The sequence below is a fragment of the Atractosteus spatula genome, chromosome 1 (genome assembly GCF_055471065.1).
Source record: "Atractosteus spatula isolate fAtrSpa1 chromosome 1, fAtrSpa1.hap1, whole genome shotgun sequence".
Lineage (NCBI taxonomy): Eukaryota > Metazoa > Chordata > Actinopteri > Semionotiformes > Lepisosteidae > Atractosteus > Atractosteus spatula.
The window spans coordinates 27,631,922-27,920,279 of NC_142706.1; the positions used below are offsets into that span (position 1 = coordinate 27,631,922).

General features: G+C 38.4%; 1 protein-coding gene across 1 annotated transcript; it reads right to left on the reverse strand.

Annotated features, from left to right (window-relative positions):
• Positions 1-18,584: 18,584 nt before the first annotated feature.
• nwd2 (NACHT and WD repeat domain containing 2) lies at positions 18,585-215,252 on the reverse strand. The gene is made up of 8 exons (XM_088910798.1): positions 215,234-215,252; positions 214,423-214,596; positions 193,116-193,204; positions 98,910-99,026; positions 59,461-59,664; positions 43,348-43,495; positions 35,104-35,693; positions 18,585-22,573 (listed from the first exon to the last, which is right to left on the reverse strand). The coding sequence occupies exons 2-8, from the start codon at positions 214,571-214,573 to the stop codon at positions 18,677-18,679; spliced, it is 5,196 nt and encodes a 1,731-aa protein (XP_088766924.1). The 5' UTR covers positions 214,574-214,596; positions 215,234-215,252; the 3' UTR covers positions 18,585-18,676.
• Positions 215,253-288,358: the final 73,106 nt, after the last annotated feature.

Consider the following 288,358-nt stretch of genomic DNA (forward strand, 5'->3'; position numbering starts at 1 on the left):
CTTTCAGCTGCAGGGAGTCCCTCTGCTGCAACACACAGCAGACAGAACGGGAGACTATTGCCTTTCATATCTGACACCAGTGAAGTAAAAGGGGTGTCTAAAGGGGTGATTTCAGACCACATCTTAGTTACTTTATTTTGTTTACTTTTAACATTTCTGTAATTAACAGTAGATGTCACAATAGAAGCCCGAAGCCTATTATACTCAGTCTAGCCTTGGATCCTCTGAGTCCCTTGACTCAGTTATTGCATATTAATTTCTTGAGATACGCGATTCCATATTATATTCCCTTTTAATCAAATTCTAAAAGTATGCTTGTTGACTCCGGTATCGCGTTACTTAAAGACTTCGATGCTTAAAATGTTTAGGGAGAAATGGAATACTGGTGTGTATGTTTTCTTTAAAGTACCGAGACCAGCCATATACTGAACGTTTAAGTTCCAAAATTAATATCGTTTATGGACTTCACACGCGTTGCAGTATGCTCCTATTCTTTTTATGCTCAGGCACTAAAATCTCCCTTCTGCTTTGTGTAAGGATGGTATCAAGAGCAATCTTAAGTGGTGAGAAAGCTGTGTTCAATGTATTTAAGGGACTCAAAAGTAAAAGAAGATGCTTCATATTGCTTGACTAATTTTAAAAACCAAGTTATAAATGCAGACGCTCCCTCGGTGCGCTGCTCTGGTGCGCCGGCTGTTACACAGTGCCTGTCTGCCGTAAGCGTTACAATATACATACCCAACACTGCTTGTACCCATCTGTCATGCAAATAAAACACCTTGAATTGAATTGAATTGAGGGGAGAGGGGGGGAATACTAAAGCCAATACTGGCTCAATACCCTCAATGGGCTTTGACGTGCTAATGCGTTGGTTTAACAGTCCGGGTGTGGCAGGCTTCCAATGTCAACTCGACTCGATTGGAAGACAATGAACGTATTTTAGCCCTAAATGAATTAATAGCAAACATGGTTTACATAAAATACATTTTTCCAAGAAAGTTTATAATAATACGATCTATAGTTGAAATCTGAGCCTACTTTAAAAATAAAGGAAAAGCATTTTCAGAGAGTAATCATGCTGTGTTTATGTAGAAAAAGCGATTAGGTTTACGAGCAATCTAATTACCTATTCGCTTAAAACGCTATTAAAAATTTACTCTGTTGCACACACACACACACAATAGAAGCAGGCACCGCTGTCAGAAGGGAAGATATGTTCAAAATATCGCAAATATCGATCATGTTGCGATATTTTGAAATATAAAAGTCAATTGATTGTCCATAATATCGCTATTCTATTTTTTCGAAGAAATGTTTGTTAAAAGAAAAGACCAGCACCAGCTGGATTCGAAAACACAACCTGTCAGCTGGTAGTCACGTCTACAAGACAGCTCACATGAACAGGCAGGCGAAACAGCCCTACACAGCCCTGTCGCAGCACACGAATACCATTATTAAATTCTTTAGATACGCGATTCCATATTATATTCCCTTTTAATCAAATTCTAAAAGTATGCTTGTTGACTCCGGTATCGCGTTAGTTAAAGACTTCGAAGCTTAAAATGTTTAGGGAGAAATGGAATACTGGTGTGTATTTTTTTCTTTAAAGTACCAAGACCAGCTATACACTGTATGTTTATGTTCCAAAATTAATATCGTTTATGACCTTCACACGCGTTACAGTATGCTCCTATTCTTTTTATGCTCAGCTACTAAGATTTCCCTTCAGTGGTAAAATTCAATACCTACAACGGGCACAGCAAAGACGTTTACTGTCTTTCTACGACAGACCAACGGACCACGAGTGCCCCTGTCGGTCAACCAATCACGTACTGCGGTGCCACGCGTCATCTTGCGTCATACTGAGCGACGTCACCTGCGGTACGTGTCTGTAACGCGCACTTTGAATGGCTGCATCTGTATATTTATTTATTGGAAACTAGCAAGTGCACAAAAACCAGGCAGACAGTTGGTAATTCTGTTTGATAGGTATGCTCAGTATTATATCAGGGCAGTACCAGGACCGTTCCACACTCTGTAATGACTATAGGTTATTGTGAAGTTAAAGGGAACTTCAGAGATTGTGCACTTTAAAATTATAAAGTGTTTAATAACCTTGCAAGGGTTTGTTGCTTTTAGTTATCTGTCACAACTTTTTTTTTCCTTTGAGCAGGAGAAAGCCTGGATGAATTTATGAGAGATTTAAATGGTTGAGCATGTGAGTTTGAGGTAACATGCAAATGTGTGTTTCATGCATGAAGCACGAGATATGATATGGCGGCAGATGGTTCACTGAAATTGCTGCTGCAGACAATACAAGGTACAGTATAAAGCTACTGTAACTGCTTATCATTTTTGTCAGAAGTATGAGATTTTATTTTGAAGATGGGTACAGTACAAAACAAATGTTTTCACATTAAAGGACACATCAGTCTTCTGCATTTGGAGAAATTAGCTTTCTAATGTAGAGTATTGAGATTATTTTATTTCAATGAAAGTTCCTCCAAAATTTAACTTCTGGACATATACTAGAGAAATTGAAGATTGAAGACTTTTGTTCAATGTTACATGTTGTGGCCTGAAAAAAGACACAGGCACATCCTTGCTTGTGACCTAATCTTCTTGCTGAAGTGTCAAGAAATTCTGCTAATAGGCAAAATCCCTACTCAGCAAGCTGTGTGAATTGTTATGTGTAATGTTCAACCGTATCCATAAACTTTGGATAAATTAATTGCTTTGGAAGTACAGGGGTATGACTCATATTCATTCTATTCTATTTCACCACAAAAGCCTGGCAGAACACTGAAGTGCTTTGTGAACAGCTGTTGTGAATGGCTATGAGTTACTAGTAGACCAGCCAGCAGCCATATCACCCTGCAACTCACAACTGGCAACCCACTGAAGCTAAGCAGGTGTGAGTACCTGGATGGGAGACCTCCTGGGAAATCATAATCAGGCTAATGCATTTCTACATTTTCTGTATGAACCAGCTTAGAGGTTCATACAGAAAGACAGCTTGTGTTTAAATTGAGTGTAAGGTAATTTATGCTTCTAAAGTCATGGTCAGCATTTATTATTGTACTGTGCTGTTAACTTTTTCTGTGCCTAGTCACATTATTTTATAGCGTTTTTATTGCGTTATTAAATCCGGTGGCGCTGTGTGTTAGTTTCCTGACTCCCATGTCACATGGTCTGTGATTGAATCCCATGGAACTATGACTTTATTTTTTAACAAACATTTCTTTGAAAAAATGAAACGTTTCCCTTGGTCAGAGATTAAATAAAACCTCACTCGCACCAAACAAATTTATATTTCTAAATATCACGACATGATCGAATTTAAGTCTTTTTAATAACAATGAATAGTCACCTATGCGTTACAAAATATACATTTATATTGATTTGAATCGCGTTTTGATTTAAATCGTAAACGCGTGTTTAAATATATGTGTTTAAAGACGATATACTGTATAAAAGCGCTGATTCCTATGGAGTGTGTTCCGCTGGGGATTCAAAAAAATTATTTTAAATAGGCTGATAAAGCTTAGACTACTGTAACTGTATTCTAGCCTGTATTACAACAGAACATTGGACAATGCAACGTAAATTGCAAAAATGCACTTGGAATCTGTCCAAGCCCTCCTACAAAAATTATTTAAACTGTGACACTGATCATTCATCTCTAAATAAACTTTATTTTATATAGCGTTTTAATGGTTAACGCGTGTTGGATTTTAACGGGCTCTGTGTGTTCGATGTACATAAGCCACTGAATGCTGGGTGTAGAAAATCGTTTTTGCTGGCGGTGGTAATTGTCATGGGGTAGCAACGCTATCGTCTCTTCCTGTAAAAACATAAGTCTGAACATGGCCATGCAGACACTAGCGATGGTCACAAACTGAAAGGGGTCGATGCACACAACGCAGGCGGCCCCTGACTCAGTCACGCGTGTCTGTCTGGTCATATTCATGACCTCGTCCCGAAACCTGACACAGCCTTCTCTTAGAATTGCCACATCCAGCTGGCAGTAGCGTTTCAACTCTCTCTGTAAGTTAAACACACTTCCCTTGCATTCTTCATACCAAACCAAAAACTCTGCTTTCTCGCTCGGCAGCATGTAGTTAACGCCGTAAAGTTCCCGCGGCGGCATCGGGCCAACATAATTTTGGTTTTCTGAAGTGTTCATCAACTGTGGAAAATTACCCTTACCCCCGGGGAACCCCATGGCTGCCGGCAGTTTGCTTAATTTCATAGGTAGAAAGTTTAGAGAATCGATAAATCTGATGTTCAGAGCTTTTACGGTCATACACATTATCTTACCACCCTGATTAATTAGTTCAACTTTTTCAACTTCATCTTTTCATCTAATAACTGTCTGATTACTAGGTAATTGTCATATCCCTTGCCATTGTGCGATATGAACGTATGGTTTTTGAAACATCTATCGATAAATTTACACACAAAATCCTTTAGACAAGTTTCACCATAAAATTCCCAGCTTCGTTTATTGTTAATATGAAGGGCGTGGACGTAATTTGGTATGTGTGTCCCCGTTTCTTGCATGCATTCAAAGTCGAAAAAAATTTACTTGTTTGAAATTTTGGGGTTGTCCAAAGGCGATATGTAGCACAAATGTGTGTCAGGGGTGTCGATCACGTTGTTACAATGCGAGCACAGTTTGTCTTTACATTTGTGACTTGCGAGGTTATAAACCCCACATTTCTCACAAAAGACCCTGCGCTCACACTTACTAACACCCGTCGCCGCATTCTGAAAGTGTCTCGCCAAACACTGAGAGCTACGACAAAAGACCTTACAGGCTGGGCAATTCTGAATTTCTGCATCAATTTCGCAACACCGGGGATCTAAACAGGTTTTACAAGCTTTAACACAGGCGTGTGCGTTCTTGTGGCTATATGCTGCATGGCAGTTAGTGCAAATATACGCCGTCCCCACAAACGCTTTAATATTTAAAACCCCGTAAAAATGCTCTTCATGCAGTAGAACAAAAAGTATTTTAGAATTTGGTGGTGTGGGCCCCGTTGTAAAATATTTCCAATCACCCTGGTCTTGGTACAAAATTTTAATGACCACCTTTAAACGTTTTTCAAAAGTGGTAATGTCTGACAAACTAATTTTCCGATTCTCTGAAAAACCGAAGTCTTTGTGCATTCGTTTAGCACCCTGTAACATTTCCCCATCGGTACAACCTTCATTCAACAAACTGTACACACTCCCGGCGAAACACAGATTACCCCCCGTGTAATGTAAGTCGATAAGGTGCGCTTTTTTCCGAGCAATTACCCGGCTGTACAGAACAGATTTAAATCTTCGGCGGGCACCCCCCTGCATATTCCTAATTCTCATCACCACTAATCAGAGGCTGTCATCGGTGAGAACTTCTGTGTGGCTCTGTAAGAGGTCTGAGATGTGGCTTAAAAAATCGGCAGCATTTAATTCTCCAGGGTGTCTCCTGCGTGAGAACAAGGGTTTGTTAAAACCACCCGCAGTCAAATGCAGCTGTACAAAATCATTTGCCTCGATGTTTGGAGAAAGTTCATCCAATATTCTCTGGACTGCACAATGCACAGCATCTATAGCCTGTACATACGAGGCTATTCTGTCGAGATTAACAAAACGAAATTCTTCATGGTGCTCTGTTGCTCTAAAATTATGATAAGACCTGTTATAACTACGTATACGCTCCAGAAAACTAAGGGGTCTCTATTCGCCCCTGCACCGCCACCAACCTGATTCAGATCGTTCAGCACAACCGGTTCTCGGTTTTCAAAGTTACCGACATCCTGTTCTGCTACAGCACCCCCGGGCATTAAGTTATTTTCTACCACTGCATTCTCATTGTGTGGTTCGGGCGGCCCTTGGGAAATCTGATGCCTCTCTCTGAATCTTTTACGACGCAACAAACATGCTTTTCCCAGTTTAATTCTTTTATTAATGTACAAACGCTTGATGTTGGCAAGCGGTCGATCTTTTAAACACTTTTTAGACTGCATGTTTAGTCATTTATCCCTGGGGGTCTTCGCCAATGAACCATGAAATAGCATTATCAAGTTATGAAATCCAGAGTTTAGAGTGGCATCCTCTTTAGAAAATACGTCTAAGAGGCTAGCAGCATAAACCTGGATCGGTTTTGGAAACACAGAATGTACACGTGCTAAAGCTGCTCTTAGATTCTCTAAATCCCGCTTTTTATCCACCTCATTAGTGCCCACCGTTGATAGTAACTGTACAATATACTTCACTGAGTCTCGCACATCACCAAACACCAAGTCTCTAATTGCGTTATTATTTCTCTCCAAAGGCTTGACACGTTTGGTTTTGGGCAGAGTATTAACAGCCGTTTTCGATGCAGTCACCACCTTAGGGTCCGACATTTCCGCCACATTTGTTTCGCCGCTCGTCGATACAGCTGCTGTGTGAATAAATAAAAGACTTTTTAATACCATGCCAATGCTCATTATCTCAAAATCAGAAAACTACACTGTGATAAAAATAAAAGGCTTTTCAACACAACAATCAATGCAATCTAAACGGTCAAAATCAGAAAACTACGATAACTATGATAAAAATGCCACATATGTGGCGCATCCTTACACAAAGGGCTGCGGGTGAATGGAACAAGTTACCCGGACATGTTGTTACACCGGTTTCCTGTGGTGGCGCTACTGGGTCAAGCGGCATGGTTAACGGCATATAGACCCATGGCACAGACCAGTTGCTTTTAACTTTAAAGGCTAAGCAGTTTTAAAATAAGGCTTTTTAACACCCCCAAACAGAAAACTACGCGAACTAGGATCTTAAGTGGATCATAACACATCTTGACCACGCTTAAATTATATTAACCTTTGGTTGTTGATTTGAGACGTTTTGAGCTCGTTGACTCCGTTAACGTCTTAGCGCGGCGTCGCAGTTTATTTTTTGAAGGTTCAGGTTCTGCACGGAGAGGGAAAATACCATTAGTGAAAGAACTCAACACCGCAAATTACCAAAACATAGAAAAACGGTGGGAATTTTTATTATAGACACGTTTAAATGGGCATGCTAAAAGAATGTTTTATATAATACCGACCTCTTCTCCCAGGCGATCTGATAATATGCTCCGCACCCTCTGGTATAACGTGAACATCTGCATGTGTCTCCACAAGGTTTTCCGGTGGTATTGTAAACCCCAAACGAGGTTTTTTAAACGTGTAGCAACTTGTCCCTTCGCCCGCGTCTGTGGAATAGACACATACGTGTATTGGTGTGGAGAAAGTACCCCTGTGTCTTTAAGACTCACATGGTTGTAAAGCGTTATTCAAAACATTGTCGTAATTACTCACCAGTGTTGGGTTGCGCCGTAACTGGTCTTTTTACAGCTGTTGTTTTCGGGGCTAATGGAAATGAATGGATACACACAGTCACGACCACATTACGGAACAACTCCCTGGTAATTCCATTATAATAATTCAATATTGCCTAGTATACAAATATTATACAACGTTTTGCAACTATAGCTAACATGAGACATGCACCGTGACGTTGTAATTTTCTCACAATAAGCCAGATATACATACCGCTGAAATTCGTGGAGTCCTCGTCTTCGTCTATCAAATTGAACAGTGTTAAGTCTGTAAATAGACTATCTTCAGACTGTTGTAATTGATCGGTGTGATCCATTCTGACGAGTTAGTCGATAACGCGAGACTGTAAGAATTGGAATCCAGCCAAAACTTCGCCTGTTACACCGCTGGTACTTATACCCCAAACCGATAAACATTCTCTTCTAAGAAACACACGTGGCCCCCCATAAAACCATTAATCTTAGGTATCATTGGGTGTGCACGTACTGGGCTGTAGAAATTATTTTAAGAAACATTTTAGAAAACGTTTTAGACCGTTATAATGTTAAATCTATATTATTTTAAGACATATAACGGTGTCTAAATTTCATAGCGGTTAAAACGTGGTGAAAATGTGTCTCGGTGTCTGTGTTTGATTCACCAACAGACCACTAAGAATATTATTAAGCAAAATGTTTTTTTATTAATGGTATCGCTATAAGAAAATGTATCTATTCTTTATAGCGACGTGTTCACAAACCAAGCTTGATGTTTTGAGGTTTTATTTTTTCGCGATGCGATGTAAAGAACATTTTTGCGTGAAATACATGTGGTGATTATAAATTAGAAAACTTTACATGAATATAAAATGTATATACAAAACAGCATTTAAAACAAATGAAAAACTATAACTCCTATATCTGTCTGTTTATTGTCACTGTTAATTGTACCCGCTTAAAATTTAAAAATTTTAACTTCCTCCCCCTCACTATGTGGGCAGTTTTAACACCCCCACTCTGCATTCCAGAGCCTTTAACTACCGTGACGCCGACCCCTCACCGCACGTCTCTCAAATATCTCTAATACGTGATTTTAAAACTTTAAGATCAATCCGTTAAAGTATAAAGAACAACACCCCATCATTTGTTGCCTGTTAATACCTTAAAGACTTTTACGCTTGCGGTGTGTGGAAATTTATTTCAAACTTTCGAAAAAAGCTGTCGCAAATGTGTTATTAAAAATAAGCTGTGTCTTATTACATTATTTTAAAAACTTTAAGACCAACCCCGCGTGTTTAAAATTTCTTTTCTGGGCAAACACATCATTTGTGTTTGTGTTGTGTGTTAATACTTTTAAAGTTTAAAACTTCTAAATTGATAAGTGAATACTTTTTGCTCTCGATAAAACAATGGAGGGGGGGGGGGTTGTTAAAAAACAACACAACCAATTGAAAAATGTCTTGTGTTATGTAGGCGTGGTTACACCATTGGCGCATATTCTTAAACGCTCCGGCTTGACAGGGTCGCAGCGCGTCCCTGGAGCTGTCAGACACCTCCCGTTGTTGGGAGCTGCGAAGATGCCTTCTTTGTGTGGAGAAACATCGGGGTCCGCTGCTCTACAAAGTGAAGAGGTAGGCGGCTAAAATATTTTTTCTGATCATGGAATTGTTGTATCGGCGCTTAGCGTATGTCATTTTAATACTTGGTCTTCTTTTTAGCAAAACCCGACCCCGCCCTCTGCAACGTGTGACAGCAGTGGGCGTGTGAGTTCAGATGGGGTACCAGATATTGAAGAACTGCCGGGTGTTAGCGATGATACCTCGCTACAAATGGTAAATATTAACGAAAAAACTTAGCTCAAAAGTGCGTTAAATGCTTGATATTTTAGGTACAAAGCATGTCTATTTTGTTAAGCCTTCCTTTTCTTTTTCCTTTAATAGAATAAAGAGGAGGTCGACAGGTCAATCTTCAAACTACCAGCGCAACTGAATGTTTCGTGTCTATGCTTGTGTGTTCGACCAAATGTTAATAAAGCTGATGCCCAACCAGGTTTAGCTAACGATGTCCCTAATGAGCCCGATGTTATGGCCCAGATTGTGAAAGCAGTAGTTTATTGCATCTTCAAACACTGTTTAAAGGGGGTCCTGGTTGATGACTGCCGGGTCTGTTTGATTGACCATCCTGGTCAGCGGGGTCACACATGCCTGTCTCTCGGCTACACAGATGGGTTTGAAGATGTGACGTTTGCCGCTTTAGAAATTTATAAGTCTCTCAGTTTAGCCCGAATTTTATCGGCTGTTCTGTACACCGCCAGGTGTCTGGGTTCGTACACCATTACAAATGACACTGAGCGGGGCATAAAACAGTTGCTGAAAAACATAATTGACGACCGCTCCCCATACGTGCATGTACACACCATACTTGAACAGCTGGATGAAAAATTAGTAGATGTGACTTTTGATGCGTTGCAAAAGAAACATTATTCTTATTTTTACAGATGCAAAAAAAAAAAGATCTATGTAAAATGTGAATACAGCTTTCACTCTGTTTTACAGACCCGGGTGTGCCATTGTCCGAAGAATGAAGAATTACGAATGTATACGTCTGAATTCTTACAAAGAGTGCTTTACACACTTCTCTCTACAAAGCTTGATATGAAAAACAAAGAGTCGAATGCTAATGTCGTTAAATTTGTGAGATAGATGTGTATGCCAAGAACTTGAATGAAATTATTGCGGATCTGATGTTTTCAGATCAGAAACGGAAGCCTGGGGGGTTCTACAGTGTGTATTCCAAAATACAGCGTGTTTTGCACAGAACCTGTGGTAACACCATCCCGCTGATTACGCAGGCAAATTGTTTTGCTCTGCTAGATCGGATCGCCCAGTGTGGTTCGCATGGTTTTCGACATGGGGAGCGGAAGGGGATTATGAATGCTTTTTCAGATGCCTCAAAGTTTCTCAGCAATGTTGGGGTGGTGGTTACGTGTACCGAACCAACATTTAATTGTTGATTGCAAACATGAGCCGGTAACGAGTGTGTACTGTGATGTTTCTGTGTTTGAAAACCTACTGCTGAAATAAAGTGGTTCACATTTCACCTGCTATTTGTCCTGCGAGTTCTTTCCGTGAGACTTTACGCAGTCTGTGTGTGTGTGTGTGTGTGTGTGTGTGTGTGTGTGTGTGTGTGTGTGTGTGTGTGTGTGTGTGTGTGTGTGCTTACAACCCATGATGTTTTTTGAGACACGGCTTGTGCAGCGTATAAGCCGCCTGGCCAGACAACCACCCGGCCACCCGGCCGCAGCTGGTACCGCTCACACCCCGGGATCTCACCTCACCAGACTCCCCACACCGCCGTAACTCCCCGATTCCCTAGGTTTATAATAGAGCGCACTCAACCCCGCTGCAGACATGGTCGCCTTCCAACCCAATACACGCTTTCATACACTTATTTATAAATCGAGGGATGCGGTGGCTGGGGCTTTTGGACCCTGAGGCTCCGGCCCGACCGGCTGGGAGAAGGCGGGACATCCACCCCCTTAACAGCACACCATTGGCTCCTCAGGGGACGGGACATGCACCCATAACAACACACCATTGGATGACAAGGGGGCGGGACATCCACCCACCGCGGACTCCCATTGGCTGAAATGGGGGCGTGGCACCTGTCAAATGTTTGACGAAAGGTGTCGCTTTATACTACTCAGGTGTGAGCCTGGCCAGTATCTGGATGGGTAACCTCCTGGGAAAGCTAAGGTTGTTGCTGGAAGAGGTGTTAGTGGAACCAGCAGGGACTTACCCTGCAGTCTATGTGGGTCTTTATGCCCCAGTATAGTGATGGGGACACTATGCTGTTAAAAAGGCACCCCTTCACATGAGACGTAAAACTGAGGTCATGACTCTGTATGATCATTAAAAATGTCAGGAAATTTCTCAAAGTAGGGGTATTACCCTGGTGTCCTGGACAAATTTCCCCATGGTCTTTACCAATCATGGCCTCTTAATAATCTCCATCTTTGAATTTTGCTTCATCTCTGTTCTCCTCCCCACTGATAGCTGATGAGTGGTGAGTGTACTGGCATACTTTGGCTGCCATTGAATCTTCCAGGTGGATGCAACCTCTCCGTTCATTTACAGGTTTTGACTTCACACCTCTCTTCCAGTACTCTCAGAGTGTTGATACAACTTCTCCCTGCTTCCACCCAACTACCCTGTCTTTCGTTCTCCCATGCTTCATTAATTGCCAATTTCCCCACCTGAAAAGGGCTCCACAGTCAAAATGTTGTGTCTGTTTTCCTTTCAGCTTGGAATAAACCTTTACCTGTTCCTTTGCAGCTGTGCATGCATGCTGCGCAGCTACCTACTGTACTTGAATTTGTTAAAAAGATAACTTGGATTTTTACTGGGCTCAAACCCATACCAAATATTGCATGATTTAGAACAGAATTACACCACTCAGCCACCAATGTGTCACTCCAATTCACATTTTATTTTCCATTACAACAGATGTAGTTAAAGGAGCACATCAAGACTTTTCTAAAATAACTACAGAAAGTGACTGAGTTAAAGACCTTGATGTGGAAAATGTTTAAGAATGTGGAATCCTGTTGTGTCACTTATTTTTTTTTATTTACCACTACCTGCTACATATGTATATTATTTTTCATTATTTTTACTCATAAATTAGTATCACTAATGACATTCAGAGATGTTATTATACTTCAGTTATGTTTATTTTTAGCTACCAAAATGTCACTTTTGTTATGTGATTCCATATTAATATTCCCTAATAAGTGGATTTATAAAAGTACAACTTGTTTGTACAACAACCACTACCAGATATATACAGTATGTATACCATATTTATATTAATAAATTAATATTGTTTGTGACATTCAGATACTTCGTACTTGTTATTTTTATTGTCAGCTACTAAAATTTCCATTAGGTACTTAATTCCATATTAATATTCGATTTTAAGTGGATTTAAAGAAGTACAATAGGGAAGCAGTTTAAATTAAGAAATCATCTAACGTACATCTAACATCTAACTGTCTTAACATCTAATGCACCACAAGTGCCACCAATCCATTGTCTCTGGCCGGTGAACCACACAACAAAGTACACCACGCTGTGCTGTAGCACCTCTAATGCCATAATAATATTACCACATGTTCTGAGTGGCTGCATCTGTATTTGCACGATCAGTAAACTCTTTGTAAGGTTACATAAACTTAGTTGTGTAATTGTGTACTATATTTGTAAGCAAAAATTTGAAAGATAATTCAGAATTTAAAAGATAATTTCAAAAATTAAAGCATAATTAATTAATTTCTTATTTTATGATTAACTATAAAAGGGAAAATAGGAGAATTAAACAATGTGAACATTCATACATTTTTCATTGTACATGTATGAATATAATCTCATAATTGTAGCAATGACATGATGCTTTAAGTATATTGTTTGTCTTCTAATTTTAAATTTAACATAATGGTGTTTACATATGTACATATTTCTGAAATCACAATTAGAAGCACATTATAAAAACATACTTTGAGGAATTTATATTCACCTACTGTACCTAACAAATCACTAGGAACAAATTCTTTTGAAACACTGACCATAAAATACACTTTCAAGAATACATTTCAGCCCATCTCCCCACCATGGCAACAACAGTACTTTAAAAAACACAAAAAGTGAACTTCAGCCATTTTATTATTTTAAAATTATGCATAACAAACAATGCATACACACTATTTTATATTGCTTCATACATAGTTTCCAAATATTTCTAATTATACAACTCTGTAACAAAATTCAAATACAACAATTATGAAAATATAAATCTCTAAACAGGTAAATCTGTCTTGACAATACAAAGAATACCGTAAAAACATTCTGAATCAGTATATTTTCTATCATTTACAAACATGAAAGTTAGTAAAAGTCATTCAAGTAACATAACATACAATACTATTTTAATGGCTCTCATATAGAAACATTCACATGTATTACTTTTAAACAAGCATTCCAATAGAAATTGAGAAAGAATACTATTTTCTCTTACATTGCTAGCTACATTTTAAGTATGGTGCCTTGCAAAAGTATTCATTCACTTCCTATGATTTCCTATTTTGTAAAATTACACAACTATCCATACACATATTTTTAAACTTAATATTTTGTTCAAACCCTAAATGCTCAAAATGAAGAAAACTGAAATATGTTGATTGCAGTATTTAAGTATTTAGACCTGTGAACTCAATATTTGGTGAAATCGCCTTTGTCAGTCATTCTGCAATTCGTTTTTGATAAAGTGTGTACCAGTTTTGCACAATGATGTGGTGTAATTTGTGACTATTCTTCCTGGAGAATTTGTCGTAGTTCTCTCAAGGTACTTGTGTATTGCTTGTGGACTGCAGTTTTAGGTTTTTCCACAGATTCTCAATAGAATTTGAGTCAGAAATTTGACTAGGTCCCTCAAGGACATCCATTTTCTTATTCTTAAGTCAATCCAGTGTATTAAATTAAAGCATTAGGTTTATACATTGAATCATTGTCCTGCGGAAAGGTGAATTTTTGTTCCAGTTTTAGGTCTGCCTTAGGTCTTTCCTCTAGGATGTGCCAGTACATATACGTTCACATCAGTCTTGACAAGCTTCCCAGTCCTTGCTGATGAGAAGCAGAATGCTGCCACCACCATAATTCAACAGTACCAGCTAACTTTAGTAGTGATATTTTCATGGACTTCTTTAACAATAAAATTAACAACATCAGACTTCAAACACAATCAAACAGGCTGCAAAGAATTGTTTTCAGTGTTTTTTCAATTAGTTAATGAACCTGAACAAAAAAAAATATTAAGACAAAATCAACCACCTGTCCGTCATCCCCACCCAACTAGCTAAAGATTCCCTCGAAGTACTGGCGGGACCTATAATTAGTATGATGAACACATTTCTTGCATCAGGCGTTGTACCTGACCCATTTAGGTTATTTGACCGCTATCAAATGTGGATCCACAATTACTTAACAACTACAGACCTATCTCAAATGTTCCATTTTTATCTAAAATTCTTGAGAGAATAGTTGCGGCCCAACTTATCCAACTTAGTCATATCTAGATTCAAATAATATACTTGAGAAATTCCAATCTGGTTTCCGCTCAGGCCACAGCACTGAAACTGCATTAACAAGAGTTGTAAATGATATTCTGTTAGCAACTGATGCAGGGAATGCAACAGTGCTCGTGCTCCTAGATCTCAGTGCTGCCTTTATACAGTTGACCATTGTATTTTGCTACACAGGCTTGAGTCTTAGGTTGGCCTATGTGGAACTGTCCTTAAGTGGTTTACCTCCTACTTAACTAACCGTTTTCACTATGTTCAAACATCTAATATTTGTCAAGTCAAATTTGGGGTACCACAGGGATCAGTGCTCGGACCAGCATTGTTCTCTCTGTACATGTAGCCACTAAGTAGGATAATACGAAAGCATTATCTTAACTTTCATTCCTACGCTGATGATACTCAAATACATATTTCATTTACACCTAATGACAACTTGTCAATTGTCACTTTAGCTAACTGTATTGATGAAGTAAAGTCTTGAATGTGTGAAAACATTTTGTCACTCAACACTGATAAAACTGAGGTTCTGTTGTTTGGAGGCAATAGTGTGGATAGGACTGCTATAACCACAGTACTTGACTCTGAGGGTTTAAAATTTTGCCTGAAAGATTCGGCACGTATCCTAGGCATCATCTTAGAAACAAGACTCTTATTTAACTCTTTGTTAATGCAGTATTGAAGGCTTGCTTCCTACAGTTAAGAAATATTACAAAACTAAGGTATTTTCTCTCCACTCAAGACACAGAGAAACTAATACATGCTTTTGTATAGCATGTATAACAGATTAGATTACTATAATGGCCTACTATGAGGGAGCACCTATCGCACCTTCAACACTTTACAGCAAATTTAAAACAGCTGGCGGTAAAGCCTTTAGCTACAGAGCTCCTAGTTAATGGAATAGTCTGCCAGCCTACATACAGGATGCCGAGTCAATCTCAGGATTTAAATCCAGACTGAAAACCTATTACTTCATCCTAGCCTACTCACACCTTATATCATAGCTCGATGCAACTATGGCTGGTGGTGCTGCTGTACATGCCACTGTGTGTCTCAGTGTTGGCCTTCCAGGTAGATACATCTGTTCTGACCAAACTATCCTTTTCTCCTCCCCACTTATCTTGGATGCTACATCACTGCATCATGGATCCAAGAGGGACATCACGAATACAGCTATCGCTTAGGAGGATTTGCTGGTCTACAGAGATCTGCATAGAGTACTGGCACACAGAAGGACATGATGGAAGACCTAATACTCCATATTTAGTACATTTAGTACTGTATAATCTTAGCATGCCCAGAGGGGTTGGGCAGCCAGTTGACCTTGGACCCCTAGAGATTTTTTTTCTCCTTACAGAGGTTCTTCTCTTCTATTGTCTTTTGGCTTTTTCTCTTTCTGTATTGTAATGTCATGTATTGTCACACATAGATGATCACAAAATCTTTTGCCTCATGCTTGCAATATCATGTAGTTGCTTTGTTGCAAATGCCATGTGTGGTTTGATTTTTTTTTCAGTTCCATGTAAACCCTTTTGTGGAGTGACTGGAATATTGTTGACATATGAACATTTTCTTTTATCTCAGCCAATGAACACAATGGTTCCATTGGCTTCACATGGGTATCCCTTGCCAGCATGTTCTAGGCAGTGTCTGGGTGTCTTCTACTCTTAATGATCAAGTTTACCATACTCAAAGAGATATTATAGGTCTTTGAAATGTTGTGTGCCTTTTTACAACTTTATCCCCGAGTTGTTTTGAAAGCTTCTTGGTCATCATGGTTGCCTGAAATGCACTACTTGAGGGGCTTTACAAAGACAGGTGTATCTACTCTTATATATATTCTCAGTATATTTCACACAAACAGAGAATATTGTAAATGGCTGTAGATTGTTTTATGTTAATTGTATTTGTTTTGTTTTGGAACACTAATTTTACTCATTGGTCATGCAATTAAAATGACTCATCTAATCGTGTGGCTTAAATTGTGTACCTAATATTTTTTGCTATAGCAAAGGGTTTGAATACTTATGCAATCGTGACTTTTCCATTTTTCTGTCATATCAATTACTCTTTACTTCATTCAATGTTTTTCCTTTGAATGTGTGGAGTAGGTTGTGTATACAACAAATATTAATCGCTACTTCAAAATGTATCAAATGCAAGCTTTAAAGCAGCAAAATGTGAAACATTTGCAAGGGTCTGAATACTTTTACAAGGCACTGCAACTTATTTACATTGAAAGATCACATTTTTACTGAGTCAAATGTTCCAGCCATAAAAGACCATAAGTTGCAAACAACAAAAAATTAAACTCGGAAAGCTTTGGCAAATACATAAATGTTTACTTTAAAAGGTTTACTCACTGTGGGAAGGTATCAGTGTTATTTAAAGCTCACAACTTTCTTGGGATAACTGAAATAGCTTGGTGTTTGTTATTGAAAATAAACAAACATATATAAGGAAAATTTTAGCCCTTTAGATTCATAATAACTACAGGTAAAGATAAAGGTTCTAGCCTTTTACACAACAATGTTGTATACATACTTAAATATAATAGTGGTTATTCCATTTTCTGTCGTGTAAGGAAAAGGCAGCTAACAAACTTTTCACAATGAACAAAGTTCCATTTTGTAACATTTATGCGTATTCCAAGTTGGAAAGACTAAAGAAAGAAATATTAAATAATTAAATATGCTTGCTAGATATACTAAATACACACTAAGTGATTGCTAGTACATTTTGACCTTCATCAGCTGTCTAGATGTTCCCCTATTGTCATTCACACAGTTATGTCAATTTCTAAGCAACTTGACTTAGACTTACCAATTATTTTTTATGGAGCTAAAGTCTTTCAGTACTACTTACACTATAGCGTCCACATAAAACATGACATACATTCTCCAATGTAAATATTGTCAAGTTAGCCATGCTATCATACTGATCTAGGATTGACAGCTTTTACCAATCACAGTTCAATGTGCAACTTCAACTTATTGCTTTGGTGAAGCTCAGCCAATTATGTCACCCCAATCATAGTCAACTAGTAGCACAGCTCTAACTTGCAAGTAATCTCCAAGCTTGAGAGGAAATTCTACACCCAGATTTATAGCTTTCACAGAATAAATAACTGCCCCCAAAAATTATTTGAACTCTAATATACTCAGAGACTCAAATCCTCATAAAATACCCATTTACACACAATTGTGTTTGAGGCAACCACATTTATATAATATGTGATATTAATGACTGGTCTTAAAATATTTATGGATTAATGAAATGCATTTCTAATTAATTTTAATTTAAAAAGTCAGTGATTTACTCCACCGGTGTTTTGTTTGTGTAATATTTTGTTAAATAAATGCGCTTCAAGGTCAGTGCAGTCTGGTTTTTAAATCACTAACTTTTGTTAAGGTTTTAATATGTATTTTTATGTTAATCAGGTTATACAGATTTAATAAAAAAAAATCTGGGTCAATCAAAAACAAAATGAATCTATAACATTTATCAACATCATCAAAACTGCAACCTGTAAAATTTTAATATGTTCCATGTAACTTTATTTTTGTTTCAACAAACATTATGAAAATCTTTTAAAATTCAGGCACTCAATTTTTTTGCATAAAGCTATCCATATTTTTAAGCAGTTCAATGTAAATGTATACCAGTACTAAAAAGTCAATTTCTGTATCATTGCTGTCATATAGTCAAAGTGTTCGCACACTTTTTTTGAAAAAGAAAATAATAATGACAAGGAGCAAAATAAACAATATGCACAAGATATTTTTTGTCACTTTGTCACTCATAATATATTAGTGGGAAACTTGTCCATCCGGTTTTCATAATGTTAAGCAGTGAAGAAAGTCACATAGGTACAGTGCAAATTAACAAAAATAGTGTCTGAAATAGGAAGGATCTTTTCAAAATAGTTAATAAAAATATTCAACTGCCTCCAACAAAGATCAAACACTTAACAGGATATTTAACTTATATTTCCCTACAGTGAAACAACTAAGAGGATGCTGACTTGAATCAAATAAATGTTCAGTAAAATTAAACTTAAAAAATCAAAACTTTAAAATGAGGCTTATGAAAGTATTGAGTTCTGAAGCCACAACTGTTAGCTTTTATACATCTAAATTATTTCAATTAACAGTATGGCTGATGTTATTTTGCTGATCTGCAGCATTGAAACTGTAAACTTAATTGTCTGAACATACTCTGTCATGACAATAGTTTTGTTTTTTGGTTGGTGTTGCCTCTGTCTCACCTGAATCGGACACATTTATGGGACTTTCTCTTGAAAAAACCTCAGTAGACTCTCTCCAAACACAGTCTGCAATTGTTTTACAGCTGTGAGTTGCACATTTGGGACGCACTTTTTGGGAAGCATTGTTAACAATTTGACGGCTGTTTGATGTAGCAATTTTGATTTTTAGGGCTGCATCTACGCGGTCCACTACTGTGTAAGTCCCTATACTCCCATCATCAAATCCCACAATTATATTGAGATGTCGTTGAGACAGGCTGAGAAAGGTTGGGGTTTTATAAAGTGAACAAGCACCGATGCTCTTGCCATCAGCTAATCTCATAACAGTTAGGTTGGAGACCACACCACTATCATCATCATCATCGCTGTTCTGAAAGCAAATATATACCAGGTAACGACCATCCCGTGAGAGTCTCTGACGCCAAAGGACACCAGAGGCATGCACAATCCTTAGCTTGCCACTATGCAAATCTAGAATATTGATATTTTCATCTCCTCTGGACACAATTCCCAGTTTTCCATTTGGTGAGATCTGAAAATCTTCCAGTGTTTTCAAAAAATTGTTTGGGAGTTGTACACGTCTGCAGATGGACTCCTCTGCCACACTCCAGATGTACACCATTTCTGTGGATGTGATAAAAACAACATAATCAGGGCAATCTGGAATGAGCTTAAAACTGACGATGGTAACGCCATCATCACAGCAAAACTTCTTTGACACACTTCCTGACCACAGACTAACAGCCAGCAGCTTATTTTTGGTCATACCAATCAGGAATGTATTTGCAGTCGTAATGAAGGCATTCTGTAATGCTACAAGTATATTACATACTTTGTGTCCTGTAGCTAGCCTCCAGACTCTAGATGCATTCTGTTCACAAAGAGAGACAACAAACTGATCATTGTGTGTAATAAGAAGTTGGGATATCTTCTGCCCATTAATTCGGAAAATGTTCTCGCCAGTAGAGGTATGCCAGACATATTGATTACATCTGTCATCTGATGTGACCATTAAATCTCCTGATGTTGTCAACACGCAATTTTCCACATTGCCCTCGTGCTTAAACACATTTTCAATGAAGCCTGTACTGAAGTTCCACTTATGTACTGATTCAGATCCATCCAATGTAAAGATAAATTCATCTCGGCCACTCAGTAGCAGGTTTTGGATTGGCTTTCCAGTTTTGTCAATGTTTGACATCGCTGTTATAATGTCTATGTCCCAGACAGAGACAACACCACTAGTGGTAACAGATAACAACAAGTTGTGATGATTAGATTTTATTAACTTGACAATAGATCCTGATATTTCAAGCAAACTCGCCATACACTGACCACTGTCCCTCCTCCAGACAAAAATGGATGAGGTATTCTCCATGGAAGCAACAATGCACTCTGCACTTTTGGATAGAACAGCAGAAATAAAACGTTCACTTAGTTTTGCTTTAAACTTTTCTGCCATCTTCCACAAGCTTGTATCTAAAACTTCAATGCTTCTCGCCTTGCAAATGAGAATGGCACTTTGGTCTTCTGACAGTTCAATGCTGACAACTTCATTGTCTTCTCCTCTACAGTCATAGTCCTCAATTATCTGGGGGTTTGTAATTTCTTCAGTATTCCAGACTGAGAGGCTTCCCTCATTGTCAATCATCACCATTTCCTGAATAGTGTCTAAAATGAGAAGAGATTTTACAAATCCCCCAGAAAACTCTGATGTCACTGTAGCTAGTTTTTCTCCACTTCCTAAATGAAATATAGATGTGGTATTTAGATACTGACCACAAAAAGCATAAATTCCATCTGGAGAACACTGGACACAAGTGACTTCATACCAGCAGTGAAATTGGTATAAGGGCCATCCATAAAGAAGGTCTATCACATTGACATCTTTGCTTGCTTCTAGCCATGCGAGAGCGTGATTACTAGACAAGGTGAAACCATTTATAAAGGCAATCCCTCCTGCAATTCCACAGTGTTTTGATTTGATTTCAACCTCTGACAACAAGCAAGATTTGTGGTTGTCATATATGAGCAAAGTGTTTTTAGTTGTAGCCACAACAAGGTATTTCTCATCACTTGTAAGTTTTATCCCAAGAACAACAGAATGAGCAGTATCAATCTGCCTTAAAAGCTGGTGAGACTCAACATCCCAGGTGCTGATAGATCCATTTTCCAGTGCAGCAATGATAATGGTAGGGGCAAAAGTTGGAAGAATTTCGACAATTTGCATGTAACTTGAGCACAAAGGAAGGCGCTCAGGGCTGTATGTAACATCCATTGAGGAATGCAAAGGAACAATAGAACAGTACTTTGGACCATCTTTGTCACATTCTAGTAGCAAATGTCTAAGTTTTGGCAATGAAGTAACAACAGGCAAAAGTCTCTGTTGCAATTCAGCAGAAAGAGAGCTAGGGTTTTTCATGACCTTTACTTTTATGCTGCTTAGAGTACTTGCAAGAAATTTGAGCTCCTTCTCCTGTGAGTAACTATAAGCAAAGTCAATGTCTGCCAGTGCTTTTTCAAACTGACCTATTTTAATCATTGTGTAGAGCCAGCTGAAATTCATTATAACTCCAAACATCAAGTCATCCGTCCGTCCACTCCTCGTCAGGTGATATAAAAGCTCAGTCATCTTCCTGTGATTGACAAAGAATATATCTGGTTCTAGTAAGTTGCACTGAAACACCCAAGGCTGCTCTGGAGTCTGTCTATCAAAGGAAGACTTGTCTGTGTTTGGCTTTTCAGTGTGGTTGGGATTCCTTTGAGTTAAATCAAGAGAAGCAAAGTGATTATCATAGTGGAATATTTTCTTTCTTCCACCAGACCACACCCCTAGGAAGTATTCAGCCAGGAGACTATGCATTTGATGGACATCTTCCTCATTGTTGAGATACAACTTCTGTGCAATCAGATAGAGATGCCTGTTGGCCCATACAAGCAATGTCACATTTCTTACTTGTCTTTCAATGAGATATCCTTCTAGTTCTTCTTTGAGTTTAGCAATGAGATTGTAGGTGATTCTTAGAGGGTTCTTGATGTTGGTACTAACCATAATGTCACTTAAAACACTGTTGTCAAGGGAAAGGATATCTTCCAGTTCCATTTCACTGAGACCAGCTTTGGCTATTGTGATGTATCCAAGTGCTCTAAACACAAATTTGGAACTTAACTTGTTTTCCAAAGACCAAAACAGATGCTCAATGCTCTCATGCACAGTTCTGCAAAGTGATGTACCATTAACATCTTTATGTGACCTCCAGTGCATAACTTCTCTATAGATCAAATTCACAAACATTGGCAAAGTGCACTTTCCCAGTGCTTCATTTACATAAATTTGCTGACCTGAAGTGACTTTTCTTTTGACATTAAGGAGTTGGTGTTTGAGTACCTGGCTGCACATTTTCCTGTCACGCTGCAGGAGCTCAATGTAATTATTCTCATCATGTATAAGGCACCTCAGTTTTTGTAGAATCCCATGCTTGTTTGGCAGTGTGGAAATGATGATTCTCACAGACCGTGGTAGGTGTACTGGTAGCCACCATAGTTTGCGTGCTTCGTCATTGTCTGAAAGTTGTTCTAAAGCATCCAATACAATTATCAGTGGACGATGGAATGAAGATTCACTCATTAGGTTCACTAACAGCTCCCTAAGATCCTGAATTTTAGGTGGATTAAAATGTATAAGGCATCTGTAGTTGATCGCTATTTGTTCACAGATACTTTGCAGAAGACTGTGGAGGTCAGAAGATACTTCAGTAGATCCCAGAAACCTCACAATGACTACTGGATCTGTGTCAGGCCCCATTTCCTTCTGGAGCCAAGCATAAGCCTGAAATAAAAGACAAACAAAATATTACAGATAATTAAATTCCTTAATTCAGGCACCCTGGGACAGCAGTCTGTCCTATGGAAGTTAAATGTAATTTTGGTCACCTATGGATGCGTGACCAATTCATAGCAGGGAGGAAGAATTCACTACCTTAAGAATTGCCAACAATATTTAATGCTTTGCACTCAGATACAATATCACAATGATTCTGGAGTCTGGAAGCTTCATTTAAACAAATGGGAGACAATCTAGAGATGTCAATTAACCTAGACAGCATGTGAGAGGAAACCTGCCTTACAACAATATAATATCCAACCTGTGTATTTATTGTGTAAACTCCTATGACTGGGGAAGGTGTATTGTTTAAAAAATGAGTTCCAGTTTACACATTAGCAGGTAAGCATACAGACTTGTAAACACAGAGGATCAAAGGGAATTTTCTTCTTTTCTCTGATTAATTAACCTCTTGGTAAAACAATAAGAATCTTCATCAGAACACAGCAGGGAAAAAACACCTGTCCTGGCAAAAAATGGGCACCCATCGCAGGACAGATACAGACACAAACACAGACATGCCAACATTCACGCCAGGAAGAATTTTTCCAGAAAACAATGAACCTATCAGCATGTCTTTGGACTGTGGAACTGTACTTTTCCACCTATTAATATTCTATTTTGTTGCCATTCATCCAAGTTATTAAAACCTTAAACTGAGCTGTATAATAGTAAGAGTATAGATGTGGAAAATAATTATTTTAGTTGGGAAAAATTTGAGTGTTCTAGGTGTTACCTGTGGTTTTATTCCTTCCCAAATAAATCTAGGCAGAATTTTGTCCCACGATTTCAATTTATCTGGCATTATAGGGTATAGCACCAAAAACCTGCAGAGGCAATTTCCATCTAGAGTGATGTCCCCAAAAACCTGTTGTAATATCTCTGGAAGTTTATACAGTAGAGGCCTACTTTTAGGGTTAAATTCAAGCCAACCCCCTGGGCATTAAATGTAAACCATCATATTTCTTCTATAAGATTTCTTTCAAACTTCTTACTGTGTCCACTCACCAGACAGAAATATCCAGGAAATAAAGAATAATAAGATTTTTTTTTAAATATTAAAAGATCAATTTTTCACATAGCTGCAGAATAGCTGAAAATGCTTGTAGTCCCTGCCCTACAGTAAGTGTCTACGTGCCTGGATAAAAAAATAGAGAAATCTCAGAAAAATCTGAGAAATATTTAAAAAATCTACATAATTATTTTTGAAGACAGGACCTGGGATGATGCCCAAAAGTTTTTTTTTAATAATTTAAAATATTAAAAAGCTATAATATCTTTTTATTATAGCAATTAATATAGAAAGCCTATAGGAAGGAATATATTTTTCATTGTTTTTTTTTACAGCCAGTTCCTAGCTCAAGACCACTCATAAGAATTGGCTGCTAGGTTTCTTTTCTGAGTCATCTTACAGAGGCAATCCCTTCACCTAGGGCTCTGAATGGTCAAAAACAAAAAAATAACAGCAATCTGAACCATTAGACTAGCTTTTTTCAGAGTCTGGAATAACCATTCCAGTACTAACAGTACAAAGTACTAACTATTGAATTGCCCAGTTTAATTTTCTATTGACCCAATGGTAAGTAACATGTACTGTTTTTTTTCCTTTGTCTATAAGGGAAGAATATGGGATTTTATAGATTTTGGTGAGCTTTTTCTTCTTTTGTGTTTGTATTTTGCTGTGTGTGACTGTTGTCATTATCGGCTTATGATGACATAAATCTTAACATATCTTGTCAATAGAAACATTTCTGCCTAGAATAATGTCCCCTCAAACATTTTTAATATATCTGGGAGTTTATAATGTAGAAGCCTGGTTTATGGCTTTAATTCAAGCTAATCCATTGTGCATTACGTGTAAACCATCAGATGTCTTAATGTGTCCATTCACCAGACAGAAATATACAGGAGAAAAAAAACAATAAATAAGAGACTGATGTTTTTTTCTGTCTTCAAAGATCTATTTTTCTATTTCTGTAGCCATGAAAAATACCTGAAAATCCTTGAAGACCTTGTCCTATGTGTCTACTAGCTTGGATACACTTTTGAGATAAATAAGATAAGATCAGATCACTTTATTAAGCCCTATACAATTTCTTGCAAAGACATCCAATTTGTCTTTTCGTATACCCCAGCTTGCTCTCCAGGAGACACAGAGAGAGAGAAGCCAGGGGTCAGAGCACAGGGTCAGCCATTGTACAGCACCCGTGGAGCAGTTGGGGTTAAGGGCCTTGCTCAGGAGCCCAACAGAGTAGGATTCTTCTACCAGCTGCAGGATTTGAAGGTCAGCGAGGTCAGTTGAGAGTCACAGCATACAGTTCTAGGTACCTTATCCGTGCTAAGAAAAATTACCACTTGCATTTTAGGAAGTTAGAGCTTTTAGAACTGAACAGCTAATGAACTCCAGGAGGCTGTGGCAAAACAATGAAAACAGTCACAAATATGAATTCTTCAATGAATAGCTTCCATATAATGGATGAGCTGGCTAAAGCAAACAAGCTGAATTATTTTTATCTGAGGTTTGAGGCACAAGACTTCTCTCGTGCATGTGATAGAATATTAGATACTATCACAGCTGACAGTAGTACTGGTAGGCTTGTAATAGGTCCACAGACGACCACACAATCTTTCAAGCACATATGTGTGAAAAAGGCAAAAGGTCCCGATGGCATTTCTGCGTCTCTTTTAAAAACGTGTGCAGAGGAATTAACACCAGCATGGTGCCCTATTTTTCAGAAGTCTGTTGATTTTCACTCTGTTCCAGCACTGTGAAAAAAAGCAATAATCGTGACAGTACCCCAAAAGCCTTGTTCCTCAGATAATAATGACTACAGACCTGTAGCACTGACATCTGTTGTTATGAAATGTTTTGAGAGAATTATGGTATCCATGCTGTGCTCAGAAGCGAACACTGTACTGGATCCATATCAGTTTGCATTTAAACACCGGCGGGGCACTGATGATGCAATTAACAGCATTATGCATCTGGTTCTTAAACACCTAGAGGACTCCAATGCCTATGCGTGGCTGCTGTTTATTGACTTCAGCTCTGCATTTAATACACTGGATCCCCATCTATTGATAAGCAAGTTGAAGCAAATGTCTGTTAACCATAACATTATAAGATGGTGTCGAAGAAAAGTCTTCACTCAGGTTAGGTGTGGTCAGGCCGAGTCCTTTATTCATGCGCATGAGGAGGATAGATCATGCAGATCTGAGAGCAATCTCTCATACAGATCTACAAACATCTAACTCCCCGAGATGATAATTGCAATGAGTTTTATACAGTAGACACACAGGAAAGCTTACTCCAAGTTTCCATATTAGGAGATGTTTTTCTGTCTACAAACATTTCTTTGTAATTGACCACGTTCTTCTTTAGAAACAGTTCTACCTTGCATACAGACAATTCTACCTTGCATACAGACAAAAGGAAGTATAAAAATAAAAGGTGTGAAAATGAGCTAGACATTCTGCGGTTTGTAATATCAATGTCAGAAGGTCAAATAATATGCTTGAATTATCCTTTTATACTGTTGCTAAGCAAAAGGCATATGAGCTAATAAAAAGTCACTATATATTTAATAAAAAGGCAATTTCCCAAGAATTTCTTCCTCAATGGTATCACTCATGTTTAACAAACTGTACACAGTATGTCTGAGTCAATAAAACTCTGTCGGAGTCACAATCCATTAGCACAGGTGCCCCTCAGGGCTGTGTGAGCTCACCAGTTCTGTTCACACTTTATACAAATTATTGTACGAGCAGTAGTCAAAGCAACTTAATTTTCAAATTCTCAGATGATACAGCTGTGCTTGGCTTAATGCATAGAGGAAGCAATTAATCTGTGTACATTTCAGAAATACAGAGGTTTGTACAATGGTGTGACAACAATAGCCTAATTTTGAATGTTAATAAAACGAAATAAATAGTTTTTGATCTCAGAGCACTTGGTGATCACTCACATGTAGTAATCAACAACTAACCTATCACTCAGGTTGACTCATATAAGTACTTAGGTGTACACATAAACAGTAACCTGTGCTGGACTATGTTGAGAGTGTTTGCTCCAAAGTTCAGCAGCGCTTATATTTGTTGCGAATACTAAGACTGTTTGGGGTACGACACAAAATAATGCTACTCTTTTACCATACTGTAGTTGAGAACATTATCATATATGGTATAACAGTGTGGTTTGGTAACTTATCAGTTCAGTGATAAGTTACCAAACACAAAGTTCAGTGTTGAGATCACAAATTACCCGTCTCATCCAAACAGCTTTGAAGGTCATGGGAGTGAATCAGCACACCTCCCTGCAGACAATCTTTGAAAAAGCCATAATCAAACAGGCAGAAAAAATTATATCAGATCCTTCACACATCCTCAATTCTGAATACCAACTTCTTCCTTCTGGCAAACAATTTAGGGTTCCCAAATGTAAGTCAAACAGATACAAACATTCCTTTGTTTCCATTAAAGTTGTCAATGCAAATGGCAAGGATAAACACAATTATTTACCTTTACAATCCACTTGTGTGCAATATGTTTTGTGTTATAAATGCTATATGTTTTTATGTGTTATACAGTACATGTGCAAAGTTTTTTTGGGGGTGTGTGCATTATATTTAAATGTACAGAAGTGCTGTGTGTCCACAAAAAAATTTCCTCAGGGGACAATTAATTTTATCTTAACTGGGTAACCATTGAGAATTTAACGGACCTTCTGTACCTCACAGCGTTATTTACAGTCTGTAGTGACAATAACTCATTAACCTATGTTCTAACATCTGCCAAATTTCACTGGACATTATTGGTTTGCTGAGCTAGCAGGCTATACTTTTACCATCAAGTATTGTGCTGGGGGACACAACATTAATGCTGACGTTTTATCAAGAATGCTGTGGGAAGTGGAGTTTCATGTCAGATTGTAGGGAAGAGACTTCCACAGATGTTATAGCAGCTGTCATACAGTCCAGAGGTGTGCAGAATGCAAGTCAATCTGCATCAATTACCTCCATCACTTCCAATATGTCAGCCCTTTGCCATGTTCCTTGTGATTTTTCTACTACTGAGCCCCTCATCTTCAAAGAAATAAGGACAGCTCAGGTGAAAGATCGAGAAATTAGCAGAGTATTGATTAAAAAATTTTATTCGCAGACCAACTGATCAAAAAGGGAAGAGAGAATCCAACAAAACAACAGCATTACTGTGACAGTGGAATTAGCTTCAGATGGATGAAAGAATACTACAGTATGTTGGAAGACTGGAACAAAAAATCATTTTTTTGCCAACCAAATAAAAGCGGATAGTATACTAAGAACTGCATGAGGAAATGGGACACCTTGGTAATGAGAGTGCTGTCAAACTTTCTAAAGAGCAGTTTTATTGGCTATATATGCAAAGTGATATTGATCACTGTATTAATAGAGTATGTAGGTATAGGGGCAATGCTTATTAATAAGTTAGAATTAAATGTTGCTTTCCTAAATGAGGCCCCATCTCTCTTTCTCATCTCTGTGGTACAGCCACAGAGAAGCTATTCATACAGTTCTGATTTAAGGAGTTTTCTCTGATAAGGAGCAGCTCCCAAAAGGGATGCACCCAGTCATGCTTGGCTATCATGATCAATGGCCATTCCTAGCGCCTATCTGTCTGTGAGAGTCTTGGGAACATCTGGACTGCGGTCAGATGTTAGATTGTTACTTATCTCTCACTTTGACCAATCAATCAGGAACCTGTCGACTATTGTTGACAACCTGAATAAGTTTTTATTCAGCAGCAGCGCTACACCAGAAGCAAACCAAGTTTCTTCCCCCTCAAGAGTGACTTGCTCAGACCCGCGATCACCCTCTGTGCATAGAGACTTTCTACTAGTCAGCTGGACTACTAGTAGATCCCTGAGAGAGACACTGTCGGGCGCATTGCCACAGCAGAAATTTTTCCTCCTAATCCGCCTGACTCCGATCAGCACCCTGACTGGTTGGCCGGGAGCCAGAGGACGCTGGGACGATGCCTATCAAACACCGCAGCGATTGGACGCAGCCACTAGCTGGTCTTTGGTGTATTTTTTGTTGCATTCTTTGTGATTATATATTTGCATCGTGATTATATACCTTGCACTTTGATAACCCTCACAGTAAGATCTGCCATCTGTATCCAGGCCGACTGTTATATGTTTTATATGCACAATTAAATGTATTAATAAATGTATCTCGTGTATTGAATCCATGTGTGTGCATCGCTGATCGATTGATTTTCTAATAGCCATAATGAATCACCTCGTGATTACTGCTACAATTGATAAATTGTCCCAGTAAATTCACAGAACCCCTACATACTGTAGGTGTATCAAACAAAGGAAACCCAATTATCCATTAAAGCACCCTTAAACAGTATTGTTACCACCAAAATTTTTGAACTGGTATCATTAGACAGTGAAGATGATTGTGTAAAGTACATTTTCCCTTCTCACTGTTGTGAATCTGATGAGACGGTTGTGTAAATCGACAATCTAGTCCATTTTATCCACAAATAAATGAAAATGTGCCACCTTCATTAGCCAGGGTGAAAAATTACAACACAGTAAAGAAGACATTAGGACAAAAAGTCTGAATTATAGCCCTGGCTAGTGAAGGGCTGTAATTATAATTATAGCCCTGAATTATAGCACTGGTAGTGGCCCAGATGCCACTTAGGTAGCGTTATGACCTCGGGTAGCCTGGGGTACCTCCAGGGGAAGCAGAAGTAGAACCAGTACAAGCAAACAGAAGTCATTCCTCTAGAAAGAGAAGGGCACCACAGTTCCACTATTGTGGCTGCCTACTGTACTACTATTGCCATATCCTTTTTTTCTTTTTTCAAGTTACCAAGAGTCTATTTAGAAGATTACATCTAAGTAGATAAGCAAGTTAATCAGTTAAAATCATTATAAAGGTATTGTGTACTGGGTGTTTTAACAATTTACTTAAAAGTTATTAGATTGTTTCCTTATAGGAAGCTTTAAATGTGCAAGGTAGCATGAAATTGCACTAACACAGTACATGCCCCTGTAGTTGAAAGTGAAATGTGAGCTGATGCCACTATGATATTTTCCTTCACATGAGCCATCAGGTATAACAAACATACAACTAGAGAGGCAAACATTGCCATTCAGTCAGTTCAGCAACTTCCAGCTGCCATGTAAAAATGTGTTAAATGGAAAAGATTTTTTGTGTGTTTCTGTATGGAAATGTGTCAAAGGTCAATATAAAGGCATTATCGAATTCTAAAGAATTCTTACTGTTGTAAATGAATGGGACAACAATTAATTTGCTGGGGAAAGAATGTAGCACCCAGTGAAAACTGCCATTTACTATGCAATATGTTGTGCATTGTGAGTGTCTTGTGGCTCAGTTATCTGTGGTTAGAAGCTTGAGAAGTGAGAAACAGAAAAAAAGAATCATCTTCTTGGGAAGTGTGCCATTCACGGACTTTGAGGAAAAAAACGTATATATCCCTGTGGTCATCAGGTGCCCCTTTAATAAATATCCATCATTTAAATTAAAAACCAGTGTTTACCACTGACTACCAGAAGGAAGTGGTATCCACTATCTCTAGCTCAACCAGGAGGCGAACCATCTCATCGTCGAACATCCCCAGGTATCCCAATTCTTCCTCCTTCCCAAAATCCACCTGGACACCCCTGGACGCCCCATTGTCTCAGCATGCAATTGTCTGACCACACTCATTTCTGCTTTTCTCGAAAGCCTTATGAGACCACTGTTTGAAATATAAATATATCAAGGATACTAACCATGCCCTCCATCTTTTCAATGACTTCCAATTTCAGGGTCCAGAATGCTACATTTTTACCATGTCAGAATTTCAGAATTTCATGTCATTTTTACCATTTCACCAGAATGACGGTCTTACAGCCCTCAAGCACATGCTAGACAAACGCACAGTGCTTGATCCACCCACCCACACTCTAGTGCGTCTTGCAGAATTGGTTCTTACACTTAATGAATATTAATTTAATAACCTTTTTTAGCAGCAGGTTAGTGGAGTCGCCATGGGCACCAGGATGGGACTTAGCTATGCCAATATTTTTTTTGGCTGGGTAGAAGAATGCTTTTTTGCTTCCTATACTGGCTCTCTCCCTGACTTCTACAAGTAATACATCAAAGACTGCATCGGTGCTGCTACATGTTCTAATGACCAGCTAGAACACTTCCTGCATCAATTCACTTACTTTCACCAATCCCTTAAATATACAGTTAACTGTAAATATACAGTTAATATCTTCCACTACTCTTCCATTTCTAGACATATATTTATCTATTAGCCGTCCACAATCTCTTCCTCGGTCGATTACAAACCCACAGATTCACACAGCTATCTCCTGTACAGCTCTTTTCACCCCACTCACACCAAAAACTCTCTCCCTTTTTCACAGTTCCCCAGGCTACGTTGACTCTGCAGTGACGACATGGATTTCCAGAACCAAGCACTCAAAATGCATTATTTTTTCATCAACAGAGGATACCCCACCCCGGTTATCGAAAGGGCCCTCACCCGGGCCAAAAACAGCCCTCGGATCATCAACTCCTTGGTGCAACTCCATCATCCCCTTGGTGCTTCCCTACCACCCTAACACACTTTCTATCCCCAGGACCATTAAGAACTGCTCCATTTTACAGGACGATCCCTCCATCAGTACCCTTTTTTCCGACTGCTGCCCAATCATCTCTTAATGCCGACCACCAAATCTTTGTAAACTTCTTGTTCACAGATCCCTTGACCGCACTCAGCAATCATCCCCACCAGGCACCTTCCCCTGCAACAGAACTCGCTGCATCACCTGCAAATACATATCAAATAACACGCTTATTCTGGGCCCCTTAGGTCAATTCTGGGTCACCAAGATGACATCCTGTATCTCCAGCAACCTCATTTACTGTATCTCTTGCAAAAAATGCCCAGGTATGTACGTTGGGGAAACCGGAAGAAGACTAGGAGACCGCTTCAGAGAACATGTTAGGGCTGTTAAGATTAAAGATTTCTCCAAGCCCATAGTTTCTCATTTCACCTCAGACGGCCACGATCAAAGGACACACCTTAGATTTAATTATTGCAAATGACTCTTTTGTCTCCCACTGCTCGCCCCTTGATCTAGGCCTCTCTGACCACTTAGGTATTCTTTTCAATCTGGAATTACCTATTTCTAACACTTCCCCCTCACGCTCTGTAAATTTCCACAACTGGGAATCAATTGATCACCCAAGGTTTGCAAATTCTATTCTGTCCTCCTTATCTTGTTTCTCTTCCTCTGACCCTCTAGAGGACAAAATACAGTTACATGACAGTGCTCTTTTATCTACCCTTGACACCTTTGCTCCTTTAAAAACTCGAACCATCTCCTTCTCTCGCCCTGCCCCCTGGTACAACGACCATCTGCGATCCATGAAGGCAGCTTCTCGCCAACTTGAGTGTAGGTGGCGTCTTTCTGGCCTAAATGTACATTATCAGGCTTGGAGAGATTACTTATCTGAATATAAGGTTACTATAGAGTCTGCTAGATCCACCTACTTCTCTCACATCATTGGAAATCATCAAAACAACCCCAGACATCTTTTCTCTACCATCAACAGACTGCTCAAGCCAAACTGCCCCACCACATTACCTGCCTCATCGCAACTTTGCAACACATTCTTAGATTTCTTTAGTTCTAAGATCGACAATATCCGGCATCACATTCTCTCCACTACGCATATCATTTCCATACCTCCTCCCTTCTCATCCAACTTCTCTGGTTCCCTTCTCTCCAGCTTCTCTCTTCTTGACTCAGCATCCCTCAAAAAACTAGTTACATGCATGAAACCCACCACACCTATCTTAGATCCCATTCCCACCACCTTATTTCGGTCCTGTTTCTCTTCTCTCTGTCCCATTGTCCTCAATATTATACGTGAATCCATGAGCACTGGCATTGTACCAACGGTCCTCAGAACTGCTGCCATTACCCCCATGCCAAAAAAGCCTAACATGGCTCTCCACAACCTTAACAATTTTCGCCCCATCTCCAACTTACCCTTTCTTGCAAAAATTCTAGAACATGCTGTCACACTTCAGTTACATAATCACCTCACGACAAACAACCTTTTCAAACCCCTCTAATCTGGCTTCTGTCAACTTTACAGCACAGAAACTGCCCTGGTCAAAGTCACTAACAATTTTCTAATAGCTTCTGATTCTGGTTCTCTTTCTATACTCATCCGTCTTGATCTCAGTGCTGCTTTTGACACTGTCGACCATAACATCTTACTTTCTCATCTTGAGACTGTGTTTGGAGTTTCTGACACTGCTCTCAAATGGTTCGAATCTTACCTCACTGATCGCTGTCACTTTGTCTCTCTTAATCAGTATAGGTCTGAAATTGGTCTTGTTAAGTCTGGTGTTCCTCAGGGCTTAATACTGGCCCCCTTGCTCTTCAGCATTTACATGTTTCCACTTGGTCAGCTTTTAAGATCACATGGCCTCAGCTTTCATTTCTACGCCGATGATACTCAAATATATATCCATACCAAATCTGACACTGATGTGGCTGTCTCAATTCTAATTGCATCTCTGACATAAAAATTTGGATGACTCAAAATTTCCTTCATTTCCTTCACCCCCTATCAACTTCGTAAAGCCAGTCCTGTAACCCTATCTGTAGAGGGTTCTGTACTTGAGCTTCAATCTAAATTGAAAAACCTTTGGGTTATATTCGATTCTGGCTTAACATTTGACCCACATGTGCAGCATATTGTCAAAACATCTTTTTTCACTTCAGAAATATCGCTAGACTACGCCCTATGCTATCACGAACTGTGGCTGAAAAGCTGATCAACACATTTGTATTCTCTCGAATTGACTACTGTAATGCTCTACTTGCTGGGGTCGTTGCACTGGCTTCCGGTCAAATTCCGTCTAGACTCACCTATAATCCTCATGCTAACCTATAAGGCTCTGCATGGCTTGGCACCTCTTTACCTGTCTGAACTATTATCGCCCTACTCCCCACCTCACAACCTTCGGTCTTCTAACTCCGGTCTCCTTACTGTCCCCCAAGCCCATCTACATTGTATGGGTGACAGGGCCTTTTCCTGTTATGCCCCCAAACTCTGGAACTCTCTCCCCAAGGATATCAGAGAGTCACCTTCTCTAAACTCCTTCAAATCTAGACTCAAAACCCTCTTCTTTAGAAAAGCCTTTACTTAACTGGTTCCATTCTTCACCCCTCTGCTTTTCTTAGTACCACCATCCATGGTCTCCTCTGTATATTGTAATTGTGTTTTATCTTGTGTATTCTTTTTATTTATTTTTGTTGTTATTCTGTAAAGCGCTTTGAGAAGCCACCTTTAAAGGCGCTATATAAAATAAAGTTTATTATTATTATCACACTGATCTGTGTCTCTCTTCTAAAAGAAGGGTTCCTCAACTCCCACAACAGAAAGCAAACAGAAATGAAACTCATCCAGAATCTAGGTTCACACCTTCTCCCTTCTCTCAATGACAGGCTTATTTTCATGTACTGTAGTCTTCTCTATTTTCATGCAGGTTTTGACTTCACACCTTTCTCCACCTTGCATATCCTGAGTTGCCTCTCTGCCTCTCCCCTCTCCCTCCTCCATTTTTCCAGGTTTCGTTCTCCTGTACTATTTAATCTTTGCCGTCTACCGTGTCTTTCTCACACCTGAAGAAGGCTCCAGAGCCAAAACATTGCGTTTCTTTTCTTTTCTTTTCAGCATGGAATAAACCCGTTACCTGTTCCAATGTACAGATATATTGAATCTTTCTGGTTCTGAGCAGTAGATTAGTTTGAGTATTCAAATCCTTTGAAGGCATTGACAAAATCACACAGTGGAATTCTTCAGAATTTAGTAAAACACAAACCAGAGGAAAGAAGGGAAATCTATAATGGAATGGACTTAACAACTGAATATACTTTTTTAACCCAATGTTTTGTAGGGAATGGGAAAATCTATTACATCCTTATGTCTTTCAAGAAATGGTTGTATGAGATCATTAGGCCAATTTGCAAACAAACAAACTAAACAAGATGACCAGCCTCCCCATTTTCAACTTTTCATATCTTCAGGCACATTAAAATAAACAATAAGCATTCAGCCCCAGACTGCCTTTTCTTGTGAGATTGTGGGAATTTAAAACAATATATTTCGTTTGGTCTCATTATATTTTTAAACATATATTAAATATTCTCTGCTAAAGAAAAGCTTTGCTTAATGTTAAATTCATTTTGTTTTGATGGATCATAGACATTTACATTACTGTAAAAACTGAAACTTTTTAACACTCTTGTTATTTAATAAAATACTAATTCATTCTTGTCCTCATATATTAATTGCAATGTGTATGTACATGCATATTATTAATGGACTTATTATTATATACTTATTATTACGAACTTATTAATGAGAGACTAGATATTTTACCTGTTTTGCCACTTCAGCAAGCAGTAAGGTTTTTCCAGTGCAAGGTCCTCCATAAACAATTAATGGATTAATTCTTCCTGCCTTAGAAGGCAAAATGTACTTGTGAATTAAACTTAATGCTTCACATCTGTACTCAAAAAATGTCGCATAGGTTTTGCACAAAGATAAATGCTGCAGTACTTCATCGTAAAGAGGGTCCATTTCAGTGTCAAAGTTTTGTTGGACTGTAGCTTGGATAATGTCCACCATATCCTCATAAAACTGTTTACACAGGCCTTCAACATAATGATTTTCCACATCTTCAGAATACCCAAGTTTCATATCACAATGAGTGACAGATGTGTACACTCTAAGGTTGGAAGATGCAACAATTGTGGGAATAAATTCATCCCTGAGTTTGATGAGTTTCTCATGGGCTTCTTGGTTGCGCATTATCTTCTCACCCTCTGTTACTGTATCCATGTAGCGACCCATTTCTGGAAGTTTTGCATGTCTGTCAAAGTTAGCAATTTTCCTGATATAGCAAACACACTTTTTCAGGAATGCAGGGGTTTGTTTTCCTAAAGCAAAGTCCAATTCATCTTCAAGGGCTAAAAATAGCAAAGTAGAGTTATTGTCAGAGACATACACGGAGGACATAATATCTTAATAATCTTGTTCGCAGTGAGCTTATTTGAAATTCCTAGTCTAATTGTTGAAAAATGTATAACAATTCAGACCTTAGTTTTCATTCAAGATATGGTTTTTCTTGACTAATACAAAGTAAATTCACAGCTGATACAATCAATTAACAATGCACAGTCCTAACCCTGAATATGATCTTTGTCTCAGAAAAAAAACAATATCAGTTTGTTATTGGAAGATCAGTGTTCGTGTGGTATCTCTCCTAGGCGAACTCTAGAATGTGCAGGTCTCCTTCTAAAACCTTGAGACTGTCATTCTGATAAAGTGAAAAAAATATTTCTAACTGTGACAACACCAGCACATTATTGTTCATATTAACGTCCATTATCCATCAATGCAAGCAGGTCACCTTAGTTTTTCCACATTTCCAGTGATCTTTCATTTTTTAGACACCCCTCTAGGATCCTAGATCTAACAGGTCCCCTTTTGGGGTAGGCTGCACAGCCATCTTTGTCTTCAGCTGCACAAAGATATCCAACACTGTGATGCTTTCGTATTCACCCAGTTGCACCCTTCAATTTAGAACTTAATCAGAGAATTCACACCAGTTATCTCCATGCCACCCACTTGCAACATTCACTAAAATCACTAACTCACTAACACCATAGCTTAGACTTAACCCCCAGCACCCAGTTCACAATCTTCACTTCAATGAACATGACAACCTTCTCACACTTCACCAAGCACTATATCTTCATGAAAAAACACTAATTTCATATAATTTACAGTAATTTTCCATCTGATCCTGTTTGGTCAGGAAGACTGTTCTCTAACTGAGAACTTGCACCCATTACATGGCAGCAGCCGGTTTATTGGGAGCATTCAGGATTCAACTAGGAGTATAAGTGACTCCTACCCCTTCCTTATGAGGGGAAAGTATTTGCACTGACATTGCCTCCGGACTGCCCCAGTTCAGGTGGCCCACCCTGTTCCACTTTTATCTAATTGTTCCCATTTGTTTGTACAGATCCAGCCATTCAGAATGCGTAGAGGATACTGCAGTAGTCTGCAGTTCAGTGTCTTCGGGTACTGCAGCTTTTTAGAAATACTCAGTTGTGGGACTGCACTACTTTGTAAAACCGCCAGGTGGAGCAGTGAAAGTTTAATGCGGCGTGTGGAGTATTTGGACTGTCACCAGAAAACACCTAGTTTCAAATCCCAGTCAATGCTGAGAAACAATCTTTTTCCAGACTTTTATTGATTTTAAACTATTTATTACAGCATGTTAAACTGATTAAGAAGTAGGTATATTTTATAAAAGCAAGACTGCTCAGTTGGATATATAAAATAGTTTATTATTATAATGTAGCTTGTGAACATGATGTGCCTCTTTCAGGTTTACATCCACATAAAGAAAATCCAAAGATAAATTTTGGTAGCTGTAGATTGTAGTGGTAACTAATTATAAAAAAGTACACAACAGTACCTTCTTCATAAATATTTTATGCATCAAAGTCTTAACGTGGTGACTTACAGTGGGTTATGGTTTAACGTGCTTGTTCTAACATAAAGTTCATATACTGTACTGTAAGTTATAATGTTTTATCCATTTCTAAGAATATGCAGTAAGAACACCACTTGCTGTTATTGTAAAAAAAAGAAATATTAATATGGAATCATGTAACTAAGCAGTTAAAATATCACAAGTGGATGTTTTGGAAACATTTTGACATTTGTTTTATAAAAAAAGTAATAGTGGTAATGGACAATGGAATGCTCATGAACTGTAATGTAGCGTGCTGGACCCAGGCAGTTCAAAGCGGTTCATAATGTTTAATTACTAAATTTTTAATTCCCAATTTTTCAGTGCACACAACAAATTTCCAGGGTCATCTGTCTTACCACCTGGGGCGCTCCAGTACCACAGTTTGAGAACCAGTGCTTTAGAGCAATTCTTTTGGCTATATTTTTTCTAGCCAGATGTGTAAAGATAGTTTATTATTATAGCTTGTTGCAAACGTGATGTGCCTCTTTCTGGATTACATTCACATTAAGAAAATCAATGATTTGTCTTAATACAAATTTTCCTTCCAGAATCTGGAAGTAAACTGAGGTCCCCTGTCAGAGACGATGTCCTTTGGGATGCCATGCAATCGGAACATGTGAAGAACTAATAGGTCAGCCATCTCCCGGGCGGATGGAAGAGAACGAAGACGGATAAAATGCGCAGCCTTTGAAAATTGGTCAAATACTACCATGATGGTAGTCTTATCCTCACTCGTAGGGAGATCCGTAAGAAAGTCGACTGAAAGGTGGGACCAAGGATGTGTGGGGACTGGAAGGGGCTGTAAAAGACCCGCCTTCTTCTGCCGGGAGGTCTTGACTCTGGAGCAAGTGGTGCAGGCTCGGACGTATTCTGTCATATCGGTCCTCAGGGAGGCCACCAGAAATCCCTGGAGATTAGGTCAATGGATCGGTTAGTACCTGGATGACCATCGAATTGAGAATCATGGCCCCACTGAAGAACCACAGACCAGAAGGAGTTGGGAACGAACGAACAATCTGATCTGGGGACATTGGGGGGTACCGTGTGACCTCGAAGAGCATGTCTCACCTGGTCCTCGATGTCCCAACGTATGGCTGTGAGAATCTTGGTGGGCGGAATGATGGGCTCAGGGGAAATGTCAGCGTTGGAAGGATCATGTAGGCTGGAAAGAGCGTTGCCTTTGACATTCTTGGGACCTGGGGTGTACGTGATGAAAGAATTGAACCTGGAGAAGAACAAAGCCCATCTTGCCTGGCAAGAGTTGAGGTGTTTGGCTGACTGCAGATAGGCCAAGTTCTTATGATCTGTGAGTATGGTGAATGGGTGTTGAGCCCCATCTAGCCAGTGTCTCCATTCCTCCAGGGCCAGCTTGATGACCAACAGCTCCCTATTACCGACATCGTAGTTTATCTCCGCCGGGGATAGTTTCCTTGAAAAGAGGGCACATGGGTGGAGAACGCCCCTTTCTCCATGGCGCTGAGATAAGACGGCCCCAACTCCATTAGCTGAAGCATCAACCTCAAGCACAAAGGGGAGTGTAGGATGGATGGCAAAGGATCGGTGCTGTGGAGAAGTGTTGCTTGAGTTGATTAAACGCCTTGTTCACCTCTGGGGTCCACTTGCCTTGTCAGGAACCTTTATGGGTCAAAGCAGTGATGGGTGCCACAACAGAACTAAAGTTCCTAAAAAAACATTGGTAAAAGTTGGAAAAGCCCAGGAAACGCTGAACCTGTTTCAAATTCTCAGGGATAGGCCAGTCCCGGATGGCCTTAACTTTGTCTGGATCCATCTGAATACCCAGAGACAAGATTATGCACCCCAAGAAATGGATTCTGGAGGCGTGAAATGTGCATTTCTCCAACTCGGCATATAATTTATTGTGCATTAGTTGAGTCAGGACTTCACGGACATGAGAAATGTGTTCCTGTAAATTGCGGGGAAAAATTAGGATGTTATCCAGGTAAATTAAAACATACTTTTGAATGATGTCTCTAAAAATGTCATTCATAAAGTTCTGGAAAACTGCAGGAGCATTGACCAAGCCAAAAGGCATCACCTGGTACTCGTAGTGACCAAGGGTAGTAATAAAGGCCATCTTTATCAGGCACCCTGAAGGTTGAGCTTGGTGAAGATATTAGCACACCGGACTGATTCAAGCATTGATGAGATGAGGGGAAGGGGGTAACGGTTATTGACGGTTATTGCATTAAGCCCCCAGTAGTCAATGCAAGGTCTCAAGGATCCATCTTTCTTTTACACAAAGAAAAATCTGGCGCAGGCTGGGGAGGAGGATGGATGAATAAACCCGGACTTTAGGGATTCCTGGTAGTAAGATTCCAGGGCATCGGACTCGTTGAGGGAAAGGGAATAGATCTTCCCTCTTGGGGGCAGTGCTCCTTGCAGAAGATATATGGGGCAATCATGGGGCGGTGTGGTGGTAGAGATAGTGCCTTCTGTTTGCTAAAAGCCAGGTGAAGATCAGAATACGGGGAAGGAATCTTTGAGGTCCTCAGGCTAATAATTCATTGTTGGCCCAGGAGATATGGGGGTTGTGCTTCTGTAGCCATGGATATCCCAAAACCAGAGGGTGCGAGGGAGAGTGGAGTAGTAGGAAATGAATGTTTTCAGTATGGGTTGCGCCAACATGGAGTGTGAGGGGTACCGTCAGCCATTCAACCCGACCAAGGTGGGATCCATCGAGGGTGAGTAGCTGGATAGGAGGCGAAACAGGAAGTAGTGGAAAGTTCTTGGTGGAGGCAAGTTCAAAGTCTAAGAAGTTGTCCTTGGCTCCAGAATCGAGAAAAGCAGAGAGAGTTTGTTGATTCCTGTCCCAGGAAATGCTCGCTGGAAGAAAGAGCCCGGTGAGAGTAAAACCGACATTAGTAGCGGGTGGGAGGGTATGTGGGGGACGGACTGGGCAGGAGGCTCGGAGATTATCAGAAGCACTGTCGTATAGAGAACAACCTTCATGGAGACTGCAAGTCCTTTCTTCAGGAGGGTCTAGAATCTAGAGGGGTAGAAGAAGAAATAAGACGGGGCTGGAATTCAGATCAGCATTCCTGTAGTCTGATATCAATCTCAGAGATACGTGATATGAAAGCCTCCAAGGTAGGAAAATAGAGGGGGAATTGTATGAGGTGATCCTTAAGTTCATTGGAAAGCCCATGACAGAACTGATGGATGAGGGCTTCCTGGTTCCAAGGCACTTGGGAAGCCAAAAAGCGGAATTCTGATGTATATTCTTGGAATGGACGGGTTCCCTGAAACAGAGAGGTAAGTTGTGAAATGGTCAGATGATGAGCGTGAAACTTTCCAAAAACAGAGTGCATGGCTGCCTGAAAAAGAGTAATATCAGCAGCTTCGGGGAGATTTCAGGTGAGGAGGTTAGAAGCCCACTCCAGAGTCCGGCCAGAAAGGTTTGACACTATACATGCAATCTTCTCCCTGTCAGTTGGGAAACAATCAGGACGGAGGTAGAAAGCCATCCAGAACTGGGTTATAAAACCCTGGCATTTAGATGGGTCACCCTCAAATTTCTCCGGGGTGGGAGGGGGTATGAGACTAGCCACAGCGTGAAGGTGTGGAGCTGGTAACGGAGCCACGTGTTGTGGTGGTGGTGTCTGAGCGATGTGGTCCACAAGTTGTTGAACTGTGGCAGTGAGTTGACCAAGAGCCTGAGATTGTTGCTGAAGAACAGCGAAGGGATCATCTTGGCCCGCTGGGTCCATGTTCAGGCTCATTATTCTGTTTGCAATTATGAATGCTGAAAATAAGGACCTTGTGAAAGGAGTGAAAGGCAATAAGAAGATTAGTTGTGGCGTGAGCGTCTGTTTGAGTGGGTGCGCGTGGGAATGTGACGGCATTTGTGAAAGTGTGTGGAATGCGTGACAGTGCGAGTACGTTCAGAATGCGTAACACAGAGTAAAATCCTCTAAACTGAAAGCCACGATGGACACCACAATTACCCATAATACAAACTGTAGTACCATAATACCTGTAATACAAAGGACCATTACAAACCAAACCAACCTCAAATGCAGCATGCGTGAACCCAGGAAAAAATATCAGCTCCACAAAACAAATCAAACATTAAACAAGTCTTCAAATATGCTACATCCCCACTATAGTTACGGCAAAGTGGGAAGCTGATTTTTAATACATTTTTTAAAGAAAATCAGAAATAAGAAACAATGACATATCCCTGCCTAACTTGTATGACATTGTATGACTTTAAAAGCTATAAAAAATGTTTTTAGATAGTTAAACACCACTTATTACGTACAAAAAGCAGGTGTTTTTTCTTCTTCAAGATCAGCTTAGAGTCTCTGTGAACGCTGTAAGTTAATATAATTTTGCCAAAATGTATTATGTTACATTTATTAAGTTTTTGAGAGACTTCAGAACACATAAAAAATGTAGCATACTGCATTTTAAAGTTATGAACTCGCTTACACCTGGGATCTGCTTTATTCAAACTGAGGTTTCTAAAAATGCAACCAGGTACTAGATATTGTTTAAAAAAAAGCTGTGAAAATTTTCACAAATTACAATCTTTAAAATGCTTGTGGTTTGAAGATTCTGTGTCATTTTTCAAAAGTTATGGACATCTGAAATATGGTATCTCACAAATAGGTGTTTTAATAAGAAAGCGAAGGTTATAATAACCGGACAAACCAAATGATTCTGAAAAAGATACAATAAGTTTGAAATTATTATTTAGTATTAATAAATTAATACTGATAATGATCAGATACATTATTATAGTTTTAGTGGTCTTTATAATACCACTTTTTTGTTCTCGATTATAATTACAATATATACAATTTTGTTTTAAGGTTTGTTGTAAAGGCTTGTGCTAAATTGTCCCACTGAATAAAGTGTTTTGAATTTAATTGAATTAAATCAGTTGAACTGGTTTTTACTTCCACTGTTGACAGTATTCACATTTGCTCATTCACATATTTTACATATTCACATACACTGTTGACATATTCACATATTAATATCATTTAACACTGAAAACATTGTGATATATAAAACAATAAATAATTGTTAATATAGTGTGCATAATATTTACTATTTTATTTTTTTAAAAGTAGTCATTGTTAGAAGAAAAACGTGTACCCTAAGCAGGTATTGAAAGCCTTATTGACAAATTTGTTTCATGAACGGGCCACGGAAACACAGCTGAAATGAACAGTTTAAAATGTTTTGAAAGTAATCATGAGTGAATGAGTCAAAGAAAAAATAAAACGTTTATAAAGAAAATGGACTATAGTAAATACCACCAGCTATATAAATATGTGGTATTTAGATCCTTAAATTAATATTGTTATTAATTTCTTTAGTTACGCGAGTCCATATTCTAAAAAGTACGTTTTTTTTACTGAAAAAACAATAGCAAGTATGTATAGAAAAGGTTAAAACATTACGTCTTTTTACAAAGTATATAAACTTAATATAGTCAGAATGAGCACGTCAAAATGTTTCCAAAATAACCAAAGTACATGACTCAGTTAAAGACTTTGATGCATAAAATGTTTATGAAGAAAGTGGAATACTGTTGTGCACTTTTTATTTAAGCTAGAACTACCTGTTATATTCAGTATGTATATTTATATTCCTAAATTAATATAGTTTATGACAATATGACATTCAGATTTTTATGCTCAGCTACCAAAATTTCCCTTTAGTTGTAAAATTGCATATTAATATTCCATATTAAGTGGATTTAAACATGCACAGTAGAGAGATTAAATGAAGGAAATCGTTTCACTAACAATCACTAACGTGATTTCACGAATCACGTAAAATACAGATTTTTAACATGCATTTTGAATGGCTAAATCTGTAACTTTTATTCTAATTATTCAATTTTCTTTTTTAGCATAATAGTATATGACTTGTAAAACCAATCTTTTAGGGGGAACTGCTACAGTACATTGAGTTATTTTTATGTTATGAAAAAATATTAATATTTTATGAGTATCATTATTAGTATGTTTCTTTTTGAAACACGGTTTCTACTTTTTAGTTTACTATTTTATCAATCAATCATTATAATAAGTACTTACCAGAGCAAAGGAATCTCTTGGCCTGGCTGTTTTTCATAGTACCCTTTTCCTGAAGTAATGAAACAGCTGTTTTGAAAACTTTTTTTATCCCATCTGCTATGTTCTGCCAGCTCTTGTCATTCTGTAAGTTTCTGTTGGCAGATTCCATCTGTGAAATTGAAAAGCATTATAATGTTATAATGTTTTCTAAATTTCAAACTGATAATGACTTGAGAATTTAGTAATATATATACAGTATAAATGCAAGAACAAAAAAGGGGGTAATGTTTAAACAGTTTTTTCAGTTGTCATATACAATATGTTTAAGAAACATGTAGAAATGTAAATATCTCAATGCATAAATGTAATATGGTGGCTATCTTTCTATGATTAATCCATCAGTGCAATTTTTAAAAAAATTACATAACCATGGCTGTGTTTTTTAAATTGCATAGTAATATTATAGTTTGAAATAAATATTCTTAACAGATGACACATAACCTGTGGTTACTGTATAGCTATGGTATTTTGATTGTCCATTTGTATGCTGCACAACACAGCATAAGATAATGTGCTGCAAAGACTGTCAATACTGCTATGAAAATTATCTAAGCCATTGCCCATCATTTCAAATTTTCATTAATTCCTTTTTATGCATATACCCACAATATTTTTATAATTTATGGAAAAAATGCAAATATTCATAACTGAGCTCTGAATTATTCAGAATTTAGGTGAAATAAACATCATTGATCACTGGAAATTTGGCAGAATTTTATGTGCTTTGAATTAAAAGCAATTGGAAGAATGAAGACACCACCAACATGCTGTATTGTTTGCAGACTTTCTTATTTCTTATTTACAGCATGATTTAGTATTTGGGTTATTTGGAATGTCAATAAAAGCAATCTATTCAGAGGAACCTACACAGAAACATCTGTATTCAGCATGGCCATATTGCAGACAATAGTAAAGAACCACCTGTCTGGACCTGAAAACTTTAACAAGTAGGACTATTAGTATCAATAGAATAGAATAATTTAAAATAAGAGACTTTTTTTAAAAAATAGACAGTAATCAATAAGTAATCAATCAATAATCAATAAGTAAAATAAATGATCACAACCACAGTTGATACAATTAGAGGTACCTGAGTTCTTTGTTCTCTGATATAGCTTTGGTGAAAGTGTAATAAATCACACACAATGGATTAAACAAATTGTTATTAATAATGACAATAACACACACTAAGAACACACAACAATATACAAGTTACTCTATAAGTAAACAAGGCATCTTGGAGACCTATGTCCTGACCACACAGAAAAACCCCAGTCTGTTAACAAGTATTCAAAGATCCTATATACTGTAAAGCCAACACCATAGATAAACCTGCTTTCTAAACTAAACAGATTACGGCTTCCAGTTAAATCTCTCCATATATAAACATGGATGCTACAAAGTGAATGGGAAACCTAGCTCCCTCTTCTAAAAATGAATTCACTAACCAGAAGCAGTCATTTTAACAAAGTAGTTCTCTTATACAGACAATGAGAGCTTCCTAAAAACAAAAGAATGGCAAACTCTCTTAATGAGGTTTAAATACTTAATTCAAATCTGGTGTTAAGGCTGATCAGAGCAAAGAACTCCTGCCCGGCACTGTCTCTTCTCTCTTGTCATCCTTTCTCTTTACTGTTTTCTACCTCCTCTCCCTTGTCTTTTTATCCTGTGTTACTGGACTGTTATTGACTCTTAATGATTTACCAAAAACTTAACTAACTAATGTAAACCAGATAATTCCTTCGATCAGTGTGTTTCAGACCCAAAGCAACTCATTAAACACCTCATTCCCTTTTCTGCTTTGAAGATCCATAGAGAACTGCAAATGTTGCTAAGGTGTTGAATATTGTCTCTAAATTCTTAGACAACTTAATAGCCTATATACAGATGCAGCCATTCAAAATGGGTGAGGTATTTCGTGGCATACCCCGGTGGGCATGTTGCGGTATCACGCAGTTCACGTGTGTCACGTGGCTAACTATCCGGCGTCGCCTTGTAAAACCGCCAGGGGGAGCTTAACCTCTCATGTACAGCATTTGAGCCTTTAATTTTGAACTGTGTATTACAGCATGTTAATCATCAGTCATTAAAATGTTGGTATATTTTATGAAAGCAAGATTGCTCAGTTGGACAAAAGTACACAACCTACCTTTATCAGAAATATTTATGCATCAAAGCCTTTACTGAAGATATTACTAATAGTATTAATAATGGATGACTTTGGACAAGCTGTATACTCAAAGTATAATTTCTTTAGCACATTTGTACAAGCACTTGGAATCTGTCCAAGCCATACTTTGTCAGGCATTTTGTTTTACTTCAACGGGCATAAAAACTTCCTTGCTTTTAACAGGGCATTTCATAATTTCTAACAACGAAAATGATTTAAAATGCGACACTTATCATTCAACTAGAGCTTAAAATATCACAAGGATCCTCAAGAGCACAGCAAAGAGTGTATTAAAAGACACTTCAGAGGGGTGTCAGCCAGTCAGATTCCAGGAATCGGCACTTTAAAGGACAAATACACACCGGTATTCCATTTCTCCCTAAACATTGTAAGCTTCGAAGTCTTTAACTAACGTGATACCGGAGTCAACAAGAATACTTTTAGAATTTGATTAAAAGGGAATATAATATGGAATCGCGTATCTCAAGAATTTAATAACGGTATGATTATATCCGTGTACTGCGACAGGGCTGTGTAGGGCTGTTTCGCCTGCCTGTTCATGTGAGCTGTCTTGTAGCCTACTGGTCTAGGTGCGTGACTACCAACTGGCAGGTTGTGTGTTCGAATCCAGCTGGTGCTAGACTTTTCTTTAAACAAACATTTCTTCGAAAAAATAGGTAAGCGATATTATGGACAATCAATTCACTTTTATATTTCAAAATATTGCAACATGATTGATATTTGCGATATTTTGAACATATCTTCCCTTCTGACAGCGGTTCCTGCTTCTATTGTGTGTGTGTGCAACAGAGTAAATTTTTATAGAGAAATGGAGGCTGGACAGTATGCGTTACAATATAAACATTTATATTGATTTAAATCGTGTTCTGATTTAAATCGCAAACGCGTGTTTAATTATATGTGTTTTTTAATCATAATCAGGCTAATGGATTTCTACATTTTCTGTATGAACCAGCTTAGAGGTTCATACAGAAAGACAGCTTGTGTTTAAATTGAGTGTAAGGTAATTTATGCTTCTAAAGTCATGGTCAGCATTTATTATTGTACTGTGCTGTAAACTTTTTCTGTGCCTAGTCACATTATTTTATAGCGTTTTTATTGCGTTATTAAATCCGGTGGCGCTGTGTGTTAGTTTCCTGACTCCCATTATTTAAACTGCGACACTGATCATTCATCTCTAAATAAACTTTATTTTATATAGCGTTTTAAGCGAATAGGTAATTAGATTGCTCATAAACCCAATCGATTTTTCTACATAAACACAGTGTGATTGCTCTCTGAAAATGCTTTTCCTTTATTTTTAAAGTAGGCTCAGATTTCAACTATAGATCGTATTATTATAAACTTTCTTGGAAAAATGTATTTTATGTAAACCATGTTTGCTATTAATTCATTCAGGGCTAAAATACGTTCATTGTCTTCCAATCGAGTCGAGTTGACATTGGAAGCCTGCCACACCCGGACTGTTAAACCAACGCATTAGCACGTCGCCAGTATTGGCTTTAGTATTCCCCCCCTCTCCCCTCAATTCAATTCAATTCAAGGTGTTTTATTTGCATGACAGATGGGTACAAGCAGTGTTGGGTATGTATATTGTAACGCTTACGGCAGACAGGCACTGTGTAAGAGCTGGCGCACCAGAGCAGCGCACCGAGGGAGCGTCTGCATTTATAACTTAGTTTTTAAAATTAGTCAAGCAATATGAAGCATCTCCTTTTACTTAGTGCCTGAGCATAAAAAGAATAGGAGCATACTGCAACGCGTGTGAAGTCCATAAACGATATTAATTTTGGAACTTAAACATACAGTATATGGCTGGTCTCGGTACTTTAAAGAAAACATACACACCAGTATTCCATTTCTCCCTAAACATTTTAAGCATCGAAGTCTTTAACTAACGCGATACCGGAGTCAACAAGCATACTTTTAGAATTTGATTAAAAGGGAATATAATATGGAATCGCGTATCTCAAGAAATTAATAACGATATAATTATATTCATGTTGCAAAAGAACTGCAATGGACATAAAAACTTTTAACAGAGCGTTCCATAATTTCTAACTACGAAAATGCCAGGTGAAAGGATTTGTAAACATATTTTGTTAAAGCAAGTCAGTTTTTTCCGCAACACATAAAAGACATTTTTCCAAGAAAGTTTAGCCTTTGTCACTAATGAAACCACTAAATAAAGACATAAATATAGAAATCTTAAGATTTGTTTTATTTAATGTTGGTAGCAGGATGAACTGTCAGAGTGTATATTTTGTCGCAGAGTTGCTGCAAGATGTTAACAGTGAAAAAGGTATTAAGAAATGAGTTATTTCAAGATGAAAATTTTCAGAATAATTGCAAATCTAGCAGGATAGAGAAAGCACAGAAAACTGGCAGTTAGATTGATCAGATTAGTATGAAAAGTCATTTAGCAAAGGGAATGAGAAGAGTGACAAACTAGTATACTTTAGATCTTTTTTTCTGAACCAGGGAAAATCTGATCATGTTTCCCCATAACAATAATAAAAAACTTTATTTGATATATCACCATTAAAGGTGGCATCTCAAAGCAATACAGTAGATGTAAAAACAGATAAAAGGACCACAGATTACAAATTAAATGCATATAAGAAAGACAAGCAGTTAGAGGTGCTACCAAAATTAGAAAATGAAGCAGATACAGACACTAAGTCTTTTGAAAAGAAAGGTTCTGAGGTTAGATTTAAACTGGCCCTGGTGTGTGTGTGTTTGTGTCTGTCTGTCCTGTGATGGACTGGCGCTATGTCCAGGGTGTATTCTGCCTTGTGTCCGTCGCTTACTGGGATAGGCTCCAAATCCTCTGTACTGGATAAAGAGATTAGAAATGGATGGAAGTAAAGGCACTGTGTGGATGGAACTATACACAGTGTTAGAAACCCACTATGAAATGGCAGCATCTCACTGAGAATAAAACATTTTATAGTGCTGGCTTAAGGAAACAGCCTTTCCACATCTCTTGCACATCAGTATCCATACCTAGTTATTTAAACAAATTGCCTCTAATTATAAACATCTTAATATGCTGGCTCTGTGGATCCGCATCAGCTATGTTTGCCCATTCCTTCAATTCATGTGCATCCAACACACAGTTCAACGCTAGCAACTACACAAAATCTAAAATATGAGCTCTACTTGCCACTTACAATACCAACAGTACCAGCTAACTTTAGTAGTGACATTTTCATGGATCTTTTTAACAATAAAATTTACAACATCAGACTTCAGACACAATTAAACAGGCCTCAAAAAAGTCTGGTACAAACATTTTCAGCATGGAATAAACCTTTACTTTAATGGTATAAACCTTAAATGGATTCATATTCTCAATAAGATTTGGTGCTCAGTAACATGACTTAGAAAATGACAGAAGACATACGTATCATGCTTATCCTTCTATTTTTCATAATCGTAAACTCCTTAAGGCAGTTACATTTTCTCTGTTCTGAGCTGGAGTTACAGAGAAATTTAAATTCTAATAAGAGATTTGTAATGAGGAAAGTCATACCAATCACTCATACCAGGATTTGCAATTACAATACAAATACTTTCTTTCTGTATGTGTTTATTTTGCAGTTTGAGTCTATGGCATTCCTTTGGGGGTCTATACTCCAAGGCATGACTTTTTTATGGGAACATGACATTTTTTTAAAGTCTTTTAATGCAAGCTTCATATAAACCCTTAGCAGTGGTTACTGTCTGGAGCAGCTACTTGAATGGCACAGATTCATTGAAATGATTCAATTTCTTTTGAAAATATTTGGGATAATACATATTCCAGAAATCACAGCCGTTGAATTATCCAGAAATTAATTTCTCTCAGGGTGTATTTAACCCCTCATGGATGGCATTGTATGAAATGAGTTTGTAGTTCCCCATTTGCCTCTATTATGAGATGCTGTGGACACTATTTTATACATTTTAGGAGTGTCCATAGGAAGGTATGTTCTAGAAAGAGTGAACTTCTGTTTTGCCATTATTTTTAATAGGGGCATTACATGTTTACACTTGGTGCTCCTACTAGAGGAGAGGATATGATTAATCTAGGCTTATCACAGAAACTGAAACACATCTGGTTGGTGATGTGGCATCTCTGTACAAGGCTTTGACTGTGTCAATCACAGCACCTACCGTTCCCTTACCAGCAACAACATGGATTCTAACACTCAGACATTAAAAAAAGTCAGGCCAAGAGAGAAAATACCGAGCTTTACAACATGCGGTACCAGTAACATTTTACCCACAGTAGACTCACCAACCAGATGTGTTTCAGTTTCTTATGCTCAGCTACTAAGATTTCCCTTCAGTGGTAAAATTCAATATCTACAACGGGCACAGTAAAGACGTTTACAGTAAGTCTTTCTACGACAGACCAACGGACCACGAGTGCCCCTGTCGGTCAACCAATCACGCACCGCGGTATTTTGCGTCATCGCGCATCACGATGCACGACGCCGTAGCCAATTACCTCCGGTACGTGTCTGTACCGCGCACTTTGAATGGCTGCATCTGTAGGCAATAGGTGTAACAATAAGATAATTATAATAAGCAACAAGTAATGCATCCGATTTTTATTAGAAAAGACAATATTATTGTGTTTCATACAAAAATAAATTTAGCTAATAGTAAAAAAATACTTTTTGAATTGTTTCCTGCTACATATTTTCGACTACTATAGATTTACTGTAATTAGGAATTGCTATAAAGAATTGTAATGATTTAACAGCATTTTGAAGCTTTTTAAAACCCAAGGCTTTGTCAACAAATTACAAGAAAATACCAGCTACTTCTATCTGCTATATCTTAGTGTTTGTTTTTAAATAATCCGGGTTTCAGGAGAAGAAAACAGCAGGAAAACAAAGGAGCTGAGTGACTGAAAAGAAGATAAGTAAACAATCTGTGAAACAATTCATTTTAAAACTAATTTTGGTAGTTTGTTAATTGTACCTAATAAATATCTAATTTGCAGTACAAAATTATAATATTGCCTCAATCTCACTTTTTACATATTGTCAGTTACCTTCCCCATTTCCTATTTTTAAACTGAAGATCCATTTTTAATGATTTGAAGCATATACTTGATAGACATCTAAGACAGCACACACAAGTTAAGTCACTGAATTAATTTCCTCTCATTTCTTTTTTTCCTTGCTCAATATCTTCCATTTAAAAACATTTTTATTATAACCCGAACAAAAGGAACTGCTTCAGTTCTGGATTAATCTGAATCCCCCCGATGAATTTCTACAGTGAAAGGTCAGCACACTGACATTACTTTACAAGAGTAAATGAGATGATGTAAAGGAACAAATAAAGGAGAAGAAAAGAAACAATGTTTCGGTTGTGGAAAACAGCCACCACACCACCACACCTTCTTCAGGTGTGGTGTGTTTCCTTTACTTGTTCCTTTGCAACCTATGCATGCTGATGTGGCTATTGTGAAAAAGATGATTGTGATATGGGATTAGTGCTTATGGATGCAACCACCTAGAAAGTGCAGTACCGCAGTATTTACCGCAGTTAGTGCCACATCCTGATGGACAACACCGCGTCTAGCCATTTTAATATTTTTAAATAATCTGATGTAGAACAGAACTACTCTGTAAAACTCCCAGGTGGCACAATCAATCCTTATAGTACTACAGCTGCCTATGCCTGTGTGTGGCTGTCACAGACATTGTAACAGTATTACATTTTTATTAGTTCAGGCCGTGGAGCCTTCTTCAGGTGTGAGAGAGACACCTGAAGAAGGCTCCATGGCCAAAACGTTGTGTTCTCTTTCTTCTTTTTTTCAGCATCGAATAAACCTATTACTTGTTCCTTTACATTTTTATTAACCTACTAGTGCTTTCCTGCACTAATCATATTGTATGCATACTCTACTAGTGACATTGTTGAGACAGGATGTTATTACCACTTTGCCACCACAACTCTAAATGAGATACTGTACAGTATGTCACAATACCATATAACAATATTGTCACACTCAGCCGTTTGATAGAATTATCGTTTTTAAATTACACATACATAGAATAGTACATATAATTATTTGTAATTGTGTATAAATAGTAATTAGAAAACAAAATTTCATTTTAGATTTTGATTATAAAAATATACATATACTGTAGTGGCTTTTGAAACTGTACAGTATTGTATGTTTTTTAAAAGAAAATTAACATGTACAGTAAAAAAAACAAAATAGAGTTTTGATTTCAGTTGCTTCGATCATGTACTGTACAATAAGTTGAATTGCAGCTAATACAAGAATTGTTTTGAAATAAAACAATATGAATAAAAATACCAAATGAAAACCTACAGTATTTTACTGAGAAATTGACTAAACAGAGCATATTATACATAAAAAATATAAGTTTAAAAGCACTTATATAACTTTGTTCAAGTATTTTTTTACTGTTTTTAATTTGAACCTTGTACATTCATTAAAATGTCCATGAACTTCAAATCTTTCCAATAACAACAGCAACTGGTAATGGAAAATGGAGTTAAAATAGAATGTACAAAATTTTCAAAAACAACTACAGTAAGAGACTGAGTTAAAGAATTTGATGCAGAAAATATTTATGAAGACAGTGGAATGCCGTCTTATTTTTTTATTTTCATCTACCACTATCAGCTATATAAATATATATTCTTAATATTGTTTTAATAACATTCAGAAACAGTATTATGCTTCTGTTATTTTTATTTTCAGCTACCAAAATTTGCTATTAGTTATATGATTTCATAATATTCCAAATTAAGTGGATTTAAAGAATTAGCATAATAGATTAAATTAAGGTGTTTTACTAACATCTAAAGCACCACAAGTGTCACATCTTCTTTGGGCAGTGAAAAGCTAAATTTGGCCAGACGGATCTGAATGGCTGAGTCTGTATGTTGCCATTTATACATAAGCGCAGTAGTTTAGTTCTTCAAAAACCAGTCAGCATTCAAGAAGAAGAGGTTTAACATAATTGCTATTGTCTCTGATTCAGCACACCTCATGCAAATGATTAGGAAGGAGACAAGTTGGTTGTCAGTACACTTCATAACAATGGTAAGGAACTATTTCCTACCATGTTGATACTGCCCCATTTATAAATGTACTATGAAAAGTGTGCTAAACATGGAAATGAAGGCATAGTCAAGCTTCTAGATGTTGTTCATATATGTGATTGTTTATGTGAATGCAGGAGGACCAGATAAGCATTCTTGAATACACAATAAAAATAGTAAACAAATTATTTTTCCAAATGATCCAATTATCTTTATTTTCCAATAAAAAACATAGAATGTTTTTGTTGGCTCTTTGCATGAAATGCAGCACAGTCAATATGGAAAAAAGAAACAAGATAAAGCATGATAATTTTAGTAATGCTGCCACCTGCAGATGCTGCTCAAGTGGAGCATTGATGAGCAAGCATTGATGAAATCTGTGTAGCCCCATGTGATAAATGGTCGTCTGAGAAAAGAGAAAAAATCTGAAGAAACTGGGAGTTGTGGGAAGACGCCACTGGATCGGTGCTAGAAGCAGGTTTCAGATAGATTAGGTTTCAGATTTTTCTGGATTCAGGTTTCAGGTTCCTAAAGTCTTTCAGTCTTTTAGGCTTTTAGGCATACATGTTTCTCAGAGATGGAGTGCAGTGCTTCTAGAAAAAAAGCTCACACAAGAGCACTGATCAAGTGACGTAAACAGTATTAAATAGAGAACAAAACAGAATAATTGGGAGGACTGATTGGATGATTGGTGGAACTTGAGGCAAACTGATAAACAACCTGAGCGTGTCTGACTGTGGGAATGTTACTATCTCCTGGGGCAACTGAGGACTGCGTGCTGCTGACCAGCTGGGCATGACACCTAATGAAAACTTGTCTATAATATTTATTTTGTTCCTATTGAAGTAAGAGACAAGATGTTAAAAGAGTTAATAACTTAAGTCAGTTCTGCCTGAAAATTAGACTTCTAAGCAACAGGGGTTTATGGCAATAAAGGGGGTTAACTGATAAGGATTCCAGATGCGAGCAAGGAACCCCCTGGGGGCATAATCTTAAACTGACCATTTGGCCAGGGCCTCTTAACTGGCCAAATACCATGACCCCCCCCCCCCCCTTACCATAACATCGAATGACGTCTGAAGCAGCAAGCAAGGACTATATAACCTAAAAGTTTGTACCGGCACATCGAACAATACTTTGGTTTTGTTGTTTCTTGCGGGAAACAAGACTTCGGCTTTATTGTTCCTTGCATGCAATAAACTCATCTGTTTTACTTCATCTCGGGATCAAGAACCTTATTCTTTCTGTTACAACAAATTTGGCGTAGTCGGCGGATGCTCCAGAAGGCGCAGAACTTCCCATCGGCAGGAGAGACGGTCAGCGCGCACATTACTAAGAGGTAAGGACTCCTCTTTTATTTAAAAGTCCCGACTCTCTCTGACCGATTGGGAAGTCTCTGCTCCCTGCGAGAATCGCCCGAGATGACGGAGTAAACGTGAGATCCTGAATTCCTCTGACCCGGGGAAGACACCGGTGTATGTAATGGGTGGTTTGCTGTAAGCCCAGAATTTGGTCTGGCAGGCGGTCCGCAGTATTGTGTACAGGCGTTCGAAGCTGGTGTATGCCTTAATTGCGTGTGGAGTTTTCGAACGGGTTTTGGACCTTTACCGCGAAGTTCAGGACTGGTGTGGGCCTTAATTGCGCCCGGAGTTCTGAAGGTCAGGACTGGTTTGGGCCTTAATTGCGCCCGGAGTTCTGAGGCTCAGGATCGGTGTGGGCCTTAATTGCGCCCGGGGTTCTGGAGCAAGTGGTGCATTAAATGCACATAGTTCAGGACTGGTGTGGGCCTTAATTGCGCCCGCAGTTCTGAGGCTCAGGATCGGTGTGGGCCTTAATTGCGCCCGGGGTTCTGGAGCAAGTGGTGCATTAAATGCACATAGTTCAGGACTGGTGTGGGCCTTAATTGCGCCCAGAGTTCTGAGGCTCAGGATCGGTGTGGGCCTTAATTGCGCCCGGAGTTCTGAGGCTCAGGATCGGTGTGGGCCTTAATTGCGCCCGGGGTTCTGGAGCTGAGTGGTGCATTAAATGCACGTATAATCCAGGATTGGTGTGGGCCTTAATTGCGCCCGGGGTCCTGAGATTAGCTACGCCTTGATCGTGCACGGATTGGCGTGGCGTGGTTTTTTGTTTTAAAGGAAACAGAAGTAGGAGGTATATCTATGTATGTTTTTGGTGGTTTCCTTGTTTGTGAAATACATATACACATGCACGACACTAACATAAACACACCTCATAATAAAAGAGCAAAGCATTAAGTAGCAGGATTTAAAGGACGTTGAGACCCGAGAATCGCCCTGATTGAGCTCAGTGCGTAAGTCCACCCCGGGGCAAAAGCAGCGATGCTGGCATTCTGGGGATGGTGAATTACTGATCAAGAAAGGGGGTTTTCGAGGTCTCGTTCCTTACCTGTGAACAGTGCGGTGTAAGTCCTCTCTAAAGTCTCTGAGAGGCATTTAGATCTGGAGGTAACAGACGCCCTTGGCTGAATGAGTGCAGGAATGCACAGGTTTTTCAAGTGAAAGCATCCCCCTACTGTATGAGCTGTTACCTCACACACGACAAAAGTAAAAGAGACCGAACATGTGTACTAACTGATGGTTTGAGAAAGTGGTGGAAGGGTCCGTTTATATATCGGAAAAGTGTAAGTTGACGGAAAAGAAGGAGAAAAATATGGGAAAAGCTGAGTTTGTCAGAGGGAGTTTGGGGCGAAGACGCCTGTAAAGAAAGCATATGCGTATTGATTGGCAAAAGCACAAGCATGTAGCTCCCACCCTGGTGCACGGCCGGCACCAGTGGTGGCAGATACATGAGAGAAAAAAAAAGAAATTGGGATGTGACGTCTTAAAAGTGTGTTTACGGGGAAAACAAAAACCCGGAAGAAAAGATACTTTACTCGCTACGAAAGAGTATGAACAAAAGCGAAAAGAGGCAGTGCAGGAGAATCAGAAACTAAAAGAAGAATTAGTTCCTGGTCGCACTGCACTAGTTAATGGGTTACAACCGTCAACTAAATTATATCCTGCTCTCCCATAGGGGAACAGACAGGCAGGAAATGAAAAGAATTGGGATCAATTCCCACAGTGACCATATGGAGACAGGGGGTCTGAGTGGGATGACACCTGGTACGAGTGTGATAGAGACGGAACAGGAACTCCCTTCTTAAACAGAGGGCGCCCGCAGACCTGTACTCTCACCCTAAGTGGGAGAGGGCCTGATGTAGCGGGGGCTGGCGCTGTTGATGACAGCGTCACTCTAAGTGTCTCGCACCCCGTCAAGGGGGTCTGCACTCGCACCTACCTTCCCTGATTCCTCCATACGATCAAATCCAAAACCGGAAGATATTGACCGGTGGGCTAAAGTACCGCACCTGAAATTAGGAATGCAGCGAACCTGGAGTGCGCTTCAGGAATTAAAAGGATTCATGTAGAAGTGAAACAAGAATACAGCACATTGTAGTACGAAGAGAAAAATATATTCTCGATGTGTATGTGTGTTTTATGAATTTGTGTGCCGGCATGTATGTGTGTAACTGTGAGTTTTGGTATACTAAATGACGGTGCGAGTGTGTTTAGCCAGCGGGACTGGCTAGAGACGTAACTAAAGAGACTTGACGAAAATCAACTTAAGGAGATTGGAAAATATAAGAGCGTCTGAAACATATAAGTACAGTACAGGTGGACGTAAAAGTAGTTATATAAACAGTTTTTGTATTTTTATACAATTAGTTGCAATAGTGGAAACAATTTGGATTTATTCGAATGTCTCGAAACCAGACATGCTGAAACGCTGTAGGTTTAGAATCGAGACTGGGGAGAATAAACAGTCTTGTGAGAAGATCTGTTTACCTAACGATTAGATCCTGTAAATCCCTTGTAGCCTCCCTAAGTCTGTCCCAGTCCAGTGGATAAAAATGTACTGTTAATGGAGTGTTGGTTTCTCTGTTAGGGGATACTGGAGCACTACTGTCATGCTTGTTTCACGCCTCTATTCAACAGTGTGCTATAGAGTAATATATATGGGGAGACGGCAGGAGGCCACAGGAGTATTGGGGCAGCAAGTTTTACTTGCCGAGTACCAGATTTTAACATTCACGTGCACTTATCACACGAATGTGGGTGGTTTTATCCCAGATCTATTGGGTTGGAATATTATGCATTACAAAGAATGACTATCCAGAACAGGGTATCACGTGGCTTCAACTGACTGTGATCACTCAGTATGTTGATGGTATTCTGAGTGCTTCCCCTGACGAGGAAACCCACAAGTCTGAGTTGCTTCAGCTTTAGAGTGTCTAATAGAAGCAGTTATGATAAGGCCCTTTTGTGTCTAGCATTGTGAAATTTTAACAGGGCCTGGGTGCAATGTTTTTACGGGGTGAGCACAACTCTTAACAGATCTGCTTAAGGGGGGAGTGCAGTACAAGGACAAGATTGCCTTGGTTCCAGCAGCAAAAGCCGCCTGTAATAATTTGAAACAAGCTCTCTTACAGGTGCTGAGACTGGGGTTTCCTCAGATGGATCAACCATTCCTTTGTATGTAAGTGTGGACAAAGGGTTCTTGGCAGCTGTGCTGACACAGGAGCATGGGGGTAGGCACTATTATACCATTAGATGCTGTAGCCAAAAGGTGGGGGACCGTGAAAATTTAAGAAAATGTAATACTGTTTACTGATGGGTCCTCTCTGATGCATGAGGGAGAACAGAGAACAGGCTGAGCCGTTACAACAGAATTTGCGGTGCTAACAATCGGAAAATGCCCCTCCACTGCCTCAGCGCAGCAAGCCAGTTAAGAGCACTGATGGAAGATTGTAAAAAGAAAGATGTTAAAGGGTTACTGTATATGTATATAATGTATGTATTTGTTGCATGTAGGCCACAATTCTGGATGGCTATGGAGAAATAGGATTCTCTCACCATGGCAGGGACTCCAGTTAAGAATACTGGGCTTGTCTCTGAACTGATTTGTAGTTTTACAGCTGCCGACAGAAGCAGCTTGAGTAAGGTATAAATAACACAATAAATAAAGAATTCCAGTAACTCAAGGTAACAACCATGCAGAAGCAGATGCAGATGCCAGACGAGCGGCACTGGGAGAGAGGGAGTCTGAGACCCCTGTGAAACCTCTATTGGGGAAAAGGGAGAATTCAGGTTGAGGCCTTTAATAGATGTTTAATAGTGGTTAGAACAAATGTGTAAAGAATGTGGGGTTGTATGATGATGGGATGTGGGCTGGCACATACCCAACTGTATGACAAAGATGATCCCGTGATGCGGACTGCCCTGCCTCTTGAATACTGATCTAGGGGCATACTACACTGGGAAGGTGTGCCAGGCTGTAATTGCCTCACTAGGGGTAAGTTGGAAGTCACATTTCCCCCATCACCCACAGTCTGAAAGACCAACTAAGGAAATATCAACTGAAGGAACACCGTGGGTAGATGCTCTACCTGCAGTCCTGTGCGGTTTGCAGGCTGGAGCAAACGGAACTGTGAGACTGAGCCCATTTGAGATCATCACGGGCAGCCAAAGAAACTCCCTGGAGGCCAAGTTTGGCTAACGCACTGATGAATTTACTCTCTATTAAAGTGTTGTAGGTTTGTTAACTGAAGCGGTGCACAGGGCTCGTGAACAGGTGCCGGACGCTTGGGGACCTCCAGTAGAGGGGAGACACGACCGGATACCTGGCGAGTGGGTGTAGGTGAAGAAGAGATACCCTGCCAGACGTTGCAATCCTGCTGGGAGGGACCATATCAAGTGCCACCAACTACTGACTGTGCCATCTGAGTGACAGGATGAGATCGCTGGATCCGCGCATCGCACTTTCACCGACCCAGGGCACCAGAGACTGAGTGAACAGAAAGAAGGATGTTGTTACCGTTTCTGTGTCTGATGCTTCCTAAGACCAACAGTGTGCTTGTTAGGCCTGAGGAGCATTACTGGGGATATGGTATCAATACATTCCGGGTGTTGGCATATCTATTCAGCCAAAAAATTATAATCGGAGTTGGGTCAATATTGCTGTTCCAAGATCCTGACGATAGATCTCCACACGGCTGAGGTCTGCGTTTGGGTCCTGGGGTAGGACTTTATGTATTTGTAGGATTAGGATTGTTTTATGTGTATAATTGTAACTATCACTTGTACAAAAACATCAATAACATCTTGTTGTAACCGTGGAACGCACAATGTCATGGTAATGCATGCCTGTACATCTAAAAAGGAAAGATCTGCCCTGACATTGTATGTGTAAAAATAGGCAGTCCTGACGTATGCCATATTTGATAAGGGGGGAATGAAGTAAGAGACAAGATGTTAAAAGCGTTAATAACTTAAGTCAGTTCTGCCTGAAAATTAGACTTCTAAGCAACAGGGGTTTATGGCAGGAAAGGGGGTTAACTGATAAGGATTCCAGATGCGAGCAAGGAACCCCCTGGGGGCATAATCTTAAACTGACCATTTGGCCAGGGCCTCTTAACTGGCCAAATACCATGACCCCCCCCCCCCCTTACCATAACATCGAATGACGTCTGAAGCAGCAAGCAAGGACTATATAACCTAAAAGTTTGTACCGGCACATCGAACAATACTTCGGTTTTGTTGTTTCTTGCGGGAAACAAGACTTCGGCTTTATTGTTCCTTGCATGCAATAAACTCATCTGTTTTACTTCATCTCGGGATCAAGAACCTTATTCTTTCTGTTACAACACTATATACCTTGATGGTCTGAAGCAGATGAACTGTTTTCATATACTTGTTTTAATAAAAGCCCAGTCTTAATAAATCTTACAAAGTTACACTTACTGAATTATGTAAATTCTTCAGAATTTCAGATTTTGGTTTGAGGTAGTATGCTGGTGGAACTGCATTTTCATCTCTGCAGTAACATTCCTCCAAAATCCTGGTGTCTAGTCCAGCTTCTGTAGCAGAATCTAGAATCATTTCAAACTCAGCTGACTCCACCTCTCCAGGGATTCGAATACTGCCATATTTTTCACCTACAAGTCCCTGTGTTAAAAAAAGGCAAAAAAAAAACAAGCACTTGTTTTATTCTTCATGGGGAGAAATACAACAGAAGCCTCTAGATACATTTTTTTCATTTCCTGTAATCAAACTCCATGAAAATCCTTATCCTCTGACAACAATCTGCTCTATTTTCATTTGGGATGTGACCAGATTTACTGCAGGGTGTGTAGTACAGAATGAACAATAAAATAAATAAACTAGCATACTAAATGAACATAATCATATTGATTGATCAACATATTCCTTCGGCGGCAATTCTACATTAAATGCTGAAAAAATGGCAAGATTTATCTAGTTTAAAGCCACTGCATTATACATAATGCTTACAGACCAAATGGATTTAATAAAATAAAGAAAAAACAAAACACACATTTTTAAATATTATTTCTCATACTTAAAGACTGTTTTGAAGACAAACAAGTCTTTTTCAGGCAGCAAGTCTTTATGTATTCCAAATGATCATTCATGATATTGCAGCAATCTTCCAATTTTTGCCCTAGCTAAGTCAGTGAGTGTGAGGAAGCAAAGACAAGAAAGCAGAACTACAGGTGTGTGTGCTGATCATGAAGGGGGTAGAGAGCGAAAGAGAGAAAGAAAGTTGCAACAGCTGGTAGTCTATGACATAGAGAAAGGAAACCACTGCCACATATACAGGAAGACAGAAATTAATGGCAATACATTTCAAAACTCTATAATTAGAAAAACAAAACACCACATTTAGAATACACTTTAACAATATATTGTACTGCAAATAACTAGTCAGACATTGGAGAGAGTTACGTTTTTACGCAATTTATGAATACTGTATATTTCATTAGAATGAAACTGAGTGTTAATAGAATCCCTGGTGCATGCTGGTTAGGAGTGCATTACACCTACTCTGCCTTATTCATCTGCAGAAGGAACTTACCTTACTATGCATTCTTTATGTATCTAACAGAAAATTGAAAATCGTATTAATTTGATCCATGGGAGTTTAATTAATGTTGAGTCTTATACAGCACTGGAGTAACTCCACAACAGGGAGTGTATGTACTTAATTTAAATGTTGTTGAATAAGTCTTTTTCAACATTGTCTTTTTCATTTATTAAAGTCTTACTTTTGTAAAATTTGTAAAATTTTGTAGAATTGCTTATGTCAGCCTTTGCTTCATAATCACACGGAGACAGTGCAAATTAGAAAGGGAGGAAGGGATTTTTAATAAGGCCAAACCTTTTGACGTTATGAATTGTGAAATGGTTGAGGCTATTAAAAGGTTACTGCCATCATTTACGTAAACGCAATGCTGCAACTGGGTCAGTTAATGCTTGAAGTTTGATTCAAATTGAAGAATTTGATTTTGATCTCCAGTCTATGTTGTCTGTATCTGCAGTGGAAACTTTCATATGTGTTTATTTTTTCAAAGATTAATAATTGCAGCTAAGTATCATTTAAGAAGGTCATAGACAAGTCTAGTAGCAAGTGATATTAATACACTAAGAATTCAGTGATATTAAAGATTTCTAATGATTTTTCTGTTGCCATGACAAAGCAGGTTCGGCCTCTGTGTAAAACACTTGAAATGAAGCTGAAAGGGGTTTCTCTAATATGATGTATGGCCCAAGTCTGTACCACAGAAAAGGACAGAAGGACACTGTAAAGCTACGTCAACTCTCAACCTCCCTAAAAGATAGTTTGCTAGCCTGGCTCCCCTCAGTCTGCCATCCCCATCTGCCCAGGACTATAGGTCAGAGGTCACTGCCCATCACTTAAAAGATGACCACTTAATGAGCAACCTGCAGGGTGGATGGAAATACTATATCTGATGACATCCTAACATCAACTATGATTTCCTGGTTTAAAAAGGTGTTGCACAGGTCACTGGCTTGCTTGCTCACTCCTTCCTCTCCATCTAACCAGGCAATCTGACTTTACCTAACATGTGACTGCAAGCAGTGTGAGTCAGGACTTAGATGTCACGCTAAGAGAGTGAGTCAGTAAAGAAAATAATTCTGCCCAAGATTTTCGCTGCAACAGAATAAATCTTATGTTTTGAGAACCAATTATTATTTTCAACTGATTTTCAAATTTTTTGTCAACATTCTGCATGTCTGAGCATATTCAGTGAAGTGCTATACTTGGAACTCCCACCCCATCTCACTTGGGGCTGGACCCAAGCAGACTTTTAAAACCAAAGTTCAGCAAGATGCTCACTTCCTTGGAGAGCTTTCCCTCCCCTCTCTCTGGAACTGAGAATCCCTGCACAGAGCAGCTGATGAGTTGGACCACATTAGCCCAGCCCAGCTATCTTCACCAGGAAGTTCAGAACTCATTTAGAAACATTTGGCCTAGTCTAGAAAAGCAAATATGTTTTATGTGTTGGGAAAGGTTATGTGCAACATGACCACACTGTTGAAGCAGAGTTGCTTCCCTTTGGTTTTACTGCTGAATGACGATTCTGCGGAAAAGAGTCTAACTGGATGGTATTACTGCTGTCAAAAGAATGATTGAGCACCATTGGCAACTGTCACTCTCTCTTCCCTGGCACGAATGGGCCCTTGCCTTTATTGTTGCACTAATGGAGTTGTCTACTGGTTGGGTCCTTGGTGATGGAGAAGAATTTTTATTTCTCTAGGAGATAATTGTAGAAAACATAATAGCATTGATGCTCTCTCAACCCTAACCTAGTTACTGAATTGGTTTTACAGGACTCCCTGGACTGGTCATCTACAGGGTAGAAAAGGGGTTTGTTCCTGAGAGGGGATTACAAGGGAGAATTTTGTTGATGTTTGTATTCAATTTTTTTGTTTCGAAAATAAAATATTTTTATTTTTTGTTTCGAAAATAAAATATTGATCACAAAAAGTTAGTTTGAGCAATGGAAGTTTATCATGGCAGATCAATTCAAAGATATATTCTAATACTCTTGTTGGTTTGCTATTCATGTTTTGGTGTTGTATTAATACATTTTATGTTTAGAAGCCATTTTTGAAACTGTAAATTATTGTTTAATTGATTCATAACAATATAATGGAATATATTGTTCCAATATATTAAAAATCCTACACAAGTTATCACATCACTCTTGTTTTTAATTCCACGCACTGGCTTTCTGTCAGGTTTTGAATACATTCAGTATCTGATTTCTTTAATCCCCTCCACATAACCTTCCCTCAGTTAATTCTGGTTTACTATGTGTTCCCACTGTTTGTCTACACCAGGGGTTGGCAACCTGTTTTGTATCATATGACGCTTTTTCCACAGTTAAATACGAAAAACATAACACCTGCCACATACAACGTCATTTTACAAACATATATTTGAAATGAAGTATAACTGTATTATAAAAATGTATTTAATCACCAAGTAGATCACAAACACACCTTTAATTAACAACCAGTTTTAATCTTTCAATTGGCTTTCTACAGTACATCGCCATCAATACTGTGTATATGATGTTGAACATTGTTATTGACCATCTGGTTAACTTTAAGGACATGCAGCCCCCTCAAAAAACCTTGAATTCAAAGTTTTTGGCTTAATTCCACATTTTCTGATATTTGTTGTATGCATGCCATGCAAAATCTGAATGTGTGCCACTTAGAGGCATGCACGCCATAGGTTACCGATGCCAGGTCTACACTGAGTGCCAGAGCCTTTTGTTGCTATGACCCAACAATCTGGAACACCACCCCAAAAGAAATCAGTAACTCAGCCACATCTGCTTTTACATACTTCATGAAAACCCTTAAGGCTTTTTTTGACTGTTTTATCTTCTGTAACTCCTTTGTTTTCAATTATTTTAAACATAATTTTATTATGATATATGCTTTTAGTGATTGTGAAGCACTTTAAGATGACTGCTTTAAAATGTTATACATAAAATCAGGTTTATTGGTCTTGTGATGAAGCAGAATTCAGGAGTGGTGAACTCAATTCAGACCGCTGAAAGAAGTGCATCATCAATCTTTGAGTGCTCCACATGGGGCTGTTGGAAATATCAGTGGCACTTTTAGTGCTGATTGTAAAGAACACTGGGTTTTCAACCTGTTTCTGAAGTTTTTAAACTTGAACAGCTTAGGGGTTTGTGTCTGTTGTCCTTGACCCAGCAACTTTGGAATATTTTGTTATGTCATGCCCAGTAGGACATCACTGGAGTTATAGGTGTAGTGGGAAAAAAAATAGAAAAACAAAGAATATTGCAGTAAAGGAAAAAAATTATTTATAGTACTATTATTATTATAGTACTATTATTACTGAACTCCAACAGTAAAAGTGTTAATAGTTTTCCAAGATAACAGAGGATTAATAATGGAAGAGATTTAACATACTAAGTAGATATTTCACAAACTGTTTACAAAAGATAACAATAACATGTCCTATATCCTGAAAAAAGATTGATCCCTATATGGTACCAAATCAGAGGATATACAGATGCAGCCATTCAAAATGCGCGGTAAAAACCCGCGGTACAGTAACCTACCCACAAGCCACCGCAGGGCACCGGAGGGCACTGCGGTAAGTGATTGGCTGGCCAAAATGACCGACAGGGGCACTCGTGGTGCATTGGTTGGTAGTGCAAAGATTTAATCATTTAATGTCTTTACTGTGCACATTTTAATCCGCTTAGTTTTGAATATTTATATGGATTTTACCACTAAAGGGAAATTTTAGTAGCTGAGCATAAAAAGAAGAGGAGCATAACGCATCTGAAGGTCATAAACGATATTAATTTAGGAACATAAACATTACTGTATGTATGTAAACTGTACTGTGTATGGCTGGTCTTGGTAGTTTAAAGAAAAAATACACACCAGTCTTCCATTTCTCCCTAAACATTTTAAGCATGAAAGTTTTATGAAACGGTACCCAAATATGCGATTGCTGTATAGAATGAATTTTAATTTAAAAAAATTATTTAACACGAACATTAAGCTGTTTACATCTTCCGCCTGAGAACAGTCACCCTTTGCTACCCAATGCAGAAACACAGCCACTAACTAGCAAAGAGAGGACATTAGCTACCCAATATGATAAAGAAATAAATGATTATTTTGTTTATTTCTTTTGCACATTTATTTGAACATTTCCATCGATTGTACAAGCACTTGGAAACTGTCCAATCCCTAGTTCATCAGGCATTTTACCGGTCTGGCGCCGGTCTGTGTCTTCCAGGATATAATGCCAGCGAACTCTTGTTTTTATGTCCACTATAACAGACAATCTCCTTTGCTTTTAACCGAGCGTTTAATAATTTCCTAAAATGAAAATGATTTACTTTATTTCCCTCACGGGATCAATAAAAGTATCTATCATCTGTCTAAACTATGGGACAGAATTCTGGGGTCTCCCCATACCAGAGATTATGGTAGGGCTTCAGAATGGTGATTGGCTGACACCATCTGACACCCCTCTGATTGGAGAAAAAAGACGTGCTGGTTTGCTATACATACTGTACCAGGAAGAGGATTTATTTCTATTCAAAACGTGTATTTTAAAAGTTTAAGAAGTAAAAACCTTACAGCGTACACAGATTTCTAAACTGATCAGGATCGTTATCTTTGTCTTATGCATAATAATGTTCACCGCTCTGTCCAGCAAATTAATAATAAACTTTATTTTATATAGCGTTTTAAACGAATAAGTAATTAGATTGCTCATAAACCTAATCACTTGCTTTTTCTTTTTATTTAGGCTCAGATTTCAACTATAGATCGTATTATTAATAACCAGAATAACAACCAACCAACAAAAACAACCATATAAACATAATACCAACCAAAAACATAGATAACAACCACAATACAAAATCAAATATATCAAACCATTTTACTCTCGCAAAGTCCTCCAATTATCATAATCCCGCCCCTTATGCAAAACCAAACCTTCCTCACATCCCAGTTTATCCTATTTATCATAAACAAAATCCACCTCAATTTTCAACATAAAGCATTACACAAAATCAATACCTCAACACTCCATACTCAACAACGATAATTCACAAACAGCCAGAACATGTAACTACACATTTCCAAACAGACCTAATTTCCATAGCCCCGCCCCTTATGCAAAACCAACATCCCTCCCCTGTTCTTTCCCTCCCCTGGTGGTTGTAATTGTTTTTATTTTCAAATAAATTTTAGCAAAGTCATGTATTTTAAAAATCTTAAGATTTTTATATTTATGTCTTCATTTAGTGGTTTCATTAGTGACAAAGGCTAAACTTTCTTGGAAAAATGTCTTTTATGTAAACCATGTTTGCTATTAATTCATTCAGGGCTAAAATATGTTCATTGTCTTCTAATGAAAGAAGGGTTCCTTTCGCCGTAGTCGGGTTGAAATTAGAAGCTTGCCACGCCCGGACTGTTACACCAACGCATTAGCATGTTAAAGCGATTTCATTGAGGAGCCTAGCCTTTAACTATTAAGTACTGTACTTACTGGGTTTTTGAGGGGGGGGGGAGGTGTCTTTCGCTGGAAATCTCGCCTCCTACTTTGAAAATACCCGTGAAACCGGTTCAATTCGTCACAGCCAGCACTCCTGCAGAGAGGGGGGTTGTACTTGGAGTGTATACAGTACACGCGTTATGCTCTTCGTTAATGTCTAAGCCGGAACATATCATTATATCTCATTTTGTATTTCTTAAAAAAAAATCGTTTTCCCAGCCTAACAGTATTGTTTTTAACCTGTAAAGTGCTTTGAGGAGCCACCTTTAAAGGCGCCATATACAATAAAGTTCATTATTATTACTATTGTAAATTTGCTGGACAGAGAGGTGAACATTATTACACAGAAGACAAAGATAGCAATTTACGTTGCATTGTGTATCGTGCTGCTTTAATACAGTTTTAAATAATTAAAAGTCTAAACAGTATCAGCTTTATTTATGGGTTTTAAATAAAGGTGATTTAAACGCGATTTAAATCAATATAAATGTTTATATTGTAACGCATAGGTGACTATTCATTGTTATTAAAATGACTTAAATTCGATCATGTTGTGATATTTAGAAATATACATTTGTTTGGTGCGAGTGAAGTTTTATTTAATCTCTGAGCCATACTGATTCTTCTGGAAGCCAGTTTCCGCCAGGGAGTAAAAAAAAAAAACACACTATGGTATTCTCTCCAATGCAGTGCAGTTAAAAACATACCTCTGATGCTGCTCCTAAATGAATATCGTTTATGACCATCAGAAGCTTTATGCTCCTTTTCTTTTTTCCAGTGGATTGAACAGGGAGAGGCATTTCATGATGTACTTTTCACTGATGAAACAACAGTGGCTCTGGAACAGTTTTTAACCATGTCGTTTTATAAAAAGGGGAGATATGTACACGTTACTGAAGCTAAAAGTTTAGCCTTTGTCACTAATGTAACCACTAAATAAAGACATATAGAAATCCCTATGTTACAGACTGTATATGGCTGGTATTGGTAGTTTAAAGAAAAAATACACACCAGTATTCCACTTTCTCCCTAAACATTTTAAGCATCAGAGTCTTACATGTGGTTATTTCGGAAACATTTGTACGTGCTCCTTCTGACCATGTTACTGTTTACTGTTACTGACCATATTAAGTTTAAGTGCCTGTGGGCACTTTTCCTGTCCGTGGGGGGTGGACCGTCTTTCATTAGAAGGTTAGTCTGTTCTACTCTGAGAATGTAGAGGGGGTGGAAAGTGCCCGCGGTCATTTAATTAGTATTAAAATTCGCACTGATTCCCTTGCGAAGATACGGACATAGGAATATTCGTGCGTGGTCAAAAAATGGCATAAAAACGACAAAGTGAAGGCTGTGAAAACATTCACAATGTACTTTATACACAAAGCAAATATACCCCCCCCCCCCTCTCAATTCAATTCAAGCTGCTTTATTAGCATGACAGATGGGTACAATCAGTGTTGGGTATTTACTTTGCTTTGAGATGCCACTTTTAAAGGTGATATATAAAATCAAGGCTTTAACTTGCTTTAACTCCGCAAGTCTGAGTTCTTGTGTCTGTCCTATCCGAACCCGAAAGTATTACAATATGTATCTTTATAGCAGGTGGTGTACAGCTTTTTAGTATAGATTACACTTTTCTAAAATGTATTTAAAAAATAAAAACGATTACAATCTAATCTTTCCACGTTTGATCCCAAAATAAATCTAAACGGGGAGAAAGCTATGCTGAAAGTTTATTAAGATACTTAGAAGACAAAGATATCAATTTATGTTGCATTTGTCTGATTGTGAATCAAAAAACACATATATTTAAACCCGCAATTGCGATTTAAATCAAAACGTTATTTAAATCAATATAAATGTTTATATTGTAACGCCTAGGTGACTATTCATTGTTATTAAAATGACTTAAATTCGATCATGTTGTGATATTTAGAAATATAAATTTGTTTGGTGCGAGTGAGGTTTTATTTAATCTCTGACTCAGTGATGGCCTGGCATGGTGAGGTGCGCTGGCAGCTATGTGGTGTTACGCAGTGGTGGCCTGACACGGTGAGGTGCCCTGGCAGCTGTATGATGCAGTGGTGGCCTGGCACGGTGAGGTGCGCTTGCAGCTATGTGATGCAGTGGTGGCCTGGCACGGTGAGGTGCGCTGGCAGCTGTGTGATGCAGTGGTGGTCGGGTATGTAGAGGTGCACTGGCAGCTGTGTGTTGTGACGCAGTGGTGGCCTGGCACGGTGAGGTGCGGTGGCAGCTGTGTGATGCAGTGGTGGCCTGGCATGGTGAGGTGCGCTGACAGCTGTGTGGTGTGGCGCAGTTGTGGCCTGGCACGGTGAAGTGCGCTGGCAGCTGTGTGATGCAGTGGTGGCCGGGCACGGTGAGGTGCGCTGGCAGGTGGGTGATGCAGTGGTGGTCGGGTATGTAGAGGTGCACTGGCAGCTGTGTGTTGTGACGCAGTGGTGGCCTGGCACGGTGAGGTGCGCTGGCAGCTGTGTGATGCAGTGGTGGCCTGGCATGGCGAGGTGCGCTGACAGCTGTGTGGTGTGGCGCAGTTGTGGCCTGGCACGGTGAAGTGCGCTGGCAGCTGTGTGATGCAGTGGTGGCCGGGCACGGTGAGGTGCGCTGGCAGGTGGGTGATGCAGTGGTGGCCTGGCACCGTGAGGTGCGCTGGCAGCTGTGTGGTGTGACGCAGTGGTGGCCTGGCACGGTGAAGTGCGCTGGCAGCTGTGTGGTGTGACGCAGTGGTGGCCTGGCACGGTGAAGTGCGCTGGCAGCTGTGTGGTGTGACGCAGTGGTGGCCTGGTACGGTGAGGTGCGCTGGCAGCTGTGTGGTGTGACGCAGTGGTGGCCTGGCACGGTGAGGTGCGCTGGCAGCTGTGTGGTGTGACGCAGTGGTGGCCTGGTACGGTGAGGTGCGCTGGCAGCTGTGTGGTGTGACGCAGTGGTGGCCTGGCACGGTGAAGTGCGCTGGCAGCTGTGTGGTGTGACGCAGTGGTGGCCTGGCACGGTGAAGTGCGCTGGCAGCTGTGTGGTGTGACGCAGTGGTGGCCTGGTACGGTGAGGTGCGCTGGCAGCTGTGTGGTGTGACGCAGTGGTGGCCTGGCACGGTGAAGTGCGCTGGCAGCTGTGTGGTGTGACGCAGTGGTGGCCTGGTACGGTGAGGTGCGCTGGCAGCTGTGTGGTGTGACGCAGTGGTGGCCTGGCACGGTGAGGTGCGCTGGCATATAATGAATATATTCATGTGCATCCAACACACAGTTCAACGCTAGCAACTACACAAAATCTAAAATATGAGCTCTACTTGCCACTTACAATACCAACAGTACCAGCTAACTTTAGTAGTGACATTTTCATGGATCTTTTTAACAATAAAATTTACAACATCAGACTTCAGACACAATTAAACAGGCCTCAAAAAAGTCTGGTACAAACATTTTCAGCATGGTGAAACATGGTGAACATTTCCACCACTGCGTCACACCACACAGCTGCCAGCGCACCTCACCGTGCCAGGCCACCACTGCATCACCCAGCTGCCAGCGCACCTCACCGTGCCAGGCCACCACTGCATCACACAGCTGCCAGCGCACCTCACCGTGCCAGGCCACCACTGCGTCACACCACACAGCTGCCAGCGCACTTCACCGTGCCAGGCCACCACTGCGTCACACCACACAGCTGCCAGCGCACTTCACCGTGCCAGGCCACCACTGCGTCACACCACACAGCTGCCAGCGCACCTCACGGTGCCAGGCCACCACTGCATCACCCACCTGCCAGCGCACCTCACCGTGCCAGGCCACCACTGCATCACACAGCTGCCAGCGCACCTCACCGTGCCAGGCCACCACTGCGTCACAACACACAGCTGCCAGTGCACCTCTACATACCCGACCACCACTGCATCACACAGCTGCCAGCGCACCTCACCGTGCCAGGCCACCACTGCGTCACATAGCTGCAAGCGCACCTCACCGTGCCAGGCCACCACTGCATCATACAGCTGCCAGGGCACCTCACCGTGTCAGGCCACCACTGCGTCACACATATTTTAGCGCCATATATTTCATGGATATTATGGAATATAATGGATGGATATCTTAGTTATCTTTCTAGTTCACAGGTTTGCATGCATAATTTAATTTTGAAAGCCACTGAGACATCAGGTACTACTGTTGTATTTATGAAAAAGAAACAAAACAAAAAACATACTAACAACTGTGCCATCCTACTCCTTAGTTAATACATTTTATTATTCATAAACAGTTAACATTGTTAGCAAAATATTTTGAATTATATTTAACCCTATTTTTTCTTTAGTTTTGTATTTAACTTATTATATGATAGTCAGACTTAATGTATATTTGAACAATGAAAATATATTTTTACAAGATTTTAATTAAGCACTTAAAATTAATATGGTTAATAATAGTAAACTGTAACATGCTGTAACAAGATCGGTTAAACTGCGAAGAAAATGCTTTCAGAGAAAATGTTTCAGGTGTGAAGAACATAGATCTCCAATGCAATTTCAACCAAACCTGTTCCCACACACCCTGCCCCCACTACCATTAGAATATACACAAAGCACTCAAATCTTTCGAGCTAATGATCAGGTGACCCGAGAGAGAGCGAGAGAAACACCAAGGGGTGCGGAACCAGGGAACTATTTACATGGAAAACGGGCGATCTCCCCAGACTGTCCGCCCGTTTCACTGTTACCTGGATACCTCTTTAGAACTCACTAACACTGATTTTTAGTTTAGAAGGATTCAAGTAGGGTTTTAGATGAAAGGCAGCGACCTTAATCAAGCCCAAATCATAATTGAACCCATTCAGAGCCTACATTACATTTTAGCGTTTCATTCTGAGCAGAAGACCCTCACACCTGAAGAAGGGGGAGGTGTTTTTCGCTGGAAATCTCGCCTGCTTCTACTTTACAACCGGAGTGCTGGCTGTGACGAATTAAACCGGTATTACAGGTTTCAATCACAGACCATGTGACATGGGAGTCAGGAAACTAACACAGCGCCACCGGATTTGATAACGCTATAAAAACGCTATAAAATAATGTGACTTGGCACAAAACAAGTTTACAGCACAGTACAATAATAAATGCTGACCATGACTTTAGAAGCATAAATTGCCTTACACTCAATTTAAACACAAGCTGTCTTTAGCCCTCTAAGCTGGTTCATACAGAAATGTAGAGATCCAGGCTCAGAACACACAGCTTCATTAGCGAATACATATGCAGGACAACTAGAGAAGACGTTTTACAGAGGAAGGATCTTTAGAAACATCCCATCAGTGACATCACTGAAGTCAACTCCTAGGTACTGTAACTGTCGTGTGGATAGTTTCACAAGAATCAGACAAAGGTTTAAGCATCGCTTGTTCTAGATAAAACTGCAAAAAAAAAAACAACAACCCATAATGTACTTCTTTGCGGCTCTGTTTGCCCAAATCATATATTCACAACGTGAAATCTAGAAAATAATATTACGTAACCAAAATCCGCAATATGGAAACAGAACCTGTGTAATTGTTGATAGATGATGTACTCGTAACATTTTTTCAAGACGAACTACAACATTTAAAAAATGACTTGTATGTACTTGATATCTCTAATCAATCCACGGGTCCCAGCACAAAACGAAAGTAAAACGCATACCGTTTCGCGCTTCTTATTAGTTGCTCAAAAGTAATTTGACCGTATGAAATGCATAATATAAACCTAGAAACATATACGTGAGCAGTACTTAAGCACTGTAGTATCGGTGTTAAGACATACCTCTCAAATACTGTAAATCAAGTTAAAAATATCTCAAGACCGATTCTGGTCATAATGAAACCATGTTTCGTGTATGTTTTCTTTAAAGTACCGAGACCAGCCATATACTGTATGTTTATGTTCCAAAATTAATATCGTTTATGGCCTTCACACGCGTTGCAGTATGCTCCTATTCTTTTTATGCTCAGCTACTAAGATTTCCCTTCAGTGGTAAAATTAGATATGAATAGTCAATACTTAAACGGGCACAGTTAAGACATTAAATATACATATACACACTGTATACAGTACAGTTTGCATACGGTAATATGTTTATGTTCCTAAATCAATCTCTTTTATGAGCATGTGAAAGGCATGGTGAATCACTGTACTTTGCATGATTGGAAACAAATGCGTGATTGCGAAATGCTGTGGTGTTACTTTTACAAAGACGGTCAATGAAAAAAAGAATGTTGACCAGGGCAATACTTTGAGTTTACACTTACAGCTTGTCCAAGGTCATTCATTATTAATACTATTAGTAATATCTTCGTTAAAGACTTTGATGGCCACAGCTCAAACATGAGAGGTTGAGCTTTATTAGCTCCACCTTGCGGAAATTCCGGATACTATTATTTTGCTTGTCGTATTATAGGAGAATTTACGGTAACTCGCGGTATTTACCGGTAGCTTGCGGTAGACTGCGTACAGCGTACCGCAAAATAATGCGGTATCGTCCGCGCATTTTGAATGGCTGCATCTGTATGTTTCATTGATGCTGTTCACAGTGGAGAGGACTATCAATCATTTGAAATTCTCTCCCCACTAGCAGTTAAATAATAAAAATGTCAGTACAATGATTTGAGAGAACCTCAATCCTAACAAACACATTTGTCTTTTCTTAGTGTAGGTCAGGAGTTAACTTATGTTTCGCCCTCAAGGTTGCTGCTGTCCAGTATGTTTGAAGGGTTGTTACATTTCCAGCATTATATCAGATGACAAAAATTAGCTAATAATTAGCTAAATAAGGAAATTAAAGCCTTGGGTGGATATAAAATCAGAAATATGATGTGTTGTTGATGCCAGGACAATACAGCTTACCATGACCTCCTTAATCTAAGCTGCTCTACTCAGCAATGAATACAAAATGTTCTCAAAATGCAATGAATTACAGGAGATCAAATTAATGAGACAGTAATTGCTGTCCCGGAGTTAAGGCAATAAACATGTCTTAAAATGAAGATCTCAGCTGTCAAACCATACTTGTCTTTAATCAGCAAGAATGTCTTGTTCATTATCAACTTGCTGGACAGATGTACTCTAAAAGCATTTCTGTAAGGAAGTTAGAATGCTCTACACTGACAGAAGAATGTAATTTTTTATGTATAAGAGATTAACATTATACTTTGTAAGGGGAACATTACTTTATGTTTACTATATCTAGTCTGAAAAGCAAGATAAAATATTTTTGAAAATAACAGGTTTTTACGTTTCTTGACCATATTTCACCTTTAAAAGGTTATGAAGCCTTTAATTTAACTACACTGAAACTTCTGTTTCCTTATCTGGACATCTCCAGAAAATATTCCAATATTTTTATCCATGCATTTATGGCTACTTTTATAATGAATACACCCATACCTCCTTTTACAAACATAATTTGTTCCCAGAAAAACAAATAGCAAAAAATCATAAAAAGAAAAACATATTCCCATTATTTCTCAAGGGGAAAAATCATGATCCATACTGGACCCCAAAAATGTCACACCTATTTTTACTTTTTTCACCAAAAAATGACTAAAGAAACAATAATAACTCACATTCACACTATGGTATGTGTTTTTAGTAATAAACCCAATCACAGACGGTGGTGTTTTCTAAAATAACCATTCAGCAAAGACAGAACCACTAAAAAGGAATACAGGGGGCCAAGTTTAACACCCTTAAGGTGTACTGTAAAACACAGAAGTTAAGCAGGTATTATTTCCCATTACCACGGTGTTTATGGAAATAATGGAAATAGGATTAGGGCCAGGGAAGATGTAAATATGTCGGAGGCTCATGCTGCAGACGATTTTACAGGCCAATAAACACAGAGGATCAAAGGGGGTGTTCTGGTTTACTCTGGTTTCATTAACGTCTTGATAAATCATTAATTAGTCTTTAACAGAACACAGGGGATGGAACAGAAGGAAAAAAGAGACAGAGAGAACAAGATTTATTGCTCTAGGTTTGTGCTAGATGAGAGGACCTTGTTCTAATCAGTCTTGGAGACCAGATTCTGATTATTTTTTAAATATATTTTTAGTAAATTCTGATTTATTTTCATGTTGTTAGAAGGGTGGCTTAGCGTTGGGACATACAGATGCAGCCATTCAAAGTGCGCGGTACAGACACGTACCGGAGGTAATTGGCTACGGCGTCGCGCATTTTGACACAAGATGACGCGGGGTACCGCGGTACGTAATTGGTTGACCGACAGGGGCACTCGTGGTCCGTTGGTCTGTCGTAGAAAGATTTACTGTAAACGTCTTTACTGTGCCGGTTGTAGTATTGAATATTTATATGGAATTTTACCACTGACGGGAAATCTTAGTGCCTGAGCATAAAAAGAATAGGAGCATACTGCAACGCGTGTGAAGGCCATAAACGATATTAATTTTGGAACATAAACATACAGTATATGGCTGGTCTCGGTACTTTAAAGAAAACATACACGAAACATGGTTTCATTATGACCAGAATCGGTCTTGAGATATTTTTAACTTGATTTTCAGTATTTGAGAGGTATGTCTTGACACCGATACTACGTAAATACTGCTCACGTATATGTTTCTAGGTTTATATTATGCATTTCATACGGTCAAATTACTTTTGAGCAACTGATAAGAAGCGCGAAACGGTATGCCCAGGGCGTTCTAGTTTTCATTTTGTTTTAATGCAGTGCAGTGGATTGATTAGAGATATCAAGTACATACAAGTCATTTTTTAAATGTTGTTGTTCGTCTTGTAAAAATGTTACGAGTACACCATCTGTCAACAATTACACAGGTTCTGTTTCCATATTGCGGATTTTGGTTACGTAATATTATTTTCTAATTTCACGTTGTGAATATATGATTTGGGCAAACAGAGCCGCAAAGAAGTACATTATGGGTTGTTGTTTTTTTTTGCAGTTTTATCTAGAACAAGCTATGCTTAAACCTTTGTCTGATTCTTGTGAAACTATCCACACGACAGTTACCTAGGAGTTGACTTCAGTGATGTCACTGATGGGATGTTTCTAAAAATCCATCCACTGTAAAACGTCTTCTCCAGTTGTCCTGCATATGTATTCGCTAATGAAGCTGTGTGTTCTGAGCCTGGTTCTCTACATTTCTGTATGAACCGGCTTAGAGGGCTAAAGACAGCTTGTGTTTAAATTGAGTGTAAGGTAATTTATGCTTCTAAAGTCATGGTCAGCATTTATTATTGTACTGTGCTGTAAACTTGTTCTGTGCCTAATTACATTATTTTATAGCTTTATCAAATCTGTACATTGTCTGTCGATAATGTTTCTGTAGTGCTTTTTCAGTACTCACCATGTGACCGTGCCGGTGGCACTGTAGGTTAGGTTCCTGACTCCCATGTCACATAGTCTGTGATCGAATCCCATGTAACTATGACTTTATTTTTTAACAAACATTTCTTTGCAAAAATGAAACGTTTCCCTTGGTCAGAGATTAAATAAAACCTCACTCGCACCAAACAAATTTATATTTCTAAATATCACAACATGATTGAATTTAAGTCTTTTTAATAACAATGAATAGTCACCTATGCGTTACAAAATAAACATTTATATTGATTTGAATCGCGTTTTGATTTAAATCGTAAACGCGTGTTTAAATATATGTGTTTAAAGGCGATATACTGTATAAAAGCGCTGATTCTTATGGAATGTGTTCCGCCGGGGATTCAAAAAATTTATTTTTTTTAATTGCGTATCTAAGGAAAATTGCAGTATAACTTTGTTCATGCACAAACAGTGGCATGTTACATTATTAATTTGGGTGTCTCCTCTTGCCAGAAAGCTCTAAATTGCATTTTGAGTGCGGTTTTTAACTTTTTCTAAATTGCAACCCATAAATAAAGCTGATACAGTTTAGACTTACTGTATTCTAAACTGTATTACAGCAGCACATTGGACAATGCAACGTAAATTGCAAAAATGCACTTGGAATCTGTCCAAGCCCTACTACGAAAATTATTTAAACTGCGACACTTATCATTCATCTTTAAATAAACTTTATTTTATATAGCGTTTTAAGCGAATAGGTAATTAGATTGCTCATAAACCTAATCGCTTTTTCTACATAAACACAGCGTGATTGCTCTCTGAAAATGCTTTTTCTTTATATTTAGGCTCAAATTTCAACTATAGATCGTATTATTATAAACTTTCTTGGAATAATGTCTTTTATGTAAACCATGTTTGCTATTAATTGATTTAGGGCTAGAATAATGTACGTTCATTGTCTTCCAATCGAGTCGAGTTGACATTGGAAGCTTGCCACGCCTGGACTGTTACACCAACGCATTAGCATGTTAAAGCGATTTCATTGAGGAGCCTAGCTTTTTAACTAGTAAGTACTGTACTTCCTACTTTGAAAATACCTGTGAAACCGGTTTAATTCGTCACAGCCAGCACTCCCACAGAGAGGGGGGTTGTGCTTGTTAATGTCCGATGACATACAAGTGGAAAGATTACAGATTTTAATCGTCTTTTTTCTGAACAGGTTCAGAAAAGGTTGTTTTGAGTGTCTGAACATTGTCTCTTTGCACCTGTAGTTATTTGCATCTGGGAAAGCTAATGATTATGATCTGGGAATGTAACTGAGATTTTTTTCTCCATAATAAGCAGCTTTGCAGCAGGTTATTTGTTTTCACTGCTTGAGAGGTATTGGAATGCTGCAAGCAAACATGCAGCTGTAAAGTTGAGCAGTTTTTAATGTCATGCTCTTAAGAAATAAAGCCTTTAGACAATTAGGAGGTACTGGTATTCACAAGGTAGAAGGTGGTGTTTTCAGAGGCCTAAAGGGAAACTGTTATACCTAATGATTAAATACTTGATGAGACATTTTTTTACTGCATTGTTTATGTATGATCTGTGTATCTCAGCTGAAAAGCTGAGATAAAATAAGATGTATGCATCTAAATAACTGGACCTCAAATAGCAGACCTTATGAGCAATACTGTGTGTATTTATTTAAAATATTTATAGCTCCTCTGGAATGTTGTTGGGGGAAAAAAAAAACTGATGTGCTGAAACAGTACAATTAAACACGCTCTGCAGAAAAGGGGATGGTTGTTAGGTCAGCTTCAGTTTTACACGTACAGTACACATTTGATTTCATTAAAATTATGAGGTACCCTGTATCCGCAGGACTCAAGAGGCTCTCAGTCATGTCACTTTGCAGTTGATGTCTCCTAGAGGTTCCTAGATTCTTATTGTAAATAAAAGGAACAGCATACAGTGGGACTTTTTCAAAAACAGGGAACAAATTTCAACATCTGACTGCACCAAGCACACAAATATTGGTTCTAGGCTCCTGAATCACCTTTGGTCCCTGGATCATTGCTTTTAACCATTTACACAAGGTTTTTACTGTAAAGCACTTTCACAGCTCAACATAAGTGGACCTTCTGGGGCACAGGCTTTAAAGGAGCTTTTTAAAAAAAACAGACTTTGCATTTCCTGTTATAAGCTATTCTTTTAGCATATGACAAGCATGCCCTTATTATGGCGATATCCTCCTAAACATTGGAGAAATAACTCTAGAAGTTCAATTAAAACAGAAATGCTTCAAATCACTTGGGATACAACAAAAAAGTGGCGTATTATAAAGTGTGTTAAAAATGTAGCTAGTTTGTTTTCATACCTTAGATTATAATAAAACCTCACCATTTAACACCAACAGGTGTTTTCTTGAAATCTGCTAGCTTCAAAGTTTATGGTTTGGCTTTTGTGTATAATGATAGTGGACCGCATTGGAAATGTAGGAAAGTAAGCATTAATAAGCAGGAAAATTAAACCAAGAAACACCTAAAGTACTGGACTATATTGCAGATAAACTACCGATCTACCTTTTAAGCCTGTACAACCTGCAGAACTCCAGCTTTAATTGATTGGACTCAACAGCCTAAGTTTTAAGGTTATCCTTACAAGTGTGGAAAAGCATGGGCGTAATGTTGCAGCCTTCACTGTTGTTTTAGAAGTGTTTTTTCCAGTTGTACATGAACATTTCTGTCTTGAGTCTTTCTTAACAATATGTTGTAAACAGTGTCTGGTTTCTACTGTGATTATTATTTCATTACTGAAGTAGCCTTTTGATATTTGCACAGTAATTTTTGTTGTTATGGCTGTTTTCATATTCGTAGTTTTCTTCTGTTAAAACTTAAAATCTCTCGCATTAAATTGGCTACAAATGCAAGAATTCAACCAGATATTATTACTTGTACAATGTATACTGTTGCATTGCAGTTAGTTAATGTAGTTAGTCCATAGTCAGCAATCTAAACTTTATTGTTAAACTTTAATGATTGATGTTGTACCAGTAACCTTTAGAAATACTATAGTACTTCACAAATGCTTTGTGTGTTTGGAAATCTTTTGAGTAAAAGCCTTATAAAAATAGGTTTAGTTTTTACAGGACATCACAAAGAAATAGGATGGTATAATTCTTATAATTGCTTAGTGATTGTATTTGGAAGATTATGGACTAAACAGACTTCAGGGATGCCAGTGGATCATTGCGCTATTTGGAATTATTCCAAAAACCAAGTGACCTCTTTGCTGTAGTATTTTTAGTATTATTTATTTAGTATTAATAAAGAATAGATTTATTAAAGTCGTGTGATGTGTAAGCGGGATATGTAAAATAATGTAAAATAAAGTTTTTTATTATTGTTATAGAGAAACATAATCAGATTTTCCCTGGTTCAGAAAAAAGACGATTAAAATCTGTAATCTTTCCACTTGTATGTCATCGGACATTAACGAGTACAACCCCCTTCTCTGGGGGAGTGCTGGCTGTGACGAATTAAACCGGTTTCACAGGTATTTTCAAAGTAGGAAGTACAGTACTTACTAGTTAAAAAGCTAGGCTCCTCAATGAAATCGCTTTAACATGCTAATGCGTTGGTGTAACAGTCCGGGCGTGGCAAGCTTCCAATGTCAACTCGACTCGATTGGAAGACAATGAACGTACATTATTCTAGCCCTAAATCAATTAATAGCAAACATGGTTTACATAAAAGACATTATTCCAAGAAAGTTTATAATAATACGATCTATAGTTGAAATCTGAGCCTAAATGTAAAGAAAAAGCATTTTCAGAGAGCAATCACGCTGTGTTTATGTAGAAAAAGCGATTAGGTTTATGAGCAATCTAATTACCTATTCGCTTAAAACGCTATATAAAATAAAGTTTATTTAAAGATGAATGATAAGTGTCGCAGTTTAAATAATTTTCGTAGTAGGGCTTGGACAGATTCCAAGTGCATTTTTGCAATTTACGTTGCATTGTCCAATGTGCTGCTGTAATACAGTTTAGAATACAGTAAGTCTAAACTGTATCAGCTTTATTTATGGGTTGCAATTTAGAAAAAGTTAAAAACCGCACTCAAAATGCAATTTAGAGCTTTCTGGCAAGAGGAGACACCCAAATTAATAATGTAACATGCCACTGTTTGTGCATGAACAAAGTTATACTGCAATTTTCCTTAGATACGCAATTAAAAAAAATAAATTTTTTGAATCCCCGGCGGAACACATTCCATAAGAATCAGCGCTTTTATACAGTATATCGCCTTTAAACACATATATTTAAACACGCGTTTACGATTTAAATCAAAACGCGATTCAAATCAATATAAATGTTTATTTTGTAACGCATAGGTGACTATTCATTGTTATTAAAAAGACTTAAATTCAATCATGTTGTGATATTTAGAAATATAAATTTGTTTGGTGCGAGTGAGGTTTTATTTAATCTCTGACTCAGTGATGGCCTGGCATGGTGAGGTGCGCTGGCAGCTATGTGGTGTTACGCAGTGGTGGCCTGACACGGTGAGGTGCCCTGGCAGCTGTATGATGCAGTGGTGGCCTGGCACGGTGAGGTGCGCTTGCAGCTATGTGATGCAGTGGTGGCCTGGCACGGTGAGGTGCGCTGGCAGCTGTGTGATGCAGTGGTGGTCGGGTATGTAGAGGTGCACTGGCAGCTGTGTGTTGTGACGCAGTGGTGGCCTGGCACGGTGAGGTGCGGTGGCAGCTGTGTGATGCAGTGGTGGCCTGGCATGGTGAGGTGCGCTGACAGCTGTGTGGTGTGGCGCAGTTGTGGCCTGGCACGGTGAAGTGCGCTGGCAGCTGTGTGATGCAGTGGTGGCCGGGCACGGTGAGGTGCGCTGGCAGGTGGGTGATGCAGTGGTGGTCGGGTATGTAGAGGTGCACTGGCAGCTGTGTGTTGTGACGCAGTGGTGGCCTGGCACGGTGAGGTGCGCTGGCAGCTGTGTGATGCAGTGGTGGCCTGGCATGGCGAGGTGCGCTGACAGCTGTGTGGTGTGGCGCAGTTGTGGCCTGGCACGGTGAAGTGCGCTGGCAGCTGTGTGATGCAGTGGTGGCCGGGCACGGTGAGGTGCGCTGGCAGGTGGGTGATGCAGTGGTGGCCTGGCACCGTGAGGTGCGCTGGCAGCTGTGTGGTGTGACGCAGTGGTGGCCTGGCACGGTGAAGTGCGCTGGCAGCTGTGTGGTGTGACGCAGTGGTGGCCTGGCACGGTGAAGTGCGCTGGCAGCTGTGTGGTGTGACGCAGTGGTGGCCTGGTACGGTGAGGTGCGCTGGCAGCTGTGTGGTGTGACGCAGTGGTGGCCTGGCACGGTGAGGTGCGCTGGCAGCTGTGTGGTGTGACGCAGTGGTGGCCTGGTACGGTGAGGTGCGCTGGCAGCTGTGTGGTGTGACGCAGTGGTGGCCTGGCACGGTGAAGTGCGCTGGCAGCTGTGTGGTGTGACGCAGTGGTGGCCTGGCACGGTGAAGTGCGCTGGCAGCTGTGTGGTGTGACGCAGTGGTGGCCTGGTACGGTGAGGTGCGCTGGCAGCTGTGTGGTGTGACGCAGTGGTGGCCTGGCACGGTGAAGTGCGCTGGCAGCTGTGTGGTGTGACGCAGTGGTGGCCTGGTACGGTGAGGTGCGCTGGCAGCTGTGTGGTGTGACGCAGTGGTGGCCTGGCACGGTGAGGTGCGCTGGCATATAATGAATATATTCATGTGCATCCAACACACAGTTCAACGCTAGCAACTACACAAAATCTAAAATATGAGCTCTACTTGCCACTTACAATACCAACAGTACCAGCTAACTTTAGTAGTGACATTTTCATGGATCTTTTTAACAATAAAATTTACAACATCAGACTTCAGACACAATTAAACAGGCCTCAAAAAAGTCTGGTACAAACATTTTCAGCATGGTGAAACATGGTGAACATTTCCACCACTGCGTCACACCACACAGCTGCCAGCGCACCTCACCGTGCCAGGCCACCACTGCATCACCCAGCTGCCAGCGCACCTCACCGTGCCAGGCCACCACTGCATCACACAGCTGCCAGCGCACCTCACCGTGCCAGGCCACCACTGCGTCACACCACACAGCTGCCAGCGCACTTCACCGTGCCAGGCCACCACTGCGTCACACCACACAGCTGCCAGCGCACTTCACCGTGCCAGGCCACCACTGCGTCACACCACACAGCTGCCAGCGCACCTCACGGTGCCAGGCCACCACTGCATCACCCACCTGCCAGCGCACCTCACCGTGCCAGGCCACCACTGCATCACACAGCTGCCAGCGCACCTCACCGTGCCAGGCCACCACTGCGTCACAACACACAGCTGCCAGTGCACCTCTACATACCCGACCACCACTGCATCACACAGCTGCCAGCGCACCTCACCGTGCCAGGCCACCACTGCGTCACATAGCTGCAAGCGCACCTCACCGTGCCAGGCCACCACTGCATCATACAGCTGCCAGGGCACCTCACCGTGTCAGGCCACCACTGCGTCACACATATTTTAGCGCCATATATTTCATGGATATTATGGAATATAATGGATGGATATCTTAGTTATCTTTCTAGTTCACAGGTTTGCATGCATAATTTAATTTTGAAAGCCACTGAGACATCAGGTACTACTGTTGTATTTATGAAAAAGAAACAAAACAAAAAACATACTAACAACTGTGCCATCCTACTCCTTAGTTAATACATTTTATTATTCATAAACAGTTAACATTGTTAGCAAAATATTTTGAATTATATTTAACCCTATTTTTTCTTTAGTTTTGTATTTAACTTATTATATGATAGTCAGACTTAATGTATATTTGAACAATGAAAATATATTTTTACAAGATTTTAATTAAGCACTTAAAATTAATATGGTTAATAATAGTAAACTGTAACATGCTGTAACAAGATCGGTTAAACTGCGAAGAAAATGCTTTCAGAGAAAATGTTTCAGGTGTGAAGAACATAGATCTCCAATGCAATTTCAACCAAACCTGTTCCCACACACCCTGCCCCCACTACCATTAGAATATACACAAAGCACTCAAATCTTTCGAGCTAATGATCAGGTGACCCGAGAGAGAGCGAGAGAAACACCAAGGGGTGCGGAACCAGGGAACTATTTACATGGAAAACGGGCGATCTCCCCAGACTGTCCGCCCGTTTCACTGTTACCTGGATACCTCTTTAGAACTCACTAACACTGATTTTTAGTTTAGAAGGATTCAAGTAGGGTTTTAGATGAAAGGCAGCGACCTTAATCAAGCCCAAATCATAATTGAACCCATTCAGAGCCTACATTACATTTTAGCGTTTCATTCTGAGCAGAAGACCCTCACACCTGAAGAAGGGGGAGGTGTTTTTCGCTGGAAATCTCGCCTGCTTCTACTTTACAACCGGAGTGCTGGCTGTGACGAATTAAACCGGTATTACAGGTTTCAATCACAGACCATGTGACATGGGAGTCAGGAAACTAACACAGCGCCACCGGATTTGATAACGCTATAAAAACGCTATAAAATAATGTGACTTGGCACAAAACAAGTTTACAGCACAGTACAATAATAAATGCTGACCATGACTTTAGAAGCATAAATTGCCTTACACTCAATTTAAACACAAGCTGTCTTTAGCCCTCTAAGCTGGTTCATACAGAAATGTAGAGATCCAGGCTCAGAACACACAGCTTCATTAGCGAATACATATGCAGGACAACTAGAGAAGACGTTTTACAGAGGAAGGATCTTTAGAAACATCCCATCAGTGACATCACTGAAGTCAACTCCTAGGTACTGTAACTGTCGTGTGGATAGTTTCACAAGAATCAGACAAAGGTTTAAGCATCGCTTGTTCTAGATAAAACTGCAAAAAAAAAAACAACAACCCATAATGTACTTCTTTGCGGCTCTGTTTGCCCAAATCATATATTCACAACGTGAAATCTAGAAAATAATATTACGTAACCAAAATCCGCAATATGGAAACAGAACCTGTGTAATTGTTGATAGATGATGTACTCGTAACATTTTTTCAAGACGAACTACAACATTTAAAAAATGACTTGTATGTTCTTGATATCTCTAATCAATCCACGGGTCCCAGCACAAAACGAAAGTAAAACGCATACCGTTTCGCGCTTCTTATTAGTTGCTCAAAAGTAATTTGACCGTATGAAATGCATAATATAAACCTAGAAACATATACGTGAGCAGTACTTAAGCACTGTAGTATCGGTGTTAAGACATACCTCTCAAATACTGTAAATCAAGTTAAAAATATCTCAAGACCGATTCTGGTCATAATGAAACCATGTTTCGTGTATGTTTTCTTTAAAGTACCGAGACCAGCCATATACTGTATGTTTATGTTCCAAAATTAATATCGTTTATGGCCTTCACACGCGTTGCAGTATGCTCCTATTCTTTTTATGCTCAGCTACTAAGATTTCCCTTCAGTGGTAAAATTAGATATGAATAGTCAATACTTAAACGGGCACAGTTAAGACATTAAATATACATATACACACTGTATACAGTACAGTTTGCATACGGTAATATGTTTATGTTCCTAAATCAATCTCTTTTATGAGCATGTGAAAGGCATGGTGAATCACTGTACTTTGCATGATTGGAAACAAATGCGTGATTGCGAAATGCTGTGGTGTTACTTTTACAAAGACGGTCAATGAAAAAAAGAATGTTGACCAGGGCAATACTTTGAGTTTACACTTACAGCTTGTCCAAGGTCATTCATTATTAATACTATTAGTAATATCTTCGTTAAAGACTTTGATGGCCACAGCTCAAACATGAGAGGTTGAGCTTTATTAGCTCCACCTTGCGGAAATTCCGGATACTATTATTTTGCTTGTCGTATTATAGGAGAATTTACGGTAACTCGCGGTATTTACCGGTAGCTTGCGGTAGACTGCGTACAGCGTACCGCAAAATAATGCGGTATCGTCCGCGCATTTTGAATGGCTGCATCTGTATGTTTCATTGATGCTGTTCACAGTGGAGAGGACTATCAATCATTTGAAATTCTCTCCCCACTAGCAGTTAAATAATAAAAATGTCAGTACAATGATTTGAGAGAACCTCAATCCTAACAAACACATTTGTCTTTTCTTAGTGTAGGTCAGGAGTTAACTTATGTTTCGCCCTCAAGGTTGCTGCTGTCCAGTATGTTTGAAGGGTTGTTACATTTCCAGCATTATATCAGATGACAAAAATTAGCTAATAATTAGCTAAATAAGGAAATTAAAGCCTTGGGTGGATATAAAATCAGAAATATGATGTGTTGTTGATGCCAGGACAATACAGCTTACCATGACCTCCTTAATCTAAGCTGCTCTACTCAGCAATGAATACAAAATGTTCTCAAAATGCAATGAATTACAGGAGATCAAATTAATGAGACAGTAATTGCTGTCCCGGAGTTAAGGCAATAAACATGTCTTAAAATGAAGATCTCAGCTGTCAAACCATACTTGTCTTTAATCAGCAAGAATGTCTTGTTCATTATCAACTTGCTGGACAGATGTACTCTAAAAGCATTTCTGTAAGGAAGTTAGAATGCTCTACACTGACAGAAGAATGTAATTTTTTATGTATAAGAGATTAACATTATACTTTGTAAGGGGAACATTACTTTATGTTTACTATATCTAGTCTGAAAAGCAAGATAAAATATTTTTGAAAATAACAGGTTTTTACGTTTCTTGACCATATTTCACCTTTAAAAGGTTATGAAGCCTTTAATTTAACTACACTGAAACTTCTGTTTCCTTATCTGGACATCTCCAGAAAATATTCCAATATTTTTATCCATGCATTTATGGCTACTTTTATAATGAATACACCCATACCTCCTTTTACAAACATAATTTGTTCCCAGAAAAACAAATAGCAAAAAATCATAAAAAGAAAAACATATTCCCATTATTTCTCAAGGGGAAAAATCATGATCCATACTGGACCCCAAAAATGTCACACCTATTTTTACTTTTTTCACCAAAAAATGACTAAAGAAACAATAATAACTCACATTCACACTATGGTATGTGTTTTTAGTAATAAACCCAATCACAGACGGTGGTGTTTTCTAAAATAACCATTCAGCAAAGACAGAACCACTAAAAAGGAATACAGGGGGCCAAGTTTAACACCCTTAAGGTGTACTGTAAAACACAGAAGTTAAGCAGGTATTATTTCCCATTACCACGGTGTTTATGGAAATAATGGAAATAGGATTAGGGCCAGGGAAGATGTAAATATGTCGGAGGCTCATGCTGCAGACGATTTTACAGGCCAATAAACACAGAGGATCAAAGGGGGTGTTCTGGTTTACTCTGGTTTCATTAACGTCTTGATAAATCATTAATTAGTCTTTAACAGAACACAGGGGATGGAACAGAAGGAAAAAAGAGACAGAGAGAACAAGATTTATTGCTCTAGGTTTGTGCTAGATGAGAGGACCTTGTTCTAATCAGTCTTGGAGACCAGATTCTGATTATTTTTTAAATATATTTTTAGTAAATTCTGATTTATTTTCATGTTGTTAGAAGGGTGGCTTAGCGTTGGGACATACAGATGCAGCCATTCAAAGTGCGCGGTACAGACACGTACCGGAGGTAATTGGCTACGGCGTCGCGCATTTTGACACAAGATGACGCGGGGTACCGCGGTACGTAATTGGTTGACCGACAGGGGCACTCGTGGTCCGTTGGTCTGTCGTAGAAAGATTTACTGTAAACGTCTTTACTGTGCCGGTTGTAGTATTGAATATTTATATGGAATTTTACCACTGACGGGAAATCTTAGTGCCTGAGCATAAAAAGAATAGGAGCATACTGCAACGCGTGTGAAGGCCATAAACGATATTAATTTTGGAACATAAACATACAGTATATGGCTGGTCTCGGTACTTTAAAGAAAACATACACGAAACATGGTTTCATTATGACCAGAATCGGTCTTGAGATATTTTTAACTTGATTTTCAGTATTTGAGAGGTATGTCTTGACACCGATACTACGTAAATACTGCTCACGTATATGTTTCTAGGTTTATATTATGCATTTCATACGGTCAAATTACTTTTGAGCAACTGATAAGAAGCGCGAAACGGTATGCCCAGGGCGTTCTAGTTTTCATTTTGTTTTAATGCAGTGCAGTGGATTGATTAGAGATATCAAGTACATACAAGTCATTTTTTAAATGTTGTTGTTCGTCTTGTAAAAATGTTACGAGTACACCATCTGTCAACAATTACACAGGTTCTGTTTCCATATTGCGGATTTTGGTTACGTAATATTATTTTCTAATTTCACGTTGTGAATATATGATTTGGGCAAACAGAGCCGCAAAGAAGTACATTATGGGTTGTTGTTTTTTTTTGCAGTTTTATCTAGAACAAGCTATGCTTAAACCTTTGTCTGATTCTTGTGAAACTATCCACACGACAGTTACCTAGGAGTTGACTTCAGTGATGTCACTGATGGGATGTTTCTAAAAATCCATCCACTGTAAAACGTCTTCTCCAGTTGTCCTGCATATGTATTCGCTAATGAAGCTGTGTGTTCTGAGCCTGGTTCTCTACATTTCTGTATGAACCGGCTTAGAGGGCTAAAGACAGCTTGTGTTTAAATTGAGTGTAAGGTAATTTATGCTTCTAAAGTCATGGTCAGCATTTATTATTGTACTGTGCTGTAAACTTGTTCTGTGCCTAATTACATTATTTTATAGCTTTATCAAATCTGTACATTGTCTGTCGATAATGTTTCTGTAGTGCTTTTTCAGTACTCACCATGTGACCGTGCCGGTGGCACTGTAGGTTAGGTTCCTGACTCCCATGTCACATAGTCTGTGATCGAATCCCATGTAACTATGACTTTATTTTTTAACAAACATTTCTTTGCAAAAATGAAACGTTTCCCTTGGTCAGAGATTAAATAAAACCTCACTCGCACCAAACAAATTTATATTTCTAAATATCACAACATGATTGAATTTAAGTCTTTTTAATAACAATGAATAGTCACCTATGCGTTACAAAATAAACATTTATATTGATTTGAATCGCGTTTTGATTTAAATCGTAAACGCGTGTTTAAATATATGTGTTTAAAGGCGATATACTGTATAAAAGCGCTGATTCTTATGGAATGTGTTCCGCCGGGGATTCAAAAAATTTATTTTTTTTAATTGCGTATCTAAGGAAAATTGCAGTATAACTTTGTTCATGCACAAACAGTGGCATGTTACATTATTAATTTGGGTGTCTCCTCTTGCCAGAAAGCTCTAAATTGCATTTTGAGTGCGGTTTTTAACTTTTTCTAAATTGCAACCCATAAATAAAGCTGATACAGTTTAGACTTACTGTATTCTAAACTGTATTACAGCAGCACATTGGACAATGCAACGTAAATTGCAAAAATGCACTTGGAATCTGTCCAAGCCCTACTACGAAAATTATTTAAACTGCGACACTTATCATTCATCTTTAAATAAACTTTATTTTATATAGCGTTTTAAGCGAATAGGTAATTAGATTGCTCATAAACCTAATCGCTTTTTCTACATAAACACAGCGTGATTGCTCTCTGAAAATGCTTTTTCTTTATATTTAGGCTCAAATTTCAACTATAGATCGTATTATTATAAACTTTCTTGGAATAATGTCTTTTATGTAAACCATGTTTGCTATTAATTGATTTAGGGCTAGAATAATGTACGTTCATTGTCTTCCAATCGAGTCGAGTTGACATTGGAAGCTTGCCACGCCTGGACTGTTACACCAACGCATTAGCATGTTAAAGCGATTTCATTGAGGAGCCTAGCTTTTTAACTAGTAAGTACTGTACTTCCTACTTTGAAAATACCTGTGAAACCGGTTTAATTCGTCACAGCCAGCACTCCCACAGAGAGGGGGGTTGTGCTTGTTAATGTCCGATGACATACAAGTGGAAAGATTACAGATTTTAATCGTCTTTTTTCTGAACAGGTTCAGAAAAGGTTGTTTTGAGTGTCTGAACATTGTCTCTTTGCACCTGTAGTTATTTGCATCTGGGAAAGCTAATGATTATGATCTGGGAATGTAACTGAGATTTTTTTCTCCATAATAAGCAGCTTTGCAGCAGGTTATTTGTTTTCACTGCTTGAGAGGTATTGGAATGCTGCAAGCAAACATGCAGCTGTAAAGTTGAGCAGTTTTTAATGTCATGCTCTTAAGAAATAAAGCCTTTAGACAATTAGGAGGTACTGGTATTCACAAGGTAGAAGGTGGTGTTTTCAGAGGCCTAAAGGGAAACTGTTATACCTAATGATTAAATACTTGATGAGACATTTTTTTACTGCATTGTTTATGTATGATCTGTGTATCTCAGCTGAAAAGCTGAGATAAAATAAGATGTATGCATCTAAATAACTGGACCTCAAATAGCAGACCTTATGAGCAATACTGTGTGTATTTATTTAAAATATTTATAGCTCCTCTGGAATGTTGTTGGGGGAAAAAAAAAACTGATGTGCTGAAACAGTACAATTAAACACGCTCTGCAGAAAAGGGGATGGTTGTTAGGTCAGCTTCAGTTTTACACGTACAGTACACATTTGATTTCATTAAAATTATGAGGTACCCTGTATCCGCAGGACTCAAGAGGCTCTCAGTCATGTCACTTTGCAGTTGATGTCTCCTAGAGGTTCCTAGATTCTTATTGTAAATAAAAGGAACAGCATACAGTGGGACTTTTTCAAAAACAGGGAACAAATTTCAACATCTGACTGCACCAAGCACACAAATATTGGTTCTAGGCTCCTGAATCACCTTTGGTCCCTGGATCATTGCTTTTAACCATTTACACAAGGTTTTTACTGTAAAGCACTTTCACAGCTCAACATAAGTGGACCTTCTGGGGCACAGGCTTTAAAGGAGCTTTTTAAAAAAAACAGACTTTGCATTTCCTGTTATAAGCTATTCTTTTAGCATATGACAAGCATGCCCTTATTATGGCGATATCCTCCTAAACATTGGAGAAATAACTCTAGAAGTTCAATTAAAACAGAAATGCTTCAAATCACTTGGGATACAACAAAAAAGTGGCGTATTATAAAGTGTGTTAAAAATGTAGCTAGTTTGTTTTCATACCTTAGATTATAATAAAACCTCACCATTTAACACCAACAGGTGTTTTCTTGAAATCTGCTAGCTTCAAAGTTTATGGTTTGGCTTTTGTGTATAATGATAGTGGACCGCATTGGAAATGTAGGAAAGTAAGCATTAATAAGCAGGAAAATTAAACCAAGAAACACCTAAAGTACTGGACTATATTGCAGATAAACTACCGATCTACCTTTTAAGCCTGTACAACCTGCAGAACTCCAGCTTTAATTGATTGGACTCAACAGCCTAAGTTTTAAGGTTATCCTTACAAGTGTGGAAAAGCATGGGCGTAATGTTGCAGCCTTCACTGTTGTTTTAGAAGTGTTTTTTCCAGTTGTACATGAACATTTCTGTCTTGAGTCTTTCTTAACAATATGTTGTAAACAGTGTCTGGTTTCTACTGTGATTATTATTTCATTACTGAAGTAGCCTTTTGATATTTGCACAGTAATTTTTGTTGTTATGGCTGTTTTCATATTCGTAGTTTTCTTCTGTTAAAACTTAAAATCTCTCGCATTAAATTGGCTACAAATGCAAGAATTCAACCAGATATTATTACTTGTACAATGTATACTGTTGCATTGCAGTTAGTTAATGTAGTTAGTCCATAGTCAGCAATCTAAACTTTATTGTTAAACTTTAATGATTGATGTTGTACCAGTAACCTTTAGAAATACTATAGTACTTCACAAATGCTTTGTGTGTTTGGAAATCTTTTGAGTAAAAGCCTTATAAAAATAGGTTTAGTTTTTACAGGACATCACAAAGAAATAGGATGGTATAATTCTTATAATTGCTTAGTGATTGTATTTGGAAGATTATGGACTAAACAGACTTCAGGGATGCCAGTGGATCATTGCGCTATTTGGAATTATTCCAAAAACCAAGTGACCTCTTTGCTGTAGTATTTTTAGTATTATTTATTTAGTATTAATAAAGAATAGATTTATTAAAGTCGTGTGATGTGTAAGCGGGATATGTAAAATAATGTAAAATAAAGTTTTTTATTATTGTTATAGAGAAACATAATCAGATTTTCCCTGGTTCAGAAAAAAGACGATTAAAATCTGTAATCTTTCCACTTGTATGTCATCGGACATTAACGAGTACAACCCCCTTCTCTGGGGGAGTGCTGGCTGTGACGAATTAAACCGGTTTCACAGGTATTTTCAAAGTAGGAAGTACAGTACTTACTAGTTAAAAAGCTAGGCTCCTCAATGAAATCGCTTTAACATGCTAATGCGTTGGTGTAACAGTCCGGGCGTGGCAAGCTTCCAATGTCAACTCGACTCGATTGGAAGACAATGAACGTACATTATTCTAGCCCTAAATCAATTAATAGCAAACATGGTTTACATAAAAGACATTATTCCAAGAAAGTTTATAATAATACGATCTATAGTTGAAATCTGAGCCTAAATGTAAAGAAAAAGCATTTTCAGAGAGCAATCACGCTGTGTTTATGTAGAAAAAGCGATTAGGTTTATGAGCAATCTAATTACCTATTCGCTTAAAACGCTATATAAAATAAAGTTTATTTAAAGATGAATGATAAGTGTCGCAGTTTAAATAATTTTCGTAGTAGGGCTTGGACAGATTCCAAGTGCATTTTTGCAATTTACGTTGCATTGTCCAATGTGCTGCTGTAATACAGTTTAGAATACAGTAAGTCTAAACTGTATCAGCTTTATTTATGGGTTGCAATTTAGAAAAAGTTAAAAACCGCACTCAAAATGCAATTTAGAGCTTTCTGGCAAGAGGAGACACCCAAATTAATAATGTAACATGCCACTGTTTGTGCATGAACAAAGTTATACTGCAATTTTCCTTAGATACGCGATTAAAAAAAATAAATTTTTTGAATCCCCGGCGGAACACATTCCATAAGAATCAGCGCTTTTATACAGTATATCGCCTTTAAACACATATATTTAAACACGCGTTTACGATTTAAATCAAAACGCGATTCAAATCAATATAAATGTTTATTTTGTAACGCATAGGTGACTATTCATTGTTATTAAAAAGACTTAAATTCAATCATGTTGTGATATTTAGAAATCTAAATTTGTTTGGTACGAGTGAGGTTTTATTCAATCTCTGATCAAGGGAAACGTTTCATTTTTGCAAAGAAATGTTTGTTAAAAAATAAAGTCATAGTTACATGGGATTCGATCACAGACTATGTGACATGGGAGTCAGGAACCTAACCTACAGTGCCACCGGCACGGTCACATGCTGAGTACTGAAAAAGCACTACAGAAACATTATCGACAGACAATGTACAGATTTGATAAAGCTATAAAATAATGTAATTAGGCACAGAACAAGTTTACAGCACAGTACAATAATAAATGCTGACCATGACTTTAGAAGCATAAATTACCTTACACTCAATTTAAACACAAGCTGTCTTTAGCCCTCTAAGCCGGTTCATACAGAAATGTAGAGAACCAGGCTCAGAACACACAGCTTCATTAGCGAATACATATGCAGGACAACTGGAGAAGACGTTTTACAGTGGATGGATTTTTAGAAACATCCCATCAGTGACATCACTGAAGTCAACTCCTAGGTAACTGTCGTGTGGATAGTTTCACAAGAATCAGACAAAGGTTTAAGCATAGCTTGTTCTAGATAAAACTGCAAAAAAAAACAACAACCCATAATGTACTTCTTTGCGGCTCTGTTTGCCCAAATCATATATTCACAACGTGAAATTAGAAAATAATATTACGTAACCAAAATCCGCAATATGGAAACAGAACCTGTGTAATTGTTGACAGATGGTGTACTCGTAACATTTTTACAAGACGAACTAAAACATTTAAAAAATGACTTGATATCTCTAATCAATCCACGGCGATATAGTTAAAGCAGAGTCCCCGCACAAAACGAAACTAAAACGCCCTGGGCATACCGTTTCGCGCTTCTTATCAGTTGCTCAAAAGTAATTTGACCGTATGAAATGCATAATATAAACCTAGAAACAAAAACGTGAGCAGTATTTACGTAGTATCGGTGTCAAGACATACCTCTCAAATACTGAAAATCAAGTTAAAAATATCTCAAGACCGATTCTGGTCATAATGAAACCATGTTTCGTGTATGTTTTCTTTAAAGTACCGAGACCAGCCATATACTGTATGTTTATGTTCCAAAATTAATATCGTTTATGGCCTTCACACGCGTTGCAGTATGCTCCTATTCCTTTTATGCTCAGGCACTAAGATTTCCCTTCAGTGGTAAAATTCCATATAAATATTCAATACTTAAACGGGCACAGTTAAGACATTAAATATACATATACATACTGTATACAGTACAGTTTGCATGCGGTAATATGTTTATGTTCCTAAATCAATCTCTTGATTTAGGAACATAAAGGCATGGTGAATCGATTCTCAAAAATTACTGTACTTTGCATGATTGGAAACAAATGCGTGATTGCGAAATGCTGTGGTGTTACTTTTACAAAGACGGTCAATGAAAAAAAGAATGTGGACCAGGACTATACTTTGAGTTTACACTTACAGCTTGTCCAAGGTCATTCATTATTAATACTATTAGTAATATCTTCGTTAAAGACTTTGATGGCTACAGCTCAAACATGAGAGGTTGAGCTTTATTAGCTCCACCTTGCGGAAATTCCGGATACTATTATTTTGCTAGCGGTATTTACCGGTAACTCGCGGTAGACTGCGTACAGCGTACCGGAAAATAATGCGGTATCGCCCGCGCATTTTGAATGGCTGCATCTGTATGCCTTTATTAAGGACAAAACGTTTTATATCTCTTTAAGTCCTGTTTAGGCATTGTATCAGGCATCAAGTTAAAGGGTTAGCTGTTCAGTTCTGGGTTTTCCAGGTCTGTAGAATTTTTTACTTCAGAGACATCTGTAAATTGTAAAATTGTAAATCATGTACCTGGTATATGTTTTTTTTGTTGAGTAATATTTTGTCATTTAGTTATGTTATTGTATATATTTGTTTATTCAAATTTTCCTATGATTTATTACTCTTTTGCCAGAGCTGTGCCAGCGAAAAAAGAACACATGGCATAACACATGCCTCAAATTACACCTAGCCCTCTCAGATTTTAATTATTTTTCCTCACTTAAAAGTTGTAATTATTATTTTCCGTTCTATGCTCTCCTGAGCCCCCTCTCCTAGTTTATAACAGTATGTATAGCAAGAGTCAAAACACTGATAATGTGACCCCTTATATATTCTGTACAAGGTATTCATGAAAGTTTGAAACATATTTAATGCACTTGTAAAAAAGAAGTGATGTGATTGCCTACATTTAGCAGGAAGGAGCAATGTAAGTCTTGACTTAAATATTGCGAATGGCCAGGAAAAGTGGAAATGGTTGTACTAAATCCAGTAAATGTAGTCACATCACCCAGTCCTGAATTTGGCATGTCTAGATCATACAGAGGTAGAACTGCTGTGCAGTGGTTATTACTTCCTCGTATCGCTGAGGCCCTCAGTTCAATTCCACATGCTTTCTGCTTTTATCCTGTATGTTCTCTTTGTGTTTGTATCAGTTTTTTACAGGTGCTCCAGTTTGCTCACACAGTCAAAACCATACCAGAAGGTTAATTGGCTTCTGGGAAAAAATGGCTCTGGTATGAGTATGTGTGTCTATGTGTCCACTGTAACCAGAATTGGATGTGTTCAAAAGTGCTAACAAAATGGATGAAAAGATGTACAAATCATAGAGTTTAGCTTGTGATTGGACTGAACACATTTACATGTTGAACCTTTTGGAACTCCCCCTTAAATAATATTTTTAATGCTGTCTGACTTTTGAAAATCTTGCTTGTCATAAATCCAAGGTGTTTTTTTCTTCATTAATATTTAATGTATTGTTTTTGCCTTTCTCCAACTAATACACACTAATAAGCTAAGCTTATACATGCTTTGCATTTTTTACAATCAGGTGTTTTGATGCTTTACTGTAATTTTTGTGAAACAGTTTTGAGTAAAATTCAGTAGCAGGACAAAGAACAAAACAAAATCCCCCCATCCTTCAACACCCATTATCAGTGGTAAATTTCTAAGTTTAAATCCAAAGCATCCCCAAAACTATAATCAGACAGCTACAACAGAAGCAACACGCAATAAGGACTTAACATCAACAGCTGCAATCCAAGTCTCTATAGCCCCCTCCCTGTAACTATGGACCAAATCTGTATAGAAATTCTTGTAAACAAAATGAAAAGGCCATGATCCAATGATGCCAAAAGAGAGAATGGGGAGGATCCCCATGGACAACCTAATTCTTTAATGGTTGCAGGTACATCTTTGCTGCTATAAGACGCCAGCATTAGAATTATAATTTAGGGAGAGTACTAGATAAGAACTGATAATATCTTCTTCTTCTACAAAAGTTGATAATGAAGAAACCAAACATTTCCAAAACGTAACTATGTCCTTAAAATTTGTAAAAATGTATCCATAATGTCTCAAGATAGAGTGTACACTAGATACTATATACTATCTTCAAATGTTACTCTGTGTAAAAAATACTTGGAACATTTCATAATTATGATCTTGGAAAGCCTATTTTATATTTGTCAAGGACATTTCTTCATCTGTAACATTAAAGTCCCTTTTTGTTTAAAGCTTGTAATAGAAAAGTATAGCAAGTAAGTATTAAAAATGAGATTTTAAGTCCTGGAATGAATGAAAACCATTCCCATTGAAATAAATTGTAGTGAAGCACAGAATGGGAAATTACCAATAAGACGTTTATGACGGAAAACAGAGGATGGGAATGCTACTGTATGTTTTCTTGCCACCAAACTCCAAATAGTGATTCATAATTGTAACTAAAACAATCTACAATGTATTAAGAGTACATTGGAAAAAATTAAATCTTGAAGTCCTTATGGAGAAGATGTTTCTTTAGTGGAGGCTGAGATACAGATCGAGCCATTCAAAATGACCGAGGTACGCTGCATTAAAACGCGGTGGGCGTGACACAATATACTGCATCATACCGCATGTTAATTATGATAACAGTATCCAGAAGCATTTTGTAAAACTGCCAGGTGGAGCTAATAAAGCTTAATGTCTCATGTACAGCATTTGAGCTGTCACTAGCAAACGCAGTTTCGAATCCTGGTCACTGCTGAGGGACAATCTTCTTCCAATTAAGAATTTAAGTTGTATACTCTTTAGACTTTTAATAGTTTAATAGTTAATCATAAAACATTAAAAAGTTGGTATATTTTATCAAAGCAAGAGTGCTCAGTTGTACAAAAGTACACAACCTTCCACTTCCATCATAAATATTTTAATTATGCGTACATATTTTATTCATCAAAGTCTTTAACTTGGTAACTTATATGGGTTCTGGTTTTTTTGGTGCTTGCTCTAACATTATTAAGCTTATATTCTGTACTTCATACTGTTATAACATTTTATCCTTTTTTTTAAGAATACGTAGTAAGAACACAACTTGCTGTTATTGTAGAAAGATAAATGTAGTTTTTTAACATCACTTGACAGTTATATTAATATGGAAGTGTGTAACTAAGTATAATTGACATTTTGGAAACATTTTGACATTAGTTTCTTTTTAAAAAAAAAACTTCTATTGTCCTTGTAGTGGTAATGAGCACTGTAATGTAGCGAGCTGCACCCAGGCAGTTCAAAGCGCAATCACAGTATTACTTTCGGTTTGTTTCTCATAGAGCCAAATGCATAAATGTAGTTCACTATTATAGCTTATTGTGAACCTGATGTGTCTCTTTCAGGTTTCCACCCGAATCGAGAAAATCTATATTTTGTCTTAATCTAAATTTCTGCAGCCAGTAATCAGCCAACAATTTAACTTGGAATATTAAAAAAAGATTAAACTGTACTATATAGTACACCGCCTGGAATTGAACCTGGTCGGTCAGCGTCATTCAATGGGGAACCAGCTGGATGAATTATTATACGTGATGGTTTTGTGTTTAAGGATTTCTTCATGGAAATCTTTAAATTAAACGAGGGAGGGGGGAAGGATTATTTTTTACAATTGCCAGTAATCAGGGAACAGCTTATCATTACACAACGGGTAAACGATTTTTTTTATTTTTAAAAATGAAATAAAAAATAAGATACAATGACGTGTTCCTGCCTAACTCAAACATTGCATGACTTTAAAAGCTGTAAAAAACAGGTTTAGATAGTTAAAAACCACTTTTTATGCACGACAAACAGGTGATTTTTCTACCTCGTGATCAGCTTAGAATCTTCAGGTACGCTGTAAGATTTTTACTTTTTAATTAAACGTTTAAAATACTTGAATTTCACAAAAGTTGTACCAATTTAATACCTCTTGATAGTAATATTAATATGGAGTCGTGTAACTAAGCAGCTAAAATAACCTTCACCACATGGGCTCGAACCCAAGTCTCCTGCATTATTCAACAGAGGTTTTGCTGGCTGAGCTACAGATCTTCCTTCAGCCCCTGCTGCCAGCATCCCTGTTATGTGGAGGGGAGAAGAGGGTTGTACTGTCACCACGCTGCAACCGGCTTATACCGTCTGTATGCCTGCCGTTCGTTATAATATTAATAATGAATGACCATGGACGAGCTGTAAACTGAAGAGTTAGAGAAGACACATTGAGTCTTGTCTTTTCAGCTTGGAATTTAACCTTTACAGCAATCCTTTTGGCTATATTTTTTACATAGCCGGATGAGTAAAAATAGATTGGATTAATAACTGGAGTAAGAAAAGATATTTCATACATACATTGAAACCATACAGCTTTGGTACAGCGGGACATGAGACCCGGCTGGGGTGGGGGTGCGGTATTTTGATTTTCCTGCTCAAACCGTATTCGCTGCAATACTATAACTAGTCCCTGAGGCATAATGTTCAAATTTCGGAATTATAAAAAATAAACCTTTGTTAAGGTTGCACGAGAGAAAAGATACCTTTTGAGAAGTCGTGTACTGCTTGCAAAGTATCAGATTTTGACAAACAGCTAATTTTGCTTGAAGAATTTAAAATCTGACTGTACTGTAGCGTTATATAATGGAGCTGAAAGTCACCTTACTCTTACAAGCGGATCTGTTAAGCAGAGCTTGTGATAACACACCACACCCTTTTGAATGAGTTTTAATCAACTTTGTCTGTCCAGGGGTGTTGGGCAGAGTGATGGAGAGTGAAATAATTAAATGACCACCGGCACTTTTCCTTCCCCCCCGGTGCGAGGTGATAATGCGGAAAACTGTTTTTTTATTTTACTGGGAGTGTGAACATTGAGATACCATTTAAGCTATAAATGAAAAAGGCAGGCAAAAGGTTGCTGATGCAGATGTTTTCAAAGAAAGTGTACTACTGTAATAATTTGAGCTATATGAATATAATTATATCGTTATTAATTTCTTTAGATACGTGATTCCATATTATATTCCCTATTAATCAAATTATAAAAAGTATGCATTTTTTTACTGCGATAATGATCGCAATTATTGATAGAAAAAGTTAAAACATAACTTTTTATGAGGTATATAAACTTAATATAGTCAGAAGGAGCATGTAAAAACTTTTCCAAAATAACCACAGTATGTAACCAAATGAAAGGCTGACGCTTAAAATGTTTATGAAGAAAGTGGAATACTGGTGTGTATTTTTTATTTAAACTACCAATACCAGCCATATACAGTTTACATAATATGTTTATATTCTTAAATTAATATTGTTTATGACCTTCAGACATGTTATGCTCTTCTTCTTTTTATGCTCAGCTACTAAAATTTCCCTTGAGTTGTAAAATTCCATATTAATATTCAGTATGAAGCAGATTAAACATTCACAGTAAAGAGATTAAATGAAGCAATCGTTTCACTAACAACCAATGCACCACGAGTGCCACCCGTCGGTCATTTTGGCCAGCCAATCATGTACTGCGGTATAACACGATAAACTGTAGATAATTTTGCACATTACTGGGTTTTACCGTGCATTTTGAATGGCTGCATCTGTACACAGTGGATGTGACAGAACTGTGACAATAAAACTAGACAAAAAATTGTAAAAACAAGTAGAAATAAATTGTGTGGGAGAGGAATCCTACATTTTAAAATAGGTGATTCTTCCTGGAACTTATGTCCAAATTCAAAAGATCTGTAAACCATTAACTTTTTATAACTTTTCCAGAAGAAAAGTCACATTGACCAAGTCAATCAAATACTTATTGACACAACAGAAAATGTGCAAGGGATGAAATGTAAAAACTTATCTAAATATACCCACAACAAAACATGGACCTGAAGATGTTTTCAAGCACTCTTCCAGGAGCTTCATTCTCATCAGCTGTAGCTCTGGATTGTCCCATTCCTCTGGATCTATTCCCCAGTATAAATCTACTACCTGGAGATATAAAGAAAAAAAAACTTTGTTTCAAAATTAACTCGCTTATTGCATGGTAGTTGTGACTAATGTGTTACTCCTAATTTAAAAAAAAATACTTAGGAAATGCAATTTGGTAGCCGTCTCTAAAATCCCATAAAGAACATTAAACAATTCAAGTTCAAAACTCTATTCTTTATCTTAAGTTAACAAAAGACATAGAAAGACGTTTAAGACATAACAGTATTCCACTTTCTTCATACACATTTTATGCATCAAAATATTTAACATGGTAACTTATGGTGGTTATTTTGGGAAGGTTTGGATGTGCTTGTTCTAACTATATAAAGTTTATATACATCATAAAAAGCTATAATGTTTTAACCTTTTTTAAGAATATGTAATAAGAACACTGTACTTGACAATGTTATTGTTGTAAAAAAAGTTGTAGTATTGATTTAATACCACTTGACAGGGAATATTAATATGGAATCATGTAACTAAAGAAATTTTGGCAGCAACAAATATCACTTGTAGATATTTTGGAAACATTTTGATGTTCGTTTTAACTACTTTTGCCATCCTTATAGTTGTAATGGACAACAAAACACTCATACACCTTAATGTAGCGTGATGCACCCAAGTGATAGTTTAGTACAATGGTTTAGATCAGTGGTTCTCAAACTGTGGTACCGCCAGGAGGTACGCCACTAATAAAACTAATATATAATATAAAACTAATAAAATTAGTTTGTGTCGAATAAGCAGCCTACATACTACGATACAGCGCGTGCTAATACTTGAGTGGACACAAGGGCTACAATGTAATTCTATACCATTCTATAGGCCAACTGTATTTAAAAAATGTTATCTCCAGCAAATAGGGAGGTAGGAGAATGTGCATGATTCCATATTAATTGGAACAATGCCAATGTTGTAAGCACAGGAAAGCATAGAAATGCGTACTACGAACACTGGCAATCTTGTGAGCATAGGAAAGCGTGATAGATAACAGAAAAATATTAAGGAACTGTTCTAGGTTAATTTGAGAAAATTACACAGAGCATCTCTGTGTTTCGCTCCCATGCGCATGAAATAAAAACTTCTTTTAACTTCTGAGATGGACTCCTGAAATGGAAACGGGGAAAGATGCAAGCTTGTGGATTGCTAAAGCAGGTAAGTCCCACATTATTTGTGACAAACTTTGTTTACGGTTGGCAAAGGAGCTGACATGTATTACTGTATGTGTGGAGAAAAAGCTGCTTGACACGCTGTCCCCTCCAAAAGACACAGTCACTCACAATTGTTGATATGTCGGATGATTTCAAAAGTACGCTGATAGAGCACGTTAAGATGAGCAGATGCTTTTCACTACAATTAGATGAGTCTGTAAATGTCGTTGATTTGGCCAATTTGCACATTTATGTTAGATATGAATTTGAGGGCATGTCCCATGAGCACTTTCTGTTCTGTAAGCCGCTACCAACAGGAATTACAGGAGAACACATATTTCAGCTTCTGAATGAATTTATTGAAGAGAATTGCATCGACTGGATAAAATGCGTCGGAGTTTGTGCAGACGGTGCTAGAGCGTCAAGAAAATGCCTGACGATTTAAAATCTGTAAGACTCTGTTGTAAATTGTATCAAGGCTCGACCAATTAATTCACATTTGCTTTGCTCGACTAAACATGCTCACCCCTCTCACTGAAATGGTGCTTTCTTTATTGTTTATTTTTAATTGTTGTTGTTCCTTTTGTCTTTCTGTAAATAGGTTTGAGAAGCCACCTTTAAAGGCGTTATATCAAATAAAGTTTTTTATTATAATATTTATTATATGTGTATGTGAGTGTGTGCATGCACGTGCGCTCATGTTGGTCATTGAGATTTTCTGGGGTTCCTATGAGAAGATAACTTGTAGGTGGTACCTGGATGTTTTGGTTTGATCAGGGGTGGTACTTGGTCCAAAAAGTTTGAGAACTACTGTTTAAGATACTCGCCTGCAACTCAGGCAGACCATTACTTTGTTTTTTCACACATCCCAAAATATAAAAAAAATGTTTATTTATAATAGCTTGCTGTGAACATAATGTGTAAATCTTTCAGGTTTACATCTGCATTGAGAAAATCTATATTCTGTCTTAAATCAAATTTCAGCAACAAGTAATCAAGAAACAATTTTACTTTACATTTTGATTACAAAAATGTATTTCACACATACTGTAGTGGCTTTAAAACCATAGGTTATCATACTCCATATACAGTATATATACAGTATGGTATATGATAACACTGCAGTTCATTGACATGTACACGACTTTTCTGGTGTATCTTTAGATATGACTTCATGAGTTTTGCGTGTATAGATTGTTGGGAGATGAGAAAGCTTTTCTTAAAAAATCCCAATTGGGACAAATAATTGTTTTCCTCATTGCACTACATATTCTAACAGTGTGACAATATGTAAGACAAACTATTCCACGAATAAATAAAAATTGTGATTTATTTTAATTAACATGAACACAGCACATGCACAATGTGAAAACGCTAAGTCTGAACTTGTGAGTAACCCCAACAACCACATCACCCAGTACAAAACACATGTTTCATAATTGCAAAATTAGGCGATAAACAGTAGAACTGCAATTATATTCACCATTATATTGTTACAAATGGGGGATACAAAAATGTAGAACATCAGGAATTGACCGAGCAGTTAAGTCAATAAGTAAAATAATTATTCGTAACACCCAATTGTAATTAATTTCTTTAGAATATACCAGAGTGGTTGGTATAATTAGAGGCATGCGAATGCTTTGTTCTCTGGCACAGCTTCGGTGAGAGGAGTAATAATCCACACTTTAACAAATACAGTATTTATAACAATGACAAGACATGAACTACACTACACACAACAAAAGATGCAACACACAAGTTACTCTATGTACAGTATATACAAACAAGGTGTTTCAGAGGCCTAACATTCTGCTCATCCAGAAAACCCTAGGCTGCTACTAAGCTCTTTCTGCCTAACAGGAGCATAATGTCTCTGAATGTCATAAATTATATTAATTTAGGAATATAAATTGGCTGGCAGTGGTAGTTTAAATAAAAATACACAACAGTATCCCTCTTTCTTATGTATATTTATATAGCTTGAAGTATTAGAAACATTTTAACCTGTTTCAGCACACTCCCTAAATGATTGCTTGGGAGAGTGGATTAGGTGCATGCCATTGAACCCAGCAGCCAGTGTTTGATTCCCAGTCAAGGCATGTGTTTTTCTTGCAACAAAAACAATCAGTTTTTTAAAAATAAAGTAGTAAATATTATGTACATTATATTGACATTTTATTTTTATATATCACAACGTGTTCAATAAAGACTTTCATTAAAGACTTTATGCATGAAAAACGGGTGATTGGCTGGCCAACATGACCAACAGGTGGCACTCGTGGTGCATTGGTTACTTCATTTAATCTCTTTACTGTGCATGTTTAAATCCTCTTCATATTGAATACTAATATGGAATTTTACAACTAAAGAGAAATTTTAGTAGCTGAGCATAAAAAGAAGAAGAGCATAATGCATCTGAAGGTCATAAACGTTATTAATTTAGGAACATAAACATACTATGTAAACTGGATATGGCTGGTATTGGTAGTTTAAATAGAAATTCCACACCAGTATTCCACTTTTTTTAAGTATTAAAGTCTTTCATTCGGTTACATACTGTAGTTATTTTGGAACAGTTTTTATGTGCTCCTTCTTGCTATATTAAGTTTATATACTTCATAAAAGTTATAATGTTTTATACTTTTCTATGAATATTTGCGCTCGTTATCATAGTAAAAAAACGCATACTTTTTAGAATTTTAGAATTAGAATTTCGGCTGAACAAGCTCATCAGAAGAGCAAGTCCAGTCACTGGGTCTGGCCTGGACCCCCTGGAGGTAGTGGCTGAGAGGAGAATGGTGTCCAAACTAGAGGCCATCATGGACAACGTCTCCCATCCCTTCTATGACATGCTTGTGGAAATGAAGAGCACGTTCAGCAATAGATTGATCCATCCACAATCTATCTCCTCTACAGGAGGTCATTCTTGCCTTCTGCCATAAGACTGTACAACACATCCACTTTGCATCTGGGCAGAGGCAACATTGACATTTACCTGTTTTTGGACTGAACAGTAAACTGTCTGCTACATCTGGCTTTCCCGTTTACAGCCGTTTTTGTGCAATATATGCCAGGGACTTGTGCAATTCATTTATATTTATACTTATATTGTGCAATACAACTTTTTGTGTACTGTTCTGGGTTGTTCTTTGTATGTTCTGGACTGTGTAACTCTGTGTAAGAGCTATGAGTAACTCTTCTTAGTGCACTTCTCACTGTACTGATTCTATTGTATTGTATGTATTGTATTATTATTATTATTATTATTGTATTATTATTATTGCATTCCCACATGCACTGTGTTTAACAAGAGCTCACGCCGCAAGTAATGTACCTATCACCATTCACTTCCGTCAGTATTTCAGTTCCCCTCTTTCCTCACCTCCCCGCTCACTATTGTGGATTCTCCTCAAGCTCCCAAGTGCAAGTTATTCATTACTATATAGTGGTTACATTGTTCAAGATGGCGCCGTGTTAGTGGCAGCCTGCTACAGCAGCTCTGTGTCTCTTTGTTGTCTTTTTGTTTCTTTCAGTTAGTTAGTGCTAGTGTGTTAGTGTTTTTTCTTCATACCCTTGATTCTTGTTTTTTCTGATACTCAGACCTCTGTTTCTATCGGGTTGCAATGCCCATAGCTACAGAGGCATTGTCTACACGCGGGACCAGCTGATTGCGCTAGCGCGTCCGGCTCTACTCACTGGAGAGAAGCCATCGGTTCCGGAGGAGCTGAGGAGGAGAAGCTGAGGCTGTAGGGTTGGTGCGACACGAAAGGCGAAGAGAAGGAGATTTAAACCCTACCTTCCTTTGATCATCATGGGAAATGTGAGGTCCTTAGCGAACAAGAGGAGGTGAGGAGCCAGAGGGAGTATAGGGAATGCAGTATCATGTGTTTCACCGAGACGTGGCTGCAGGAACTTATTCCGGACTCAAATGTTACCATCGGCGGCTTTCAGATGGTGCGGGAGGATAGAAACATCGAGAGCAGTAAGAGGAAAGGAGGGGGGCTCGCGGTGCTTGTCAACAACAGATGGTGTAATCCTGGACATACTCATGTTAAGGAGCGCGTCTGTAACCCAGACATCGAACTGGTAGCCATAGGACTGCGCCCATACTATCTGCCGCGGGAGTTTACATGCGCCATCTTTGTTGTTGTTTACATTCCACCTACGGCAAACGCAGAGGCAGCGTGTGACATCATAAACACAGTCACAGCCAGGCTACAAACAAAGCACCTTAGCGCTTTTATAGCTATTTCAGGGGACTTTAACCACATCTCTATTTCCACTGCTTTGCCTACTTTCCACCAGTTTGTTAAGTGCCCGACCAGAGAAAACAAAACACTGGACTTATTATATGCCAATGCTAAGGATGCATATAGTTCCACAGCCCTTTCCCCCCTTGGCAGATCAGATCACAACCTTGTCTTGCTTACACTACTATATACGCCTATTGTCCAGCGTCAACCTGCGACCATGAGGACTGTAAGGAGATGGTCTCAGGAGGCTATAGAGGATCTATGTGGTGCTTTGGAGGCTACTGACTGGGATGTGCTGTGCGAACCACATGGGGACGACATAGACAGCATGGTGGACTGTGTCACTGACTACATTAACTTTTGCGTAGACAACACCATCCCCACCAAAGAGAGAGCAAGGACGTCTACAGAAGGAAGGTAGAGGACAAGCTGCAAAGGAATAGGGTGAGAGATGTATGGAGCAGCATGAGAGAGATCACTGGCTTCAAACAGGCTGGGGGTGCAACGGAGGGGAACCTGGAGATAGCCAAAGAGTTGAACCAGTATTTTAACAGGTTTGATTCAGGGCCCTCTGTGGCTCAACACCCATCCCCCCACAGCCACACGCTCCCTAACCCTTCACAGCTGCGACTGCCCAACACCTCCTCCATACCCCCACAATAATGGCCGCTTACATCTATGACCCCCAACAGCTACTCACCCCCCCATCCCCCACAGCTGCCATTCTCCAACACCTCCACCATTAACACCTGCAGCACTGAGAGTGCCATGAGCACCATCCCCCAGGCCAGACTGACCATCACGGCTGACCAGGTGAAGAAGGAGCTGAAGAGGCTGCACCAGGGTAAGGCCACAGGACCAGACAACGTCTGTCCCAGAGTTCTGAGGGCCTGTGCTGATCAGCTGAGCAGAGTGCTCTAGCGACTGTTCAACCTGAGCCTGCGCTTGAAGAGAGTCCCTGTGCTCTGGAAGACATCATGCCTGGTCCCGGTACCAAAGAAAGGGCGCCCCTCTGTCCTCAACGACTACAGACCATTTGCACTGACTTCTCACGTCCAGGATGTCCAGGATTACACCATCTGTTGTTGACAAGCACCGCGAGCCCCCCTCCTTTCCTCTTACTGCTCTCGATGTTTCTGTCCTCCCGCACTTTGGATGAGATGTAAAACCGAGGTCCTGACTCTCTGTGGTCATTTAAAATCCAAGGGTGTTTCTTGAAAAGAGTAGGGGTGTACCCTGGTGTCCTGGCCAAATTTCCCCTTGGCCCTCACCAATGATGGTCTCCTAATAATCCCCATCTATGAATTGGCTTTATTACTCTACTCTCCTCCCCACTGATAACTGATGTGTGGTGAGTGTTCTGGTGCACTATGGCTGCCGTCGCATCATCCAGGTGGATGCTGCACATTGGTGGTGGTGGAGGGGAGTCCCCATTACCTGTTAAGCGCTTTGAGTGGAGTGTCCAGAAAAGTGCTATATAAGTCTAAGCAATTATTATTACATGTGGTTATTTCAGAAACATTTTTATGTGCTCCTTCTGACCATATTACTGTACATTTATATACTTTGTGAAAACTGATCGTTTTAACCTTTTCTGTGAATACGCTCGTTATTGGAGTAAACAAAAGCATACTTTTAGAATTTGATTAATAGGGAATATAATATGGAATCGCGTATCTAAAGAAATTAATAACGATATAATTATATTCATGTACTGTTGCACAAACAGTAGTATAAGACTTTCTATTGATATGAGTACGGCTGTTTCACCACGTTTGTGGCGTGATAGCTTAAGTGACTGACTTATAAGCGTGAGGTTGGGTGTCCAAATCCAGCAATCACTATGAGTTTTCTTTTAACAAATAAACATTTCTTTGGAAAACTAAAATAGCAAATATTATTGGCATTATATTGACATTTTTTATATTTCTAAATATCGCAACGTTTCGCAGGGTGTAGGGCGCAAACCCGCAAGCCCTACATTAATGTTGGGCATTCGCCTGGCGCTGCAGCCGAAGAGTGCCCAGCTGGGGTAAGCGGCGAGGGGCAGGACAGGAGTGGTAGTGATCAGGGTGAGGATTAGGAAAGCCGCTGACCAGTGCAGCTGATCCACTTTGAAATGGGCGTACAGTCTGGGAAGATCGTCCGGTTTCGCACCCCTGTGTCTGCTCTGCTGTGCTCTGCTCTCTTCTCTCTCGGGAGTGCTGGCTGTGCCAAATTTCACTCCACAAAGTCTGAGTCTCTGTGTCTACATTGTTTGTAAACAAACCGGTTTCACAAGTGTTTCCTCAGCTTCTTCATTTTCAAAGTAGAATAGGGCAAGTCTTCCAATGAAAGACAGTCCACCTTCCCCTTATGGACAGACTGACACATGTTTTCTTAGAAAAACAGATTCACAACGCGAACCTGTGTCAGTCTTCTGTGTAAAAAAAAAACTGTCTTGAACACCGTGGGTGCTGTTCTTAATAAGCTGCTGAATAAAGAATAGGAATTTTCCTGCTGTCAGCAGTATTGTGTATATAGTTTTACGTACAGGCTGTGAAAAGTTTCACAAGTAGAGGTCTTTAAAATTAGGCTGGGCAAACTATTTTTTTTTCATTCTTAAAAAATAAATAAAAAACGAGATATAATGATGTGTTCCTGCTTAGACATTGCACGACTTTAAAAGCTATGAAAACAGGCTTCGATAGTTAATAACCACTTTTTATGCGCGGAAAACGGGTGATTTCTCTTCCACGTGAACAGCTTAGAATCTCTGTGTACGCTGTAAGGTTTTTACTTCTTAATTAAATGTTTAAAATACACGAATTTCATAAAAACAACACACATTTCAAACAGAAAAAATCAAAGCCAAAAAATTGGCTTGTGAACAGCATTCCCCTATTCATAGTTGTGCATAGTGCCACATTAAATAAAAGCACAAGAAAAAGAGATTCAGAACGCAGTCTTCTTTGTAAAAACATATTTTTTAATAAGCTGCTCCTTTTGTAATGTAATATTACTTTATCTCATGCCAAATGAAAACCACAGGAATTGAATCCAGGGCCCCAGTGCTATGAGGTAGCAATGCTTACTAGTGCTCCGTCCCACCATTAACATTCAGTGAAGTAATTTGTGAATACAAAAAGTTGGCACTTTAGTCAAAGACCTGAATGAAAGCAGGAGTTGAGGGCTGGTCAATGAGGAGGAAACTGCATCAAAAGGGGTGTACTGCAGGGATGAACTGTTCCTCCTGATGTGAGATACTGGTACAGCAAGCAAACCAGACAAATATGCAGAAGACAGAAAAACAGGGGGAGTGGCACACCAGAACTGCAGCAACATACTCAAAAGAAGGGCAAATCATGGATTGGGCAGACATTTGGTAATTGAAATTTAACATTGGTAAGTGAAAAGTGATTGAGAGACTTTGTAGGAATGTACACTGTACACACTGTGTGAAATGGGGGAAAGAGCTACAAGAAACTAAAAATGAAGGGGATCCAGTGAGGACTGTGAAGAACACAAACAATAAAGAAAAGTAATAAAAAAGCAAATAATGCCTGGGTTTATAGCAAAAGTGTGAAATTTAATTCAAGGGAGTAAATTTGCTCCCTCTACATTATTAAGATCTCATTTAAAATCAGTTCAGTTTTTACCACAAAAAGCAAAATTAATGTGTCTTGGTCTCACAGGATTGTTGTATGTGGACAATCTAGACGAAACTATAATTTAAAATTCTAAAGGTTACAGATAGCATCAGCCCTGGGGACTATTTCCAAATTCAATTGTGAAATGAGGACACAAGGTTAAAATTGAAAACTAAGATGGATTTAATTTAGGACTGAGAATAGGATACATTTCTTTACACAAGGATAGCTTCAAAGCTAGCTAAGGCACAAATTCAAGAGGCAGCGGGACAACATTTTGGATTCTAAACTACAGAAGGTAGCTTGCAGCCCTACAGTACATATGCTCTTAAATGACCATACTGTGAGTACACCCTATCAATATTCACAGTCATCACAGAATCTTAAAGTATTCAATGTGAATCAACATAAGTGTAACAAAATCTGTCATCATAAAACAGCAGTGTAAGTCATCAGTTATAATCTTGAAAAAACTTTGGAGACTTACATCCTGCAATATGTCAGAAGATCCATAGTTTGTCAATATATGCACCAGCTTATGGCAATTAGCATGCCAATCAAGAAGGTCAAAACCATGTAATTGGCTTCTTTACAGTGAGAGGTTACAAGAGAGTAAGTTAAGAGCTGAGGTCATACTTAAAGAATTGTTCTTGAGTTCAAACTATAGTGAATCTTCTGCAACTCCAGCTACAGGCATTTTTCTTAGGCCTGTGCTCTGCTAATTGATCAACTGGCAACAAAGATCAGGCAGGGATAGCAGTGCCACATTAAATAAAAGCATGAGAAAAAGAGATTCAGAATGCAGTCTTCTGTGTAAAAACATTGGTTTGAACATCATGGGAGCTGTTTTTAATAAGCTGCTGAGTAAAGAATATTTGAATTTTCCTGCTGTCAACAGTATTGTGTATTGAGCGAAAACAGGACATAAAGAAGGGTTTCAGAAATCAAACAAAGCTTTATTCCCGTGCTTACAGTCTAGGTAATTGGAGGCTGCGCTGTAATGCTTCCTATGGTGATATACGGGTTTTTCACACAAAGCCGTATTGAGCAGTATTTCTCGCGTTGTGTACACAATGGTCCCCCCGGGTTCCAGTTAGTGCGTAATTACGCATCGATGAAAAACCGGAAGTTTAAAAAAAGAGAATTAGCTCACTGATAGTTTTATGTGGAGGCTGTGAAAATTTTCACAAGTCGTGGTCTTTAAAATGCATTTGGTTTGAAGGCTTTCTGTGTTTCCCCTGCGAAGATATGAACAAAAGAATATTCGAGCATGGTAAAAAAATGGCTTAAAAACTACACAGTAAAGGCTGTGAAAACAGTCACAATGTACTTTGTACACACAGCAAGTGTTTTCGTAACTCTAGGAATTAAAATCGCAAATGCGTGTTTAAATGCCTTTATTGATTCACAATCTGACAATACAATGTCAATCGTTATCTTTGCCTTCTAAGTCCCTTAATTAACTTTAAGCATAGCTTTCTCACCATTTAGATTTATTTTTCATACCATCGTTAAACAAAGCAGGAGCGTATAGTACTTCCTTGTGGAATCAAATGTGGAAAGATTAGATTGTAATCGTTTTAATTTTTTAAATACATTTTAGAAAAGTGTCATCTATACAAAAAAGTTTCATTTAATACCACTCGATAGTTATATTAATAGAGATAAGCTCTCTATTAAAGCTCAGATCAAAGATCAAACAGCAATATCTCACACACTGGGACAGATCTGTGATCTGTGATGTGGTTGCGTGTGAATTGTGGTGCTCTAGCAGGCTAGCTGGGGTCTGTGTGGTTCGGGCCGGCTGTCTGTGCCGAAAAATAAATAAAAAAACGGTTTAACAACTCTTAAGCATACTGTAGTTTTTATTAACAACTTTATCAGTGAAAAGACCAACCAAAAGACCAGAAAAAGGCACTTTTCCTCCCCCCTACATTCTCAGAGTAGAATAGGCGCACCTTCCAATGAAAGGCAGTCCCCCTCCCCCTAACAGATGTTTTCACTGCCTATTATTTGATTAGTTATTCAGAGGGAAAAAGCAGTGACGTCACCGTGCTGGCAAGCATGCTCTTTAGATAACGCAATTCCATATTATATTCCCTATTAATCAAATTCTAAAAGTATGCTTTTGTTTACTCCGATAGTGAGCGTATTCGCAGAAAAAGTTAAAACTATCACTTTTCTCACAAAGTATATAAACAATATGGTCAGAAGGAGCACGTAAAAATGTTTCCAAAATAATAATTAAATTCTGAAAAGTATGAGTTACTTTTACTGTGATAACGAGTGCAAGTATTCATGGAAAATGGTAATCACTTAACTTGGAATTTTTTGTGATATTTAGAAAGACCAACAAATTAGTAATTAATATCGGTAGCAGTTTGAAATTATTCGTTGTTATTAATAAATGGCTTCGAGCATGTTGTGATATTTAGAAATACAGTGGTGTGAAAAAGTGTTTGCCCCCTTCCTGATTTCTTATTTTTTTGCATGTTTGTCACACTGAAATGTTTCAGATCATCAAACAAATTGAAATATTAGACAAAGATAATACAAGTAAACACAAAATGCAGTTTTTAAATGAAGGTTTTTATTATTAAGGGAAAAAAAATCCAAACCTACATGGCCCTGTGTGAAAAAGTGATTGCCCCCCCCTGTTAAAACATAAATCAACTGTGGTTTATCACATCTTTGGAAAGCTGAGTTCAATTTCTCTAGCCACACCCAGGCCTGATTACTGCCACACCTGTTCTCAATCAAGAAATCACTTAAATAGGACCTGCCTGACAAAGTGAAGTAGACCAAAAGATCCTCAAAAGCTAGACATCATGCTGCAATCCAAACAAATTCAGGAACAAATGAGAAACAGAGTAATTGAGATTTATCAGTCTGGAAAAGGTTATAAAGCCATTTCTAAAGCTTTGGGACTCCAGCGAACCACAGTGAGAGCCATTATCCACAAATGGCGAAAACATGGAACAGTGGTGAACCTTCCCAGGAGTGGCCGGCCGACCAAAATTACCCCAAGAGCGCAGCGACGACTCATCCAAGAGGTCACAAAAAACCCCACAACAACATCCAAAGAACTGCAGGCATCACTTGCCTCAGTTAAGGTCAGTGTTCATGACTCCACCATAAGAAAGAGACTGGGCAAAAATGGCCTGCATGGCAGAGTTCCAAGACGAAAACCACTGCTGAGCAAAAAGAACATAAAGGCTCGTCTCAGTTTTGCCAGAAAACATCTTGATGATCCCCAAGACTTTTGGGAAAATACTCTGTTGACTGACGAGACAAAAGTTGAACTTTTTGGAAGGTGTGTGTCCCATTACATCTGGTGTAAAAGTAACACAGCATTTCAGAAAAGGAACATCATACCAACAGTAAAATATTGTGGTGGTAGTGTGATGGTCTGGGGCTGTTTTGCTGCTTCAGGACCTGGAAGACTTGCTGTGGTAAATGGAACCATGAATTCTGCTGTCTACCAAAAAATCCTGAAAGAGAATGTCCGGCCATCTGTTCGTGACCTCAAGCTGAAGCGCACTTGGGTTCTGCAGCAGGACAATGATCCAAAACACACCAGCAAGTCCACCTCTGAATGGCTTAAGAAAAACAAAATGAAGACTTTGGAGGGGCCTAGTCAAAGTCCTGACCTGAATCCGATTGAGATGTTGTGGCATGACCTTAAAAAAGCGGTTAAGGCTCGAAAACCCTCCAATCTGGCTGAATTACAACAATTCTGCAAAGATGAGTGGGCCAAAATTCCTCCACAGCGCTGTAAAAGACTCATTGCCAGTTATTGCAAATGCTTGATTGCAGTTGTTGCTTCTAAGGGTGGCCCAACCAGTTATTAGGTTTAGGGGGCAATCACTTTTTCACACAGGGCCATGTAGGTTTGGATTTTTTTTTCCCTTAATAATAAAAACCTTCATTTAAAAACTGCATTTTGTGTTATCTTTGTCTAATATTTCAATTTGTTTGATGATCTGAAACATTTCAGTGTGACAAACATGCAAAAAAATAAGAAATCAGGAAGGGGGCAAACACTTTTTCACACCACTGTATAAAAAATGTCAATATAGTGTCCATAATATTTGCTATTTTAGTTTTTCAAAGAAATGTTTATTTGTTAAAAGAAAGCTCATAGCAATTGCTGGATTTGAATGCCCAACCTCATGCTTATAGGTCAGTCACTTAAGCTATCACACCACAGACACAGTGACATAGCATAGTGCTGAAACAGCCGTACACATATCAATGGAAAGTCTTATACTACTGTTTGTGCAACAGTACATGAATATAATTATATAGTTATTAATTTCTTTAGATACACGATTCCATTTTATATTCCCTATTAATCAAATTCTAAAAGTATGCTTTTGTTTACTCCGATAACGAGTGTATTCGCAGAAAAGATTATAACGATCAATTTTCATAAAGAATATAAACGTACAGTAATATGGTCAGAAGGAGCACGTAAAAACGTTTCCGAAATAACCACATTTAAGACTTTGATGCTTAAAATGTTTTGGGAGAAATGGAATACTGGTGTGTATTTTTTCTTTAAACTACCAAGACCAGCCATATACAGTACAGTTTACATACAGTAATATGTTTATGCTCCTAAATTAATCTTTTATGAGCATGTGAAAGGCATACTTTGTATGATTGGAAACGAATGCGTGATCGGATCAACGAAATGCTGTGGTGTTACTTTTTGTCAATGAACAAATAAAGTATATTCGTTTACAAAGACGGTTACAAAGAATGTGGACCAGGGTAATACTTTGAGTTTACAGCTTGTCCAAGGTCATTCATTAATTATACTATTAGTAATATCTTCAGTAAAGACTTTGATGCATAAGATATTTCTGCAAAATTAAAATATTTATGATAAAGGTGGTAGGTTGTGTACTTTTGTCCAACTGAGCAATCTTGCTTTCATAAAATATACCAACTTTTTAATGTATAATGATTAACATGCTATAATACACAGTTTAAATTTAAAAGTCTATAGAGTATACAACTTAAATTCTTAATTGAATAAAGATTGTCCCTCAGCAGTTATCAGGATTCGAAAGTGGGTGTTTTCTGGTGACAGCTCAAATGCTGTACATGAGAGTTTAAGCTTTATTAGCTCCACCTGGCGGTTTTACAAGGTGATTACGGATACTATTAACATAATCTAATTTGCATACGGTTTAATGCGGTATGACGCGATATGATTATGATGCTACACGCCCACCGTGTTGTACCGCAGCACACCCCGCTCGTTTTGAATGGCTGCATCTGTACATTAAATCTGACTATCAAAAAACCAGGGTTCACTTTTTTTCCCTCTCCCTACTCTCTCTCACCTGCTGCAATTCGGACACAGAATGGTTAAAAATGGGAACAGATGAGGCAGGCAGAGGGAAGGGGGAGGGGGGAGGCATCTTCCCACCTCTATGACTAAAGAAAGTGGCAAAGAGGAATGGCTAGAGCGACATACAAAGCTGAAAAAGTTTGGTGTGGTCTTCTCTGCATTAAAGGTACAGTCATTATGAATGAATTTTCACCTCGAACGTTTGCCCACCAGCTAACACACCAGCTAACACACAGAAGCAAACAAAATGTACTTGCAAGAATAGTTATTACAAACATTAAAGAAAACATACTTGCTTTACACTGTTATACTGTACAGTGTATTAAAACACTTTATTGTCACTACACTGCCCACTAAACCTCCTTCCCACAATTTCACGGAGGCAAGGTCACGTAGCTGATTCACAGCTGGATACAATTTTATCTTGCAAAAATTCAGATATTTGTCAACATATTTAGCAAGGTGACTTTCTGCTCAATTAAATAAAGCTATAGTACAGACAGTTTTTAAATTCTTCAAGCAAAATTAGCTGTTTGTCAAAATCTGCTACTTTGCAAGCAGTACACGACTTCTCAAAAGGTACCTTTTGTCTCTCGTGCAAACTTAACAAAGGTTTATTTTTTATAATTCTGAAATTTGAACATTATGCCTCAGGGACTCATTATAGTACTGTAGCGAATACGGTTTGCACAGGAAAATCAAAATACTGCACCCCATCCCAGCCAGATCTCACCGCCCGCTGTTCCAAAGCCATATGGTTTTAAAGTATGTGTGAAATATCTTTTCTTACTCCAGTTATTAATCCAATCTATTTTTACTCATCCGGCTATGTAAAAAATATGGCCAAAAGGATCGCTGTAAAGGTTAAATTCTGAGCGGAAAAGACAAGACTCAAGCTGTCTTCTGTAACTCTTCAGTTTACGGCTTGTCCATGGTCATTCATTATTATTATATTATAATAATATATATATATAATAATTATATAATTAATATTGTAATGAATGCCAGGCATACAGATGGTACGAGCCGGTTGCAGCGCAGTGACAGTACAGCCCTCTTTTTTCCCTCCTTTAACGTAAAGAATTGCATGAAGAAATCCTAAATGACGAAACTATCACTTATAATAATTCATCCAGATACACTCACACCATAGCCAACAACAAGCTATAATAGTGGACAATTTTTATATATTCAGTTACGTAAGAAACAGAGTTCTTACATATTCTCTGGTTTGAACCGCCTGGTTGCAGCGCACTACATGACAGTCCATTGCCTGTTACCACTATAATATATATATATATATTTTAAAAACGAACGTTAAATGTTTCCAAAATGACCCATTGTGATATTTTAGCTACTTAGTTATATTAATATTACTGTCAAGAGGTTTTAAATCAGTACAACTTCTATGAAATTCAAGTATTTTAAACGTTTAATCAAAAAGTGTTTTTTAACTATCTAAACCATTTTTTACAGCTTTTAAAGTCACACAATGTTTGAGTTAGGCAGGAACACGTCATTGTATCTTATTTGTATCTTGTTTTTAATTTAATTAAATTTAATTTTGATTTAAGTTTTTAAAATAAAAAAATTGTTTGCCCATCGTGTTGACAGTTACTCCAATTACCGCAATTGTAAAAAAAAAACATTCCCCCCTCCCTTGTTTAACTTAAAGATTTCCATTAAGAAATGCTTAAACACAAAACCATCATGTGTCGATTTAAATGTGCTTCTTTCCGTTGGGTATGCATGATTAGCAACACGGGGTCATTGTCATGATTTCTCTATTATTATCAAATCCCTCAACTCATTCAGATGTGGTTATTTTGGAAACATTTTGACATGTTCCTTTTAACTACATTGCTGTCGATATTGTAGCAATAGATAAAATGAAACGCTTGGAGTTTGTAATGCAGGGCGCTCTGAAAAAGTTAAACTTTGATGGAGGAAAAATAAATGTATTTCCCACAGGCTATACTGTAGTGGCTTTAAAACTATACAACACTGTGCTGTATGCGCGTGGCACTTCTTTGTTCAAGTTTTAAAGCTGCAGTACGGAAAAATTAGTGTTAAGAAAAAACAGGACATTTGAATGCTGGTTGCCTTATGTTAAAAGACAAATTCCTAAAAGAAGAAATTGTCTCCATCACTCTGCCCAACCCCCCGCCCCTCGCAAGACAAAGGCGATAAAAACTAATTCAAAAGGACAAACTATGCTTAACAGAGCCACTTGTAAGAGCAAGGTGACTTTCTGCTCAATTAAATAAAGCTTCTGTACAGACAGATTTTAAATTCTTCAAGCAAAATTAGCTGTCAAAAGTATATTGCTATATATAACGTGTTCAATAAATAGAATGAGCAAAAGTGAAATCCTGTCAGCGGTGGGAGTAAGGTGCAATTCAAGACAAGCCTTTACAAAAAGTCTTAAAACGAAACAGGATATATTACAATTATAATCGAGAATAACAAAGATATTAAAAACACCACTGAAACCGAACTATAATAATGTCTGATCACTATTAACGATATTAAATTATAATAATAACCTTCAAACCACAGGCATTTTAAAGATGGCAATTTGTGAAAATTTTTACAACTTTTATATAAACAACATCTAGTACCTGGTCCCATTTTCTAAAACATTATTTTGAATAAAGTGAATCTCAGGTGTAAGCGAGTTCAGAAAGCCAGAATTACAATTCCTATGTCCACGGAACACCTGACCATATACTGGTCAACTTTCAGTGAAGTAAAGCTTTCAGTGCTTTGTTTGTGTATATCCCAATCACAGCGGGGGGAGGGTGTGTGGGGAAAGGTTTAGGCTGCAATTGACTTGGGACTCTGTATTCTTCACACCTGAAACATTTTTTTTCTCTGAAAGAATTTTCTTCCCTTTTTAGTTTTTTTTTTTTGCAGCCTACGCATGCTGATGCACTCCCCTTTAATTCTTTGTTCTTGACTGATAAAGCTTTGGAGAACTTTACAACCATTTGTATTTTCTTTGTGATGCAAGTTTTAAGTGTGATTTTTATTAATTTTATACAGATGCAGCCATTCAAAACGCGTGGGGTATTTCGCGGTACACCGTGGTCTGCGTGTCACATCAAAACGCAGTATCACGCGGTGTAACGCGTCATTTGACATCATACTGGAAAGTATCCGGAATCACCTTGTAAAACCGCCAGGAGGAGCCAATAAAGCTTAACCTCTCATGTACAGCATTTGAGCTTTTAAATTTAAACTGTGTATTACAGCATGTTAATCATCAGTCATTAAAATGTTGGTATATTTTATGAAAGCAAGATTGCTCAGTTGGGCAAAAGTACACAACCTACCTTTATCATAAATATTTTAATTATGCAGAAATATGTTATGCATCGAAGCCTTTTCCGAAGATATTACTAATAGTATTAATAATGAATGACTCTGGACAAGCTGTAAACTCAAAGTATTACGTTGGTCCACAGTCTTTCTAACCGTCATTTTAAACGAAAATACTTTATTTTTTTCATTGACAAACACCACAGCATTTCGTTGATCTAACTAACGAAGACAGGACATTAGCTAGCCAATATGATAAAGGAATAAATTACTTTTTTTGTTCATTTCTTTAGCACATTTGTACAAGCACTTGGAAACTGTCCAATCCCTACTTTGTCAGGCATTTTCTTTTACTATAACGGACTTAAAAACTCCCTTGCTTTTAACAGAGCGTTTCATAATTTCTAACAACGAAAATTATTTAAACTGCGACACTTATCATTCAACCAGAGCTCAAAATATCACAAGGATCCTCAAGAGCACAACAAAGACTATATTAAAAGATACAGATGCAGCCATTCAAAGTGCGCGTTACAGACACGTACCGGAGGTAATTGGCTACGGCGTCGCGCATTGTGACGCAAGATGACGCGCGGTACTGCGGTACGTGATTGGTTGACAGACAGGGGCACTCGTGGTCCGTTGGTCTGTCGTACAAAGACTTACAGTAAACGTCTTTGCTGTGCCCGTTGTAGATATTGAATTTTACCACTGAAGGGAAATCTTAGTAGCTGAGCATAAAAAGAATAGGAGCATACTGTAACGCGTGTGAAGGCCATAAACGATATTAATTTTGGAACATAAACATACAGTATATGGCTGGTCTTGGTACTTTAAAGAAAAAATACACACCAGTATTCCATTTCATTTTAAGCATCGAAGTCTTTAAAGAGATACCGGAGTCAACAAGCATACTTTTAGAATTTGATTAAAAGGGAATATAATATGGAATCGCGTATCTAACGAAATTAATAACGATATAATTATATTCATGTTCCGCAACACAAGAATAGTACACGCTGTACATTGTCTGTCGATAATGTTTCTGTAGTGCTTTTTTAGCCCTTTGCATGTGACTGCGCCGGTGGTGCTGTGGGTTAGGTTCCTGACTCCTATGTCGCATGGTCTGTGATCAAATCCCACTGGAACTATGAGTTTTTTTTAACAAACATTTCTTTGAAAAAATGAAACGTTTCCCTTGGTCAGAGATTAAATAAAACCTCACTCGGACCAAACAAATTTATATTTCTAAATATCACAACATGATCGGATTTAAGTCTTTTTAAAAACAATGAATAGTTACCTATGCGTTACAAAATAAACATTTATATTGATTTGAATCGCGTTTTGATTTAAATCGTAAACGCGTGTTTAAATATATGTGTTTAAAGGCGATATACTGTATAAAAGCGCTGATTCTTATGGAATGTGTTCCGCCGGGGATTCAAAAAATTTATTTTTTTTAATCGCGTATCTAAGGAAAATAGCAGTATAACTTTGTTCATGCACATCATTATACAGTATCTCATTTTGTATTTCTATAAAAAAATCGTTTGCCCAGCCACTATTGTTGTTATTGTTTTTATCCTGTAAAGCGCTTTGAGGAGCACAGCTTTTTCACCACTTAGATTACTTTTTGACACCATCCTTACACAAAGCAGAAACTGATTGTATTTTCCGATGACATACTGTACAAGTGCAAAGATTACAGATTTTAATCGTCTTTTTTCTGAACCAGGGAAAATCTGATCATGTTTCTCTATAACAATAATAAAAAACTTTATTTTACATATCACCTTTAAAAGTGGCATCTCAAAACAATACAGTAGATGTAAACCACAGATTACAAAGTAAATACCCAGACAAACGCAAACGCGTTTTTAATAAAATGCTTTCATTCATTCAACAGAGAGAGAGCGTAAAACCTGGGTGTAAAAGTTGTTCCTTTTTCTGATCACTCGCTCTCTGAGATACATGAGAATCCAGGCTTTTTTATCAACACTTTCTTTTCCGTATACCAGATATTATGGAACCACTTCAGAAGGGTGTCAGCCAGTCAGATTCCAGGAATCGGTACTTTAAAGGAAAAATAAACACCGGTATTCCATTTCTCCCTAAACATTTTAAGCATTGAATGTGAAATAGCGTGTGAAAAAGTGGTAGTTTTAAGCTTTTCTGCTAATATAATATGGAATCGGGGATCTAAAGAATTTAATAACGATATGATTATAGTCGTGTATTGCGACAAGGCTGTGTAGGGCTGTTTCGCCTCACTCTTCACGCGACTTCCCTTTTAGCCCACTGGTCTACGTGCCTGATTACCAACTCATGGGTTGTGTGTTCAAATCCAGCTGGTGCTGGACTTTTCTTTTAACAAACATTTCTTCGAAAAAATAGAAAAGCGATATTATGGACAATCAATTGACTTTTATATTTCAAAATATCACAACATGATCGATTTTAAGTCAGTTTTAATAACAATGAATAGTCACCTTCTTCCCTTCTGACAACGGTCCCTGCTTCTGCTTCCTGCTTCTTTTGTGTGTGTGTGTGTAATAGAGTAAATTTTTATAGAGAAATGGAGGCTGGACAGTATGCGTTACAATATAAACATTTATATTGATTTAAATCGTGTTTTGATTTAAATCGCAAACGCGTGTTTAATTATATGTTTTTTTAATCATAATCAGACTAATGCAACATAAATTGATACAGTATCTTTGTCTTCTAAGTATCTTAATAAACTTTCAGCATAGCTTTCTACCCGTTTAGATTTATTTTTCTTGGGATTTTGGGATCAAACGTGGAAGGATTAGATTGTAATCGTTTTTATTTTTCAAATATGTTTTAGAAAAGTGTAATCTATACCTGCCCAGACTGTACGCCTTCCTGTACCCCACCTTTCACTCCTGTCCTGCTCTTCCCCGCGCACCCCAGCCGGGCGCTCTTCGGCCTCTGCCCGGGACGAATGTATATTTTGATATTTACACCCGGCGCGGCACCGAGGGAGCATCTGCATTTATAACTTAGTTTTTAAAATTAGTTAAGCAATATGATGCATCTCCTTTAACTTTTAAGTCCCTTAAATACATTGAGCACAGCTTTCTCACCACTTAAGATTACTTTTTGATACCATCCTTACACAAAGCAGAAACATTCCGATGACATACAGTACAAGTGGAAAGATTACAGATTTTAATCGTCTTTAATTTTGTTACGTTATACGTTTTAGGAACGTTTCATCTAAACAAACACCACAAAACTATTCTCGATTGTATTTCTGAATGTTATGTTACACCTACAGTAGTTCACTGCTTTAAATACATCGAATTAAGAAAGTAAGGTGTAGCACTTTAGATCTTTTTTTCTGAACCAGGGAAAATCTGATCATGTTTCTCTATAACAATAATAAAAAACTTTATTTTACATATCACCTTTAAAAGTGGCATCTCAAAGCAATACAGTAGATCGAAAAACAGTTAAAAGGGACCAAAGTAAATACCAGACAAACGCAAACGCGTTTTTAATAAAATGCTTTTATTCATTCAGCATTCAGATTTTCCCTGGTTCAGAAAAAAGACGATTAAAATCTGTAATCTTTCCACTTGTATGTCATTGGACATTAACGAGCACAACCCCCCTCTCTGTGGGAGTGCTGGCTGTGACGAATTAAACCGGTTTCACAGGTATTTTCAAAGTAGGAAGTACAGTACTTACTAGTTAAGAAAGCTTGGCTCCTCAATGAAATCGCTTTAACATGCTAATGCGTTGGTGTAACAGTCCGGGCGTGGCAAGCTTCCAATGTCAACTCGACTCGATTGGAAGACAATGAACGTATTTTAGCCCTAAATGAATTAATAGCAAACATGGTTTACATAAAAGACATTTTCCAAGAAAGATCCATAGTTGAAATCTGAGCCTAAATATAAAGGAAAAGCATTTTCAGAGAGCAATCACGCTGTGTTTATGTAGAAAAAGCGATTAGGTTTATGAGCAATCTAATTACTTATTCGCTTTAAACGCTATATAAAATAAAGTTTATTTAAAGATGAATGATAAGTGTCGCAGTTTAAATAATTTTCGTAGTAGGGCTTGGACAGATTCCAAGAAGTGCATTCCAAGTCTAAACTGTATCAGCTTTATTTATGGGTTGCAATTTAGAAAAAGTCAAAAACCGCACTCAAAATGCAATTTAGAGCTTTCTGGCAAGAGGAGACACACAAATTAATAATGTAACATGCCACTGTTTGTGCATGAACAAAGTTATACTGCAATTTTCCTTAGATACGCGATTAAAAAAAATAAATTTTTTGAATCCCCGGCGGAACACATTCCATAAGAATCAGCGCTTTTATACAGTATATCGCCTTTGAACACATATTTAAACACGCGTTTACGATTTAAATCAAAACGCGATTCAAATCAATATAAATGTTTATTTTGTAACGCATAGGTGACTATTCATTGTTATTAAAAAGACTTAAATTCGATCATGTTGTGATATTTAGAAATATAAATTTGTTTGGTGCGAGTGAGGTTTTATTTAATCTCTGACCAAGGGAAACGTTTCATTTTTTCAAAGAAATGTTTGTTAAAAAATAGTCATAGTTCCATGGGATTCAATCACAGACCATGTGACATGGGAGTCAGGGAACTAACCCACAGCGCCACCAGCGCGGTCACATGCTGAGTGCTGAAAAAGCACTACAGAAACATTATCGACAGACAATGTACAGATTTGATAAAGCTATAAAATAATGTAATTAGGCACAGAACAAGTTTACAGCACAGTACAATAATAAATGCTGACCATGACTTTAGAAGCATAAATTACCTTACACTCAATTTAAACACAAGCTGTCTTTAGCCCTCTAAGCTGGTTCATACAGAAATGTAGAGATCCAGGCTCAGAAAAAACAGCTTCATTAGCGAATACATATGCAGGACAACTAGAGAAGACGTTTTACAGAGGATGGATTTTTAGAAACATCCCATCAGTGACATCACTGTAGTCAACTCCTAGGTACTGTAACTGTCGTGTGGATAGTTTCACAAGAATCAGACAAAGGTTTAAGCATCGCTTGTTCTAGATAAAACTGCAAAAAAAAAACAACAACCCATAATGTACTTCTTTCCGGCTCTGTTTGCCCAAATCATATATTCACAACGTGAAATTAGAAAATAATATTACGTAACCAAAATCTGCAATATGGAAACAGAACCTGTGTAATTGTTGACAGATGATGTACTCGTAACATTTTTACAAGACGAACAACAACATTTAAAAAATGACTTGTATGTACTTGATATCTCTAATCAATCCACTGCACTGCATTAAAACAAAATGAAAACTAGAACGCCCTGGGCATACCGTTTCGCGCTTCTTATCAGTTGCTCAAAAGTAATTTGACCGTATGAAATGCATAATATAAACCTAGAAACATATACGTGAGCAGTATTTACGTAGTATCGGTGTCAAGACATACCTCTCAAATACTGTAAATCAAGTTAAAAATATCTCAAGACCGATTCTGGTCATAATGAAACCATGTTTCGTGTATGTTTTCTTTAAAGTACCGAGACCAGCCATATACTGTATGTTTATGTTCCAAAATTAATATCGTTTATGGCCTTCACACGCGTTGCAGTATGCTCCTATTCTTTTTATGCTCAGGCACTAAGATTTCCCGTCAGTGGTAAAATTCCATATAAATATTTAATACTTAAACGGGCACAGTTAAGACATTAAATATACATAAACATACTGTATACAGTACAGTTTGCATACGGTAATATGTTTATGTTCCTAAATCAATCTCTTTTATTAGCATGTGAAAGGCATGGTGAATCGATTCTCAAAAATTACTGTACTTTGCATGATTGGAAAAAAATGCGTGATTGCGAAATGCTGTGGTGTTACTTTTACAAAGACGGTCAATGAAAAAAATAATGTGGACCAGGGCAATACTTTGAGTTTACAGCTTGTCCAAGGTCATTTATTATAAATACTATTAGTAATATCTTCGTTAAAGACTTTGATGGCTACAGCTCAAACATGAGAGGTTGAGCTTTATTAGCTCCACCTTGCGGAAATTCCGGATACTATTATTTTGCTAGCGGTATTTACCGGTAACTCGTGGTAGACTGCGTACAGCGTACCGGAAAATAATGCGGTATCGCCCGCCCATTTTGAATGGCTGCATCTGTACTTGTATCAGATACATGAGAATCCAAGCTTTTTTATCTATGCTTTCTTATCTACGCTAAGAAGTAGTCTTTAAAATTTATCAAACAGTAAAAAGTCACATTTCTGGGGTGTCCGTATACCAGAGATTATGGTATCGCTTCAGAAGGGTGTCAGCCAGTCAGATTCCAGGACTGGAATTATCTGTTTCATAATCGAGAATATAATATGTAATCACGTATCTAAAGAAATTAATAATTATATTAATTTAAGGATCTAAATATCTAAATCTATGTATCTATATAGCTGGTAGTATTACTGTATTTCACTTTCTTTGTAAACACGTTTTGTTAACACCCGGATCGCAGGTAGATTCTGTTTTTTGGACACCGAGGCAGCCGAACCCCCAGGGCGCTCACCGTGCACTTTGGGGCTACGAGGGTGAAACATCCCTTCTACCTTGCCCCAGTCCGCGAGGACTGTATCCTGGGGTTGGACTGGTTGCATCGCCCCTCTCTGTGTACAGTAGAGCCTCCTGTCCTGGCTGGTGGGGCTCATACAGCTGTGTCTGGAGAGAATCCAGGGTATCAGCTTCAACCACACTGCTGGGCAGCTTGTTCCCCCCTCCCACCCCTCTCTGTGTACAGTAGAGCCTCCTGTCCTGGCTGGTGGAGCTCATACAGCTGTGTCTGGAGAGAATCCAGGGTATAAGCTTCAACCACACGGCTGGGCAGCTTGTTCTCTCCAGACACAGCTGTATGAGCTCCACCAGCCAGGACAGGAGGCTCTACTGTACACAGAGAGGGGCGGGAGGGGAGAACAAGCTGCCCAGCCGTGTGGAATGCTACAGAACCCTAAACAGACAATACACACTAGCCGAATATTTGACCAAGATATCCAGACACAGCTGTATGAGCTCCACCAGTAAAACTCAAAGTATTACGCTGGTCCACATTATTTGTAACCATTATTTTAAATGAAAATACTTTTTCATTGACAAAAAGCATCACAGCATTTCATCGATCTAACTAACAAGGATGGGACATTAGCTAGCCAATATGATAAAGGAATAACTTACTTTTTTGTTTATTTCTTTAGCACATTTATTTGAACATTTCCATCGATTGTACAAGCACTGAAAAACTGTTCAATCCCTAGTTCGTCGGGCATTTTCTTTTATAAAAATTCCCTTGCTTTTAACAGAGCGTTTCATAATTTCTAACAATGAAAATTATTTAAACTGCGACACTTTTATCATTCAACGAGAGCTAAGATACTGTTCATGGGAATCCAAGCTTTTTTATCTACGCTAAGAAGTAGTCTATAAAATTTCTTCATTACACAGTGAAGTTAAAATTCCAGGATGTGCCTATATTAGAACATATAGGACTTCTTCGAATATATGTCAGGCAATCAGACTTCAGGACCGGAATTATCCGTTTTATAATGGGGAATATAGTGTAAAATCCTGGGTTCGGTAAAATGTTTCAGGCATTCATGTGAAGGACAACAGAACTTTCACTGGCCAATTATCATTATTAATTTATCATTAATTTAAGGGTCTAAATATCTAAACATATGTATCTATATAGCAGGTAGTATCACTGTATTCCCCTTTCTTTGTAAACACGGAAAAACAGATTTACAACGCGGCGCTGTGTCACTGTGTAAAAAAAAACGGTTTGAACACCCTATATTGTAATAAGCTGCTGAGCTAAGAATAGGAATGTTCCTGCTGTCAGAGGGGGTGGAAAGTGCCCGCGGTCATTTAATTAGTATTACAATTCGCACTGATTCCCTTGCGAAGATATGGACATAAGAATATTTGTGCGTGGTCAAAAAATGGCATTAAGCACTTAAAATTAATATGGTTAATGATAGCAAACTGTAACATGCTGTAACAAGATCAGCTAAACTGGGAAGAAAATGCTTTCAGAGAAAATGTTTCAGGTGTGAAGAACATAGATCTCCAATGCAATTTCAACCAAACCTGTTCCCACACACCCTGCTCCCACTGCCATTAGAATATACACAAAGCACTGAAATCTTTCGAGCTAATGATCAGGTGTTTCTGTCAACACCTTCCAGCAGCACTCCCGTGCCCAGATGAGAGAGAGACACAAGACAAGCCCGCCAGCCCGAGAGAGAGCGAGAGAAACACCAAGGGGTGTGGAACCAGGGAACTATTTACATGGAAAACGGGCGATCTCCCCAGACTGTCCGCCCGTTTCACTGTTACCTGGATACCTCTTTATTTAGAACTCACTCTTCCCTCTGCCTGTCTGACTTCTTTTAATCCTTCTGTGCCCGGACTGCAGCGGGTAAGATGTTTTTCCAAGTAAAAAAGAGAAATTAAAAAAAGAGAAATTTCACCAGAGCCTCTTCTCTTCTTGTGTCTAATTTTTAGTTTAGAAGGATTCAAGCAGGGTTTTAGATGAAAGGCAGTGACCTCAATCAAGCCCAAATCATAACTGAACCCATTCAGAGCCTACATTACATTTTACCGTTTCATTCTGAGCAGAAGACCCTCACACCTGAAGACGGCTTGCGTTTTCTCTCTTTTCTTTTAAGCATGTGTACAATGCTGTAATATAATTTAAAATAATTAAAAGTTTAAACAGTATCAACTAAACTCCATTCATATAAGTATCGAGTGGTATTAAATAAATATATAGCTTTTTAGTATAAATTACACTTTTCTAAAATGTATTTAAAAAATAAAAACGATTACAATCTAATCTGTCCACGTTGGATCCCAAAATCCCAAGAAAAATAAATCTAAACGGGGAGAAAGCTATGCTGAAAGTTTATTAAGATACTTAGAAGACAAAGATAACAATTTATGTTGCATTTGTCTGATTGTGAATCAAAAAATACATTTAATTAAACACGACTTTGCGATTTAAATCAATATAAATGTTTATATTGTAACGCATACTGTACAGCCTTCATTTCTCTATAAAAATTTAAAAGATCGTTTGCACAGCCTAAGAGGGGGCGTCTGCTCTCAGTGACAGCTGACAATCCTCCATACACTCAAGTGAAAAATGTATAATGCCAATGTAAACGTTGTATTTACAATTTGTTGATAATAAAAATGTTAAATTCTCTAAAGCTTTGTGATAGTTTACCAAGGCAGCAAAAGATCAGCTACACTGGGCAGATGCGACACCGAAGATATGATTAATAACCTTTTAAATCTGAAGGGAGATCTAAAGGGATACCCCCCCCCCACACGATAGAAGCAGGAAGCAGAAGCAGGGACCGTTGTCAGAAGGAAAGAAGGTGACTATTCATTGTTATTAAAAATGACTTAAATTCGAACATGTTGTGATATTTAGAAATATAAAAAGTAAATTAATTGTCCCTAATATTGCTATTTTTTTTTTTTAAAGAAATTTTTGTTAAAAGAAAAGTCATGGTGCCAGCTGGATTTGAACACACAACCTGTGATTCAGAAGTCAGGCACTTAGACCACAGTACCACCCACAACAACAGACATTGTACAGCGTGTACTGTTGTGTTGCAGTATATGAATATAATTATATCGTTATTAATTTCTTTAGATACGCGATTCCATATTATATTCGCAGAAAAGCTTAAAACTACCACTTTTTATACACGTTATTTCACATGTTAAAGACTTCGATGCTTAAAATGTTTAGGGAGAAATGGAATACTGGTGTGTATTTTTTCTTTAAAGTACCGAGACCAGCCATATACTGTAATACTGTATGTTTATGTTCCAAAATTTATATCGTTTATGGCCTTCACATGCGTTATGCTCCTATTCTTTTTATGCTCAGCTACTAAGATTTCCCTTCAGTGGTAAAATTCCATATAAACATTCAATACTAAAACGGGCACAGTAAAGACATTTAAATCTTTCTACGACCGACCAACGCACCACGAGTGCCCCTGTCGGTCAACCAATCATGTACCGCGGTATGACGCGCGATGACGTAAACAATTACCCACGGTACGTGTCTGTGCCGTGCACTTTGAATGGCTGCATCTGTATGTCACGGTATACTTACTTGACATTTACGATCACTTAAGCAGATGGAGGAGAGTCAGATGTCAAGGAGACGCCCCTCCCCCCTTCCCCCCACGGACAGACTGACAAAGCAATTGGGGAGGGTTAATTAACCAGCTATTGCAATGGGTGAAACTGCAGCAGCCACAAATAAAAACTAAACTTTTTTCTCCTGATCAGAATTGTAACAAATTGTCACGTTTCACTTCCTTGTGTAACAATCATGACGTTCTCATCTGAACATTCTCACATTCTCAACAAAAGTTAGATATTTTAAAAATTTCGAAACCTTGGCTGGTATGCCTCTTGGACTCATACATAGAGTAATTCAAACAAAAGAGCTGCTGGGCGCACTGTGATATTGACATGCAGGTGTGAACTAGAGTAAACAGCTTCAGTTTTAAAAGGTTATTAATAATATCTTCCATATCACATTAACATTGTCCTTACAAGCGTAAAAAGAGGCGAAATACAACGTCTCCTCTATAACTCTTCAGTTTACAGACAAATTCCCCCAAAGCCACACAACATCGTCCAACATTGCCCTTCTTGTGTCTAATTTCCAGGGAGTAACCCTGTTACAAAAGGGAACAGCGCATCGGTCCTTGACTATGGTTAAACAGTACATTAACTTTTCTGTAATCTGTACAGAACCATGACGTCTCATCAATGTTTGGTACCAATAAACAGGGTGGGCTTCACACACTTCCTTCTTTGAACTAAACTGTGCTGCAGTAAATAATGTACAGTATATCACCTTCTGCAATGCTTCTAGTTTAGCAGGATTTGTGCGATAAGCTCATTGTTTAATGGGGTTGACATTGCCCACGTCTATATCACTGTATGACACAGATTTGAGTCAGAGTGTCTGTTAATAAAAGAGCGCCCTTAAATAAATTTACAGTAACTAATGCATTATTTCGTTTTCGGTTTCAGCTAAATGAGGGGAATACAAATTCAAATCAGTCAGGATCTCCGAGTTTAATAAGCAAGAGCTTATTGTTGTTTGCGTAATAAGAACATTGGCATCTAGACAGTGTACAGTAGTAAATAACAGAGTCACTTGCTTAATTGAAGGTGTAACCCATCTGTCTTCACTGTTATGGTGCGGTTTCAACATATTGATAAGCTGTTCTCAGATTACTAGCAAATGTAAAAATAACCCTTTTCCCCTCCTTTGTTTAACTTAATTCTGTGAAGACATCCTTAATCCAAAGTTAAAGATCTTGATGCATGAAATATTTATGAAGAGGGTAAAATACTCTTGTGTACGTTTTCATATTTAGTGTAGTGTGCTCTCACGAGGCACCAGTTCTGTAGGGGTTTGGGCATTTACTGGGACAATTATTAATTGTGGCAGTAAATCACAAAATTGATTCTTTTAATGGCCTTAGAATCCAACCATGCGATATAACTCAAACAACGCACACACACAGGTACTAATACACGAGGATACATTTATTAATACATAGAATGTGCATCTAAACATAACAGATCTTATCGTGAGGATTATCAGAATACAAAAGATATATATTCATTCAGTTACAAAGAGTTACACATATCAAGAGGACATACGTTCAGTATATCATTCATTTAGACTGTTTAGTAAATGAACTTGGTTACAACTTCTACACTAGATACTCAAAACAAGTACATAACTCTTAGGAATTAAATTGATATCAACTGGTTGGGATAACAATTGAATTCTCGAGCTGTAATGCAGTGAAGTTGAATACTCATCCATTCTTTGGGGATTCAGATCTCCTGCGGGCGCAAAGAAGCAGTTGCAGGCTTGTTGCTGTCCAATCCGCGCTCTCTGGCTCCGTGCCAGGCTTTGCTGTGCGGCTTGCGACGGTGCGCTGCTGATGCTCTCTGAAGACCGGCTAGTTAGTTTTGGCTGAAACTAGCAAGAGTTTGTGCACAGGAGAAAAGATGACTGTGGGTCCCAGCAGGTCAGGAAGAGGACCGGTTCGTTCCTTGATGAAGCGCTAGTTCTGAATAGTGATTCAGCTGTCCACAGTTCCGACCTGCTCACGAGGCTTGCTGCTGATGCTAACCTCGGGTGGATCCTTTGGTTACTCTCTGGCAACCTCCACTCTCGACTCTTAGAACAAAGGAAAGTTCTGGCACTCGGACACACTGGCCGTTCCGTGGTTATCCGGGCTGAGTCTCAGGATGGTCAGGAGGCGCGCAGCGAGAATGTCCTGCCCTTGGGAGCCTTTCTGCTCCTGGGCTGTCCTGCCCTGGAATTGTCTCGCACCCCTGGAATTCTCCTTTGAATTCCCTTTAGAATAGTCTCTATAATAGTCACTCAGGCCCTCTGTGTTGCCTGTTTTTACCTGGAGGAACTTCAGCTCGTTTATTGGCTGAAAGTTTCATGGGCATCAGAGACCCACGTGGGTTACTCGGCCCTACCAGTCCCTGATTGGTTGATCAAGGTGAGATATGAGTCACTTACTCCTGACACCTAGGAATGCAGTCCAGATGTCCATCTGGCACTCCCTAGACAGACAGGCGCCAATGGATGACCATTGATCATGATAGCCAGGCAGCTAAGTGCATCCCCATTTGGGAGCTGTCCCTTATCAAAAGAAACCTTAAATCAGCCTGCATGAATAGCTTCTCTGTGGCTGCACCACAGAGATGAAGAGAGAGATGGGGCCTCATTTGGGGAAGCACAGCAACACTTAATTCTGTCTTATTAACAAGTATTGCCGCTACATTAGCTATCACTACCATCTACTGTGCGTACATTAGATTACTGTATGTACAGTGTAGGGGTTTTGTGCATTTACTGGGACAAAATGATTCTTTGATGGCTATTAGAAAACTGACCTTGCGGAATAACTCAGCAATGCACACACATGGATTCTAATACACGAGAATACATTTATTAATATATAAAATGTGCATATAAACATAACAGATCTTATAGTGTGGGTTAGCAGAATACAAAGGTACATATTCAATCACGAAGAGTTACAAACCAAGAGAGACATACATTCAGTACACCATTCATTTATACCGTTTCGTTAATGAGCTTTGATTACAACTTCTACACTACTCAAAAGCAAGTATGTCACTCATAGGAATTAAATTGATATCAACTGGGGTAGAGGTAACAATTAAATTCTCGAGCTGTAATGCAGAATGTTGAATACTCATCCAATTTATGTGGATTCAGATCTCCCGCGGACACAAAGGAACAGCAACAGGCTGTTGCTGCATCCAATTGGCGTCCTCTGGCCCGGTGCCAGGCAGTCCTGGCATGGCTGGAAGTGTGGGAGAAGGAGGGAGAGAGTCCTGCTGCAGCGTGCTGGCAGGGACTCTCTGAAGACTGGCTAGTTTGTCCTGGCTTTACTAGCGAGAGTTTGTGCACATGAAAAGTGACTGCGGGTCCAAGCAAGTCACACTCTTTAGACGGAAAGAAGACCGGTTCGTTCCTGATGTAGCACTAGTCCTGAATACTGATATTCAGCTGTCGACAGTTCCGACTGTAGATTACTCATTGATCAGGTGAGCGTTTGGGGTGGGGTACTTGCGGTTCATGAGGCTTGATGCTGGGCTAACCTCGGGCGGATCCTTTGGTTATGCGCGGGCGACCTCCGGTCTCGACTCTTAGAACAAAGTAAAGTCCTGGCACTCAGACACACTGGTCATCACGTGATTGTCTAAGCTGAGTCTGAGAATGTCCTGGAGGGGCCTTCTGGGCCCTGTGCTGCCTCTTTTATCTGGAGGAACTATGGTGGTTCATTGGTTGAAAGTTCCACGGGTATTCGAGACCCACGTGGGGTTACCCTGCCCTACCAGTTCCTGCTTGGCAGATCGAGGTGGAGGATGAGTAACAATGCTCTCTGACTTCAGGGTTGTAAACCTTAGGATGAGACTCTCCCAAAAAGTAAGGCGCCAGGGATGACCACTAATTAGGGTAGCTGGAGAATCTCAGCCTTGGGAGTTGTTCCTTATCAGGAAACTCTATCAGATAGAAAAACACCTTAAATCTGAACCAAATGGAATGGCCTCTCTGTGTCCAGCACCACTAAGATGAGGGAGAGAAAGACTGGCAAGGGAGCAGCAAACTTAATTCCTGTATTATTAATAAGCCTTGCCGTTACAACAGTATTACATTACAGTACTGTTTTTGTTTTCTGCTACCAAAATGTACCTTTGGATTTTCTCTATGTGGGATCTGAACCAGGAGAGTGCCTGTCCACCTATGCCAACAAGGTTTTCAAGTCTGTTTAATAGAATGTTATGATCTATGGTATCAAATGCTGTGCTTAGATCTTTGTAACAATATTAACAGTTTCAACAGATACAAATCTTAAATACGAAACCTTTTAAAACAGAGGTTATTAACCCTACTTTAACACCTGCATGTCAGATCATGCTGTGCCCAGTGAATGTTTAGTTTTTATTGTACTGTGGATTAGTCGTCGAGGCACACCATCAAAGGTTTTAAAATTATAGAAAAATCAAACCTTCGTTGAGTTTGCAAAGAGGTATCTTTTGAAAAGTTGTGTACAACTTGCAAAGTTTTTATTACAAACTGAAACATTTAATTTTGCTAGAAGAATTTAAAATGTCTTCCTGACTATATGGTAGATTATTCCATTAAGTAGAAAGTTACCTTGCTCTTAGAAGAAACTGTGTTAGCAGATGAGTTTGTATTAACACATAAGAATGTGTTTACTACTTCTGTTCAACCCTACTCTCAGGGATATCTGATGTGATATCTGATGTAAAATTAAGGTCTGCTTTTTTGATGGTCTTGTTATGCAAAATGTTTTTGACCCTCAATAAACTCCAAGATCCTGACTGATTTGACTTTCTATTTGTAACAGAAAAAGAAGACAGTCTGTATTTAATCTTACTGTAGTTCTATTTATTATAAAACCACTAACATTGATACAGGAGCTGCTGCAGTTCATAGACTCTCATTAATTTACAAATGTGCTGAACTCTGTGGCACTGGTCCCATTTGACTAAATTTAACACCTTTATCAGTCTGTCTAGGGTGTGAGGGTTGGGGCTAAAGTTATCTCCCTTCCTCAATTTAACAGACGATTTGTCCCCAGTATCAGTCTAAGATTGTGAACATAAAGCGCATATTTAAGTACTGTGATATATAAAAATTAATAAATAGTAAATAGTATACATAATTTAATTATTATTTAATTTATTTAAGATTTTAATTACAGATATATATTAGACATAGTGACTTTAAAATCTTCGTATTTAAAAGACCAGATTAAAACCAGGAATTACTTAGCTAAAGCTGCATCAGTGACTACTGAGAATGTGTATTGACAGAGAGTGAAAAAAAAACCACACCCAGTTTCTCTTCCCCATATTGTGAAGAGATAATGCACTTGCTGGTACAAAACAATCCCTGCTACATCTGAAAAGTTAAGCTTAACTTGGTGCTACGCACTACAAGCAAAACTTTGTTGTTCTAAATTCTGTATACATGCAGAAAATAATTTAATCCCCACTCTGAAGTATGGTGGTGGATCTGTGATGTTGTGGGGCTGTTTTTCTTCCAAAGGCCCCCGGAATCTTGTTAGAATATATGGGATTATGGACTCCATCAAATACCAGGAGAAATCAAGCTTTTGCAGTGGCCATCCAAGTCCCCTGATCTAAACCCCATTGAAAACCTGTGGGGTGAGCTGAAGAGGAGAGTCCACAAGCCAGAACTAAGGACTCTGAAGGGTCTGGAGAGATTTTTTTATGGAGAAATGGTCTCAGATCCCTTATAAGTGTTCTCCCACCTCATCTAGCGTTATAAGAGAAGACTCATTTCTTTTATCTATGCAAAGGGAGGGTGCACAAAGTACTAAATGGAGGGGTGCCAACAATTGTGACACGTGTTTTTGAGAATTTTTTAATTTTTTTATACGGATATTTTTCTTTGAATAATTAAACTCACTGAAAGATTTCTGAAAGGTTAGATTTCTCTCAGATTTTCAGTGTAAGATCAAGCTGATAAACAACAAAGACATTTTTTCATAGCCTTTTTTGCTCTCTTTACCAAGTGTGCCAATAATTCTGTAGGCACTGTAGGTGTATCGAGGTAAACTGTTCAATTGTTTTTGATCAGGGGACCCCTACATCTCAGCAAACATCCCCTCTGCTTTGAAGATAGAAGTTTTTACACTGCCAGGTGTCACAAACTTTATCTAAAACCTAAGAGACACTTCCCAGTCACTTAAAGCTGTAACAATAAAATCAGTATACAGATGCAGCCATTCAAAATGCGTGAGGTATTTCGCGGCATACCCCGGTGGGCGTGTCACAGTATCACGCGGTATGACGCAGTTAACGTGGTGTCACGTGGTTAACTATCCGGCGTCGCCTTGTAAAACCGCCAGGGGGAGCTTAACCTCTCATGTACAGCATTTGAGCCTTTAATTTTGAACTGTGTATTACAGCATGTTAATCATCAGTCATTAAAATGTTGGTATATTTTATGAAAGCAAGATTGCTCAGTTGGACAAAAGTACACAGCCTACCTTTATCATAAATATTTATGCATCAAAGCCTTTACTGAAGATATTACTAATAGTATTAATAATGGATGACTTTAGACAAGCTGTATACTCAAAGTATAATTTCTTTAGCACATTTGTACAAGCACTTGGAATCTGTCCAAGCCATACTTTGTCAGGCATTTTGTTTTACTTCAACGGGCATAAAAACTTCCTTGCTTTTAACAGGGCGTTTCATAATTTCTAACTACGAAAATGATTTAAAATGCGACACTTATCATTCAACTAGAGCTTAAAATATCACAAGGATCCTCAAGAGCACAGCAAAGAGTGTATTAAAAGACACTTGTATTTATCAACGCTTTCTTTTCCGTATACCAGATTTTATGGAACCACTTCAGAGGGGTGTCAGCCAGTCAGATTCCAGGATTCGGCACTTTAAAGGAAAAATACACACCGGTATTCCATTTCTCCCTAACGATTTTAAGCATCGAAGTATTTAACTAGCATGTGAAATAGCGTGTGAAAAAGTGGTAGTTTTAAGCTTTTCTGCTAATATAATATGGAATCGATATTGATTTAAATCGTGTTCTGATTTAAATCGCAAACGCGTGTTTAATTATATGTGTTTTTTAATCATAATCAGGCTAATGCAACATAAATTGATACAGTATCTTTGTCTTCTAAGCATCTTAATAAACTTTCAGCATAGCTTTCTACCCGTCAAGATTTATATTTCTTGGGATTTTGGGATCAAACGTGGAAGGATTAGATTATAATCGTTTTTATTTGTCAAATACGTGATTGTATTTCTGAATGTTATGTGACACCTACAGTAGTTCACTGCTTTAAATACATCGAATTAAGAAAGTTATGTGTAGCACTTTAGATCTTTTTTCTGAACCAGGGAAAATCTGATCATGTTTCTCTATAACAATAATAAAAAAAACTTTATTTTACATATCGCCTTTAAAAGTGGCATCTCAAAGCAATACAGTAGATCGAAAAACAGTTAAAAGGGACCAGATTAAATACCAGACAATCGCAAACGCATTTTCAATAAAATTATTTTATTCATTCAGCAGTTTGTGAGAGGAACATCCAGCAGGGAGAGACACACACACCGGTTTTCATTGACAAAATTGTTTTTTTTCAATTCCTTTTGTCTAACAGGAATGTTTTGTTTGTGGACAAACTGTTAGACAAGAGGAAAAGACCGCCTCCTCCTACGAAGCATTAATCGCGTATCTAAGGAAAATTGCAGTATACCTTTGTTCATGCACATCATTATACAGTACAGTATCTCAATTTGTATTTCGATAAAAAAAATCGTTTGCCCAGCCACTACTGTTGTTATTGTTTTTATCCTGTAAAGCGTTTTCTTTTTCTGCGTTTTCCATTTCCTTTTTCTGATCACTCGCTTTCTGGATACACATCTCACCTGTCCTGTTCTTTGTTTTCCTGGTTTGCTGATTATGCCTGCTGCGGTCCACTCCTACCCTCACACCTAAAGAATACTATTTTAAATTTCTTGGCGCAGTTCATTAACCCTTGTATGTGCTGTCCGCGCCCAAAAAAAGTAAAAAACCGCGCTCAAAATGCAATTTAGAGCTTAATAAGATACACTCCACAGGCAAAATTAAAGACAAAATTAAAGACGATTAAAATCTGTAATCTTTCCACTTGTACTGTGAGTCATCGGACAGTTTCTGCTTTGTGTAAGGATGGTGAGAAAGCTGTGTTCAATGTATTTAAGGGACTCAGAAGTAAAAGAAGATGCTTCATATTGCGTGACTAATTTTAAAAACCAAGTTATAAATGCAGACGCTCCCTCGGTGCCGCGCCGGGTGTAAATATCAAAGTATACATTCCCAACAAGAATTGTACCCATCTGTCAAACAAATAAAACACCTTGAATTGAATTGAGGGAGAGATGGGGGTAGTGGGACAGAGATACTGTAGACAGACTCAAGGCAAATAAGATACTTATGGGTACGCAGGCATTCACGACAGCAACATACGAAACGTTTGCACGTACTGTATAGTTAAGTTATTACTTGGTTTTCAAAGTGCAGCGAAATACAATATTGTTGTTGCTGCTGTTCTGGTTGTTTTTATCCCGTAAAGCGTTTTGAGAAGCCACCTTTAAAGGCGATATATACTGTAAAACCACTGATTCTTATGGAATGTGCTCCGCAGGAGATTCAAATTTTTATTTATTTATTTTTTAATCGCGTATCTTAGGAAATCTCAGTATAACTTTGTTCATGAACAGTGGCATGTTACATTATCATTCGTTTTTTTAACAAGGCTCGCCAGCTAATGTGAATCGAAACCTGTCTTGCTAGCTTTTAAAGTCGTGCATGTGTAAACTGTACTAGAGGGCATGCAAGTTACTCTGCCCCTTTCAGCGGCAGGGAGTCCCTCTGCTGCAACACACAGCAGACAGAACGGGAGACTATTGCCTTTCATATCTGACACCAGTGAAGTAAAAGGGGTGTCTAAAGGGGTGATTTTAGACCACATTTTAGTTACTTTATTTTGTTTACTTTTAACATTTCTGTAATTTACAGTAGATGTCACAATAGAAGCCCGAAGCCTATTATACTCAGTCTAGCCTTGGATCCTCTGAGTCCCTTGACTCAGTTATTGCATATTAATTTCTTGAGATACGCGATTCCATATTATATTCCCTTTTAATCAAATTCTAAAAGTATGCTTGTTGACTCCGGTATCGCGTTACTTAAAGACTTCGATGCTTAAAATGTTTAGGGAGAAATGGAATACTGGTGTGTATGTTTTCTTTAAAGTACCGAGACCAGCCATATACTGAACGTTTAAGTTCCAAAATTAATATCGTTTATGGACTTCACACGCGTTGCAGTATGCTCCTATTCTTTTTATGCTCAGGCACTAAAATCTCCCTTCTGCTTTGTGTAAGGATGGTATCAAGAGCAATCTTAAGTGGTGAGAAAGCTGTGTTCAATGTATTTAAGGGACTCAAAAGTAAAAGAAGATGCTTCATATTGCTTGACTAATTTTAAAAACCAAGTTATAAATGCAGACGCTCCCTCGGTGCGCTGCTCTGGTGCGCCGGCTGTTACACAGTGCCTGTCTGCCGTAAGCGTTACAATATACATACCCAACACTGCTTGTACCCATCTGTCATGCAAATAAAACACCTTGAATTGAATTGAATTGAGGGGAGAGGGGGGGAATACTAAAGCCAATACTGGCTCAATACCCTCAATGGGCTTTGACGTGCTAATGCGTTGGTTTAACAGTCCGGGTGTGGCAGGCTTCCAATGTCAACTCGACTCGATTGGAAGACAATGAACGTATTTTAGCCCTAAATGAATTAATAGCAAACATGGTTTACATAAAATACATTTTTCCAAGAAAGTTTATAATAATACGATCTATAGTTGAAATCTGAGCCTACTTTAAAAATAAAGGAAAAGCATTTTCAGAGAGTAATCATGCTGTGTTTATGTAGAAAAAGCGATTAGGTTTACGAGCAATCTAATTACCTATTCGCTTAAAACGCTATTAAAAATTTACTCTGTTGCACACACACACACAATAGAAGCAGGCACCGCTGTCAGAAGGGAAGATATGTTCAAAATATCGCAAATATCGATCATGTTGCGATATTTTGAAATATAAAAGTCAATTGATTGTCCATAATATCGCTATTCTATTTTTTCGAAGAAATGTTTGTTAAAAGAAAAGACCAGCACCAGCTGGATTCGAAAACACAACCTGTCAGCTGGTAGTCACGTCTACAAGACAGCTCACATGAACAGGCAGGCGAAACAGCCCTACACAGCCCTGTCGCAGCACACGAATACCATTATTAAATTCTTTAGATACGCGATTCCATATTATATTCCCTTTTAATCAAATTCTAAAAGTATGCTTGTTGACTCCGGTATCGCGTTAGTTAAAGACTTCGAAGCTTAAAATGTTTAGGGAGAAATGGAATACTGGTGTGTATTTTTTTCTTTAAAGTACCAAGACCAGCTATACACTGTATGTTTATGTTCCAAAATTAATATCGTTTATGACCTTCACACGCGTTACAGTATGCTCCTATTCTTTTTATGCTCAGCTACTAAGATTTCCCTTCAGTGGTAAAATTCAATACCTACAACGGGCACAGCAAAGACGTTTACTGTCTTTCTACGACAGACCAACGGACCACGAGTGCCCCTGTCGGTCAACCAATCACGTACTGCGGTGCCCCGCGTCATCTTGCGTCATACTGAGCGACGTCACCTGCGGTACGTGTCTGTAACGCGCACTTTGAATGGCTGCATCTGTATAAATATATGATATACATAGTATATACAGTATGGTACTGTATTGTTTTAAAGCCACTACAGTACAGTATGTGTAAAATACATTTTTATAATCAGAATTTGAGGTAAATTGTTCTCCTGTTACTTGTTGCTAAAATTTGCATTAAGACAAAATATAGATTATTTTAATGTGGATGTAAACTAGAAAGGCATTCACATTCACAAGATATAATAATAAATTGTTTTTATATATACAGTATAAAATTAATTAAAGTCTAAACACTATATAACTTAAATTCTCTGATTGGAAAGATTGTTCCAAGGGGCTCAGCATTGACCAGTATTTGAAACCAGATGTTTCCTGGGGACAGCTCAAATGCTTCCACACAGCATGATAAGCATGGGTCAGCATGAGTCACAGCATGGGTCACTTGCAAGATGGCGCCGACAAGTAAGGCTGCCGTGCTGCGAGCTCCTGCTCGTTTCTGTCTATTAGACGCTAATAGACATAGGATCAACTATCGGTACAATCAGGCTTGCACCAAAAATAATGATGGATTACCTGAACTACCTGGACTATGGAGTATTACCTGTACCTGTTGCTGGAGGAAACAGGTAAGCGGGCAGGTGTCTTGGTTGGACTGAGACAACATAGCAATCGCCCTCCACTTTCGAGCATACTTCTCACTAATGTTCAATCACTTGACAATATGCTGGACGAGCTGAGAGCAAGGTTTGCTTTTCAAGGGGACATTAAAAAATGCAATGTGCTAGCGTTTACAAAAACCTGGCTTGACTCATCTATTCCGGACACCACTATCCTCCCGAGAGGTTTTTCTGTCCACCGTCAGGACACGACAATGGACTTGGGGAAGATCAGGGGCGGAGGGGTGTGCATCATGGTTAATAACTCCTGGTGTACAGCTGTGGAGACTATTTCATCATCATGCTCTCCACACCTTGAACACCTGACAATAAAATGTCGTCTGTTCTATCTACCGAGGGAATTTACATTGGTGGTCCTCACAGCGGTGTATATTCTGCCGCAGGCAAACACCACAAGAGCTCTGGAGGAACTACACAAACACCTAAGCAGACATGAAAACTCAAACCCTGAGGGCACATTCATCACAGTGAGGGACAAACTGAACCTGAAGAAAATCGTGCCAAACCTGCATCAGCAGATAAAATGCCTGATGTGTGAAACAAACACGTTGGACAATGTTTACACTCCCTTCTGAGATGGCTACAAAGCCCTCCACCGACCTCCTTCCTGTATCTATAATACAGATTAATGGGAACGACATTAATCTGTATTATACTGTATATGTATAGCTATATCAGCAAATTCATAGAAAATGTTGTCCCCAGATTACTGTTCACACATACCCAAATCAAAAACCGTGGGTAAACGCCTTCAGCTCTGGAGACAAGAGCACAGAAAATCCAGATCCGATCTCAAAAAAGCCAAATATAACTACAGGGTAAAACTGGAATCACACTATCACGATGACTGGGACACTTGGAATATGTGGCATGGAATCTGGACCATCACAGATTACAAAGTGAAACACAGCAACACGACACATACAGCTTTTCCCCCCCAATGAACTAAATTCATTTTATGAACAGTTTGAAGTCCATAACACAGAATCAGCTAAGGAAATCCCAGTAAACCAGGGGGAACACACACTGTCTGTCTTCAGACTGATGTGTAAAAAGTCTGTAAAAAGACTAATCCACGCAAGGCTCCTGGACCCGACGCTATCCCTGGCCATGTCCTGAAAGCCTGCGCAGATCAACCTAGCGGACATCTTCATGGACATATTTAATCTCTCCCTTACTCAATGCACAGTCCCCTCTTGCTTCAAGAAAACCACCATCATCCCAATCCCCAAGAAAACCGGAGTCAACTGCCTAAATGACTACAGCCCCATTGCACTCACATCCATCATCATGAAGTGCTTCGAGCAGCTGATCAATACACACATCACTTCCTTACTACCTAACACCTTGGACCCACTGCAATTTCTATATCGACAAAACTGATCAACTGAGCACGCCATCGCCACTGCTCTACACACTACCCTCTAACACCTAGACAAGAAAGAAACATATGTGAGAATGTTGTTTATTGATTACAGCTCAGCATTCAACACCATCGTATCTTCAAGGCTTATCACCAAGCTCCAAGACCTAGGACTAAGCTCCCCTCTCTGCAACTGGATCTTGAACTTTCTGACGGGCCGACTGCAGGTAGTGAAAGTAGGCACAAATACATCCTCCACCCTGACTCTGAACATCGTTACCCCCCAGTGCTGTGTACTCAGCCCTCTCCTCTACTCCCTATTCACCCACGACTGTGTAGCCAGAAACTTGATCAGCAAGTTTGCGGACGATACAACCATCATTAGCTTGATCACGAACAGTTATGAGTCCGCGTACAGGGAGGACGTAGAAACGCTGACAGCATGGTGTCAGGACAACAACCTCTCTCTGAACACCAGCAAAACTAAGGAGTTGACCGTGGACTACAGGAAGCATCGAGGAACAGACCAAGTACCCATTCACATCAGCGGGTCCGCAGTGGAGAGAGTCAACAGTTTCTAATTCCTAGGTGTCTTCATCACAGACGATCTAAGCCCACCACACCAACCTCACAGCCAAGACAGCACAGCAGCCCCTATTCTTTGTCCGTAGACTAAAGAAGTTCGGCATGCCGTCACACATCCTAACAAATTTTTACAGGTGCACCACTGAAAGCATACTAACTGGCTACATCACTGCCTGGTATGGTAACTGCTCCGCCTGAGAGTGCAAGGTACTCCAGAGGGCGTTGAAACTGGCACAAAACACTACTGGCTGCGTGCTACCAAACTTCAAGGATATCTACTCTGCTAGATGCCTCAAGAAGGCCAGGTCTATCCTCAGGGACCCCAGTCACCCTAACCACAACTTGTTGTCTCTACTACCATCTGGAAAATGGTACCGAAGTATACAGACCAAGACCACCAGGTTTCGTAACAACTTCTTTCTCCAGGCAGTAAGACTGCTGAACAGCCAACCACAGCAGACGCCTGCAGTTACCCAAACAGACACTGGCTAATAGGCAACCCTCCTTGAACTGACAAGGTGCACCAGTGCCCTCCTGTCACTTGCACTCTCAGGACACATACAAAGAGCGCTAAATACCTCCTATCCTTGTGTTACTTTCGCACAATCTGTAAATTGCATTGTAAATTGCAATTGTGTAATTTATTGTATCCTAATGTTAATCTAATCCCTATAAATTCCTGTCCTTCTACTCTTCTATCCCACTTAACAAGCTCGCGGACAAAGCATTTCATTGCCAACAACACCGCTGTATGCTGCACTGTCCGTGCATTGACAAATAAACCTTGATTGACTTATTGATTGATAAGCATTTACTGTTTCACCTAGTGGTTTTACAGAGTAGTGCAGTTCCACAACTGCTGCTGTGTGTTGAAGTGTGCACGGCACAATGTGCTGCATTATCCAAATAGGTGGATTTGTACAAAGTGTCTTAGTGATAATAATTGGAAAAGAAATGCTTGACGTAATAAATGTATATTTCACTTAGATGTTCACTGAGGAAGAACCAGACTACATGCCACTAATAGCTATACTAATAGTGTCATACAAAAGTACGCACTGCCTTTAAATGACTGGATAATCATTTGAAATGTTTATACCATACTCCTGATCTGTGCCTTTCTTCAACTTCATCCCCTTCTCAACTTTATTAAACTTAGTAGTTTTGAAAGATGTATTTTTCTGTGGATTTTCAGTGAGAACTCTATCTGTGGTCCCCAGAATAGCCTTGTATTTCAATATGTTTTCATAAGTAGCATTCTCAGGACAGTTAAACAAACCAGGATCAGCTCTCCCCATGATGGATGTTCACCTCTGGTGCCTGGATGTCTGGCAGAGATCCATAGGCACATCTGGATGATGTTCTTAAAGTCACAGGTTGTGGTCAATCATCCAAAGGATGACCAACAAATCAGGGACAGTAGGGCTTGGAGACTCACTCTCCAATCATATTTTCCCAAGTTAAAAAGTGTTGCATGTCTTTCCTAACTACACTGAACCAACTTGGCCAGCTGACATTAACACTACATGACTTTTGTCTAAAGCCTTGGAACCAAAACTTAAGCTGCAGCAAGTCCTTGCGTGACCACTAGAGCAATGCAGTTAAAATACTGTCGACAAGCCTGAATATTTCAATATATTTCAGAAGTAGCCAGTACATTGGGAAGAAACTAAGTTTCTGCCCCATTAGTGACTGACCAAGAAATTCCCGTTGTGCACAAACCTTATACTTGTTCATCTCAGCACTAACCAGGAGGTTTTATTGAAGATAAGTGACTGTTAGCACGAAGTTACAACATGATTTTCTCTCCCTAATTTTCCAATGCCACACCAGGACTGGTTGGCTGGTTTTATTAGTCCTTGTTTGTATCTCTTCAAAAGCTTGATATGTGATATTGATAACCCTCAAGTAAAATATCTGCCTTTTATCTAGGCAGATTGTTTCACGGATTTGCGTTTAATGTTTTTATGTACAAAAATATACGTATTTATAAATGTATTATATGTATTTTGAATCAAATTGCAGACTGCTTGTCACTCTGTCAATCGATTCCTTATTGCCAAGAAACTTGTCACTGAGTTTGAAACTTGAAACTGAAAACTGAGTTCAAAGCACATGCACACGTCAAAACATGACTGGAAGTAACAGCAAGGCCTGATCAGTGTCATACCAGTGTAGGATTTAAGTCTACTTTGTTTCTGACAACAAATTAATCAAAATTTTGTAATGCAGAGTTGTGAATCCAAATTTAGCTGTGTTTGCATAATATATGTTTACTGAAAGTGCAGCAGGCAGCAGTAGCAGGACTGGCTAGCTTGAATTGGAGCTCTGTGGTGGGTAGCGACAGATGCTTGGGACCAAAAGAGAATTCAATTCAAGCTTTTTTGTCCCCTAGGGGAAATTTGTTTTACGGCACAGTCAAACACAATATAATACAGGAGAAAAGAAACAAGAGACAAGGTAGTTACTTTTCATTGTTTAAGAGTGTGATTGTAGTGGGGATGAAATATTTCCTGAGTCTGTTGGTTTGACACCTGGGGGCACAGAGGCGTCTCCCAGATGGAGACGTCTTCACAATGGAGGGGGTGAGACACACACTCCCTGATGCTTTTGGCTTTCTTAGTCACCCTCTATTTGTAAAGGATGCTTAAGTTGATTTGATTATTCCCAATTATTTTGTCACTTATATTCACTAATTTACCCAGCCTATTACAATTGCTGGTACTTTATGTTGCCAAACCAACAAGTGAAGCAGTATGTTAAGACACTTTCAATGAATGATTTGTAGAAAAGTGTAAGAATAGTTTAATCTACCTTAAAGTACCTGAGTTTTCTAGGAAAGAAGAGTCTCTGTTTGCCTTTTTTATAGATCATGTCACATTTGTCCCATTTTAGGTTTCTGTCAATGACCAGTCCCAAGTACTTACAGTCATCGACAATTGCAACAGGCTGACCACCAACTATAGTGGGTTTAGGGGGTGTGGTTTTTTCCTAAAATCAATAACCAGTTCCTTTTTTTTTTAAACATTTAACTTTAGGGAGAACTTGTTGCACTAGTTAGTAAAATCATTTAGAATGGGCCCATGTTGGTATCCTGTGTACTTTAATAAACTGACCAGAACTGTGTCATCAGGAAAAATGCAATAATTGGTGTACAAAATGTACAGCAGAGGGGACAAGACACAGCCCTGTGGTGATCCAATTGATGTGTAGCGAATATCAGATAAGCACTTGCCCAGTTTGACCTGTTGAGACCTGTTAGTTAGGAAGTCTAGCATCAACCTTCTCAAGTTCTCATTCAGACTGAAGTGCTTTGAGAGTTTCTGTGCAAGCAACAGTGGTTGTATTGTGTTGAAAACAGGAGCAGTCAGCAAAAAAAATCCTTACAAAGGTCCCTGGTTGGTTCAGATTTAACAATGTGTGTATTGCATCGTCTACTCCCCTCCTTTCCCTGTATGCAAACTGTAAGGGGTCGATGAGGGCTTGTGTGATCTTTGTGATGTATTGCTTCAGTATTCTCTCAAGAGTTTTCACTGGGAAAGATATGAGGGCTATGAGCCTATAGCTGTTAAGGCCACTAGGCTTGGCAGTTTTAGGAATAGGAATAATGATAGATTTCTTCCATAGAGAGGGAATGATCTGTAAGTTTAAGGACATCTGGAAGAGAAAACTAAAAATATTACAAAGCTGATCTGCACATGATTGTAGGACACTACCACACACATTATCTGGACCTGCACTTTTCCTAATATTGATTTTCCTAAAAAGTCTATGTAGCTCTGCTGTGCCAATTTTAAAGAAAACCTCTCCAGATACAGGGTGAATATCATTATGAGCTGAGGTGGTTGTAGATTTCAACTCAAAGCAAGTTTAAAATACATTCAGATCATTGGCCAGCTGTTGCCCATCCATACCATTTATAGTGCTACCACTACGCTTCTGAGGGATATTGGCCATGCTTTTAATGCCCTGCCATGCCATCCTGGTGTCACCTGTTGTCATGGTGTTCTCTATTTTTACCCTATACTGTTCCTTAGGTTTCCTGATCTCCCTTTTCACCTCTCTCTGCACGTCCTTCCTGAGCTGGCTGTCCTCTTGAGAAAAAGCTTGTTTCTTTTTTAGGAGGACATGATTAAGGATTTTTGTTACCCAGGGTTTGTTATTGGGAAAAGCCTTTAAGCTTTTGGCAGGGATGATAGAGTCGACTCAGAACGAAACATAATCTAATACCACAACAGAAAGTTTGTGAATGTCCTCTGATGTGTTTTTAAACACGTCCCATTGCGTACAGTCAAAGCAATCCCGAAGCCGTTCAGTGCTCTCCGTTCAGTGCTCTCCTAATTTCAACCACTCATGACTTCTTAGAAATAATATCTATGGATTGATATCTTCTGATCTCTGCTGATAATTCTTTATGAATTTTCATTTTCTTATGCAAGACTGATAATTTTCTGTAAACATAAATGTAAGCTGTGTACTGAGAAAAACTATTTCTGCTATTGCTATTTCAACACAGGCTCCACTGTCAGTGAAAGCACACACTTGTTTTGCATTAAAGGGGCCCAGTACATTTTGCACAGAGACTTACTATCATGAATGCTTTCAATGTTTTACCATCAAATTAATTCAATGAACATTTAATTGATTATTCCAAGAAGCAGTAAACATTTCACTGTGAGGCAGAGAAGGGGTGGGTGCAGTGTAATGTGGGGTCATCAAAATGTCATGCCATTGCACATTCTGAATTTTGTATGGATCTGCAGATCAGAAGTTCAAAGATCATGTAGTTCTCTTGTCTGATCAGTGGAAGCCTAATTCCAAACCTGTTTAAAATTCGGATAACTAGCTTTCATTCCATAAAGTTTGTATAAACCCGGTGTAATTAGGTGATGAAGTGGTGTGCACAGAAGTCAGGAATTGCGCAGGTGGGTAGTTTGATCCTCGCTACCAGCTTGCTCTACATCCAACTTCTAAATATCTCTGGAAACCCTCCCATGTTTTTTTCTATTTTTTTAGGTAAGACCAGTAAACCTGAAGTAATAAGGTTTTATAAAGATCTGTAGTTTTATATTTAGTGTTCATATTTTTTTTAAATGTATAAAAAATGTATTTTGGGGCTGCAGGTCATCAGAGACAAACTTGGGACTTTGTTAGCTAAATATGTTAAATCGCTAGGTTAAAAGTGTCTTTGTGTTGAGAGTTAAGTGTATTGTAATGGTAATATTAGAAATTATTATGTTGTGCTGTGTGTGCAGTGAATCTGTGGATAAGGATCTGTGCCTGTGGCTGGAAGGTTACCGGTTCGTATCCTGCGGCCTGCAGAAGAATCCTACTCTGTTGGGCCCCTGAGCAAGGCCCTTAACCCCAACTGCTCCAGGAGTGCCGTATAAATGGCTGACCCTGCACTCTGACCCCAAGCTTCTCTTCCTGTCTCATAGAGAGAAAGCTGGGGTATGCGAACAAATTCCTAATACAAGAAATTGTAAATGGCCAATAAAGTGACCTTTGCTTTCTTATTAAAATGCCTATTCATTAGACACAATGTTTCAGATGTCAAAACTTTGTGAAAAATGACATAAACCTTTCAAATATATCATGTTATACTGCCCAAAAAATCTACACTGGCCAAAGAAAATCAGTTGTGACCCCTTAAAAACTTTTATGATAAATTTCTAAAAAAAATACAATACTTAACTAAGAACTCTCAGACTTTTTTATCAGGTGGTTTTACTTTGTGTAGGGCTCTAGAGCAGATTTTTTTCTTTCCTGCTTCCTTATAATGTTTTCCACAGATTATTCTCTCTGCTCAGCCTCAAACTCCACCTCAGAGGTGAACAGAGAACATACCCTTATAAAAAAGCTCACTAATTACTCGATTAATGGACCAGCCATTCATGACCATGATAACACATATTAGCTTTAAAAACCGACCAAAGCCAACAATTAGCCAGCTGCAACAACACAGAGGATAATTGGTCAAGCTAACAGTCAGATAATTATAATAGTCTAAAAATACATATAAACACACATATCTTCATATAGTATATGTGGCTGTTGCTAAAAGGGTGGTCACATACTTAATCTCATTTTTAGAATTTGCATTTTTGTGGTGTTATATTTTTTCAATATAATAAAGTAGTTGAAAAACTAGGTGTTCTATGTATCTTCTCATACTACTGCTTATACTGTATATGCTGTATATATTGCATCCAGTATGAACACAGCAAAAAATATTGTCTATAAATATTATCTATTGGAAGGGGCCAATTCTGTTGTGTGTTTAAGAATTTTGAGACAAAGGTCTCAAAATATCTAGTTAGTGTCAACATTTGCAGATATTGGAACCTTAAAAGCAAGAAAACAAATGGATATTTTACTTAGCAGTATTGGGTCTGAGACACATTGATCAAATAAATCATCTGGTTTAGCATGATTAAGTAAGTTGTTAAATCATTAAGAGTCCTCCACAGTCCAGGAACATGGGATTATTGAGAGGGTCTCTATGATCTTTATACACACTTTGTCTGCTGAAGCTGCAATATTTTATAAGGTGGACATTTAGAACTGGTTTGGAAGAATGCTGGACACAATGGCTACTACTGTATGTAATTCTATACTGTTATATAGGAATGCATGTTATGAACCTAAGTAACCAATTGTATTAAAAGAAGTTATTTTTAGCAAATAGGGAAGAAAGAAGCTATGCATGATTTTGGAACACTGCTAATCTGTTAAGCGCAGGGAAGCGTGAAAACAGAAAATATTTAAGGACTGTTTAATTACTTTGAGAAAAATACTCTGAGCATCTCTGAGTGTTTCACTCCCATGCGCATGAAATAAAAACCTCTTATAACATCTGAGACAGACTCTTGACAGCCTTATAAGGGGAAGTGGAAAAAAAATTCTTCAACCGGATAATAAGACACAGAAAAAGAGAAGGAAGGACATGGGATGGACAGTAAGATCCAAAGAGAGAGAAGAGACAGTGCTAGGCGGAAGGTCTTGGTTCTGATCAGCCATTAAGGATTCATTGCACCACCTGGTTTTACAAGTTTTACCTAGTTTTAGTGCAGTCCTGCATCAGATTGTATGAAAAAATAAAGATGGCATTATACAGTGGTGTTCACCATATCATAGCACTTGTTGCAGTAAACCACCGGACACCTTGCACATTTAAAATGGGTTCATTTGTATATAATTTTAAAGCTATTAGAATTAAAAGCTAGAGCATACATGTGTGAGTTTTAAGAAGTATAAAAGTAAGTTTGAATTGCTGATCGACTTAGAAAATCTTATATAAATAGAAAGATCATTCCATAGCTTTGAGGAAACAATGCACAATTTGCAGTGTCCCTTTGTTTGGACTCTCAGTTTTAGAAGTGAAAGAAAAACACTTTAAAAGAAACCACACTGAAAGAAAGTAAAAAAATAGACTTATTGAGATTTAGCAGTACAGCAAAGCTTCTAAACCAGACTACACAAGAGCACATGGTTTGTATTGCAATGTTTGTATGTTCTGAACAGGGATGCAATTTAAGATGTTGTAAACCAGCAAGCAGTGGATTGCAATAATTCAGCCTGGAAAAAACAAAAGCATGTACATAAAGAAAACTCACAAATTACAAACAAGCAGAGGTGACACAGCCCATCAGGCTCGCTTGTTTTTGATCCATGTATCTCACACACCTATGTTATGATTAATTAACCTAAAGTCACATTACTTCTCAAGAATTGAAATATCTGAGTTATCTGGTGAGAGAAAGTCAAGTATGACCTCTAGTGAATAAAGTAGCCTCCATTAAAAGGACTAACCCCATCCATGTAGTAAGAGACACATTCAAACATTCTTAGGACTAGTAGGGTACTACCAACAATTGACTCCACAATTTACACAGAGACAGCTGCATCATTGACTTGATAAAAAAAAAAGTTTGTTCCTACTAAAGTATGTCTTACCCTTGAAACAGAATGCACCTTTACTGATCTTGCACAAGCACTGTGTCAAGATCCTGTACTCTGAGTACCAGACTTTATAAAGAAATTCCATTTCTACAGATGTGTCAGAGACATGGCTACTGTCTGGGATAAGGAAGAACATCTAAAGTTCCCTATAAAAGACTCTCCCTATAAAAAGAACTGAACCAGACAGAGAACATCTAATGTCAGTAATGTATCAGGTGAGACAATTAAAAGCCTTAAGCTTTTAAGCTTTGTAGGTGATATTTGTCTGTTTTTGTTGCATTTTCCCGCTGACTCTGTTGTTAAAACAAATTTACCTTAGGGGTTAATAAAGTCTGAATTGAATTTTAAAGCACTAAGGTAACCTTGTCATGTTGTTGAAGTCCTGACCCCTGGCCAAACAGTATCTACAAGTAAAATTAATTCTAGTTACTACTAGACTACTTTAAAAACTCATGGGGATGTGGAACAGCAGTGGTTAAAGACTAAATTCAGATACAGAAGGTCTGAAACATCATGTTGGTCTCTTTGAAACAGTTTTTATTAAAAGAAATTCCAAAAGTCAAAAAAGCAATCGTGATAAAAGCTTTTATGGTAATGAGAGATTAATGCATGAGAACCTTAGTCATTATCTCTCTTCAAAACAACACCCTGTATATTAAATTAAAAAAAATTAAAGCCTTAAATTTGCCTGGCAATCCTGACTTGGCTACTGTCGCCAACCAAGCCTCGTGCTCCTGGCTGGTTGCCGGGATGGCTGCAGGGTCCCTCAGTCAAACAACAATTAAAAAAACTAGGCTAATGACTGGCTTCTGCATAATGGAAGGGGTCAATATGTCACGCATGGAGAAGCGAAACTTGTCAGCAACCTTGCTCACTCTCTTCAACACTAAAAACCTTGATTTTGTCAGGCTTAAAACTCATCCGAGCCAAACTGATCAACCTCTCCAAACCTTGTAGTCCACTTGCTCCCTGGCACTGATGAAACTGTTACAATCAGGTCATCCATAAAAGCTCTAATTGGAGGCTGTCACACTCCAGACTTAGTCAAAGGGCCTCTGCAGTGCACTTCAGCTGACTTAACCAGCATGTTCATTATTAAGGCAAGAAGAATCCACCAGCCCTGAGGGGTAGTGACCCATACTGTATGTGTTTGTGAGGTCTAACCACAACACAACCATAACAAGTCTCCCTTGTCTTCTTGTGTCTCCCTGATCAACTGTGTGACCACCCCTGTGTGCTCCAAGCAATCTGGTACTTTAGGGTTCCCACTCTTCTACATTGATGTATCAACGTAATTGTTCTTAAGGAAATGCTCTAACACCAGGCTATAATTCTAAGAAATATCTTCATTTCAATGCTGAGCAGTGAAATAATCCTGAACTGTTTGATGGTCTTTAAGTTCTCCTCTTTAGGAGTACAGACACACTCTGCCATCCTCCACAGTTGTGCCACTTGTCTCTTCACCAGACAACTTTTAAAATATTCCAAAGCCAAAAGAAAAGTTTTGGGGGTACTTTACATTTAGCTAGGTGCTGAATTTGCTCTAGTACCCCAGCTCGGCTCCTTCTCATCAAATTCGATGTCAGGTCTTGCTGGATTAACTAAGTCCCTCCAGTTCCTAAAATCTTACTCTTGTCTTTCATTGCTGTAGGTATTCTGAAGATAGCAATCAATGTCCACTTTATAACATGTGAGCTGGCCACTCACTGCCCAAGCTGCTGTTTGGGAAATCCAAATGGATTTGCAATGAAAGCAGCTCGCGCTCTGGCCTTCTCCAATGTCTCCCTACACTGGAACATAACTTGAGGATATGAGGATATTGCGTAGCTCAGCCAGTGGCGTTCTCTATTCTTCACTTGCTTCTTTAAACTGCCTTTTCAAAATCCTCAGCTCCTGCCTTAGCTTTTGGTGGTTCTCCAAATTGTTGTACCAAACAACCACTGTACCAAACTTCTTGGCAACAATGTTGATAATGATTGCAGACATTGTCTGCAGTCACCTATCCGCATCTCCCTTGGTTACTGTCTCAAGAATCACATCTACATCCTCATCAAACATGAGCCACTTTTACTTCTTAGCCGGAGCCTCGGAGGTGTTAACAGACCTTGCCACATACACATTTAATGCAGGTCATCAATAATTAATTTATAATAGTTGTTATCCTTCAGATCAGGTCTGTCCGAAGGTCTGCTCATTCTGCCCTCTCTTAGACTCCCCCGATGGTATCTATCCATTTGAATATCTACAGTTAATTGTGGGTTTTTCCTTTCAGAAAATGCAGATCGGGCTGCCAAGCTGCCCCGAATGCCGTCATTCCACAATGTCAACTCTCTCTCCAGGTGCCACCAACCGATCACTGACCGTCACTGGCCTAACCAGGTTAAACTTGTTTGAAACTACAGATGCAGCCATTCAAAGTGCGCAGCACAAACACGTACCACGGGCATTTGTCTACATCATTGCACGTCATCGCGCATCATAACGCGTCATACCGCGGTACGTAATTGGTTGACCGACAGGGGCACTCGTGGTGCGTTGGTCGGTCGTAGAAAGATTTACTGTAAATGTCTTTACAGTGCCTGTTTTAGTATTGAATATTTATATGGAATTTTACCACTGAAGGGAAATCTTAGTAGCTGAGCATAAAAAGAATAGCATATACACACACGTAACGTGTGTAAAGGCCATAAACGATATTAATTTTGGAACATAAACATACAGTATTACAGTATGTAAACTGTATACAGTATGGCTGGTCTCGGTACTTTAAAGAAAAAATACACACCAATATTCCATTTCTCCCTAAACATTTTAAGCATCGAAGTCTTTAACTAACATGTGAAATAACATGTGTATAAAAAGTGGTAGTTTTAAGCTTTTCTGCGAATACGCTCGATACCGGAGCAAACAAGCATACTTTTAGAATTTGATTAATAGAGAATATAATACGGAATCGCGTATCTAAAGAAATTAATAACGATATAATTATATTCATGTACTGCAACACAAGAATGGTATATGCTGTACAATGTCTGTTGATACTGTATGTGTAGGGCTGTTTTAAAACTCCCCTGTGACCTTGTGAGTGGCACTGTGGTCTAAGTGCCGGACTTGTAAGTGACAGGTTGGCTGTTCAAATCCAGCCAGTGTCATGACTTTTCTTTTAACAAATGTTTCTTTGAAAAATTAAAATAGCAATATTATGGACAATTAATTGACTTTTTTTATTTCTAAATATCACAACATGTTCGAATCTAAGTCATTTTTTAATAACAGTGAATAGTCACCTGCTTTCCTTCTGACAACGGTTCCTGCTTCTGCTTCCTGCTTTCTGCTTCCTCCCTTTAGATCTCCCTTCAGATTTATTTTTGTTCAAATTCAAATTTTTGTAAAGAAATGGAGGCTGTACAGTATGCGTTACAATATAAACATTTACTGTCAAACTTTAAATCAACAATTGATTTAGAGATGATCTGTCAAAGTGCAATGAAATACAATATTGTTGTTGTTATTGTTGTTTTTATCCCGTAAAGCGCTTTGAGAAGCCACCTTTAAAGGTGCTATATAAAGGCGCTGATTCTTACGGAATGTGTTTTCTTTCTTCTTTTTTTCAGCATGGAATAAACCTATTACTTGATTCTTATGGACACCCGGTCCCGCCAGGGATAAAAAAAAAAACATGGAATCGCATATCTAAAGAAATAACAGTATAACTATGTTCATGCACAAACGGTAGCATGTTACATTATTAATTTGGGTGTCTCCTCTTGCCAGAAAGCATTTTGCAAAATTGCATTTTGAGTGTGTTTTTTTAGTTTTTTTAAATTACAACCCATAAATAAAGCTGATACTGTTTAGACTTTTAATTATTTTAAACTGTATTACAGCAGCACAATGTGCTTTTTCAGGAAACCTCCTAGAGTAACGAAATGTCTTGCGTTGTACAGCTTTTCAGTTAAATATATTTATCGCTTACGCCTGACATTTGAGGTGCCCGATAAAAACCGGTTGAACAGCTCTGTTGTTTTTATCCCGTAAAGCGCTTTGAGAAGCCACCTTTAAAGGTGCTATATAAAGGCGTGTATGGCTCGTCTTGGTACTGTATTTTAAAGAAAAAATACACACCAGTATTCCATTTCACCCTTAACATAATTCTCTTTGTTATATTTGAGGAACAAATTTATGTATTCAGTTGGAATTAGCAAGCTCTCATAATGAGAATAAACAGCCATCTGAGGATAGTAAATTAAGTGTATGTATTATATAAAAACCTATGTAATCTATCTACTTCCTTTTCTTGTTACAATGGAATATTTCCACCCTTTAGTAACGGATAAGAGCTGTTACAATTGCTGTTAAAAGCCACACCTTCATGCATATTGCAAGCAGAATATCTTTCCCTGAACTGATAATAGCGTTGATTGATGTGGTATTGATGGATATCTATGAATATTGAGAACAAGTGACCATGCCAATTTTACCAAGCAAAGCAAAATATACTGTAGTATAAACTGAGTTGCTTTCCGTTTAGGATAGCGACCAGAGTCCCTTATCATAAAATGGGATTTCTAACCATTACCAATTCTGAATACTATAAGTTTTTACTAGAACCTATTAGTCCTACTGTACCAATATAGAAAAGCACATATTAAATTTGGGAAATTTGGTTTCAAAAGTCCTCATCCAATCAAAGACAGCCCCCTTCCCCTCTCGGAAAGACAGACAAATGTTTTCACTGCTTATAAGTCGCTATTCAGAGGGACATGCGGTGACGTCAACGCGCAGGCAAGCAGCTCCAATTTCAGGCGTAAGTGATAAATACTGTATATTTAGCTGAAAAGCTGTACAACGCAAGAACTTCATTACTCTAAGAGGTTTCGTGAAAAAGCTACAGGCATGCCATTAGTAATCGTTTTTATTTTTAAATACATTTGAGCAAAGTCATGTACCATAAACGTATGATAATTAAAAACCATTAATACTTTTGCTGGAGTTTAAATAAAATCGATGTTTTCTCTTTTGGGTAGACTTGACTATTTAGCCATGAGATATACAATAGATTGTCATTAAACAACCTTTTGTTTATTAATCTTCCTTGTTATGCACAGTGAGAATGATAATGTAATGAGAATTAATTTAATCACAGAGTGCTCACTCTCAAATTGTGCTAGGAAGAAAACAGATAGGTGTTCTGAAGGGTCACATATAAACAGGTTTTTGATGGACAGAATGATAGTGTAACAATTTCGGGTTCGGATAGGACGGACACAAAAACTCAGACTTGCGGAGTTAAAAGCTGCCTTTATTTTCTTTTCCGTCACCAACTGCTAGCCAGCTCTCCTGTGCCCCGTTCAGAGAGAGACACGCCACCAGCCCGCGAGCCCGAGAGAGAGAGGGCGAGTGAGCGAGAGAGAGACAGAGAGAGAGAGAGAGAAACACCCAGGGGTGCAGAACCAGGGAACTATTTACATGGAAAACGGGTGATCTCCCCAGACTGTACGCCCGTTTCACTGTGGGACAGCTGCACTGGTCAGCAGCCTTCCAATACCCTGCCCTGACCACTTCCACTCCTGTCCTGCCCCTCACCGCGTACCCCAGCCAGGCGCTCTTCGGCCGCTGCCCGGGCAAATGCGCTACAATAGATTAGCATACTGTAGAGGAAAACAGTATAGGCACCATTGATATGAGGACTTTTGAAACCAAATTTCCCAAATTTAATATGTGCTTTTCTATATTGGTACAGTAGGACTAATAGGTTCTAGTAAAAACTTACAGTATTCAGAATTGGTAATGGTTAGAAATCCCATTTTATGATAAAGGACTCTGGTCGTTATCCTAAACGGAAAGCAACTCAGTTTATACTACAGTATATTTTGCTTTGCTTGGTAAAATTGGCATGGTCACTTGTTCTCGATATTTATAGATATCCATCAATACCACATCAATCAACGCTATTATCAGTTCAGGGAAAGATATTCTGCTTGCAATATGCATGAAGGTGTGGCTTTTAACGGCAATTGTAACAGCTCTTATCCGTTACTAAAGGGTGGAAATATTCCATTGTAACAAGAAAAGGAAGTAGATAGATTACATAGGTTTTTATATAATACATACACTTAATTTACTATCCTCAGATGGCTGTTTATATTCATTATGAGAGCTTGCTAATTCCAAATGAATACATACATTTTTTCCTCAAATATAACAAAGAGAATTATGTTAAGGGAGAAATGGAATACTGGTGTGTATTTTTTCTTTATAATACCGTACCAAGACCAGCCATACACGCCTTTATATAGCACCTTTAAAGGTGGCTTCTCAAAGCGCTTTACGGGATAAAAACAACAGAGCTGTTCAACCGGTTTTTATCGGGCACCTCAAATGTCAGGCGTAAGCGATAAATATATTTAACTGAAAAGCTGTACAACGCAAGACATTTCGTTACTCTAGGAGGTTTCCTGAAAAAGCACATTGTGCTGCTGTAATACAGTTTAAAATAATGAAAAGTCTAAACAGTATCAGCTTTATTTATGGGTTGTAATTTAAAAAAACTAAAAAAACACACTCAAAATGCTTTCTGGCAAGAGGAGACACCCAAATTAATAATGTAACATGCTACTGTTTGTGCATGAACATAGTTATACTGTTATTTCTTTAGATATGCGATTCCATGTTTTTTTTTTTATCCCTGGCGGGACCGGGTGTCCATAAGAATCAAGTAATAGGTTTATTCCATGCTGAAAAAAGGAAGAAAGAAAACACATTCCATAAGAATCAGTGCCTTTATATAGCGCCTTTAAAGGTGGCTTCTCAAAGCGCTTTACGGGATAAAAACAACAATATTGTATTTCATTGCATTTTGACAGATCGTCTCTAAATCAATTGTTGATTTAAAGTTTGACAGTAAATGTTTATATTGTAACACATACTGTACAGCCTCCATTTCTTTACAAAAATTTGAATTTGAACAAAAATAAATCTGAAAGGAGATCTAAAGGGAGGAAGCAGAAAGCAGGAAGCAGAAGCAGGAACCGTTGTCAGAAGGAAAGAAGGTGACTATTCACTGCTATTAAAAAATGACTTAGATTCGAACATGTTGTGATATTTAGAAATATAAAAAGTCAATTAATTGTCCATAATCTTGCTATTTTAGTTTTTCAAAGAAACATTTGTTAAAAGAAAAGTCATGACACTGGCTGGATTTGAACAGCCAACCTGTCACTTACAAGTCCGGCACTTAGACCACAGTGCCACACACAAGGTCACGGGGGGAGTGGTGAAACAGCCCTACACATACAGTATCAACAGACATTGTACAGCATTGTACAACCATTCTTGTGTTGCAGTACATGAATATAATTATATCGTTATTAATTTCTTTAGATACGCGATTCCATATTATATTCCCTATTAATCAAATTCTAAAAGTATGCTTGTTTGCTCCGGTATCGAGCGTATTCGCAGAAAAGCTTAAAACTACCACTTTTTATACACGTTATTTCACGTTAGTTAAAGACTTCGATGCTTAAAATCTTTAGGGAGAAATGGAATATTGGTGTGTATTTTTTTCTTTAAAGTACCGAGACCAGCCATATACAGTTTACATACTGTAATACTGTATGTTTATGTTCCAAAATTAATATCGTTTATGGCCTTCACACGCGTTATGCTCTTATTCTTTTTATGCTCAGCTACTAAGATGTCCCTTCAGTGGTAAAATTCCATATAAATATTCAATACTTAAATGGGCACAGTAAAGACATTAAATATACATATACATACTGTATACAGTACAGTTTGCATACAGGAATATGTTTATGTTCCTAAATCAATATCTTTCATGAACATGTGAAAGGCATGGTGAATCGGAGATTCTCAAAAATTACTGTACTTTGCATGATTGGAAACAAATGCGTGATTGGATCAACGAAATGCTGTGGTGTTACTTTTACAAAGACGGTCAATGAAAAAAAGAATGTGGACCAGGGCAATACTTCGAGTTTACAGCTTGTCCAAGGTAATTCATTATTAATACTATTAGTAATATCTTCGTTAAAGACTTTGATGGCGACAGATCAAACATGAGAGGTTGAGCTTTATTAGCTCCACCTTGCGGAAATTCCGGATATTATTATTTTACTTGCGGTACCATGCAGTATCATGCGGTACTATGCAAGAATATACAGTATTAATAAGGTAACTTGCATTACACTGCGACAAGCGCGGTGTAATAATGCGGTATCGCCCACTTGTTTTGAATGGCCGCATCTGTACATCTCTTCATGCACCTGGACACATCATCAGTGATTTTACCTACAGATGCAGCCATTCAAAATGCACGGTACAACCCTGTACCGCGGGAAATTACCCACAGTTCACTGCGGTGTACCACGATACATGATTTGGCTGGCCAAAATGACCGACTGGGCACTTGTTGTGCATTGGTTGTTAGTGAAACGATTTAATCATTTAATCTCATTACTGTGCATGTTTTAATCTGCTTAGTATTGAATATTTATATGAAATTTTACAACTAAAGGGAAATTTTAGTAGCTGAGCATAAAAAGAAGAGGAGCATAACACGTCTGAAGGTCATAACGATATTAATTTAGGAACATAAACATGTTATGTAAATTGTATATGGCTGGTATTGGTAGTTTAAATAAAAAATACACACCAGTATTCCACTTTCTTCCTAAACATTTTAAGCATCAAATCATAACTGTGGTTATTTTGGAAACATTCTTGTGTGCTACTTCTGACTATATTAAATTTATATACTTTGTAAAAGTTATAATGTTTTAACCACTTCTATGAATACTTACGCTCGTTATCGCCGTAAAAAAATGCATACATTTTAGAATTTGATTAATACGGAATATAATATGGAATCGTGTATCTAAAGAAATTAATAACTATATAATTATATTCATATACTGTAGCTCAAATTATCACAATTGTACACCTTCTTTGGAAGTTTCTGCTTCAGTTTAACTTGTTCTTATGTGGTGTAATGGGTTAGGTGTGTCTTGCGTGCTGGAAGTTGGGGGTTCGACCACAGTTGTTACCATGAGTTTTCTTTTAACAAATGAAAAATTTCTTTGAAAAACTAAAATAGCAAATATTATAGACACTATATTGACTATATTGACATTTTTGATATTTGTAAATGATCGAAGCTAAGTGATTTATTAATAACAACGAATAATTTCAAACTGCTACTGTACTGCAACTACTGGCATTATTATTGACACTATATTGAGTTTGTTGGTATTTCGAAATATCACAAAATGTTCAAAGTTAAGTGATTAACCTTTTCCATGAATACTTGCGCTACTTATCACAGTAAAAGAAAGACATACTTTTTATAATTTAATTATTAGGAAATATAATATGGAATCGCGTATCTAAATTAATTAATAACGATATTAATTTAAGGATCTAAATATATGTATTTATATAGCTGGTAGTATTACTGTAATCCACTTTCTTTGTAAACGTTTTATTTTTGATTTGACCCATTCATGCTTGATGAATAGTGACAGAGTGATAGATGGAGACAAGATGGAGGTTTCTTGTCAAAACTACATTCCCCAGAATGCAGTGGGAAATAATGTGCCACCCTCAGTCACCTGAGCAACTGATGCAATACATCAGAGAGAATGACTGAAGGATTAGCCCATTAAAAGTGAGTTCATAAAGCCAGAATTACGTACTATCCTGTCATCTGCGAAACACCTGATCCTGTATTCATCACACCTGAAACTTAGTCACCTCTTGACTGAGAAAGCTTTAGAGAACTTTGCGTTTTTGTAAGTTGCAAATATGCTGTTTTACTCCTGATGGTAACTGTAACAAATTGCCATGTTTCACATCCTTGCGAAACAATCATGACATTCTCATCCAATCTAAGGTTTGATGTTTTTTTTTATTTTGAAACCGTGATCTTGACATGTAGGTGTGAAGTAGAGTTAACAGCTTCCGATTTAAAAGGTTATTAACAATATATTCCACATTACATTTCACAGGTGTAGATCCACCTATTTTCTAACCTCTTTATCCAGGACAGGTAACAGTTTCACCCCTCCCCCTTCCCTTTGCCTGTCTGACCTGCAGCAAAGGCGAGGCATAAAGCAGAGGGAGTAAACTGGGTGAAAACTCCAGCTTAATACTCAGATTTAAATCCAATAGAGATGGTATGGCATTGCCTGAAAGACTATGTTCGGAAAACGGCAAAACCTAGCACAAAGCAAGAACTGATAAATGCTATTTACAAGTTCTGGGAGGAAGAACTGACAGAACAAAGTTGCAATACTTTTATTAACAGGCTGTTTCGTGTTCTTCCTAAGATTGTTGTGCGCAGTGGGGGACATTCAGTAAGGTGATTTCACAAAAAGGCATACTGCATAATTGATAAAGCGGAGTCTATGGAGAAAAACAAAAAACGCTACGAAAGTGCATCTGCAACGGAAAGCAACTGGTTTGACATGTACAGTAAAGTGTGACACCTCTGGAGCGTCGAATGCATATCCTACAGTGTGAGCGCATTTGCAAGGCTGTTAACAGTCCAGGTGTGGCAAGTTTCGACTGTTTCCTGTCAGTCTTGGGCAAAAGGAGCCTGTCTTTCATTGGAAGGTTCGTCTTTTCTGCTCGTACATGAGAATATAATATAAATACACCAAGGGATTTGGTTAAATTGAGTTTCCATTACAAAAACAATCTGCGAGCCTGCACTACAACAGCCATAGTATGGAGACAAAGACTTCTTACGGGAAGAGACGTGGTGTTTCAGCTGTCTCGGCTTGCGAAGTGCGAAAGGTAAGAAAATACAGCGGGCTTCATCTGAAATACCCGATTATAGTGTATAATACAAGGTATTATTGCTGTATTGAATTATACATTCTATTATAAATATTTCTTCGCAACCTGTTCTCCGGGAAAACACTGCACACGCAAAACGATCTTTGAAGACTACCAGGACAGTAAAAAAGAAAGCAGTAAGTTTAAAGAAAGGAAAATTTTTATGTCTGTTCCGCAACTGCTGAATACTACTGTGTGACATTATTTCTTACATGTATTCTGTTATTTTGCCACAGTCTCTGCTCTCGGCCACTGGCCAGGGTGCCAACCTGTAAAAGCAGCACCTGTGTTAAGCCTTTTTGGCAGTAGGGGGAGCAGTACGACTCATTGCTGGGGTGGGTTGGGAGGTTGGAGACACTCCTAAAGATGCAGAAGCCAGAGACAGTATGTTCCGGCAGTCAAACGCTAGGTCAGCTGTCTCTGAACAGACCTTCATCCCCTGATAACAACTGATAAGTGCCTCTCCCCGCCATGCAGGTTGCTGTACCTGGCGGAATGCGTATCTCCACACAGCCCTCCGCAGCACAGCACACACTGCCTCAGGACACTCCATCCCGGCCTCTCTGCTCACCACCACCCAGGAATTGGCTGGTGCTGTCTCCGCTATCTCCCCTCAGGAAGCACCATTTACACAGCAGAATTCACAGATGCCAATGCAATGTAAGTTCTCCCAGATATCCAACTTATGCCCATCAGTCAAGATGGAGAGATTGTACGTGCAGTGCATCAGCATAGATGGGAAAACCAGAGCCGAGCGCTATGCTGCTCTTCTGTTTCGTAATCTTGTGACTTTTGAAATTTACTGGCAGAGGACCACATTCATAAATTTCGATGGGTCCAGAGGCAAAAGGGCCTTGCCTTGCAGTCTCCGGGAAACCATTATCGGCATTGATGCAGCCTGCTAATGGCTTTTACATGCTGAACTGTAATCATCCAGTAACTCGAGGGAACGACTATGCAGATGCGGCTGGCAGGCAAGCAGCCTTGGGAATGCAAGTCTGAGACCACTGTTGGTGGAAAAAAAGGACAGCTATAGAACATTAAGGCTGAGGCCTCTAAAACTGGACATGGACAGGGTTAGAAAAGAATGTGGGGCTGCATGATGATGAGGTGTGGCGCTGCCAGCAGACCAAATCCCCTGCATGCCCTCGTTGCCTAATGTCTTTTGTTGCCTGAAATTGGAGACCCGGGTGTGAGGCAAATGGTGTGCTGGTTTTCCCAACGGTTGGGGACTGCCCTGCCGCTTGGATTCTAATCAAGGGACACACTTCACTAGAAAGGTGTCAGGCTGTGATTGCCTCACCGGGAGTGAGATGGGATCTACAGTGCTCCCATCATCCTCAGTCTTCAGGGAAAGTGGAGAGGGTTAATCGAACCCTCAAGAAGAGACTCACCAAGTATTCTGCGGGAGGGGTCTCCTGGATAGAGCTGTGTAGTTTGAGAGCTAGGACCAACCGGACCACAGGACTAAATCCTTTTGAAGTCGTCAGAGGGAGGCCAATGCGTCTCACTGACACTTTTGTTGCCCACCATCATGATCTGAGACAATTAACTAATTCTGTGTTGCAGTATTGTCATTTGCTTTCACAGGCCAATGGCCTCACCACCCACCAAGTGAAGGCGGTCTGGGGAAAGACCATTCCTGGAGGCCACGACCTACAGCCGGGAGAGTGGGTGTGAATTAAAAAGATACAATCCCAGACGCTTCAGGCTGAGTGGGAGGGGCCTACCAAATGCTGCTGATGACAGACTGTGAAAGTCCAGAGGAAGGACCGGTGGATTCATGCCTCCTTCTGTCGACGTACCCAACCTCTGGTGGAATCCACAACATAGAGACTACTTTTATTTTTTGTTTTTAGGAGTAGTGTTGTTTGTGTGTAGAATTCTTATAATCACATGTATTAAGAGTAAAATCACTGCTTTATGTCACTGCATCATCTCCAATACAAATGTTAGGACAGTACACAAGTATGAAGTAAAGTTAGCAGACTCCGCATTTTTGTTGAAAAATGGAAGCTATGTTCCTATTTTCCAAGGGGGGATTGATAGAGCCTGCTAATGGCTTTTACATGCTGAACTGTAATCATCACGCCTGCTTGATCACAAAGGCTTTTCCTCCCCCTGTACTTACCCCCAAATGGTAAATGTTTACACTAAACTCCTGATGACAAAGGAAGGTTTCTATTTCCTTCGGTTACATCAAAGACGGGGGGGGGGGGGACGTGTATATATAAGTTCTGTAGGACCATATCCACTTTGAGCTACGATAGGTACTATAACTATTATGGTGCTTATTGTGGTTCCTTGTATGCATACAATAAAGCTTGGCTGGACGAACGAACACTTCAGGCTCGAATTTCTTGGTTTCTACAGCATGGTGAATAGGAGATTCTCAAAACTTACTTTGTATTAGTGGAAACGAATACTTGATCGTATCAACAAAATGCTTCGAAGAAAGAAGTGCTCTTTTCCTCTGGTTTAACAGTCTGTGCAGCAACAACACAATCTGGATAAACAAGAGAGTGTGGTGGTACTTTTTGTCAATGGAAAAATAAAGTCTTTTCGTGATCTAACAGTTAAACTGATGCAGACGGTTACAAAGAAAGTGGACCATGGTAATACTTTGAGCTTACAGCCCGTCCAAGGTCATTCATTATTAATACTATTAGTAATATCTTCCGTAAAAACTTTGATGCATAAAATATTTCTGCATAATTAAAATATTTATGATGAAGGTGGAAGGTTGTGTACCTTTGTCCAACTGAGCAATCTTGCTTTTATAAAATATACCCACATTTTAATATGTTTAATGATTCATTCTGTAATACACGGTTTAAAATGATTAAAAGAGTATACAACTTAAATTCTTAATTGGAAAAAGATTGTCCCTCAGCAGTGACCAGGATTTGAAACCGGATGTTTTCTGGTGACAGCTCAAATGCTGTACAGGAGAGGTTAAGCTTTATAAGCTCCATCTACCGGTTTTACAAGGTGATTCCCGATACTATTAACATAATCTAATTTGCATATGGTACAGCGCGGTATACTGCGACATGCCCACCGCGTTCTACCGCAGCATAACCCGCTTGTTTCGAATGGCTGCATCTGTAGCTAGCTGGCAGGAAAGTGGATGCATGAATGTGTGTAACTTAAGTTGTATAATGTGTGTCGTGTACTGTACCATCCGCGGACGGTGAGAGAGTTCCCTCTGTCACATTACTAGAGACAGCTCAAATGCTGTACATGAGACGTTAAGCTTTATTAGCTCAACCTGGCGGTTTTACAAGGTCTTACAAGGAGCTTCCGGTAACTATGATCATAATGTAATATGCATGCGGTATAATGCGGTATGATGTGCTACACCTATCGAGTTTTAATGCAGCGTACTTCGTGCATTATTGAATGGCTGGATCTGTATATTACTGATAAACTACATTTTTCATGCTTCATACATGAAATGTTACTATTTGTCACATGATCAAAATAATCAATTTTACAATAAGTGAGGAAAGTTACCGAATTAAAGAAATCCGTGAAGCTATATCCACAGATATCCATACATTAAATATTACATCCATTCTTGCAGACTGCCTTCATCTAGACATAATTATTTAATATTAATATTTCCCCATATAGCAAGCAGTAGGTACTTGTTCATAGTTGCCTACTATGTCATATAAGTTATCATCAATAGGAGGGGAACCGAGTATTGGAAGAGACTGATTACTCACCAATGCTGTATTAGCTTATGAACTCTGATTTCCAAACCCACTGGGTAACTTCCTGGTGTCTACGTCACAAGTCCCTGTGCTGCCTGGCTATTGTGACATCCTGCCAGCCCCACTGCTAATGCTTTGCCAGTTGTCACATTGTACCCATGTTATAAAAGCTTATTTTCTAAAAAATTAAAAAAAAAACATTGGGGGTGCGGGGGGGTGGGGTTCCTGGTCAGGAGTACTGCAAGGTGCCAGCAGGAATCTGACTACTGTACCAACCTAAGCTACTCAAGACTTACCACCTCATTACTTTCAAATTTACCTTTCAGTAAAGGACAAATTCATTCAAATAAACTACTCAATTTTATTTCTGGCCTCTTTTTTGTTTTTAGTATGCATTGCTAATGGTAGCTACAGGACAAAACAAAATGTATAAAATATTATAATTATAAAATGTCTTTTACATAGTTGCTTTAAAATCATAATATTTAAAAGCAAATATACACATAAAAACCTCAATTGTGATTTTTGTTGAAGGGTATCTTTAACCTACCCTTATTCTCTGGTGGTCACATGAACAGTATAACTAGTTTTCTTTAATCCGCATATGGCAGTATTCATACCTTTGCTATAGTCTCAGAAGAAAATGAACAGGAATTTCATGCTGTCTGTTTTGAGTGCAATATGAACCACGAAAGCAATGGAAAAACTGAACAAAGCATTAGTCATGACCTTCTTCCAGTAATTTGTCATTACTAATCCATGCGGATTAGGTTAGTGCTGGCAGCTAGGCTAATAGTTAACTGCCTGAATTTATCTTCAGGTTTTTCTTATTTAATTTATTATGCTGAATGTTGCCTATGACCCTTACTAAAAAGTGAATTTACCAAAGATGAGTCCACAGCCACAGTCATCAAATTAAAGGGGAACTGCAATGTTATTTTTATATTTTGGGGTTAGAAAGAACCTGTACTGGTAAGTGCATTTCAAACCTTAATGAAAGTAAAATATAATGTGTAAAACCTCCAACTTGTATCATAAAACAGATTACATTTCCAGATATACGCAGCACCATATTCTGCAATTCAGAATGAGGCAGGCTTGTGAATACATACATCTCTTTTAATCGAACAGAAATATTGCTCTTGACTTCGAGACGGTTTAAAATCTAAAATCTAAAACTAGTCAGATTTAAATGTCATTCGTTTTTGATGCAGGAGTTTATTTCTAATGATAACAGCTACCAAGGAGAAAATAGTCGGAGTAGAAGGGTCTTCTTGTGTGTAGAAAAAATTCAGACATTTTTGGCCTTTTCTGAGGAACAGCAGCGAGCAGTGCCATTTTAACTTAACACCATCATTTTGCTAATAAATGATATGCAACTTGCATTAAAAACTATAAAATGACAAGATTACAGAAACTAAGATAAGCTCTTATTGTCATCTAGGGGAATTTATTTTTATGGACACAGTGCTTCTGTACATCTAAATACATCAACATCAAATTAAAGGTTGATTTTTATTCCCCGACTAAATCCCTTCGCAAGCCTGGCTCATAAGCCGATAGCTTGGAATGTGTAGTGAACAAAAATGACACCACACTGCAAACTCTGAGCAACTGCAGGACAAGATCGCGAAAGATCTCTCCGCAATAGAGATGATCTTGTCATCAAACCAACGGACAAAGGAGGTGCTGTTATAGTGTGGCAAAAAGACTTATATATTAATGAAGCCTCCAGACAACTAACCAACACTTCCGCCTACCATCCTCTCCAACAGGATCCTACCGCTGACTACCAAAAGGAAGTGGTATCCACTATCTCTCTTCTTATCAGCAGCAGATAGCTCCCCCAGGAGGCTAACTGTCTGATTGTTGAACATCCCCAGGTATCCCAATTTTACCTCCTCCCCAAAATCTACAAACCCGACACCCCTGGACGCCCCATAGTCTAAGCATGCAACTGCCCTACAACTCACATCTCAGCCTTTCTCGACAGCCTTATGAGACTGCTGGTTGAAGGGCTTCCTTCATATATCAAGGACACGAACCATGCCCTCCATTTTTAATGATTTCCAGTTTCAGGGCCCAGAATGTTACATTTTTGTCATGGACAACACATACAGCATCATTCCCCACATGCTGGACACACGCACAGTGCTTGATCTACTCACCCACACTTTTGAGCGTCTTGCAGAATTGGTTCTCACACTGAATGCTTTCTCATTCAATAGCCTTTTTTTATCAGCAGGTAAGTGGAGTCGTCATGGACACCGGGGAGGGACCCAGCTGTGCCATTATTTTTGTCAGCTGGTAGAAGAATGCCTCTTCGCTTTTTTACACTGGCTTTGTCCCTGACCTCTACAGATCATACATCGATGACTACATCACCGCCACATGCTCCAATGACCAGCTAGAGCACTTCCTGCATCACTTCACCAACTTCCACCCGTCCCTCAAATATACAGTTAATATATCTTTCACTACTCTTCCATTTCTAGACATACACCTATCCATTAACCATCCTCAACTCTACTTCAGTTTACTACAAACTCACAGATTCACACAGCTGTCTTCTGTACAGCTCATTTCACCCCAAACACACTAAAAACTCTCTCCCTTTTTCACAGTTCCTCAGCTCCGATGACTTTGCAGTGGCCACATGGAGTTCCAAAACCAAGCACTCAAAATGCACTCTATTTTAATTAAGCAGAGGGTACCCCACCCAGGGACATCATTAATAGGGACATCACCCGAGCCAAAAACAGCTCTCGGATCATCAATCAGGAACTCCTGGCCTCATAACCGCACTCCTTTGGTGCTTCTTTACCACCTTAACACACTTTCTATCCCCAGGATCATTAACTACAACTTTCCCTCCATTGATCCCTCCATTGTTACACTTTTTTCTGACCGCCCCATCATCTCATATCGCTGACCACCTAATCTGCTTAACCTCGTTCATAGCGCCCTTGACCATCCTCAGCAATCATTCACACCAGGCACTTTTCCCTGCAACAGAACTCGCTGCAGCACCTGCAAATATATATCTAACTCCACACTCTTTCAAGGCCCCTCAGGACAATTCCAGATCACTCAGATTACATCTTGTACCTCCAGCAACCTTATTTACTTCATCTCTTGCAGAAAATGTCCAGTTATCTTTATTGAGGAAACAGGAAGGAGACTGGGAGACTGCTTCAGAGAACACGTTAGAGCTGTGAGGATCCACAGCCCATAGTTTCTCATTTCACCTCAGATGGACTGATCTCTCTGTCTGCACTCTCAAAGAGGGGTTTCTCAACTCTTACTACAGAAAAGCATCTGAAACAAAATTATCTTGAAACTAGGATCACACCTTCCCCCTTCTCTCAACGACATATATATTTGTCTGTGTAAGAAACAAACCCAATGTAATGCTCTGATCGGGCTTTGACCTGCCTGGGTGCAGTGCGCTACATGAGCGTTTCATATCCATACACACAATAAGGACAATAAAAGTTTTTTTTTAAATGAATGTTAAACTTTTTAACAATAACAAGAAGTAGAGTTCTTTTCTATGTATTCTTAGAAAAGGATAAAACATTATAGCTTTTTATGAAGTACAGTATATAAACCTTATAATGTTAGAACAAGCACATTAAAACTTTAATGCATAAAATGTTTATGAAGAAGGTGGAATCTGATGTGCTCCAAATATGGTGGGGTATTCAGACAATAACAAATCATAAACCTAAAATAAGCAGTGTTATACTGATACTGATTTCTCTCTATCGGATGAGCTGAATGCCTATTGTGTTTGATTTGAGAAGGGAATCATGGAGCTGCCAGCACCAGTGTTCCCAGCCACTGATGATATGGCCATGTCTGTCACGGAGGCTGAAGTCAGGGCAACTTTTAGATGGAAGGCAATTGGCCCAGACAGCATTCCTGGATTCCTTAAGTCCTGTGTAGACCAAATGGTTATGGTTTTTATGGACATTTTTAAATTTTCTCTTTTACAATCTTCAGCTCCAGTGTGTTTTAAGGAAAACACTATTATATCAGTGCCAAAGAAAAATACTGCGACCTGTTTCAATGATTACAGACTGGTAGCGCTTACATCTACTGTAATGAAATACTCTGAAAGGCTGGGCATGAGGTAATTAATACAATGGTACCAGAGTGCTTAAGACTCCCTGGAGTTTGCATACCTGTGTGACTGGTCCACTAATGACACAATTTCCCTGGCTCTTCACACTGCCTTGGCTCTTTAGTTAATATGTCAGAATGTAAAGAACCTTAAATAGTTCCATCCAGAGTAGTCAGCAAGCTTAGTGATCTAGGTATTACCACCTCCGTCTCCAGCTGGATTCTGGATTTCCTGACTGGCAGACCACAGACTGTGAGGGACGATGGAAATCGTTCCTCCATGCTGACCATCAATATTGGTGGTCCTCGGGGCTGTGTGCTTAGCCCCGTTATTTCCTTGTTCATCCACGATTGTGTGGCTAGACACAGCTCCAACTCCATTTCCAAATATGCTGATGACACTAGCATCATTGGCCAAATCACCAGTAACGATGAGACGGCCTACAAGGATGAGATTAGGAACCTGGTGGAGTGGTGCCTTGACAATAATCTCTCCCTCAACGTCAGCAAAACCAAAGAGCTGGTTGTCAAATTTTAGAAAGCAGGGTGGGGACCACACCCCTGTTCATATCAATGGGGTGGCTGTAGAGATGGTTTGTAGCATCAGGTTCCTGGATATCTTCATTACTAATGATTTAACGTGGTTCCAGCATGTAACTGGAGCTACAAAGAAGGGACAACAGTGCCTTTACTTTCTCATACAGTTGAAAAAAATAGGTCTGTCTTTACTATTCTTACTACATTTTACGGGTGCACTATTGAGAGTGTGCTCACTTGTGGTATTACAGCATGATTTCACAGCAGCTTGTTGTCTTACTGAAAAGCATTACAGGGGGTGATCAGGTTAGCCCAGTCTATTATGGGAGTACAGCTCCCCTCCATTTTAGTCATTTTTAGAATTCACTGTCTCAGGCAAGATGGAAGTATTGCCGAGGATAACAATCATCCTAGTTTCTCACTTTTCTCTCCATTTTCCTCTGGTAAGCATTATAGGAGCAAAAAGGCACGTACCTCCAGATGCAGAGACAATTTCTTTCCGCAAACTGTCAGATTACTGAACGCAACCCATATCACTGACTCACATTGATGACTTTTATGTTTTGATGTTTCCTTAATGCCTTTTGATCTTGCCTTAATGCATCAGGCATACATTCAAATAAGCTTTTCATTGTGTCACGACCAACAACCTGCCCAGACCAGCCCCCAAGAGAGCTAATCAATGCCAGCATCAGGGCGATAATTACAAGCGCCGCCACATGTGTTAACTCGGCACCAGATGCCCTACCGTGCGGCAGGCTGCAGTATTTAAGCCATTCCAACCCACTTCACACTGCTCGGTATTGAGTTTACTCCCTGAGAGCTCTACCTGGCGATTACTGTTCCTCGTATGACCTTGGATATTGGACTTCCCTTTTTCTTTTTGACTTTGGACCTCGCCTCTCGACTCTGATTGTTTGCCACCAGAGTACTACCCCAATTTCGACATATCTTACTCCTTTCGACCATGACCTCGCCTCTTGTTTCAGATTGTTTGCTTCTATTGGACTTCCTGGATACCGAACCACCTTTTCCTTTGGACCATGAACTCGCCTTTCGCATTGGATTGTACACCTGCCGTGTCTACTGCCTACCCCTGCGTCTGCACAGGATCCATATCTCTTTATTAGGATTTGCCTAACACATTGCACTTGTGCATATAGCAAATAAAATGAAGTGAGCTGATCTCTTCTGTGCTTATTATAACTTTGGGTAAAACTAACATCCTTCCAATCAATCTTTCTGATCACTCTCCTGTATTAAAATGGTTGAATTTATTAAATTCAACTTGAATTCTGGTGAGAACCCTGAACAAATTTAGAAAGTGACCATAAGAGATAATTCCTCCACCTTCTCACCACTAAAATACACCTCAAAATAATGTTTAATTGAATTGAAAAAAAGAATGATCAGAGTTGGAGTAGAGGCAGAAATTCAAAGGACAGAACTGAAATAATTAGTGTGTTAAAAGGTGAGTTTTATGCATGAACAGATATATTTTGCAGTGTACTAAACAGAAATAGTGTTGTCAGGGTAACTGAATAAGTATGTTTTTAGCACTAAAAATAAAAACAAAGTACTGTTGTTTTCTGTTAATGCAATTAAAACCAAGATGATGGTGTAGTTTTGCAACCAGCTAAGGTAAATGCAAGTTTTCAAGTATTTTATCAAAACCCTGACTATGATTATTTAAAACACAACATGACTATGATTATTTTAAAAGTTTTGTATAATTGGAAATGAATAAGTGATCGGATCAACGAAATGCTGTGGTGTTACATTTTGTCAATGAAAAAATAAAGTCTTTTCATTTACAAAGACGGTTACCAAAAATGTGGACCAGGGTAACACGTTGAGTTTACAGCTTGTCCAAGGTCATTCATTATTAATACTATTAGTAATATCTTCGTTAAAGACTTTGATGCATAAAATATTTCTGCATAATTAAAATATTTATTATAAAGGTGGTAGGTTGTGTACTTTTGTCCAACTGAGCAATCTTGCTTTCATAAAATATACCAACTTTTTAATGTCTAATAATTAACATGCTCTAATACACAGTCTAAAGAGTATACAACTTAAATTCTTAATTGAATAAAGATTGTCCCTCAGCAGTGATCGGGATTCGAAACCGGGTGTTTTCTGGTGAGAGGTTAAACTTTATTAGTTCCACCTGGCGGTTTTACAAGGTGATTCCGGCTACTATTAACATAATGTAATTCGCATACGGTAGAGTGTGGTAGACGCGAAATGACGCGTTATGACGCGTTTGGATGCGACACGCCCACCGCGTTGTACCACAGCATAGCCCGCTCATTTTGAATGCCTGCATCTGTATATACTCTCTTCCTGGACTGATCTATAATCATTTACCCAGAGCTTAATTAGCTAAAGTAAACCAAGGTAAACTTCACAATTGCTTTGATCTCTGAATCTTGGCCCCCTACATCTCAGCAAGCATCCCCATGCTTTGAAGCTGGAAATGTTGACACCAGCCAGGTGTGTATGCAGTGTAGATTCATATCATAACAATCAAATATTTTGGAAGCACATTGTTGAGCACAAACAGCACCAAGATGTTATGTACAGTATAATTAGAATATGGTATAATTGAGGTTTCGGACCTGTACAGGTAGAGTGTAAAACTAAATAAATTTACAATTTCAGGAAAACTGACTGAAGAAACAAGACAGTTCAAAAGAAAGGGAATCAGGAAAGAATGGATGACAATGTATTTAAATACATTCTATTTGAAGCACAGAAAACATTAATTCCAAATGAAATTAACTCAAAGACTAGAAAGCAGTGACAAAAACATTTAATAAAACAAAAAAAATATATGAAGAGATAAAGAACTTTATAATATGATAAAAAAATAATCAAGCATGCCATTAAGGGTAGGTCATAAATTCCTCCTACACACATATGTTTATGTAGAAGCCTTTTAGCGCTGTAGAGAAAAAAAATGATCTACCCCTACCACTGGCTCACACTGATGTTTTTTTGCTCACACTGCTTGTCTGACATTTTTAAAATTGCATGTTATTTAACTTGCTGCTGCTGTTCTTTGTTTATGTTTTTGGTGATTCCTTTAATGTCTTTGTATTGGAGCATACACGCATTTCATTGTATTTGTATTTGTATCGGAGCATACACAGATAAACTGAACTGACTGAAATGAACATTGCATTATTTCACAATAAGCAGTCATCAAAAATCTAAAAAAAACTTTTTGCAAATTTGTTTAAAAGCAACTGTTGAACAACAATACCACCTTCATGAAAGTACCATCTTTTTATTGTGTTTAAATCCGCTTAATATTGAATATTAATATGGAATTGCACAAATAAAGGGAAATTTTGGTAGCTGAGCACAAAAATAACAGGAGCATAACGTCTCTGAACATCATAAATTATATTAATTTAGGAACATAAACATATTATGTAAGCTGTATATGGCTGGTATTGGTAGTTTAAATAAAAATTACACACCAGTATTCCACTTTCTTCCTAAACATTTTAAGCATCAAAGTCTTTCATTTGATTACGTACTGTGGTTATTTTGGAAAAGTTTTTACGTGCTCCTTCTGACAATATTAAGTTTATATACTTTATAAAAAGCTCGTTATCGCAGTAAAAAAACATATACTTTTTAGAATTTGATTAATAGGGAATATAATATGTATTTATTTATCTAAAGAAATTAATAGCGATGTAATTATATTTATATAGCTCAAATTATTACTGTAGTACACTTTCTTTGTAAACATCTGCATGAATTTGACTCATTCACCAGCGATTACTTGGAAACTTTTTGCCTGGCCTTTATCAGTTATAGCTTATGTTGTCAAGTAGCACACTGGTGTAATGGCTTAGGTGTGTGCCTTGCATGGTAGAAATCGGGGCATCGAACCCAGCTCTTGTCATGAGTTTTCTTTTGACAAATAAACATTTCTTTGAAAAACTAAAATAGCTTTATGGAAACTATATTGACATTTTTTATATTTCTAAATATCACAACATGTTCAAAGCTAAGTGATTTATTAATAACAATGAATAATTTCAAACTGCTACTGTACTGCCACTACAGTATAGCTTGTGGGAAATACATTACAAACTCCAAGCGTTTCATTTTGTCTGTTGCTATAATATCGACAGCAATGTAGTTAAAAGGTACATGTCAAAATGTTTCCAAAATAACCACAAGTGAACTAGTTGAGGGATTTGATAATAATAGAGAAATCATAACAAAGATCCCATGTTGCTAATCATGCATACCCAATGGAAAGAAGCACATTTAAATCGACACATGATGGTTTTTTGTCTAAGCATTTCTTAATGGAAATCTTTAAGTTAAACAAGGGAGGGTGGAATGGTTATATTTTTTACAATTGCAGTAACCAGAGAACTGTCAACATGATGGGCAAACTATTTTTTTTATTTAAAAAAATTAATAAATAAATAAAATTTAAATAAAATTAAATAAGATACAATGATGCCTAACTCAAACATTGGGTTGACAAACATTGATTTTAAAAGCTGTAAAAAACGGTTTAGATAGTTAAAACACTTTTTAATCAAACATTTAAAATACCTGAATTTCATAAAAGTTGTACTGATTTAATACCTCAATAGTAATATTAATATGGAGTCGTGTAGCTAAGCAGCTAAAATATTTTGGAAACATATTCACAATCTGACAATGCAAGACAGAACAAAAGCATCTGTGAAATCACATTCCCAAATGACCCCCACTGTGCTCAACAATGTTAGGAAGAACACGAAACAGTCTGTTAATAAAATTGTTGCAACTTTGTTCTGTCAGTTCTTCCTCCAAGAACTTGTAAATCGCTTTAATGCGTTCTTGCTTTGTGCTAGGTTTTGCCATTTTCCAAATGTAGTCTTTCAGGGAATGCATTTTGTGACTAAAATACTGAAAATTGACACAAGACACCACAATAAAAAAGAACCTGTTGATTTGCACTGATGGGTTGCTTTGTGCTCACTGTCTGCTGCTGAGGCTGGGAGAGAAGATCACACCCTGCTTTTTAATAGAATTGCACTGATGGTTTGCTTTGTGCTTACTGTCTGCTGCTGAGGCTAGGAAAGAAAATCATGCCCTGGTTTTTAATAGAATTGCATTAACTTGCTAATGCGTCTGTCAGATTTCCTGGCATATTGTGTTAATTTTCAGTATTTTATATTCTGTTCGATTCAAGGAAAGAAACATTTCCAAGATATTAGCTCATCAGTATAGTACACGTTTATCTGTTCCATTCGGGACAGACAACTTACTGCACTATAGCTTTGGTAAGAAGACGGACTATGCCCACATAGTGAGACATAGTGAGATGACATTATAAAGGGGAGAGGAGGCAAAGAGAATCTAAACCAAGTACCATGCAAATAATGTGTCTGGTCATTATTAACAGTATTAATTTAATAATAATATTTTTCTTCAGTTTTCATAAGCTTCGCTTATTAAAATATCTATTTATGAGACACAATGTTTCAAATGTCAATAACTTTGTGAACAAATGACACAGAGCCTGCAACCTGCTGCGATTTGGACACAGAATGGTTAAAAATGGGAACAGGTGAGTCAGGAAAAGTGAAGGGGGAGGGGGGAGGTGTCTTCCCACCTCAATGACTAAAGAAAGTGTATTAAAACACTCTATGGTCACTATACTGCCCACTAAACCTCCTTCCCACAATTTCACAGAGGCAAGCTCACATATCTGATTCACAGCTGGATACAGTTTTATCTTGCAAAAATTCAGATATTTGTCAACATATTTACTAAAACTATCCATATCAGTAATCTCACTGTACGCCCCAGTGCTCACTCAATGTTTACACTCCCAGTAAAATAAAAAAATAATTTCCCGCATTGTCACCTCGCACCGGGGGGAAAGAAAAGTACACACAGCCATTTTTTTTCACTGACGTCAAATGTTTTCAAAATGTCCCCTTGTGATATTTTAGCTGCTTAGTTACATGACCCCATATTAATATTACTATAAATAGGTATTAAATCAGTATAACTTTTATGAAATTCAAGCATTTTAAACATTTAATTAAAAAGTAGTTTTTAACTATCTAAACCATTTTTACAGCTTTTAAAGTCACGCAATGTTTGAGTTAGGCAGGAACACGTTATTGTATCTTAGTTTTTATTTCATTTTTAAAATTAAAAAAAATCGTTTGCCCATCCTGTTGATAAAAGAAAGAGCAAAGGGGGTGTCATCCCTTTAGCTCAGATGGCTGGCACCAAGAGAGGGAGGAGGCGCGGAGCTCAGTCTTACACAATGGCCGTTCTACAGAGCGGGGTGCGAATGGTACCAATTGCGTCTGCATTCATAACTTAGTATTTAAAATTAAACAATGTAAATCATTTTGTTTGACTTCTAAGTCCCTTAATTATCATTAAGCACAGCTTTTTCACCACTAAGATTATTTTTGGATTCCATTGTTTGAAAAAGCAGGAACTTATTGTACTTCCTAATGACATTACACATGGAAAGATAATAGATTTTAATCGTCTTTAATTTTGTTATACATTTTAGAAAAGTTTCATCTATACAAACACCACAAAACTATTCTCAATTGTATTTCTGAATGTTATGTCACACTTAATTCACTGTTTTAAATACATCTAATTAAGAAAGTTAGGTTTTAGCATAAACTATTAGTAATCAATAATATTAAATTAAGCGCTGTAATAAATTGTTGCACTTTTCCCCGCGTCTTGTAAAAATATATTTTCATTGTTCAAATATACATTAAATCTATCAGAAAATAAGTTAAATACAAAATTAAAGAAAAAGTAGGGTAAAATACAATTCAAAATATTTTGCCAACAATGTTAACTGTTTATAAAAAATAAACTGTATTAACTAAGGAATAAGATGACACAGTTGTTAGCATGCTTTTTATCTGTTTTTTTTTTCCATAAATACAACAATAGTACCAGATGTCTCAGTGGCTTTCGAAATAGCACTGAGGCCCAAGGTTCAATTCTTGCCCTAGGTTCAATCTATAGTGCTGGCTTAAGGAAACAGCCTTTCCACCTCTCTTGCACATCAGTATCCATACCTAGTTACAGATGCAGCCATTCAAAGTGCGCGTTACAGACACGTACTGCAGGTGGCGTCGCGCAGTGTGACGCAAGATGACGCGCGGCACCGCAGTACGTGATTGGTTGACCGACAGGGGCACTCGTGGTCCGTTGGTCTGTCGTAGAAAGACTTACAGTACACGTCTTTGCTGTGCCCGTTGTAGATATTGAATTTTACCACTGAAGGGAAATCTTAGTAGCTGAGCATAAAAAGAATAGGAGCATACTGTAACGCGTGTGAAGGCCATAAACGATATTAATTTTGGAACATAAACATACAGTATATGGCTGGTCTTGGTACTTTAAAGAAAAAATACACACCAGTATTCCATTTCTCCCTAAACATTTTAAGCATCGAAGTCTTTAATTAAAGAGATACCGGAGTCAACAAGCATACTTTTAGAATTTGATTAAAAGGGAATATAATATGGAATCGCGTATCTAAAGAATTTAATAACGATATGATTATATTCGTGTACTGCGACAGGGCTGTGTAGGGCTGTTTCGCCTCCCTCTTTATGCGACTTCCCCCATAGCCTACTGGTCTACGTGTCTGACTACCAACTCACGGGTTGTGTGTTCAAATCCAGCTGGTGCTGGACTTTTCTTTTAACAAACATTTCTTCGAAAAAATAGAATAGCGATATTATGGACAATCAATTGACTTTTATATTTCAAAATATCACAACATGATCGATTTTAAGTCATTTTTGATAACAATGAATAGTCACCTTCTTCCCTTCTGACAACGGTCCCTGCTTCTGCTTCCTGCTTCTATTGTGTGTGTGTGTGTGCAATAGAGTAAATTTTTATAGAGAAATGGAGGCTGGACAGTATGCGTTACAATATAAACATTTATATTGATTTAAATCGTGTTCTGATTTAAATCGCAAACGCGTGTTTAATTATATGTGTTTTTTAATCATAATCAGGCTAATGCAACATAAATTGATACAGTATCTTTGTCTTCTAAGTATCTTAATAACATTTCAGCATAGCTTTTTACCCGTTTAGATTTATACTTCTTGGGATTTTGGGATCAAACGTGGAAGGATTAGATTGTAATCGTTTTTATTTGTCAAATACGTGATTGTATTTCTGAATGTTATGTTACACCTACAGTAGTTCACTGCTTTAAATACATCGAATTAAGAAAGTTATGTGTAGCACTTTAGATCTTTTTTTCTGAACCAGGGAAAATCTGATCATGTTTCTCTATAACAATAATAAAAAACTTTATTTTACATATCACCTTTAAAAGTGGCATCTCAAAGCAATACAGTAGATCGAAAAACAGTTAAAAGGGACCAAAGTAAATACCAGACAAACGCAAACGTGTTTTTAATAAAATGCTTTTATTCATTCAGCAGAGAGTGAGAGGGACATCCAGCAGAGAGAGACACACACACCGGTTTCCATTGACAAAATTGTTTTTTTTCAATTCCTCTTGTCTAACAGGAATGTTTTGTTTGTGGACAGACTGTTAGACTAGAGATACTGTATCAATTTATGTTGCATTAGCCTGATTATGATTAAAAAACACATATAATTAAACACGCGTTTGCGATTTAAATCAGAACATGATTTAAATCAATATGTTTATATTGTAACGCATACTGTCCAGCCTCCATTTCTCTATAAAAATTTACTCTATTGCACACACACACACAATAGAAGCAGGAAGCAGAAGCAGGGACCGTTGTCAGAAGGGAAGAAGGTGACTATTCATTGTTATCAAAAATGACTTAAAATCGATCATGTTGTGATATTTTGAAATATAAAAGTCAATTGATTGTCCATAATATCGCTATTCTATTTTTTCAAAGAAATGTTTGTTAAAAGAAAAGTCTAGCACCAGCTGGATTTGAACACACAACCCGTGAGTTGGTAGTCAGGCACATAGACCAGTAGGCTACAGGACAACTCGCATGAAGAGGGAGGCGAAACAGCCCTACACAGCCCTGTCGCAGTACATGAATATAATCATATCGTTATTAAATTCTTTAGATACGCGATTCCATATTATATTAGCAGAAAAGCTTAAAACTACCACTTTTTCACACGCTATTTCACATGCTAGTTAAATACTTCGATGCTTAAAATCGTTAGGGAGAAATGGAATACCGGTGTGTATTTTTCCTTTAAAGTACCGATTCCTGGAATCTGACTGGCTGACACCCTTCTGAAGTGGTTCCATAAAATCTGGTATACGGAAAAGAAAGCGTTGATACATACAAGTATCTTTTAATACAGTCTTTGCTGTGCTCTTGAGGATCCTTGTGATATTTTGAGCTCTAGTTGAATGATAAGTGTCGCATTTTAAATCATTTTCGTAGTTAGAAATTATGAAACGCCCTGTTAAAAGCAAGGAAGTTTTTATGCCCGTTGAAGTAAAACAAAATGCCTGACAAAGTATGGCTTGGACAGATTCCAAGTGCTTGTACAAATGTGCTAAAGAAATTATTCTTTGAGTATACAGCTTGTCCAAAGTCATCCATTATTAATACTATTAGTAATATCTTCGGTAAAGGCTTTGATGCATAAATATTTCTGATAAAGGTAGGTTGTGTACTTTTGTCCAACTGAGCAATCTTGCTTTCATAAAATATACCAACATTTTAATGACTGATGATTAACATGCTGTAATACACAGTACAAAATTAAAAGCTCAAATGCTGTACATGAGAGGTTAAGCTCCCCCTGGCGGTTTTACAAGGTGACGCCGGATAGTTTCCGGCATGACGTCAAATGACGCGCGATTAACCGCGTGATACTGCGTGACACCGCGTGATACCGCGACACGCCCACTAGGGTATGCCGCGAAATACCCCACCCATTTTGAATGGCTGCATCTGTAGTTATTTAAACAAATTGCCTCTAAATATAAACATCTTAACATGCTGGCTCTGTGGATCAGCATCAGCTATGTTTGCCCATTCCTTCAATTCATGTACATCCAACACACAGTTCAATGCTAGGAACTACACAAGATCTAAAATACAGTATCATGTAACATACAGTAACATACAGTCTTTTAAGTTCATCATCTTCCTCTGCAGTTTATAACATCTCTTTTTATTTTGTCAAAAGTATGCCTAACCCTATTAGGAAGTGATCTTGTTATCAGTATATTCCTCAACTTCCCCAAAATTATCTTTTTTTCTACCTACATCTCTAGTCTTACATCCTGATAACTTAACCAACACTTAAATTCTCAAAAACTGCTTGTGTTAATTTGTTTAAATCACAAAATATCATATGTAAATACCGGCCATGTAGTACTCTGCATTGTGGAATAATAGTTTATTTTAAATGGAACTAGAGAAACTAGGAACTAGAGAAATCAAGAAAAGCTTTTTTTCTAGAATTAATTTTTTAATTAATTTTTCTAGAATGCACAGCCTGTTTACTGGGGTAATTAAATCCACACTGAGCAATCTCCAATATGTTCAGAATTTGACAGCCAAAATCCTGATTGCGTTGCATTACGCCTCTGTCTTCAAGTCCTTTCACTGGCTTACTATCAGGTTTCGAGTCAACTTCAAAATCCTCATCCTCATTCAGTACCTACAGATACAGTCCATGAGTTTTCTTTTAACAAACATTTCTTTGAAAAACTAAAATAGCAATAGTGAAATAGCAAAATTATGGACACTCTATTGACTTTTTTATATTTCTAAATATCACAACATGTTCATATTGTATGTACACAGCGGTACTGCAGGGTGTAGGGCGCAAATCCACGTGAGCCTGAAAGCCCTACATAAATATTGTGCATTCGCCTGTCTCTGCACGGTTTTCGCATCTCTATCTCTCTCTCTCTCCTCCTCTCCCCCACCGGGAGTGCAACCTGTGCTGAATTTCACTCCACTGTCTGAGTCTCTGTGTCTACATTGTTTGTAAACAAACCAGTTTCACAGGTATTTTCAAAGTAGAACAGGGCAAGTCTTCCAATGAAAGACACACACTCCACCTTCCCTCACGGACACATTATAAGTCAGTCACTTAAACCATCACGCCACTGACGCAGTCATATGATAACTAGTGGAACAGCCGTACACATATACTACTGGTTGTGTTACAGTGCATGAATATAATTATATTGTTATTAATTTCTTTAGATACGCGATTCCATATTATATTCCCTATTAATCAAATTCTAAAAGTATGCTTTGTTTACTCCCATAACGAGCGTATTCGCAGAAAAGGTTAAAACGATCACTTTTCACAAAGTATATAAACCTACAGTAATATGGTCAGAAGGAGCACGTAAAAACATTTCCGAAATAACCACATGTAAGACTTTGATGCTTAAAATGTTTAGGGAGAAATGGAATACTGGTGTGTATTTTTTTCTTTAAACTACCAATACCAGCAATATACAGTTTACATAATATGTTTATGTTCCAAAATTAATATTGTTTATGAGCATGTGAAAGGCATGGTGAATTGGAGATTCTCAAAACTTACTTTGTATGATTGGAAACAAATACATGATCGGATCAACAAAAAGCTGTGGTGTTACTTTTTGTCAATGAAAAAATAGTCTTTTCCTTTACAAAGACGGTTACAAAGAATGTGGACCAGGGTAATACTTTGAGTTTACAGCTTGTCCAAGGTCATTCATTATTAATACTATTAGTAATATCTTTGGTAAAGACTTTGATGCATAAAATATTTCTGCATAATTAAAATATTTATGATAAAGGTAGGTTGTGTACTTTTGCCCAACTGAGCAATCTTGCATTCATAAAATATACCAACTTTTTAATGTATAATGATTAACATGCTGTAATACACAGTTTAAATTTAAAAGCTCAAATGCTGTACATGAGAGGTTAAGCTTTATTATCTCTTCCTGGCGGTTTTAGAAGGTGATTCCGGATATTATTAACGTAATCTAATTTACATATGGTAATTTGCGGTATGACGGCAGGGTCGGTAGAGTCCAATCTCCTTTGCTGAGACCTCCAGTATCTTACACCTATGCAGTTAGGCCTCTTGACTTCATGGCATAAACCAAGAAGGAAGACTAGAGTTTACTATGATGTAAAGGAAGTAATGCCAAAGATGAGAGCGAAGAAAATTCCTATTAAAATATTGAATATTTGGTACTGTAAAATCAACAATATGGAATGTCTTGAAAAAGAGTTTTCAAGCAATCTTCAGAGCGGAGGGTGAAAGTATTGCAAAACTCACCGTGTTCAGAAGACTCTGACAGGAGAATAAGGGCACTGATAATGCAATTAACAGCATTATGCTTCTGGTTGTTAAACACCTAGAGGACCCCAATGCCTATGTGGAGCTGCTGTTTGTTGACCTCAGCTATTGATAAGCAAGCTAAAGCAAATGTCTGTTAACCATAACATTATAAGATGGTATCACTCACTTAAAAAAAAACGCACACAATATGTCAGGGTCAATAAAACTCTTTTGGAGTCACGATCCATTAGCACAAGTGCCCCTTGGGGCTGTGTGGGCTCACCAGTTTTGATCGCACTTTATACAAATTATTGTACGAACAGTACTCAAAGTAACCTCATTTTTAAATTCTCTGATGATATAGCTGTGCTTGGCTTAATGCATAGAGGAAGCAGTTCATCTGTATACATGTCAGAAATCCAAAGGTTTGTGCAATGATGCGACAACAGCCTAATTTTGAATATTAATAAACAAAATAAATAGTTTTTGATCCCAGAGCAGTTGGTGATCACTCACATGTAGTAATCAACAACTAACCTATCACTCAGGTTGATTCATATAAGTACTTAGGAGTATACATAGACAGTAACATGTGCTGGACTACTCATGTTGAGAGTGTTTGCTCCAAAGTTCAGCAGCGCTTATATTTCTTGCGAACACTAAGAGTGTTTGGGGTTCGATGGGAAATAATACTACTCTTTTACCATACTGTAATCGAGAGCATTATCAGATATGGTATAACAGTGTGGTTTGGTAATTTATCAGTTCAATTAAGATTGCAAATTATCCGTCTCATCCAAACAGCTTTGAAGGTCATGGGAGTGAATCAGCACCCCTCCCTGCAGACCATCTTTGAAAAAGCCATAATCAAACAGGCAGAAAAATGTTTTAGCAGATCCTTCACACATCCTCAATTCTGAATACCAACTTCTTCCTTCTGGCAAACATTTTAGGGTTTCCAAATATAAGTGTTACGAAGCATCTTTCAGGACCCTATGCAGACGACACAATCCAGAAGGGAGTGAACACACGCAGGGGGGAGACGAGGAACTGGGCATGTAGAGGAACTGGGGGAGCATGAAGAAGGTGCATGGTCCAGGCGAAAAGTCCAAAAGGGAGTCCAAAGGGAAGTCCAGTGCAGGCGAAGGTCCAGAGCCGGGTGATAAATCCAAGATGAACAAAACAAAGTTAAAAGCCGGAGCGGAATTCAGCAAGAGGTTGTAGACTACAATCGTGACAATAAGTCAAACAGATACAAACATTCCTTTGTTCCACTATCCATTAAAGCTGTCAATGCAAATGGCAAGGATAAACAATTTTTGATGTTAACAATGACCTTGTGTGCAATATGTTTTGTAATGCGTTATAAATGTGCAATAGAGTGATGTGCAATGTTTTTTTTTTTTTGGGGGGTGGGGTGCATTAAATTTCAACGTACAGAAGTGCTGTGTGTCCACAAAAACATTCCCTCAGGGGACAATAAATCTTATCTTAAGAAGTAGTTTATACCTTTACAGGGCTTGGCATCACCTAGATAGAGATTGATGACCTTATATTTCCGACTTTCCTTTTGCACTAGTTTAATGCAGGAATATGCGCAATAAGATGGCATGGTGGTTACCACTACTACTTCAAAACTATAGGGTCCTGGGTGTAATTCATCTGGTGCCTGTGTCTGTGGGGTTTGGATGATTTCCCTGTGTTCAAGTGGAGTTTTCACCAAATGCTCCAGCTTCCTTCTGTCTCCCTAAGACATGCTCTACTCTATATTGTCTAATTTAAGGGTGTTTTCAAGGAGAATTATAGCTTGAGAGTTGGCTTCCCCTGACAACAAGTACTGGATATATTACAGAAAAAGAACCAAATTAACTTGATAGGGTGAATGGTCATGAATGATATGTGAACTATCTAATACTTTCAGTAAAATTGTAATGTTCAGGAAAAGTCAAATCTCAGTTGCTTTTAAAATTAGTATATAAAGAAGGGCTGTGTAGAGAGCTATTATTGTGCAAGCCACAAACAACCATAAACACCTTGTTTTACTATTCTATTGACATTAAATGAAGAAATCACATGGATATACTCAAAAGAATCATAACCAACTGCATTATATCTAAAGAAACAAGGGATATCTGATCAAATGCCCATTTGGTAAATCACTTGTTAGGTCTTAAAAGGGCTTAAAATTAAACAGATAACAGAATTCTGATTGCAACAAGTATTAATGAAAACAGATTATTCTGATCCATCCAAATTGATTGTGGGGTCAAGGTTTGGACCAAGTCATCCCTCTAGTGACAAAATGAGCTATAACACCCCTCCCATTGCTTGTACAGCAAATCATAATTTGGACACAATAAAATAACAACCTTCATTCCTTACTGGTGACAGACTGCATGAAGTGCTGTATGTGATGCCATATCACATACTTCATTTCCTTACAAAAGGGTAAACAAAAATATCTAATTAAGTTTTTTTTAATTGTAATTAAATACCAGCTAGACCCCTGGCAGACAAGACTTTCGAATGCCTTTGTTTGAGGCTAAAAAATAGGGCAAGCCAAGAACGACAATTTGGAAGTTAGATCTGCCAAGAAAGAAGTTTGGAAGATTGGGAAGAAGTTAGGCCCAAGAGGATTGAATGTCAGGACCCAAGGAAGTCAGCACGCAAAAGAGAAGAAGTAGTGAAGAGCCCAACTGGATAGAAAGCAATAGTAAAACTCCAAGCTTTTCTAGTTTTAACATTTGAAAGAAATAGTTTGCAATTTCATAATTCTTGGTTTCAGTGCTTGATAGGGATGGCAAATAATTTTTTTTCTCATAATTTCAATAGAACATGCTTTAAAAGGAGTACAAGACTTGGATAGTGAGTTGTTATTGTCTGGAGTTAACTATTAGGTTATTATTAACAGTTGGTTAGCTACTGTATTGTTCCTTTTAGTATTTTTGAAATTTCATGTTGAACTGAAGTAGAAGTCGAACATTTTAAGAACATTTTTATTTGCATATGAGTAATATGAGTAAATATGTTATAATTCAAATAAAATTCTTATAAACGTAAATATGTAATCACCTCTGGCTAAAATCGTCGCCTGACATAGTTTGCAGATAACCATTTTCTGCTCATGGTCCGACTTTTTAAATCCAAGCCATTTCCAAGCAACCGATAAAGCAATCTTCTCTCCAACAATTTCGAACACGTGCATTTGTTTTCACGGAAAAGGACGCCAGCGTGTTTTTACTGGCCGCAATGACCTCAGATACGTCATAAACCAGATGTCTGAACCACCAAAGGTCAATAATTCTGAACCTCTCAGATTTCCATATATCAGCAAGATGAACATTTTCAGAATTTTATCATTTGAGCTAAAATACACCAGAATTTTAAACTATCATAGGTCAAGTTCCCAAACCTCATTTTGCTACGATGCAGGCGGCACAATCTATGTAAACATCAAAATCCATTCTCTACCGGTATAGCCAAATTCATATCGTGGCACATATTTCCACCGGTATACCATCTATATCCCCTAATTTCAACATTAACTCTATTATGCTTTCAGAGAACATAGTCATATAAGTGTTGGTGTAGTGAGTATCACTATATCATAAGACCCGTTTTATACCTTCTCCTGATGTTTCAGACACGTGATTCGTCTTGTGTTTGAAAGTACTTACAACGGGGTGGGATACATACATTATTGACTGCAGGCTCAGGCAACCCTCCAAAACCAGATCTGCAGATTTCATATGTGTTTCAGAATTATATCTGTCGTAACTGTTAATACAATAGCGAATATAAATGCAATTCTACTGTTTATTGCTTAATATTGTGAGTCATACACGAATGCTTTACCAGTGATGTGGTTGAGTGTACACTATTACTACAAAAGTTCAGTCTTACCATACTCACAATGAATACAATATGCAGCTACTGTGACAATTGTGTTTTTTTCATAAATTAAATATGCATTTTTATTTATTCATGCCATAATGTCTTACATATTTTTTTATTTACTTTGTTAGGTTTTTTACTATTTACAGCAGTGTGCTGGTATCACAGGGAAAAAAAACAAACATAGGATTTTTTTCTTCCAATCAGGACTTTTTATTTCCTAAGTAGGACTTTATTAACTCCTACATAGGACTTTTAATACTATTTATTCAATACAGCAGCCCAATAAGTAGCTAAACATTTGTTGTGAAGTTACTTTATGCATATATGTGATAAAACAGACTAATGCATGTTTATATGCAAGTTTCGTAAAGATTACCAAGTTAACCGGATGACTTTTGTGAACATGTTGACAAAAGTCTGGATTTTCAGTCTCATGAAGCAACATATCCTATACTCTTAACGTGCTCCAGGGCAGGTTAGTCAAACTTATCCTGACTTTGATGTTAAGAGTTCGAATCGCCGTAAAATATCACTTTTCCTCAGGTATCATTCTTTTTCATTAGAGCCTTGTGGAGGAAATGATTTTCGAGATCACCCTTTGCAGCTAGCTAATTTTTATTTGAAAGATACTGTTTCAGCAGACTGTGCTTGTCGTAGCTCCGCTTTAAAAGAAACTAAAACTCTGTGCATAAAGGGTTGAAATTCTTTATAAAAGGTGCAGTTTTTTACTGTATTGATAACATGGATCATTTCATTAAAGTGACAATGCGTCATGCAATAAGGAAAGTGGACTTTGCACTAAAACTAAAACAGTTCTTGTGTGCATTAATAACATTTACCACCCATACATTAGTGAATACCACCAAACCTAGTAATATTCTCATATATAATTCTTTCCAAATGTAGCTTCTGTTCTCTGTAGCTATGCACCATGATCTGAACATTTCTTGCAGCATTTCCTAATGTAACAGGAGCTCTGGACTGTATATCCCACAGGGCCAAAGGAGGATGTTGTTTTAATAGAAGATTCACAGCATCAATGTACAGTTAAAAAATAAAATTCTAACTGAATAAAATACAAGTACTGATTACACAAGAGACATTTTTACCTGGTAAAAAAAGACTTCTGTAACTTAGGGAAGCACTCACCTACAGATGCAGCCATTCAAAATGCGCGGGCGATACCGCATTATTTTCCTGTACGCTGTACGCAGTCTACCGCAAGTTACCGTTAAATACCGCAAGTTACCGGTAAATACCGCTAGCAAAATAATAGTATCCGGAATTTCCGCAAGGTGGAGCTAATAAAGCTCAACCTCTCATGTTTGAGCTGTAGTCATCAAAGTCTTTAACGAAGATATTACTAATAGTATTAATAATAAATGACCTTGGACAAGCTGTAAACTCAAAGTATTGCCCTGGTCCACATTCTTTTTTTCATTGACCGTCTTTGTAAAAGTAACACCACAGCATTTCGCAATCATGCATTTTTTTCCAATCATGCAAAGTACAGTAATTTTTGAGAATCGATTCACCATGCCTTACACATGCTCATAAAAGAGATTGATTTAGGAACATAAACATATTACCCTATGCAAACTGTACTGTATACAGTATGTATATGTATATTTAATGTCTTAACTGTGCCCGTTTAAGTATTGAATATTCATATGGAATTTTACCACTGAAGGGAAATCTTAGTGCCTGAGCATAAAAAGAATAGGAGCATACTGCAACGCGTGTGAAGGCCATAAACGATATTAATTTTGGAACATAAACATACAGTTTATGGCTGGTCTCGGTACTTTAAAGAAAACATACACGAAACATGGTTTCATTATGACCAGAATTGGTCTTGAGATATTTTTAACTTGATTTACAGTATTTGAGAGGTATGTCTTGACACCGATACTACGTAAGTACTGCTCACGTACTGTATATGTTTCTAGGTTTATATTATGCATTTCATACGGTCAAATTACTTTTGAGCAACTGATCAGAAGCGCGAAACGGTATGCCCAGGGCGTTTTAGTTTCGTTTTGTGCGGGGACTGCTTTAACTATATCGCCGTGGATTGATTAGAGATATCAAGTACCTGTACATACAAGTCATTTTTTAAATGTTGTAGTTTGTCTTGTAAAAATGTTACGAGAACATCATCTGTCAACAATTACACAGGTTCTGTTTCCATATTGCGGATTTTGGTTACGTAATATTATTTTCTAATTTAACGTTGTGAATATATGATTTGGGCAAACAGAGCCGCAAAGAAGTACATTATGGGTTGTTGTTTTTTTTTGGAGTTTTATCTAGAACAAGCGATGCTTAAACCTTTGTCTGATTCTTGTGAAACTATCCACACGACAGTTACCCACAGTAGGAGTTGACTTCAGTGATGTCACTGATGGGATGTTTCTAAAAATCCATCCTCTGTAAAACGTCTTCTCTAGTTGTCCTGCATATGTATTCGCTAATGAAGCTGTGTGTTCTGAGCCTGGATCTCTACATTTCTGTATGAACCAGCTTAGAGGGCTAAAGACAGCTTGTGTTTAAATTGAGTGTAAGGTAATTTATGCTTCTAAAGTCATGGTCAGCATTTATTATTGTACTGTGCTGTAAACTTGTTCTGTGCCTAGTCACATTATTTTATAGCGTTTTTTTAGCGTTATCAAATCTGGTGGCGCTGTGTGTTAGTTTCCTGACTCCCATGTCACATGGTCTGTGATTGAATCCCATGGAACTACTGTACAGTATCACTTTATTTTTTAACAAACATTTCTTTGAAAAAATGAAACGTTTCCCTTGGTCAGAGATTAAATAAAACCTCACTCGCACCAAACAAATTTATATTTCTAAATATCACAACATGATCGAATTTAAGTCTTTTTAATAACAATGAATAGTCACCTATGCGTTACAAAATAAACATTTATATTGATTTGAATCGCGTTTTGATTTAAATCGTAAACGCATGTTTAAATATATGTGTTTAAAGGCGATATACTGTATAAAAGCGCTGATTCTTATGGAGTGTGTTCTGCCGGGGATTCAAAAAATTTATTTTTTTTAATCGCGTATCTAAGGAAAATTGCAGTATAACTTTGTTAATGCACAAACAGTGGCATGTTACATTATAATTTGGGTGTCTCCCCTTGCCAGAAAGCTCTGAATTGCATTTTGAGTGCGGTTTTTGACTTTTTCTAAATTGCAACCCATAAATAAAGCTGATAAAGCTTAGACTAACTGTATTCTAAACTGTATTACAACGTAAATTGCAAAAATGCACTTGGAATCTGTCCAAGCCCTCCTACGAAAATTATTTAAACTGCGACACTGATCATTCATCTCTAAATAAACTTTATTTTATATAGCGTTTTAGGCGAATAGGTAATTAGATTGCTCATAAACCTAATCGCTTTTTCTACATAAACACAGCGTGATTGCTCTCTGAAAATGCTTTTCCTTTATATTTAGGCTCAGATTTCAACTATAGATCGCATTATTATAAACTTTCTTGGAAAAATGTATTTTATGTAAACCATGTTTGCTATTAATTCATTTAGGGCTAAAATACGTTCATTGTCTTCCAATCGAGTCGAGTTGACATTAGAAGCTTGCCACTCCCGGACTGTTACATCAATGCATTAGCATGTTAAAGCGACTTAATTGAGGTGCCCAGCTACCAGTTAACACTGTACTTCCTACTTTAAAAATACTTGTGAAACCGGTTTAATTCGTCACAGCCAGCACTCCTGCAGAGAGGGGTTGTACTCGTAAAGTAGAAGCAGGCGAGATTTCCAGCGAAAGACACCTCCCCCCCTCAAAAACCCAGGAAGCAGCAAGGCTTTATGTTGAAAACTGAGGTGGATTCTGTTTATGACAAAGAGGAGAAACTGGGATGGGAGGAGGGTTTGGTTTTGCATAAGGGGCGGGATTATGATAATTGGAGGAATTTGCGAGAGTATAATGGTTTGATATATTTGATTTTGTATTGTGGTCGTTATCTATGTTTTTGGTTGGTATTATGTTTATATGGTTGTTTTTGTTGGTTGGTTGTTATTATGGTTATTAATAATACGATCTATAGTTGAAATCTGAGCCTAAATAAAAAGAAAAAGCAAGTGATTAGGTTTATGAGCAATCTAATTACTTATTCGTTTAAAACGCTATAGAAAATAAAGTTTATTATTAATTTGCTGGACAGAGCGGTGAACATTATTATGCATAAGACAAAGATAACGATCCTGATCAGTTTAGAAATCTGTGTACGCTGTAAGGTTTTTACTTCTTAAACTTTTAAAATACACGTTTCGAATAGAAAGAAATCCTCTTCCTGGTACAGTCGCATGAAGAGACAGGCGAAACAGCCCTACACAGCCCTGTCGCAGTACACGAATATAATCATATCGTTATTAAATTCTTTAGATACGCGATTCCATATTATATTAGCAGAAAAGCTTAAACTACCACTTTTTCACACGCTATTTCATGTTAGTTAAATTTAATTTATTTATATATTATATATTTATATCTCTGACCAAGGGAAACGTCTCATTTTTTCAAAGAAATGTTTGTTCACAACGGCGACTGTCAGAAGATAGGACACAGCGGCTCAGGCACCCGCTGAATGGAAAAGGGGCACTTTAATGTTCTGTATGGCTAATACTAAAGCCAATACTAATATTCAATACTTTAATATCCTTTTCTGTATGTTTAACAATAGTGGGTACTGGCCTAATTCGTCCCTGCCCCCGTTGTTAGGTGTTAATGTGTTGTTAAGTGTGAATTTGTAGCTGTTTCCCTGGGGTCTGGCTTTTTTTCTGGAAAACCATAACTGGTCTTGTCCAGATTGACTGTCGGCACCCAGGTCTGACAGTGCTGCTCCAGCAGTGCCAGGTTCTGGCGCAGCCTCTGTTCTGTGGGCGACAGCGGGACCAGGTCGTCTGCACAGAGCAGGAACTCGATTTCCATAATTAATGCAGATCAGTAAATCAACGGACAAAACAATTATTGCGCCCGGGTCCTCAATGGGCTTTGACGTGCTAATGCGTTGGTTTAACAGTCCGGGTGTGGCAAGCCTCTAATGTCTCCCGACTTTGAAAACCCAGTAATAACTTAACTATATGTGCAAACGTTTCATATGTTGCTGTTGTGGATGCCTGTGGAGTGTATCTTATTTGCCGCGCGTCCTCCCCCCCTCTTTCCCTCAATTCAATTCAATTCAAGGTGTTTTATTAGCATGGGAGATGGGTTCAATCAGTGTTGGGTATTTACTTTGCTTTGAGATTCCACTTTTAAAGGTGATATATAAATTTTTGACTAAAATAAATTGATATCTTTGTCTTCTAAGCTCTCTGTGTACAGTGGAGCCTCCTATCCAGCCAGCACATGTCCACAGACATTCACAACAGCGACATATCATAAAACGTTTGCACATATAGTGTGCAAAAATGCACTTTATTTACTAAAAATAAGACAGAGATACTGTATCAATTTATGTTGCATTAGCCTGATTATGATTAAAAAAACACATATAATTAAACACGCGTTTGCGATTTAAATCAAAACACGATTTAAATCAATATAAATGTTTATATTGTATCGCATACTGTCCAGCCTCCATTTCTCTATAAAAATTTACTCTATTACACACACAAACAATAGAAGCAGGAAGCAGAAGCAGGGACCGTTGTCAGAAGGGAAGAAGGTGACTATTCATTGTTATCAAAAATGACTTAGAATCGATCATGTTGCGATATTTTGAAATATAAAAGTCAATTGATTGTCCATAATATCGCTATTCTATTTTTTCGAAGAAATGTTTGTTAAAAGAAAAGTCCAGCACCAGCTGGATTTGAACACACAACCTGCAAGTTGTTAATCAGGCACGTAGACCAGTAGGCTACAAGACAACTCGCATGAACAGGGAGGCGAAACAGCCCTACACAGCCCTGTCGCAGTACACGAATATAATCATATCGTTATTAAATTCTTTAGATACGCGATTCCATATTATATTAGCGGAAAAGCTTAAAACTACCACTTTTTCACATGCTATTTCACATGCTAGTTAAATACTTCGATGCTTGAAATGTTTAGGGAGAAATGGAATACCGGTGTGTATTTTTCCTTTAAAGTACCGATTCCTGGAATCTGACTGGCTGACACCCTTCTGAAGTGGTTCCATAAAATCTGGTATACGGAAAAGAAAGCATTGATAAAAAAAGCCTGGATTCTCATGTATCTCATACAAGTATCTTTTAATACAGTCTTTGCTGTGCTCTTGAGGATCCTTGTGATGTTTTGAGCTCTAGTTGAATGATAAGTGTCGCATTTTAAATCATTTTCGTAGTTAGAAATTATGAAACGCCCTGTTAAAAGCAAGGGAGTTTTTATGCCCGTTGAAGTAAAACAAAATGCCTGACAAAGTATGGCTTGGACAGATTCCAAGTGCTTGTACAAATGTGCTAAAGAAATTATACTTTGAGTATACAGCTTGTCCACAGTCATTCATTATTAATACTATTAGTAATATCTTCGGTAAAGGCTTTGATGCATAAATATTTCTGATAAAGGTAGGTTGTGTACTTTTGTCCAGTTGAGCAATCTTGCTTTCATAAAATATATACGCGATTCAATATTATATTCCCTTTTAATCAAATTCTAAAAGTATGCCTGTTGACTCCGGTATCTCTTTAGTTAAAGACTTCGATGCTTAAAATGTTTAGGGAGAAATGGAATACTGGTGTGTATTTTTTCTTTAAAGTACCAAGACCAGCCATATACTGTATGTTTATGTTCCAAAATTAATATCATTTATGGCCTTCACACGCGTTACAGTATGCTCCTATTCTTTTTATGCTCAGCTACTAAGATTTCCTTTCAGTGGTAAAATTCAATATCTACAACGGGCACAGCAAAGACGTTTACTGTAAGTGTTTCTACGACAGACCAATGGACCACGAGTGCCCCTGTCGGTCAACCAATCACGTACTGCGGTGCCTCGCGTCATCTTGCGTCACAATGCGCGACGCCACCTACAGTACGTGTCTGTAACGCGCACTTTGAATGGCTGCATCTGTATACTACTTGATTCATAACACAAAAATGTGGGGAAAACAGACAATATGCTATTAAAGGAATACATTTTAATTGTATTGATGATAATGATTATTCTTCCTCCAGTCCTCCTTCAATCTTACTCATGTTTCGTCTTGGCTAAAATTACTCAACATTTTTCATTCAGAGGATTGAACTACACTGTATTGTACAGTCCCTCTGGTGATACTCTTATATTGTGTCTTAATCTTCTGCCAGGTCCTCCCATTGTGATACAGCTACCGTAAATAAATAAATTACTTCTGCATAAAATCAATATTGCATAACTACATAATATTTTAAGAGGAGCTCCACTTCAATGCCATAATGTAAATTAGGTCATTCCAAAACAGGTGTGCTAGTGTGACTTTTTTTTTGTTTTATCTTGAGATTTCATTTTATTTCACAATTAACTTTCACATTAAATGTAGCGGCGATTCTTTGTCAGGCATCTTCCCTTGCTTTTGCAGAGGCTACTGTCACAATTGTAGTCCCTCTCCCTTAAGGGCGCTCCGGCTTTTGTGCACCTGCTCCATGTTCCTGTCTACCTACTTAAGCCAGACGCTCACTCTGTTCCGGGCTCTGCATTGGTTCCCGTACCAAGCGAGCCTGGGATCTGGAGCGTCTGGTTTAAGTAGGGAGGCAGGAACAGGGAGCAGGTGCACAAAATCAACACGGAAGTGAAAGAGCCGGAGCGCCCTTAAGGGGGAGGGACTACAATCGTGACAGCTACAACATAGCTCCTCGCAATTACAACAAATTTTATCCTCATAATTCATGGTCACTAGATTAAGATACACACATTTTTTGCCAAGGTTTTTCATAAATGAAGGATTTGATGCTTGATACTCCTGCCTACTGAAGTTTGGTGTAAACTCTTAGTCAAATTGTTTAAACTTGAGTTGTTTTAACTGGATAACTTAAAACTGTACTTTTCATGAAAAAGAGATGCTAAATAGTATTATTACTATTAATAAACACATTTATAACTTTTTATGCGATATGAGTCACATTATTGCATGTGAGGTATGTTGTATTTGAAAAAATAATAAATATCAATAAAAAATCTCCATAGCATTTCCATTGTCTTGTGATAACTGTTAACTATTTCAGGCATAGCTTTAAAAAACATTGGTTTTCTAAGTATTTTTAATAAAAGTGAGTACTGGAAACTCTGGAAACTGGAAAGGATCGTCTTCCATCAATAATTCAGATTGTGCAAACAATACGTTTTTTTTAAATTATAAAATACCCTGTACTAGAGTTTGTTTTTTCATTCTTAGTAGAGTGCATTTTAAATTTTAAACTGTTTTAATTACCATTAGAAATGCTGCACTATTGTACTGCAATAAATTAGAGTATAGTAATAGCAGACGAGTGTATACCCACTCAACTAACTCTCTTACTCCTGCCATTTTTTTCTAGTTGTCTTCCTTATAATTTGTTTTCTTATCTTAGCCATGAGACACATGAGAACTAAGGCTGTGATAACTTACTGCAGGGGACCATGGAGGTTTTGTTTTTGTTATTAACCATTTATTTCACAGCACAACACTGAGTCACAGACTGTACAGACATTACTCTGATAACAGGTCTATATACAAGTCACATCAACTTTCCTGAAGAAAAATTAATAAAGCATAATCCATGATGCACTGCTACAGAACATCATAATAAACATGTTAACTCCTTGTGAACCAAGCTATGCCTTAACTAGAGAGACTGATGCGGGTCAGGTGAAGTAGATCTGCAAGATGTAGAAAACACTTAACAAGCTGTAATGAAAGTACATTGTACTGCTCATATTGTGTAGTTAGGATGTTAAAATCACTGTACCGTGACAGCTGCATTTGTAAACCATGAATTAAACAGAAGTACTCAACTGTAAAATCAATGCATCCTTCCTTATGTCAATCATTGAAACAGTCAGGTTAGATCAAAAATAGATCAAATCCATTTCACTCTATCTTCATTAGAATTTTGATGACTACAATCAAGATCAAAGTTCTATTTTTATTTTATTCAAATATTAAACCACAAACAGAAAATGAAATGAAAGATACAGTGCTAAAACGTCCATAAAGAAAACTGTGATCACAGAACAATAATATAATAGGCACTTTTAAAAGGTCATTGTAGCAGCAATTGCATTTCAGAATTTCAGAACTGTGTGTATGATTTTATCGAGACTCACAAAAGCATGAAAAATAATGAAAAAGTCCACATACCTGGAACTCAATTCCATAGTTTTCCCTGCAGAATTCTCTTAATTTAGGATACACATGTTCTTTTAAAGCACTTCTCTCAGCTTCTGTGTCTGCAACACAGAAAAAAACAAAGTGTTAAAATGCAGCATATTAAATAGCAGTTTAATATGTGATTGTGAACAGTCACAATGTAATTCAGGAATGTGCTGTGATATTATTAATACTTGCTTTAATTTCATTTAGATTTAATGTTGTTAGAAATACCTACAGGCATGAGGTTAGTCAAGCAAATTGAGTTTTGGATCAGTGGGCTACAGATCAGTCTACTTAATTAGACTGATTCACTCATTCCTGTGTCCACAAAACCAACATAGAATGAATAAAATGAAAATTCTAGAATGCTAACTTGGATATAATGAAATTTAAGGACTTACAATGAGTATACCCTGGGTGTGGTGAGGTTTATAATTTGCCTTGAGATTATGTTAAAGTGAGGGTACAGGACTTTATTCTATTTTTTTTTTAGACTAGCATCTTCATCTTTGAAATTTCCACAAATGAAGAAAACTGAAATCTTAAGAAGCAGCATTAACTGTGCTTCTCCCGTTTTCTTCTTGAACTCTGGAAATTGCCTTATGTATGATATGGTAAATTACAGAAGCGCACTGCTGCCACCAAGGGAAAAAAATTGCCCTTATCTCATAATGATGAGAAAAGTATCTAGCAAAGTTACATCGTGCACTTAACGCATCAAGAAGCTACCATGAACTTGGCTGACACTTTCAGTTTAATGATCATGTCAATGTCTGGATTTACTTTCAACTGGGGCTTAGCCATAATGAAATATGAACAGACTCATTATGAGCATGAGGACCAGTTTTGTGGGATTTAGAGATCAAAGCAATGATGGTTCCATTATGAACAGTCATATGTGCAATCGGTTCCACTGCTTAAAACTGTAAGTCCGCACATAGTGATACGGGTATTATAAGACAGTTGTATTATCGCATGATCACATAAAGTACGCAAGAATTACTAACTTGTAATAACGAGGTAACTGTCATAATTACGAGATAAGGGCAAGGATTTTTTTTCTTTGGTGGCAGCAATGCGCTTCTGTAGTAAATAGCCTTGCATATGAGACATAAAATAAGATGCTAAGTGAGGTATGTAGAACATGAAATTTATATCATAATGTGGTTCATAAACACTACAAGTGCCAGATGATTTTTTTTTCCAACTTAAGCAGTAGTTTCTATTTTAACTTCTTTGCCCTTTTATTTCAAATTTGTTGTAAACTCAGCCCTACCACTTCTGCAAATTGTAATTCAAATATGCCCAATAAAAATCAAACATTAAAAAACAATACTGAAGAAGATGGGTATTGAAAGTGAATGTGACCATATAGGAACAAGTAATAGGTTTATTCCATGCTGAAAAGAAAAGAGAGAAAACACAACGTTTCGGCTGTGAAGCCTTCTTCAGGTGTAAATATAAATATATTTATAATTTAAATATATTTGATATTTTTACAAGATGGATAGGAAATGGACATTCAATCCTTAAAAACTTGATATGTATTGACAATCAGGTTTATGTGAAATGCATTTCACACTGCACTACAGAAATGTTTTTAAGCATTGTTTTATTATTGTTTTGTAAGATGCGCTACATTGTACTGTTTAATTAAAGAATCCACTGCTGTAAAAATATTTTTACATAGCAACACACTATGAGTACACTGCGGTACATTATGCATCATAAAGCAACAAAACACAGGAGAAAAATAAATCTAATGGTGGATTACTCAGATCAAGTAAAGGTGAGTTGTTCTTACTTATCAATCACTTGACAAAGACTAATACGAACAGTTCCCATAAATGTCAAGACACCAATTCTGCTATTGACTCCACATACAAAAACACTGCTGCAGCTCAAAGATGTAGGAAATTAAGAAAATAATGGAGTCCATATAGCCATCATTTATTTGAAATGTTGAACTTCTATTTACAGATTTTTGGAGCTTATGAACATATGATAAACTGTGTTAATATCTCATAAAATTTAAATTTCAGTCATTCCCATTATGTTTGATTTTAGGTGAGGAACCCAAAATAACGACTGGCAAAAGGGGAATTCCAATAATTGGTTTTCAAAGTATTATTACAAAAACTTATATAATTTGAGTTTTGTTTTTTTTATTTAAACAGCAAAAAAAAAAGACATTCATCTACCCATTTCTAACTGAATTATCCAATACAATGTCATGGGAACTGATAGCAATGGACACTTACTCTGGATGGGACACCAGTCCATCTCAGAGCACACACAGACACAAACAGGAACAATTTTCCCTGTAAGCCAATTAACCTATGAATGTTTTCACTGTGGGAGAAAAACAGCACCAAGAGAAAACCCTTGTTAACACAGGAAGAACACACAAACTCCACACCGATGGCACCCAAGGTCCAGAAATGGTTTTAGCTCTACAGGGCAGAAATGCAATCCAATGTGCCACCTTGCCTCCAAAGAGAGGTCTATAATATTACAGATGCAGCCAAAGTGTGCGGCACAAACACGTACCACAGGCACTTGGCTACGTCATGACTTTTCATCGCGCGTCATACCGCGGTATGTGATTGGTTGACCGACAGGGGCACTCATGGTGCGTTGGTTGGTCGTGACATTTAAATGTCTTTAATGTGCACGTTTTAGTATTGAATATTTATATGGAATTATATTACTGAAGGGAAATTTTAGTAGCTGAGCATAAAAAGAATAGGAGCATAATGCGTGTGAAGGCCATAAACTATATTAATTTTTGAACATAAACAAACAGTGTTATGTAAACTGTATATGGCTGGTCTCGGTACTTTAAGGAAAAAAAAAACACCAGTATTCCATTTCTCCCTAAACATGTTAAGCATCAAAGTCTTTAACTAACATGTGAAATAACGTGTATAAAAAGTGGTAGTTTTAAGCTTTTCAGCTAATACGCTCGATATCGGAGTAAACAAGCATACTTTTAGAATTTGATTAATAGGGAATATAATATGGAATAGCGTATCTAAAGAAATTAATAACGATATAATTATATTCATGTACTGCAACACAAACAGTAGTACTGTATATGTACACTGTATGCATCAGTGAAAAACCGGAGGTTTAAAAAAAGAGAATTAGTTCACTGATACTGTAGTTTTCTGTGGAGGCTGTGAACATTATCACAAGTCGTGGTCTGCGCCACGTACATTTCCTGGCCTATTGTGTTTTAAAGAAGATGGGAGTTTTTTTAAATACATTTCAGAAAAGTGTAATCCATACTGAAAATCTGTATTTATTCAATTCAAGCGTGGTAAAAAAAATGGCTTAAAAACGACATAGTGAAGGCTGAGATGTGATTGAGATGTGCTTATCACATGACTGCCTCCATGGTGTGATCGCTTAAGCAACTGACTCTTACACTTGAGGCTTAGTGTTCAAACCCAGCTGTCGCCATCAGTTTTCTTTTAACAAATAAAAATTTCTTTGAAAAACTAAAATAGCTAATATTATTGGCATTATATTGACATTTTTTATATTTCTAAATATCACAACATGTTATTGTTGTTTTTATCCTGTAAAGCGCTTTGAGAAGAAAAAAAAACACACCAGTATTCCATTTCTCCCTAAACATTTCTTACATGTCTTACATGTGGTTATTTCGGAAACATTTTACGTGCCCCTTGCTCCTTCTGACCATGTCACTGCGCATTTAAAAGCATACTTTTAGAATTTGATTAATACGGAATATAATATAAAAAATACTAAAAATAAGATACACTCTACAGACATTCACAACAGCGACTGTCAGAAGATAGGACACAGTGACTCAGAGACATGTTGAATGGAAAAGGGCTCTTTAATTTTCTGTACAGCTGGTACTGCATCCCACCGCGCCCGCCCGCCCGCCCGCCAGCAGAGAGAGACACACACACAGTTTTTCATTGTCAAAAAGTAATTGTTTTTTACTTTGTCAGCACCCAGACAAACGCAAACGTGTTTTTAATAAAATGTTTTTATTCATTTTTAATCTGACTCACATTCCTGAAGTTATGCGAGTTAGATTATGAATGAATAAAAGCATTTAATTAAAAACACGTTTGCATTTGTTTGGGTGCTAAAAGGTAAGATGTAAAAAGTCTTAGTCTCCATACTATGGTTAATGCGAGAAGTACTACTGTAAGCAAAAAAAGGGGCTTTTGGAGGGAGGGCAGTATTTCTTGCGTTGTATAGCTTTTCGGCTAAATATATTTAACACTTATGCCTGACATTGGAGGTGCCCGCCTGCGCGGTGACGTCACCGCATTTCCCTCCGAATAGCTACTGAATAGGCAGTGAAAACATTTGTCTGTCTTTCCGTGGAGGGAAGAGGGACTGTCTTTGATTGGAAGGCACACCTGTTCTACTCTGAGAATGCCCGTTGTCTTTTCACTGATAAACTTGAGTTAACAAAAACCACAGTATGCTTAAGTATGCTTAGGAGTTGTTAAACTGGTTTTTATTTATTTTTCGGCACAGCCAGCCATTATTCCATTCCATTCCATTTTAAGCCAATGTGAGCATTACTATAACAAGCAAATTTGTAAAAAGTGAATGAAATCAGTAAGTCTAAAAATGTTTTTTTTGGATATAGTATATAGTATGTTAAGGGCACTAGAAATGTATGTGAATCTTGTATTTTAAGTAACTACTAACTACCAAGTGAGCCAAATAGCCGCCTCTTATTTACCACCTCTTATGTACTATACATAAAAATTTAGAATAAAAGATACTGATGAACCAATGCAACGTGAGAATACAGAACAGCATTCACCTTTCATCTATTCCATTATTCATTTCACAAGACTGAAATTAATTTTGCCAAAGTTGATAACAATGACAAATCATCTAGTTTCTCACAAAATTATTCAGGCCTTGTTTTCACATTATGGTACTTTAAAGCTTGAAATCATGGCTTTGAAGTACCAATTAATATTTGTACATACACAACTTACTCCTGTTATGATCCCTGCCTCCCGGCAACGGAAGAGGCAGAAGTAGGCGTAGCCTTTATCCATCAATTTACCTATCAGTTTTCCTATTCACCACCACACCCCTGTCTCATCCTACTTAAACACCTGTCTTTCCCTACCTCCTTGCTCAGTATTGGTTTTCCTTTCAAGCTTCCTGGTTGCGCTACTCCTACTTCTACCTTGTGTCCTTCTTGGTTTTCGGTTTACGGTTTTTCCCCCTTTTGACTACGGTTTTTCGGATCTCGGCTTGGCTTCGTTACTCACGCTCTGTTTTGGATCTCTGGCTTCCCCTGGACTATCGGATTGCTCTATTGTCTACGGTTTCGGATCACGCTTTGGCTTCGGTAACTCGTTCCCTTTTGGATCTCTGGTTTCCCCTGGACTCTCGGCTCGTTCCTTCGACTACGGCTTTCTTTGGATCACGGCTAGGCTTTGTCAGCTCCTGCAAGTGGGTTCATTCACTGGTTTCGGTTTCACTTACCGAATCCGTAACAACTCCACACATTCAAAGCAAAAAATAAAAAGATAGATGTAACTAGGTAATTAACAGAAAAGAAAAAATGGGAAAGTCAAGATTGCATAAGTATTCCAAGCCTTTTTCTTGTCAAAACTAATTTAATTCAGGTGCACAACAATTCTAATTCTATCTGTGTGTAACAATATTGGTTTACATGATTTCAGAATAAATGCACCCATCTCCGTAAGGTCCCTCAGTCAGGCAGTGAATTTCATTGAAAGTTGGAAACACAGCTTTTGTTTTTGTATTTCATCTACTAATGAAGCTTGCTTTATGTTTAAAAGTATGGTAATTAAAAACCATTAATACTTTCGTTGAAGTTTAAATACAGTTGATGTTTTCTCTTTTGGCTAGACTTGACTATTTAGCCATGAGATATACAATAGATTGTCATTAAACAACCTTATGTTTATTAATCTTCCTTGTTATGCACAGTGAGAATGATAATGTAATGAGAATTAATTTAATCACAGAGTGCTCATAAATTGTGCTAGGAAGAAAACATAGGTGTTCTGAAAGGTCACATATAAACAGGTTTTCGATGGACAGAATGATAGATTAATATACTGTAGAGGAAAACAGTATGGGCATCGTTGATATGAGTAAAACCAAATTTCCCAAATTTAATATGTGCTTTTCTATATTGGTACAATAGGACTAATAGGTTCTAGTAAAAACTTACAGTATTCAGAATTGGTAATGGTTAGAAATCTCGTTTTATGATAAGGGACTCTGGTCGTTATCCTAAACGGAAAGCAACTCAGTTTATACTACAGTATATTTCGCTTTGCTTCGTAAAATCTGCATGGTCTCACAGTAGACGACACAGAAATCAAGTTCCTGCTCTATGCAGATGACCTGGTCCTGCTGTCGCCCACAGAACAGGGGCTGCAGCAGAACCTGGCACTGCTGGAGCAGTACTGTCAGACATGGGCGCTGACAGTCAATCTAGACAAGACCAGAGTTATGGTTTTCCAGAAAAAAGCCAGACCTCAGGGAAACAGGTACAAATTCACACTTAACAACAACACATTGGAGCACTCATCCAGCTACACATATCTCGCCATATCACATACAGTATCACATATACCATCAGCTCATCTGGAAGTTTTGACCTGGCAGTGAAGGCACTGAGGGAGAAGGCACTCAGGGCTTTCTACGCATTTAGAAGGAGGCATCAACATCAACATCAACATCAACATCAATCCACCAACAAGAATCTGGCTCCAAATATTTGAAAGTGTAATCCAACCCATTGCCCTATACGGCAGTGAAGTGTGGGGTCCCCTCACAGACCAGGATTACACTCAATGGGACAAACACCCCACAGAAACTCTGCACATGGAGATCTGGAGAAACATCCTCCGTGTGCACCCGTTGTTACCTACAGTAACAACGGGTGCAGGGCAGAATTAGGCCAGTACCCACTATTGATAAACATACAGAAAAGTACAAGTAAAAGTAAAAGGGAAGACGTAAAATGTCTTAGTCTCCATACTATGGTCGCTGTAATGCAGGCTCGCTGATTTTTTTGTGATGGGAACTCAACCCAATCCCTTGGTGTATTTATATTATATTCTTATGTACGGGTAGAATGTGTTCGTTGTCTTTCAATGAAAAACTTTATTTCGCCAGAGTCGGGAGACATTAGAAGCTTGCCACACCCGGACTGTTAACACTAACGCAATAAGTAAGTTAAAGCGATTCCATTGAGGAGCTGGGCACGGTAATTGTTTCGTTCCTTGATATTCTGATCTGCAAGGCCCTTTGGCTACAAAACTAAAAATAAGATACACTCTACAGGCATTCACAACAGCGAGATATCATAAAACATTTACATATATTGTTAAATTATTACTTTAAATAAATACTTTGAGTTACTGAAACAGCCCGTTAATAAAATTGTCGCAATTTTGTTCTTGTTTGGAGGCAGGGATAATCTGACAACAATTGATTTAAAGACGATCTGTCAAAGTGCAATGAAATACAATATTGTTGTTGTTGTTGTTGTTGTTATTGTTGTTTTTATCCTGTAAAGCGTTTTGAGAAGCCACCTTTAAAGGCGCTATATAAAGGCGCTGATTCTTTTGGAATGCGTTTTCTTTCTTCTTTTTTTCAGCATGGAATAAACCTATTACTTGATTCTTATGGAAGCCCAGTTCCACCAGGGATTTAAAAAAAAGCACCACGTCCCTTCCCGTTAAAAAGCCAGATCACACTCTACATGAAGAGAGCACACCAGCACAGAGACACACTGACACAGCCCAGCGTGCTGTATGACCTCAACCAGGCATACAGATGGGACACAGACAGCCTAAACAGATACCAAACTGCACTGGGCGATGACAAAATTCAGACACTGTTGGACACATTCCTAAACACTCCGTATCAAACCAACAAATTAGGCATAAACTTGGCCACACAAAAACTAAATCACCTATTTCACAAACTAGCATCAAAATCCAAGCTAAAGACAACTAAATAAAAAAAACTACCAAAAAACAAAAGCAAAAGAAAAGTGGTTTGATACGGAGTGCAAAAACATCAGAAATGCACTACGAAAAGTCTCAAATGAAAAACACAGACAACCACACAACACAGATCTGCGCCTCAGGTACTGTGATATGGTAAAACTTTACAAACACACGCTGTTTAAAAGGGAAACAGACTCACTGTTCCTCAGGCTGTGACAGGAGATCACATACTGGGCTGCCAGTTCTACTGAGTTCCCTCATCCCTCTCCCAGTAGGATTGGGACCTGTTGTGAATCTGGCAGGTGTGGGAACTCTGGGATTAGATTTCTGAATTTAGGGAGAATGTTTCTCTAATCCCAGAGTATCTGTCACAGTGCAGTAGGAAGTGCACCTCTGTCTCTATTTCTCCCTATTGGCAGTGGGAGCACAGCCTGTCTGCTCTGGGCAGCCAGGTCTGCCTGTGTCGCCCAGTTTCTATGGCCAGGCTGTGATCACTTGTACTTTGTCAGGGTCTGTTTCTTTTTTTTGTTTCTTATCTTGGTCAAATATTCGGCTAGTGTGTATTGTCTGTTTAGGGTTCTGTAGCATTCCAGTTTATGTTGTGTTTGTGTGTGTGTGTGTCCCAGTGTGTGAGATATTGCTGTTTGATCTGTGCTGTGATGTGCTTGAGTCTGAGTGTGGTGCTCTAGCAGTGCTGTCCTGATGCTGGTTAGTGTCGGTGTGGCTCAGGTCAGTGAGCCTCAGGACCAGCTGGCTCAGGGGGCTCTGTTTTGGGCTCAGCTCTTGGCTCAGCAGGGCTTTGTGATGGTAGGAATTTTGGTCGCTGTTTTTTAGGTGTAGTCAATACTTTTTATTACTAATACTAATACAATACTTTTCTGTATGTTTATCGATAGTGGGCACTGGCCTAATTCGGCCCTGCACCCGTTGTTAGGTGTTTTTCTCTGCACACGGAGGATGTTTCTATAGATCTCCATGTGCAGAGTTCCAGTGGGGTGTTTGTCCCATTGAGTGTAATCCTGGTCTGTGAGAGGACCCCACACTTCACTGCCGTATAGGGCAATGGATTGGATTACACTTTCAAATATTTGGAGCCAGATTCTTGTTGGTGGATTGATGTTGATGTTGATGCCTCCTTCTAAATGCGCAGAAAGCCCTGAGTGCCTTCTCCCTCAGTGCCTTCACTGCCAGGTCAAAACTTCCAGATGAGCTGATGGTATATGTGATACTGTATGTGATATGGCAAGATATGTGTAGCTGGATGAGTGCTCCAACGTGTTGTTGTTAAGTGTGAATTTGTACCCGTTTCCCTGAGGTCTGGCTTTTTTCTAGAAAACCATAACTCTGGTCTTGTCCAGATTGACTGTCAGCGCCCAGGTCTGACAGTACTGCTCCAGCAGTGCCAGGTTCTGCTGCAGCCCCTGTTCTGTGGGCGACAGCAGGACCAGGTCATCTGCATAGAGCAGGAACTTGATTTCTGTGTCGTCTACTGTGAGACCATGCAGATTTTAAGAAGCAAAGCGAAATATACTGTAGTATAAACTGAGTTGCTTTCCGTTTAGGATAACGACCAGAGTCCTCTATCATAAAACGAGATTTCTAACCATTACCAATTCTGAATACTGTAAGTTTTTACTAGAACCTATTAGTCCTACTGTACCAATATAGAAAAGCACATATTAAATTTGGGAAATTTGGTTTTACTCATATCAACGATGCCCATACTGTTTTCCTCTACAGTATATTAATCTATCATTCTGTCCATCGAAAACCTGTTTATATGTGACCTTTCAGAACACCTATGTTTTCTTCCTAGCACAATTTATGAGCACTCTGTGATTAAATTAATTCTCATTACATTATCATTCTCACTGTGCATAACAAGGAAGATTAATAAACATAAGGTTGTTTAATGACAATCTATTGTATATCTCATGGCTAAATAGTCAAGTCTAGCCAAAAGAGAAAACATCAACTGTATTTAAACTTCAACGAAAGTATTAATGGTTTTTAATTACCATACTTTTAAACATAAAGCAAGCTTCATTAGCAGATGAAATACAAAAACAAAAGCTGTGTTTCCAACTTTCAATGAAATTCACTGCCTGACTGAGGGACCTTACGGAGATGGGTGCATTTATTCTGAAATCATGTAAACCAATATTGTTACACACAGATAGAAGCCACTAAACTAATCGGTATTGTTGTGCACCTGAATTAAATTAGTTTTGACAAGCAAAAGGCTTGGAATACTTATGCAATCTTGACTTTCCCATTTTTTCTTTTCTGTTAATTACCTATTTACATCTATCTTTTTATTTTTTGCTTTGAATGTGTGGAGTAAGTTGTGTATGTACAAATATGAATTGGTACTTCAAAGCCATGATTGCAAGCTTTAAAGTACCATAATGTGAAAACAAGGTCTGAATAATTTTGTGAGAAACTAGATGATTTGTCAGTGTTATCAACTTTGGCAAAATTAATTTCAGTCTTGTGAAATGAATAATGGAATAGATGAAAGGTGAACGCTGTTCTGTATTCTCACATTGCAGTGGTTCATCAGTATCTTTAATTCAAATTTTTTATGTACAGTACATAAGAGGCGGTAAATAAGAGGCGGCTATTTGGCTCACTTGGTAGTTAGTAGTTACTTAAAATACATGATTCACATACATTTCTAGTGCCCTTAACATACTATCTACAGATGCAGCCATTCAAAGTGCGCGGCACAGACACGTACCACGCGTAATTCGCTACATCCTTACGACACAAAATACCGCGGTACGTGATTGGTTGACCGACAGGGGCACTCGTGGTGCGTTGGTCGGTCGTAGAAAGATTTAAATGTCTTTACTGTGCCCGTTTTAGTATTGAATATTTATATGGAATTTTACCACTGAAGGAAAATCTTAGTAGTTGAGCATAAAAAGAATAGGAGCATACTGTAACGCGTGTGAAGGCCATAAACGATATTAATTTTGGAACATAAACATACAGTATATGGCTGGTCTCGGTACTTTAAAGAAAAAACACACACCAGTATTCCATTTCTCCCTAAACATTTTAAGCATCGAAGTCTTTAACTAACATGTGAAATAGCGTGTATAAAAAGTGGTAGTTTTAAGCTTTTCTGCTAATATAATATGGAATCGCGTATCTAAAGAAATTAATAACAATATAATTATATTCGTGTACTGCGACACAGTAATACACGCTGTACAATGTCTGTTGATTCTGTATGTGTAGGGCTGTTTCACCTCCACTCATGTGACTTCCCCAGTAGCCTGCTCGTTTACGTGCTGGACTAGTAACTCACAGGTTATGTGTTCAAATCCAGCTGGTGCTGTGACTTTTCTTTGAACAAACATTTCTTTGAAAAAATAGAATAGCAATATTATGGACAATTATTTGACTTTTTATATTTCTACATATCACAACATGATCGAATTTAAGTCATTTTTAATAACAATGAATAGTCACCTTCTTTCCTTCTGACAACTGTCCCTGCTTCTGCTTCCTGCTTCTATCGTGTGTGTGTGTGGGGGATCCCTTTAGATCTCCCTTCAGATTTAAAAGGTTATTAATCATATCTTCGGTGTCGCATCTTCCCAGTGTAGCTGATCTTTTGCTGTCTGGGTAAACTATCACAAAGCTTTAGAGAACTTAACATTTCTACTATCAACAAATTGTAAATACGATGTTTACATTGGCATTATTAATTTTTCACTTGAGTGTATGGAGGATTGTCAGCTGTCACTGAGAGTAGACCCCCCTCTCAGGCTGTGCAAACGATCTTTTAAATTTTTATAGAGAAATGGAGGCTGTACAGTATGCGTTACAATATAAACATTTATATTGATTTAAATCGCGTTTTGATTTAAATCGCAAAATCGTGTTTAATTATATGTGTTTTTTGATTCACAATCAGACAAATGCAACATAAACCATTATCTTTATCTTCTAAGTATCTTAATAAACTTTCAGCATAGCTTTCTCCCCGTTTAGATTTATTTTTCTTGGGATTTTGGGATCAAACGTGGAAAGATTGGATTACAATCTAGTAATCGTTTTTATTTTTTAAATACATTTTAGAAAAGTGTAATCTATACTAAAAAGCTGTACACTACATGCTATATAGACACATACTGTATGTTTAGATATTTAGATATTTAGACCCGGCGCGGCACTGAGAGAGGGAGGAGGCGTGGAGCTCAGTTCTGCTGCCTGGGGCGCTTAATACATCAATCGCGTCTGCATTTATAACTTAAAATTAGTCAAGCAATATGAAGCATCTCTTTTTACTTTAAAGTCCCTTAATTATCATTAAGCACAGCTTTCTCACCACTTAGACTACTTTTTGATACCATCCTTAGACAAAGCAGAAACTTGTTGTACTTTCTAATGACATACAAGTGGAAAGATTACAGATTTTAATCGTCTTTAATTTTGTTACGTTATACATTTTAGAAACGTTTCATCTGTACAAACACCACAAAACTATTCTCGATTGTATTTCTGAATATTATGTTACACTTAGTTCACTGTTTTAAATACATCTAATTAAGAAAGTTAGGTGTTAGCATAAACTATTAGTAATCAATAATTTTAAATTTAGCACTGTAATAAGTTGTTGCACTTTCCCCCGCATCTTGTAAAAATATATTTTCATTGTTCAAATATACATTAAATCTGACTATCATATAATAAGCTAAATACAAAACTAAAGAAAAAAAAGGGTAAAATATAATTCAAAATATTTTACTAACAATATTAACTGTTTATAAATAATAAAATGTATTAACCAAGGAGTAGGATGGCACAGTTGTTAGTATGTTTTTTGTTTTGTTTCTTTTTCATAAATACAACAGTAGTGCCAGATGCCTCAGTGGCTTTCAAAATTAAATTATGCATGCAAACCTGTGAACTAGAGAGATAACTAAAATATCCATCCATTTCAAATGGTGGCGAGGTGGTTAGCATTGCTATCTTGCAGAACTGGGGTCCTAGGTTCAATTCCTGCCGTCCTGTGTGTATGGGGTTTGCATGTTCTCTCTGGGTTACATGGTTTTTCTCCATATGTGTGATATGACTCCCTCTCGCACTCCAAAACATACTGGTAGGTTAATTGGTTTATGGGAAAAGTGGCCCTGGTGTGTGTGTGTTTGTGTCTGTCTGTCCTGTGATGGACTGGCGCTATGTCCAGGGTGTATTCTGCCTTGTGTCCGTTGCTTACTGGGATAGGCTCCAAATCCTCTGTACTGGATAAAGAGATTAGAAAATGGATGGAAGTAAAGGCACTGTGCGGATGGAACTATACACAGTGTTAGAAACCCACTATGAAATGGCCCCATTCCTTCAATTAATGTGCATCCAACACACAGTTCAATGCTAGCAACTACACAAAATCTAAAATACAATCCTCATTTCAGTATCTGTGTAAACATACAGTCTGTTAACTTCATCATCTTTATCAAAAGTATGCCTTACCCCATTAGGAAGTGTTCTTGTTATCAGTGTGTTCCTCAACTTTCCCAAAATTATCTTTTTCTTACCAACATCTCTAGTCTTTTATCCTGCAATAACTCAGCCAACACTTAAATCTCCAAAAGCTGCTTGTGTTAATTTCTTTAAATCACAAATATCATATGTAAATACTGGCCATGTAATACTCTGCATTGTGGAATAATAGTTTATTTTAAAGGGAACTAGAGAAACTCGGAACTAGAGAAATCAAGAAAGGCTTTTTTATCCCTCTTCACCTGGTCAGCCGTGATGGTCAGCCTGGACTGGGGGATGGTGCTCATAGCGCTTTCAGTGCTGTAGGTGTTAATGACGGAGGTGTTGGAGAGTGGCAGCTGTGGGGGATGGGGGGGGGGGGGTGAGTAGCTGTCGAGGGTTGTAGCTGTAGGCTGCTATGGTTCTGGGGGGATGGAGGAGGTGTTGGGCAGTCGCAGCTGTGAAGGGTTAGGGAGCGTGTGGCTGTGGGGGGATGGGTGTCGAGCCACAGAGGACCCTGAATCAAACCTGTTAAAAAACTGGTTCAGCCTGTTTGAAGCCAGTGATCTACAGTAGGTACTGAATGAGGATGAGGATTTTGAAGTTGACTCGAAACCTGATAGGAACAGGATGTGCATTTATTAATTCTAGAAAAAAAGATCAGCTACACTGGGAAGATGCGACACCGAAGATATGATTAATAACCTTTTAAATCTGAAGGGAGATCCAAAGGGATCCCCCCCACACACACACACATGATAGAAGCAGGAAGCAGAAGCAGGGACAGTTGTCAGAAGAAAAGAAGGTGACTATTCATTGTTATTAAAAATGACTTAAATTTGATCATGTCGTGATATTTAGAAATATAAAAAGTCAATTAATTGTCCATAATATTGTTATTCTATTTTTTCAAAGAAATGTTTGTTAAAAGAAAAGTCACAGCACCGGCTAGATTTGAACACATAAGCTATGGAGTACTAGTCCAGCACGTAGACCAGCAGGCTACCGGGGAAGTCACATGAGTGAAGGTGAAACAGCCCTACACAGCCCTGTCGCAGTACACGAATATAATTATATCGTTATTAATTTCTTTAGATACGCTATTCCATATTATATTAGCAGAAAAGCTTAAAACTACCACTTTTTTACACGCTATTTCACATGTTAGTTAAAGACTTCGATGCTTAAAATGTTTAGGGAGAAATGGAATACTGGTGTGTATTTTTTCTTTAAAGTACCGATTCCTGGAATCTGACTGGCTGACACCCTTCTGAAGTGGTACCCTAATATCTGGTATACGGAAAAGAAAGCGTAGATAAAAAAGCTTGGATTCTCATGTATCTGATACAAGTACCTTTTAATACAGTCTTTGCTGTGCTCTTGAGGATCCTTGTGATATTTTGAGCTCTGGTTGAATGATAAGTGTCGCAGTTTAAATAATTTTTGTAGTTAGAAATTATGAAACGCTCTGTTAAAAGCAAGGGAGTTTTTATGTCCGTTACAGTAAAAGAAAATGCCTGACAAAGTAGGGCTTGGACAGATTCCGTGCTTGTACAAATGTGCTAAAGAAATGAGCAAAAAAAGTCATTCCTTTATCGTATGGGCTAGCTAATTTCCTCTCCTCGTTATTTAGATCAACGAAATGCTGTGGTGTTTGTCAAAGAAAAAAATAAAAGTCTTTTCATTTAAAATGACGGTTAGATAGAATTTGGACCAGCGTAATACTTTGAGTTTACAGCTTGTCCAAAGTAATTCATTATTAATACTATTAGTAATATCTTCAGCAAAGGCTTTGATGCATAAAACATTTCTGCATAATTAAAATCTTTATGATTAAGGTAGGTTGTATACTTTTGTCCAACTGAGCAATCTTGCTTTCATAAAATATACCAACTTTTTAATGACTGATGATTAACATGCTGTAATACACAGTTTAAATTTAAAAGCTCAAATGCTGTACATAAGAGGTTAAGCTTTATTGGCTCCTCCTGGCGGTTTTACAAGGTGATTCCGGATACTTTCTGGCATGACGTCAAATGACGCGATACACTGTGTGATACTGCGTTTTGATGCGACACGCCCAACGCGGTGTACCGTGAAATACCCCACCCGTTTTGAATGGCTGCACCTGTACTATATATATAAAAAAACATTTTTAGACTCACTGATTTAATTCACTCTTGACAAATTTGCTTGTTATAGCAATGCTCACATTGGCTTAATATGGAATGTAATGGAATAATGGCTGGCTGTGCCGAAAAATAAATAAAACCGTTTTAACAACTCCTAAGCATACTTAAGCATACTGTGGTTTTTGTTAACACAAGCTTATCAGTGAAAAGACAACAGGCATTCTCAGAGTAGAACAGGCGTGCCTTCCAATCAAAGACAGTCCCCCTTCCCTCCACGGGAAGACAGACAAATGTTTTCACTGCTTATTCAGTAGCTATTCGGAGGGAAATGCGGTGACGTCACCACGCAGGCGGGCACCTCCAATGTCAGACGTAAGTGTTAAATATATTTAGCTAAAAAGCTGTACAGCGCAAGAAATACTGCCCCCCCTCCAAAACCCCTTTTTTTAGCTTACAGTAGTACTTCTCGCGTTAAGCGACCATAGTATGGAGACTAAGACCTTTTACGTCTTACCTTTTAGCACCCAAACAAATGCAAACGTGTTTTTAATAAAATGCTTTTATTCATTCATAATCTAACTCACATCACTTCAGGAATGTGAGTTATGTGAGTCAGATTAAAAATGAATAAAAACAGAAAATTAAAGAGCCCTTTTCCATTCAACAGGTGTCTGAGTCGCTGTGTCCTATCTTCAGACAGTCGCTGTTGTGAATGTCTGTAGAGTGTATCTTATTTTTAGTATTATATTTTTATAATGCACAGTGACATGGTCAGAAGGAGCAAGGGGCACGTAAAATGTTTCCGAAATAACCACATGTAAGACATGTAAGAAATGTTTAGGGAGAAATGGAATACTGGTGTGTATTTTTTCTTTAAAATACAGTACCAAGACCAGCCATACATGCCTTTATATAGCGCCTTTAAAGGTGGCTTCTCAAAGTGTTTTACGGGATAAAAACAACAGAGCTGTTAAACCGGTTTTTATCTATTTTTCGGCACAGCCAGCTGGCTGTCGAGTGGTATTAAATGCAACTTTTTTGTACTTTGCCTGTAGCTTTTTCACAAAACCTCACTGAAAACTATCAGCGAGCTAATTCTCTTTTTTTAAACCTCCGGTTTTTCACTGATGCGTAATCACGCACTAATTGGAACCCCCGGGGAGGGGGGGGGGGGGGCGCCGTGTGTTAAGAAAGTTAGGTGTTAGCATAAACTATTAGTGGGTGGCTCTGGTGAAATTTCCCTGTGAACTGAAGAGTTAAAGTGTAAAGTGTTTCCTCTTTTTAACGGAAAGAGATGTGGTGCTTTTTTTTAAATCCCTGGCGGAACCAGGCTTCCATAAGAATCAAGTAATAGGTTTATTCCATGCTGAAAAAAAGAAGAAAGAAAACACATTCCATAAAAATCAGCGCCTTTATATAGCGCCTTTAAAGGTGGCTTCTCAAAGCGCTTTACAGGATAAAAACAACAATAACATGTTGTGATATTTAGAAATATAAAAAATGTCAATATAATGTCAATAATATTAGCTATTTTAGTTTTTCAAAGAAATTTTTATTTGTTAAAAGAAAACTGATGGCACTAGCTGGGTTTGAACACTCAACCTCAAGTGTAAAAGTCATTTACGTAAGCAATCACGCCACGGAAGCAGTGGTGTGACAAGCACATCTCAGCCTTCACTATGTCGTTTTTAAGCCATTTTCTTTTTTACCACGCTTGAATTGAATAAATACAGATTTTCAGTATGGATTACACTTTTCTGAAATGTATTTAAAAAAACTCCCATCTTCTTTAAAACACAACAGGCCAGGAAATGTACTTGGCGCAGACCACGACTTGTGATAATGTTCACAGCCTCCACAGAAAACTACAGTATCAGTGAGCTAATTCTTTTTTTAAACCTCCGGTTTTTCACTGATGTGTACAGTGTACATATACAGTACTACTGTTTGTGTTGCAGTACATGAATATAATTATATCGTTATTAATTTCTTTAGATACGCTATTCCATATTATATTCCCTATTAATCAAATTCTAAAAGTATGCTTGTTTGCTCCGGTATCGAGCGTATTCGCAGAAAAGCTTAAAACTACCACTTTTTATACACGTTATTTCACATGTTAAAGACTTAAAATGCTTAGGGAGAAATGAAATACTGGTGTGTATTTTTTCTTTTTAAGTACCGAGACAAGCCATAGTTTACATAATACTGTATGTTTGTGTTCCAAAATTAATATCGTTTATGGCCTTCACACGCATTATGCTCCTATTCTTTTTATGCTCAGCTACTAAAATTTCCCTTCATTGGTAAAATTCCATATAAATATTCAATACTAAAACATGTACAATAAGGCACTATATAAAAAATAAAATCTTTTCATTTACAAAGACGGTAACAAAGAATGTGGACCAGGGCAATACTTTGAGTTTACAGCTTGTCCAAGGTCATTCATTATTAATACTATTAGTAATATCTTCGGTAAAAACTTTGATGGCGACAGCTCAAACATGAGAGGTTGAGCTTTATTAGCTCCACCTTGCGGAAATTCCGGATACTATTATTTTACTTGCAGTACCATACGGTATTATGCGAGAATATACGGTATTAATACGGTATTATATGGTAACTAGAGTTACACCGCGACAAGCGCACCACATAACAATGCAGTATCGCCCGCTTGTTTTGAATGGCTGCATCTGTATATGTATTTATAACAGATTCTTCATTCTCTGGAAAAATATTCTCTGATATAAATTTCAAATCAGGTCTGTTTACATACAAGATAAAGCTTTTTCCTAGTAAATTACAGAGGTATTTGGCAATAACAGAAGGGTTTAATTTTACTTGTTTTATAACATTGAGGACATTTCTCAATTCAATCAAAGTGGGCACTGCCGAAAATGATCTAAATGTGGTTTCTTATTCACACTGCTGAGGGTTAGTAGTGTCTTTATTCCAGTTCACATTTAATGTGTCTGTACTGCCAACTTAAATTGAAAACTGAGCAAATACTGGCAACTTACATAAAAAACGGAAAAGCTCCTGAGAAACTTGTACCATGTTCAAGATTTGCATTAGAGTCATTCAGAGCTCTAGATGCAGCCTGCCCTCTAGTGGTCTATATCAAAAGAGACTGCATGGCCTATTTTACAGATCTGTGTCTTCCTAAGATTTTGTAAGGTGTAGTGTTGTGGAAATCTTACATCTAACTATATAACTTACATATAACTTCTTTATACTTTAACCTTTAAATTGTTAAATTTTAAGTAGTTTTACTGTAAACTACATAAAATTAATACAAACAGACCAAAAATCTAGCATTATTTATGTATTTAAATACCCTTAAATTTGTATTGGAGTGAATTAACCTTTATTGTCCCTAAGGGAATTTGTCTTGCACATCAAGAACAGTACAATATCGACCTACAAAAAAACATTTAAACAACATTGCTCAATTAGAACTCAGTACCGCAAGATTTACATAAACAGCTTGTAAAGATCCTAAAAACAAGAATAGCCATAATAAGATCCCTACTTACATTTTTTTTCATTGTTCAACAACTGATTACTTTTAGGTATAAAGGAAGTAGCTGCTCTCTTAGCCTTTGTACAAAGGATCTAGTACCTCCTCACACGGGGTATGAGAGAACTAAAAAAAGTGGATGAGAGGGATAATCTAAAATTTTATGTGCAAGATTAATGTTTCTCCATCAGACATGTTATTGAGTCCAAGAATGCGCCAGCAATCTTGCCACCGGACCTGATCATTTTGTTCAACTTATTTTTGTTATGTAAGGACAAGGAACTTCTCCAGCTCTGAATACAAAATGTAAGAATACTCTGATAAAAAAAGTGTCAATGTTGTGCTTTCTACATTAAAACTCCTTAACTTCCTTTGCTGCATCTTCAAATACCTTGCTTCTGTATTGGAAGTCCAAGTCAATTTACAATCAATAATAGTGCCAAGGTATTTACTGTATATTAATTTACTCGGTTCCATCAAAAGTTATAGGCCTCATAAGCATAGAACATTTCTTTCTAAAATCAATTGTCATTTTCTTTGTTCGCTTGTGTTAAAAAACGGTAAATTATTCTGAGAAAAAATATATATTTCTGCTGTCTGTAACTGTTTTTATCATCATTCGAAAGTCCAGTTGAGGCAACATCATCTACAAACTTAATAATCAAACAGTTATGTGAGCTCCCTATAGATGTTTTCCTTTTGTTTTCCCTGTAGAAGAGGCTCTCTTCTTCCCTATGGGATCCCTGTAGGATTCTTAATATGCATGATATTTATAGGCATCTGTGAGGAATTTTCACCTTAGATGTGTCTATGCACATGTTAGTTCAGGGGAATCCCACAACCACAATGTCTCTTGGGGTCATATATTATATTTTGACAGAAGATCTGTTTCTATGTGGAATGCAGTCTCTGTTTAGTCACACTGCATTTTGGAAAGTCTAAATGAGAAAAAGATTTCAGTTGGCATTTCTATTTAATTTCTAATGAGAATTACTATGAGAGGCCAAATGTACATTTAGTTACCAATGGATCAAAGATATTGATTTTCACCATACTGTATAACTCATTTGTGCTTCTCCAGTTTTTAGTAAAATTTCACTTTTGTCATTTGAGACTTATTTGTTATCGGGACTTGCTTTTGATAGTTTAATGTAATATTTGTTTTTAAAAAGATTCCTGGAGCCAGGTTTCAGAGACTTCATTAAATGTTGTTGATTTATCACCATTGACATTTATTGTAACAAAGCATCAATCAAGAAACAGGCTCATAATGCAGGTTTGTCATCATAAATCATCGTTACTATGCTTCAATTCATTAGAATGATTTATAAAATTAATGTAAAATCAGTACACTAAGAGAAAAGGTTTATTTTTTACAGCTAAGACGCACCAGTTCTATATTTTCCAGGGAGCAGACGTCTTACATCAAGTGTTAGGGTTGGAAAACAGAGTACTAATATTGGTATTATTCAGCTTCAGTCTTTTTTCCTTTCTAAGCAAAATGAATAGTACTATTACATATGCATAAATAAAAAATAACAGTCATATTGACATTAATTTTTCCAAATATTTACAAATACTGTATGTCTTTACACTCTCCTCTAAAGCCATTAATTCATTTATGAAAAGGAAATAATTCAAACTAATAATTTAAGTGAAATAAATCACTTTGTTTCAAATAATCCTAAAATTTCTTATATCAGTTTCTTTAGTGGTTTGTACCTCATTTTGCACATAGTTTGTGCATGAAAGAACAAACATCTCTGTTAAGCAGATTTAGGTAATGCATTTTTAGCATAGTTTTTTTAGTGTATTATATTATTCATAACATTAACTGAGGTTCATTTCCAACTGATAAGGAAACATTTTCTCAAGATTCTGCTTCAAAAGAATGGATATACATTACTGAATTTTAGTTTTGTGAAGAGGTGATGCAGCATGGGAAATACAATATGTTCAGTATGTACTGCATTTGTGACAAATTATATTTTAAAATTCACATTTAACAACTGCACTAAATTCTGTATTAAATGGGGAACCTTCTGAAGAACCTTCTAATGCTGAAAGATGAAACTATAAGTAAGGTTTACGAATCACAAACGAACTACATCATCTACTACTCATAGTCTTACCGTCAGGGTTGGCACAGATGAAGACTCGGACACTCCTGCCAGTCGGTATATGGTGAGGAGAGACAGCAAGGACATTCCCACCGAGGGCCGCTCTGCGGAGTGCAGAGTCCCGGGGACAGGGCAACCTGCTACCCACTCCTGTTGGCCACATGAGCAGCGATTTCCAGTGCAAATCTAAACATACAGAAATGTATATAGTCTACAGAAATAACAGTCGATTGTGTATATTTAAAAAGCTTCAGTTAAAGCACCCCATGAGTTTATTACCAGCGATGTGTTAATTCAAAGTCACGGTTTTGCGAGTATTTGCATCGGATTGCCTTGATACTTGATACTTCGTTGGAAAAAAAATATAAGCGAAATTTTCCCTTTAGCTGTGAAACTGAATTAATTTGAGAAAATCTTAACGAAATTGACTGCACATTTGATGCCATCCAGACAAAGACTGACAACGACTGTTTCAAATTTTGATGAAAGCAGATGCATTTAAGTACGCGACGTCTCTGAATCGCGTTTTCTAGTGTAGATATATCCTGAGGTGATGGTTACCAAACATCAGAAGAAAAAAAACAAGCAGCATCTACTCAAACGCCCCCTTGGCAATAACAGGCTGGAAAATATAAGAGCGGATACGCCTCGCAGTGTCTATAGGCGTTTGCAGACAGTTGTACTCATATAAACCTTGTTCACGGTAATCTGAGCGGTGTTATTTCAGATATAATCAAAGATCTCATAAACGTAGTAAAGAAGCCAGAAGAAAAAAAACAAAAATTATATGAATTAAAATGAATGAAAGCTCTAAGGAACGCACCCCTCCGCAGATTTGATGAAAAAATGTTATCTTGCGACCGGCAGCGGAACCAACCTCTCCTGTGGAAAAGAAATCCTGACTGATAGCTCTGAAACCTTTCTTGGTGGTAGAATACTGCAGGTCTTATGGCATATCCTGAGTCATGAAGATTTCAGTGGACCGGGTTCAGAAAGTGACGCTACTGTCCATTTCGCTGCAAACCACACAGGGTTTTCTACCACTTGGAGAGTTTTCAAAAACTGCAGGAAAAATGCGACTGGACCAATTTTCACGTGGGGGAGACCGATTTACATTAATACATTAATCTCAAAAGCATCGCTGGAAACGTTACACCTGTAAAATATACTCTTAATTCACATAAAACATATTATCTTTGGTTGTATTTAAATCAAAACAGTTTTTATTGGGGTAGAAAGTCTAGAAAGCTAAAACACGATTTTTTTTATTTCAAGAAGCAAATTTCAAACAAAATAGTTATAAACCAACTGAGTGATAAATAATAAATACATGTTAGGATAAATGTGCTAGACAAATTAAAATAAAACAATAACGAATAGCTTTTTACATATACAGTACAAGGAACAGGCAGGAGGCCATTGCATAAAAATACTTTTCTCATCCCCGATGGTAAAAGCACGAGAAGATCCTAAATACAGAATTAGTCAATTGATAATGTCATAATGTTTCTTACTGGATAATGTCACACACTGTTTATGTTTAATATAAAAATCAATAAAGAATATTCGTAACTTACGGATGTGCCGATTCAAGATGCAATTTGAGCATTGTGCCACGAGCTAATCAGTATAAATGCTTTAAGCTGCTTCAGCGCCACATGTGCACACAGCAGGTACTCGGCGTGTTAAAGGAAGCTGGCATTCACGGGGGATGTATTACCTGGGGATCTAACCTTTATTTTATGAGTTAAATATACACTATTAATCTTTATATTCATATATTATCAAATTAAATGTGAAGACTACTTGTCAAGAACCTAACAACGTTATTTTTTTAATTAAAAAACGCTTTCAAGAGTTTACTTCCTTGGTGCTACCTAGAAAAAAAATTGATAAAAGTAATTTTTCCATGGAATTATTACATTCATAGCATTCTAGAGACACAGAAAAGATGAAGGAAGGGTGGGTACAACACTATACATCAAAAAGAGCATTCAGGAACATAAACATAACCAAAATAAATCAAAGGTCTGAGGATTTATACGAGTTAGATTTATAACCCATGTAAATGGTTCAAAAGGATAATGCTAGGAATGGAGAATATTAAACACCACCACATTCATTAATTATGATTATACATTGTAAAAAGTATTTCTATATATGTAGGGAAAGACAAATGTGCATATTAGAAATGTCATTGGACAGATAGAAAATATTGAATGGAGGCTAAAATATTTTTTTTTGTCTGATGTGAATAAAAACACTGGCTTTGTACCTTAAGGCTAAATTTGTGTCTGTTTTCCTGAATGCCACCCACCTGTCTCATTATGGCACACCAACCTCGGGGTGTTACACAAAGAAGATACGAAGAGCCTGGCTCAGGCTGAAGAAGGGCAATATCATATATGTTCAGGTGGGTAGCTGCGTCAGCATGCGTAGGCTGCAAAGGAACAAGTTATAGTTTTATTCCATGCCGAAAAGAAAAGAAAGAAAACAACATTTCGGCCGTGAAGGTATATTGTATATATTGTAACGCGACGGGTTCGGCGAGGACAGAGACAGGAACTCAGGCTCTTGTTAAATGAGTTAAATGAGAACACAGCGCTTTATTAATCGGACATGCATCCGGTTCAGCAATCACGGGAGAGGGAGAGAAAGACGCAAACATTCTACGTCACACTGGCGTCAATTCGGGTACAGTTACGTGGATAGGGTGGTAATTGGGTACATCTATAAAAGGGGTGCAAAACCAGGGAAACTATTTTCATGAGTTTGGGCGATCTCGCGACTGTGTACACTGGTTCCACAATTGGTTAGCGCACTGGCCAGTGGCTCTCCTAGTCCCCGCCCTGGCCACTACTACTCCCGTCCTGCCCCTCGTCGTGCACCCCAGCCGGGCGCTCTTCGGCCGCAATGCCAGGCGAGGGCGCTACAATATTAAGTAGTATTAGCATGGATGAGGCATGAATGCTACACGTATTAGAAGTACGTATGATGAATAAATTACCAGGGCCTTATTCTACCGTGTATACTTAAGGAAGCAAGAAGTTATTCAAATGCCATTAACATAACCCTTGTCACAGCTGCTCAAGAGACAGGGGCAGTACCTACTAACACGAGCAACGAAACCCAGCACATTCACTAGTGCTCTGTTAGTGGCAGTTTGTGCCATTGGAAGCAGGTTCCAAGCTGCTTTTGTTCCCAACATATAGAGCCTTATTTGTCAGGTAATCACATGACTTTAACATTTGTAACACACTCTGGATAGTTAATGAATAACAATATCTGCAATTTGCTTTCTCAGTCTGTCCTTTGGTGGATGTTTTGCATTTGAATAACAATATTTTTTTGTGAATTTGTGTTAATAGTAAAATTAAATTGGCCTCAAATGTAATATCAAATGTAACCACAATTGTTGCCATTTTATCCTTAATGCAACTGTTTTATAATGTTACTTATATTTTTTTTAAAAAAAGATTTAATTGGCGTGTCATAAACCAGGTTCTGAAGGGCCAGTGGATATACAGCTTTACATTGAAGTCAGGTCTTAATGACCTAAACAAGCCTATTATCGCCTTAATTGGACCAAATTAGTCAGCATTTTTCCAGCTCTACAGTTACAGGTGCTTCAGGCACAGTGTCCTAGGAAACAAAATGACTAAACAAGTGGATAGAATAGCAGTGTTACACAGATTTAAACACATGTTGCTTTGGTGCCACAATGATGTGGTTCCCTTTTTTAAACTCATTTGTTTTTCAAGTAATCTGTTTTCTTTTAACAAGTTATTCTTAGCTGTGCAGTTGATGAGCATGTAATATAACACTCTAAGGAAAGACAATATTAGACATTAGAAAGATCTTCTTTTAGAAAACTAAAGGAAATATAAGTAAAAGGGTGTGAAAAAGAAGCATCTTCCAGATGTGAAGCTTATCACTGAAGGAGTGACACAATAACTAGAAATAAATATCAAAATATATTATTTTAAGTACTCATAAGATCACTGTGTTCTTTTTATTGTTACTGTAGAAGACTAGCATTTTGTAATTAGTGATATTATAACCACAGCTTACAATGGAAACCCATTTAACATGCAGATTCCATAATGAAATTATGGTATGAAGAGGGAGCAGTTATATTTTGTTTTTTAATTACATTTTTAATTAACTTTAATATCTGAAGTGAAATTAACTATTCAAAATATTTGAAACTTATTAAATTAAATAGAAAACATTGATGGTCAAAAACAGCTTTACAAATAAAATGCATATGCATTACACATAACTTATTGGTTTCAATACTCATTTGTTGTATTTTAGTACTTTTCAGTATATATTTGTGTATATTTTTCTTTTATATTGCTTCTTAATCTAGCTGGAGATTGTATGGTAAAGGTGAATTTAAAAAGGTTAATGGAGCATTAGTTACTGTATTCTACATGAATACTGTTATTGGAGCTTGAGGAGACGGATTTTGTCATGTTCTGCTTATTTTTTCAGAGAACAAATGAACCAAAATAACATGCTTTATGAAAAAGCATCCCATTAAGACAGCTTTCATTATGTACAATTGTAAGAGCTGCACTGACATAAACTGTATTGATTTTGGACATAATGAGATCACACAAAGATATTGATATTCTAGTGCTATTTGTATCAGTATGTTATCCCCAGAAACTCTGTTGCATATACATTAGATAATCACTGTCTTTCAGGCTTACAAAAAACAGATTCTCAGCTCTCCATTTGACATCTTTCTCAGTGATCTTTCAGACATACATACAGGAGAAAGGCAAGACTGGTGAGCTACTTAAGTGAGTGCCCACTCAGCAGCTTCCTAACCCCATCTGTTTTCCTGCTTTTCATCTTTCCAATTATCACTTCTAAAGCACTAGGGTTTGCTGAACACTTGCAGTGTTACTTTTCTGGTTTAGGTGTTAAATGGACATTGGAGTGCTTGCAAAAGAAGAGGTTTAAATATGATTTTTTTATTGTTTTAACCATAGAAACAATTTACTTGAAAAATATGCAATGTTAAGATGTCATAGTCCTTAAATGGTTCTTACAAATAACACGATATATGATCATGAGAAAAATAAACATAATGAAATAAACAACAACAATAATAAATCTAAGCATGCCAACAACTTGGAAACGATTGATAAAATGGCAACACAACCAGTTGTTAAGTAATGAGTTAGACATTATTTTTTGGCATTGTAATCTAATCAGGTTTTTAAAATTAAGTTTTAAAAATAAATGATATGTTACCTCAGCTGATAATGTAATCTCCAAATTTACTGTTGCCTACAAGCCTTGAAAGATAGTTATTTTATTACAAAAGTCGAGGAGGGTGTTGTGACAGGCTGCCAGCCTGTGTACCTTTAAGAAGTGGTAGTTTGATGAGCTACATCTCTGGTTGCTGCTACTTAAATGACCTGTCTTAGAAGAATGGTCTGATCTGCCGATGTGGTGTGTGTTTATGTGTGCATTTGTTCACCAGGGATGTGGCAGGAGCAGGGCAGCTGGTGTAGCTAGCTGACATTACTGAGAAGGAAATAATTATAATAGTAATAATTATAATTGCTTACACTTATATATACATTCCACTCAAAGCGCTTTACAGGTAATGGGGACTCCCCTCCACCACCATGTGCAGCATCCACCTGGATGATGCGACAGCAGCCATAGTGCGCCAGAACGCTCACCACACACCAGCTATCAGTGGGGAGTAGAACAGAGTAATGAAGCCAATTCATAGATGGGGATTATTAGGAGGCTATGATGGGTAAGAGCTAATGGGAAATTTGGCCAGGATGGCCAAATTTCCCATTCACCCCTACTCTTTTCGAGAAACGCCCTGGGATTTTTAATGACCACAGAGAGAATCAGGACCTCAGTTTTACATCTCATCCAAAGGACAGCGCCTGTTTTCAGTATAGTAGTATAGTGTACCCATCACTATACCTGGGCATTAGGACCTACATGGACTCCAGGGTGAGCGCCCCCTTCTGGCCCCACTAACACCTCTTCCAGCAGCAACCTTAGTTTTTCCCAAGAGATCTCTCATCCAGGTACTGACCAGGCTCACACCTGCTTAGCTTCAGTGGGTTGCCAGATGTGAGTTGTAGCGTGACATGGCTGCTGGCCATGGGTGTGTGTGTGAGGCCATGGTGCCTGTGAATGCTACAGATGTGGAAATTAATATGGCTAGACTTATAGACTTGGTGTACAGCAGAGGTTGTTGGTTAAAATCACCTACGATGTGGCAGGGCTGGACAGCAATGGGCTGTAAGCTGCTGAAACCCATGTGTGTTTGAGTTCTGGAAATCACCAGTGAGGAGGCATGGCCTGTTTTGGCCTGATTATGCTTTTTTGAAAGAAAGGGGGCAGCTGTGGTGGTGGCTGGGCTGTGAGAACTGCCCACTGGAATGAGGAATCTGTAGCTAAAGCATCAAAGAGCAGGAAATCAGAATTGAAAGGAGTTCTGCCTCTGTGGAGGGAAGGGGTTGCTTGTCCAATTCTGTCTCTGTAATGGTGCAGTGTGTCCGAGATGTACAGATGCAGCCATTCAAATTGCATGGAGTATGCTGCAGTAAAATGTGGTATGGCGCATCATACGCATCATACCGCATCATACCGCAGGTATGATAATAGTATCCTGAATCACCTTGTAAAAGCACCAAGTGGAGCTAATAAAGCTTAACGTTTCAGATACAGCATTTGAGCTGTCGCCAGAAAATGCCCAGTTTCGAATCCCGGTCACTGCTGAGGGACAATCCTTTTCCAATTAAGAATTTAAGTTGTATACTCTTTAGACTTTTGATAATTTTAAATTGTGTATTACAGCATGTTATTCATTAAACATTAAAAAGTTGGTATATTTTATAAAAGCAAGATTGCTCAGTTGGACAAAAGTACACAACCTTTCACCTTCATCATAAATATTTTAATTATGCAGAAATATTTTATACATCAAAGTTTTTACGGAAGATATTACTAATAGTATTAATAATGCATGACCTTGGACAGGTTACAAGCTCAAATTATTACCGTGGTCCACTTTCTTTGTAACCGTCTGCATCAGTTTAACTGTTGCAACACGAAAATACTTTTTTTCATTAAACCACAGCATTTAGTTGATCTGATCATAATCATTTCCAATTATACAAAGTAAGTGTTGAGAATCTCCGATTCACCATGCCTTTCACATGCTTATAAACTATATTAATTTAGGATCATAAACATATTATGTAAACTGTATATGGCTGGTATTAGTAGTTTAAATTAAAAAATACACACCAGTATTCCAGTTTCTTCCTAAACATTTTAAGCATCAAAGTCTTTATTCGGTTACATACTGTAGTTATTTTGGAAAAGTTTTTATGTGCTCCTTCTGACTATATTAAGTTTATATATACTTTGTAAAAAGTTATAATGTTTTAACCTTTTCTGCAAATACTTAGGCTCATTATCGCAGTAAAAAACACATACTTTTTAGAGTGTGAATAATAGGGAATATAATATGGAATCGCGTATATAAAGAAATTAATAACAATATAATTATATTCATATACTGTAGCTCAAATCCTGCTAAACTAAAAATTAGACACAAGAAGAGTATTATTGGACAATGTTGTGAGGCTCTGGTGGAATTTCTCTGTAAACTGAAGAGTTATAGAGGAGACATGTTGTGTATCACCTCTTTTTACACTTGTAAAAAAGAACCTTCCAATGTTAATGCGACATGGAAGATAATAATAATGTAGTGTTTTCAGGCTCACGTGGGTACTGTATGCACTCTACACCACCAGGGGATCAAACCCAGGCCTCCAGCATCGCTCAAGAAGTAACTAACCATATGAGCTACAGTGAGATCTCCTCTCACACCTGGCAGTCCCTGCTGTTTACAGGGAAGGCAGTGATGTCACCACGCTGGCAAGCCGGCTTGCACTATACCTGTAATGTTGGCCATACGACGTACGCGTTATTTATTACTGTGTATTTAGTTTTGGGCTTTACATTTACATGTATAATAGAGAGTCCCCATTACCCCCATTTTGATTAAAATCGCAAACGCCTGTTTAATAAAATGCCTTTATTGATTCACAATCTGACAATGCAACATAAATCTTTATCTTTGTCTTCTAGGTCCCTTAATTAACTTTAAGCATAGCTTTCTCACCATTTAGATTTATTTTTCATACCATCATTAAACAAAGCAGGAGCATATTGTACATCCTAATGGGATCACACATGGAAAGAGTAGATTGTAATTGTTTTTATTTTTTAAATACATTTTAGAAAAGTGTCGTTTATACAAAAAAGTTGTATTTATTTAATACCAATTTATAGTTATATTAATAGAGATAAGAATTTAAGTTGTATACTGTTTAGACTTTTAATCATTTTAAACTGTGTATTACAGCATGTTAATCATTAAACATTAAAAAGTTGGTATATTTTATAAAAGCAAGATTGCTCAGTTGGACAAAAGTAAACAACCTTCCACCTTCATCATAAATATTTTAATTATGCATAAATATTTTATGCATCAAAGTCTTTAACTTGGTAATTTACATTGGGTTCTGGTTTAAATGTGCTTATATTCTGTACTTCATAAAAAGTTATAATGTTTTATCCTTTTCTACGAATATGTACAGATGCAGCCATTCAAAACAAGCAGGTGATACCACATTATTTTGCAGTGTGCTTGACGCGGTGTACCGCAAGTTACTGTATTAATACCGTAAATTCTCGCATAGTACCGCATGATACCACGTGGTACTGCAAGTAAAATAATAGTATCTGGAATTTCCAGATACTATAAATAAAGTATCTATACTATACTACTAATAAAGCTCAACCTCTCATGTTTGAGCTGTCGCCACCAAAGTCTTTACCGAAGATATTACTAATAGTATTGTAGTGTCAAGCAATTGACAAAGTTCAGGTGTCTGTGAAGCAGAAGTCTCTTAGTTCATATGCATATGGAAGTCTGGCTTGCGACCACCAGACTTAAAAAATAAGTAGCTGAAGATGGTCCTTTATACTTTAAAACACAAAGAGTTACTATGACATATTCTAAACAAATAATGAAAAAGCAACACCTGCCAATTAATTATATCTAAGTTGCAGACTAGACAACAGTTAGTTCTTTTCATATTCTGGGCGTACAGCCAGCTTACCAAATACATGCCCTTATCTTACTGACCAAGGCCAGGCAGCATCTTTATATACATTTGAGCACAAAGCCTACGTCAAGCCACTAGACTGCATAGTTTGCAAAAAACATACAAAAACACGAAAATGATATTATTATCTCACTTCCCGGGCATCTCTCTTATCTCTTCATTCTTCAGTCCTCCCTTAGAACATTATTGTTCTACCAATTATGTTCTACCTCTAGATAAGAGATGTAGAAACCTTTCCCAGGAAATCATTCTTGACCTCTGTGTTCCCTTCATGGCATACAATTAGCACAGAAACTGCAGCTTTAGTCCACATGTTTTTCAAGTAGGATATTAACAATATGATCATTATGAATAATACCAGACCCACAAATATGTATTGAACCAGAGACCCTCCCCATGTTCCTAGCACAGACTGTAGCCATGCACCAATGCCCCAATCATCTGGATTATAATTATGATATATTTTTTGTTCTCCATCATAGATGTGCTGTGCTAAGTCATTAATGTGCTCAGAATTGTCTGGAATACAAGTACTGCTTAGTCTTCGCTCACCTAAACAGTTGTCTATCACCTCGATAGAGGATGGCCTAGAACTGTGTTTATAGCAGGTAGCATATGGTTTGTTCCATTCTAATACATTTAAGTTACAGTCAGACTAAAAGCAGAACTATTTACCCATGCCAATAAACCTAAATAATCACCTCTATCAAAGGGGATTACTCCCATGAGCCTCTTTTATAGCAATACAAACCCAACATGAGCTCTGATTATTATTTGTGGCTGATTGATAAAGTATTGATTCCATATCCCCATTTATCAAAGTAACTCCTTACACTTAACAGGCACACTGTCGGCCTCCCTCAGGAAGCTCAACAAACACAGAAACAGTAACAACATAATAATGTTCACTCAGTCTCTGGTGAAGTGGCTCGGTGGCAGTGCGACGCGTAGATCCAGCGATCTCATCCTGTCACTCAGATGGCAGAGTTGGTAGTCAGTTGCACTTGATATGGTCCCTCCCCAGCGGGGTTTCAACATCTGGCAGGGTATATCTTCCTCACCCACACCCACTTGCCAGGTATCAGGTCGTGTCTTCCCTCTACTGGAGGTCCCAAACATCCAGCACCTGTTCACCAGCCCCATGCACTGCTTCAATTAACAATCTACAATACTACAATAGAGAATTAGCAAATTCAATGATCCATTAGCCAGATTTGGCCCTCCAGGAAGTTTTGTTGGTTGGCCCGTGATGATATCAAACAGGCTCTGTTACACAGTTCTGTTTGATCCAGCCCGCAGGCTACACAGGACCACAGGCAGAGCATCTACCCATGCTTTTCCTTCAGTCTGATGTTTCGTCTATCTTTCAGAGTTCTGTTCCTTCGTTCCACTGTTCCAGCAGACTGAGGGTGATCTCAGTCCATCTCACCCCGAACAATGCAGCCACAGCCTGACATACTTTCCCTGTGAAGTGCATCCCTTCATCATAATACAAGCGGCAGGGCAGTGCCCACCGAGGGCTTATCTCCATCATCAAGTGTTTGGTAGACACAGAGGCAGTGGCAGCAACATAGTGGGAAATCAGATTATAAGAGCCAAGGTTTCCCTTTACAATTGTCAATTTGCCACTGCATGAAAGGTTCCTCAGGAGCAGGCCTTTTGAGCTGAACTGTAGTTGAGTTCCTTTGTCTCTGCTTTAGAGGCCTCAGCCTGAATGTCCTGTAGCTGTCCCCTTTTCACCAACAGAGGTTTCATGGGGGTCTCAGAATCCTGCTCTACCAGGACTGCTCACCTGACAGCTGCATCTGCAAAGTTGTTCCCTTGAGTTACTGGAAACATTTCTTTATTATGTGATTTACACTTTACCACAGCTACTTTAGTCAGTAGCTGCAAAGCTTCTAACAGTTCAGAGACACACCCAGCATTCTTAACTGGAGTCCCTGCCATGTTGAGGAAATCCCTATTCCTCCACCGCCATCCAAAATTGTGGCATACACCAAATGTATATATACAGTCTATATAAATCGATACAATTTTTCATTTAGCATATTTACAAGTTTCAATTAAATCTTTTCATTCGGTCTCCTGGTTCTACACCAGATTATTCACAGTTTATACAGCCAGGCAGGTAGCCTGCACAACACATAAACATGGCCCCTTGGCCACCGCATCGAGGGGTCCTGAATCATAACCTACCATACGATGCCTACCTCCATGCTCCTGCGCCAGCACTGCTGCTCACAACCCATTTCTTTCACTTACATACAGATTACATACAGATGATCTGTCTGAGGGAATACAGTCCAGAACCAGTGTCTGCAAGAAAGCTTGTTTCAAAACATTAAAAAACGGTTTCTGCTGCAAGGGTCAAGGCAATTTTGTCTTTAAACTGCACTACCTCTCTTTAGCCAGTTCGTCACCAGGCAAGCTCGTTCTGAGAAGGAATTCACCCTGGCTTTATCATGTAGGTGAATTTATACCCTTTTTTCCATCCGAAGATCTAATACTTGGAGTAGCCCGGCCTTATGGATTCCCTCATTAGGTAAAGCAATCACAGTATCACATAACTCTATTGAGGTAGTTCACATAAATGCTATTTCATACAGTAATTCCTTATAAATGCTGCAGGGCATCCTAGCCCAATATGTCTGGGGTGTCCCCCACCCACATCAGTAGTTGAAACTGTACATCTTTTCCCAAGCATACTGTGACAGCTTGTATTTGCTTTAAACACAACCCTTGCTCCCATTCTCCTGTACCCTCCTGTTACCCGTTAGAAAACTTTATATCAAATCTTTATGCTGTTTTAGTCTAAAAACAGGACAGCTGTGCTCCTGTGTCCCCCCCAGTTACTGCACAGTGTAAGATTATTTCACTTTTATTTAAATCCTGAGATACACTTAGGAAGGCTACAAAGGGGCTTACTAGATTAAATCTATTATTTCACGCAAGGCTCTCGTTTCAGCTTCTGACATGTTCTTTAAATGTGAAATCAAGCCTCTTTCTTACAATTTCTCCAAAAAACGCCGTTTTTTTTGTAACTACGCACCAGCTTATTAGTAGTTTTATCTTTGGGGTTTTGTCCTCCTTTTCCTCCATCTGGATATGCCCAATCAGGAGATTTATCCCAGTCCTCATTATTTTCTTGAAGGGGTCTTATATCTCGGTATAATATTAAAGTTGCACTATAATTGCGACAAACTGGCGGCTCCTTTTTCTCCTCCTTGGGAGTCTTTTTACCTCCCATTTGCAGCGCTCGCACTTCTGCATACATGCTTCGCGAGTTATTAAATCAAATCCGTCTCCCCTCTTCGTAACATCAGGAAAGCATAGTTGTACATTCTTGGCAACATCAGGTTTTAACCTACTCAAGTAAATTTGTTTTATTATTGTATAAGTATCTTCATTCACTTCCTTTTCATCGGCTAACCCCGAGTATACTATCCGTAAAGTTATAAACCTTTCTGTAAAATCTGAAACATCCTCACTTTCCTTTGCTGACATGCTGTTACTTTTCTCTAATCAGTTTTCGGTGGGTAATGCTCTTTCAAAAATCTCCACACTAATTCCCACCTTTCTCCCAGATTCTCTCTTAAGGCGTTCTATTTCGTCTTTTGCTTTTTCTTTTTCTGCATATATAACTACGTTTCGTTCAGCCATTGCTTTTAGCTTTTCCGTCAGGGATTTTTGTGTCTTATCCCATTCTGTTTTCTTTATAATATTCTGTCGAATTCTCAGATGTTTCCCTAAAATAAGACCTGTCTCTGTCTGTTTGTTTTTCGACCAATGTTCATACATTTTTCTACACTCCTGTTCAGACCAAATTCCGTCTGACAGTCCATATTTCTTTTTAAGTTTCACTTTGCATTAATCTAAGTTCTTTTTTTTTTCTGACACCCAGTCAGACACCTCCACTAATTTTTCTTCACACCAAACCATGTTCTCGTCTCCCACGCGCCCCGCGGAATCCCCCAGTCGAGACAAACTGACGAACTATCACAATTCGGGAACACAGACCAGGTTCCAAGTCCTGGCTTTAATAACAACGGAGAAGATTATTTAGATTTAAACAACACGCTGCTCTATTTGATCTGTAAAATAACGGAAGCAGACGGTCGGGACATTGATGCGGCAGCCCGTGTGAGTCTGGTGAATTACCCCATCGCTGCCATCTTCAGCCAGGTTGACATCACCGTAGGAGACCGATTGATCAGCCAGAGCAACAACTGCTATCCTTACAGAGCCTTTATAGAGTCTGTCCTGAACTACAGTGAAGAGACGCTGAAGACGCAGTATTCAACAGGGCTCTTTTACAAAGACACAGCCGGGCAACACGAGTCCACAATTTTGGATGGACCCAATCAGGGGTTCCGAAAAACAGCATCATACATGATGCAAAGCCGAATACTGGAGCTCCTGGGTCACATTCACGCAGACCTGTTTTTTCAGGACAAACTACTACTGAATGGCATAGACCTGAATTTAAAACGCGTTTTTTTTCACGCGCAACAGAGATGCTTTCTGCTTAATGAACAACGTTGGAGAACACAAACTGAGCGTACTCTCTGCATCTTTGTTTGTGAAAAAAGTCAGAGTGTCACCCGGGGTCAGACTGGGACACGCCGAAGCTCTCCTGACGGCCAACGCTAAATACCCCATAGACTGCGTACAGATGAAAGTCTTCAGTCTGCCTGCAGGGAGCCGTGTGTGTAACCAAGAAAACCTCTTTCTCGGGCAGTTACCCAAAGTGGTAATTTTGGGGTTTGTGGACAACGCGGCATTCAGCGGCAGTTTTACACAAAACCCCAAATTATTCAATTTAAACACTACAACGTTAACTTTCTGGCTCTCTGCGCTGATGGTGAACAAATCCCCACTAAACCGCTTCAACCAGACTTCCAGAATGGACATTGCGTCCGTGAATATTTTAATCTGGTGGAAACATCCGGGAAGCGTCTGAAAGACAAACCACTTCTGGTGGACCGCGAGGAGTACGCGCGCGGATACACATTGTTCGCTTTCAATCTCAGCCCCGACGACGAGTGCACAGGTCATTATTCACTTATCAAAATGGGTAATCTGAGAGCTGAAATACGCTTCGCGCAACTGCTACCCACTACAGTTAACATGGTTGTGTACGCGCTGTTCGACAATGTGATAGAGCTTGATATGAGACGTCAAGTCATTTACGACTTCAGCTAAAAAGCATGGGAGGCCACACAACCTGCACATAAAGATGAATACCAAACAACTGGAAGACATTCTAACCTGAGACCGCTACACCCGAGACAGTTTTCTGGGCGTGTTCCCCAGTGATGTCCTACCGCGCGAGAGACTGGCGCGGCGCCCTCTGAGTTTAATAGTTAATACTCACCCACACAACCGCCCCGGTGAACACTGGCTTGCTATTTACTTACCCGATGACGAGGGAGCAGAATTTTTCGACTCCTACGGATTTTCACCCGAAGCCTTTTCTTTCCCAAGAACATTATTGATTTCTTAAACAGAAATGCTAATTCCATATTTTACAACAACAGACAATTGCAAGATTCTTTTGCGGTGACCTGCGGTCTACATTGCGTCTTTTTTCTATACCATAGATGTAAAGGCATATCTTTTAGAAACATTTTAGAACTTTATTCTACGAATGCAATCTAGAATGACCGCATGGTGGAAATGTTTCTGAAAAACCGACGCCATGTGAGATGGAGACCCCTGTACCCTTTTAAGCCATTTGAAAATATGAATGTTCAATTATGCGGGTGTTTACGACAATTTAAAACATGTCATAAATGTTAATCGACCGTCTAAAATAAAAATGAAATCGAACCATTTCATTGTCTGTGTGGTTATTATTTAAAAAAGAACACAAAATATGAATTAAAATCAATACAATATTTTTATTATACATTCGCGGTTATAGGGCTCAAGCTTTTTTTAATACATGTTACATCCAAGCCATTTTATTACAAACATTTTTAACTATGTTGCTCACGCTTTTTAATATACATTTCAAGTCATTGATCACAAACACACATACCCAGAGAAAAAATGTTACAAAGACAACCATGTGGGTCTAGGTATTAATGATCGTCTCCTTTCAGCGGTTATCTTAGAGACCGGGTCGGCTGTCGACAACTCTGCCGGTTGTTTTAAAGTTTTGACCGACGCTGCACACCCCAGCGGGGTAGCCTTGAGTTTTTCAAGTAGCTCTCGGTTACCAGCGTTGGCTAGCAAGGTGCCTGGCACGTTGATTTCTGCCATAGCCTCCATGAACACATCCAAACCTTTTGGCTTCTTACCGACCGCAACTGCTTGCTGCTGCGTGAGAGCCCTGACAAGATCAATCATGTGAGAGCCCTCAAAGGGTGCCCCCTTGTACACAAATTCCCCTTTTTCATTCCAGGCTATTAATGGTTCATTGCGGGCCATGGTCTTCAACAATATTTCGGCATTTCTCCGGAACCGCTGAGACACGCTGTCCAAAATATACCCAAAGTCGCGTCTCTCGATGACGGCGGTTGTGCTAACGTGCGTGATAGCTTGGTGGGTGCATTTTCCGGTAGTACAACAGTTAAAGTCCCCTTTTCGGAAGTCTCCTGGCGTACTAATGTCAAATACCGTTGTAAAACCTGACTGTACAATTTCACTTTTTCATATTCGGCCAGATGTGAGTTCTGAAGAATGTCTCTCATTTCATCATCCAACTGGCGGGTTGTTATTTTTCTTACATCGCTTTCGAGCCCAGACTGCTCTCGGAGTTGATCGAGCTGTTTCTGAGGTACCAGGTACATTTTTTCAGCATGCTCCATTATTGACGTTGTAGAAGCCCCATAATCAATGGTATTGCAATACTGAACAGGGTCCCGATAAAACCGCCGGACTGGTTCACCAAGAGTCTCTTTCTTTTAAGAGAAAGACCCTTTCGACTCAAAGTCTTTATAAGCTTACGCTTTCTCTTCAGGGTCCCAAACTGCGTAGCAGATAACGGTATGTTCCCTTTCAAGGTATTCAAGGCGATTTCAGCTATGGCCTGTACAAGATCATTTGTAGCCCCACAGAGATTAGCTTTCCGTTGATTGGGGGCGGCTTTTACCAGAAAATGTAAGAGAGTCAGGTTTCTCCGAACGCATGAAGACATGACGACGCCCCGAATGTGTTTTTTTGACTGAGTCTGTGGTTGCGAGATCACCGACTTTTAGATTTTTTAAATACATAAGCCGTGGGTACATCTGGGGGGAAAAGACCTGTTCGCAAGCGATAGTCATCTGGGGTGTCGGCATTTAAATCCACCAACAAGTAACCGAAAGGTTTTTTAGTAGCGTTATCGAACGCTTCCAAAAAAAATTTGGCTTTACCGGGGTACATCTGCCGGGACAGGGTTGTAATCTGTAGTTTATCTCTAGGGTTTTTAAACAGCACCATGTACTTTGTATTTAACGCTATGGTTCTACTTTTCCGGCCTTGACAAAACACATTTTGGATGATATACATGATGCTGAGGTTTCGGTGGTATATGTATTTGGTAAAAGCTTTTTCTATCTCATTATTTTCACACGCAGACTCCATCAAATCATCAACTATAATCAAATTTACTCTACCCGGCGGCAGTAGCTGGTCGTCGGAAAAGGACGTCAGTAGTCCTTCTATAAACTGAATGTATGGAAATTTCACAAGCAACTCAGCGTATAGAGGTTGCCAGCAGCTGTAACACCAGACTATGTTTTCGGGTTTACGAGTCATAACGGTATCACCGTTCTCCAAGAGTTGTTTTATAAAATAACTTTTACCGCACAAAATGCATGAAAAAGGGTGTTTTAACCTGACATCCATCGTGTTAATATCCGTAGGGCAACGATGTCAAATTTTCTTGCAGCACCCGCTTGTCGTACACCACCTTCTGGGTTTTCTTTAAGGTCCGGGTCTCAATGCGCCAATCCTTTTTAACACTCACGATCATCGGCTGTTGAATAGAACTGTGTTTAAGTTCCCGGCATTCTGCATAAGGGTTAACGCCATAGTCAAAAAACAAGTCCCGCAGACTCTCAAAGTTAACTTCTTCACAATTGTTCACATTGAGCGTAAAGCCTTTCACCTTTAAACAGGCTTTCCCGCCAGACAGCTTGTACCCGTACGACTTGGGTCCTGTTGACACAAACTCGGTGATGTGTTGTCCAGCATCGATTTCACTGGTCAGCTCACCCAAATAGTCACCCAGTCCCGGATTCCACTCACCCTCCCGGCTTACAAAGATAACGGAATCTGTGTCATGGTACAGACAGCAGCCTTGCAAAACATTTAGCAGGTTGTATAACTCCAAGCGGGCATAGGCGGTTGTAAAGCTAGCGATGAAAATATTAGTGTCTGAATGGCCTGTATAGTGGTCTTTAGTGTGTTTCCACGTAACATAGCCTGTGTTTTCATCGATAAACTCGCAGGCTGACACCTCATAATAAGGCATAAATAAGTACCTGAACAATTCCTCGGGGTTCCTCACAATGGTGGTCTGTGGTAAATTGTCTCTTTGCCCATACTTGCCCCACAAACTGTTCAAGGCAATTTTTGAAAGCTGTCTTTTGGCCGGATTCTTTTTAATGGTGCCGGGGTCCAGCTGGACACCCTCTTTTTCATAATATTCGCTGATATATCTTTGTTGTTTCGCGACATCTGTACACCACTCTGGAAACCCTGAAGCTTCCTGTTTCCCTTTCAGATGCAGTTTGATGTAGTTGGAAAAAAGATCGTGTGAGGCCTTTTCGAAATGCCAAATTTCGTAAATTTTACACACTCTATACCCCAGATCTAAGGCCATCTGTAATTCAGGGGTGCACCAGACACCAGTCAAGGCGCGATCTTCATCACTGTGCTCGCAGGGAGTGGTCTGTTTTGTTTCAGCACACGTGTGAAACACAGTGTGAAAAACAGTTTTTTGTCAATTTTGGTTGGAAGAACTGGAAAGTACAAACGTCTGGGTGGGTAAACTTTCACCTTCACTAAACCGAAATACCGTTTTAAATCTCCAAAGTTGTTATATATTATTCGGGGATGCCCCAGTGGGTATTTTTTAGTTTTGTTCACAAACGGATACAGACTGGTGAAATAGTTATTAATTTTTTCACCGGGCTGTGCTTTGTAATGCAAACAAATAGCATTTGTTCTCCCCCCAAAAAGTGAATCGCACGGTTTCAGAGGCTCTGGTAACTGCGCAGCTGTTAGAAATTTACCCAAATCTCCATTTTCAACAAGCATGTCTCTGAACTCGTGCTCCCACAAAACACCCACGTTAAAACCTCTCATTTTGAGAAAATTAATTTTCACCATCGTCTTTCTGTACAACCAACCAAAAGTAGTGTTTGTCAGCGGATTAAAATCGTTTTCACAATAACAAACGCTACAACCGTGAAAAAAGCAACCGTTGAACTCAAAGGCTGTCTGCACTCCGTCAATTACAGCATAACCATCCAGAAAATATGGGCCAACCTTGAACTCACCGGCCATGGTTAACGCGTGTTGGATTTTAACGGGCTCTGTGTGTTCGATGTACATAAGCCACTGAATGCTGGGTGTAGAAAATCGTTTTTGCTGGCGGTGGTAATAGTCATGGGGTAGCAACGCTATCGTCTCTTCCTGTAAAAACATAAGTCTGAACATGTCCATGCAGACACTAGCGATGGTCACAAACTGAAAGGGGTCGATGCACACAACGCAGGCGGCCCCTGACTCAGTCACGCGTGTCTGTCTGGTCATATTCATGACCTCGTCCCGAAACCTGACACAGCCTTCTCTTAGAATTGCCACATCCAGCTGGCGTAGCGTTTCAACTCTCTCTGTAAGTTAAACACACTTCCCTTGCATTCTTCATACCAAACCAAAAACTCTGCTTTCTCGCTCGGCAGCATGTAGTTAACGCCGTAAAGTTCTGGCGGCGGCATCGGGCCAACATAATTTTGGTTTTCTGAAGTGTTCATCAACTGTGGAAAATTACCCTTACCCCCGGGGAACCCCATGGCTGCCGGCAGTTTGCTTAATTTCATAGGTAGAAAGTTTAGAGAATCGATAAATCCGATGTTCAGAGCTTTTAGGGTCATACACATTATCTTACCACCCTGATTAATTAGTTCAACGTCCATCTTTTCATCTAATAACTGTCTGATTACTAGGTAATTGTCATATCCCTTGCCATTGTGCGATATGAACGTATGGTTTTTGAAACATCTATCGATAAATTTACACACAAAATCCTTTAGACAAGTTTCACCATAAAATTCCCAGCTTCATTTATTGTTAATATGAAGGGCGTGGACGTAATTTGGTATGTGTGTCCCTGTTTCTTGCATGCATTCAAAGTCGAAAAGAATTTAGTTGTTTGAAATTTTGGGGTTGTCCAAAGGCGGTATGTAGCACAAATGTGTGTCAGGGGTGTCAATCACGTTGTTACAATGCGAGCACAGTTTCTCTTTACATTTGTGACTTGCGAGGTTATAAACCCCACATTTCTCACAAAAGACCCTGCGCTCACACTTACTAACACCCGTTGCCGCATTCTGAAAGTGTCTCGCCAAACACTGAGAGCTACGACAAAAGACCTTACAGGCCGGGCAATTCTGAATTTCTGCATCAATTTCGCAACACCGGGGATCTAAACAGGTTTTACAAGCTTTAACACAGGCGTGTGCGTTCTTGTGGCTATATGCTGCATGGCAGTTAGTGCAAATATACGCCGTCCCCACAAACGCTTTAATATTTAAAACCCCGTAAAAATGCTCTTCATGCAGTAGAACAAAAAGTATTTTAGAATTTGGTGGTGTGGGCCCCGTTGTAAAATATTTCCAATCACCCTGGTCTTGGTACAAAATTTTAATGACCACCTTTAAACGTTTTTCAAAAGTGGTAATGTCTGACAAACTAATTTTCCGATTCTCTGGAAAACCCAAGTCTTTGTGCATTCGTTTAGCACCCTGTAACATTTCCCCATCGGTACAACCTTCATTCAACAAACTGTACACACTCCCGGCGAAACACAGATTACCCCTCGTGTAATGTAAGTCGATAAGGTGCGCTTTTTTCCTAGCAATTACCCGGCTGTACAGAACAGATTTAAATCTTCGGCGGGCACCCCCCTGCATATTACTAATTCTCATCACCACTAATCAGAGGCTGTCATCGGTGAGAACTTCTGTGTGGCTCTGTAAGAGGTCTGAGATGTGGCTTAAAAAATCGGCAGCATTTAATTCTCCAGGGTGTCTCCTGCGTGAGAACAAGGGTTTGTTAAAACCACCCGCAGTCAAACGCAGCTGTACAAAATCATTTGCCCCGATGTTTGGAGAAAGTTCATCCAATATTCTCTGGACTGCACCATGCACAGCGTCTATAGCCTGTACATACGAGGCTATTCTGTCGAGATTAACAAAACGAAATTCTTCATGGTGCTCTGTTGCTCTAAAATTATTATAAGACCTGTTATAACTACGTATACGCTCCAGGAAAACTAAGGGGTCTCTATTCGCCCCTGCACCGCCACCAACCTGATTCAGATCGTTCAGCACAACCGGTTCTCGGTTTTCAAAGTTACCGACATCCTGTTCTGCTACAGCACCCCCGGGCATTAAGTTATTTTCTACCACTGCATTCTCATTGTGTGGTTCGGGCGGCCCTTGGGAAATCTGATGCCTCTCTCTGAATCTTTTACGACACAACAAACATGCTTTTCCCAGTTTAATTCTTTTATTAATGTACAAACGCTTGATGTTGGCAAGCGGTCGGTCTTTTAAACACTTTTTAGACTGCATGTTTAGTCATTTATCCCTGGGGGTCTTCGCCAATGAACCGTGAAATAGCATTATCAGGTTATGAAATCCAGAGTTTAGAGTGGCATCCTCTTTAGAAAATACAGCATAAACCTTTTAAAATTTAAAAACTTAAATTTTTAAAAACCTCTTAAAATTTAAAAATTTTAACTCCCTCCCCCTCACTATGTGGGCAGTTTTAACACCCCCACTCTGCATTCCAGAGCCTTTAACTACCGTGACGCCGACCCCTCAACGCACGTCTCTCAAATATCTCTAATACGTGATTTTAAAACTTTAAGATCAATCCGTTAAAGTATAAAGAACAACACCCCATCATTTGTTGCCTGTTAATACCTTAAAGACTTTTACGCTTGCGGTGTGTGGAAATTTATTTCAAACTTTCGAAAAAAGCTGTCGCAAATGTGTTATTAAAAATAAGCTGTGTCTTATTACATTATTTTAAAAACTTTAAGACCAACCCCGCGTGTTTAAAATTTCTTTTCTGGGCAAACACATCATTTGTCTTTATGTTGTGTGTTAATACTTTTAAAGTTTAAAACTTCTAAACTGATAAGTGAATACTTTTTGCTCTCGATAAAACAATGGAGGGGGTGGGGGGGGTTGTTAAAAAACAACACAACCAATTGAAAAATGTCTTGTGTTATGTAGGCGTGGTTACACCATTGGCGCATATTCTTAAACGCTCCGGCTTGACAGGGTCGCAGCGCGTCCCTGGAGCTGTCAGACACCTCCCGTTGTTGGGAGCTGCGAAGATGCCTTCTTTGTGTGGAGAAACATCGGGGTCCGCTGCTCTACAAAGTGAAGAGGTAGGCGGCTAAAATATTTTTTCTGATCATGGAATTGTTGTATCGGCGCTTAGCGTATGTCATTTTAATACTTGGTCTTCTTTTTAGCAAAACCCGACCCCGCCCTCTGCAACGTGTGACAGCAGTGGGCGTGTGAGTTCAGATGGGGTACCAGATATTGAAGAACTGCCGGGTGTTAGCGATGATACCTCGCTACAAATGGTAAATATTAACGAAAAAACTTAGCTCAAAAGTGCGTTAAATGCTTGATATTTTAGGTACAAAGCATGTCTATTTTGTTAAGCCTTCCTTTTCTTTTTCCTTTAATAGAATAAAGAGGAGGTCGACAGGTCAATCTTCAAACTACCAGCGCAACTGAATGTTTCGTGTCTATGCTTGTGTGTTCGACCAAATGTTAATAAAGCTGATGCCCAACCAGGTTTAGCTAACGATGTCCCTAATGAGCCCGATGTTATGGCCCAGATTGTGAAAGCAGTAGTTTATTGCATCTTCAAACACTGTTTAAAGGGGGTCCTGGTTGATGACTGCCGGGTCTGTTTGATTGACCATCCTGGTCAGCGGGGTCACACATGCCTGTCTCTCGGCTACACAGATGGGTTTGAAGATGTGACGTTTGCCGCTTTAGAAATTTATAAGTCTCTCAGTTTAGCCCGAATTTTATCGGCTGTTCTGTACACCGCCAGGTGTCTGGGTTCGTACACCATTACAAATGACACTGAGCGGGGCATAAAACAGTTGCTGAAAAACATAATTGACGACCGCTCCCCATACGTGCATGTACACACCACCCTTGAACAGCTGGATGAAAAATTAGTAGATGTGACTTTTGATGCGTTGCAAAAGAAACATTATTCTTATTTTTACAGATGCAAAAAAAAAGATCTATGTAAAATGTGAATACAGCTTTCACTCTGTTTTACAGACCCGGGTGTGCCATCGTCCGAAGAATGAATAATTACGAATGTATATGTCTGAATTCTTACTAAGAGTGCTTTACACACTTCTCTCTACAAAGCTTGATATGAAAAACAAAGAGTCGAATGCTAATGTCGTTAAATTTGTGAGATAGATGTGTATGCCAAGAACTTGAATGAAATTATTGCGGATCTGATGTTTTCAGATCAGAAACGGAAGCCTGGGGGGTTCTACAGTGTGTATTCCAAAATACAGCGTGTTTTGCACAGAACCTGTGGTAACACCATCCCGCTGATTACGCAGGCAAATTTTTTTGCTCTGCTAGATCGGATCGCCCAGTGTGGTTCGCATGGTTTTCGACATGGGGAGCGGAAGGGGATTATGAATGCTTTTTCAGATGCCTCAAAGTTTCTCAGCAATGTTGGGGTGGTGGTTACGCGTACCGAACTAATTTTCCGCACCAACATTTAATTGTTGAATGCAAACAGGAGCCGGTAACGCATGTGTACTGCGATGTTTCTGTGTTTGAAACCCACTGTTTAAATAAAGCGGTTCACATTTCACATACTTGCAAACAGGAGTCTGTAACTTGTGTAAAAAGTGTGCTGCGCTGTTTCTGTGTTTGAAAACCCACTGTTGAAATAAAGCGGTTCACATTTCACACGGTGTTTGTCCTGTGAGTTCTTTCCATGAGACTTTACGCAGTCAGTGTGTGTGTGTGTGTGTGTGTGTGTGTGTGTGTGTGTGTGTGCTTACAACCCTGATGCTTTTGAGACATGGCTTGTGCAGCGTATAAGCTGCCTGGCCGGACAACCACTCGGACACCCGGCCGCGGCTGGCGCCGCTCACACCCCGGGATCTCGCAGCCCTCACCAGACTCCCCACGCCGCCGTAACTACCCGATTCCCTAGGGTTATAATAGAGCTCACTCAACCCCGCTGCAGACATGGTCCCCTTCCAAACCAATACACGCTTTCACACACCTAAAGCGAGGGATGCGCCGCCTTGGGGATTTTGGACCCTGAGGCTCCGGACCGACCGGCCGGGGGGGAAGGCGGGAGTTCCGACCCTTAACAACACACCATTGGCTCTTGAGGGGGCGGGACATGCCCCCATAGCAACACGCCATTGGCTGGCAAGGGGGCAGGACATCCACCCACCGCTGACTCCCATTGGCTGGAAAAAGGGGGCGTGGTACCTGTCAAAAGTTTGACGAAAGGTGTCGCTTTATACTACTCCTGTATACAGTATGGTACAGATAAACCTGCACCATACAGATGAGCTAATACCTGGGAAAGACACTCCTATCTTATTTAAAACACAATACGCCAGGAAATGTGTCTGATGCATTAGCAAGTTAAAAAATATTGCGTCGAAAAGCCGGGCGTAACAATTGTTTCCTTTTTCTTATCACTCACTGTTTGGATACTTGTCTCACCTGCCCTGTTCTTTGTTTTCTTGTTATTTGCTGTGTATTCCTGCTGCGATCCACTCCTGCCCTCACACCTAAAGAGGACTATTTTACATTTCTTTGTGCGGTCCATGGTGCAATTAGCCCTTGCTACTGTAGTATCTTTGCGGCCTTTTGAAAGTCTGTGCTGTCCTTTGAAAGCGAGATGATCTCTGGTTCTTTGACAAAACAAGGCTCGCCAGATAATGTCAAGTCAAGTCAAGTTCAAGTTCAAGTTTATTGTCATTACACTCATATACATGGTATATGGTATAACGAAATGCTATTTAGCTAGCTCTCGGACATAAGTAGTACAAAGAGAAAAAAAAACCAACAACAACAATACAATTGTGTAACAAAAGAAAGACAGAGACAACAGGCAGTGTGCAAAAAACAACAACAGACGATGAGCAAAAACAGCAACAGGCAATGTGCAAAAAAAAACAACAACAGGCAATGTGCAAAACAACAAAAAGGTAACAGGTTATGTGCAAAAATATGCATCAACAGAATAAAATAAAGGGATAGAAATTATGGGGAGTGAGCTTTTGACATGTATGGTAGAGGTAGATTTTCAATGAGTGTTTGGGTTTTTGGTAAGAAAGAAAGAAAGGAAGAAGGCACTGTGAGGTTCAGATCATAGGTGAGAGGTGAGGTGAGAGTGAGAGTGAGAGAGGCTGGGAGTTTAACAGTTTGATAGTGTGGGGGTAAAAACTGTCTCTGAGTCTGGTAGTCCGGGCCCGAATGCTCCGGTACCGTTTTCCAGATGGTAGTAGATCATAAAGTCTGTAGCTGGGGTGTGTGGGGTCTTTGATTATGCTTAGAGCTTTCCTCAAGCACCGTCTGTCATAAATGTCCTGGATAGATGGGAGGGTAACCCCAGTGATGGACTGGGCAGTTTTCACCACCCGGTGTAGGGCTTTGCGGTCAGCAGCACTGCAGTTGCCATACCACACTGTGATGCAGCCTGTCAGTGTGCTTTCTGTAATGCATCTGTAAAAGTTAGTGAGGATCTGGGGACATATCTTAGCCTTCTTCAACCGTCTTAGGAAGTACAGGCGGTGTTGCGCTTTCTTCATCAGACAGGTGGTGTTGAGAGACCATGTGAGGTCATCGGTGATATGGACACCAAGGAATTTAAAGTTACTGACCCTTTCCACTTCAGTCCCGTTGATGTGGATAGGGGCATGTGCGGTTTGCAGTTTCCTGAAATCAATGATCAGTGTGAAAAAGACATGAATCGAAACCTGTTTTTATAGCTTTTAAAGTCATGCAATGTGTAAGCAGGAACACATCATTATAACTTATATATGAAAAATACATAATATAGCTCCCAAACAAACGCAAATGTGTTTTTAATAAAATGTTTTTATTCATTCATAATCTCACTCGCATAACTCACATTCCTGAGTGCCCCCCACCCCGTTTAACAATTTTAGGAAGACTAAGGAAGGACTAAGGAAGTTGTCATCTGTTGTTGAAGCTCTGTGAGCTTGGTGACTTTGAGACCACTTGTTATCCCAAGTTACTTGAATCACCACAATTCAAATAGAGAAAAAAGAGCTGACTGACAAGATTTAAGATGTTGCTGTCAATGTTAGATTAAAAAAAAAACACATTGCCCGACGTTAGAAAGCATCTTGCATTACATTGCTTGAAAAATAATTTTATTTCGAGAGACTGGATAAGTAATTCAAGTGTTTTTTAGCTTCCTGAAAAACAAGTAATAATTTAACAATATGTGCAAATGTTTTATGATATGTCGCTGTTGTGAATGTCTGTAGAGTGTATCTTATTTGCCTGTCCTGACTGGTGGAGCTCATCCAGCTGTGTCTGGATATCTTGGTCAAATATTCGGCTGGTGTGTATTGTCTGTTTAGGGTTCTGTAGCATTCCACACAGCTGGGCAGCTTGTTCCCCCCTCCCGCCCCTCTCTGTGTACAGTAGAGCCTCCTGTCCTGACTGGTGAAGCTCAAACAGCTGTGTCTGGAGAGAATCCAGGGTATCAGCTTCAACCACACAGCTGGGCAGCTTGTTCCCCCCTCCCGCCCCTCTCTGTGTACAGTAGAGCCTCCTGTCCTGATTGGTGGAGCTCATACAGCTGTGTCTGGAGAGAATCCAGGGTATCAGCTTATGAGCACTCTGTGATTAAATTAATTCTCATTTCATTATCATTCCCACTGTGCATAACAAGGAAGATTAATAAACATAAGGTTGTTTAATGACAATCTATTGTATATCTCATGGCTAAATAGTCAAGTCTAGCCAAAAGAGAAAACATCGACTTTATTTAAACTCAGCAAAAGTATTAATGGTTTTTAATTACCATACTTTTATGGTACATGACTTTGCTAAAATGTATTTTAAAATAAAAACGATTGCAATTGGCACGCCTGTAGCTTTTTCAAGAAACCTCCTAGAGTAACGGAATTCTTGCGTTGTACAGCTTTTCAGCGAAATATACAGTATTTATTGCTTACGCCTGAAATTGGAGCTGCTCGCCGCGCGGTGAATAGCGACTAATAAGCAGTGAATAAGCAGTGTCTGTCTTTCTGTGGGGGGAAGGGAATCTGATCTGATCTGCAAGTCCCTTTGGCTACAAAACTAAAAATAAGATACACTCCACAGACATTCACAACAGTGCCATATCATAAAACATTTACATATATTGTTAAATTATTACTTGTTTTTCAGGAAGTTAAAAAACACTTGAATAACTTATCCAGTCTCTCGAAATAAAATTATTTTTCAAGCAATTTAATGCAAGATGCTTTCTAACGTCGGGCAATGTGTTTTTTTAAATCTAACATTTATTTATTAAAAAATCATTCCTAATAGCAATTATTTACCCGCATAAACTTATAAAGGTTGTATTTTCACACAGTGAAGAGGTCTTTTTTAGTTATACAGTAGTTATGCAAGCTCTGGTAAGTGTACCTTTTTTGATAAGTTTCAAAGGGAAATAGGTTCGTATTCGTCTTCCCTGACGCAAAACAGGGTCAGGGGGCATGTACGGTTAGAATGTGTTCATTGTCTTCCAATGAAAGACGGGTTCCTTTCGCCGAAGTCGGGGGACATTAGAAGCTTGCCACACCCGGAATGTTACACCAACGCATTAGCAAGTTAAAGCTATCCCATTGAGGAGCCGGGCGCAATAATTGCTTTGTTCCTTGATTTTCTGATATGCAAGGCCATTTGGCTGCAGCGAATGTGAATTCTGTCTGGCATTGCCAGATTGTGAAAAAATAAAAGTATTTAAATCAAGATGGGGGGTAAGGGAGTCGTCTCTATCACACTCTCCCTTATAAAATTAACGTGAAACAAAACAAAAACTAAAAATAAGATACAATCTACAGACATTCACAACATAGACATATCTTAAAACATTTACATATATTGTTAAATTATTACTTTGAATATATACTTTAAGTTACTGAAACAGCCAGTTAATAAAATCGTTGCAATTTTGTTTTTGTTTGGAGGTGGGGATATTCTGACAACAATTGATTTAAAGACAATCTGTCAAAGTGCAATGAAATATAATATTACGCTGGGTAAACGTTCCGAGGTCAAATTCTTCCGCGACAGGGGTACCTTTAAAGCGCAGATGACGGCACTGAAAAATTTTGGTGCGCCCTTTCTTTAAAGCCCTAGCCAAATACGAAGACAGTACATACAGTTATAATTCAAACTGAATTAAAAACTACACATCCCAGTTACCATGGTGGTGCTTGTGATCATTGCGTTTAACCAATGAAACAGGGCGAAAAATCATTCACACTAGTTTGGGGCTGAGTTTAGAAAGCTTAACCTATCAGCAACAAAGCAAAATGTACATGATAGGCTACCTCAAACTGTCAGTTACACGACTGTGTATGTCGCTTAAACCACTCCTATTTGGCATTTTAATTATGGGGGTGGAAAGACGCCCCCCCCCCACCTCTGGGTGCCTGACTTGTCACCATCTTTAACCATTCCATGTCCGAGTCGCTGTAGGTAGAGACACGTACGAAAAAAACTTCATTCCAGCTACAATACATATATATTTTTGTGGTAAGAGGGAGCAAAACATCAGTATTTACTGCTAGTAATTAGTATATGATTTATAGTTGAAATCCTGAGCCTAAATATAAAGTTAAAATCTCGACAAATGAAGCAATGTAGGAAATCCGCACACAGAAATACACAGAAAATAAATCCGTTCTGACATCTCAAATCAGTTTTGATCAAGGTCTCCAAAACGAACAAGAAGAAGTGCATTTTCAGAGAGCAATTACGCTGTGTTTATGTAGAATAAGTGATTAGATTTATTAGCAATCTAATTTCTTATTCGTTTAAAACAGTAAAACAGCTGCAAAAGATCACCCGTTTTTTGCACATAAAAAGTGATTATTAACTCTCGAAATCTGTTTTTATAGGTTTTAAAGTCGTGCAATGTCTAAGCCGGAACACATCATTATATCTCATTTTTTATTTCTTTTTAAAAAAAATTAAAAATCATTTGCCCAGCCTAACAGTATTGTTGTTATTGTTTTTATCCTGTAAAGTGCTTTGAGGAGCCACCTTTAAAGGTGCTGTATACAATAAAGTTCATTATTATTAATATTGTTAATTTGCTGGACAGAGAGGTGAACATTATTAAGCAGAAGACAAAGGTAGCGATTTACGTTGCATTGTGCATTGTGCTGCTGTAATACAGTTTAAAATAATTAAAAGTCTAAACAGTATCAGCTTTATTTATGGGTTGTAATTTAAAAAAAGTCAAAAACCGCACTCAAAATGCAATTTAGAGCTTTCTGGCAAGAGGAGACACCCAAATTAATAATGTAACATGCTACTGTTTGTGCATGAAAATAGTTATACTGTTATGTCTTTGGATACGCGATTCCATGTTTTTTTTTAATCCCTGGCAGGAATGGGCGTCCATAAGAATCAAGTAATAGGTTTCATTGCGCTTTGACAGATTGTCTTTAAATCAATTGTTGATTTAAAGTTTGACAGTAAATGTTTATATTGTAACGCATACTGTACAGCCTCCATTTCTCTATAAAAATCTAAAAAATCATTTGCGCAGCCTAAGAGGGGGGGTCTGCTCTCAGTGACAGCTGACAATCCTCTATACACTCAAGTGAAAAATTAATAACGCCAGTGTAAACGTTGTATTTACAATTTGTTGATAATAGAAATTATAAGTTCTCTAAAGCTTTGTGATAGTTTACCCAGGCAGCAAAAGATCAGCTACACTGGGAAGATACGACACAGAAGATATTATTAATAACCTTTTAAATCTGAAGGGAGATCTAAAGAAGCAGGAAGCAGAAGCAGGAACCGTTGTCAGAAGGAAAGAAGGTGACTATTCATTGTTATTAAAAAATGACTTAGATTCAAACATGTTGTGATATTTAGAAATATAAAAAGTAAATTAATTGTCCATAATTTTGCTATTCTATTTTTTCAAAGAAATGTTTGTTAAAGGAAAAGTCATGGTACTAGCTGGATTTGAACACTGTTGTTTATAGGTCTGGCACCTAGACCACAAGGCTACTCACACAGTCACGTGAGGAGTGGTGAAACAGCCCTACACATACAGTATCAACAGACATTGTACAACATATACTATTCTTGTGTTGCAGTACATGAATATAATTATATCGTTATTAAATTCTTTAGATACACGATTTCATATTATATTCCCTATTAATCAAATTCTAAAGGTATGCTTGTTGACTCTGGTATCGAGCGTATTCGCAGAAAAGCTTAAAACTACCACTTTTTATACACGTTATTTCATGTTAGTTAAAGACTTCGATGCTTAAAATATTTAGGGAGGAATGGAATACTGGTGCGTATTTTTTCTTTAAAGTACCGAGACCAGCTATATACTGTAATACTGTATGTTTATGTTCCAAAATTAATATCATTTATGGCCTTCACACGCGTTATGCTCCTATTCTTTTTATGCTCAACTACTAAGATTTCCCTTCAGTGGTAAAATTCCATATAAATATTCAATACTAAAACGGGCACAGTAAAGACATTTAAATCTTTGTAGAACTGACCAACGCACCACGAGTGCCCCTTTTGGTCAACCAATCACTAATCGCGGTATGACACGCGATGACGTAGCCAATTACCTGCGGCCCATGTCTGTGCCACACACTTTGAATGGCTGCATCTGTAGTAAGAACACCACTTGCTGTTACTGTAAAAAGATCAATGTTGTAGTGATTTAACAGCACTTGATAGTTATATTAATATGGAATCATGTAACTACGCAGCTAAAATATCACAGGTGGACATTTCGGAAACATTTTGACATCTGTTTTAATTCGTAATGGACAAATCACTGCACCCAATGGTTATTTATAATTATAATGCAAATTGAATTATGATAATAGTAGCCCCATATGATAATATCTGGAAGCACCATTTTAGAAACATTTTGACATCTGTATCTTTTTAAAAAACTTTTATTGTCCTTGTAGTGGTAATGGACAAAGCACTGCACCCAATGGTTCAAAGCGCGATCAAGGTATTACTTTTGGTTTTATTTTTTATATAGTGAATACATAAAAATAGTCCACTATTATATCTTGTTGTTGGCTCTGGCATGAATTTGTTTATCTGGATAACTTAAGTGATGGTTTTGTGATTAAGGATTTCTTTGTGAAATTTAAGTTAAACAAAGGAGGGAAAAAAGGTTATTTTTACAATTGGCACTCTGAGATTCTGACTGATTTAATTCCCCTCATTTAGCTGAAATGGATGAAGAAACCATGCAGTAGTTATATGTATTGGAAGGTGCTCTGTTTTATTAACAGACACTCCGAATCAAACCTGTGTCATACAGTGAGATATTGTAGATGTGGGTAATGTCATCCCCATGTACAGTACTTATCACACAAATCCTGCTAAACTAGAAGCATTGCAGAAGGTGAAAAACTGTACATTATTTACTGGAGTTGAGTTCACAGAAGGAAGTCCGTGAAGCCCCTCTGTTTATTGGTACCAAACATTGATGAAACATCACGGTTCTGTACACATGACAGAAAAGTTAACACTGAAACTCCACCAGACATCGTATGTACAGTTTAATCATAGTCAAGGACAGATGTGCTGTTCCCTTTTGTAATAGGGTTTATCCCTGGAAATTAGTTTTAATTAATTATTGGACAATGTTGTGTGGCTCTGGCAAAATTTCTCTGTAAACTGAAGAGTTAAAGAGGAGATACATTGTGTATTGCCTCTTTTTACACTTGTAAGAACATTCCAATGTTAATGAGACACGGAAGATATTATTAATAACCTTTAAAATCTGAAGCTGTTAACTCTACTTCACACCTGCGTGTCAAGATCATGGTTTCAAAATAAAAAAAAAACATTAAACCTTTGATTGGATGAGAATGTCATAATTGTTTCGCATGGATGTTTCGCATGGATCAATATAGTTTCCATAATATTGACTATTTAAGTTTTTCAAATAAATGTAATCGTGGATGAATGAGTCAAATTGATGGAGATGTTTACAAAGAAAGTAGACTATGGTAATAATTTGAGCTATATGAAAATAAATAAATCCTTAAATATCATTATTAATTTCTTTACATAGGCGATTCCATATTATATTCCCTATTATTCAAATTCTAAAAAGAATGCTTATTTACTGCAATAAGAAGTACAAGTATTCATAGAAAAGGTTAAAACATAACTTTTTATAAAGTAAACTTAATATAGTCAGACGGAGCATGTAAATTTTTTTCCAAAATAACCACAGTATGTAACCGAATGAAAGACTTTGGTGCTTAAAATGTTTATGAAATAAGTGGAATACTGGTGTGTATTTTTTTATCCAATACCAGCCATATACAGCTTACATAATATGTTTATATTCCTAAATTTATATCATTTATGACGTTCAGATGCATTATGTTCCTGTTATTTTTGTGCTCAGATACCAAAATTTCCCTTTAGTTGTAATAGTATTAATACATGTAATTATTAATATTCAATACTAAGTGAATTTAAGCATGCACAGTAAAAAGATTAAGTGCAAGCAGCTATGTCACCCTGCAACTTACAACTAGAAGCCTACTGAAACTAAGTAGGTGTGAGCCTGGTCAGTACCTGGATGGGAGACCTCCTGGGAAAAACTAAGGTTGCTGCTGGAAGAGGTGTTAGTGAAGCCAGCAGGGGGCACTCACCCTGCAGTCCATGTGGGTCCTAATGCCCCAGTATAGTGATGGGGACACTATACTGTAAACAAGCGCTGTCTTTTGGATGAGACATTAAACCGAGGTCCTGACTCTCTGTGGTCATTAAAAATCCCAGGGCGTTTCTTGAGAAGAGTAGGGGTGTAACCCTGGCATCCTGGCCAAATTTCCCATTCCTCCTAATAATCCCTCTTTATGAACTGGCTACATTACTTTGTTCTCCTCCCCCACTCTGACGGCAGGCGGAGCGACGTGCCAGTTGGAATATTCTCGGTCGCAATTACTGGCAATGTCAGCTCACTTCACCAAATTGAGACAGGCGTCCTGACAAGTGGACCCTGTTGATGTGGGATTAACGCTAGGAAAGAGAGAGTAAAAAGATTAAGTCAAGCAATCGTTTCACTAACAACCAATGCACCACGAGTGCCAGTTGTCGGTCATTTGGCCAGGCAATCACATACTGCGTTATAAGGCGCTAATCTGCAGATAATTTCGCGCAGTATGGGATTTTACCACACATTTTGAATGGCTTCATCTGTATAATCTATCCATCCTTCCATTTCTAAGCGATTCATCCAATACAGAATTGCAGGGGAACTGGAGCTTATCCTAAGGCAGGATACACCCTGGATGAGTCAAGGTCAATAGCTAATTCCAGATTACAGGAACAACAGTGTTTTTTATATTGCTCTAACTAGGTGACGTTTTTGATAGACCATATCTCTCATTTGCTGCCTGCTATTTTTATGTTTCAGTGCTCATCAGAGTACAAAATGAATTAATGCAGTTCTGCACTACAGCTAATAAATTTTACAGTTGTGAAAGTCAGGCTACCTCTGATTTTGTAACTGGTCAAAACATGACAATATTGCAATATTTTCTTCTTTATATGGTATCACAATCAACAACTTCAAAAAGATTTTTATATACATAGTCACTGACTAATTTCCCAATTCACATCAAGCTCTTGTCTCAATAATCTAAATTAATATGCTTCTTTGCTTGAGTTTTTTTAGTTTTATAATCATTCTTTCTGCCCCCTTAGGCTTTTGAGATGAATAGAGTTTTAGAAAATTAAAATTCATAAGGAAAGAGAAGCAACCATGTATTAAATTGTTCAGTGTACAAAGTGAAAGGTCAGAAAAAGGCATGCTTTTGCTAACATTTCAATTTTATTTCTACATCTTGATTTGCATGTATTTCTGAAATGGTTTAACCATGACAATCCTCACCATAAAGACCTAAAGATTTGATTTACAATGGGGTGTCTCAATGACATAGTAGAATGTTGCCATATAACTACACAATAAATTAATGTTTCATTCAGTGGTGTAATTTACAAAATCATGGAACACGTTGTACTCCCATTCTCCTATTTTCTATACTTGCAGACAGCTTACAGGCATCCTTTCACTTTTTCACAATGGACTGAGAAAGATCTTACATCCAGTACATGCCATCACAAAATGAGTTTCCAGACTGCTCTTTCTTTTTATAATTATGTCTCCATTCTTCAGTGCATACCTATGGCACACATAGTGCACAGTATCTGGTAAGGTTGTCTATATGCCCAATGCACAGTCTATTTGACTTCAAGAACAAAACAAAGGGTTTGACTTATTTTGCTTATGTCTTTTTATTGCTGGCATTGTATAGTAAAAGGGTGCCTTCTTATAGTGGCTATCGAAAATAATAACTTATTTTCTATTTTATATTTATAATTAATTTAGGAGGATCTGTAGAATTTTGTTTTCACTCTGACATCATAGAGTGTTTTGTGTCGATCAATGGCAAAAAATCCCATTAAAGATTATAGATTATGATTCTAGTAACACATTAAAATGTGAAAAAGTCCAGAGGGGGTTAATACTTTTTACAGCTACTGTACATGTTTAAAGAATGTTCAGGGATACATGTACTTAGGGACTCTAGAAATAGAAAGAATCATGGAGGATTTTGCACTAACAGGGATAGATAGGATAAGTAGGGTGTAGCCTTCATCCAGCAGCTGGTATAATTTCAGGCTTGCAATTGGTAAGTATGTAACAGGATAAACTGTTTAACCAGGGCTCAGATACACTAGATGCAGATTAGAGGGACTTTACTGGAATTTATCCCAGGAAAGAGATGAAGAAATATTAATTGTTACTTCAAAGTGTCATGACTGCAAGCTTAAAAAGCAACAAAATGTGAAAACTTCAAGGAGCTGAGAACTTTTGCAAGAGTATTTAATATTCATGTGTACATACAGTACTTCGCAAAAGTATCACATTTTGTTACTTTAAAGCTTGCGGTCATGACACTTTATAGCAATTAATATTTGTTATACAAACAACCTAGTCCACACATTCAGGCAAAAAATAAAGAAATGATTAATATGAAAGAAAAAATTAAGTAAGCATTCAAACTCTTTGCTCTGGAAAACGTAAATTAATTTAGGCACAAACAATTACCTTAGCAAGCCACAAAATTAATTGAGTGGTCCATGTCTGTGTGCAATAATTCTAAACTCAACCATAAAGACTAAGACATTTTCAGAGCAAGTCAGGGATGAAATCATTTAAACCACAGATAAGGAAAAGGGTAGAAAATAATCTCTCTCTCTCTATCTATCTCTGTTGGCACAGTGTACTCAAATATCAAAAACAGACCCACCTATCAAAAGATGCCTACTACTGCACATCACATTTTGAGTACTTCATGTTAGGCCTTTCAGTTAAGATTTTGGGAATTGTTATGTTTTTATGTGCTGGTTATCTAGCATGATAACCAAAAGTACTTGAAAATTCCTGAGATATGGAAAATTACATGACTTCTCACATTTTTTATTTGCGACTAAGTTAAAATATTGTTGAGATCATATTGGAAATTTAATCTTACTGGAAATTTCAGAACTTTGGAAATTTAAGAAGAAAAGGGGAATTTAAAATTAATCCTTGGCAAACTTGTACTAGATGTACCACCCTCACTGAAACTTCAGATAGAACTAATAAGATTTGGACTTGTGTAGAGCAGAAGGTGAGACTAAATGTAGAAAGAAGGACTTAATACAAATCTAATAAAATCCCTTATTAGAGGATGGTGTGTGGTGTGCTAAGTGCTAATTTAAAAAGTAAATTACACAGAATGAGATTTAATTGTAACAGAAGAGTTCTTTCAGAGCCCTATGTAGACGACACGATCCAGGGTGGAGTGAGGAAAACACAGGGGAAAAAGGCATGCAGGAGTCGGGAATGAAAACGGGGGGCCTGTCCAAAGTGCGCAGGTGTCCAGGGGGGTGAGTCCGGGACAAACAATCCAGAAGTAGTCCCAACGGGGAATCCAAAACGGGCAAAGTCCAAAGCCGCGCGGTCCATCTGAGACTAGACAGGAATAAAACAGGAACTGGATCGGAACCGGCAGGGAACAGGAACAGGAACGGAAAATAAAATCATAACGGAGCCAGGCGCATCCAGGTCCCGGGCTCGCACGATACGGGAATCAATGGAGAGCACCGAACTGAGTGGGCGTCTGGCTTTTAAGGTGGGCTGGGAGGAGGCTGAAACAGGGGGCAGGTGCACAAAATCAAGTCCGAAGTGAAAGAGCTGGAGCACCCTTAAGGGGGAGGGACTACAATCGTGACATTAATGTCTTAACAATTCTGTCAGAATTACAGTAATTCAAATGAAAAAGCATGATAATGCAGGTGAAAAGTCAGAATCTGAGATCAATGATGCAATAAATAAAATTAGCATTCATAACAATGCACAATATGTCCTCTGAGTGATTTTAAATCCATAATGTACATGGGAGGTATGGATAGGAGCATGTCAGAAATTAGTGCATTGCATTTGAAAACATTAGTAACATCTGGAAAAACATCAGGCATTCTGTTAAATGAGTGGGAAGAAGAAGACACACAACATATAATGTAGATAAGATGTCTGTAGCTGTCTACAGGAGTGTGGCACTGTGGCACAGTGGTTAGCATTGCTGTCTTGCAGCTCTGAGGCTCTGGATTCAATTTCTGGGGTGCAATCTGCATTGAGTTCATATGTTCTCAATATGTTTATGTGGGTGCCCCCCTGGGTGCTCTGATTTCCTCCCACAGTGTGCATGTTTATCTGTGGGTACCTTGCAATGAACTGGCATCCAATCCAGGCTGTATCCCAACTTGCACCCTTTGGTTGCTAGGATAGACTCCGGCTGAACTGCAACCCTGTATTGGAGAAAGTAGTTAGAAAATAGATGGAAGAATTTATCGATAAGGACTATCAATGCCAATGGTGTGAAAGGTGAAATGGTTGACTGTTAACTGCATAATATACAGAAATAATTTCTCCTCAAAGTAACGTAATAGGTTAAAGTGGTTTATCAAATAGAGTTTATCAGCAAATTAAAGTTAAAACCTTTTGTCAGCAAAATTGAAATAATTATGCATAGATACCTACATCTGACAGCAATAAAATAGTTTTGAGGATTCATTGCAGTTGAGTAAATTCAATTTAATTTAAGTTTGTAACTAATTTTAGTTTGTAAACCAATCAAACAATGTACTGTAGGGATACAAGGAGCCACAGCACAGTCCAGTGAAGGTTTGAGATTAATTTAATTGTAATGCAAATGGGCACTTCAGGAGAACACTGAAGGAGACACACATGTTTATTTCCCTCAGTGCCCAGATTTTAAACAGTTTTATAGAGGCTTTTATAGTCTGAGTCCAGCCATGTTATTACCATGAATGGGGGTTTAAGAGTCCACATTCTACTTATGGTCCAGTGGTGTCTCTAGAAGATGATGTCCCCCCTTTCAACTATTTCTGTTATGTTGCGTACAATAGCAGGTGTCTGTTAACAAATTCTCTCTAGCCCGGTCAGGAGACCAGGTCAATGATCTTAGGCTAGAGCCAGACATCTGCATTACAGTCTCACCCACGGATTCTTATTATACAATATACAATTTATTGATATAACCAAAACTTGCATAACAAGCAACTAATATAGCACAAGTTGGTGATTGATTGAGATACCATCAGTTTTTGTTTTGGTACTGTTATAACATAAAGAATAAGGTTCTGGATCCCGAGATGAAGTTAAACAGATGAGTTTATTGCATGCAAGGAACAATAAAGCCGAAGTCTTGTTTCCCGCAAGAAACAACAAAACCAAAATATTGTTCAAAGTGCTGGTACAAACTTTAGGTTTATATAGTCCTTCCTTGCTGCTCTGACGTCATTCGTTCTTATGGTAAAGAGGGGGGTCATGGTATTTGGCCAGTTAAGAGACCCTGGCCAAATGGTCAGTTTAAGATTACGTCCCCAGGGGGTTCTTAATCAGTTAACCCCCTTTCCTGCCATAAGCTCCAGCTTGTTGTTAAGAAGTCTAAACCTCATACAGAAAAGGATTTAATTTAAACCCGTCTTCACATCTTTCTTTATTCTTTATTCACATCTTTATTTAGTACAAGTGATAGTTACATTTATACACATAAAACAAGCCTAATCCTACAAATAAATAAAGTTCTACCCCAGGAACCAAACGCAGACCTCAGCCATGTGGAGATCTATCGTCAGGATCTTGGAATAGCAATATTGACCCAACTCTGATTATCATTTTTTAGCTGATAGATATGCCAACACCCGGAATGTATTGATACCATATCCCCAGTAATGCTCCTCAGGCCTAACAAGCACACTGTTGGTCCACCTTAGGAAGCATCAGACACAGAAACGGTAACAACATCCTTCTTTCTGTTCACTCAGTCTCTGGTGCCGTGGCTCGGTGAAAGTGCAATGCGTGGGTCCAGCGATCTCATCCTGTCACTCAGATGGCACAGTCAGTAGTTAGTGGCACTTGATATTCCCTCCTAGCAGGATTGCAGCGTCTGGCAGGGTATCTCTTCTTCACCTACACCCACTCGCCAGGTATCCGGTCATGTCTCCCCTCTACTGGAGGTCCCCAATCGTCCAGCACCTGTTTACGAGCCCTGTGCACTGCTTCAGTTAACAAACCTACAATACTGTAATAGAGAGTTAGTAAATTCAACAGTCCGTTAGTCAAACTTGGCCTCCAGGGAGTTTCTTTGGCTGCCCGTGATGATCTCAAATGGGCTCAGTCTCACAGTTCTGTTTGCTCCAGCCAGCAAACTGCACAGGACCGCAGGTAGAGCATCTACCCATGATGTTCCTTCAGTTGATATTTCCTTAGTTGGTCTTTCAGACTGTGGGTGATGGGGGCAACGTGACTTCCACCTCACCCCTATCAAATCAAATCAAAGTTTATTTATCAAATGCACAACAATACGGCGTGCAGCAGTAGTTGCTGGCAATGAAATGTCTTTTTCTGCGAGCTCACAAAAATTACAAGAATCACAAAAATCACAAAAATTCACAAAAACACAAAAATCACAAAATTGAGGTTACATTTTTGAAATGGAATAAAACTCAATATGAGTAGAGCTGTTATGTGTCCATGGTGTATGCAATATATACATGTAGTGCAGTTATGCTGAATATAGTGAGAATTGTGTGTCCATGTAGCCATTACAGGTGATTTGCTAAGGAGCTACAGGTTGGCTATTTAGCAGTCTTATTGCCTGGAGGTAGAAGCTGTTCCGTAGTCTGTTGGACTTGGACCGATGCTTTGGTACCATTTACCGGACGGTAGGAGGGAAAACAGTTTGTGACTGGGATGACTGGGGTCCTTGAGAATGGACCTGGCCTTCTTCAGACATCTAGCTGAGTAGATCTCCTGGATGCTTGGTAGCTCACAGCTGGTGATAAGCTGCGCTGACTTCACCACCCTCTGCAATACTTTGCGATCCCGGGAGGAGCAGTTCCCATACCAGGCAGTGATGCAACCAGTCAGGATGCTCTCAATAGTGCACCTGTAGAAGTTGGCCTGGATATGTGATGGCATGCCGAACTTCTTTAGCCTGCGGAGAAAGAACAGGCGCTGCCGTGCTGTCTTGACCACAGTGTTGGTGTGGTGGGTCCAGGTTAAATCCTCTGAGATGTTAACTCCCAGGAACTTAAAGCTGCTGACCCTCTCCACTGCAGTCCCATTGATGTAAATAGGTGTGTGGTCTCCTCCCTGATGTTTCCTATAGTCCACAATCATCTCCTTAGTCTTACTGATGTTCAGAGAGAGGTTGTTCTCCTGGCACCATACTGCCAGGGTTTCAACCTCCTCCCTGTATGCAGACTCCTCACCATCTGTGATCAGGCCAATGACTGTTGTATCGTCTGCAAACTTGATGATGGAGTTTGAGTTATGCCTGGTGACACAGTCATGGGTAAATAAGGAGTAGAGGACAGGACTAAGCACGCAGCCTTGGGGGGCTTCAGTGTTTAGAGTCAGGGTAGAGGATATGTTGGTGCCCACCTTCACCACCTGCGGATGTTCCGTCATGAAGTCCAGGATCCAATTACAGAGGGAGGTGTTTAGTCCCAGGTCCTGGAGCTTGATGACGAGCTTTGAGGGCACTATGGTATTGAATGCTGAGCTGTAATCAACAAACAGCATTCTCACATATGTTCCTTTCTGATCCAGGTGTGAGAGGGCAGTATGGATGGCAGTGGCAATAGCATCTTCTGTTGACCATTTCTGGCGGTATGCAAATTGCAGTGGGTCTAGGGTGTCAGGCAGTGAGGAGGTGATGTATGCTTTGACCAACCGCTCAAAGCACTTCATGATAACTGATGTGAGTGCAACAGGGCGGTAGTCATTTAGGCAGCTGACTCTGGATTTTTTAGGAACAGGGACAATGGTGGGTTTCTTAAAGCAGGAAGGAACTATAGACTGAGCTAGAGAGAGATTAAAAATGTCCGAGAAGACATCTGCCAGCTGGTCTGCACATGCCTTCAGAACACGGCCAGGGATGGCATCAGGGCCAGGAGCCTTGCGTGGATTGGTCTTTTTAAAAAGTTTACACACATCCGCTCTGGATATGATCAGTGGGTTTCCGTCTTGGATTTCTGGAATCTTCCTGACTGGATCTGCATTGCTGACCTCAAACCAAGCATAGAATGAATTTAGCTCATCAGGAAGAGAGGCAGACTGTTGTGCGATATAGCTGGGTTGCGTTGTGTAGTCTGTAATGGTGCGTATACCACTCCACATGGTCCGTGTGTTGCAGCCGTGGTAATATGACTCTAATTTAACTCTGTAGTTGTATTTAGCTATTTTGGTAGCTTTCCTGAGGTCGCATCTGGATTTTTTGTATTTACCCATATCGCCAGAATTGAAAGCAGCTGTCCTAGCTTTCAGTTTGGCGCGTATCTCACCATTTATCCATGGTTTCTGATTTGGATATGTGTGAACAGTAATCCTGGGAACCACGTCTTCAATACATTTACTGATGTAGCCAGTAACATAGTCCGTATACAGATTGATATTATTTTCGGCAGCTTCGCGGAAGATCTGCCAGTCAGTGGTAGCAAAACAGTGATTTAGTATAAAATCTGATTCATCCGACCAACGTTGAATGGTTCTTAACGCTGGCCTCTCCTGTTTAAGCTTTCTGCTTGCAAACGGGAAGTAGCAGAATGGAGGCGTGATTGGATTTGCCGAAAGGAGGTCAGGGGAGGGCTTTGTAACCATCCCGGAAGGGAGTGTAAACATTGTCCAACGTGTTTGTTCCGCGCGTCGGGCAGTCGGTGTGTTGATGTAGATTAGGCATTGTTTTTTTCAAGTTCGCACCGTTGAAATCACCCGCTATGATGAATGCCCCCTCAGGATGTGTATTCTCGTGTCTGTTAAGGTGAGAGTGTAGTTCATCCAGTGCCTTTGTGTAATTTGCCTGCGGCGGAATATACACCACTGTGAGAACTACCGGTGTGAACTCCCTCTGGAGATAGAAAGGGCGACATTTTATTGTCAAATGTTCAAGATGTGTAGAGCAAGATGTTGAAATAATCTCCACGTCTGTACACCAGGAATTGTTTACCATGAAGCATACCCCGCCGCCTTTGCTCTTACCCGAATCCGTTGTTCTGTCCTGACAGTGAATAGAAAATCCTCCCGGGAGAATAGCAGAGTCCGGAACAGATGGATCAAGCCAGGTTTCAGTGAATGCCAGCATGTTGCAGTTCTTGATGTCCCGTTGGAAAGCAAGCCTTGCTCTCAGTTCATCCAGTTTATTGTCCAGTGACTGAACATTAGCAAGAAGTATACTCGGGAGCGGGGTGCGATTGCTGCGTTGCCTCAATCTTACCAGAACGCCAGCCCGTTTACCCCTCTTCCTGCGATGCCGTCTTCTTCCCAGTACAGGTACAGGTGAGACACCACAGTCCATATAGTCGGCAGTAATTATTGGTGTAGATTTAACTGTGCCAATATTCGATCTTATGTTCATAAGTGTTTGTCGGTCATAACTAATCACCGAGCAAGCAGTATATGCAGTTAGCAGTACGAAAAAAAACAAAAAATAAAGAAATAGACAAGGACGAATGGGAGCTCGCAGGACGGCAGCCTTCCCTGTCGGCGCCATCTTGTTATCTTGGTGAGGCGCCCTAGTCTCACCTAGTCACCTAGTCTCACCCTAGTCTCACTCACTAGGCACCCTAGTGAGGCGATTACAGCCTGTCTCACGTTCCCAGTGTGGTATGCCCCTAGATCAGTATCTAAGGGGCAGGGCAGTCTGCACCACGGGATCATCTTTGTCATACACCCGGGTATCCGCTAGCATGAATTTCTGGCTACAAAATGTCATTGGGCTGTGAGAACATGCAGGGCATCTGGTGTGCTGACGGCCCCACACCCCATCATCATACAACCCCACATTCTTTTCACATTTTTTCTAACCACATCTATTAAAGGCCTCAACCTGAATTCTTCCTTTTCCCCAATAGAGGTTTCACAGGGGTTTCAGACTCCTGCACTCCCAGTGCCGCTCGCCTGGCATCTGCATCTGCTCAGTTGTTACCTTGAGTTACCGGAATTCTTTATTTATTGTGTTATTTACACCTTACCCCAGCTGCTTCCATCGGCAGCTGTAAAACTACAAATCAGTTCAGAGACAAGCCCAGTATTCTTAACTGGAGTCCCTGCCGTTGTGAGAGAATCCTATTTCTCCATAGCCATCCAGAATTGTGGCCTACATGCAACAAATAAATACATTATATACATATATATTAACCCTTTAACATCTTTCTTTTTATAATCTTCCATCAGTGCTCTTAACTGGCTTGCTGCGCTGAGGCAGTGGAGGGGCATTTTTCCAATTGTTAGCACCTCAAATTCTGTTGTAACAGCTCAGCCTGTTCTCTGTTCTCCCTCATGCATCAGAGAGGACCCATCAGTAAACAGTATTACATTTTCTTAAATTTTCACGGTCCCCCACCTTTTGGCTACAGCATCTAATGGTATAATAGTGCCTACCTCCATGCTCCTGCGTCAGCACAGCTGCCCAGAACCCATTTTCCACACTTACATACAAAGGAACGATTGATCCATCTGAGGAAACCCCAGTCTCAGCACCTGTAAGAGAGCTTGTTTCAAATTATTACAGGCGGCTTTTGCTGCTGGACCCAAGGCAATCTTGTCCTTGGACTGCTCCCCCCTTAAGCAGATCTGTTAAGAGTTGTGCTCACCCCGTAAAAATATTGCACCCAGGCCCTGTTAAAATTACATAATGCTAAACACAAAAGGGCCTTATCATAACTGCTTACTATTAGACACTCTAAACCTGAAGCAACTCAGACTTGTGGGTTTCCTCGTCAGGGGAAGCACTCAGGATACCATCAACATACTGAGTGATCACAGTCAGTTGAAGCCACGTGATACCCTGTTCTGGATAGTCATTCCTTGTAATGCATAATATTCCAACCCAATAGATCTGGAATAAAACCACCCATATTCGCGTGATAAGTGCACGTGAATGTTAAAATCTGGTACTCAGCAAGTAAAACTTGCTGCCCCAATACTCCTGTGGCCTCCTGCCGTCTCCCCATATACAGATGCAGCCATTCAAAGTGCGCGTCACAGACACGTACCGCAGGTGACGTCGCTCAGTATGACGCAAGATGACGCGTGGCACCGCAGTAAGTGATTGGTTGACCAACAGGGGCACTCGTGGTTCGTTGGTCTGTCGTAGAAAGACTTACAGTAAACGTCTTTGCTGTGCCCGTTGTAGATATTGAATTTTACCACTGAAGGGAAATCTTAGTAGCTGAGCATAAAAAGAATAGGAGCATACTGTAACGCGTGTGAAGGCCATAAACGATATTAATTTTGGAACATAAACATACAGTATATAGCTGGTCTTGGTACTTTAAAGAAAAAAATACACACCAGTATTCCATTTCTCCCTAAACATTTTAAGCTTTGAAGTCTTTAACTAACGTGATACCGGAGTCAACAAGCATACTTTTAGAATTTGATTAAAAGGGAATATAATATGGAATCGCGTATCTAAGGAATTTAATAATGGTATTCGTGTGCTGCGACAGGGCTGTGTAGGGCTGTTTCGCCTGCCTTTTCATGCGAGCTGTGTTGTAGCCGACTGGTCTAGGTGCGTGACTAGCAACTGGTAGGTTGTGTGTTCAAATCCAGCTGGTACCGGACTTTTCTTTTAACAAACATTTCTTCGAAAAAATAGAATAGCGATATTATGGACAATCAATTGACTTTTATATTTCAAAATATCGCAACATGATCGATATTTGCGATATTTTGAACATATCTTCCCTTCTGACAGCGGTTCCTCCTTCTATTGTGTGTGTGTGTGCAACAGAGTAAATTTTTAAAGAGAAATGGAGGCTGGACAGTATGCGTTACAATATAAACATTTATATTGATTTAAATCGTGTTCTGATTTAAATCGCAAACGCGTGTTTAATTATGTGTTTTTTAATCATAATCAGGCTAATGCATTTCTACATTTTCTGTATGAACCAGCTTAGAGGTTCATACAGAAAGACAGCTTGTGTTTAAATTGAGTGTAAGGTAATTTATGCTTCTAAAGTCATGGTCAGCATTTATTATCGTACTGTGCTGTAAACTTTTTCTGTGCCTAGTCACATTATTTTATAGCGTTTTTATTGCGTTATTAAATCTGGTGGCGCTGTGTGTTACAGTAGTTTCATGACTCCCATGTCACATGGTCTGTGATTGAATCCCATAGAACTATGACTTTATTTTTTAACAAACATTTCTTTGAAAAAATGAAACGTTTCCCTTGGTCAGAGATTAAATGTAACCTCACTCGCACCAAACAAATTTATATTTCTAAATATCACAAAATACGTTCATTGTCTTCCAATCGAGTCGAGTTGACATTGGAAGCCTGCCACACCCGGACTCTTAAACCAACGCATTAGCACGTCAAAGCCCATCGAGGGTATTGAGCCAGTATTGGCTTTAGTATTCCCCCCCTCTCCCCTCAATTCAATTCAATTCAAGGTGTTTTATTTGCATGACAGATGGGTACAAGCAGTGTTGGGTATGTATATTGTAACGCTTACGGCAGACAGGCACTGTGTAAGAGCCGGCGCACCAGAGCAGCGCACCGAGGGAGCGTCTGCATTTCTAACTTAGTTTTTAAAATTAGTCAAGCAATATGAAGCATCCCCTTTTACTTTGTGCCTGAGCATAAAAAGAATAGGAGCATACTGCAACGCGTGTGAAGTCCATAAACGATATTAATTTTGGAACTTAAACATACAGTATATGGCTGGTATCGGTACTTTAAAGAAAACATACACACCAGTATTCCATTTCTCCCTAAACATTTTAAGCATCGAAGTCTTTAACTACCGCGATACCGGAGTCAACAAGCATACTTTTAGAATTTGATTAAAAGGGAATATAATATGGAATCGCGTATCTCAAGAAATTAATAACGATATAATTATATTCATGTTGCAAAAGAACTGCAACGGACATAAAAACTCCCTTGCTTTTAATAGAGCGTTCCATAATTTCTAACTACGAAAATGCCAGGTGAAAGGATTTGTAAACATATTTTGTTAAAGCAAGTCAGTTTTTTCCGCAACACATAAAAGACATTTTTCCAAGAAAGTTTAGCCTTTGTCACTAATGAAACCACTAAATAAAGACATAAATATAGAAATCTTAAGATTTGTTTTATTTAATGTTGGTAGCAGGATGAACTGTCAGAGTGTATATTTTGTCGCAGAGTTGCTGCAAGATGTTAACAGTGAAAAAGGTATTTAGAAATGAGTTATTTCAAGATGAAAATTTTCAGAATAATTGCAAATCTAGCAGGATAGAGAAAGCACAGAAAACTGGCAGTTAGATTGATCAGATTAGTATGAAAAGTCATTTAGCAAAGGGAATTAGAAGAGTGACAAACTAGTATACTTTAGATCTTTTTTTTCTGAACCAGGGACAATCTGATCATGTTTCCCTATAACAATAATAAAAAACTTTATTTGATATATCACCATTAAAGGTGGCATCTCAAAGCAATACAGTAGATGTAAAAACAGATAAAAGGACCACAGATTACAAAGTAAATGCATATAAGAAAGTCAAGCAGGTAGAGGTGCTACCAAAATTAGAAAATGAAGCAGATACAGACACTAAGTCTTCTGAAAAGAAAGGTTCTGAGGTTAGATTTAAACTGGCCCTGGTGTGTGTGTGTGTTTGTGTCTGTCCTGTGATGGACTGGCGCTATGTCCAGGGTGTATTCTGCCTTGTGTCCGTCGCTTCATTCATGTGCATCCAACACACAGTTCAACGCTAGCAACTACACAAAATCTAAAATATGAGCTCTACTTGCCACTTACAGTACCAACAGTACCAGCTAACTTTAGTAGTGACATTTTCATGGATCTTTTTAACAATAAAATTTACAACATCAGACTTCAGACACAATTAAACAGGCCTCAAAAAAGTCTGGTACAAACATTTTCAGCATGGAATAAACCGTTACTTTAATGGTATAAACCTTAAATGGATTCATATTCTCAATAAGATTTGGTGCTCAGTAACATGACTTAGAAAATGACAGAAGACATACGTATCATGCTTATCCTTCTATTTTTCATAATCGTAAACTCCTTAAGGCAGTTACATTTTCTCTGTTCTGACCTGGAGTTACAGAGAAATTTAAATTCTAATAAGAGATTTGTAATGAGGAAAGTCATACCAATCACTCATACAGTACCAGGATTTGCAATTACAATACAAATACTTTCTTTCTGTATGTGTTTATTTTGCAGTTTGAGTCTATGGCATTCCTTTGGGGGTCTATACTCCAAGGCATGACTTTTTTATGTATAAACATCAGTATTTACTGCTATTAATTACTGTACGATTTATAGTTGAAATCTGAGCCTAGATATAAAGTTAGATATAAAGTTAAAATCTCGACAAAGCAATGTAGGAAATACAGAGAAAATAAATCCTTTCTGACATCTAAAATCAGTTTCGATCAAGGTCTCTAAAACGAACAAGAAAAAGAAGATTTTCGGAGGGCAATTACGCTGTGTTTATATAGAATAGGTGATTTATGAGCAATCTAATTTCTTGTTCGTTTAAAACAGTGAAATGTCAGCTGTAAAAGATCGCACCAGAAACAGCACTCTCTCTGCCTGTCATAGACGTTCAGGAAAGGCTGAATGAAGTCATGTCAAGTACAATAATTCGGAGATCAATAATACCAGTTGTAGGACAGTATATAAGGAGGATAAGGATTTTGAAGTTGACTCGAAATCTGATAGGTAACCAGTGCAAGGACTTGAAAACAGGTGTAATGCATCCCTGATAGGATTCTTGCTGTCATATTCTGAACATATTGAAGATTGCTCAGTGTGGATTTAATTTCCCCAGTGAACAGGATGTGCATTTATTAATTCTAGAAAAAAAGCCTTTCTTGATTTCTCTAGTTCTTAGTTTCTCTAGTTCCCTTTAAAATAAACTATTATTCCACAATGCAGAGTATTACATGGCCAGTATTTACACATGATATTTGTGATTTAAAGAAATTAACACAAGCAGCTTTTGGAGATTTAAGTGTTGGCTGAGTTATTGCAGGATAAAAGACTAGAGATGTTGGCAAGAAGAAGATAGTTTGGGGAAAGCTGAGGAATACACTTATAACAAGAACACTTCCTAATGGGGTTAGGCATACTTTTGATGAAGATGATGAAGTTAACAGACTATATGTTTACATAGATACTGAAATAAGGATTGTATTTTAGATTATGTGTAGTTGCTGGCATTGAACTGTGTGTTGGATGCACATGAATTGAAGGAATGGGCAAACATAGCTGATGCGGATCCACAGAGCCAGCATATTAAGATGTTTATAATTAGAGGCAATTTGTTTAAATAACTAGGTATGGATACTGATGTGCAAGAGAGGTGGAAAGGCTGTTTCCTTAAGCCAGCAGTATAAAATATTTTATTCTCAGTGAGATGCTGCCATTTCATAGTGGGTTTCTAACACTGTGTATAGTTCCATCCACACAGTGCCTTTACTTCCATTTCTAATCTCTTTATCCAGTACAGAGGATTTGGAGCCTATCCCAGTAAGCAACGGACACAAGGCAGAATACACCCTGGACATAGCGCCAGTCCATCACAGGACAGACAGACACAAACACACACAGACCAGGGCCAGGTTTCCCATAAACTAATTAACTTACCAGTATGTTTTGGAGTGCGAGAGGGAGTCATATCACACATATGGAGAAAAACCATGTAACCCAGAGAGAACATGTAAACCCCACACACACAGGATGGCAGGAATTGAACCTAGGACCCCAGTGCTGCAAGATAGCAATGCTAACCACTTTGCCACCATTATAAATGGATGGATATCTTAGTTATCTTTCTAGTTCACAGGTTTGCATGCATAATTTAATTTTGAAAGCCACTGAGACATCAGGTACTACTGTTGTATTTATGAAAAAGAAACAAAACAAAAAACATACTAACAACTGTGCCATCCTACTCCTTAGCTAATACATTTTATTATTCATAAACAGTTAACATTGTTAGCAAAATATTTTGAATTATATTTAACCCTATTTTTTCTTTAGTTTTGTATTTAACTTATTATATGATAGTCAGACTTAATGTATATTTGAACAATGAAAATATATTTTTACAAGATTTTACATTAAGCACTTAAAATTAATATGGTTAATAATAGTAAACTGTAACATGCTGTAACAAGATCGGTTAAACAGCGAAGAAAATGCTTTCAGAGAAAATGTTTCAGGTGTGAAGAACATAGATCTCCAATGCAATTTCAACCAAACCTGTTCCCACACACCCTGCCCCCACTACCATTAGAATATACACAAAGCACTCAAATCTTTCGAGCTAATGATCAGGTGACCCGAGAGAGAGCGAGAGAAACACCAAGGGGTGCGGAACCAGGGAACTATTTACATGGAAAACGGGCGATCTCCCCAGACTGTCCGCCCGTTTCACTGTTACCTGGATACCTCTTTATTTAGAACTCACTAACACTGATTTTTAGTTTAGAAGGATTCAAGTAGGGTTTTAGATGAAAGGCAGCGACCTTAATCAAGCCCAAATCACAATTGAACCCATTCAGAGCTTACATTACATTTTAGCGTTTCATTCTGAGCAGAAGACCCTCACACCTGAAGAAGGGGGAGGTGTTTTTCGCTGGAAATCTCGCCTGCTTCTACTTTACAACCGGAGTGCTGGCTGTGACGAATTAAACCGGTATTACAGGTTTCAATCACAGACCATGTGACATGGGAGTCAGGAAACTAACACCGCGCCACCGGATTTGATAACGCTATAAAAACGCTATAAAATAATGTGACTTGGCACAGAACAAGTTTACAGCACAGTACAAAAATGCTGACCATGACTTTAGAAGCATAAATTGCCTTACACTCAATTTAAACACAAGCTGTCTTTAGCCCTCTAAGCTGGTTCATACACAAATGTAGAGATCCAGGCTCAGAACACACAGCTTCATTAGCGAATACATATGCAGGACAACTAGAGAAGACGTTTTACAGAGGAAATCCAAACCAAAATCCGCAATATGGAAACAGAACCTGTGTAATTGTTGATAGATGATGTACTCGTAACATTTTTTCAAGACGAACTACAACATTTAAAAAATGACTTGTATGTACTTGATATCTCTAATCAATCCACGGGTCCCAGCACGAAACGAAACTAAAACGCATACCGTTTCGCGCTTCTTATTAGTTGCTCAAAAGTAATTTGACCGTATGAAATGCATAATATAAACCTAGAAACATATACGTGAGTAGTACTTAAGCACTGTAGTATCTGTGTTAAGACATACCTCTCAAATACTGTAAATCAAGTTAAAAATATCTCAAGACAGATTCTGGTCATAATGAAACCATGTTTCGTGTATGTTTTCTTTAAAGTACCGAGACCAGCCATATACTGTATGTTTATGTTCCAAAATTAATATCGTTTATGGCCTTCACACGCGTTGCAGTATGCTCCTATTCTTTTTATGCTCAGCTACTAAGATTTCCCTTCAGTGGTAAAATTAGATATGAATATTCAATACTTAAACGGGCACAGTTAAGACATTAAATATACATATACATACTGTATACAGTACAGTTTGCATACGGTAATATGTTTATGTTCCTAAATCAATGTCTTTTATGAGCATGTGTAAGGCATGGTGAATCGATTCTCAAAAATTACTGTACTTTGCATGATTGGAAAAAAATGCGTGATTGCGAAATGCTGTGGTGTTACTTTTACAAAGACGGTCAATGAAAAAAAAGACTGTGGACCAGGGCAATACTTTGAGTTTACAGCTTGTCCAAGGTCATTTATTATTAATACTATTATTAATATCTTCGTTAAAGACTTTGATGGCTACAGCTCAAACATGAGAGGTTGAGCTTTATTAGCTCCACCTTGCGGAAATTCCGGATACTATTATTTTGCTAGCGGTATTTACCGGTAACTTGCGGTATTTACCGGTAACTTGCGGTAGACTGCGTACAGCATACCGGAAAATAATGCGGTATCGCCCGCGCATTTTGAATGGCTGCATCTGTACATTACTCTATAGCACACTGTGAAGTGAGACAAGCATGACAGTAGTGCTCCAGTATCCCCTAACAGAGAAACCGACACCCCATTTACAGTACATTTTAGGTTTAACTCCTTTTATGCACTGGATTAGGACAGACTTAGGGAGGCTACAACGGATTTACAGGATCTAATCGTTAGGTAAACAGATCTCTCACAAGACTGTTTATTCTCCCCAGACAGAGCTCTTAGAAGGGTGATACATTTTTCACTGTTCTTCTCTGTCAGCCTGTCTATTTTGTTTCTAAGATTTATCCAATTTCTGTGGAATATACCCTATGTAAACTGCTCACACCTTCGTGTACATATTTCTCGATAAAATGCGACATCGCTTATTATCTGTCTGTTTATTTTTCACCACTGCTCAGACACTTTCCGACAGTCCTGCTCAGACCAAACACCCGTCTGACAGTCTGTACCCCTTTTTCAGCTTTCGATCCTCCTGCACAGCCCCTTTTTGCTTTTGTTCATACTCTTTGCAGCGAGTAAAGTATCTTTTCTTTCGGGGGTTTTTTTCTCTCGTAAACACACTTTTTAGTATTCGCATTCCAATTTCTCTTTCTTTTTTCCTCATGTATCTGCCACCACTGGTGCCGGCCGCGCACCAGGGTGGCAGCTACATCCTTGTGCTTTTGCCAATACTCATATGCTTTCTTTACAGGCGTCTTCACCCCAGACTCCCTCTGACAAACTCAGCTTTTCCCATATTTTTCCTTCTTTTCTGTCAACTTACACTTTTCCGATATATAAACGGACCCTTACACTACTTTCTCAAACCACCAGTTAGCACACATGTTCGGTCTCTTTAAGAGTTACTTTGTCGTGTGTGAGGTAACAGCTCATACAGTAGGGGAATGCTTTCACTTTGGAAATCCTGTGCATTCCTGCACTCATTCAGCTAAGGCGTCTGTTATCTCCAGATCTAAATGCCTCTCAGAGTCTTTAGAGAGGACTTACACAGCACTGTTCACAGGCAAGGAACGAGACCTCGAGAACTCCCTTCCTTGATCAGTAATTCACCATCCCCAGAACGCCAGCTTTTGGCCCGGGGTGGACTTACACACTGAGCTCAATCAGGGCGATTCTGGGGTCTCAACGTCCTTTAAATCCTGCTACTTAGTGCTTTGCTCTTTTATTATGAGGTGTGTTTATGTAAGTATCGTGCGTGTGTATATGTGTTCACAAACAAGGAAAACACCAAAAACATACATATATATCTTCTACTTCTCTCCTGTTCCCTTTAAAACAAAAAACCACGCCACGCCAATCCGTGCACGATCAAGGCGCAGCTAATCTCAGGACCCTTGGCGCAATTAAGGCCCACACCAATCCTGGATTATACGTGCATTTAATGCACCACTCAAGCTCCAGATCCCTGGGCGCAATTAAGGCCCACACCGATCCTGAGCCTCAGAACTCCGGGCGCAATTGAGGCCCACACCAGTCCTGAACTTCGCGGTAAAGGTCCAAAACCTGCTCAAAAACTCCACGCGCAATTAAGGCATACACCAGTTTCGAACGCCGGTACACAATACCGCGAATCACCGCCTGCCAGACCAAATTCTGGGCTTACAGCAAACCACCCATTACATACACCGGTGTCTTCCCCGGGCCAGAGGAACTCACGTTTACTCCGTCATCTTGGGCGATTCTAGCAGGGAGCAGAGATTTCCCAATCGGTCAGACGAGAGAGTCTGGACTTTTTTTTTAAAAAGAGGAGTCCTTACCTCTTAGTAATGGGAGCGCTGACCGTCTCTCCTGCCGATGGGAAGTTCTGTGCCTTCTGGAGCATCCGCCGACTATGCCAAAATTGTTGTAACAGAAAGAATAAGGTTCTGGATCCCGAGATGAAGTTAAACAGATGAGTTTATTGCATGCAAGGAACAATAAAGCCGAAGTCTTGTTTCCCGCAAGAAACAACAAAACCGAAATATTGTTCAAAGTGCCAGTACAAACTTTAGGTTTATATAGTCCTTCCTTGCTGCTCCGACGTCATTCGTTCTTATGGTAAAGAGGGGAGTCATGGTATTTGGCCAGTTAAGAGATCCTGGCCAAATGGTCAGTTTAAGATTACGTCCCCAGGGGGTTCTTAATCAGTTAACCCCCTTTCCTGCTATAAACTCCAGCTTGTTGTTTAGAAGTCTAAACCTCATACAGAAAAGGATTTAAATTAAACCCATCTTCACATCTTTCTTCAGTACCAACCCTTCAGATTTCCAAGTGGTGGATCTTTGGGTGATGGATAATGCCCTGTGACTTTAAGATCAGGTCCAGAAATACCTACAGCTCTCTGCTAGATATTTAGGCACCAGCAGTGGACATCAATCATAGAAGTTAAGATCGTCACTGTCCTGGGGAAGGTCATTATGCATAAGACAAACTCACCTCCCTTACTTTTCCACGTGCAGTGTATTTAAAGAGAGGCACCAGGTGGCTTGGTCAAGGCACACAAAGAACGTTTCTCTGTGAACTACAGTACAGTGTGCAATTCAGTGAGGCTGCAATCACAAACATCCTTTGTGAAAATATCTTGCTAAATACCATGGATAATCGGATGCAATTGTAAATCTTGCACTTCCATTTCTAGAGCATCAGCTTTGTGCAGATGTTGATCTATCTGCTGTACACACTTGGCTGGGAATTGTGTAGCTGCTGGGTCTACCCTACTGTCTGCAGAAAGGTTTTCCTGAGCACCTGAGTGAGACGATCATGCTGTTCAAAATAAGTGCTGCAACCCTCAGATTTGATATAACAACCTGTGTTGATGGCTGATAAAATACTAATTCTGCCTTCACTTTGTACCCTTGGAGGTACAGACATCTGCAGTTAATGTTGGGACCATCAGCTAGCCCTCATTTACTACCTGGCAGGTCTGAAGAACAGTGTGCTCTATCAGGTGGACTGTGTAGGTCATCATCCTATTCATTGTCACACCAAATCTTACAACCTAGGTGGGCTGAGGGAGACCGCTGAGGTTCTATCGGAGGGTAGTAGACCAACTGACTCTCACTGATGTGGCTGGGAGCTTAAAAGGTTTCATTGATCACTACAGGCTTGTGAGGATAAGGGTCCACCCTCAGTTTGTGTGACTGAGATTCACTGGAGCATGGCTGCGGGACTGGAGTTCAATGACCTTTATAATAGTGTCTGATTTTTCAGGACTTTTAATGAATATTGCATTGTTAGTCTGTGTTGCTTCCTTCTGAACTTCCCCTACCACTACCTCTTGAGGTGCCAGTATACCTGGGAAGGACTCCTTCTGATCGTGAGAGGAAGAGGGGATCAACTCCTCATCCCTGATGGACAATGGGTGTGCATAACTGGGTTGGTCAGACAACCAGTCTGAGCACAGCTCCCGAAGCATTGAGGCTGAAGGGGTGTCTGCCTGGCCAGGGCTTCCCTGCTCATCAGGAAGAAAAATAAACATGGGATATTTTGCCAGGAGTGTCAGGGTGAAACTCAATAGTATTGGTTGAGTCTTGCATTTTCTACTTGCAGTCTCTACATTTTGCCAAATTTAAACCTTAACCACACCCTGTGTATGATTCTGGAAATGTTTTGCATGTACTGTAACTAGCAATTGTTATATTATACAATACGTTTTCTATTCTGAGTCTTTTTCCAAAATTCTGTGTTTTTAATTTAATCTTTGGAAAGTGATCTGGTGAGCTTAAACAAACTGCAGACCCAGTATCTAGCAGTGATTCACACTGCAAAACATTTTCAACTGTGACATTCAACGGTGACATATTAACATTTCTTTCATTTCTAACCCTTCTTTGTCAAATTGCCTTGTTTGAAGGCAGGTCTTTTTCCACTGCCAGCAGGGGGTGCTCATCCTGCAGTCTGTGTGGGTCCTAATGCCCCAGTATAGTGACAGGGACACTATACTGTAAAAAAATGTTGCCATCATTTGGATGAGTTGTAAAATTAAGGTCCTGACTCTCTGTGGTCATTAAAAATCCCAGGTTCTTTCTCGAAAAGAGTAGCTGTGTTACATTGGCATCCTGGAAAAATTTCCCACTGGCCTTCACCAATCATGGCCTCCTAATAATCCCCATCTCTGAACTGGCTTCATCACTCAGTTCTCCTCCCCACTGATAGCTGATGTGTGGTGAGCGTACTGTGGCTGCCATCACATCATCTATGTGGGTGCTTCAAATTGATAGTGGTGGAGGGGAGTCCCAATTACCTGTAAAGCAAGTGTCCTGAAAAGCGCCATATACTATAAGTGTAAGGAATTATTATTAGTTTTCCTCCGGTCCCTAGTTTCCCATCATGACTCAGATGCTTTACGTTGATGGGAATTGCAGTATGGTTTACCCCGCTTCAGGGTCTTACCCATCGCAGGGCTGAATTGGCCTGATTTGCTTTTACAGTGAGCACAGGCTTGTGTTAAGGAGACTTGTGGATCTTGATTTCACATTATTATTTAACCATATTTCTGATAGCAGATAATCTCATAGTGTTTGCATCAGTGTGCAGCACAATCATGTCTCTGACTGATGGGTGAAGGTTTGCAATGAATAAATTCTGAAAGATAACATCCTCAACAGATTCCTGAAAATTCAGCTCTGTGAAGTACATGCACCTGAGTGACTCATAAAATACACTAGGAGACTTGATTTTTTCCTTCTTCATTTGGTAGGCAATCACAGACGAAACAATGAAAACAGCGTATTCGTCTACCATAGCTCTACACAATTCTGTGAAACTATTATGAATAGTTTGTGTTTGCCTGTTACTAAATGTATTTACTGAATGCACTGATGTTTACTAAGCAATAAAAGTTTGTCTTGTTCAGTAAATCAGTGCCCTAAATATAAATGTTTAAATTCTGAATATGCCTGTGGAGTGGGAAACCATTTCCACTGGTTGGAGTTTCCGGCCATAAAGATTTTCCCACAGGAGCACCACCACAGGTGGATTGGCCGAGAGCCTAACCTGACTAACCAGTGGGAAGAATGAAAACTGAGGCACATGTAAAGGCTAAGGTAAACTTATCTCCCAATCAGTTTCCAAAACATAAATCTCTTTTTCCGATTCTTGAAAACACACCTGAACATAATCTTTGATAATAATAACAACTTTTATTTATAAAGCTCCTTTCCAAGCCCAAGGATGCAGTACATTGTGAATAAGGAAAAAGACAAAAAAGTACAATGAAGCATACTGTATGCTGTAGGATTTTACAGATGTAGGCAATCAGCATAGACCTTGGTAAAAATGTAAGTTTTAAATTTGGATTTGAACAGAGTAAAACAAGCTGTCTCTTGTAGAGGCTAAGGAAGGTTATTCCATAACACTTGAGCAGCGACAGAAAAGGCATGTTCACCAAAAGTCTGTAATTTGGATATTTAGACTTCTTGGATACCATTTTATCAGACACATTTTCATTAGTAATGCCTGATAATTCCGTTTTCTCACTTTGAAAACTTTTGGACCGTCAACAACTGCTTTTGAGTCAGTTCATATTGTCTGTAAAGATTTAAAGTGTAGCTGCACAAAACTTTGACTAAATCCACAGAGCTTTCTTTACCAAATTGCTCTGTTGCTGCAACTAGCATTTATGCTTGCAATTTATTAATCTGATTTAAATACAATTTTCCAACACTGTCTCAGTAACCAGTGGTGATCAGCCTCAGACATTTATAGTAAAAATGATTCAGTGGGTGATAGATTGTCAGCAATAGATATTGCATTATTTTCCCACAGAAACATTACACACTACAGATTTCACACAGTGACAACACACTGCAGGCCTGCAATCATTCCTGAATGGCACTTTAACATAAAGCCTTTGTCGCTACAGTGCCCTTCACAAGCTGTCACAGAGCACGTTCACTGTTACTTATACATAATATACAGAAAGTGTTATAGAATAGTTTTACAGGTTAAGGTGACAATGGAGGTGTTTAAGAAACTAGATAAAGATTTAAATATTGTAAACATTTCAAGCTTCAAAGCAGAGGGGATGTTTGCTGAGATTTATTGGATTCAGAGTCTGTGTACAAAGCAGTCATAAAGTTTACTTTGGTTTACCCTAATTAATTAAGTTCTGGGTGAATGATTAAGTATGACAACAATCCAAATACACACCATTTAAGATAAGATCAGGAGAAAGAAAGAGCTCAGTTAATCTGGCAGCCCAGTATGTGATCTCCTGTCACAGCCTGAGGAACAGTGAGTCTCCCAATAATGCTCCAGCCGCCTACAGAATATGTAAATATTTTATAATATGCCTTTGTTGTAAATGTCTGTAATATGTCTATAGATTTTATTTTACTTCTATTTTTTGTTTTGTTTAATGTAAATGTCATTACTTTCATTTGCTTTGGCAACACTGATTGTACCCATCGGTCATGCTAATAAAGCACCTTGAATTGAATTGAATTGAAAGAGAGAGAAGAAAGGGGAAAAGAAGGTCTGACCACAAGAGAGAGAAGTGGAAAGGGAACTTGAAACTCGAGTCAGGCGAGAGTCCCTACTTCATGGTCACCAGAAAAAAACTGATTGGAGCTCAGTATTTGAACCTTGCTAGAGACCCATAGACTGCACTAATGCATTGTTGAAGTACTCGGTGACTTTGTCAGCCACTTCACTATAGTTTGGACCTGTCACATAAACAAGAATAATTGCTATCTGTCCAAACTCATGGGGAAAATAAAAGGGGGGAGAAAATTGGTTTGCTCCTGGCATAGGGGTTACTCCTGAAATTTCTGGGGCCCTATCTCTAGAGATAGCATGAGGTTGAGGCGCTGGAGACTTGCACGTTTGTGGAAAGTGTGTGAAACAGGGGAAAAAGTTTCCCCAGCTCGCTGTGATGGGCCTGTTAGGTACAGTACACAAGCCTTGGCCATGCATAATTAAAGATCCTGTTATGACACACCCAATGAGGTGTCCAAGTACACATTGTATGTATTAATAAATGCCTATAAAGAAATGATAAATAAATAATGAATAAATCAATTTCAAAGCTAACTGACTTGGCATGGAGAAAGTCTTAACTAGAGAATGCCCCTGTATATCCACATTCCGTTGAAATCAACCATTATTATGATTTTTTCATGATTTATAATTTAGATTATAAATATTGGGTAAGAGGCAGGAGTTTACAATCTTAAGGGGTAGTTTTGATTTTATGTCAAAGGAGAATTTTTCAAATGACAAGGGTTGATTTACACATTTAGCCAGAAAGGCCATAGCTGCACGAAAGGTAGTAATAAATTCCCCTCTACACCCTGTGTGTGCTTTGGGATGATGTATGTGTCTGGTAGAGGAGGCATCAACTAATGGTACTGTATCCTCTGTTGTAAACCAAGTTTCAGTTAACACATTCTATTCTAACAGTCTATTTTTAAATCCAAAATCAAATATTTTGTGCACAGCTTTGTTAGTTAGTGAGAGGATATTTAGTGTTGCAAACTTGATATAATCATCTTTGACTCAGATTATTTAGAATCAACTGAGAACACAGTTAACTAATGTCTATTGTGTTTGTTATTAATTTGTTTCTTCCGCAGGGACCATTTGTGGAAGATATGAATTTGTGGCAAGGCATAATTATTATAATGATGGGATAGATACATCTTTTTGTTATAGTTATTAACTATATTCATTATTATGATTATTCCTTGATTATTGGATCAAGGAAGAATTTATGAAATAAAGACTCTGTGGTATAGGACAGCAAGCTTGTGGTTGGTGCACTTAGGAGTTATCATTTTAGATATACAGTATAATGATGTGAAACGTAAACTAGGAGTAGACATTAAATTCCTGTGAAAAATTGGACCTCATTTGAAAAGATAATTTAGATAATTTAGAGGGGGAGCAGGGTGCTTAATGTTTGATGAAATGGAATGCATGTGGACTTTTAATCACATTACACTGGATCAATCTCTGCAACTGGCTGTATATCCCTTGAGGACACTGCTATTTGCAAAGTGCTTGCTGAATTAAAATAAATGTATGGCCCAGGAGTGATAAAGTGAACGAGGAGGCTCACAGACAGTGTGTAAGGGGTGGTTGTATATATTATATACTGTATATATACAAGAATTTGAATGGAGTAACAAAGACTCAAAAGGATAAATTAAGCATACTTAAGCCAGATAATACAACATATTTACGCAGCAGCTCATCAAAGCAATCCATAAACTTCTCAAAACTTAATTTAGAAAATAGTTTTTTCTGTTCTTGACTTTTTGTGTTTAGAGTGGCTGGAAAATGTTTAACATAAAAATTAGCTAGCTTATTGAGAAGATTAAAGGTCAGTTAAAAATCTCCAAAGGAGAAATCTGCAAAGAATAGTGGTTTTCAGAGATTTAAAAAAAACATCAAGGTGAACAGTATATATGGAATGTGGTTCAAAATGTGAAATCCAGTTTTGAAGCTGCATGTGGATTCTCATTTCAGTTGTAAAATTACTAAATGGATCACAGTGCTTTGCAGACAGGTGTTTAAGCAATATTGATCAGCAGTTTACCCATAACACTTATTCTCAAGGTATCCTATACATTTTCACTGGCACAATCTGAATGAGTACATAAGACTTGCTAGCTTTCTACAAACCATATATATGTCATGTCTTATCCTGTTAAAAAAATAGTTATGTTTAATTCTACAGGAGAGTAATATACATGTTGCCACAAGAGGTAGAATTAAATGTATTTATTTATATTGCTGTTTCAACTTTCAGGGAATGTACTGTGGAAACTCTTCATACAGTTTGTTGAACAACTAATGAGATTGCTTAAAATTTTGTAGCAGTTTGCTGTAGCTTTAAATAATACAAATCTGACCATACTGTATATTTCAACAATAGGTAAGTAGGTCCCTTTTCAGGTTATTAAGACCCATGGGGTCAATGGACCAATAGAGGGTAAGGGCCACCATTCTTCTTTGACCATCCAACACTAGAGGTGGAGGTCAGCATCATGTTCCAGCCGGCCTATTACCCCCGGAAGGATTAACCCCAGGTACTCATTTGGAAAGCAGGCTGAGTGGACCTGGGAGCCATCTGGAAGGAATTAGAGCAAGCTACATCACTTACCCCTACTTAGGATTGAACCTGGGACCTTCTAGCCAGCAGCTAGACGCCCTTGCCAACTGATCTACCAAGGCTCCTTATATTTCAACTATATCAACCACTATTATAGAAGACTAGAACCTCTCAATTCCTAAAATAAAAGCTTCTTTTAATAGGGTGAACAACTGTGGTGTCAATGACAAGGAAGGACACAGTATTTAAACCCAGAACATTTACTTTCAACTGTTAAACTGGTGTCTCTTGACTCATAAAAATATACATTGCAATATCACATGTTTTTCAGATGCCATATAATTTATAAACACAGATCTTCTGAATATGAAATACAGTTTTGAACTTGCATGTGGATTCCCATTTCACTTGTAAAACTACTCTATATCTGATCTATAGCAAACTGCAATAAACACAGATACATCAATCAGTATTATGGGCCAGATAGTGGGTTTCATCTTAGGGAAATTTTTAGCCATTGTCTGTGGTAGCTTTAATGATTTTCTCTTGTTTTTGATACCCAGGATGGATACATTCTAGTACAGCAGAAGCCATCCTGCAATCTGTGGTGGTAGCAATACATCCCAGTTCATTCATAGCACAAAGAAGATTTATTTAGCAGCTGCACAGATCTTAATATGAATTGTAGGTCTTGATGCGATAGTAGAATTGGGTTGCAGAGCCTGAATAAGCCCTTTAGGACCTGAGTTGGACAGGTTATAGCCTTAATGTCCAATGTTCTTGTGAAATGCAAGAGAGATGAAAAAAATGTTACAAATCAAAATATAATTTCTGAAAAAGGGGACGCGTGCAGTTATCATGGTGGATAAACTTGATATTGACAGGTGGCTTTACCATGACAAAGAAATGACTCCTTGCTTATCATAATTGCTAAGCCCAAAACAGGAGGAAGAAGCAATGCTGTAAAAATAAGAAAACAAAATAAACTACACCCTGTAACACAAACTTCAAGTTAACCTGGAATCCATATACCTCAATCTGTACAATTTGTTGCTTTTCTGTTGTGTTTTGTATACATGTTTCGGTGTTTTGGGTCTTCACTCGTGTATTTGTTTAACATTGTTTTTTTATTGCTTTTGGAATTTCTATAGTGATATGGAGGAAGGAATACTATTAAAGGAAATTAATTTTTATTTAATTAAGTGGGGTTGGATCTTGTTGAATGGAATGACTGGTGAGATTGATTTTCAATGTTAAAACAGTAAATTGTGACAAAACTGATAAATTATTAGTTTTTTTTCAATCGCTAACACACAAAAACTGATACTTTGAATTCCCCAAACCTTTTCTTCAATTACCAAAAGAAAAACTCTTTTGGCAAAACGTTAGGCACAAGTTTAATCACAAAGCACAATTAATCTTATTAATGTTGTCATGCAGAAAGCACTGCTATTCCATACAAAAAATCCAGTCTCTACAATGAAACACAAATAACACACGGTTGTCATGGTTTAAGCACTAACCAGCTTAATTGTACAAACTGTTACATCCCAGCCTTGCAGGAATCGCCGCTCCACACATTCCTGCGTGGGCTCAATTATCTAATCATCCATGCCCTCTCCTGCGGCTTACTAATACCTGTCGAGCTCATCTGTCTTCGCTCAGTATTGGGTTTTCCCTCCGTCAGAGCTCCATTGTTCTCCGTGACGCTGCTTAAACTCGTTGTGTCTCCCTGCTATCGACCCTGTTTGCTCTGACCTTGCGTACTGCTTACTGTCTTGTGGACCTGTGGATATCCTGGTGTGAACCCTGGCTGTCTACTTGGACTACACTTCTGTCTATGCCCTCGGTACCTCCGCTCTCCGTTGGTTTTCTGACCATACCGATGTGAATCCAGCTCGCGTCCTTGGACCACACCTCTGTCTACGCCCTCGGTACCTCTGCTGTGTATGGACCAGCCTGTTGAACCCCGACCTGGACCTCTCCTACCACACTCTAGCTATGCTTAGAGGAATTCCTGCATAGGGTCCAACATCGCCCCCCAGGCGACCATAACACACACATAGTTTTAAAGGTGCAATCAACCAATGAGAAAACAGTAATGCAGTTTGAATACATATATAAAAAGGGCCTCAGGTGAGCTCTTTGGTATGTTTGGTGAAATGGAAACCAACAATCAAGCAAGGACCAGAGTAAGAGGAAGAGTGCAGGTGAGAGGAGGTCAAGAAAGAGGAGCAAGACAATGTATTACAGATGAGATACGTGCAACAATCATCAACCATGTTCTTGTTCATGGCATGACAATGAGAGAAGCCGGACAAAGGGTACAGCCAGATTTGAGCCACTTCTTGGTTACTTCGATAATCAGGATGTTCAGAGAAGGAAATAGATAGTTCAGATTACTGTATCTCTGTTTTTTGTTTGCTCTTGTATATTTCAGTATGTCACTGCATTGATGCAGTGGGAATAGAAAATATTTGAACACTTTGTAAAAGCCAAATGTATTCTATTTTTACAGAATTGAAAGGAAGCCAGACAACGGTGGTAGACCACATATCTTTTCACAAGATCAGGAGAATGCCATTGTAGACATGGTCCGTGCCAACAACTGTATGAGGTTAAGAGAAATACAGACTCAAATAATTGAGGACAAAAATGTTACAAGGAATTGAAAGGGCCAGCCTGAATAACATTCACCATGTTCTTCAGAGCAACAGAATGCACATGAAGCAAGTTTATCGTGTACCATTCCTGTCACGATCGCAAACCCCTCCTCTTAAGGGCGCTCCAGCCCTTCCTTGTTTTCTCCCATTACCTGCACCTGTTCCCTATTTCCGTTCCCCCTTAAAAGTCAGACGCAGACCTCACTCCTGGTTCCTCATTGAATCCCGCTTCGTGAGAACCCCTGCTGCTTCTGTCTCCGTTATGATTTTAACCTTCGGTTCCTGATTCCCCGCCCCGCCGGTTCCGACCCGGTTCATGGTTTTATTTCCTGGATGGATCCCCTGGCTTTGGACACTACCTTCTGTCTTGTATTACCCGTTTGGATTTGCTCATGGATTGTTTGCCCCGGATTCACTCTCCCTGGACACCTGTACCCCTCGAACACGCCCCCTGTCTCCATACCCTCTCCTGCATGACTTTTTCCCTAGTGTTCTTTCAGGTTTATATACGATTTATAAGATTTTGTCTTAAGGCTTATTGTAAAGGCTTGTCTTAAATTGCCTCACTGGGATAAATAAAGTATTTTGAATTGAATTAAACTGGTTGAACTGTTTTTTTTACACCCAGTGTTGACAGTATTCACATTTGCTCATTCATGTTTTTATTTTATTATTCATATCATTAATTAAACATGCACACTAGAGAGATTAAATGAAGCAATTGTTTCACGAACAACTAATGCACCACAAATGTCACCTGTCGATCATCTTTGGCTAGCAAATCACGTGCTGCGGCAACCTGCAGCCCCAATCCCGCGTTAAGGTGTTTTACTGTGCATTTTGAATGGCTGCATTTGTAGGTGCTTTGGGCTTAAGAAACTGTGAATGTAAAGTGAATATTTAACATACTGTGATATATAAAATAATTAAAATATTAATATAGCATACGTTAATTAGATTTTATTACAAGTATATTTACGAGAACAAGTATATTTAACATTGTAATCAAAAATATATACTTATAATATATTTTTAAATTAAATGCAATCTATACAGCTGTCTTAGCTAGCATATTATATTTCATTTTCCATTACATTTTAAAGTGGTATTACAAATAAAATAAAATAATTTATTATAATACCATTATATTATTTTCATAATTACATATAAATAATGTGATACAGATAATTAATAAACATCAAAATACTATATACATATTATTTATTTGGTTTAAATATTACAGAAAGAGTCTTCATTTCTTAAAAGTACAACTGGCACATTGGCCTTTTCTCACTTGGCATTGTGCCTTTTCAACAAAGAAATGTAATTAAGTTTTACACCTCAGTATTTGGCACATTTGCACAATCATTAAACTGGTACTTGAATCAATAATTTTAGAGTTCTCTGCTTATCAAGCCTACCAGGGTAACATTTTTCACGCATCTTATCCTATTTATTGAAACGTCCTCCTGGAAAATAAAAAAATTGACTAATTTAAAAGTAATTTTTACTCCAGTTTGGTGGATGTCTGTTTTACAGAGTTCTACAGCTCATAGAGCAATGTGTCAAACAAATCCTACATTTTCTGAAAATGGCTTACCTGATAATGCTATCATGGAAATGGTGACTCACTCAGTGCTCTGATATGTTCCCTAAAATGGTTGACGAGTCCATTGGTCTGAAATAGGTCATTTCAGGGTTGGACCCTTAGGAAACTGTATCCTTTCTTTCTAAATTTCATTGTGGTATTAACCTTTATTTGTGCTTTGCCTCCCAGTACATTTAGATGCTTTTCCCCACTCAAACCAGTTTCAGATTTTATAAAATTATGCTTATTCCAATATTACATTTTACAAGTCCAAGTCAACTGTAAATTCAGCAGTCAAGTAGAGTGTGTGGTTCTTGTTAAAAAGAATGGAGCAATGATCTCACATTTGTGGGCACCCCATAATGTGACAAGATGTATGAACCTTGCACATCCAATATAAATGCTTATGACAAGAACATTAAAATGTTGGTTGCAATTGAATGCTAGTTGTGCCAATGCCATAAAACAGAATTAAAATCAATCATCAAAAGCTGCTGTTTTCTAATTAAGTAAAAAAAACAATTTACATTTATGAATATTTGAAAAAAAGAAAGAAACGTTTTCAATTTTTTAGTTTAATAATACAGAAGTCTTTCTATTTATAAAACAAATCACTAACTATACCTAGAAATGGAATGAATGAAGAAATATGGAATTTATTTTAAAAATCTTATTCTTTTTTTAGATTAAGTGACAATTTATCAATATATTTGAAATTGCTATTTTTTTTACGTTTTTGGAAAATGAGATGCAAATCGTAACAGATAATTATCATGAGTGTGATGTCTACCAGTTTTTCACCAACCATTGTAAATAAGATACTACAGAAGGTCAATGTGTAATATTGTAGCCTTTTTGTAGGTGATACAACCCAGGCAAGTATCAGCAAATCAATACAAAAACACCTGATACCCTCAGAAGATTCAGTTTAATTGTCAGAATTGCACTTCAATACTTATAAATAATTCAACAAGACTTATTTCATTCCTATACTTTGTGAATCCCACAGTTAACACCAGAAAAAAAGATATGTTTGAAATAGACAACACAGAAATTTAACAATATTTTGATTTTTTAAAACCAAATGGACATTTCTGAATTTTAAATCTCTCTGCATTTGTTTTTTTAGTCCAAATCCAGATGATTGTGATAAAGTAGTGGTATTGATTTCTAAAAGCTAAAATAAATAATTAAGTAGCTTAGTGGGTATAATTAAGGACAAAGTCATGATAGAAATCAAGGTGTCTTACTGACTTTAGTCCAACTCCCTGCATCTCCCCAGCTTTGTTCTTATTTCCTACTACGTTTTACCATTTCTCATCATGTGTCTTTTACTAGTTTTATTATGTTTTATAATTAATCCTACTGTATAAAAAATGGCTAAACAAGTGTTTTGTAAATATTAATAATAACATCACTTTATTAACCCTTTATAATTTCTTGCATCAGGAATTATCTTTTCGCATATCCCAGCTTGCTCTCCAAGAGACACACAGATAGGGAGAAAGCCTGGGGTCAGAGCACAGGGTCTGCCATTGTATGGCACCCCTGGAGCAGTTGGGGTTAAGGGCCTTGCTCAGGAGCCCAACAGAGTAGGATTCCTCTGTCAGCTGCAGGATTTGAACTGGCAACCTTCCAGCCACAGGCACAGATCTTTAGCCATAGAGCCACCGCTCCGCCCAAATATATACAAATATTTGTAATACAGTAGTTTTATTTTTGTAATAAAATTGAAGCAATACAATGCAATGTTATCTTCTAAATGGAAATCAATAAAACAGTCACTATTGCCACCATTCTAAATTAAAGTGTTTTTTTTAAATTACATACAGTATACAGAATTATTATTAATTGTGTAAAAATAGTAACAATTTTATTTTAGATTAATTGCTAAAATACATTATATACAGTGGATTTAAACATTATATTTATAACAAAACAAGTACGTAAAAAGTTAGTAGTGACTTGAATGACTTACAGTATCAAACAATCACATACTTGTAAGTTACTTTGGAGCTGATACTGTACAAGCTTGCACTGTATTTTTTTTTCTTTTAGGAAACCACATTTCTACCACAACTACACTGCATTAAGTTTTTTGCATTAAGGCTGTCTATCAAAATATGACTTTTTGGAGTAGCAGTTTCTACTATTTTGTCAAGCCATTCCACTTTAAATGAATTAGCAGTTCTTTTGCACTTAACATACTTCACGTCTTTCAACATAGTGAACCAATATTTTTATTTTTTTAATGAAAGAAACTTTTAAGTGAGTAATACACACAACTAGACTCCAAAATAGCTTCTTCCCCAGAGCTGTCAATTTGGTGACGCCCCCACTCCCTTCCACCTTATTATGATCTCTCCTAACATCCTCCTGTACCCACAACCACTGTACTCCTACACCACCACACACACATGTAAGCCAAAATTGTACTGTCCCCTCGATAGCCCAGTAAAATTGTAACAGGCATAATAATATTTAATATTTATTAATTAACCATACTACTTTTAACCATACTATTTTCTTTTTTTTTGCACTGTTCCAAGAATTACCTTGCACTGTTTTTGTCCTGTTAAATTTTCTCTGTTTGCGGAATTTTGCACAGTTTTGATTACTTGATTAAATGTTATTTATGTTATGTTATTACATGTTACTGTTATTGCTATTGTGTAACTGTCTATTGTCTTATCTTCTGTCCTATTTATATACTGCACCTGAGTGACTAATGAGAAACACTTTTCATTATACTATGCACCTGTGTAAGTTTAATGACAATAAAGTTGAATTGAATTGAATTGAATACAAATTTTAAAACATTTCTACAATATCAACATTCAACGATGCACACTGTGCAAACCAGAAAAGGAAAAGGCTGCTTGTTGTTAAGCATAGAGATCCAAACAACGGGGACAGTGATTCAACAAACCCAGTCATAGAGACTAAGTATCGAGTGAGCATGAGCAGTGAGGTACAAGACTACGAGAGCATAGATATCAATTATCGAGTATCAATAATAATGCACACAGCCAAGTTGGGCCACTCGCAGCATGTCTCATGAGGTTAATTTAGCATTTTTCAATTGACAACCGTGTTTGTTTTATTATTATTATCATATTTTTTTTAATTTAATTTTAAATTAAATTAAATTTTTCAGTTTTCTATGTGAACTGATTTCATAACCGGTGTGCACACGGACACCTTAGAAGGTGAAATGAAAAGAAAAAAAGACACACCATTTGGATGTGGAGCCTTCTTCATTCTTCTTTTTTACTGTCCTGTATGTTTTATGCACTTTTTATTCTTTTGCATGTTTGATGTTGTTTTTCAAATTCTCAATATATTACTGGTCATAATTTGTTCTGGTATCATTAAAGGTGATCGTAAGTGATATAGGATAATTTCATCATTCCCTTTTCCATTTTACTTATTATTCCTTTGGTCAAAGCCAAAAAGGTTCAACTGTATTATAGTGTCCTCATGTGTGTAATGCAATTCATCTAACGAGGCTATTCATTTAAATTAATTGGCATTTTAAAGCTGACTTATTCTATTTTAGTACTTTTTAAAACATTGTTATTACAATTATCTTCTTTATAAATTCTAAATCCCACAATTTGGCTTAATTTGCAATATTTCACTTGGTCTTTCTCAGGAGTCTTTTATTTTGAGCAGAAACAGATAATTAATTAGCTTTTCCTCTGCATAAGCATGCATATTATCTTGTTGTGTTAACATAACTTCTTTAGAAACTGCACATATCTGGAAGAACTAAGCTCATGACATTTTTTAAGCGTCACATACATCCTACGAAACAATACAGAGAGATAGAAATTGGATAAGAATAAAGGTTGGAAACACTTCAAAACATGAGATAATATGGTTGATCTTACATGTCCAGCTGTTTTCATCACACTACAGTACACTTCAGCTGTATGGCGACATTACATACATGTTTGTAATGAAAATATGGTGTCGATAATATTTATTCTCAGTAATAATATCAGTAGCAGCTTGAAATCATTCATTGTTATTAATAAATGACTTAGCTTTAAACATGTTGTGCTATTTAGAAATATAAAAAATGCCAATATAGTGTCCATAATATTTTCTATTTTCTATTCTACAGCACTTGAACACTTCAAACTTCATAAAGTCAGTTTCTCTGTAGTACATAATTTATTGGCATTGTACTAATCTATTACACACAATTGGGGGGGGCAGTAAATCCATCACTGAGATGCATCACCCATGTGGGCAACAATTGGCAGGTATTATGTCAGCAGATCAATTACACAGCACATCCAGTGTGTCTCACAAAGGAAGACAGTTTGTCACACTGCAGGCCAGCAGCGGCTCACAGCCTGCAGCTGCCCAGGAAGAATAAAAGCATTCCCACGAGGAATCACAGCTGTCCCATGGATCAAAGACGTGGTCGGGTTTGGCTTTCCATCCATCCTTTTATCCCCACTAAGCATGCACCCAATAATTCCTGACTGCCACTGAAGGGGTGTTCCATCTTTGATCTCTCACTGGCAATACTGTTATGATCACACTTCTTTCTGGACATGCTAGCACACCCTTTTCAGTTAGCGGATCCCTGAACTAGTCTAAGCCTTGGACAATGAGTACTTGCTCAGTTGGAAGCCAACTTCTGCTGTGACTATAGCAGCCACTATCCTAGTTGGCAGCAAGTCTTTACTGGCTGCCCAAGTGGGCAATCAGCCTCTGCTGTGACCATAACAGCTGCTACTCCAGTCAGCAACTTACATCTGCAGAAAATGTTTCAGCATCCAACAGTGGGTACCTAGTCTCTGCTGAGGCTTCTGAAGCCTTACTGATCTGCTATAAGGTGGCAGCCAATCTCTGTTGAGACTTCTACAGCCATTCAGGACAGCTAGAAGCCAATAGCCACTCACTACCTCAGCTTGCTGCAATGCTGCAAGTTTCTCTAATCCACTACAAGGCAGCAGCTAGTCTGCACCAGCCTGCTACAGTCACTTAAGCTTCATTAACGTGCTGCAACTTTAACAGCCTCACCAGTCTGCTACAAGTTGGTAGGCGACCTCTGATGCAACTTCTACAGCTAGCTGGTCTGCTACAAGAAACAGCCAGTCCCCACACCAGCCTGCTGAGGTTCCTACAGCTTCATTAGCTCAGCAGTGACTTCTACAGCTTCTCCAGCCCACTACGAGCCACTCGGGCCCAGCCACTCACTGCAGCAGCCCACTGTGACAATCACATTCATTTCGTTCTGCTTCATATCAAGAGCCAGTAAGCATCAATCCATCCTGACCGCATGCGCTTGGCTCTCTGGATCTCTTTTCCTCACTCCTGATGTGTTCCTAGTAAACCACCCCAATGATGAATGCTCATTGAAGCAGAGACTGGCTTGCAGGGGACTGGAGTAGCTGTGGAAGTTGCAACAGGCTAGGGCGGAAACTGGAGAGCCTGCATTTTGAGCCAAACAGGACAGAGAATTCATCATTGGAGTGGTTTACTCAACCACATCACAGATCAGTCCCAGTGTGTGAGATATTGCTGTTTGATCTGTGTTTGAGCTTTGAAATGAGCTTTAATAGAGAGCTTATCTCGATTAATATTACTATCGAGTGGTATTAAATAAATACAACTTTTTGGTATAGATGACACTTCTAAAATTTATTTTAAAAAATAAAAACGATTACAATCTAATCTTTCCACCTTGATGCGGGAAAAATGTATTTCCCAGAAGCTATACTGACTCTGATGCATCAATCCGCTGGTCAGGTGACTGAGGGCTTGCCAGCGTGGTGATGTCACTGCCTTTCATATAAATAGGAGGACCTGGTCTGGCAGTGTTGAGGGAAGATCTCACTGTAGTTTGACTGACTGCTTCCCTGTTGAGTGATGCTGGAGACCTGGGTTCAATTCCTCAGCTGGAAGGGTGTGAGCCTGAAAGTGCTACATTATTAATACTATCTTCCGTGTCGCATTAACTAACTCTTCAGTTTATTCCACCAGACAGTATATGAATGTAATTATATCATTTTTTATTTCTTTAGATATGCCCATATATTATAAACGCCCTTAGGCTGGGCAAACTATTTTTTTTAGTTTTTAAAAAAGAAATAAAAAAATAGATATAATGATGTGTTATTGCTTAACTTAGACATTGCATGATTTTAAAAGCTATAAAAACAGGTTTCAATAGTTAATAACCACTTTTTATACGAGAAAAATGGGTGATCTTTCTTCCTCGTGATCAGCTTAGAATCTTTGTGTACGCTGTAAGTTTTTTTCTTCTTAATTAAACATTTAAAATACATGAATTTCATAAAGACAACATGTTTCAAACAGAAAAAAACGTATTCTGTTCTCTTCCTGCTATGTACAACAGATCAGCAGGTCATTTTTTTCCCAATTGCCTTTTTCCCCCTGTATTTATCATATTGGCTAGCTAATGTCCTCTTTGGCTGTATTTCTGCATTGCGTAGCAACGAGGGACTATAATCTCAGGCGAAGGAACATAAACATCTTAATTTTCGTGTTAAATAAATTTTTTAAAATTAAATTAATTCTATATGGCACTCTCATATTTGGGGACTGTTTTATAAAAGCAATAAGGCATTCGAGGCCTGTGCTATATCGTGGATATAGTCACAGTTAAAAGGTTGCCTTTTATTGACATAGAATGTCAATATAGTTTCCATAATATTTGCTATTTTAGTTTTTCAAAGAAATTATTTGTTAAAAGAAAACTAAAGGTGACAGCTGGGGTTAAACACCAGACCTCAGGCTTATAAGACACATGCTTAAGCCATCACACCACAGACGCAGTGAGGTGGAAAGCAGTGAAACAGACATACACATACAGATGCAGCCATTCAAAATGAGCGGGTTATACCGCGTTAAAACGTGGTGCGCCTGTTGCAGTATAACACGGGTTACCGTATAATACCGTATAATCCTGCATAATACCGCGTAATACCGCAAGTAAGATAATAGTATCCGGAATTACCGCCAGGTGGAGCTTTTAAAGCTCAACCTCTCATGTACAGTGTTTTTGCTGTCGCCATTAAAGTCTTTACCGAAGATATTACTAATAGTATTAATAATGAATGACCTTGGACAAGCTGTAAACTCAAAGTTTTACCCTGGTCCACATTCTTTGTAACCGTCTTTGTAAACGAAAATACTTTATTTTTTCATTGACAAAAAGTAACACCACAGCATTTCATTGATCTGATCACGCATTTGTTTCCAATCATACAAAGTATGCCTTTCACATGCTCATAAAAGATATTAATTTAGGAACATAAACATATTACTGTAAGTAAACTGTACTGTATATGGCTGGTCTTGGTATTTTAAAGAAAAAATACACACCAGTATTTCATTTCTCCCTTAATATTTTAAGCATTAAAGTCTTACATGTGGTTATTTCAGAAACGTTTTTTACGGGCTCCTTGCTCCCTCTGACCATGTTACTGTACTGGACGTTTATACAGTATACAGTACTCTGTGAGAAAAGTGATAGTTTTAAGCTTTTCTGCGAATACGCTCGATACCGGAGTAAACAAGCATACTTTTAGAATTTGATTAATAGGGAATATCATATGGAATTGAGTATCTAAAGAAATTAATAACGATTTAGTTATAGTCATGTACTGTAACACAAACAGTAGTATATACTGTACACATACAGTATCTATTGATATGTGTACGGCTGTTTCACCACTATTTACTTGTTCCTTTGCAGACTATGCTTGCTGTACACGGCTACCCACCTGTATTAAACCTATTTCACTCAGTAGTTTAAACTAAGTGTAAAGTGCTGTGAGGAAAAAAAGTCTCAGCGGGAGCACATCTGCAATAGAAAGCAACCAGAAACCAAGAGAACCACAATGAGTTTTGACAATAAGAGAGAGAACAGAAAAATAATAAGATAGTCCCCATTAGCAGCATTTTAAATTAAAACATAAACGCGTGTTTAATTAAATGCCTTTATTGACTGACAATCTGACAATACAACATAAATCGTTGTCTTTGTCTTCTAAGTATTTTAATCAACTTTCAGCATAGCTTTCTCTCCATTTAGATTTATTTTTCATACCATCACTAAACAAAGCAGGAGCGTATTGTGATTCCTCTTGGGATCACACGTGGAAAGATGAGATTGTAGTCATTTTTATTTTTTAAATAATTTTTTAGAAAAGTGTAATCTATACTAAAAAGCTGTATTTATTTAATACCACTTGATAGTTATATTAATAGAGATAAGAATTCAAGTTGGTGCTGTTTAAATTATTTTAAAATGTATTACAGCATCGTACACATGCTTAAAAGAGAAGAGAGAAAACGCAACGTTTCGGCTGTGAAGTCTTCTTCAGGTGTGAGGGTCAGCTCAAAATGAAACGCTAAAATGTAATGTAGGCTCTGAATGGGTTCAATTATGATTTGGGCTTGATTGAGGTCACTGCCTTTCATCTGAAATCCTACTTGAATCCTGTTAAACTAAAACTTAGACACAAGAAGAGAAGAGGCTCTCATAAAATTTCTCTGTGAACTGAAGAGTTAAAGTGTCTCCTCCTTTTAACGGAAAGAGACGTGGTAATTAAACAAGAGAGTGTGGCGTTACTTTTTGTCAATGAAAAAGTGTGTGTGTTTTTTTTACTCCCTGGCGGAAACGGGCTTCCATAAGAATCAAGTAATAGGTTTATTCCATGCTGAAAAAAGAAGAAAGAAAACACATTCCATAAGGATCAGTATACTGTAGCTTCTGGGAAATACATTTTTCCTGCATTAAAGTTTAACCTGTCCAGAGTGCCCTACATTACAAACTCCAAGCGTTTCACCCTCACACGTGAAATTCACAGCCGAAACGTAGCAGTATTGTATTGCAGTAAATGTTTATATCATTATATCTATTTTTTTATTCCTTTTTTGAAAATTAAAAAAAATATTTGCGCAGCCTAAGGGGGGGTCTGCTCTCATTGACAGCTGACACTCCTCCATACACTCAAGTGTAAAATTAATAACACCAATTTAAACGTCGTATTTACAATTTGTTAATAATAAAAATGTTAAGTTCTCTAAAGCTTTCTCAGTCAAGTATGATAGTTTACCCAGGGAGCTGTGTAAGCATGCGTAGGCAGCAAAAGATCAGCTAATCTGGGAAGATGTGACACCGAAAAAATATTATTAAGAACCTTTTAAATCTGAAGGGAGATCTAAAGGGATCCACATGATACAGGTTCCTGCTACTGGAGCGATTCAGAGGGAAAGATGGTGACTATTCGTTGTTATTAAAAAATGACTTAGATTCAAACATGTTGTGATATTTAGAAATATAAAAAAGTCAATTAATTGTCCATAATATTGCTATTTTATTTTTTCAAAGAAATGTTTGTTAAAATAAAATTAATGGCGCTAGCTGGATTTGAACAGCCAACCTCTCGCTTATAAGTCAGGCACTTAAACATCATGCCACTAGCATGGTCACATGACAAGTGGTGAAACAGCCATATTCTAAAAGTATGCTTGTTTACTCCGGTATCGAGCATATTCGCAGAAAAGCTTAAAACTATCACTTTTCTCACAGAGTACTGTATACTGTTTAAACGTCCAGTACAATAACATGGTCAGAGGGAGCAAGGAGCACGTAAAAACGTTTCTGAAATAACCACATGTAAGACTTTGATGCTTAAAATGTTTAGGGAGAAATGGAATACTGGTGTGTACTGGTGTGTACCAATGCCAGCCATACACAGTTTAAGTCATATGTTTATGTTCCTAAATTAATATAGTTTATGATCCTCAGACGCGTTATGCTCCTCTTCTTTTTATGCTCAGCTACTAAAATTTCCCTTTAGTTGTAAAATTCCATATACATATTCAATACTAAGCGGATTAAAACGTGCACAGTAAAGAGATTAAATGATTAAATCTTTTCACTACCAACCAATGCACCATGAGTTCCCCTGTCAGTCATTTTAGCCAGCCAATCACGTACCGTGGTATGACATAGGTAGTTGCATGCAGTACAGGTTTCTGGCGCGCACTATGAAAGGCTCCATCTGTATGTCACTGTAATGGATTAAGTGCTTTGAAAATGGATGGAAGAAAAGAAAAGAAATGTTGTTGTTTGTGTTGATGAAGCAGATATTCCAGCTTTGGTTACTTCATACAATACAGAATGAGGATTGCTGAAGATGTCTTTGAAGATGTCCTCCTGTATCAAAAATATCTCAACTTCTTTTTCTATAACATTTTAATGTATTTATTGTATCTTGTTTTTGACTTGTTG

Bases quoted from the DNA above. Each gene is read 5' to 3' on its own strand.
- nwd2 (XM_088910798.1), bottom strand. From the start codon at position 214,573: ATGTGGCCAACAGGAGTGGGTAGCAGGTTGCCCTGTCCCCGGGACTCT. The intron at 43,496-59,460 runs GTAAGTGTAACT...TCAATTTCACAG, and splicing joins TGAAGAATTTACATAATTCA to ATGGAATCTGCCAACAGAAA. The intron at 35,694-43,347 runs GTAAGTACTTAT...TGCTATTTTTAG, and splicing joins CAAGAGATTCCTTTGCTCTG to CCCTTGAAGATGAATTGGAC.